This window comes from Strix aluco, chromosome 2 (genome assembly GCF_031877795.1).
Source record: "Strix aluco isolate bStrAlu1 chromosome 2, bStrAlu1.hap1, whole genome shotgun sequence".
Lineage (NCBI taxonomy): Eukaryota > Metazoa > Chordata > Aves > Strigiformes > Strigidae > Strix > Strix aluco.
In genome coordinates this window covers 5,982,782-6,211,973 of record NC_133932.1, presented here as the reverse complement: position 1 = coordinate 6,211,973, position 229,192 = coordinate 5,982,782, and the positions used below count along the sequence as shown (strand labels likewise).

At 38.1% G+C, this 229,192-nt stretch overlaps 1 protein-coding gene across 2 annotated transcripts; it reads right to left on the bottom strand.

Moving 5' to 3' along the window:
* Positions 1–2,028: 2,028 nt before the first annotated feature.
* On the bottom strand, positions 2,029–221,612 carry STXBP5L (syntaxin binding protein 5L). 2 transcript variants are annotated; one of them, XM_074809076.1, is made up of 27 exons: positions 220,322–221,612; positions 202,640–202,737; positions 143,664–143,745; positions 141,534–141,634; positions 110,129–110,263; positions 98,742–98,805; positions 91,507–91,590; positions 84,842–84,965; positions 83,190–83,268; positions 82,854–83,008; positions 81,192–81,264; positions 79,703–79,850; positions 78,010–78,077; positions 76,745–76,785; positions 73,686–73,903; positions 70,407–70,579; positions 62,831–62,956; positions 58,172–58,323; positions 56,349–56,420; positions 50,623–50,688; positions 30,175–30,345; positions 13,543–13,782; positions 12,247–12,607; positions 11,179–11,344; positions 8,617–8,728; positions 7,987–8,207; positions 2,029–6,947 (listed from the first exon to the last, which is right to left on the bottom strand). In XM_074809076.1, the coding sequence occupies exons 1-27, from the start codon at positions 220,517–220,519 to the stop codon at positions 6,906–6,908; spliced, it is 3,570 nt and encodes a 1,189-aa protein (XP_074665177.1). In that variant the 5' UTR covers positions 220,520–221,612; the 3' UTR covers positions 2,029–6,905. The 2 variants fall into 2 exon arrangements, with proteins under 2 accessions (XP_074665177.1, XP_074665185.1); XM_074809084.1 differs by lacking the exon at positions 56,349–56,420.
* Positions 221,613–229,192: the final 7,580 nt, after the last annotated feature.

Below are 229,192 nucleotides of genomic sequence, written 5' to 3'. Positions count from 1 at the left end.
CCTTAATTCTAATTAGACTTTAACTATTAGTGAGACTAAGCAGGGGAAGCAGAAGAGGGCTTGGGTCAGGTGAGCAGAGGGACTGATTAGCACTGTGCAGATGATGATAGCTGCTATTTTCTGAAGTTGGTTGGCTGCTCGCATTACTTATTTTTACCTGTGGGCCCCTCACCTCTGATGGGCTGAGGCCTGTGTTTAGTTGGAAACTGGGCTTTTTTCTAGGTTGGGACCTGCTAACCAGCGCACAGCTTACTCTCTGTCTTGTAGCCAGGATAAGCTGCATCTGATTGTGCTCGCTCACTGTTCCTCAGGTGGTTTGTGTGTGTCTCTCTTCGCAGTCCACCCCTGCCTCCTGTTAGCTGGTGTGCACAGCACGTGCAGCACCGTGCCTGGTCCGGCGGCCCGAGAAGACGACGGCTGAACGCTGCAGGAAGAGGTAGGAGTTCTGTTTGTCATGGCAGGCCGTCCCTCGGCATGCGGGGGATTGCTACTGCAGCCTCGTCCTGCCCTGTGCATGTGCTGCCCTTGCCTGGCTGCTGCAGCAGCAGGTGGGTGTCTGTCTGTCTGCCAAAGGGAACTGGGGGGGGATCCAGTCCTGACAAATAGCTGTGGTCACCAGGAAAGCCTTGTCTTCACCTCGTATGAACCTGTGTGACCCGGCTCCTCGCAGTGAGAGCCTGTCCCCTTGGGCTGCCGAGCAGCCTTGTTCCGTTCGGCTCACATTCCCTTGTCAAAACAACTCAAATTTCGATTCAGCCTACTCCTGGTGTTGGGCAGAACTTCCCCGGGCTTGGTAGCAGGAACTCCTGCCACTGATATTTGATACAGCTACTCAGGCTTTCTCCTCACACGCAGAGCACAGGCTTGTTTCGCCTTGGTCTCTCTGCTGCAGCTTTCCTTCTGTCCCTGCCTACCAAAAGTGCTTGGTGCTTTCTTGTAGCTGGGCAGTGGCGAGAGACGGGCAGGTGACAGAAGGCGACACACGATAATCTGATCTGGTTTGGTCCTTCAGCCCTTCTCCTGTGCTCCACAAAGCTGGTGCAGGGTCTGGAGCACAGGTCTGATGGGAAGCGGCTGAGGGAACTGGGGGGGTTTAGTCTGGAGAAGAGGAGGCTGAGGGGAGACCTCATGGCCCTCTACAACTCCCTGAAAGGAGGGTGCAGAGAGGGGGGATGAGTCTCTTGAACCAAGGAACAAGCGCCAGGACAAGAGGGAATGGCCTCAAGCTGCGCCAGGGCAGGGTCAGACTGGCTCTTAGGAAGTATTTCTTTGCAGAAGGGGTTGTTGGGCGTTGGAATGGGCTGCCCAGGGCAGGGGGGGAGTCCCGATCCCTGGAGGGGTTGAAGAGTTGGGTTGACCCAGCGCTGAGGGATCTGGTGGAGTTGAGAACAGTCAGTGTGAGGTTAATGGTTGGACTGGAGGATCTTCAAGGGCTTTTCCAACCTAGAGGATTCTGTGATTCTGTAATTGCATTTAATCAAGAGGAGAGTTGTAGAGTTTTCTTGCTCTCTTCTCCTATAAATCTGTAGCTGAAAAGATGGAGCTGGAAGCCCAGTAGCTTTGGCTGATGTTTTTGACCCTCTCCTGGCAGATCAACTCAATCATGTTGGTTCGTAATTGCCCTTTAATGAGCTTGCTTCTGCCCTCCTGAGGGTTCAGCTGGTAGGTAACTGCTTTTGACCCGAGGTGGAAGTGAGGGGAAGGGTGCTTTCAGCGGGCGAGGAGCCCAGGTACAAGGCTGGGGCCTGGTGTGGCGATCACAAGTGCCGTGTGAGCTCCCTGTGGTAAAGCATAGGAACGTCAGCTGGGATCCAGGTTTTTTAATCCCTGCGTGAGCTGTGGGAGGGAGGCAGGGAGGGAGGTGGGTGCCCGTCCCCACCCCATCAACATCTGTGGCTGCTCTTTCATATTCCTGAGTGAGCGAGTAGCGTAAACGTCACCCAAAGGCTTTACGTAAACCTTGCGCCTTTGAAATACTATAAAGAATCTAGGAGTAGAGGTTGGAAAAAAAGAGAGAACTACACCAACTAATATCAATTCTTTCCTTTATTTTCTTTCCCTTTTTTTTTTGGTTGTTACTGGGGACTCGAAACAGCCTCAGTTAAAGATGCCTTAGTTTTCCTTTTGTGACGCTGATTTAGGGTACCTGTGGAAACAGGACGTGGTTAGCGCAGGAGTGTGGTTCACCCCGGATTAGCCTTCCTTCTGTTAACGACTCGTTAACAAACGCCACACGTATTCTGTCCACATTTCCTTGACACTGAATCTGAATATTGGTTGCTATTTAAAAAAGTACAATGTTTGATTTGTTGATTTAATCACAAAACAAAACACATGAATGGAAACACTCATTTACATGACTATTGCTTATACATCTAAGATGAAGAGTTGACTACAAATGGCCACACGTAGTTCCTTAATGAGAGAGAGTGTGTTCTTACTGAGACCATACCAAGGCAAAAAACCATTCAAGACTGAAATATACTGTGCTTGAATTCACCTTTAGGTTATGGAAAAGGATGTATGGGGGGCAGGGTATTTAAGGGGTGTAATTAACAGAAATCTGGCTTTTTCCTTGTGTTACGATCCACAGAGTTTAAAATAAATGGAGGAGTCCTGAGGTTGAACACTGCTCTTATTCAAGCTGCAGTGTTTTCTTCACTTCCTAAATTGTATACTGAAAAAAATACTTTTATATGCATATCTTCATTACAATGCACATGTTGATGTGTGAAAGGGCTTCTGTGAAAGGAATATGTAAACTGGTTCAGAGGATTTCTCTATGTGATAATTTTATGCAATATATGTAGTAAATAGACTATTTCTGTTAAATATGTAACAAGCTATATTCTGGTAATATAGGGAATGTCTAATTGATGTACGTAGTTGAATTGTAGAACTGTAAAAAAAAAATTAGAAAACAGATCATTATACAAAACAAAAAACTGATTCTCAAATTTTCCTTTATCATGTCTTTTAATTTGGGATTTGAAGCTTAAGTTAAAAATCTAGGAATGGATTTTTTTTTAAAAAAATAAAATAGCTTGTACTTCACTGAAGACTTGCCAACTCTCAAAACATATAAATAATCTAATTTAATGTATTTTCTCTGCGTACTCTGTCTGTTTACATCTCTAGGTATAAGATTAAAAACATCTGGTCAAACCCAGAGCTGTGTGTGCGCTGCTGGAAGTTCTGTGCATCTGGGTTTGGATGTGGTTGTGATAGAGAGCTCCTGTAAAGAAGAACGTGAGGGAACAGGGTATCCAAATGAACAAAAAGTGTTTTAAATTGAACTAATACTTCCAGCCAATCTGCTCTACTGTAACTGAGGATTGTGATGTTGAAGATACGTCTAAGTTTAGGATTTTGCTTGAGGTGGTGCTGTCTTAGTGGGAAAGGTGAAAGCACATGATTTCAACATCCAGCGACAGCTCGTGTCCTCAATTTTCTTACAGCAAGTCAGGTCAGGTGCTGTGCTCGTGGCTTGGAATGCTGCATCTTTATGCCTTTCATTACCAGCCTTTAGTAGCGTTCAGGTCAGGCCTTTCAAAAATCCCACACTCCCCCTCATTTCACAGTAAATCAACCAGGCAAGAGTTTTTTCCTCCCTCATTGAAGTTTTTAAGTGAAGGTTTTTTTTCCACGTACATGGTAAATCTTGATAGAAAGCATTTAACAGTGTGCACTAACAAACTTATACAACATATACATTACATATATATATTTATATATATAGAATGTTCTATATACAAACATATACAACTTTTTAGATCTCTACAGACTACAAGAAAATTGATAATTATAGTCACAAGTGGTGAACTTAACAGAAATAGTAATTTGTAACTGTCTGGAAATATGTAAAATATGTAAGAGTGGAAAGCAAGATACAGCTGTGACCTGATGGGGAGTACTAGAGAAAAGTTGCTGAAAAGATTAGAATTAAAAATTGTAATTTTGAGGGATGCTAGATTCCTATTTCTCTGTTGCATAAAAATGCAAATGGAAATCTACTGGCAGATTTTTTTTTTTCCCCCTGATGTTAAACTAGAGACTGTTGGCAGCCAAAGTCAATCAGGCATTGTGTAAAAGACTTGTTGAAGACACTTTTCTCTCTGGGCTTGCTGTTGTGATTAGCAATTAAAGTTGGTCTTAAATTTTTACACGCAAGTCTCAAATGAGTGAGCAGGCTCTAGCTCTGGCCTGAAGACGTTTCCACTGAAATCAAGGTAACGGGGATCTCTGCAATATGAAGCCACCCACGTGAGGTACGGCTGAAACCTTACGCAGAACCGGTGGCTGCTTTGTCATCGAAGTGAAGCAACTGCTGCCTGGGCCCCCTGTGGTACTCCGCACCGGGCTGCCTTCCTAAAGGCTGCCTGTGTTACACCAGTTCATGGCAGAAACTGGCCCCATAGCCTGTGGGTGCACAAGTGCCACACTGGAACTGGTGATGGCTTTTCGTTGGCACAGGCCCTGTGCAGAAGCAAGTGTAGAGCTGGTACAGAACCAATGCTGGTGGGGCAGCCCTGGCTCGGTGTTAATGAACTCTGCTTGGCTTCTCTGTACGAGCAGAGAAGGCAGGAAGAAGAAGGGCTAGAAGGTTGGTTAGAGGGCGTGAATGATCTGCTGCCCCAGATGATTTTGTTGCCCAGAGACTAGTGGTTTTGGAGTATAGACCAGAGCACAGGCAGAGTGAATATACATTTAAACAGAAGGTAGAATCGCTATAATGTTGTTCTCACTTATTTCTCATTCTAGATGCCTCATTACAGTGGTGCTTCCTCACACACACAAGAAGGGGTTCCCCAACCCAGTTCCTATTGGCATCAGCGTGGTGACTTTGCTGTTTCCTCACACCCCTCCCCAGGACATCCTCTCGGCTCACGGACAACTCCAAGTCCTTAACTCTCAGCAGAAACCTGGGCTTTGACCTTTTTTCCCAACAAGTTTCTACATTTCTCGCCATTATAGAGCAGTTTTTCCTGTGACAGAGACAAACTTGTTGAGCTGAGCTAGACCTGTCAGGGCCATAATTTTGATTTTTCCTGCAGAGAAATGTAAAAATCCTGTAAAGCATGAAATCCCTCTTGTGCTACAATGTGAATTCAAAACTTAACACCTCAAATCTGTTCCAGCCCTTTGACTTGTGCAGCTGGGCTGATAGTGAAGTCAGACTTCTGGACTGTACAGATTCCTGGGCTCCATTTTGTTGTAAGAAAAGGAAGGATGTGGGAAAAGTATCTTTGAGAGAGATCATCTGAACACCAGGGTGATATAAACAGCAGTGAAGTTAAGGTCAAGTTAGGAGGGGGATGCTGCCTGTCTGCATCAGTGTCTGTCAGGACTCCTTGAAGGGACAGGATGTCAGTCTTCTCATAAAGAAAATTTTGAAATGCTGCTTTTCCACCTTTTCCTCACTTCCCTTTTCTAATTTGAAACTGCATCCAGGCACATGAAAACAAGCCTTCAATGCCTTGTTTCCAAGGCAGTCTTGGAAAAATTTCTAACTTAACAGTTGACCTGTGAGGCTCTTGTAGGCTACTGTGGCTGCAGCACACTCGGGGACTAGGAATCTATTCATGTAGACAGGTAACAGGTTCTGCTTACTGTTCTCTTCTCTAGCTGCAGGTTGGAGAGTTTTCTGCAGAGTTCACTGTAGAAGCCACTTTAAAGCAGAAGCAAATCACTTTTAGCAGTGTGAGTAGAAAATCAATTGTCACTCACCCATGGTGTCATTTTATATATATGCCAATTCAGCACTGTATGTTGACAATTGTTTGCTTTTCATGCTCCTCCCCTGACCCATCATTGAGTTTTGCTGCTCTGATCTCCCCCCCCCCCAGCTTTCGGGGGGGTTGCTGTGCAGTTTCCTTCGCATAATTTCAACTGACCACTTAAGAGCAATCGCTGCTCTGCAAGCTGCTAAGCAGCTTCTGTGAGCAGACCTGGACGGGACTGTGCTTTCCCATCTTGCCTTTCCTAACTTCAAGAAGCGATTTCCTAAGCTGGTTTTCTGTTCCTGCTGCTGAGAAATAAGGCAACCAAGTGATACAGACACCACGAGATGAAAAATGCCACAGCCCCCTTCAAGGACAACAGAGATGGATCTAGAGCACATTTTTAACAGTACAGGTAAGGATGACATGTTATGTGCTCTGAATTGCAAATAAACCCTTTATGCTCGTGTTTTAATGACATTTCAGATAGTGCCTGTCTAGCTACTTTAAAAATCTGTAGATTTTGGGCAGAAGAGTTTGGATTTATTTATTTTCTGGTAGGAGTTAAAGAGCACTGATTTCAAGGGAAATAAATAGATAAGAAAATGCAGCTCAACTCATTTTTATGTTGAGAACAGTAGGAAACATGCTTGAAATGTACTGGCTTTTTGTAATGTCACTTTTAAAAAATAAAGATTTTTGCCATTTGTGGTTTTTTTTTTTTTGCTCAGGATAGAAATAAATCCCATTTTTCTTCGGTCACAACATGCTTTCTTTTTCTTTTTTTTTTTTTTTGTTTTAAGATGTCAATTAGTCATGCAAAGTTTTATAAGTGCATTAACATTTGAGTTTGTACAGAATATTTTTAACCAGACGCACTCCCCACAGTTCATACCTACAGCTTCTGAAAAAACTACATGCCACAGTGATGGTTGAGTTCCTTTTGGAAACAAACTGGCTACCGCATGAGCCAGCTGTTGGACTAAGACCCACATGATTCTAGCTTCTGTGTCACGGTCTGTAAAATTTCTCCTTGACTCCCACTGTGATGAATCCAATAATAGTAACAGGAAAACATCTTCTAGGAGAAAAAAAACTGTCTCTGGCCAGTGACTGGTAGATTTGGGAAGGAATGTTGCTTCCCTGAACAGTGTTCTTAAAGCCCCAAGCAGCTTCTTTGAAAGTCTAAAACTGGTACCACTTTTTGTCCTTGTATTTCAGCATCACCTACAGAAATGGGAAACAAAACAAATGGATATAAAGCACTGTTCTGCATTAACTGTCACGTTAAGTGCCCATTAACTTCATAGGTAAAAAAGGAAGAGCAGTGTAGTACTTTAATAACCGTGTCATCAGGTCTTGAGTCCACTGAGACTTTGTATTTAATTTAATAATTGTTACATTTTAAAAAAATGATAAAAAAATAATTACCTGCTATTGCTGTTCATGAAAAGATTTTTCCTGAGGAGCTTTAACTACTTTTTCTAGAAGAAAAGTACAGATGTATGGGAATAACCAGGAACTTGCTTTTTACTGTAGAAAGAAGCTTATCCATGGAGCAGAGTAGATATGCCCTGAATATATAAACTTTTTGCATTTCAGGGCACATTCTTTCTGCATATTTTTGCCTCACACTTACAAAAGCCAGTAAAAATGTAAAGGTCTTGTCCAGAAACGTGAGGCATGTTAAATGAAAAAACATGCATTTTGGCAAGTATTCTTTAATGTTGTTTTATCTTCAAGGAAAATCACTTTAGTTGATTCCCAGCCTTAACAGCGTGGGATGGAGGAGCTTTCCATTTCCAGCTCGAAGCACAGAAGCTGTCTATTCCAGGCAAGCCCTATTCTCTATAACCATACCACAGTGTTGTGCTGGAAATGTTCTCTTCTCCCCAGTAAGATCTGTAAAGGTTCCTATATACACATCCACCTACCTGTTTTCTGCCCTACTGCATAGATGTGCTGCACTAAGTGGCTTAAAAAAAAAAATAATCATAATGAATTAGTGAGAAAGGCAAGAGACAGGAAGTGCCATGTTCTAAATTCAGAGGATAACAATGGATGCTCATTTATGAACACATGAAAGGAAGGAGGTGTGCAGTGGCGATTTATTTTCGGCATTTTCATTGGGAGCAAGAAAGATGGTGTGTCAGTTAACATGAGTACACCTAAACCAACGTGGCTGGGTGAACAGGGAGAACCCTACTTGACTTTCCCGAAGGGAAGCAAGGGCTCAGTTCTGGGGGTGTGGTGCCAGGGCCCCTACCTCGTGTGCGTGTTTGGAAAACGCCTCTGCGCTGGCCATCATGCTCGCAGTCCTTTCGTCCAGCTCTCCCAGCTTCTGTCCTCTCTCATCGAGGGCAATGCGGGCACGAGTCAAGTCCCCAATGACTCCTCCTGCAGCTCCTCGCACGCCTTCGATTCCACCCGATCCGGGGATGTGCTGGGCAAGACTGCGAGAGGCTTTTCCTGCCGTGGCCTCGCCAACTGCAAAGGAGACGCGGACAAACAGACAGGAATGAGCTCCTGGCTGGGGGCTCTGTTGGTGCTTCTTGCCCTCGAGCTGCAGCCTCGCAGCAGTGATGCTTGAGTGTTTGATGTGCAGGTGGCACGTGTGGAAGACTTTGCTCTGTGCACCAGCACATCTAGGATGGCGTTGTGCCCCTGCCCACCTGCCCCCAACTCCCAGCTGCTGAAAAGAAGCTGCCCAGGTAAAGGAATCATGGGAAGGCAACTGAGGACTCTCCCCTTTCTTCATGATGACATCCTTATCTTTTCATCAATGATCTAAATCTTGTGTACCACTCCATTCCTAGGTGACAAGGGCAGGGGATCCCATGAATTAATTTCTGACAAAAAAACCCCCACAAAACCCAAACCCTAATACATTACTTACAAAGCTCCTCTCTGTCAAAAGCTTGACCACTTCCTCCAAAAAGTCCTTTGAGAAAGCCTCTGTTTTGGGCTTCTGGTGTTTCCACAGGAGTAAACAAATCCCCAAGCATGTCCTAGCAGTGTCAGACAAAAGTCCATATGAAAAAAATTAGTGAGGCAAAAGCAATTCTAGGTGTTTTCTTTATTTGCATTAACGAGCTGCATGCATTAGATCTAATCAACTAGTTTTAAAAGAGTCTGTTGTGTGAACAGTATTGAGTACTTAACATTTGTGTTTCATGACAGGCAAATACTTGGGCTAACTCGATTCACTCATGCTTTCAAAGGGACTTGGTTTGTCACTGCCTAGTCTTATGTTCATTACCCCAGAGGAAAAAAAAATTATAAGCAATACAGAGTGAAAATACCGGTGCTAAGATCACATTTTGCTTAGAAACAGCAGAGGCAACACTATAATTGAATAAACAATTTGTTGTGAATTATGAGTTTTGCTTTAGCGATTATCCAGGCAAGCAGGACTTGCTGTTTTTATAGCATACCTGAGTTCAGTGCTTGGTAGCAGTTTAGAGAGTTTGGTGGTTTGTTTTTTGAGTTTTGTGCTTTGTTTTGTTTTGTTTTTTTTTTTAAAACAAAATGGCATCACCTTCCCTACAACCTCCCCCGTGTCCCCCCCCATTACTGCGCGTGTTGGCAGTAACGCTCAATACACAAGGTCATGGTGCCAGGTCTTGGAGCAGCCGACCCAAACACTCCGGCTCCGATTTATTTGCACTAGGAAAAGTGGGCTCTCCAGATTTAAACCGATAAAGAAAGTGTGCAGTCCCGTTAGCGTTCGAAAGCAGGAGGCTGTGTGCGCTGAGGACGGTTGCTGCCCTGTTGCTCAGCTCTGTGTTTGCTCAGCCGAGCCTCACCAGCGGCTGTGCTGCACAACGCGCCCGGAGGCCGAGTGCTGGGACAGCCCTGGGACTGCTACTGCTCCTCTGCACCGTCACCTGCTCTGGGGAGAAAAATTACTGCAGCCCTTCGAGCCTAAGTGGAGGCTCTCATGCAGCCTGGCTTTCTTTTCCTAGGTAGCAGGCGATACTGGGTCACCTGCTTTTTGTACACATAGAATGACGGTGGAAGTCTTTTACTGTCCTCTTGGCATAAAAGCCAAGATCTAAGCAGCCATACAAGCAGTCTGACAGTACAGAGAAGCAAGGGCTGTGTTTCCCTTTGGTTGGTTGCCATATGATGCTATTAAGGTTAATTAAAAAAAAAAATCTAGTTTGTCACAGCCTCTCACTGTAGGTCCATATTCTAAGATACATTGATCAAACCCTTTGATCATTTAAAAATTGGTTCCCTGCTAAATAATCTCTTCTCCAACGTGCAAAAGCTTGTGTGCAGAGCTCGATCCTTGCAGTGTTTTTACAGACTTGAGACAGACAGTGCTGTGATGCGAGTTGAGCAGCTCAGCACATGTTATTCCCTAGGGCATAATGAGTGCTGGCAGGACCATTTCTTTTATATTTCTAGTTCACTGCTAATTATATAACCTAGAACTTATTCCCCCTCTTTTTTTCCCTTTTATTACTCGTGTTTCTCCCTGTAACCTCTCACAATTCCTCCTCTTCAGTAAATGACTTTTTAATTTGCATTTTCATTGTAAAAAAAAAAAACAAACAACTTAAATCTAACATTGTAAAGACCTTTTCCTCAAAATAAATTATTTTAATTAGACCATTTCTATAGCTACTGTATTTTAATGTACAATAGGAGATGCTTTCCTCATGTGGAAGAAGGGGAGTACCCATTATTGGAGTAAAAACAATGGTAAATAATTAAAAAATATATTAAAACAGAGCATATTTTTTGATACTAACCACACTGGTTTGTCTCATGCTCCCACCTATCTACCGAAAGCTGCAGGTATTAAGATATTTTTAGAGTTAAAATTAAAAATGATAAAAATATGGGAAGGAATTCATATTTTCACTGAGGCAGTTGCTGTGTGATCGGACACATGCTGGTACCAACTGCCGTAGCTGCCATCCATTTGTAGCTTCCCCTTCTTTCCCTTCAGTCATTTTTAACAGTTGGTTTTTCGTATAGTAGGACTTTGAGAGAAGCAGGCTGTGAAGAGTCCCATTTGGGCACAAATCTGCCTCTGTACAGAGCCAGCAGAGATGGCAATTACGCGCGGGCAGGCTGCAGGCTCGGGCCAGCCAGGAGGGCACAGGAGCAAGGTGACAGATCACGGAAAAGTCCAAACGGCCACAGAGCTGCTGACCTCTCTCTGCTGCTTTGACATCATTCAGCCAGGGCAAGCGGAGAGGAACGCATCTGTCCTGCCCCAGCAGCACAGCCTTCACTTCAAATACTAATACTAGTGCTTAGGGATCTGGTGGAGTCGAGAACGGTCAGTGTGAGGTTAACGGTCGGACTGGATGATCTTCAAGGTCTTTTCCAACTGAGATCATTCTGTGATTCTGTAAAATCTAGCCGTAAACACGTGGCAGTTTACATCTCAAAGGCAATTTACAGAAGCACAAAGGCACCAAAGTAAGAGTGTGAGCCCTACCTGCAGATTGTCACACATCTCCTGGCTGTAGGTCAGGCGCTGGATCTCTGTGGGAGAGCTGAGATACAAAGCTTGCCCTTCGTTAGTGAAACAAAAGGTCCGTGCTATCCTCATGTCTGTTACAGGCAAATAGTTGATGTCCAGCAGTGGGCGAAGGCTGGGCAAGCTGAAGAGAAGCAGGCACTGAGGTTAGTCACCAGCTGCCACACATCATGCACCTGCTCTGTGGCTGCATTTTAAACCAACATTTAAGTTTATGCTTTTCATAACTGCAATAAAGTGCAGCTCTAAGCTGAAAAATTCTGCCATAAACACGCTGCCTTCCCATCATACTTTGTTTTCCCACATGGAGAAGTTTCAGCTGCCTTGCCTCGCTGACCCTTCGGCTTCTGCTACTGCCTGGATTTGGGACATGCACATGGCACAGTATGGCTTGTGCCACGTGGCTGGGCAGCTGCTTGCACCCCACGGACAAAGGCTCCAGCATTGCCTTTGCCGCCCTCCAGCTTCTCCTGGTTTGCCATTTTGGATGGCACTTTCCAAAATCTAAATGGCCTGGCTGGGCAAAGGGGGTATGGCGAGCTGAGAGCATGACTACAGGGCTACTGCACGGTCAGCTCGCTGCTGGAGATGACAAGGAAGGGAAACGAGGTGCTCCGAGCGGAAAATCTTCCGAAATGGCAAGAATGGGACGTGCTGCTTTGCACTGGATAAACAGTACCTTTCTATGCCTGAATTTCTCTATACTTGCCATAACTGAGCAAAATTACCAGGGCTTTCTTTTATGATAGTTAAAAATCATCAGCCATCAAATTGTCACAGGTGGGGGATTACTAGGATATAAAGGAGTTTGCTTTGCTGTGCAGCTGCCTTAACTCCCCGTGTGGAGACCGGCCAAGGTATGGCAGCGGGCAAGGCAGGGCATTAAATGCCCCCCCACCCCCCCACCCCCCATCCCCAGGGATCGAAGGCAGAGCATCAGGCACTCTGGAGCAAACACAAGTGGAACGTGATGGCACCGTGCCACCTCTTTGCTTAGTTTTGCCACGAGATTAGTTAGATAAGTACCTCAGTGTCATGATGTGCCCATTGGCACAAAAGCACGCCAGACAGACGCTGTTACAGAGGGTGACCACATCTGCTCGCAATAAAAAGGACGTTTCGGTGATGTTGTGGACATAAAGACATGTTTGGGAAGGCAATGAGAAGACTTTGGCTTGTTTTTCTGAACAAATGACTGCAAATTGATGATCACCCATATCCTGGGAGGAAGAAGGGGAATGCATGACAAGTTTCCTTTTTCTTGTTTTTTCACCATCATCAGCACTGTGTGGGTCCCTCCACACTTCATACGGTGGATGTGTCAACGTCCCCATGCAGTCCAAGCACGCGAAGGTCAGCACAGCTCCTTTCAGTGTCAGAACTGTGCCTGCAAAACATAATATCCTCTCACTGGCACCGCAATTAAACTTGTTGTCAGGACTGTGAAGGCGTGCAGCTTAGCTGCCATTCAGCTTTTGTAAATAGAGCACACGGGTTGATCTAGCTAAGGTGACAAGTCTTCCTCACTCCATTCTTTCTGACCACAAAAGAAAGTGAACAAACAGGCTGCCAGTACTGAAGAGGTCTCAGGCAGCCTATATGAAATAATCTATATAATACATGCTATTGAATACCATAAACACAGGCTGTTGTTTATCTCTACTTTATACTAGTAGGGTAGTTATTCCCCAGCAGTGAAATTGCTCTCCTTAGTCTGGTGACCTTCCAGACAAACTGGGGGTGGGAAACCTCTATTCCTGTGCATCCTCCAATTTTTGTCATTATTTTATTTTGAACATACTAAGCGCATACTGCCTCTCCTCAGACCTGACCTCTCTGAGCCCTCTGTTCTCTCTGCTACACCATCTGTCACTCACTCAGCCAAGGATCTCTCCTGGTACATCAACCTGCCAACATTTTTGTTTCCTTTCCTGAACTCCCTTCTGCTTTTTTTGCAGCATTCCAATAGTAAGACAGCCAAACGGTTCACAGCACCCTAGATAGGATTGCATCAGACCCGTACACAGGATTGTAACTTCACAATATGAAGGAACCCTGCTCATTTCCCTTTCCTCATGGGAAACGTGTAAATTTGCCCATGACACAAGATAATCTTGGAAAACAACACAACCAGAATGACTCAGTTCATCAAGCTGCGAGTCTCTCAAGAGGATCTTTACCCGTGTGCCCTCTATGCAGTGAGCGACCGTTGCTTGATACATGTATTGAGAAACTCCTGCCCAAAAGGCCATACAAAATCATGCAGTTATTCCCCTTGTTGTACCAAGACAGATAATAAACAGGAAAGAGCTGCAATCTTACCACTTGGCGACACCATGACAGGCTCTGACTGCCGTAAGTCGTCACTAGCAGGCAGATTAAGGGAGAGGATTAAGACCATACCAAGGCCTGTTCCAACCCAGAGACAGGGGGAGACAGCAGAGTCATTCTTTCGGGCAAAGGACTCCATGAAGTACAAAGCTGTAATTGCCTCCTTTGAGTCCCTGTCGATACTGGACACGCTGGAGCTTCGGGAACGGCTGAAGGAGTTTTCCCTATTTTCTGTGTAAATAAATACAAGCAAACAGGCATAAGTTGGCAATCCTAGAACAGGCACGAGCCTGCAGCAAATACAAACTCCCTGTAGAGTACAGAAAATACAGTTTTCCTAACCTGAGCAAACATTCTGATAGTAGCATGATACCAGCTTGCTGCCAGTGTATAAATAAGTGTGGAAAATGCTGTCAGACCTCATCAGTTAGATCTGCATTAGAAATGGCTGTTTATTATGGAGATTAGCATAGACTAATTAGAATTTACAACAGCCTTAGCTCAAAGGACTTCTTCTAAATAGCATGAAATAATTTTAGGCCCATATGTTACCAATGCATTTAAAATTAATCCATGTATCTCACTGCTGCAGGACATGAGGGGAGACGCCGTTACCAGCTTCAGAGCATGTGTCCTTTGCTCTGCGCGCGGTTCCATCGGTAGGATGTTCTAGCACTGCGTTCACAGACATCGTTTATTGTCAAGCTATCGATAACTGCTCTCTGGGGAAAAGACACTCATTGGTAAACTGATCCCATCATCCAAAACATCTCAGAATACAAATCAACTCTGTCTTCCCAGGGAGCAAAGTGAGAAACCTCCTCTGTGCCCTTGGCAACAGCTGCGTGGTGAGCCAGCACGGATTAGTTCATCGTGGGACAGAGAAGGGATCTTACCCCTGGACTCGGCACTGGTGAGGCCGCGCCTCGATTACTGTGTTCAGTTTTGGGCCCCTCACTCCAAAAAGGACATTGAGTGACTCGAGCGTGTCCAGAGAAGGGCAACGAAGCTGGTGCAGGGTCTGGAGCACAGGTCTGATGGGGAGCGGCTGAGGGAACTGGGGGGGTTCAGTCTGGAGAAGAGGAGGCTGAGGGGAGACCTCATGGCCCTCTACAACTCCCTGAAAGGAGGGTGCAGAGAGGGGAGATGAGTCTCTTGAACCAAGGAACAAGCGCCAGGACAAGAGGGAATGGCCTCAAGCTGCGCCAGGGCAGGGTTAGACTGGCTCTTAGGAAGTATTTCTTTCCAGGAGGCGTTGTTGGGCATTGGAATGGGCTGCCCAGGGCAGGGGGGGAGTCCCCATCCCTGGAGGGGTTGAAGAGTCGGGTTGACCCAGCGCTGAGGGATCTGGTGGAGTTGAGAACGGTCAGTGTGAGGGTAATGGTTGGACTGGAGGATCTTCAAGGTCTTTTTCCAACCTTGATGATTCTGTGATCTTTCTGCCCAAGCTTTAGCAGGCAACAGCAGCCAGCTGGAGACAGAGCCCTATTGTCCTTGCTGCAAATACATAGGTATGGAGACACTCTCTGAACTTTGCAGAGCGATATAACAACAAACAGGGTCTGACTGCTGTAGGGCAAAGGATCTCTGCTTTGCTTTGCCTAGTGCCAGGCAGGAAGCACAAAGCTGTGTGAGGGAGCTCCTGGCATTAGCAGAAACTGCTGGTGGCAACACATTGGAGGCTATAAAGTTCACTGAGGCTAAAAAGTTACTGAAGAGTAAAGGAGCCAGAGAGAAGAACAGAGTAGGGCTGTCTGCTGGCACACTCTTTGCAAAACAGGTTGTGCCAGTGCTGCTATCAACCTGTAGTCAAAAATAGGGCTAGATCATTGGAAACCTCACATGCTCTTCTCCAACAATAACAACTAGAGGACTGGGAGGTTCTGGAGGTGGAAGAATAGTTGAAGCTATTGGACCGGAGATAAAAGGCTTGCTTCTGAACCTATCACTATGAAGTGGATCCATGTCTGGTGTGAAATTATCCTTCTAACAGCTCAGAAGAGAGAACTGTCTCTTCAGAGCCAGTAGAAATGTCTAAAAAGAGGAATACTTTCTGCCATGGTTGAAGAATAAAATTAGAAAAGGACTTTGTCACGTACTCCAACTTAAAACTGGGCTAAACCTCATATCATATATATGGCTCCTGCTCTCCACCAGAAGCAGCAGTTTTGCTGGTGAATCTCTTCCTCACACAACGTATTGCAGCATTGTATTCCCCTACTCAGATGACTCAGTGTCAACTGCTGAAATTGTCATCTTCACAGCAACTACCTGAGAAAGACTGGAGAGAACCACAGTGAAGCACTACTGGAACCACACCAAGCGTTACTACATATGCTACCTTAAAAGTTGGCACACAGGGATGGGGGCAGATTCTCCTGCTGCTTTTTCACACTTGGGCCAGCTTCTGTTCTTTGGGGGCACCCGTAACTTGTCAAACAGAAGCTTCACAGGATAGCCATCCCTGGCACTTCAGTCCCACTCTCACAGAAGAGTAACTTACGCCTACTTGAACTTCCAAGCACTGCCCTCACCCCATTTCACCTTCACGTAGGCACTGTTGTAGCTTTCTAGTTCTGGCTCGGTACTGCTAAGTGTATCTGCATAAAACTAGGATTGTTTATTTGTGTGCAAACACAGCTTCTAATACCTTGAGAATTAGTGTCTCCCATAACCCCAAGCACTTTGTACTTCTCCTGCAGTGGACTGGTTGGCCCAGCTCCTTCCTAAGCACAGTGACAGCTGCCAGCTAAAGAAGGGGAAGACAGCAATTTCATCAGGGCTCCACATATATACATATCTATTATTTTTTTTTTCCCCAACGGGTACCTAATTTTTAAAAAAATGTTATTATGTAATTAATTTTCTCTTTAACAGGTGTATTAATATCACAGTCACATAAAATTCAAATATGGTGCTGCTCAAACTGAGAAAGATGTTGAAAGGACAAATGCAGTTAGTGTAGGCGACATACACAGAACTTAAAATATATGATGTGCCATTTGCATGTGTCATCAAGCTTTCTCCCTCCCTAAATTAACAAGAAATGTTCCTCACTCCTGTGCAGTACAGTTAACTAATACATCTTCACAGAACTGACACTAACAGATATAATCTTTGGGACACTTTTGGGAACATACTGTGCCATTTTCTATTAAATACACTGCTCAAACTGAAATTCTAAAGACCAGCACAACACATGTCAAAATTTGATGTCATTAAACATATCTGAACAGCAAACCAAAAACTGTGAAAGGCTGCAACCACTGTGTGACTTTATTGGCTAGCTCTAAAGCAAGGTAGAAATCTCTCCTCTTCCTAGATTCTGGGATCAAATTTAGTTTAGGCCTTTTCCCTGGGACTCCTTTCTCAAAGAGATTATACCCCAAATTCTCCGTTTGGAAACCACTCTGTCATATCCTAGAGAAACAGAAGAGCACTCTCTTTGGGAAATTTTAAAAACTTGCCATATCCTTTTGTAGCATGATTGCTATGTTGTAAAACGATCTCCCATCTAAAAGTTGACCTGTATAAACACTGCCAATCCGTAGTAATCCTTAACCCAACCGCCATATTGTGGGTTTTCTCTTATATTTTCCTCTTCTCGCCCTGCACGATGGGTATAGCAAGAATGTCAGCTACATCTTCCTCCATGAGTCTGAACCAGGACCACTTCCAGGTACTCCCTGTAATCCAGGTCCAACAAAGTTTATTTGGATTCCCTGCTTCAGTAAGGGGACAGGACATTCATATGTAAAAGCAGACACTTTTCTGGTCCTCAGCTCTCTTTCCCTCTTCTCCTCCTCCGCAGAACATCCTGCTACATGACACTTTCCCATAAATGTGCTCCTGCCTCTACATTGCCTCCCACTTTGAGGGAGTCCAGTATTCCCTTTTCTCCGAGAGGCACATATCCAACTCCCAGGATCCCTCTGCTCCCACCCAGCTGTCTGTCTCAGACAACCGTGTCCTTTTTCCTCTTCTTCCTCTTGCAGACCTGGATTTTTTTGGCTCTTCTTTCTTTCCAAATAGGTCTCCAGGCTGTTCCTGCAGCTAGCAGCAGAAGAGCTGAGAGCACCATCAGAGTGGTCCAGTGTCCCTGAAAGCTAACGAGCGACTGCTGTTTGGGAGATGCTGTTAGACTATGAGCAGCTCTGAGCAAAAAAAGCATTATTATCTGCAGTCAGTGCATTTCAAAAAGCTGCATTCCATGGGTTAAGACAACACAATATAAACACCACTACTCTTCTAACAGTAGTCCCGCTTTCTTCAAAATGTTTTCATTCAGCCCTGTCCTATGCATGGTTTGGGTTAGTGACATGCAGATGGAAACTCAGGAATCAACTTTCTTCATAACACTGTGTTGAATTCCAGCAATGAGCAGCAGCATACAAATAGAAGGCTTCTGTAAATCTGCAAAACCTCTAACTTGCTACCCACCTCACTGACAGAAACACACAGCACACTTCAACTCACATGCTAGGATAAAAACGAAGCCAGTGTTTTTTGAGTCTTACCTTTGTTCATCCATGTGTGAGCAGTATAGTGAAGCTCGTCGTGTGAGAATGTACTGATTCCGTGTAATTGCTGAAGCATTGCCCGTCTGGAAATGTAACCTACTGCCACAAAATCGCATGCATTGCAAAAGGACAAGAACAATTGAGCCAACTGTCATCATGACATTTATACGAAGCAGCCCTGAGCAGTTATTGTCCTAGCTCTTTCCTTGCATGACAGAGCTGTCCTGCTGCAGAGCACTGGTTTCTAGGAGAAGATTTAATTTTAGGGCTTGGGGTGTTTCTGAGAATTTAAAAGATAACTTGACTAAATGATTCCATGTGCTTCAACTGTCCCTTTTACAGAGCAGATACTGCAGAGAGTTTTTAACTTCCTTTTGTTTAGTGGAAGTAAAACTGGAATTTCCTTACTTTCCCATGGAATTAGAAAAAAAAAAAAAAAATAGATATATATACATGCCATCTTCAAGGGAATGTCCTGACTTGTCTATTCTCAGCTGCAGCAAGGGCTTTGTAAGAGTAACACATCCTCACCTATCATCTCTTCCAAGAAACTGTCATTGTGATTATTTTAGAATAGTGGAGTTAGCACTAACACAAAAGCATAATTTTCTTCCTGAGGTTAGAAATCATGAAAGTAAAAGTATGGGGAATGAAGAAAAACTACCAGTAACAAAGATCAACATTTTCACTGCAAATGTTTACATTCATTACCGAAGAGTTTTGCAACTGACTGTCAGTGTCTTGGATGCTATTTATAGGTCCTTTCCTGGTTTTGACATACTGAGTAATTAAAACATACACAAAAATTGTCCTTTTTTGATACGGAAACTGATATATTCTGGAATCAAAGATAAATGGTTTATATTCTCCTCGCTTGGAGATTTCTAAAAGCTTTAATCCCAAATATCAGACCTAACAGAAGCTAACGAAACTATTAAGACATTTGCCAGTTTAAGGATCATCATCTTAAAATTTTAAGAGAAATCTGTCACTTTCAAAATTATATAGTTAAGAAAGCATGCAAAGCGCTGAATGCCAGCGTAAACATACAGTAAAGGAATTATACTTCAAACATGAATTTGCACATGGTAACATCAGAGACACAGCGACCAAACCGTATTACTGACGGCAATGCTTCAGCAACACAGAGGAGAAAAGGGCAGGAAGAAACGCTGCAGGGTTTTCACATTTAAGAACACTGCACGTTTACTTGACTAAAAACATCTTCAAACGCATTTTAATAGCACCACTCTAAAGCTGCATTCCACATAAAGCAATTCACTAGAAAGCAGCAGAAGTTGTCTTAAGCACAAACAAAGCAATAATAATCTGGAATTTTACTGTGAATGGTTTCCTACCAGATCAACTCAAATAAGTTTCCCTAAAACTCTGTTGAAAAGCCTGTGACTATACTGCTTGCAAAGCATTCAAACGAGGGTGATGATGTCTGCGCTTACACAGAACTCACAGTTGTGGGATGCCTGACCCTCCCTGGAAAAAGTTCTGAAACATATTTTCCTAAAGTTGCTACAGTTATAGCAGTGTAACCTGAATGGCTTCATGGAATCGTACTGATACAAGACTGATGTAAACGATAGCAAAAAAAGGCCTGAAAGAGAAAATAGATTCAAGTCACCAGACTTGAATCTTTATTTTGATATTTCCAGAATATGGTAAAGTTCAGGCTTAGGTTTTAGTTCAGCATGTTTTAAAACCAGAAGGGAACTGTTAGGGCAGATCTTCATCTTGAAAATGTAGTAGAAATAAGCATTTTTATAGAAAGATAAAAATTTGAGACATCTTTACAGCTAATCTATGCTACTTCCATATTCATTTGTATGAATCACTTCCCTCGACTTACACAAATAAACTGTCTTCACATTCAGATCGCTAGGAGCTCAATTTGGATATAGGTCATCATTTTGGACATCAGTTTTTTTAATCAAAGGCATCACAATTCTCTAGAACTTAAATCCCAACCTAAAATATCCATTCTGCTGAAGTGTCTTTCATAACATTGATGGTTTGGGAAAGAATAGTATGTTGTATAACTTTCATATGTGAAAATACTGAAGAATAAAGTGGAGACAAAAGACATTATAGGCGAAAACACTTGGATTCATTCAATAACAAAGTCAAAATAGTTAATGTTATAACAAAGCAAGTGAAAGCATTTTAAAGGACTCTTTTTACCCTCTGATAGATCCTATGCTTGTGTAACTGAAGTGTAGTTAGAAAAGCTTTGCTTTAAAAAAAAAATGTGGAACAGCTATCATCACATAACTTGAACAATCTTAGAATATTCCTATACTCTTCCCTAGTTCTCTATACACAACAGCCCACCACCTATTCCATTCTGTCACAGAAGTACCAGGAACCACCCAATAGCGTGTTCCACTTCCAAAAATGTTTCAAAAATTATTTCAGACGTAGAAAAACAGTTTATGTTGATCTGAAGCGATTGCTAGCAAGCACAAAAATGCTAAAGTTGAGAATGCAGTGCAAAACACACCCTCCAGATTCAACATGCCTAGAATACAGTGTGAAATTAGCTTAACTTGGAATCAAATAATCATTTAAATTAAAACTGACTAGACATTCAGTGAATGTAAGAAGAACAAAATTTTCATTTACTTGATTGTTTTAAAAACAAGGAAAATTTGCAGATTCCTGAAAGAAAACTAGTGGATCCTAACGTCCTAGTAGAACCTGACAGAAAATGTACTCCAAGGAAAAAACCAAACATGAACTCTACCTAGCCCAACAGATTTGGAATTTAGGCACCAGCAGCTCACATTCACCCATGCAAGGCTCTTCTCCATTTGTTCCCAGGCCCTTCCTAGCCATTAGACATGCTCTTTCACAAGGCACCTCAGTCTTTGGATGACCTCCCCCCACTGCTTTTACCAGGGACAAAAGGCATTGCAAGCTCTGTAATGACCAGATTTAGGCAGACTTAAACATCACTGAAACCTCTGAGAGAAACCAGTGGTTAGATCTGATAAAGATTATGATTCAGTCTAAATGATGACAGCTCCACTGGCTTTTTGCAGTCTAGTGACTGTAGCACCCAGCAGAAAACTGGAGGCTGTAAGCTGTAGGCACAAATCAGTCTAAGAGGACCAACTCCATCCATCCACACCTTATGCATCTGTGACCACAAGGTCTAATGACGAACAGCATTCTTCATGTCTCCCCTGGAAGCTGAGCCCCCGATGGCTACAATGCTCAGCTGAGAGGCTAAGCCTAAGGTTTCTGGCCCTTCTGGTCCTATTTTTTATTTACCATGGACCTATTATAAAATATGAACATGTTCTGGGGAACTTGAACACCATTTCTAGGGTCTAGAAATCCCTCTTGCCATAACGATTTTTTATTATATATTACATTTTATATATATTATACAACATATTTTTTATGCATGTCCTCCAGCAGACTTCCCAGGCAAGTGGCATGCCCCATCGATTTGGTTAGGACATCCACTCGCCGAGGCACTCTCTCAGACTGCATCCTAAAGGGATGGATTGAAGTAGGTGGGCTGAATTGTCCCCTTACTCCCAGGACCAGTTGTCATTATTTTTGATGTGTCTGTATCACAGGCAGACCAGATTTTGCCCCTTGTTCACCTTTAAAATCTCTCTATGTCTCCTTTCTAGGAGAAAGCAGAAAAAGAAGGTTTTTATTTTACATATAGGAGAAAACAAGCACACACACTATCATCTCCGCCATGACTGAAAAGGAACTTAACACTATGGACAAGTAACTCTGGAAACAATTATATTCCCCCAAGAATAACCTATGGATTTTACAGTTCAGTGTTCAAACTGAATACTTTGAAACGGATATGAAAAGATTACAGAAGATACTGGAATATCCTTCCTTGGAACACTTGCTTTTTTGGTGCCAAATGTTTTTTTACAGCCATACAGAATTTGCTGTTCAGAAATCTTTGAGTGTGCAGTGCCCATTAGACCTGAAGTGCTGTGATTTTGCTAAATAGAGGAAAAAATGATTTCAACTTCCTAATAACTTATTTTTTATTTGAATAAAGCTTTCTGCAGTAAGGAACAGACTGTCTAGATATAGAAAAGGTCCTCTCTGCAACATTTTTATCTGTGTCTCTGCACAGACAAGAAATGTGGTGACAAACTGAGCAGTTAGTGGAGACTATGGTTTACCCTAGTGTCTCTAAGTTATTTCCTATTATACTATTCTTACTGTTATAGTTACAATGGTGTAAAGTAACTTCAGATGCTAACAAAATTGAGATTTAAAAGCAGGACCCATCACTGAGAAATAAATAAAAAAATTTCAAGCCAACAGCTTTCCATCTGCTGTGAAAGCCTAGCTGTGAAAAGCTGTGGCATATAGGGCCCTCATGAAGTGTGGTACCGTGACTGCTGTAACATGCCCAGAGGAGCAGGTAAATGTCAGTTTGGCTGGCTGCTTGGGCAAGAAAGTTTAGCAGAATCATCCACTCTGCAATATGGAGAGGCATGGCAAAGGGAATGCGGTGGAGAGTATGAGCTGTTCTGAAAACCTGCCAGAGATGCAATAATGTCCTCAGAGAATCCATTTCTGCAGTTAACTACCCTTGTGATCAAGATGAATCCACTACTGTCTCCCTGAAGTTATGCCTTTGCCTGAGTAATTTATGTCCATTACATCCTGTCTTTTTCTCAGCAGACATGGACAGCAGATTATTCCCTTCCTTTCTGCAGTGCCCTGATATATTTGAATCATTTTGTGCTTTTTCTTCAGTATTTTTCTAGATCAAGCAACTAGGTTGCTTTGCTTTCCTTGGAGGCCTAGGAACCACTACCTTTGAAAACTGCAGCGATCATCTCCTAGGCCACCATCACTTAGTTCACACCCACATGTGGGCTTCAGACTCTATAGACTCAAAAAAAAAAAAGAGCCAATGATAAAACCCAGAACTCTCCCTCTTCTCCCCGCACCTCACCACATGGGAAGGAAGCCTAACGTTCACATTCACTCACCCAGTGCAAAAAAATCCAGTGTGCTGTGTGTACAGCACAGCTGCAGACAGCATAACAGTGTGGCCATAACTGACAAGAGAAAAACTGATATAAATTGTATAGAAGTTACGTAGAAAATACTGCAACACACAGCATGACATCAGCTGGGCTTGGTTCCTTAGGATACGGACTTTTTATAAGATAACCACTCAGTATCGTATTTCCTGATTACAGCATACTGGACTTACGAGAGCAAAGGTCAGCCCTTCTCTATGGCTTCACACACATATTTACAGGCTAATACTGATTAAGGTACAGATCAATCCTAAAACTTTGGAAACCATGTTATAGAAATAATAGACCAAAGTAACAGGTTGACACACGTACACAGAAAAATGACTGTACAATTTGCTGAATCTAAAAACCAAACCAAAAACTTCAAAATATTCAGCACCAAAACCTAAACCAAAATCCATCAGGAAAAAAAATCTGTAAGCCTCTGCCAGGCTGTCTACCAGACTTCTTATGGTGATCCTCATAAATACATTTGAATAATAAAAGAAGTTTAAAGGATATAATGTATATCAAATACTACCCATCTCCAAAACAAGTTGGACAAAATCACACAAGAGACAAAACAATTTATCCCCCAAACAGTTTTAGTCATTCAATATGCAGATGCAAGAGAAAAACTTGAAGTCTAAGAGTATACTGGATCTATTAACATGGAAAATGTATTGTACTTGCCATAGAATTTTTGATAAGGTTATTAAAGATAATGACTAAATATTCTTGAGTGGTTCGTTTTGCCAGCTCACAGTGACATTTCAATTCAAGTGCTCTATTTCAAATTTTAACTACATACAATCAAAAGAGTTAATCCAAAAGCTGAGGTAAATGCTGAAACTGAATTATTTTAAAGCAAAGCTAAGGCAAATTCAAAAAATTCAAAAAGCTAAAGCAAATTCACTCTGCTCTTAGCATTCCTAGAAAATTACAATGCACAGCAAATGCTTGTTAGGACTCCTTGTTCAGAGGCAAGTTTGTAGCACTAAGACCTAAATGGCCTTTCTAGTCAAGGGTGATGAAGCTGGACGAGTTAAAAACTACATAATGGAAACTAAAAATAATTTTTAAAAAAGAAAGACAGTATTCTATCACTGCTGGTGGGACTAAATAAATTTCCAAACACAACATTTCAAAGGAAAACTCCACTCTGTCTTCACTTTCTTCCTAAGATGTATGCTATAACCACATATGGACATACATATACAGAATGCCCTGGTTTTGGTGTGAAGGCAGGCAAGGAGGGAAAAATGGCAGAGTCTGTCAGCACAAGCTCTTGATGGCAACTAGCAAGTCATGCACTAGAGAATGCAAACCGGCTTAAAAAAACAGAGTGTTTGAAAAAAAGAAATAACCAAGAAGTATCAAATCTGAAAGACTTCTCAGAGTTAGTTCTAATTTATTAAAGCAAAGAGGACTGCATGCCAGCATATGTATCTGTGCACACATCCATATACCCACCGGCTATACAAGTGTAACCACACTGAGTTCCCTCCCACAACAATTTTATTTTTATTCTTTAACGTCACTGTTTTCTTTAATTCAGTGTTTTCTTTAATCTAAAATTACAATTAAAAATTCAACTGAAATACAGATTTGTTTCCCTGTGCAGAAAGAGAGCAGATGTTTTGGGCCTGTTCATCTACGCTGAAATTCTTGATCAGGCTGGGGTCTCTGCTGTTCTAGATGGAAAGGGGGCTTTAACGGGTATTAGCTCTTAGACTGAGATCAACTGTTTTGGATCTTTGCAACAAGACAAAAGGGGAACCAGGTAGGGGAGCACATTTTCCCCAAAGAAGCTAAACAAAAGGTTAATATAATCCCTATTTCAACGTTTCTGTGAGGACATCTGCAGACAAAAAAGGGTGCTAGTTGGGGCCCAGAGCTGGAACAGACTGAGACATGATCAGTGCAAACGGCTACTGCCTGCAGAGAAATCCACTAAGCTTGGAGACAAAACACATTCCCTTTCTACAGAATGTTATCATGGGACAGAACCTCTGAATGGATTTTCTTGACTAAGAATAATTTGCATTCATGTACATTTTTTATTGTTGTTGATGTTTAAAAGCACAATGTTAACTTGATTTAAAAAACAGTTTATACCCTGTGCAAGAAAGCCTTCTCAAAGAGATATAATCACTAACTCCTAAAGTCTCAAAAACTTCTGGTTGAAAAGGACTAGAAGAAATTTAGATTTTAGAAGTTCAGCAATGGAATTTCCTATATTTGTGATCTTGTTTACAATGCCATTAAATTCTTATATTATTGCAAGGAAGAAACAGCTTAATCAAAAGTATGTGAAAACAAGATTGTTTAAAATCAATAATATGCTATTAAGAACTTGTAAAGTTCTAAAATTAGATATAGAATATTGAGCAACTACAGAATTTTTTAGTATAGCTGTGAGAATACTGCATTTATGAAACCAGAAGATACAACAGGACAACATGTAACATTTTAAATAGCGTAAAGGGTATTTGAGAATTGCTGTATTAAATGTCTGGCTACTTATTGACTAAAATATAGCCATAACAAGCTATTTGATCTACACACTAGTGTTCTGGGGAAAAAAACCAAACCAAACAAAGAGCATGACAGGCTTTGAAACTCAAATAGCAGTAATCTTTATCTTGGAATAAAATCTACTTGAATTTAAAAAGAGCTTTTCAAGTTTTTCCTTGTTAGATGAGGATACTAGGAAGGACATAGGTTTAAGCAGTAACAGTAACCGTGCACACATAGACACCATCCTCTGCTACTGTTACTTGTCTTTTGAATTAGTCTTCTGTAAGTGTGGAAGAAATACCAGCACTTTATGAAACTGAACACTATGCAATATTTTGACCAGCAGTAAACAAGACCCCCCCCCCCACCGCCTTCCATTTTCTTCCTCTGATGCATCATTGCAAAGAAGTTCTTAAAAAATGCTTTTCTATATCAGGAATCCTTCTACACATGTAAAGATGTAAGACTCAGCAAAATTTTGACAATCAGCTAACAGGAATGAAGTCAGAAGAATTTATTGTGTGAAAGTTGCTTGAAAATAGACTTGATGAAAATGCTGGAAATAGAGTTCCCATTGTACAAAAAGATGAGATTTAAATAAGTAGGTTTTGAAATCCAGTGCTAGAGGAGAAGACTGATTTATTATTCTAATAGATATCTTATGATTAGTCACCAAAATGTATTACCTTCTAAATCAAATCAATTAGAAGAGGTTGTAAAGAGCAGGAACTGGAAGCATTACTGAAAAAAAAAATCTCTCAGTGTTATCAGTGCCCCAGAGACAGGCTTAAGAAGAGGTAAGAACCACCTACCCCCACACAAAGACTTTTTTCTTTATGTATAAAAAGCACTTACACTACTGAGATAGCAATCTCTAATCAAAATTCTACTCAGGTAGAATAATAAAATCCTATCAAATACTAACCTGAAATACTACCTCTCTAGCGAGGACATAAAATATGTATCTTGATTCACCACATAAAAAAAAAAATATCGTGAATACATCTATTGTTTATTGCAGCATATACTCCTAAGCAGCCAATAAATTCTTAGCATGGAGAGGATTTTTTCGTTTTATTTTGGAACAGCCCAACAAGAAGGTTTTGATCAGACAGTTCCACATTTTGGAGAGAATGCTTCTTCTCTCAGTATATACTTTTGCAAACCTTTTAACTTCTTCCTTCTCCCTCACCCTCCTCCTTACTCCCAGCCTAAGAATCTTTCAAGGATCATACCACCTTCCACCATATTATTTAGTATAAAAACCTTCAGAAATAAATCAAACCACTTCCCAAAACAGTGTGTCTAGAAATTCAAGATGCATGAAGAGTGGTGGAATGTCAGCCATTCCAGACAGATCGGTTAGTAGAGCTACAAGTCAAAAGTCTAATACCACAGGCATCTAAAAAAAAGTTTAGATAAGTCAGACAGATGGCTTTGTTTTAATGAGAGAATATAAATAATCAGAAAATTATTTTAGTCTATAGACCTGCTGAAATGTGACTTGTACACAAACCCCCACACTCAAGGTCACACCGAAGCCACGCTCCATCCTATTACATGTTAATATAAATTACTCTAAAGACAGTCATTTCACTGACCTTACTGAGATCTGTAATACCATTTAAATGACACCACTGATACTTTTAAATAGGGACTTTCTTATGTCACTTACTTAAATTTACTCCATGTCCCTGAAAAGAAGTTAGATGATTATCTCTAGAAAGAGATATACTTTAATATTAAACTCGGTAGGTATTACAATTAGCGATGAACAACAGAATGTGAATCTTTCAGGATACAGATACGCAGAAAGCATCATCGTGCCATCAAAAGTTTCACTGTGTTACTAAATGTTCTGTACACAAGCGTCAGAGGGACCTTAGGGGGTTGTAGCTTCTGCCTGCCAGTGACCCTACTTACTCTGTGAGGATGGGAGGGAAAAAGCAAAGAAGCAGCATAAAAGAATTCGGTGGTACTGTGGCCTGGTTATGTACAAGTAGTGCTCATATTGCAGCAGTATCTCCATTTAAGAATTCCAGAAGAGTCTGGTACTACAGAGAATGAAGAAAACCACACAGCAATAGAAACTACGGTGGCAGTGATATATTTCCCACCACGAGCTATCATATGACAATGGTACTTACCATATTTGTGTGGCGCATAAAGAGAGGTCGATGAAAGGGTTATGTTATGGTCATCATCAATAACTAATGTGGAGGAAGAATTGGTGATTACACAGATGAAAACTGCCCTTACGCACAGGAATTTCTAAACACCTCAGAGCTCTGTAAATCTGCTTGAGTACAATGTTCACACAGGAGCCATTAATTAATCCCAGTTAAAACTGAAATTTATAGTAGGTTTAGTATTTAAACAGGATTACTTCTTATAAGTGATTGCTGAGGATTACACTTTGTCATATGTTATATGAAGCCTACAAGGAGATTTAACATTTTTGCTGTTCAGCCTATGACTTAATCTTTGAAGAGTACAATGATATTGTAACATTCTCCTAAAGGAGAGATGGTTGAACGGTCACTGAACAAACAGCAGTGTCAGTTGAAACGTCACTACTCCCCAATTTTTTGACCCTGTTCCTCTGCAGAAGGTTAATACTCGTCTAGTAAAGTCAGAAAAATAGATAACGTGGACATTTCTTATTTGCTTTAGTGCAAAGGGAGTTGGATAATGTAACCCAATATAGAAAGCTTTATAGAAAGCTAGTGTTTCTGTACTTAGGCAGAAATGAACAACTCAAAGGATCTCTCTGCCACCAGTATCTGTTCTGGTGTGATAGCCTCTGCTCGATGGGAGGTGACTTCTACCAGAGACCTAATGACATAAGCTGGAAGATGGTAACACCTTCAGTGAGTGCAGCTGTTTTGCAGAGAGCCTCTGGCCATGCTTTGCTCTGCGCCCCATGAATGAATGTAGGTAAATGTTGTTCTTAAGTGGAAGGAGCTGCTAGAGGACACTGCAACAGACTTCAGGATATCAGCTCCATTCCAGTCAAGAACATAATCTTGGAACTCTCTGTGCCAAATTAGGATATTTTCTTATAGGGTCTCACCCACATAGACACCAATTTTTTCTGTTGTGTGACCCCCACAGTAGGTAGAAGAACAGCTGAAAAAGAATTTGCTAGTTTATGTTATCATAAAGAAAAAAACGTGAATCAACGATTCTAGCCATTTGCCACTAGTAACAAAGGTATTTGTAATAATTTGCATTTAAAAATACAAAATTAGACACTCTGAGTGATATAATTCCCCTTGCTTTGTCTCCATCACCAGTCAGCAAAATTAGGGAGTACTGGTTCCAGCTGTAAAGAACCGTGGTGCAGACACCTTGGCAGGTGGGCAGGTTAGGATACAAATGTTCCTTCAAGACAGAGGGCTAAGGTTACGGTGTTGTCGATTACCTATCACTTACAGCACCTTGGGGGGTCAGGCCATGCTACAGCCCAGACAATAGCCACAGGGGATCATTCTCTCTTAGGCACTTAGGAAATTATTATGCAACTTGTTTAAAATTAAAACCTGGATTTTTAAAAGACTTAATTGTTAAAATTAATTATTTTATTATTAAAGTGTTAAACTCTAATTTCTGTTGTTTAAATCATATTACATTTTTACCTATTACTAAAATGGAATACAACCAACCCTACAGTCCTACCCATTTATTTTGATGCTATGCTTTTTCAGTTTTTGATAGACTAAATCATTTCTGCGCAGACAATACATTAATTCTATCGGAAGAATGTGGGGGAGCTGGGAGACAAGGGTCAAGGACACCACCAGCAGAGTGGGAACACTATAAAGACCGAAGAAAAAACATGTCAGCTGAATGCTTCTGCTTATACGATCTGCAGTGGAATAGTTGGCACTGCTGAGACTACAATGGGCTTCTTAAGTTTTAAGCACAACGCATTGCCATGAGTGGCCCACTGTGTATCTCTCAGTTTCATCGAGACTGCACTCAGATGGATCAAGATTTGAAGACTGTTTTTTCAAGCATTAAAGCAAGAAAATTATTATAAATATAAAAATTTAATTAGATTATGGATTATAATTTTACTGTAAAAGGTGGACAGCGATTGTGGAATTTTATAAGTCTTCAGTACCAATAAATATTATCTATTTTTTTAAGCCTGAACTCACATTCTAAAAATATCTTACTCATTTTCAGACTTGATAAGTAGAGACAATGAGCGTTTAAAACGTTAGTACTACTAGCTGTCACAATAAGTGTACATAAGCTGCTATGAACAATTGCTCTTCCAGACCAAAGCACCCGATCCGTACAGGCGAGGGGACGGCTGTAAGAGTTCGGCGAGGTTCAGCATACCACATCCCTAGGCAGCACAGGGCTCAGGAGCAGGCTTGTTAGTAACAACACTAACGCACATGGGTAGTTCTAATTCTAAACAGTCAGATGAAGACAGCAGTTCAGGGCGATGACTAGGACAAGGATCATGCTAAACTGATTTGCTTTCACACCCGGTGAGAATTTCACAAATACTTAACAAAATAGTCAATGCCACCCACCTTCTGTGGTGACTGGGAGAGAAATCTCCATGCAGGCTGCAGACTGCGCTTTTCTGAAGGGGGGCCTCCCAGGCCCTCGGCGGTTTGCTTTTGAGACATCTGCGCTGGAAAGTCGCTTTCCTGAACCGCAGCTCTGGGATGTTGGACTTGTACAGTGACCATTCACATGATCTGGAAAGCGAATCCAACAAGTGCGAGGTAAAGTGCCAGCTCCCAAAATTCAGAATGGAGGAGAGATGTATGTTCTGATATTTAAGAATGGGTTAAATCAAATCTTCTGAGAACAACTACTTATTTGTTTTACCAACCCAGCATGTATATGTAAGAATAACTCACCATATATTTAAGGTACACTTAGAAAAAAAATAAACAAACAAGGGACATAGAACTGGTACATGTTCTTACAGCTGCAGATCCCACAGCCTTTTGTTGACCTACGTGCCCAGGCAATTTGTCAAGATACTGCTGGTAACACTGTCACCCCTGATGTTGTGTCTCCTAACAGACAGCAAATAAATTTGAACACTATCTTCCCTTTTTGCTCTCAAAGAACTGCAAGTGTAATTTACTACAGGATAGAATTTAGAGCTAGACATCTTCCCTACCTGACTCAAAGCTTCATGGAACAGGCATATAACTGCTACCATTTGGAATAATTATAAAACTAGCCATAATATTACTAAGTATTTTGTTCTTTATATACCACATAGTTTTATTTTACTGCTAAGGAAACTGATTGCTGAACAATTAAAGGTATGAGGCTAAGTCCTTGGACCCCTGCTAGAGGCCATGGTCAGTCAGCACAGCACATGCTGCTGTCTGATGGAGTAAGAAACAAACCATGGCTGCTTTAAACTCTGCCTACATTCCTCTGTTCCTCATCACTGGCAACAGGTCTTTAAACCACAACAATCCACTGATCAAGGCTTAGATCAGAGTGGGTTGGACTGGACTATAAAACATTCATACAATATTTTTCTTCCTCTCCTGTTGGGTAAGGTAACATGAGAAGAATTACTGAACACAATTTTCCCCTCAACATATGAAAGGATACATGCCCAGGTATAATTGAATTATTTTTGGTCAGCAGGTAATTCATACTTACTAGTTTAAGTAAACAGCTAGCAACAAGCATAACAAAAATTTAGACTTATGCAAGCACACTGAATGTTTCTATTCAAAACTATGGAAACTCAATACTACAGATAATATAGGACAAGCTTGGAGTTTCTGCCTTCATTTTAAATGTCAAGTTATTTATATCTAAGAATTAGATTAGTCTTTAAAGTTCTGTTTGTATCACATTCAGTTATCTCTCTTTGATTTTTACTGTATCCAAGGAAAAGATGAGTGTTAATATACCAAGATACATTTATTTCTTGGTTACCATACCATAACAGCTCCACTGTACATGATGAAAAGCTATTTCTATATTCAAATGATTAAACAGATTCTATACAGAATACAGCATATAGTGTGCTATTATATGTAGTCTTCCAATGTGTAAGTCATGTCCTTTCCATGTGAAAGCAGTTCAGTCTTAATGAACAAAACTGGAAAGAGTTGTTCAGAATTCTAGTTTAGAAAGCAATTTAGTATCCGTGCTGCATAATGAGACAGCTCTGTAGGAGACACAACTTTCATGATTCTTATCATGTTTCTTAATACACGGCTATTAACTGAGCTAATAGCAGATATAAAAATGATGTGGATGGTTCATTTAGCTTATAGTTAGGGAATTTTCCAAAATATGCTGGAACTATTCATATATTTCAGTAGAAAGTCCTTTGAGATCAGGGGCTTTGTTCAAGGGCACAGGCTGACTGTTCAACCCCAGCAACAGACACATCCTCATCCAGCTGCTTCCTTTCTTCAAAAATCAGTTTGTGTGAAGGAGTTTCAGCATGATATCTAATTATCTCCAGGGGGATCCTAGGAAGTGGTGAGGAACATAATAGAGTAAAAAAAAAATCATATTCTATAGAAACATCAACAACATTGCGAGTCCCTTTCCCTGAACATTGTACAGAACGGGCACAATTCATCTAAACCCCTAGTCACTATGCCAGATTTTAAAAGAAATACTGCTGTGTTTCTGTCAGTATACTTGCTTGTCTCAGTTACCTTCAAAGGCCCAAATTAAACAAAAACAATCAGTAGGATCCGGGCACCTAAATCTCTTTAGTTGTTTTGACAATGCCTTTCTGAATAAGCAAAGCCAGTTCCTGTGTAGGAAAAAAAAAAAAAAAAAACCACCTCATCCTAGAAGCTGCAGGGATATCTCTTCAAGTACTGAAGTTGGTGAAATATTAGTGAGTGCTATAACAATGAGTGGAAGAAGGATTTTAGTGATCAGCCACACTTTTTTCTACATTTTAACACCGTTCTGTTCTTCTGATTAGATATGATTATTTTTTAAATGTATACAACAAGGAGCTATGCAGCTCTTCAAACCTTAGTAAAAACAAAAATACATTGTACAAAGACTAATATAATTATGGGAAGTATGACTGCAACTGTTTGCTGAGAAGCATCAAGCAGATAAAGACCACCCAAATCTATGAGAAAATCCCATTTAAAATTTGATTTCTCACTATTTATATAGCATGAGCTCAGTCATACAAAATGTTTCTGAAGGAAGTTTATGTACTATTTAAGAAAGGGTTCCTTACCGCATTGTCTAAAAAGAATGAGGTGTGCAAGAAAAGTGGTAAGAAAAAAGCAACATGAGTTTCCTATAATGTACTAAGGGAGACTGTGAGAATGCTCAAGTTACCACCCTTTGCCAAAATGACTGCAATGATTTAGTAGCCCTCTGAGCCCCGATCACCGAGCCTCGTTTGCCGTGAGAGATGTCTTTCAATCACCCCAAAGAACAGATAGAAGAGCCTTGTAAAAACTGGCTTTTTCCCAGCTTTATTCGATTTGTAAGGAAGAACAACATTTTAACTTTTTTTCTTGCTGGCTTACTGCTTTTGTCATGTGGTCACTGGGGTTTTTCTCAATCAGAAATACTGGTTGATACCGAGCACCAGTTGATACCAGAAACATTAACATTGGTACTTAAGAAGCGGTGCATGGATTGCTCTGTGCCGCTGATGCAATAGCGCAACAGCTCTTAACTCTCTCTTCTTCTGGAGAAGGCAGAGAATAGTTGCTTGGGGAGAAAGCACTGTACAAAAAGCCCCCTTCTCTTTTCCACCACTGCGTTTGCCATCGCCTGCTATCCCTTCCCATGAGGTCAAGGGAATTTGCATTATACTCTCTCGTGCTTCTAGACTCCAGCAGCAAGCACCAGAGTTACTAACACTCTCCATCTGCGCATTCTGGCTCAGCAGAGCTTATCCTTTAAGCCGTCTGCAGGCTGTGTAACAGTCATCCCACTGTGGCAGGGCAGCAGCCTTTTTTCCTGTTTGTGGACAGTGAACTAAATAGCTAGGGCTCAGTGTGTTCATTAATTTAAAAATGTAAGGCTTATGCAAGCCACTGGAAGTAATCATAGTAGATTACCCCATGCTACAATCATTAGTCCATTTTATACCGATTTAACTCCACTGATTTAATAAAGCAGCTCGTAACGCACTGTATCTAAGATTTATTAAAATATATAAAAGAGAAGTGCATGACAAAATTCTCTGACGTTCTCCATGTGCTGCTTCTACAGCACAGGTCCTGGTTGTTTGCTTTTATGTGGGCTCATGGCGTTACCCACACAAATTTAAAATGCTTTAGCTATCCCTGTTACCAAACGGTAGCAACATTCAGTGCAGTGTGCACCCCAAAAACTGCTTAAAAAATGAAATGAAACTGTTCTGGATGGAAGGCCAATGTGTCACACAAAATACCAGTGAGATGATGAGATTAAGAGGAACTGAAGAAGTAACATTAGCTACTGTGAACTTGAAACTACTGAGAGATACCTTCTGAGACTTGCAGTGTGCAACAGACACCAGCAAGCCTGCTGGAGAGCCTCATTCTAACTTTTTTGAGTATTATGACACAGACAGGGAGTGTATTATATATACACATACTGATTTTAGTTTACACACAGTAACATGCATATGTTACACAACCTGCCTTGTCATACAACTCTTTTAAACTACTTGGTGACCTCTGCAAAAAGCAAAAGGAACCAATGATTCACCAGTGCAAAGCTGGACCCTTGTTAAAACTAAATATATTAAAAATGTAAGAAAGAAAGGAGAAACATGCATTTGCAGTTGCTGCCTAGCAAGTTGTGTTACACTAGACATAAAAAAAAAAACCCAACATTTTTTTCAGTTCTAAAAAAGGGATAAATTCACACACAAAAACTAGCTAAAAAACAGTTCTTACTCATGATCTGAGAGAGACTGAGAACAAAGGAATTTAAATATGACTAATTAGAAGCATTATAATATCATCCTAAATTGTAAGGAAGTAATCAATAAAAGAGCAGGAGGACCAGAAAGAGATGCTTTTACATGGAGCAGAAAGAACCTGAAAAAAAGAGTCCCAGAGAATCTTCTCAACAAATGTTGAGGAATACAATCTCTGCTGTTAAAGGGAGGAAAAGTCCATCTGATTCCACTGAGGGATTCTTGTGTATTATCAATAAATTAGATTTTGGGTAATAATTATGGGTGTGCCTAAGCTTATTTCTTTACACAGCAAAGAGATACAGATTTAAAATCAAGGGAAAAAAAAGAGTTCTTATAACTTTACAAATGGTCCAAAGAACAGTCTCCGGTTTGCATGTAAAATAACCAAAATTTGTGTAAAAGTAGTGCGATCATTCGTTAGTGAGAATACAGACTGACACCGTAGACTTTTAACAAATTATTCTTAAAAGAAAATCCTTTACAAAGTCAGGATCGCAATTTTCTCTTGGTGCAGTTCTGCCCACCAGGCAGGAGAGGAGGTGTGAGCCCTAGCAGAAGAGGTTAGTAGAGATGTACTGCCAGTCAAAGTGTGTAATTACCGTCGTGTCTTCATCGGTTTGAAGAGGAAGGATGAATTGCCCTCTTGACCTGCTGCTAGTACATTTAGGTCCTACTAAGAGTATAACATGCTGTCATTGTAATATACTGCCTGTGTAATATAATGGCATTCTTATTATGGTAATGAGCTCCTATCTTGTGCTTGATCCTAGGTATAATAATTTTTTTGAAAGCAGGGTGAACAGATTTGTTTTTCAGATAAATAAAATACTGTGACGTGGTTGAAAATGTTAAGTGTGTTCTCACTGACAGAGCTTCTTTTAAAACTAGTACTTTTGTCTGCAATTATGAACAACGATACTAAAATACAAAATAAACACTATCCAAATGAAGAACACTACGAATATATTACCATATGTCATAACATCACCTCTACATTATATTTGAAACCCCAAACCTGGCAGTGCAAATCTAAAAGTAAGTCTCACTGTTCCCTGAGAACAGTGGGAAAATTTTGGACTACTTGGATCTAACTCTGCTCTTTGGATTCCTCTGCTGAATTTCCAGTGATCATGTAACACCACGCTACTGAATTGACTGTCTCAAAAAGTACACAGCACTCAGTGGGCCTCGACAGAATAACGTAACATAAATTGTTGCTATGTTTTGTGCAACAAACAGGAAAACACAGACAGAAAACTTGATTTAATGCTGAAACATATGCATGAGACATGATACCTCCTGAGCTGCACAGAGGACAACACTGAAACATGCAGATAGAGTGGATGAACCACAAGACCACCTGGGATGTCAACAACTAGTCCTCAGCACCCCTTATTAGTAGCATTGCAGCTGCATTTTCAAGATGGAAAAATCTGGGGTTAATCCTCTGATTTTTGAAAATGAAAAATTCTTCAAAGAGGTTGGACTGGAAACATCTTTTCAACCTGAACATGACAAAAATAAAGCATGACACATATGAGCCAGAGACTTTCTAAACAAAACTCCACCTTTCCCTCTGAAATGAATGAACAAAATGTAATATAATTACAACAAAAGTGTTTGTAATCTATTCTAACCAGATTCTTCCAGAGATTCTTCCCCTGATTTTTCCAAAAATTGTTGTTTTTACCTAGAGGTAAGAATGTCTGAAATAACTGAGTTAACACCACTCCATAGATGCTAACCTATAAATAATTTGCTTGCAAACACTCAACAGAAAAAAGTAGAGACATGGTCAAATAAGGCATTCCAAATATAATTAAGTTTACACATAATTTTTATGCAGCAATCAAACAATTCCAAAAAAATCTAAATTTTTCCCGACTTGTTAACATTTTGCATTGTAGATTTTCAACAGATTTCATACCAGGTTATTGCAATAAACAAACTAGTAACAATTGTTAATTCTTATTTTAATGTTGCAAAAACATATAGTTGATAACTTCTGATTTAAAGTTCTTATTTATCCTTCTTTTGTTATCACTTTGTTGTCAAAATAATGATACCTGGAAAATGATACTTTCTAAATATTCTTCTGCTCAGGCTGTCTCATGCTCGAGTCTCTGCCTACAGCTGACAGTCTGTGTGAGTGCTTAATCCCACTCCAAGTTATTTACTATAGAGGACCTCTGGGTACAGGCAGGTCTGGTAAATCTCTGCGTAGCCCCAGATTTTGACCGCTGGAGATTATTACAACCCGAGAAGCGTACAGAGCCCAGAGAATGGAAGAATACTACAGATGTGTTTGCATAGCTTGAAAGCAGTGGAAAATGACTTACCTTTGAGAGTCCTCAGTAAGGAACTCTTCTTTAAGTAACAATAGAGAACTTAGGAACAGTGAAAATCTATTACATTGTGAGCCTAACAGTCACCTATGATTTTGTTATTATCAACTCTTAAATGTTTGATGAACTTTACTGCTTGTTTTGTTCTTTCAGCTAACAAATTCTACTGCCTGTCCTTCAGGACTACATTTAACTGTATCAGTTATAAACATTTTAGGGTATCATTTGGACAGTTTTAAGAACTTACCTTTCCTTTAAACTCCTTGCTTATTAAATCTCCCATATAGATCAGTTTTGTTTTGTTTTGTTTTAAAAAAAAAACTGGAAGCATTAGAATTCAGAACACAGTCCCTTTCTGCATTCAAAATATAACCATGGCACATTGTTCTGCTGTAATAGATGACAGAGTTAACCTGCTGGTCAGCTCTTGTTGCCTTTTTTTGTTTTTACATTTTGGTTATTTGGACTGTCAGAGGGCTAATATATCTGTTAATATAGGTTCTCTTTTAAAAATGTTTGACCATAAACTTCTCTATTTAATTAAGGAAGAAACTGGTGCTGTCATGCACCTGACCTTCAACAGATGAGAAACTTTTTTCTAGTAGGTCCTAGCTACAGAATATAAGAATCAAAACCCGAAAAGGTGAAATTGCATAGAGGCCAAACGCTTAAAACCATTTATGTAAAAGTGAAAGCCTTTAGTCCAACCCACAATGTTTTCCATCTTAATAGTGATCAAACTTGCACCAAAAAGGGCAAACCACATTTTCCACCGAATCAGTGAGAGCCAAGCCAGCAGCTTGAAGGACGTAATCCTTCCCGTATTCAGCACTTGTCAGGCTGCATCTCAAGTCCTGTGCCCAGTTTTGGGCTTCCCATTACAAGGAAGATATTGACATACAGCCATGAGTTCAGCAGGGGTCCACCACGCTGGTAAGGGAGGTGGCACACATGATGTAAGAGAAAGTTGGAGAACTGGGGGTTTTTTCAGCCTTAAGAAGAAAAGACTGAGGAGAGACCTTATTGCTGTCTGTAACTACCTGATCCAAGTATATGGAGAAGACAGAGCCAGACACTTCTCAGAGTCGCACAGTGATCGGATGAGAGGAAAAGGACATGTCTCAGAACACGTGAAATTCTGGTTAAATATTAGGAAACACTTTTTTCCTATGTGAATGGTCAAATACTGGAGGAGGTCACTCAGAGATGTTGCAGACGCCCTGTCCTTAGAGGTATTTGAGACTCAACCGGACACTGCCCTGACTTACTCCGTCTAACTAGACCTGTTTTGAGCAGTTTTTGGGCCTCTGTATTCCTCAAATCCTTGAAAAAAACTGAGCTTATTTGGTACTTTATCTAGTTTTTCACTGCTGCGTAAAATGGGAGACATTAACTCTGACCTGGTAAAGATTTCATTCACTGCTTATAAATATCTGCAGAAAGCATAGGAAATTATAGGAATCTTTTGAAGTTTACAATTTACTGAGAAGAAACAAAAGATATGTCTCTATTTGCATTTTCTTTCCTTGCTTGACTAATATAGTCTAGGTGATAGCATAAATTCTTACAGTGAAATCGTCTGTTCATAGGAATGAAATAAAAATCAGCAGTCACTAAACATATCCGTCTTTAGTTAGGACTTCTGTCTAGCTCCCTGTGATCACCTGGAAACTTTGAAAGCTTTTAATGAAATGAGCAGAAATACTTCCTAAAAGAAAAATACAAGCTGATGCTTGAAGTGGCTGATGAAGCAAAGTTAGAAAACTCTCATATAAAAGCAGTTATGTATGTCTGGATATATGCCAGATTTTCCACTTGGTTAAAATAGATTAGGGTTGTCCCCATAATTCATTTGACTGCAGCAGTGCATGGAAATGTAGATGATCTTTTCAGAAAACTTTGGGGAACAGTATTAGGTTCAAAAATAAAGACACTATCATTCAGAGCTGTCTCTGAAGCGTAACAGGGAAACTGTACAGTATATATGCAACAGTAATGTCACATCTTCCTTCTGGCCAACTTAAATAAACATAGGGTTACTATGATCTGCTGTAGCTAAAACTACAAATTTCAATGTATCCCCACATGTGGCACATTCTCACATTTCTGTTTGGAGATTTAGCATCCACTGGTGACAAGTTCTTCAGCAAGGATAGATAAAAATCACTACATCAAAATAAAAAGATGCTGAGGTCAACTTTATCCGTCACAGAAGGGTCAAAATGGAGTCCCAAAGTACTTTTAAGTCATGAAAATCCTGCCAAGGTTTAACTAGAACACCCTGAGTCATCAGATCACACATTATTCCCTTAAATTCTAGCAAACTACTCCCCAAGCAATTCTCAGTACTGGCAGCACCTCCACCTGAAATAGATTTAACTTCTACTTAACCTCTACTATTACAGTTCAAAGCAAAGTGAAAGCAAGGACGTTACATGAGCCAGATCCTAAGAAGGGAGCAGAACTGTAAGTTGCCAAATGCTAACGTATTTCCCAATTAGCTGCAGTCAGTGCTGAGAGTAGGCGATGTATCAGCACTCTGTAAAAAGCTATGAGCCAGAGCCAATGGGATGGATGTACAATATCTTATCATTTGAAAGGGGTGACCTGAATATCTTTACAAGAAGTGTGGGCCAGAGAGTATTGTTAGACCCTGAATATTCAGACTATGGTTACAATCTCAGGCAACAGCCAAATAGTCTCTAAGAGCTCTGCCAGTCTAGCCAGGACATTTTGGAACAGAAGTAAATGAAATGCAGATGCTATTCATCACCTTTTCCAGGAACTCTCATTTAAATTTATCTCCTTACACTGAGAAAGAGAGGCTCTTTCTAGCCTGTTGTAAACTAAGCAATTTATAGTTCAGCATAGTTTTAATGGCTAGAATAATTAACAGGAATCTTCTGCCCTTCTAAGGCAGTCATGAAGGAGAACTGAAACAAAAGTGGTTTTGGTTGTTGTTTTTGTTTGTTTTTTTTTTTTTTTTTTTTTTTTTTGTTTTGGTTTTTTTTTTTAAACCTTCCTCTGCAGTTGATCAGACATGACTATCTGCCAGTTTATAGACTGAATGCAGCTTCCACATGCTTTATCCTTAGCAGTCCACCAGGCTCCTTGGTAATATGAGTACAGAGTACCCATAGCTGTGGCAGTAACAACAAACAGAATGCTTTAGTGACAATTTGATAATACCTTTTGGTGTGTATGAAGCTTTTGAAATTAACGGAGTTCCACTAGTTTCTGCAAGATGTTGAAATAGACCTTCTTAGACTTATTTAGTTTATACTTAACTTGTTCTACATTATTAAAAAATATTGAGTACAAGTAAATAGAGAAATTGTAGACACGAATGTTCTGAAATCAAAGTCACAGACAGGATTATGCATTTCATTAATCTTCAAACGTGTGTCATATTTAAGATGGATCATCGTGCCTCCTACACTTCTGAGTTAAATTTGTTAACTCTTACAGATTTCCTTTTGTACATAGTTTTCCTGCTCCCCAGTCCTTGGGTTTTTTTGTTGTTTTTTGGTTGTTGGGTCTTGGTTGTTTGTGGGTTTTTAAAAACATAAATCTGCCTTCAATTTGTCAATATTTTCTAGACAATGCTTACAATATTGTCCAGCTCCCAGCATGATTCCAGAAAAGCTGGCAGTAAGCAGTTTTTTCTCTGATATGCAACTTTTTTATATTACACAATAAAGCCCTCACCACTTCTGGTTACATTGATTTGTTTCTTGCTTTTCTAAAAACCTGTAAATCCAGTCTTTTACACGTCAAATTTATCTTTTTCTTGCGTTATGATTTAGGATCTAAATCTACTTCATTCTGTGTCCTTCAAGATTATATAGTTTTAATAATACTAACAAAAAGAAGTCTGACCTGTAGCATATGGTTTAGCCATAGGTCCTACCCTACAGCTATTTCAATACTCTAAGTATTCACCTTCCCTCTTTATAGCTGCCCATTTATTTAGTGATAAATATTAATTTTACAGGTGCCTACATCACTCCTTTTACCTTTCTGGAGTATTTGAGTATTATAATTTTCCACTCCAAATTTTTTTTGGTGTATTCCTACATTCCTAGTTTCTCAAACATCATTGTTAATGATGGGGTAAGTTATTTCAACCAAATAACCCTGTACACCGAAATCTCCACAATGTGGCTTAAATTTTTCAATGGTTTTTCAATGTTTATTTACTCAATCTTTATCAGGAGCTATTAGCACTTTTCCAAGTTCCTCACACATTTATAGTGTAGAAGACATATTTATTCCCCTGACTTGTGCCTTGGGGAACAGTGCTACAGTGGTTAATACATGCACATGATTCTTAGTGACAGAAATTAAGTTCGGCCACATTATGCAAGGATGTGATCCAACTTTAATTTCTATCTCTAAAAAGACACTCAAAGTAATGAGGCATGGCTACACGGCTTTTCCAGTCATCTTACACGAGAAACTTCCCATGAGAGCAAAACTAGAAAGGAGTCCTTGAGACTGAGAATACTTAAAGACAATTATAAAAGTCTTTGTGTGAACCACACATTCCAACCCAAATGCCAGGAGACATCCCCTTTAGGTGGATATTTAGGAGGGCATGATCTGCCCCAAATAGTTTTAGGTTATGCAGGATGTTGAATTTTCATTTAGGTGTTTTGAGGTGAAATTTCTGCTCTCACCATGCATTTCCACTGAAATATTAAAGAAGAATTGAGAAAAAGGATACAGCAAACTGTGCACTTAACAGTTGGCTGAGGTAAATCTCAAGGAGAGAACTGAGACATAAATGACTGATTTTTAATCTGACTTCTCAGAAGTTCAAAGACACTATAGAATATAGATGTTCAATTGTCTTATCACTGTTGTGGCACGGAATATGTACATCAAATAAAGAAAATAGACTAGCACATGCATTGGGTGTTATAGGCAGAGATAAACATCACTGACAACCAGTTATAATGGCTCAAGTGTGTAAAAAGTTCTGGATATAAAAATATTACACACACAGTGTGTAATGACTGGCAAAATATGTCTACATGGAATAAATGGATATTAAACAAGCAAAATGCTGAGAGCTGCCAACAGAACTGTATGGGTTAATAGGTGGTTTTTAGAAAGCCTTTTCAGACAAAGCCTCCAAGGTTATTGTGTTATCTCATGAATCAGTTGGTAAAATGTTTTGCCAGTGAATGTAAGGAAGTTTAAAGCTGTTGGCTTTTGCCTACCGTACCAAGATCAGTCTTAAGATCTGTTGGCAGACTTAACTTTCTTGATCCTTTAACTGAAACAACAGAAAAAGGAGAAAGGCAGTTGTTAATAAGTAAGAAAGAAAAAGGAGTGAGGGAAAACAACATGCCATCTTCTGGTTAATACCATGTTGCAATTTTGTAGCACATTTTTTTAATCAGCATACAAAGGCAGAATTACGGTTTAAATATTTTCATGTACACCATTCACCAAAATAAACATAACTGAACAAAGAAGCACTGGAAAAAGCATTACTCCAGCTCTTAGGAAGTGAATGGTGCTTTACACAGCTTTGGCTGTGTGCTGCAATATCTTACCTTGTGATGACAGGAATGATAACAAAAACAGATGAGATTAAGGCAAATATTGCAAATGCTGGTTATGCAGCATATCACAAATATTTAAACACCTGGAAACCAATTTAGTAAGAGGGTGCAATGAAATTATGAGTTCTGATGACATCATACCTCAAGATACCATTTGAAAAAGAGAGGGCATATTGTACAGGTAATGAAGACAGAACACACTGTTGTATTATTATGGAAAGGAAGACAGATTGCACAGAAACGAAATACAGCAGCTTCAGGATATAACATAGTGTTATCTAGACATGAAAATATTGCACTCAATTTACCGAAGATTTAATTATCTGTTGTGTTCCAATTATGCAAGAAAACTATGATTTTGCTTCTGTTCAAAAATGTTTTCATTTCCTTACACATGAGCACATTTTAAAACAATGAACAACACCAGAGAACTGAAATGAAGCATGTCTTGTAGCAGTCAAAACGGCATTAAATTTATTAAAAGAATGCCTTAGGAAATCTTTTATTAATTATTCAGAAGACTTAATTTCCAATATGGTTCTTCCATTTTGCATTCATTGAGTGTTTTTTCACATTGTTTTCTGGCTTTTACCCCTTACCCATACTGTCTGTTACTAGAAGTGAACAATGAAGTATTTGTCAGCTAACTATTATACTTCTAAAAAAAGTCTCACATGGTGAGTATCACAGTGACAGGAACACTGGGACATATGAATATAAGGAACAAGTCCTTTGTAATTTCTATTTAATAAGATTTTAGGTCAGAAGGATGCCCAGAACAGCCACTTACCATTTCAATTCACAAAGCTCCTAAAAAGATATTCTGTTGCGTTCTTTTGCAGTATCATAAACTACAAAGCCTACAATGTGGCATAAGAAAATATCAGCTGGCATCTAGGTTAGATTTTTTTTTTTTTTTTCTTTCTTCAGGGAAGGGTAGGGGAGCCCTTCAGGCTCTTGAGCAACATTTTGGTATCAGTAGAACCAGCATAGTACACCCGTTTCTAGCTGTCCTTTTAACTGGATGCTTTGGAATAGGTGAGGTCTCTTCAGATCAATCCAACATCAAAATATACATCACTGACACTACTACATGAAAATTCTCTAATTTGGATACCAAGTGTTAGGCTCCTGCATCCATTTTAGGCAGTCACACAAAGGGAAGCTTGATTTTCAATACAGCCTTTTAAAAATATTCCATTTATCTGGGCAGCTGTCATACACTCTTTCAGACTGTGAATGGAGGATACTGCTCCAGAAAATCAGTGCTTTGCTATAGAGAAAGAAGCATCACTCGTGGTATCATCTCCTTTAAAGGAAAGGGCAACATCTGGCCCAACCAGCCCTCTGAAAAAGGATTATCAATTCCTAAGGAAGACTGTAGGACACTTTACTAACAGACTAGGATCTAGATTACGATATTTCAGAACTATAAAACCTAGCTGCATTTAACACCAAGGAGCTTCATTAGTGCTTTCATCATGGAGGCTTTGAGCTTTGCAAATTGGTTGTTTAAACTCTTCTATTTCTAAGTTACATGTGTTTCTGTATAACAGGAATTACATGTCTTGTGTTATATGCCACAGCTGTTCCCAAATTGTGGTATATATGTATGAACTGCAAGACTACAGAAATAGCTCCCAACTATTTGCGTGCAGGCTCACACAGCATATGCAAAGTATGCACTTTCCGATTCCTCTGAAGGACTCTAAACAGGCTTGATTTGGGAGCTGCCACAGCTGCGCACAGACAAAACAGGCATGCCATACTGAGGGCTGCAATCCAAATCAGGATGCTGAAGGGACCGAGGATCAGAAAGAGAGGAGTATCCAGTTGGCTAGTTGGTTTCTGAGTAGAGGGATAGAGTAGAGGACATGGTGAGTAGGAGGCTGAAGGACAAAGTAAACACACAGCATGAGGAAATGAAGGAAGTGCAGTTGAGGAAGCCAGGAGTTACTCCTACTACCATCTCCACCACCAAATTTGGAAATTTGTGACGTGATTTTGGATGTGATTTGCTAGGATACAGCATGGACCACTGTCCATAGACCACATTTTTGAGGGTAAAAACAAAAGAAGGTTGCTTTCAAGCTTTACTGTGATTAAAGCTGTGCATATTACTTTTTTGGGGGTAAAACTAACTTTTTACTATTAAACTGTTCAGAATATAGATATTATTATGTAATTATTTTTACTATCTAAATCATGTATATTTTACTATCTCTACATTTACTGTAAAAAAGGATCATGCATGTAAACCTATCCTGCTGAGAAAGAGCTTTTGAAAACCAGTTCAATTTAAGAATGAAGTAGAATATAAAGGTTCAAGAGGCTAGCAGAGTTGTTACCACTATTTGTATTCAATGCTGGAGGCAGTCAGGAGAAATTGTGATGCCACAGTGTAAGGCAAGACAGCCCCTGCCCAAAAGAGCTTAATGTATAAACAGTCAAGTTATCCAACTGCGGGATGAGAAAGAGGCAGAGTTAAGAGGTAAGGTCTGGCAGCTGAGCTAAGCTGAGCACCCAGGTCTGCTGACCTGACAACATCCTGTCTCATAGCTATATGGTTCCTATCAGTCTTTCAATGAAAACACGAAGGCACAACCGACAAACAAACTTGCGCTCGCGGCTATGACGTTCGGTGGTGTGTTTCCCTCAGCTATTACAGCAGGACTGTAGTCAAAGAATTTAATATTATTCAGAATGAAGGTGACTTCATACAGCTTTTTTTCAATTAGGGAGCTTCTGCTTGCATAACTTTGGAATATCAGTCCCAGTTCCCCACTGCTAAAACCTGGATTTAAGAGCCTAATATTTAGCTCCCCAATTGGACGAGGTGCACAATAAGATCTCCAGGATCTCCTGGAGGTTTGGCTACTGGGGCTCAGAGCCAGTGTAGAGACAACCCTTTTCCTTTGGTGGCCTCAAGCAGAGCACCCCAGGCAGCACATTCCAGTGGGAGCTTCTTTCAAGCTGAACCTAACCCTCACTCTGCCCTGAGTTACAGCTCCTGCCACTCCTGTGCCTGGCCATGGCCCTGCTGATCTCGACCTGGGCTTACAGACCAACAGCCTCCCCTGTCCCTGCACCTGCCTGGCACTCACCAGGCTGTGCTTGGCCCTGGTCACCTTCCCCAGAGCTGCCCTGATCCCTTGCTTAGCTCCTGTCTCCCCGGTCCATAGGAGCTGCTCAGGCCCCCCAAACCCTGAGCCATGCACCATGGGCTGCATAGGGGCTACCCCTACTGCTCCTCCTGAGCCAAACACCATGGCCCAAACCCAGGTCCCCATTTCCTCCCCTCTGCCAGCTCATACTGCTCCCTGTTCCTTGCTAATCCCTACATACACATCCCTTCTCAAGCATGAATTCACCTGATCAGAAACCCCCTCATATATTGGAAAAGGTGATAAAATGCACAGTGCAGGAGCTAACCTCTCTTTAATGATTAGCCTTCTGACTAGTAAACATTCTTTTTAATTTAATATAAATAAGTAGAAATGGTTATGCTGGCAGTGTCATCGATAATCAAGTTTCAAAATAAATTACATTTTATGTTTTCCATGCACACAAGATGTTTTGAAACATTTACTTTCTTGCTTGTTTTCCATGAGAACATAATTTTCAAACCGAGTCAGATCTCCTCAGCTACTTTGCAGATACCCACGAATTAAAAAAGAGTAACCGTTAGAAACTTAATAATATTCTTCTTGAAACAAAGCTATTTAAAAACATTTCATGTAGGAAAGTGGGAGCTTGGCATGGCATAGGCCTAATCCCAGCAGATTTAACCAGCAGAATGAATCAGGATAGCAGCACTTGGAAAGCACAGTATGTATAAAAAACTCGTAATCTTGCCATTAGGGACTTGTTCCAAAGCTTACGGGATTCAACTATGGAAATTTTTACATAGCCTTCTCTAAGCTATATAGTCTTAAAAGCATTTTGGATGTGAGCCCCCAATACGAAGGTGACTTCTTAAGAAAAAACAAGAATGCACTTTCATTTTAGAACACACATTTGATAAGTCACTCTCTTATACACAAACAGATGAAATTCTTTCCTTCTGGTCTTTGAAAGAAGTCTTAACAGTTCATTGCATCTTGCACAATAAAGTGAAATGACCTCTCAAAGATGCATTTTCTTGTGCTCACAGTGTATTGTCAACTACCTGCTTCAATAAGAAGCTGCATATGAATGGCCAAAGCAGTAAGGGACATATATATTATGCAATTATGTATATGTATTGTATTCCTAAAAGCCCCTGAATAAATTTTCCTAATGAGATTATAAAAATAAAGGTAAACTTTACTGGAATGGGTACTGTTCTATAATGCTTTGATTAGTAATTAAGTCCAGCATTGGATGTAGCACCATTTACATTATGAGTGCTTACAAGGCCCCAGAGGTTTTTTTTTTTTTTTTTATTTTTGGAGCTACTGAGCTCTCACATGTCATTGTAGAGTGAATGTAGTACAAAGCCCTAACTTTTAACCTCTAAATCACAAGCAACAATCTAAATGCAGTTTTGCTTTCTCCCTTGAAAGAACATGGCATGTATGAGTAAGAAAAAGGTATTTTGATGGTATTGAAAAACCCTGATCTCCACTGTTCTTTATATGATCTGAGGGGTTTTTTTAAGCCAATCAAATACCATTACATGGCATGCCATGCTGCATCACTGTTCTCACAAAACATGCTTTATATAGATAAGTGGTTTGGGGTTTTATTTTTAAAATTTTTTGTTCCACAACTTTTACCAATGTTATTCCATGTATATTGCTACATATGGAATACATTTTATTTACAGGGGAAACTGCCACCACTCAGATATTCACAAATAAGCAGAATCTTTCAAATGGCTGCTTTAACATTTTACCTTCTTGTACAGTATTGGGAATGCATCACTATAGTATTTAAATACTGATTGAATTAAGATACCAGTGTTTAAGGAAGATTATTCCTCTCCTCTACCTACCATTCCTAAAATTCAAGGTTGGTATTTCTTCACTTGCTGCTATGCCCTGTGTGGCACTGTGAATTTCAGAAAAAAATTAATTGAATGGTTTAATTTCATGTTCTTGTCTGAAAGGCCTTCAGAATGGGAATCTGATTTTTCAGTTACATTGTTTGCAAAGCCATGCTTTGGTACATAGTAAAGGAGAAGCACCTGAAAAGACAGTCTTCTGAAACAAATTTAAAATATTGCTTAATATTCTAAAGAAGAAGTTGGATTTGTACTGAATTAGAAAACCAGCCGTGCATATAAAATAAGGAGTATTCACACTGAGTCTCTTGCTTAGTGCTCCAACACTCATATCAGTGATAGAACACAAATGCCTAATTCTGACTTGGGGTAGGGGAGAAGAGAAACAACAAAGCTGAATTACTGAGTTGACACAGGCTGACTCTGCAGAACCTTAATCAGAGGTTAAAGCATTGACAAGCAGTAGGATGTTACAGGCAAAATACATTTTTCAGGGAAACCGAGATGGTTCAGATAGGCTAAGCGATGTTGAGGATCAAACCAAGAGATGAGGAGGAGGCAGACCATTTTTCAAGTTCTCCAAGAAGCCTTTATCAACACTGTTCTTATGGGCCTGGCTGGAATGGAAATCTAAGTTACTAATGTCTCTCTTAGATGTAAAGCTGTTTGTACCTACACAGGCAGTTAGGGTGCTGGAGGGATTCTTCCTAGGCATTGCCTTGGACTCTCAAAGTATGAACTGGAGCACATCAATGTTGTTACTCAAATCATTCCCCTTCTGATGGAACTGAGGATGAAGCTGCTCACCAGCGTGCCATCGTGTGTGTAATATTTGTCATGTAGACTAATGTCCTCCAGCAGTTTGCACTTTGTGTATGCATTGTGCATACTCAGGGCCAGTAACTGGCATGAACTTCACTGCCAGGTGAAGAACTGATGTTGATGTGGTCTGGCAACCATAATGAATTGCAGCAAATCAAACTCCATTCCTTCTGTCTTTGCAACCTCATCAGTTGGTGATGTAATCATACCCAGTAGGACCTTTGTTGGGCACCAACTTGAATCACTCGACTCAGCGGCCAAGTGTTCTTTCTGCTTCTGCTAAATTTGTGAAGGATAAAGTCTTGGCCTATCTTCTGTGGAGGAATGTGGTCACTGGTTTTAAAACACAGATCTCACAGGACTCTGCAGAGTACAGCACACTTCCATTACAGGGCTTGTGTGCCATGAACTTTAAACAGATCAAAGGCAAGACTGGAAGCAGAAAGATCCTGCCTGACGAATCCATAATTATGCAGATCAATTAGTTGTGTTCTAAGAGAAAGAAACGTTAGCCAGTGCAAAGGCTGATGTAGCTGTGAGGCTGTGCTGATAAGCACAAGCTAGTTCTGCTCCCAAGTTCTTGGAGGTCGCAATTTTGAGGTCAGTTACTCTAGATGATTAGACTTGATTTTGCCCAGTTTCAGAGCAGGTATGCCAAAGCAAAATTATTTTAATTTTAAAATTAATTTAAAATGATTTTATTTTTATTAAAAAATTAGTTTCAGTCACAGTATAATTAACTTCTAGTTTAAAAAGCAGTTAATTCTAATAATAGTTACTGCCTACAAAACGGCACCCAATTTCACATTTTAAAGATTCAAATATAGCTTGAAAAACAACACAGAAGGGCTAAAATAGGAAACATTCATAGATGTGCCATGTTTTCCCTGATGAATTATCTCCAAAATATAAAAGGAGAATAAATTTTGGAGCAAACAATCTTAATAGATATAGATCTAGCAATCTAGCTAGATATAGATCTAGCAATAGATATAGATCTTACAATCTAGAATAGATATTTTTGATCAGTAGCAGAATGAAAAAATGAAGTTAACTGCAGAAAAAATAAGGTGCTATAGGAGTCACTCATCATAAAACTAAGCATATGCACAGCGGTCTCTTAGTTTTCAGAAAAAGAAAAAGAGAGTTTGTAGCTCATTTCTGGAGAAAAGATGAATCCCAGTGAGCCACAGAATAAATAGTCTAATTATACTGAGTTATCAAATGCTTGATTTTAAAGCCCATGTCATGTGTTTCTGAGACCCAGTTCAAGAGTTCCTTGTGTTATACCAATATTATTATAGCCTATTTCACTTTGATGTCTACAGAATTTGGGTTGCAAATAATACAAGGAAATACATATTTCAAACCAGATATTTTGTTTTAGTTCTTGATGTGTCAGGGAAACACTTTTATTAATTTCAGATTTTTGTAAACCACTAATTATTGGCCTCCATTCAAGATTAATGTGTTCTGTTATAATAAAGTAAAATACGTGAAATAATAACAGAAGATTTGAATAGCACATTTGTGGGAATTTGTTACCATAACTAAAGAAAATAAGAGTATTTATCGATACTTACCAAACCACAAGGAAAAGAAGTGTGATATGCATACCACAAGCAAAATGAATGTATCACAGCTACACCTCCTTATTTTCCATCACATTTAAAAGTCAGTTACTAGAAAAGAGCTCTAAGCAATGATCTTTAAGACAGTGAACTAACATTAAAGAGATCAATGCAGACTTGATACTTGCAGAAAAAGTCTAGGCATGAGATGAACCCCATCTTCTGAAGGACTATGGGTAAAATGGGAAACATTTACAAATTTTTAAATGGCCAAGATTTCACTGCTGGGTCAAAGTGGTTGATAAATGAAAATTTTTATTTGAGGTTATGCTTCCATTGTATATTATGTAACTTAGGCACCAGTGGGTTCTAATGGTTAAAATTTACCATCTCCATATTGCTGTTTTTCAAATAATTTCTCTACATGCACATATGCATAATATATATATATATAAAAATAAGGACTCTCTACTGAAAAAAAAGAGTCAGAAAGCCTTTTAAGAAAACAGAGAAACAAGCCTCTAATAAGAGGCTATAGGAATATACCTGCACAATGTTGTTAATTCAAATGCTTTTCTACTCTTCACCTCAAGATGCACCATGTACATTTAATTTTTCTTTAAGTAAACAGACTTAGGATTTTATTGTGCTATGTAATAAGCACTTCTCCAGTAATTTCTTCTCTTTGGAACTGTGACTATGCACTTCACTTCTTAGGGATTAATGAAACACAGTGATGCATGACATGAATGGCTTATACAGACTGCAGGAAGAGAAGCCAATCACCTTTACCTGAAGTGGGAGACTTGCAACGCTCTAGCTCCAGGGAAACTGGACTGTCACTGAGTTCAGTCAGGCCTGAAAAAATGGAGTTAAAAAGTTAAGTTACAATCCAACAGGGCATGCTTCAACTTTCTTGGTTGATGATATTCTGCACTTTAAAGTCAATTTGGAGAACGGAACGGTGTGAAATGCGAGGGAAATATCTATTTCAGATAACTGCAGTTATCAGGCTGTCACTACAGAAATTTAGGTCTGGTTTAAAAAAAAAAAAAAAAAAAAATCACACCTCTTGTTAACTCAGATTTGTTTTCTGAGTGCCTCAGGGTAGACAAAGAGTGACTGTACCTAACGAGAAAAAACAAGTAAATATACTTTAAAATTTATATGTCTGTGATATGAACAAAACTCATTCATTCCTGTCAAACTGATGTGGAAACAACTCTGTGCTTTCAACTGCTGCAAAATGCAGGGAGAAAGGGGGAGAAGATAAAAAAAAAAAAGACAGTACTGGTTAAATAAGAAAGTGAATACAAAACTATCACCACAACTATACAATATTAGGAACTTTTATATGACTTCACACAAGATAGCTCATTTTAAGTGACTCGGAGGCAATGATAATGCTGTCTGGATATAATGCAATTTTTGGACAAGATACTTTTATATATTGTTTATAAATTTGTCAGGAACTCATTTGTAGCAATCTACCATAGAAGACAGAAACAAGCAATCTTAGTTCATACTGCTTAAGCTTGTTTCTGCGATCAAACTAAGATCTATCTTTGGCACAGGTTGCATGTACAAGTTTAAACATGCCTTTTGGCATGCTGGGGAGAGAAAGTCTGAGCTCATGCCATCCTTTACTCAACAACACTTATTCAACTTCACTGTTGAGTGGGTGAACTGGGCATGGCCATACCTATTCAAATGAACCCTCTGTATGTATCCCATGGTGCCCTATGGCCTATATCAAGTGGTTCACACTTGTTTTATGGAGCTCTGACACTTCATGCCATAGGCTACCTGGGACTGGCAGACAGCCTAGCACCAGACATCCATCTGCTAGCAATGTGGACTCACAGCACGCGGGTCTTGGAGCCTAGTGAACATTAGCCCACATTCAGATGTGCGTTATTGTCATACGGATACTGTGTTTACACACACTCTGCATATGTTGTATTCAAACATCCTATCACAACCTTTCAATATGCTTTAATCTGACACCGTGCCTCCTGCAACATGATGTGTTTTAATTTTTATGGCTTCTGGACCCTCAGGCTCAGATATCCTCATGTCTAAAGTTCATATAGACTCTTGTTTTTAAAAAATTTTGCTACCATTTGGTCACCAGTGCTGTTCTCTTTGTATTAAAAACAGTGGGATCTTAATGTAGATTACAATTTTAATTCTATTACACTGTAATTTTGAACTGCTCTGAGAAATGGGGAGAATCCAGAGTCCCAACAAGCAGAATAAAAAGCTCCTACCACTAATGAAGTTGCATGAGTGCTAGAATAACTTTGAGACTGCTTTGGAAAAACATCAGTATTGATTTGACCTGGAATAATTTTTATGCGTTACGTTGAATCCATTAAACGTTGTCTTTTGTTTCCCTTTGAGATAAGAAAGGGAGCTCTCAAGCTTTTATTTGTACTACTGCTTATTTTCTACCGTCATTTCCTTTTTAAGTAACCCAAGTTAAATCTTTTCAATAATTTATCATGTATTTCCACGCAACTCAGCTTTCCTTGAATGTTTGAGAGACTACAACAGCTACTGAAGTTAAATTACAAAAATATTTCTCTTTTCATTTTGAAGTTCTGTAGGCCCAATCTGTGCCACAAGATATTTCAGCTATTTTTAGCCAAAAAGCCCCACGTAAGCAAATTTTGAGTCCAAGTAGAGCAAGAAGAACATAGCAGCAAAACAAAAGGCAAATAACTGAGAGTGGCAATGTAAACAACCACCTGTGAGAAGATGCACCCATTGACATTATAAAGAAATTGGCTTTGATTTGAACAAATTATAAATGTGAAAATAATGCAAGATGTAAATATATCACACAAGGCATTAAAGCACTTTTAAAGGCATGGATACCTTTCAAAGTTTACTTTGATTCCCATTTCCTCTTTATTAAAGAATCAAAAAATATACTGACTAGCATGGAGTAACAACTTTTATGAACTCATAATTGAAGCTAAAATTATTTTTGAAATTTAAAATTTCTATCTCTATGATTAAATGATTCAGACGGATCATTTACTTAAAAGCACCCAAAGCCATTGCATTTTTTGCATCAAATAAATGAATTATAAATAAATTATCATAAATATTCACAAGCCAATAAGTAAACCCAGTGTTATCTTATTCCATCATCTTCAGACTGAATTACCATACTATGTTTTCTTTATGCTTAAATATGATGCATTCTTTGGAAATGGCAGTTCAGAATATAGCTGTTGACTTAAAACTCAACCTATATTAGCTTCTGCTGTGTTGTCAGGTGTGATTTAAAGTGTCAATTACTGATATATAATGACTCATAACACAGAGTTTTCTGTGTCCTCCTGTCAGACCAAGGTTACTTTTGCTCATATCCTCTCAAGGGACTGACCCGAAGGAGGTACAAGGACTTCCCACTGAAAAGTCTTCATTCTGAAAATTATTTTCCAACGGATCAACATACTTTGAACTTGCTGACTTTTTGGATGCTTCATAAAGACTATTTATTTTCTTGTTTTACCAACAGATGGTATGAATTTCTAGTAGGAGATGCAAATTGTTTTTGAAAGTTAGTATTTTTATACTCTGCTGCAAACACTATCTCTCTAGATGCAGAAAATGTACTTGTTTTAATATTTGAATATATGTTAACAACACAGTTCTGCACTACTGCACAGAGAGTTTATTTTATTTGGCTTGGAGCATATTCTTGCTACAAAGGAAGGTGGCTGCCAACAGATGTTATAGCAAATGGAACAGGTCATCAACACCAGAAAGCTAGCTCCAGCTCTGCACTTACCCTCATCTTAGCCTTTTATTTTCCACAGATTACTTCCCCTGATAGGACAATTATTTCAGTCTCTCCCATTATGTATGCCTAGAACTGATCAAATTTCTCCTAATTTCTTCCCTTCTTGCTTCTCCCTTCCCACTTTCACCTCCCAAACCACAGAATGTGCTTTCTTAATGCTCTAAGTCCAGTCTAGACACTTTTGAGTCTAGCTTACACATGTATACGTTACTTTTATCAAGCTCTCTATAGATTTATTGGCTAAGATTCAAAACAATTATTCCACTGCTGTGCTATGTATATTGGATGTCCTTGACATTGCTCATTCTGTCTTTCCTTTGCAAAGCCTCTCTTCTCCAACACATTGCTTCTTTTCTCTGTTTTTTTTTTTTTTCCCCTCTCTTCAGTTTCAAGGACTGAAACATCAAGACTTCCTTTATCTCTCTGTCCCAGTATTTAAGGAGATTCTCTCCTATAAACAGGGCAATAAATATATTTTTTTACCCTAATAATTCATAAATACACACCTCTAACTTTGATTCCTTCCATCCAAGTTAGAGCAGCAATCCTATCTTTCTAAAATTTACTCGCAAGTGTCCAGACATGAACTTAACATGCCAAGATGAACTCTGTTTTTTTGTGCTGAAGTCTTCTCTTCACTCCTTCAACACAGCTATCAGCCCTGCTGCCTTCCCTGATACTCTAATCCATAATACTTGTTTCATCCTTGGAACATCACACTTTAACACTCATATTCAGGCTGGATACTAAACTAGACTGTTTCTTCCTGCAAATCACCTCCAAAATGACTGACAAAAGTCTTAAGTATCTTGCTCATTGATAATCTCTTCTTTGGCTTCAATGTCTGCAAGTCTTATTCTCTCAAACTGATCCTCATGAAATTATCTTCCTTTTTCATTTCTTAATTGAATCAACTCCTGATATGACTTCCCATTAACTTCCATTTTCATTTATATAACCCTCAAAACTTTAGATCCAATGCTTATCATGACTGGTCCTGCTTTGCCTTAATAATATCAGCTTCAACTGCATAATTTCGCAAAATAACTCATTTTTTTCCCCATCATCATCCCTTACGAGAAGAGATAAATTGTAAGCAAAATCCTAAATCCATTCTCAATACCACTCACTCATATCTCAAGTAAGACATATAACAAAGCATAACTTGAGAATGACTTAGCAAGATATTTTGAAGCCTATGACACATTCTTGCTCTGTTCTTTATCTTATTGCCTGGTACATCTTTCAGATAGATCACAGAGTACATACTCCTGTATAAGTATCGAATTGCAAAAGCAACAGCCAAATAATTTTTGAGGAAAGAAATGAAGCTGTTAATGATCTTGCCTAAGAGTCCAACTCATATTTTTCAGTTATGATGTATACAGAAAGATTTTGTGGACTTTCCAATTTCGGGGTTGAAGATGACAAGAAGATAATACATTTTCAGCCCATGAAAAACTTTGGTCTGTGTTTGTCATTTTGAAGGAAAATGTTGGTCATTTTTGGTCTTAGAACTTATTAATTTTTTACCAGGGGAAAACCCCCAAACCTTTGACTGCTGTCTGTCTGTCAGGTTCCCTGTTACAGACTTGAAATTAGCAAGACCAGACTAACAAACTTCAAGACATTATAAACCAAACTTTTACAGACTGCTGGACTTGTAACTGGATTAGTCTTTTAACTAAACAGGCCAACTTTTATGAAATATTATGAAATAAAAGCATAGAAATCAGTTGTTGAGTAATCACTTCAGAGACAGCATAGTTTCTTGTGTGAGTGTACAAATGTATTTTAATAGCTACATAACTCTGTATTTATGCAAGATGATAAAACTGCTACCCCTTTAGCTTGCCTATACTGAGTATTTAATGTAAAATTGCCTATCCAGTTGTTCAGTGAAAACTACTTTTAAAAGAGATGAATAAGAGGCATCCTGGAGACCTAATTACATATAAGCACTGCAGTTAATTAAGAAACTTACAGCTCATCTGTTGAACAGTCATTTTTGCAAAATTAATTATAGCTTTGTTAATCGCATTCTGCAGTGATGAATACTAATATTTAAATTACATATCACTATAATTCAAAATTTAAAGATATTAAAAACATTAATTTTCATAGCTCTCTTTGATGTATGTATTTTTATACCCACTTTACATTCCCCATTAAAGATCAGAGGCATGGGATGGTTCCCCAAAGCCAAATATTCAAGTATCAAACCAAGATTAAAATTTTAAATTTCACAGTACCCAATCCAATTGGTCCTCTTTTAAGCCACATTGCTCTTCTGAAAATATGAAAGAATTAATTAATAACTACAAGCAGGCAGTGCCATTGCAAAACAAGAAATGCTTCATGTAAGTAGATGTACACCAAAATGAATATAAAAACCAAAGAAAGATACTGTCATCAGGAACATAACGTTGTTAAAAAAAACATTTCTAAGGCCCAGTCCGCCCCATATAAGTCACTGATGTTTTCTCATTGACTCTTTTGGAAGAAGAAAACAGATTTGAAATATCTGCATAATAAAGATAATTGTCAAAATTAAGCATGGTTGACATCACAAAATATAATAAGTTTGCATGCATGCTGAATGTGTTTAAGAAAAACACATTACAAAGCACAAACACATGGGTTTATGTCAGGCATAGTCCATTCATGATAAAGCTATTTGCCTAACCTTTATAGAACTTACTCTGATAGGAAGTACGGATCCGTTTCGTTAAATCTGGATAAAAGTTAGACAGGCCACGCATGCAAAAGTTGTCTTTGGAACATGCCAGTACACCAGCATCAGCAGCAGGCAGAGGAAAGAGAGAAAAAACAGTCTAAAGTGAAAGGAAGTGATATCATAACCAGCATCTAGAACAGCCAAGGTGAAGAAATTTCAGCAGATGCTTACCTTCCAATCGGGAGATATAACAAGAAAAATAATCAGAGAAGTAAAGGATGTGGGATGGATGGTGAGAAAGCAGCTGAGGCTTTTTTTAGATACACAGTTTCTATGAGCAATTGTGTGTTTCTTCTTAGCGGTCACTTATCCCCGGTGGGCTCCATTCTAACAGCGCTGCATAACTGGAACGTTGCCTTAAAGGACTGGCCAAGACTGATACAGAGAAATCCTTTGTGTGGTACAGTGCTGATGAGAGCTATTTCTACGTCACCTACCCTCCACCTTTTGTACAGGACTCTACAGCATGTTGCTTAGGGCTAGCTGCTTAAATTACTTTGGGAGCTGCTGTGAGACTGGCTGAACCAGACAGAGAAGCTGAAGGTAGCTTAAAGCTGCTTGTCTCTTCTCTCCTCAGCTGTGACAAATTTACATCTTTAACACTTGGCACAGATGAGAACTAAGCTTGCCATGATTAAATGCCTAGAAAGTGAGATAAATGGTCTTTCAGGAATGGAAGTAGGCTTGAAGGCTTACATTTTATTCTCTAAATTTTACTTTCTGTTTGGAGTACAAACATATTCCCAGTTAAAAAATATTCCATTGACTCTATGGAAGTAGGCTTGAAGGCTTACATTTTATTCTCTAAATTTTACTTTCTGTTTGGAGTACAAACATATTCCCAGTTAAAAAAATTTTCCATTGACTGTATGGAGAAATAGGATTTGATGATTTAGTGCAGGGTCTGCTGATGAAAATGCTGATGTCATAAACCCATTATAATCTACTGCTTTTATAATTTTATGGTTAGATTTTAAATTCAACATTTTCAAACAGATTTTTAAATCTAATTCTAAAACTTCACAGCTATGTAAAACACATTTCATAATTGTGTCTGACTCTGGTATGTTACTATGGAATATGTAGAGTAAAAAGATTTGAAACATAGAAGATCTGACTTTTTTATCATACAAGTAAATTTTTTAGATAACCAAAAATGTATGGTAAAATTGCATTGATGGACTAATATTTCTAACACACAATGCATAATAATAGCTATGACTTTCAAATGTGATCCTCTTGGCATCAAATTTTAAAATGGGGTGCAGATAGATTTAGTAAATTAATATCAAGAGCTTCAATTCACTAACAAAGTGGCTAATTTGAGCTACTTGTGCTACCTACATAACGTCTCTGAGGTGTTACACTTCTCCGAACACAACTGCCTATTCAAATACCAATGAATAGCACTTGGCAGAAGATACACTTAAGTTTAAATTGAAGTCTTACCTATTAGTATGAACTTGTTGAAACCAGAAAGAAAATAGCATACAGACTACACTTCAAGTGACTGCCAGAGAAACAATTTACTGCTCTGCTCATTATGATTTTTTACAGACTCAGCTAAGGGAATTACTTGCTGACCTCCATCCCAAAAGAATAAACTTCATAAAACACTTTGTTTCTGAGAAAGTGTCGGTACCTAAAGCATAGCAGGTTTCTTCTGTCAAGTTATAGAAACTCCATTGGCCGGCAAATCATCATGCATCTCAAAAGCACTATAAAAAGCCACAGGCAAAAAAACAAAGAACATATCAGGCTCATAACCACAATAATTTATTTCCTACCTGCAGCAAACTGCTTGCTTTTGCGAGGTGAACGGGGCTGACGCTGGTATGGATCACTTGATCCATATAGGTCAAGAGTTCCCATGCTCAGCAGTACTGTCTTCTGCATAAAGTCCACAACGGCCAAACCATTGCAGTTTCCAAATGCCACTCTGAGAAAATAAACGTTCCTCAAAGGTATTAGTAATATGTAATTAAGTGGTGCAAGCAATAATAATTATTTATTATTACAAATTCTGCACATTTTCTTCAGAAACTACTCAAAGCTTACATTTTGTAATTCTTATAGATTTGTAATCCTGAATTTATAAAATTGTTCCCTGAAACACAGTAATTGACTAACCAGAAAGCAGACTTCCCACTTTAATTTAACTTTCTGTGTCAAATGCATTGCAATAATGTCTAAATGTTGCTTTACTGGACAATATAATTCTAGTAATAACGATGTAAATTAAGCCTGCAAATCTGGAGGTAGATCTTAAAAAATGGCTATACGTATATATAACATACCATTAAAATGTAAATACAAATACATGTATAGATAATTATTTTAATCTAAATGTAAATGATAAATGAAATATATTAAGCTGTATTGTGGAGATACCCAAATCTGAAAGGTATTTGTAAAATCTCCTTCCAATTCTGCTTGGCTACAGTATAGATTCCTGCTAAAACAGTCCCTACTGCTCTGAAATGCTTCTACAAATTGCATTTTGATGGTGGTTTAAAGGGAAAAGGAAGAAAAAAAGACACTAAACATGTCTATATGTAAGACCTGGGAGAAAGTCCGAAGCTAACCACAGCATATGGAAACCCCTATATCTCAGCAGCTAATATCTTTGCTTCATATTCTCACTAACGTATTAAACCTATTTGAGATTTAATATTAAAATAGACTAGCAAAATTGACTCATTTCTTTCTGATTTAAATAATGGCAAATAAATTCACAGGGCATATGACTAGTGAAAGGATTCATATGCCAAACTCTTGACACTGCATTGCTGGAGACTTGATTTAAGCAGAAATATTATATACTGACAATTATTCTACAGAAGCCTCTCATTTTCTATCAGATTGCAATTTTAACTCTCAGATAGAAAGGATTGCAGGTACAGCCACAAAGAAACTCAAAATTCCAAACCAGGCTCAATCAGATTAGGAATAATTTGTGATCAAGTTCTGTCATTTTATGTAAAAACTGATTAGGGTGGTCAGTTCAAAGCCCTGCAGAATATTTAACCACTGAGTTCACATTAAAAGTGAGCTGTGCACTCACCTCTACCTGACTGTTCTTAATATAGCTCCACAATATCTTAAAGGAGATATATGAATTTGGGTGTGGAAAACCAATAAGGAAAGAAAGAAGTAATGAGATGGAGGAAGGGGAAGCAGGGTAGATAAAACATTTTCCTCTGTTGTACCTTTTCTTCCTCTTCTTGCATTATAAAAAAGAGGTTTTGATATAGCAAATAGAAAAAGTAAAGGGTGAAAATGGGGTGAGTTTTTATTATTTGTCAAACTGGAAATTAAGGACCATCTACAGCACTAGCTCAGATTCTACTGGTTGTTACTACACCATGTTTTCTACCCTTGACTGAACACTGACTTTAGTACAGCATCTATGGAAATACTGTGAACATACTCTCTTTTTCCCTCACTGACTCTTCACTGATCTTTAGCTTAAGCAGCTACTAATATACACCAGGTTAAAGTGTGTACCAGGTTAAAGTGTGTACAAATACACTTTTATTTGGCAATATTTTGTGTTTATGTGGAAAGATCATAAGGTGCACTGAGGAATAAAATCCATGTTTTATGAACGTAGAGCAGTATCTGTTTCAGAAATTACCAAAGCCTTTTATGCTTAATAGAAGAACAAAATAATTTTTAGAGAGTTTTCCTGGGACAAAAAGGAACTCTATCTGTTGCATTTGCCAGAAAACCATTCTGGCAAAGATTTATATGTCTTCATGTTTCTTGACGCAAATTGACTGACAAAGAATAATAAAAAACTATTTTGCTATTTGTTTTCGGCATTTTTGTATTTTCTTTAAAGCATATGTTAATAGGCATTGTCAGAGAACGGACATTGAAGTAAAAAAGATTACTAGTGTAAAGTGTGACAGCAATTCCTGTGTTCCTAAGTTGCTATGTTCTAGGTGGAGAAGAAAAATAAAGGAATAAAACTGATGAGTGTCAATCTCATCTGTTATTACTTCAGGGAACAAAAATTAGAGCCATCTGCATTTTGAAAATTATTAACCTAAGATTTATTAATTTTGGAAAACATGAGTCACAAGAAGAGCTGGTGATCATTCACTCTGTGGTCAGCAAATTAACAAAACAGATCATTGCTTCCTGGTCTGCATTTTTCTAAACTTCTCTAAGTTCACACACAAGCATGGATATAATGTTTCTTCTAACTAAAAAGATTACCAAGAAAAATCAGAAACTGCTCATTAATATTATGACACTGTTGAGGAATGATAAGAAAATCTAGACAGATATTGCTACTAACAAGGCTTCAGATAAATTGCTAACATCCAAGACTTTGTGAAATCAAATACAAAATAAGCATAATGAATTTCTCAGTTTTGAGTGATGAATAGAATTAGTTGCTAGATGTTCTATTCTGTGGACACCTTTCACAGAAGTGTCATAAAATCCTCATAGGACTTTCTTGACAATTAATATGTAAATTGGCTAAAAATTTTTATCACATGAGCTGGTAATAAATTTTCAGAGACTGCTTTCAGTCCACAGAACATACTTTAAAACAAAGTTATTATTTGTATTTAAACTTGTTAACTGATCTTCAGTTGTAACTAAAGCATTTTGTAAATTTTTCTTTCCTACTTTCATACCATAAAGAAGGTTTTGATGATTCATTTCAGCAGAAATAAATAGGTGTTAATACTGCTAATTTGTAGCTTGGTACTGTTAAAAGTAAACAAAATACATTAAATAAAATTTCACAATGTCTGAAGTCTGTTATCTTTGCTGGGGATAAATTTGCTTTTATATCTTGCTTTAGTACTGTTCCATGGCTGCAGTAACATCAGGGACCCTAAGTTCCTATTATTTGTAATATACAGTTACAGAAATCAAAGTAATTAAAAGAATACTGGAAGTAGACACTCCAGAACACACCTTCCTATGCCTTCCTCCTAGCTAAACTGATATTATAGGAAAAAAAATTAGGCAAAAGATGACCCAAATAACCCTACAACTAACATGGCAAAAATGACATATCCTCAAGCTTCCTGCTGAAGTGGCACAGCTTTTCCACATTGTGAGGCTAGATAACAGGAAAAAAATAAAGTATTAAATGAAAATTCTGATGAAAGATAGGATTGTACCTTGTCATAGGCCCAAGGAAAAAGTTGAGAGAGACAAGAGAGAGGGAGAGAGAAGAGAGTCTACAGAAGAAATCTAAAGAAATAGGCCTTTCTTGGGTAGCTTTTGTAGGAAAGTTAAATTTAGGTTATTGGGCTATTTTATTGATACATGCACTTATTTCTGAAACACTCATCTGCTTAGTATATTGTGTTTTAAAGGAGACTGTCCTGTAAACTCTTACTGCTCCTAGCAAAGGAAACAATTTACAGCATCTGATTGAATCAGGTATGTTTAGGAAACCACTGTGAGTACTAGGAGAACTGCAACCCGTTAGAGTAGTTTGCAAGTGAGAGAATGGTGTGATTATTCCTGAAGTCAGATGCTGCCTTGAGGCCTGGGACCTGCAAGGGAGCAAATTAGGCAAAACCCAACAATCTGTACAAGTGACAAATGCATCTAGGTACGGTAAGACAAAAGAAACTTCTAGAGATGATGAATAGGAAACTGTCTGGAAATTCAGGCCAAAGACTTGACAAAACAGTCCCCAAATGACAACATTTTTGCACAAATGTGAAGGCTCTGTCTAAAATTTCCAAAGTCTCTGGAGAGAGTCAAGTGACTTACTGAAAATCAGTAGGAGTCAGGCACGTAACACCCATTGCAGCCTATAGTTTTTATTGGAGTAACACCTTCTAGAGGGAAAACCATTTTAATGTATCTGGGTGACTCTCAGTGAGAGAAAACATTAAAAATTGGCAAATAAATTTAACCTGAGGGAAAAAAACACACAGAGATACACTCACTTGCATTCCCAAACAGAAATTAGCATTTGAATGTTCCTTATTCAATTTTCAATTTCAGGTCACTGGTTCTCTTGCAAATGGAGATTAGCACAGACATAAAAATGCTGTTCTCAGAAGACAATTTCCAACTAAGATATGATGTCACGATAAATGACATTTAACACTTAATCACATCACCATTTTCTATGAAATGTATTTCACCTTGGTGATCCTTTCAAAATAACTTTAAAAAATTACAGATTTGAAGGGTAATTATATTTTATTTGAAAGGACGGAATAATGTGAAAAGATTCAGGAATAGTAAAAATACTGGCAAGAATGGCAGTTTAACATCTCATATTACAATCTTTATGTGCGTTCAAATAATTTTTCCCCAAGAATCTGGGTAATAGCACCTTTTGATTATTTTTACTCTGACTTTAATTGTCTGCAGGAAACTTCAAAGTATAATTAGAACATACATGATTTAGTGCAAGAAACAATAAATCAAAGCAACCTTAATTTTGAGTTACTTACAGTCCATAGGCAGAGTTTACAGCAAGACTGGTGATCTGTTGTGGAGGCTCACCATCCACCCACACCAACTGAATAACGAGATCTGCTTGGTATCCAGGAGGCATTCGCACAGGTCGAGTCTTAACACTAAGAAGGAGAGGTACAAAATAAGAACAAACAAACAAACAGACTGGGTCGTGAATAACAACTGCTTCTCTTGAGAAAATACTAGTGAAGCACAATGCCTTAGTAAGCCCAGAGTGGTACCAGCGTTAGCAGCATACTGTACATTGAGACTAGGCATTCCAATCAGAACAGGGATATTTGGGAGGAATTCCAGGTTTTGACTTTCATTTCTGTTGTAGAAACAAATCTGAAAACTTCAACACTCCCTACAAGAGAAACTCTGAAGAAGATGTAGGTGGGGGTCAATAAAAATAATTTTTGCTTATTCATTTTGCTTTGATTTTCCTTTTTCAGAATATTTTCTTATGCTATATAATGCACACTTAAAAAATCATCATGAATAATCAACTTGAAAGGAAAATCTAAAATACTTTCCTCTGATGCTTTGAAACAGGACATTTCTGTATTTTTGGAACTTTCTTGCTCTGAAGTAAAGCACAATAGAAAATGCGAAGAGCCATGACAAGATGAGAAGATGTCCCTTTCTGTAGTGGTCCTCTTGCATATTCAAAACTTATTGACAATGACTTGGCAGTTCTATTTCATAGAACCATAGAATGGTTTGGATTGGAAGGGACCTTAAAGATCACTTGGTTCTAACCCCCTGCAATGGGCAGGGACGCCTTCCACTAGCCCAGGTTGCTCAAAGCCCCATCCAACCTGGCCTTGAACCCTTCCAGGGAGGGGGCACCCACAGCTTCTCTGGGCAACCTGTGCCAGTGTACCACCACCTCCACAGTAAAGAATTGCTTTCTTATATCTAATCTAAATCTACCCTCTTTCAGTTTAAAACTGTTACCCCTCATCCTGTTCCTACACTCCCTGATAAACAGTCCTTCCCCAGCTTTCCTGTAGCCCCCTTTAAGTACTGGGAGACTGCTATAAAGTCTCCCCAGAGCTTTCTTTTCTCCAGGCTGAACATGCCCAACTCTCTCAGCCTGTCCTCATAAGGGAGGCTCTCCAGGCCCCTGATCATCTTCATGGCCTCCCCTGGACCTGCTCAAGCAGGTCCATGTCCTCGTTACACTGGGGGCCTCAGAGCTGGACACAGCACTGCAGGTGGGGTCTCACGAGAGCAGAGGTGGAGAATCCCCTCCCTCGACCTGCTGGCCACACCTCTCTGGATGCAGCCCAGGACACGGTTGGCTTTCTGGGCTGTGAGTGCACATTGCTGGCTCACAGTCCGTTTTCCATCCACTAATACCCCCAAGTCCTTCTCCACAGGGCTGCTCTCAGTCCACTCCTCACCCAGTGTCTGTGCTTGGGATTGCCCCGAGACATGTGCAGGACCTTGCCCTTGGCCTTATTGAACTCCATGAGGTTTGCGCGGTCCCACCTCTCCAGCCTGTCCAGGTCCCTCTGGATGGCACGTCCCTTCCCTCCAGCGTGTGACCGCACCACACAGCTTGGTGTCATCAGCAAACTGCTGAGGGTGCCTCGATCCCACTGTCCATATCTCCAGCAAAGATGTTAAACCGCACCGGTCCCAACACCCACCCCTGAGGAACGGCACTTGTCACTGCTCTCCACTTGGACATGGAGCCATTGACCACAACTCTTTGAGTGTGCCCATCCAGCCAATTCCTTATCCACTGAGTGGTCCATCCATCAAACCCCTTTCTCTCCAATTTAGAGAGCAGGATGTCATGCGTGACAGTATCAAAAACTTTGCACAAATCCAGGTAGATGACGTCAGTTGCTGTTCCCTTACCCACCAGCGCTGTAACCCCATCACAGAAGGCCACCAGATTTGTCAGGCACGATTTGCCCTTAGTGAAGCCATGTTGGCTGTCACCAATCACCTCCTATTTCTCATGTGCCCTAGCATAGTTTCCAGGAGCATTCATTCCATGATCTTGCTGGGCACAGAGGTGAGACTGACCAGCCTGTAGTTTCCTGGGTCTTCTTTTTTTCCCCTTTTTAAAAATGGGGTTATGTCACCCCTTTTCCATTCAGTGGGAACTTCATCAGACTGCCACAACTTCTCAAATATGATGGTTAGTGGCTCAGCCACTCCATCCACCAGTTCCCTCAGGACCTGTAGATGCATCTCATCAGGTCCCATGGACTTGTGCACCTTCAGGTTCCTTAGATGTTCTCAAACCTGATCTCCTGTAGTGGGCGGTTCTTCATTCTCCCAGTCCCCGCCTTCAACTTTACCTCTGTGTCTTGGGTGGTGTGGCTGGAGCACTTGCCAGTGAAGACCAAGACAAAAAAAGGCACTGACTACCTCAGCCTTCTCCATATCCGGGGTGACCAAGTATCCCTTTTCCTTCTCGAGAGGGCCCACATTTTCCTTAGTCTTCCTTTCATCACCGATGTACCTGTAAAATCCTTTTTTGTTGCCCTTGACGTCCCTGGCCAGATTTAATTCTATAACAGCTTTGGCCTTCCTAATCTGATCCCTGTCTGCACAGACAGTTTTTCTGCATCCCTCCCAGGCTACCTGTCCTTGTTTCCACCCTCTGTAGGCTTCCTTTTTATGTTTGAGATTGTCTGGGACTCCTTGTTCATCCACACAGGCCTCCTGGTGTTCTTACCTGACTTCCTCTTTGTTGGGATGCATCAATCCTGAGCTTGGAGGAGGTGAACCTTAAATATCAACCAGCATTCTTGGGCCCCCCTTCCCTCCAGGGCTTCATCCCATACTACTCTGCCAAGCAGATCCCTGAAGAGGCCAAAGTCTGCTCTCCTGAAGTCCAGGGTAGTGAACTTGTTGTGCTCCCTCCTCATTGCCCTAAGGATCTTGAACCCCACCATTTCATGGTCACTGCAGCCAAGGCTGCCTTTGAGCTTCACACTCTCCACCAGCCCCTCCTTGTTGGTGAGAACAAGGTCCAGCATAGCACTGCTCCTCCAATAGAGGAGAAGGAAGTTATCGTCATTTGTCCATTTAGTGCAAACAAGTCCTGTTTTCTTCTTAGGAGTATAATCACCTAATATCTGATCTGGTCTTAATGAATGAATGCTTCCTACATAAAATCTGATATAATTATTAACACCTCTTCATATTCTGTTATGGCAAGTTCAGTGACTTGCAAAGCAGGTAGTGAAGGTGTATATATTAAGGGGGAGTGTAAGAACCGAACACTTCGTATGACTGCTTTATGTGTGTTCTTGACTGGTAGAACTTAACATGATGATACACTGAAAGAAGATATTATGCAATAATAGCAATATTTTGAGGTATTCATGTTATTCATTAGTACATTCACACTGTAGGTAGTAATTTATATGTAAAGCCCACTAGCCAGTGCATTTTTACTGTAGCTGTAAATGGTGAGACTGCTTATATTGCACCCCTCTGCACACAGTCATAGTAGGGCAGTCTATCACATATAATCCTCTATCCCTGCAAAAAATAGTACTGAAAGAAAGGCTAAGAATCAGAAGAAGGAGATTAGCTGGTTTATACAGACATGGAGCACACATTCTGAAGAACTGGAGTCTGGGCACCTGCACCTGATATGACATCTTTGATAACTGCTTTTCAAAATACATTCACACCCTGCCTCAAATTATTTAACCATTTCTGCAATACAGTTTATGCTGTGCTGCTTATATTTTTAGTGTAGAGTGTTCACTACCCTTGCCAAATCTTTCCCTTATTTACTATTTAATGACAAAGGCATTCCTCATCTGTCTTTCTAAATGCATTTCCTTAACAGTGGCTTGGCACACTATTCTATTTCTTTTGCCTGTCATACTGTTCAGACCTTACATATCCGTTTATTCAGAACAGCAATCAGTCACTTGGCTTTGAGTTTGTCATAGGAAAGACATGGCAGCACAGTTCAGCACACGGGATGCTTTTCCCATCTTCCTCTTCCTCTCCCCAGGCCAGGCACCTGGGAGCCAGCCAAGGTCAGCCCATCACAGTTGGCAATAGCTTTGTATTGTTGCTTCCTATGAACAGCAAACCTCTGCTCAAAGTTTTGTGCTTTCTTACCTGTTCTGTTGGCACTAAAGCTTTGCCCTTTCCTTTCTTCATAAGATACATATCCATGAACATTTCTGAAATGACACTATCCATAAGCTTAATGAAGCCCTGAATTAGCCAGGAGTATTCGTGGTGAGAACAAAGGGATGAACATCTGTGAACTCAAGCTGCTAAGGGAGAGGGGCCTTTTGAGACCGGGGAAAACTGAAATTACAAATGACAGTTGTATACAGTGAAGGTGTATTCTTTTCAAACAAACTTCACAGCAAGCAGAAACCGAATATTTTATACAAATAGTCCTCCAAAGTATCTTTGTGACAGGGCCCTTCCACTTCTTATGCCTGTGGATAGGCCTTTAAGAGGCACACTAGTGGCAGTGTTTCCATCTTGGACCCCATTTTCTGTTTTCAACTCCTGCCCTTAAAAATGTTATAAAAAATATAAAACAGGTAAATGAGAACCAAGAAGCAAGACTTAAGTCTAACGCCCTTTTAGCTGAGCAGACATCCGTATTTTCTAATGGATAACTGATGATGTGGGGGAACACAAGAGTCATGCTGCTATGGTGAGTTCCAACAAATATCAGTTGAGGCAATGCGTTTATCCTTTTCTTCCTCTAAACAGACTACCATGAGAGGGACAATGGCTGCAGAATTAATCCTGATCTTCTAAACCAAGTTTTTATTATGATATTTATGATATATTATGATTATTTTTTCAATGTGTTTTTAACAACATGCTGAAAGAATTAGAGAACTTGAAGTGTCTTCTAAGTTTTCTTTCAGATTGTTGTGACCTGAACAAAAAAAGCAAACATCTTTCTCTCTCTATTTTTCACTGTGAATTTGAGGATCTTCTTTGGTAAGATAGATGTTATTTCACAGGGATTTTCTCTAAGCAGAGAGTAAGTTGTAGCTCGTGAAAGACCATAAGACCAGAGTAAAATAGTTTCAGATTTTGTGATTCAGTTTGTCATTCCCATGTTCCTGTGACACCTTCCTCTTTAAGGATGTTTGAGTTATTTCCCTGGCTTCACTAACCATCTTGCTTGAACAGTAATGTTGACATTTAGTTCTTCACCTTGTTTTGGATTGCTTTTTTTGAAGTGATTATACTATAAGTCTAAACAGACTGCAGGAGTATGCACAGAAGAAATATAGATATTTCAGTGATTTCCTTGACATGCTCTTGTTATTCTTCACTGAATTTAGTTGTTGCAAAGTTTTGGTTTCTAGTTTTCTTCATGAGATAATCACAGTTCTTTATCATTTTGGAGTTACTTGGAGCTACTCTGAAAACCCTTGATTGACTTAATTTTGGGATGATATTAAAAGTCTGGAAACAAAGACTTATATTCTGGGTACAGCTTTTTGATGACAGCATTTACATCAAAAATATTTATCTGCATAATCACAAATACATCAGTTTCTTATGTTATTACAGCTGCATATTTCATTATAAAATCTTCTGAAATAAGCAAGAACACTATTTATTCCACACTACTGCTTGCCTCTCTTGGTGACATTTACTTTCGATTTCAGAAAAATGCCAAGTTTTCATTACTTCAGCCCCTTCAATCACTTTCTTTCTAGTACCTATTCGCAGACACAAACACATTCAGTCATTCCGACTTCTGACTAGCAAAAATTGTGTAGTGTGGAGTGCCACCCATTTGCTGTAACAAGGTTGAGAAGCAGATACGAAAATAAACACAATGGAGCCAAGATTAAAAGCGAGCCTTTATATAAAATTTTATCTGGATTATCAATATAGTTCAAGTTGTGCACTCACCCTCCATGTGTAGGTGGCTGCAGCTTTATGTTACTATAACTGTATCTTAGATTCTGTGCTGCTGCCCACCTTAATGACTTGCAGATAAAGTCAACAGCATCATCCAAGTCTCTACTGGGTTTTCTGTGGTTCCAGCACTACTTTCACTTTATCATCATAATTCTGCTTAGAACAGAAGTTTTTTGACAGACAAGGAATGTGGACCTGGTTAGGGTTTGGGGGAAAAGCGTGAATATTTATATGTTTTTCCCTATTGAAAAGGATGAGAGTGTACACAGAATACTTCTATATAAATTTAAGAGAGAGTATGCCAGCAGTTTGAGTGGTATAATTACTTTGACTTTGAAAAACCACTTTTCTGTCAAAATAAGTTTACATTTACTTTGTGTAAAATGGGACAAAAATCAGTTGGCCATCTTAATGTGAGATTATATAGAGTTAAGGAAATTTCTAAAAACTAATCAGCAGAACCTCTACTGGTTCATTACAGCTTTTCTGCCTCCAAGATCAACAATTCCTCTCCTCCCCAGACCAAATCAAATAAGAATCCCTTAAGGGAAAATGTTAGCCACTGAAATAATTGATTGCATTCTTGCTGATTTCAGTGTCATAAATAGATTTCACATTGGGATTTTTTTAATAACTTCTCTGTGCGTCTTCTATTGATTTTCATGGTTTACATTAATGATTAAACTGGGGTCTGAGGTTCAACTGCCTGACTGAATGAGGTGGGCAAACAAACAGGATGCCAAAAAATACTGTTAATTTTACAATAACAATGTCATTATATATGCTTTTAAATGTCAATGCTATTTTCAGGAGCTCAACAGCCCAAAGTATCTGTAAAGTCAGGCAATGTTCATTTAAACTGCTTTTAAAATAACTGAGGCATTTAAAGTATTTAACAATAATTAGACTGAAATAATAATGAATTCATTAAAATAAGAGCAATTGTTATCAGCAGTGTACTATAATTGCTGGAAAATGACAGTTTATGGAGTTTTGTATGGGGTTCTGTTCTGAAACTATCCAAACCTATAATTTATCTGCCTTATTAGTAAGAACACATTAATTTACTCCAAACAGTAGCTATATGTACTCTAACAGACAACAATTTGTTTCCTTCTAAAAAATAAACGTATATACACTTCCACACAGTGAAACTCTTTCATAATTGTATATTTTAAAGATTGTTTCATGAGTATGAACACAGTTGCATTCCCTTACACACCATAAAATGCATATACGTCTTTCACAAAGAAAGATTTTAGTGCTGTACTAATTAATCAAGGAGGGAAAGCTTTGCACATCTGCTTTATGAAAATCTCTTTGTGAACTCAAAAAAAAGTTCCTCAGAAAATCCTTGATTTATTCTGTAGTGCTTGTATTCCATTCAAAATTGTGGGTATAGATGAAGAGCTACTCCTAGGTCATACTGGAAAATTAGTCAAACCTTTACTGTAACAGTTTCTCTTCTCCATAATTACTTCTAGCCTTTTAAAATCCCCTGTTAATTTATTTTACCTTAATTCTTTTGTTTGTTCCACATTCTGGTTTCCTCTCATTTTGTGTCACATACATATGACTAACCTCTTTTTCTTGATAGTTGATGGATTCTTAACATAACAGATAGGAGTGCTTTTTAGAAAGATAAAACATTGAACAATGGCATGGACTTACCTAAGACATGGGATACTATCCTTCATCGGTCCTTCACATGCTACAGTGTTGGTACTGCCTGAAAGGCTCTTTAAAGAAGGAAGCTGGGAGGAGGCATCTGGAAATGGGGGAATTATTTCTGGTTCAGGAGTAATGATATCTTCTACTTCATACTGAAGTCGTACCTCTAATGACTTAAATAAATAAAAAGCTAAGTTACTATTTCATAAAACAAGCTGCTGAAAGTTCTGTTACTTTCAAATAAATATCAGTAAGCCTTTTTTAAAAAAAATATACACACACCCCCCCATTTATCATTATCATTTGCAGGCAAAGAATACAGTAATTTGTTATTTATACAGCAATTTGTTATTTATACAGCCTAATAGTAACATCAAATAGGAACTAGTTATCTACCCTACATTGATGGAGAAATACATTCTTCCAGTGCTGAGTTTGATTCAAGCTTTTCATTGTAAGGAAAGGCAACAATGCAACTTTCCAGAGTTTATTACGAAAAGAGAAGTTAATCACTCACCCCCAAACAAATATATTTTGTCATGAGAATCATCATTCTGGATAAATGTAATGAAAAATTTCTGCCTATTGTCTGTTACCTTTCTCCTAAGCAAATTCATTAAAAGAATGATTACCAACTCTGCCTTCTTATTGCTAGTACAATAGAGACCAGAGACTCTACAAGACAGGTTTTAGCCAGTATGCAGAAGTCTGACAGTGGGGGTAGTACTGATGAATGAACAAACTTCATTTGTCCATAGGTGGGGGTCAGGAAATCAGAGATAACAGCACAGAGAGTTACATATTCCTTAGACTGAACATGAGTTTGGTGGATGCTAGAAAGAAAAGTTCAAACCAAATACCTTTTGCTTTCCTTCTGGGCTCTCTAGATAGGGAAAAGGAGACCAACTACCCTTCAATTCTTTCCACTAACTTAGGAAACCTTAACTGAAGGACTCCAAAACACAGGGGAAACTGGACAGGGAGCTCAAATTTATATAAGTAATCATCTCAAAGAATCACAGTAAATATTGGGCAATTACTTCTACCTCACAAATTGTCCAAAGAGATCCCCATTTTGAAAAGAATGAAAACCAAGGTACAGCCCTCAAAGAGATAAGGTCTTGGGATTACTAGCTGAATAGCAATTTTGGTGCTGGTACTTTGAAATTATCAGAAGCAACTGCAGATGTAGACACTGCAAACATCTTAGTGATCTCTCACTGAGACATCATCTGTACCAGAATGAAGATTAAGAAAATACCCAAGTTTCATGAGAATTGGGAGATAAACATCAGTACTGAAGGCTCTCCTGTTTCTCAACCATTGTGTTAAAACACGTAAGATTTCATAAAGAAGTGATTCTGCTCAACCAGGAGAGAAAGGGTCTTTTCTCAAACTTTCACTTTTGTTTTCTCCTTGCAAAATCCATGGGTATTTTTGCCTGAATCGGCTAAAGGAACTCATGGTCAACATCTGCCTTCAAAGACTAATGAATGAAATAACGAGTTCAGGAAATATAATCTCCTGGAAATAATTGCTGCTAACCGAAACAATTTATAATGCTGTTTAATCTTCATGCAGGACTTGAGTAATTGTTGAAGAGTATGTTCTGCTGCTTGCCGTGTTCAAAGTGCATCATTCTTCTCTGGATATTTTTCTTTGTGTCTTCCTTTTTCAACTAAAATTCATGTTGTTAAGTTCTAGCTATTGTTCATTTGCTGAGAGAAGGAAAAATTTAGGCTAATAACATGACTGTGAATTTTTTTTACATTTTGTTCCCTGGACCTTGGAATGGGTACAGACCTGTTGTACCAATCTATTTTGACACACAGTAAAGATCTTTGAGGATCCCATCACTAGGCTTATTGATTCTCCCTTCTACATTCGACTAGTGTAAACTACAAGACTGACGTAAACTTACAAGACCGATGTCAGGCAGTCAAACCCACATGGGGTGCTTAAAATGCTGAGATTTGTAGATTGAACTCAAGGTGAGTTCATACTGGCTGCTAGAAAAGTGAGGACACTTAAGTGCTAGAACTTGGGCTCACCTCAGGCAGCAAAGAAATCCTGAGACCGATCAGCTCAGTCTCAATATAGACAGACAGCCTAATGTCAGGTACACATTCCAACAAAGACTCACATGTTTTTTATTAAAAACCCCCCACCATTTAAGAGTGAAGACTTGAATGACTGCAGCAAAAACATGGAAACCAAGAGTTGAGGCCCATCTCAGGGCTGCACAAAACCCAGGGGAACTCAGTGACTATGCGGCCAAGATTAGATAATATTAAAGCAACTCTTCAGAGAACAATTCCTCATATAAATGCTTCTTAATTACAGATGAAATCTGAGAAACTGTAAAATTGCACATATTCTAACACTTTAGAAAATACCAGTTCTGATGCAATTCAGCCACAAAAGTAGAAGACAGGAAAATAAAGAAATTAAATGATAGGTAATAAAAGATAAGGTGCATTTGCTATGGAACAATATAAGAATACTGAAACACAGTAATTTTAGCAGCATTATACATGAGCTGGTCAGTAATGTGAAATGATTGTTCATTAGTTTTAAAACTTCCCTGAAAGGGTACATTCAGCTAGCTTGATAATTGCCTCTGGGGGGAAAAAAATGAGAGGGAAACAACAGAACAGCTATAGGTAATGAATTTCCTTACCAGATGGCACAAGACTACAGGCCAAAAATGACATATTTTTGCCAGGCTAGAACTATAGACTTTCTAAAGTACACTAAAATAGTGTGAAAAGGGAAAGAACTGTAATCGGGGAAGTTCAAAAATGAAAGGGAAATTTTGGGTCAGCCCCTGGGATTTGTTGAGAACTGGCAGATACAAAGAAATCCTTTCTGGCAAGAGAGTGTCTGGAGTTGCAAACTGTTCTCCAGCACCAGAGAATGGCAAGCCTGAAGGAGAGGCAGTCATGTTTAGTTTGGCTTTGCCTTAAAAGCAGTCTCCTGTTAAACTTCTTAGGCTTAAGGAAGAATGTTTTACATTATAAATGCAGCTCAGCCACACTGTTAGCAGTGGGTGTGGCTCCTGTGCAAAAATGCAAGGTTTAAACCAGACTTGCTGTACAACAATGATAAGTACAAGGTGACTGCAATGCAGTAAAAGAACATAACTGTACGATTCTACCTGAAATATACAGCTTGATATTAATTTTATTCAAGTAGATGAGCACATATATGAGCACAGCAAGGCAATTTGATTTAGAAATTATGTTCTTTTATAAGAGAGTAAAATTCTGAAGGACTTACTGCAATTTCAGTGTTTACTTCATGTTTGCTGAACCTGTAAACAACCACATATGCAGAAACTCCTGCCACACAGAAAATTCGGCTTTCAGGACACCAGTACATCATCTGAACAGCAAAAGGATCTTCTTCCACAATCTCAGCTGTTGCTTTTCCTTCTCCCAGTTTCTGTTTTTCAAAGACCTTTGATGTTTTTAATTTGTACAACATCTGTAGAGTAACTGGAATATATTAAAACATACAAAAAATGCTGACATGAAGCAATTTGGTTATAAAATTCCTTGCTTCCCATTTTCTTTTCAGTTGTGGCATACAAAGAATCTTATGAAGGCCTAAGAGGAGAAGAAGATACAATACAGATATTATTCTGGTACACAGTACTGGTAGGATATGTATTTAATACTTCCAAAATGGATATTTGTCTGTGAAATACTTCTTAGTACTTTCTGGGACAGGATGTCAAAGGTCTGTGTTAACCATTATGTCTGTAATTACGCTCAGTGTTATAGAGAGGCTCTGATAATGCTGCTATTTTCCTAATGAGATGTGAAACTAAGATTTCATTTGTCTGAGGTTAGCATCTTGCTAGGATGTAAAGACTGTGTGGCACTTCAGGAGAAAACATTAGGAAATTATTCTGGTGGCCTGGGCAACCCAAAGATTTTCTGAATGAACAGGAGTTCTAAAATATTTTGAGTTCTTGACTAATAAGTATATCTGTATTTATACCTGTATATAAAACCTTAATATCCAGAAGCCTGTGTCAAGATGACCTCCACTGCAGTGAATTCTGGAGGTAAAGAGTATTATAATTAACTCATTTTTGTTTTACTGACATTCCTCCCTGTTTTTACAGAATTTATCGGTGGCATTAATTAGTAACTGCATAAGGTCAGAAAAAGTCAGTCAGGCCCAGCACCTATAAAGGTGTGTATATACATAAAGGAAAGTTGTTACATATGTTAGCATAATTGTGGTAGATCAGTCTAGATAGCTTGAGTAACAGGAAAAACAAAAGATGAAAGAAATTTGTTTTGGTTATGTAACTGGATGACGACCACCGCAACATTACATTTTCATTTTGCATGTTCCAGGAGTTTTAGCGTATAAATTTTTTTATACTTTGAAAAGTTTTAGCATATAAAACGCTACCAAATTTTCACAAATTACAGCAAATGCTTCTGTAATGAATACATAATTCTTCCTGCTTCTGTGGTGGTGGAAGAGGCCTCAGAATGCCCTTAGTCCCAGCGGCAAATCTAGAGTGGGACTTCAAATCAGACATCATGGGTCCATGCATACTAGGACTGGAAGAATTACAGAATCATAGGGCACAAGTACAAGGCAAGGATCTCTATGCTTCTGAGAATTACTAGGCACCATCTGCACAAGGGCAAATAAGAAACAGCAATGGCTTTTGAGCAAAGATACATTTGGAAAATTGCTTCAGTAGCTTAGCAATTCCCTGTCTCCCACAAATCTGTGCTTTCAGATACAGATTTACACAATTAAAATGTCTAAAAGCAAAGTATTTTGTGCCTTCAAATACCACTAGGATATTATGTTTGCCAGGAAATGTCACATGAAATTTGAACTCTGTTAAAAGAGTTAAGACCTTATAAATAATAAAACTTCGTAATAATTAAAACCAAGTATGGTACCAGTAACACAGTACATGCCCTGAAAAGCAGGACTAAAATCTAATGCCTCACACTACTTCTCTAAATAAAAGTAATTATCCTGGGTTTGTTTATATTAAAGCTCTCTCAAACTTCTGTCATTGCAGATTGAGGTCCTGTTGATCATTTGATTTTTTTTCTTTTTGGTGTTCACCATAACTTGGATGATGCAAACTCTAAGCAGCATGTATCTGCTTTTCCTCCATTTTCAAACAGACAAATTATATGGTGAAAAAGCAACTCATAGTTATGTTCAGTTGACATGTCTATGTAAAATTCCTTTGTGAAATAAGGCTTTGGAAATCCTCATTTTCTTCTTGTCCATCCTGATGAGTGAAAATATTTGATATTAGGCAAAAGAGAACTACCTGACAAAGTCATCAGGTTTAGCTGACATTAAAATCTTGTAAACATTCCCCATATTTGGTCAGAAATGGTAGCAGTATTACTCATTACAATTCTGTGGTACAATGTGGAACAAGCAGGTAGTGTGTCACATACTCTGTGTTCTTGTCAACCATTACATACTGCTTATTAGGGTCAAATTAAATCTCTCTATGCCTAACATCTCAGACAGAAGTCTCTTCCACACTCTTTTCTTTAAGAGACTGATACCTCATAAAAGAGAGATTCTACCCAGACATCCCTGTACCACAGAAGAGACAGAATACAAGGCAGCTCTACTGCAACTTTTGCGAAGCACCGTCACGTTATTTGAACCAGAATATTTTAGTTTTCAACCAAAATGTATGTATATTTTTAATAAGTACCATATGTATTTTCTGTAGCAGAAAATGCTGGGTTTTGATATGTGTAGTTATAGCTAGAATATATGGAACAATTATTTTCTGAAGCATTTTTTTGCTAGGATGAATGGAAATGCTTCCCAATTATTTCCTTGAACTTGAGCCTAGACAAGAAAAGATTTAGGTCTTCTCCACCCTCACCAGATTAAACATGTATTGAGATATATTCTTGTATTTTAATATTTTATTTTTACTTAGCTGTAAAAAAGACTATATTGCACTCAGAATAGAAGAGACATGACAACTGGAACTGAATATTAGATCTGAGCCCACTCTTTTATACACACAAGAAGATTATGCCCTAGGAAATTTTTAGCAACACTTCATCCTTCATAGGTTTTGGTATGTTGTATCTGGAGTTTTTATTCCTCTTAAAGACTTTCACTCTTTTCTGGCTAGTATATGTCATTAGCAGTGATTTTTCCCCTAATTTAATAAAAATTTGCTTGATTTCACCTCATTATTCCTAATTATATCATCCCAGGTATTACTCCTCATACTGTTAAGTATCCTGTTATATATGTATGTGTGTGTGTGATTTGTCAGCATTATATAAAAGTGAACTTTAGAAACTTACTGGCAGAAGCATCCCAAAACTTTACTGATCCATCTGCATGGCTTAAAAAAAATATAAAAATTAAATGTGTTAAAACAAGATGCAATTCTAAAACATCTACTTTCAGTGAGTGATAAATATAAGCAGAAAAACTGTATTTTGCTCATGTGGTAACTCTCCATACCTTACTGACAATATATAATGATATATACTGACTATAAGAAAGTATTTTGTTATTAATTTGATTAGGTTAATAAAACACTTTTTCATGCATTTCCTACACAGAACTAAGCCCCAAATGAATTTTAAGATCGCTACAGCAGGAAATTAGCTCCCATACTAATGACAAGCTTAAGTTACAGCACTTCTGGCTTTGCAGTGAGCCAGCACAAAGCCTATGCACTCTAAAAATGCCATGTATGATGAACTTTGAAAGGACAGAGGGTAACTTAATTTTGCTTAATACCTTACAGCTGTGTTCTTTTTATTAATATAAAATCATCCCTGAAGTAAAGCTGGAGAAAAAAGACATTTCTGTTTAAAATACAAATAATCCCTTCATCACCTTTTTTATACTATTACACATATCATAATCTTATTTTTAAAAATAGGTGTTAAGTATAATCGATAATAACAATTTATCAAATATATTGCTATCATCAGCATGGCTGAGACCCAAGGGAAACACAGGGTGTACCACAGCTGAATAGCTTCTGGTTTATGGCATGGCCCCTTGAAAATCCAGCAGGCATTGCTCATGGGGCTTCTACTGCAATCTGAGCCTTTCTATGCCTTTTTGTTATGGGGCTGTCTCTCCACTCACAGGTGAAATTCATCCCAGTGCACCACACCCTCACTAATGCTGGGGTATTAAAATGAATTCCCAAACTGTTCCCAGACACAAAGTCCCCAGAGGCCAAAGGACAACAGCTAAAGAAGAACAGCTGCTCCCTGTTTTAAAGCTATTCTCTATGCCCTTCAAGGCCAAATGGATTCTTGTTTCCAAAGACCCTGCCTTTATAAGTATGTAGACCTGCTGTGTAACACTGGGGCCTCAAACGGTAATTCTTAAGGGTAGTTCATCCCCGAGTACTAAGTTCTATTTTCTACAGCAAGTGGGAATTTCTGTGGTGACTTTGCACAAGGGAAAAAACTACATACCTCATGTGAAGAGGCCAGGATATGCATACTCTATGAAGGGTCAACTCTTATCTATAGCTAACCCACAATGAAAAGCCGTAGACACTAACATTTTTTAAAGTACCAATCCTCAGTTTCATTCTCACCCTGTAATAATGATTTCGGGATATGTCTGAGCTCCAAGGTTCCATGCTCCACCACTGATAGGCCACTCCTAAACAAACAACAGGAGTACAGAGATCACAACTAATTCTCATAAATCTTGCTTGGTTAATTTTTAAACTCAGGAGTAGAAAACATCTTCCTCCAAAAAGCAAGGCAACTCATAAAAGGAATAAAAATGCATAGCATTCACGGCTTTTAAAGCTTATTAACATTTTTATATTATCAATGAAGGCTTTTGAAACTTAATGACATTTTTATGTTACCAATTAAAGTTCTATGCTTTTAAAATATTTCTGCACAGATAACACTCAACAGTCCAAAATAGGAACTAAAGGAAGGAGTAACAAACAGCATTGCTACTCTTTTCAGATTGCTTGACTCTTGGAGTTTCTATAGGACACCAAATACACTGAGAATCTGTTTGGAGGATGAAGATTACTGAAGAAGCTGGCCCAGAAACAAATCTCTGAGCATGATGCCACAAGATATGAGATAAGGGACTGCAACTTTTACAGAACATATGAAATTATTATCTCTTCTTCTGCCTTTTGTTTACTAGTGGCAAGACTCCCATTCTTTTCCTTGGTCTAGGCTGGTAGAGCAAAATGCTAGTCTGTGCCTAAAGTTTGACATGTATGGATACAGGATACAGGATGTGGAGGATGACATATGTGCAGAGTGGGTGAAAATGTGTGCAGAGTATGAGTGGGTGTAAAAAAGCTGGGAGCACAAACTGGTTATGTGAATACATGGAGTGGATGCTTGTGGGTACAGAAATGGGTGGGTGGCAAATGAGTGGCTACCTACATTCAGAGTGTATATTGAATGTGCACAAATACAGGAAGGGGACAAGAGAGTGTGCAATGAATACGGGTAGGTGGTGAAAAGTTTGGGAAACTATGTATATGAGCTAAGGATAGATAAGCAGACAAATTCAAATAAGAGAAAAAAAATATTTTCTGAAGTACTTTGTTGAATCAAAAGCCAAAAGTAGTAGATAGGGCCCAGTTTCTGAGTTCATGGAAAACAAGGCAGCTCCAAGGAGAATACTTCTCTTAATATGAATAGAAAATTGATGATGCCTGATTTGTTTACCCAATATGTTTTCTAATTAATTTATTATGATGGATTAGTTCTAGTCAAAACATAAAGCAGATTAATGCTTGAAATTTATAAAATAATTGTATTTCCTCTTTTTATTTCTGCAGCTTGTCCTATTTCTAAAAGCATTACGTTAAGACTTTGGTAACTCAGTACAAAAATTATTAATATCCCTGTTTAATAAAAATCTCACAGACATGCTGTCAACCGTCAACTTTCAGTGAAGCTCTTCTGCTAACTTCTTTCTGTTATGTTTTCCCTTTTTTCTTTGATAGAGATAACTTATCCATACAAAATTGAACTGTACGCCAATGGGTTTCCTTTAACTCAGATTGATTTGGCATAACTCCAGCAGTTTGATGATTAAGTCCTATATAATGGTCATTACTGGTTGCGCTTAAGTGATGATGTTTCTGTGGGACAAATACGAGGCTGTAAGCATGCTGCTAAGCTGCTAGTTAGACCAACTTGAAAGTGATTATTAAAGAAGTAAAATGAAAATAAGTTGGTAAGATGTTACAAAAACATAGGTTGTACATCTACTTTGTTTAAAAAAATACTGGTTTTGTTTACCTTATTGCTGTATCCTTGCTTTTTATGTTTTGCTCCTACAGAATAGAGTACAGGAATCAAATCTGGAGGACAGTCCGCAAAATATTCTGTGCAGGTAACAGGTGACTCATGAATGTCAATAGGATATGGATTTTCAAAGATTGGAAAACTAGTTAAGGAAGACAATTTATTAGAAGCACTGTGACACACTGAGCCATAGAAGAAAACATATTTTTATCTTAAAGTGTATAACAGAATCTAAGTAAAGTCATTACTAATAAAGTACATTTTCCCTTATTTATTCAAATATATGTATTATTTTTAATGTCAATAATAACGTGTAGTTACTCAAATAAAGACATCAAAATGCCACTGCTGTGACAAGAATCCTCTTGCAATTTAAGTACCCACTCACGTGAATAATTCCTAAGGCTAACAGGAATACTTGTCTGAATGAGGATTAGGAACTAATTTTTCCCAACATCTCATCTTGTTTATACAGGTGACACATTTTCTAGAAGCTTCACATTCACGGATATTATATACACTATGACCTAAGAACTACTTATACAACTGTGGATTTTATATCGAGCAGTTTAGCTTATTGGGTTGGTAGAGTACTGATTCTACAATGAACAATTGCAATAACAGATGAAGTAGATCTCAGTTTATTTCTCACTTCCATCAGTTTGGACAATCTGATAAGAAGGAAGGCCTCACTTCTGGCATATTACACAATGTTATTCACAATTCAAAAATGTAGGAAATTTGGTTCTGATTTCAGTTATATCCATTTTATATTGCTGAGATGATTTGAATTATTCTTGCAAGTAAGTGAGATCAGAATATGATCCATTTAAAGTGTTTCAAGACATTAAGGGCAAAAGCTGTTCCTAGTTATACCAGTGTGAATGTGGATGCACATTACTGGTAGTGTTGGAGGCATAACAAAATAAAAAAGAATTGTATTCTGCACTACATGATGTATACTTCCTCTTCGATGTGAACATTGATTCTGATGTGAAAGAACTATTTGTCATTTAAACCAGCAACTGGATCATGAAATAATCCCATAGATCCACTGTAAATCAATGCCATTATTTATCATGGTACTGAAGTAAATACTTAAGTGGTAGTCCCTGTGGAGTCTAGTGAAGTTTGGCATGCATATAAGTAGTAGCTCAATCTGGTTTCCAAAACACCCATTCAGGTTGTAATTCAGCATGTGACCAAGTGTTACTTAACTTTGATGTTGAGTAAATGTTGGAGGGCTATGCTGAAGGGACCGCAAATTTAGATTTATTCCCAAATTTAAGAACAAATATTATCATAAGTTTCTGTTGATTAGTTGATCTTAGCTCTTAAGGTGGAGGTAAACATATATAGAGTGAATTATTACCAAGAGTGAATTATTTTGGATAGTAAAATTACATGATAACATTTGGATTTTTATCATCATTTGCTGGGAGTTAAGATACACAAATAACTTCATATAAGACTTCATACTTACTTGCTTTGTGTCAGGTCAACAACAATGAGATCTTTTTCCAAAAGCACAACTACAGCATAGGGTTCTTGAAATTCTGTAAGTGAGGAATCGAATATAAAAGACATGGAGTTCTCCCATTCATTTTAAACAAGCAAGTCATATTTCTGTTCTCTAAACATTAACAGTATATTAAACAAAAGTTTTAAGGTACGAATCTGCAAAGTAGGGCCAGATTAGGATCAGAAAGGAACTGAGAAATTCCTTTTGGGCAGTACTGCTGATCAATATACATAGCAAAAATAGAATTAGCATATTATAGCACGCCAGCATGGTAGTAAATTGAAAGTAAAGAAATAGAATATGAATAAGTTGTGTGTATCACTGCATTGCTGAATCCAATTATTATACAGAAAATGTATTTTTGCTGCCCAGTAGCAACACTTCTACTGTGTACAACTGTTCTTCAAACCCAGACTGTGAACAGCTGGTCCAGTCCACTTGATGATACACTATGCCCTCATTTCCAAGGTGATTCCAAAGAAATATTCCAAAGGAATCCTGTAAATCTAATGTGTTCAATTCAGGTACTGACACACTCCTTCCTCCCATATGCTCTTTATGAGATTATATTATTTGGTTTTTTATTTAATGCTTTTTTCATTTATCAAAACCAAACAATTAAAATGACAAATAAACGCTTCCCTTAATGCATAGGGTGTATTAGTTTACATAGGAGAGAAGTTCTTTTAAAAAATATAAATGTGAAATTACAACTCTTTTCAGCAGCAGTAAACCATTCCAGCAATGTGCAAGCTCAGAGTACACTTTTCAGATGGCTGATGCCAAAAGCCTGAGTAAATCGAGAGCAAGTGATTTATCTTCCTTTCAGGCCAGCTACAAATGCACATTATTTGTGGTCTGTTTTTATACAAGGCTATGAATAACGTCGGTTAAACTAAAATTTTTAAATATTAGTGTCTGAGCAGGGGAAGGGGTTACAAAATCTTAGTACTCAGAAGTGTCACTGTATTTGACAGAGTTAAATGAAGGCCCAAATTAACTGAGAATTAAATTTTTGCATAACACTGAAACAAATACACAGTTTATCTTTACTAAATATTTTTAATGTGTATTTGATATAGCTATGTATATAAGATTTATTTTACTTTTCTGCTTGAGGGTTTAAAATACTAAACTTAGTTTCTTTTTGATTTACAGCTTTTCTTAATTTACTTTCTGGAGTCTTCTGTGAATGTACTTCAGAATTTGGCAGCCCCACAATATGCAGCAAAACATTTCTAACAGTTCAATTCAGGCTGAAGAGTAAGAACTTTTTTACAGAGAAGTGATAGTTTAATCTTCAATAATTTAGCAATCCGTAGATTTTCAGCCTCATGGAAAATGTCAGAAATATAAGCACATATGTTTGATTAATGGCAATATTTCCTCACACTAGCCCACATGTTTCAAGCTTATATCTGGAGATTTAGGCATGCTTCATTGTGCACTCATTACTTGCTTCCTATATTGAGAATGCAAACAAGTTCCAGTTACTTTCAGTGATGTGGTTTTCTTGAGATGGAGACAACTGTGAGAATGGAAGTCCTTGGAATGAAATTAAGGTATGAGAGAAGATAACTTCATTTATTTTTTCCATAACTGTGTTTTGCTTAATAAACTCACCATTTGGATATGGGGTTTCACAAAGAGTTAAAAAATCAACTATAGGGTGATCCATTTCAAGAACTGTAATTGCTTTCCCATGCATGATTGTTAAGCTTGGTCTTCGACAAGCCTTATCATACGACAATCCACCAGAAAATATCACAAATGGCTCACTGTATTAAAAAAAACAACATAGTAATAATAAGTTTACCTAGTACATACAAGTTTACATTATAGGTTTAGTACCTTTAAATAATAATAAATAGCTTTGCGAAAAAGAAAGCAGGGGAAGATTCTAAAAGGGCTTTAACTCAGGAATGTAACATTGAGTTAATTACAGAATTAAAAACATACCTGTTTTTACAGGTCTTGTACTCTACTTTAAGAATTGGTTTGCAAGATTCAGGCTTTTTTCCATCTCTCTGAATTTTTCCTAGGGAAAGAAAGATGAAAACTGTATTAAAACATGATAATAGAACTATCAAACTCAAAGACACGTATTGAAGCAACTGTATAAGCTGTAAGACAATGGAACTTTAAAGCTACAGAAGATACTAGCTCCTATTTCTGTAAAATAGTCATTTGTCTAAATTAATTACATTTATTATGGCTTTATGTTTTTACTGCCACATACATCTAAAGAACCACAGACCACACTTCAAAGACATCTAAAAACCATGCGGATTACTGAGAAGGATGATACTTACGTAATAATTAATGAATTTTACCAAATGTATACCATTTTTTCCAAACATATTATGATCATAAACAGCTTAATTTTTTCCTGAGTCATTCTTAGATTGACTCAATTCATTTGTTGACAAAATGTTGCATGCTCTGCAGTGTAACTATTTGAGTGATAAAATTAAACGAAGTGTACAATTGAACTTCATGAGTTCTTAGTTAATTATGGCTCAGTACTTACTTCCAGTTAGAGAAAAGTCACTTGTAAACCAAAAAAATGACAATTTTGGGTTTGTTACTTTGGAAAGTGTATGCTTGTTTTAAACCACAACCTAATTGGAGGATACAGTGTAGATGGAGCCAGCCTGTTCTCAGAGGTGCACAGTGACATGATGGGAGGCAAAGAACTCAAGTTGTGTCTTGGGAAATTCTGGTTAGATATTAGCAAAAAAATTTGTACCATGAGAGTCATTAAATACTGGTAGATGTTGCCCAGAGAGGTTGTGCAATTTGTTGCTGGAAGTGTTCAAGTGTCTAGTATCAACTGGACACTGCCCTGAGCTAACTGATCTAATCAGGCCTGTTTTGAGCTGGGGGATAGACTAGATGAACTCTGAGAGGTCTCTTCTGACATGAAGTACAATTCTATGACTAAAAATGATAAAACAAAAGAAATTAGGAAATTTAAGAAAATGCTTAAACTTTTCTGGGCTGCATGGATCTTGCCTTTCCCTTCTTCCTCCCTCTCCACCCAGTCAGGCCTCTTGGTAATGTATTGATTTGCAACAGAGTCAATACCATTTTACTTCATTTATAGAAAGAAATGGCATACAAAGTCCCAGCCATAAAAGACACAGTCATTTCTTAATATGGCTTCTTTAAATTCTTCATTGCAGTGACTTGGGAACTTGTACCATTTTATAACAAGCAACACAGTGTCTTGTACAAAATGTATAATTTCTTGTGAAAATTGCACATATGAGCACATAAGTACAAAATACAAAAGAAAGAAATGCAAAAAACCCAGAGCCTGAAGGTGTCAAAGATCAATAGTAGACTATTAAGATGAATTGGATAAAATATCAATATTAGAGCAATATTAACTAGTAAGAGGTATTTATAGAACCAATTGAAAAAAAAAAGTTTGTCAAAATTGCTCTCTGATTTTTATAATGTTTTGCAGCTACTTTGCAGGTTAAAATATTTATGCAAGAAGCAACTCTGGATCTGGGCTACAATAAAAAAAGACATAAAGATATTAGCAAACAGCATGGAGAATATTGTATTGCTTCTTAGTCATACATTTTAACTATCAAAGTTACCATGTGGAATTGTGGTCTGGAATGGTCTGTTAGGACTTTTCAGGTTCCATAGGGTCAAGCTGCCATCAGAGTGACTGCACATGAACTGTTTCCCTTCATGATGCCAAGCAACAGAATGAATAGCCTAAGAAATGAAAGAAGAACTTGAGACTGAGATGGAATACAATGTTTACACTAATTATATTTTAATGTCGGACTCTGGATTATATTAATGTAATGGTATATCAACAGTTGGATGGTTCTTGTTTTTCTAAAGTCCATTACCAGCACTTTTTAGTAACCAATGGATGTAATCTACTGCTAGTCAAGCAAAACAATTAATTATAAATGCTAACATTACATAAAACATTAGAAAGTCTGTACTGAATCAGACCATAATTGAAGGAACAGGGTATCAAGGTAAAAGTATAAGAATGAGGGACATACAATGCAACCGTAATATGTCTGATAGCTCTCCTTAGAAGTATTTCATCTGGCAAACGTACAGGGAATTCTGTGTAACAAGTTTTACAGGTAACATTCAATTCATGCAGTCTTCCACAGAGGACTATTTAGGAAAAGTAGAAACAGTACTCTGTTCTTGAATAATATCCCCCCCACATAATTAAGTTTCAGAGCAGGTACACAGAAATCTGGGATGTTTAATGTAAAACCAGAAGCACTGAAGAGACCAGGATTGTTTCACTGATATAGGCAATCACTAAAACAATGATATAAGATACTTTTGGAATAGATAGAGCTTCAGAGAAGAGGAATATCACACTCTTATGTACACAATGCAAGTACCACACAATGAATGTTATAAATGCAAAAAAGCAACACTTCAAAAGTTAATAGACCATTTTGTGCATAATTAGTGGAACTGACTGAAAATATCCATAATTACACCAAACTAGCTGAAAGGATAATGGTGTAAGTCCTTCGTTTTCACTGGTATGTGCTGGAAACTAACAAAAGCCATTTTCTGACAAAACAAAGTATCGATTCATTGTATACCACAGTTTCTCACACACTGCCCTCAGAAACACAAACTCACAGAATATTCCCTTGAATCCATTTCATTTCCAGAAATGTTAGCTGCCAAATAACAGAAATCACAGTGTTTTTATGTAAATGTAAATAAGAGAGACCTATTTTTGAATGCAGTTTAATACATTTCCATTTTTGCAACCCAGGAAATTCTAAGGCCTTGCATGCCCTTACAATTGCATATGGCCATTTACCTGATTTGTTCAAACTAGTTTAAAATCATGTCTGGGTATTCATAAGTCAGCACAGGAGTTGTTCATATCAATTTTGCTTAAGCTGAGAAGAAATAAATGTAAGTGCTACTGGTGGCTATTTAAAAATCCCTGTTGGTCGTCCTCTTTTAATGAGTATATTGATTGTTACAGTTGGTAATGGCTCATGGTCTGGAGGGAATATTAGTAGAAACCAGCGAAAAGACTATGACCCTTTACCAAAACTTTACTCAGGTCTTGAGACTGGACAGTACAACCACAAAGGAACCTTTGCATTAAGATGAGCCAGATGTTTTAATAGGAATCTGACATGTCGTGTATATGAATGCTTTGCTAACACACTAGTAAGCTAGTCATGCCCATAAAAACTCAACAAACAGATCTGAGCAAAGTGAACTCTAGATATTTATCTCCGAGTGACATAATGGGCGTCACTCAAACTTCTACCTACCAGAGGGGGGTTGGCACACAATTCCTCTTAAAGACCCAGAAAATACCAAACTATAACTGAGGCAACAAACGACAACACAGACAGATGGTTTGTACAGAGTCCAATGTCATTGCCCTCAGGTAGTAAGAACCTTAGATCTGTGGGGAGCGTTGCTTCACTTGTCCTGTGCAAATTAATTCTGACATGAGCTCGTTCATGCTTGCTATCATGCCAAATTTGAATCTGCTTTTGATGTGTTATCACACATAGAAACATTTCACACGGTTACAGTCGCTGACTGTGTCTGAGCAGGAGCTAGTAACTAGCAGCTGAAAATTGTACCAAGCTGCTTGTTAAACTGCCTCTCAGCTACCAGGTGCCACCTGCCAGCATAAACCTCCTGTTGAGTGGAGCTGAGGCAGAATGCTCCTGTCACAGACAGTTGGCATCGCAGCAACTCAAACTCACCTGTTAGACTTTGCCCCGAAATGGGCAAGAAATACTTAGAATCACTTTTGGAGGTCTCAGCTGGGAGTCATAACTAATACTGAAAGGTGGTACTGAACAAGACCCCAATTTTCTCTCTGCTAGAATATGTCTAGCATTCTCATCCACTTCTTTAACATCCACACAAAAAAGGAGCAGTTATTTGCTTAGAACAGGAGTTCATCATGGTGGGTGACTCATGTGAATGTTCACACAGTGTATGCACATAAAGCATATCACTCCAGATTGGATATGTTTCTCCTTCTGCAATACCCACAGTGGTCGCATACATATTCCATCTTCTCTCATACTCAGCATGTACTAAAATTATGCATGCCCAACACCATTTCAGTTCCTTCCCAGTCACAAACCTCCTCCACTGAGAAGAACTCATGGGGACTCTACGACTGCTTTTAACCATATTTTGAACAAGCACCATACTCATCTCATTCTATTGCTTGAATCTTAAGAATTATTTATGTTAGTAGTACTGCAGGACCATTACAGCAAGGGCCACATCCGTTTTGATACTTCCATAATGGCATAGTACTTGATAAAAGTAGGGAGATGTCATTTATATTTCTGTGAACTCTGCAGCTTCATTCTGGAGATGTGTTCTAATGAAAGATGATGACTGTGCTTCAGGAAGCTCTGAATGTGCGTTGACACAACATGTCAAACCTTTAAACGGTCTGTATCCGAAGACAGCAGGTTTTCCGGGTCTGCCAACTATCAATAATAACTTGAGAATCCTTTGAAGGATGTCTTGTTTATGTGCCCTTTTTATACCAATTGACGGAAATAAACTTGGAAGGAATTTATAAAAGGGAATGCAAGGAAAGCCTTTTATAAGAGGGCATCATGTAGGAGCATTGATTTAAAAGGGCCTCTGAATATCCTATACATATTGCCACTGAGAAGATGACAATCATCATCACACAAAGAAACAATTTTGCAGCTGACATCTTGAAGAGCAGACACAAGGTTCTTTAGCAGCAGGTTCAAGCTCCACTCTGGGACCAGGTGTTTCACAAGCAAGAACATTTTGGTCTCTTGAGAAGCTCTGACACAGCAGAGAAGAAAACATAGAAACTCCCTGTATCAGGAGCTAATGAGCTGAGGCAGCCTCTAACTTGTCATCAGTAGGGCTAAAAGACATCTAGGACTATTTTTAACTCCAGTGAGTAAACCATATATATCAGGGAGAAGCTTTAAAGGGAAGATACAGGCTTACAAGAACACCAAGCAGAGAAGTTCCAGATAATGCAACTCGTACAGCCTTGGTCTCCTTGCAACTTGTATCCTCAGTGAGCAGCCCTCTCATTTGAAATGAGCAGACCTATGTTATGAAAGGTTCCTAGCCTTTAAGACATGAAGATGGAGTAAGGAATGCAGCTGTAAATGCTGCAATTGCAGCTCTGTGAGCAGGGGAAAGAGTCTTCAGCTCCAACACTTACAAGCTATTGAGTTATCTGAGAGAGCTGTTTATTCCAGGAGCAATATGTCCATGACATTAATCTGGACAGCAAGGAAAATGAAAGGGCATACTTCTGCAAGTATTGGACATATCCTGCTTATATTGTAGCAAACAACTCACCTCCCTGTCATAACATTACCCATATCCTGAGGAGATGTCTGCAACATATGTCCCATATCCATGTCTACAAGTCTCATGTGATGTGAGGCATCACACTGGTATGACAATGTCATGCAGCCTAGAAATGATAGGCAAGATTTTACAGTGGTGATGTCCTAGGCAACAGAGAACTGTTATCTCTTGATGATCCTTTTGTTAGCCGACTGTTCAAGTGTGCAGATAAGGAGAACCTATTCCATCTGAGCTGAGTGTTCACGACTTCTAAGACTTCAATTAAAATACCAGCACTCAACATAGTGAAAAATTTGAAAGGACGAGACCTTTTAATAATGGTTCTCCCTGATAATGAAAGGAAAACATTTATTGTGGCTGTATGAAAAGAAATATCTTTAAAGTCATGAGATATGAAACTATTCCTCTCTATTACAATTGAATGTCAGCAGATATAGTCCCCATCTTGCATTTAAAAAGGAAGAATATTTAGATTTGTAGATAGACAATCAGTTATCAGCCTCGTTTCCTCTTCTGTATCAAAAAATATCTGCTGTTAACATCTCGCTCCTGTGCTGCACATTGACAGGTTCTACAAATCTGTATAACAACAGAGAGCCTCCTTTTCAACAGCTGGTCTGGGGAGACTGAAATCCATCGCTGTCAATGGTAACACAGGAGAAATGTAGTTGAGGCTTGATCCTGTGAAAGGATGAGTATTCGGATGGAGTCTTGAGGGTGCTAACATTTATTTTGAGTGACATTACCAAGCTGGACAGCTATCTGAAGAAGATTACAGAGAACAAAGAACTTGCCTCCATGATGAACACTCACAGTCCATCAAACACAAGAAAAGCTGTTTCTCACAGTACACATCAAGTGCTAATGAAGAAGCCTAGTGCCAGGGGAATTTCTGATACTAAACAGACTATCTGTTCCACTGATAAGCCAGAAATGATCATGACATCCGACAATTCTTAAAGATGCCAGAAGAAGAAGTGGTGAGTTAGATGAGATTTCCAGTTCTTTCACCATCAAATAAGGTGGCTACCTTAATTTCAAAACTGGTGCTACAGAAAGCATAATGATTGTAAGAAAAATGAGGCTGGATTAACTTCATTCAGACCCCATTCAAAGAAGCACTTCAGTATTCAATGAAGATACAGAACATTTACAGTAATTTATGTGAGACCTCAAAGATACCCTGCAATAGCAAATGGCTGGCTCTGTGCCAGACAACAATACTGAAGGATTGGTCAGATGTCATGGGGCACAGAGGCTTTACATCAGTCCAGCTAGAATGGTGAAGGGTAGGTAGCAGGAGCAATGTTTTCTGCAATGTGATCTTAGGTGACCAATCTGTAAAAAGAGGCTTAGGTTTGAAAACTTGGGTTGGTGCCAAATACCAAGTGGCACATGCTGAACTAATCATTAGTGACTCACAAAAGCTATATAACTCAGGATTTAAAAAGGAACCCTTTTTAGGGGCTCCCTAGGGGAAATCTAGCAGATCTGGAACATTATCAATGTGGAGCCTGAAAGTCTGGAATAAAGTACAATGGCTAGTCACACAACCCTTTTAAAGACAAAATAAGAATCTTGCAACTATTTCAGTAGACGATAGCAAGCCATCACAAGTTGCACAAAGTGGAGTAATGACACAGTAAGTAATCACTGAGGAGGAAAGCACATGACTAATAAAAAGGCCCAAAAAAAGTTCCTGAGGACAGTACTGACAAATGTGGAACAATTAAATTGTATGAGAAATTGTCAACACCCAACCACTCTGTCTCAACAAGCAAAAAAAAAAAAACAAACCAACCAAAAAAACCCAGTATTATGAAGATCCTGCTGGTTTATGTAGTCTCATTCTGAGCATAAGAGAGGACAGTAAATGAACAGACACCCCCCCAGGAGACCTGTAAAAGGAAAAAGTTGTCCAGCTTTAAATAATAGGACAGGTGCAATTTCAGAAGTGTATGCACAGGTGGACTGTCACTTAGAGACAATTTAGTAGGCATGTCTTGAGGCTTAAGTGTTGGCCTGTTTAAAGTCTGAATTACCCTGTCCTTTAGACCATTTGCTATGTGGATGCTCTGAATCTTAACCTTGAAGCTCAGTGTAGTGTCAATGTGTCTGTGAAAACAGGCCTGGAAGAGTACAGGATTCAGATATATTCAGATTACTCTTTAGAGTGAAAATAAATGTGTATACTCCTTACATGTAATAAGGTGGCAAGATGAAGAAGAGAACTACAGGAAACCAATTACTGCCTGGATCACTTTAAAGAAAATGTCCTTTTCTAGTTGCATTCACATTCATCCACTTTACAGAAGGGCTGGCAGAACAAAGGATGTTTTTTTCCTAGGGCTAATACTAAAATCATAATAACTAAGAATATATCCATTTTTTTAAACAGCCTGATGCAAGAACTGTGCCTGTGTGTGATACGATCTGCTTACAAAAGGCAAGAGACAATTGTCTGATAAAACTGAGAATACAATTTTGAAAAACTTTTAATGAGATCTTGAGTACAAGGTAGTATCAATAGCAGTACAAAATAATTTGTCTTTCATTCTAATTAATATTCTAGTAATACTCAGTAAAGATATACTTTCTAATGTAGCTATATCTCAGGTTAGCTCCTTGCTAGGCTCTGTTCAACTGAGGATCCCCACACAGAAGCTAATGAACTTGTCAGAATCAAGGGGAAGAGACTCCTTGTTGTAGTACACTCAAAAGAGCCTAATGCATTAGAACTACAGATTTCAGGTTCTGATTTCTAGACAATAACTTGTTCAAAAGCATAGCACAAACAGTATTTCCAGAACAATGCCTTAAGATAAATATCCATCTGTTTGATAAGATATACAACAAACTGCTGAATAACAGCTTTTCTGAATTAATGGAAACTGCTTACCTCATCATAATAAGCTCTCAGATCAGCTCTTTTAGATCGTAAGTCCCAGAGTACTACAGTCCCATTTTCATAGCCTATCAATAGCTGGAGGAGGGAAACAAACACAATTATACTTTCAGATTCATAAAGGTATTTACAAATATTAAAGATCTTCATGGTTTTAAGAGACTTTTAAAAAATAAATAAGCACTATAAAAAGAAATGTCAAACTGATGTGCAAGATTGTAGTTTGCACAACACATAATACCCAGCTTTCAAATCATCTTGCAGTATAAATTACTTCTCATTACTGACAATGTAAGTTTTAATATGGAAGAAAAAATGTCCTTTATTCTGTTTTTTTTCTTGGTTGCTTTTTTTGTTTGTTTGTTGGGTTTTTTTGTTGCTGTTTTGGTTTTTGTTTTTGTTTTTTTTTTTTTCTTCTTCCTGTAATATTATGTGCCTGGACAGTCTTCACAATTGTGTATCTGCTGAGAAAATAAGACCATAGTAAGTTCCTCTCACTTTTACCTTCCTTGCCCTTGGTTGGATGCAAAACTGTTGGACACCTAAGAGATCACTTAAATAACTTCAAACCGAAGAGTCACCAGATTAAACTCTCATTCAGCTACATATATTCCTTTAATTTCTGCTTTCTACTGCTTTAAAACATTTTGAAGAACTCTCCTTGCAGAGAATAAATTGCTTGCTTTCCTAGAAATTGAAAATAAGTTAGCTGGTAAGCCAATTTTTACTTCTTCTAGATCTAGCATGTCATATCATCATGCATACCTGAGAAATATTTCACAGAGGATTTGTCAAAAGATGAAAGAGAAGACAAATGATGCTCAGGAGAAAAATAAGAATGAACACAATCCTTTCTCCTCGTCTCTATTGAAAAGAACTGAATTATTGATCTGGCACTGTATTGAGTACTCTTCATTTGAACACAATTAATTTCAGATCTTACAGAAGTTGTGAAGTCTGGCCTACTTAGGTGTCCAGGAGATTGCTTTCCTAGACCCCATCTTCCTAAGGATCTGTCCTGGACACGAAGACTGGGAATGTCCAAACTGAGAGACTCACACATTCCTGCTATGGAATATTTTATACAGCTGGCAATGATAACTGCAGTTGTTCCTTGTCCATAAACACATGGATCACAAAATGCAGGCAAGGATTTACAGTTTCTCTATTAAGAATTTGAGCAAAGAATGACGAGACTATCTCTTAGTCTGTGAGACCTTACCAGCATCTTTGCCATCATTCACTTTAGCTTGCATAAGTCATAAAAATGAAACCTGCCTGGACTGCTAAACAAAACATCACTTTGTTTCCAATTTATATACAATTGCTACATCAATACTGCTATAAAAGAGTCTGGGAATACTCTCAGTCCTACTAGATATGATTCTTTATATTGCCAGGAGAATATTCATTATGTGAAGATATATTACCTAATCTAGGTATGATTTATAATTCGTATATTTAATACCTGAATATGAACAATACCTGATTACTTAAGAATTCTGCTCCTGAAAAAAATTCAAACCGTCCTGGAGAAATTCCAGAATATTTATCATTTTTGCTCTGGACGGGTCCATATGGGATTCTGTGGCAGAATAAACGTGAAGAGACATCCTGTTCAGAAAGCATGCAGCTAACTGGATAGCACTTGTGTCAGGATGCCATATGGTATTCTGGGATAAGACTGTCGTTGAGAGAGTGAACAAAGAAGTGTCTTACTGTGACTGCTTTTGCTGTTAGTACAGTGATCCTAAATGGAAGACAAATGTATATTCAGGAGTTAGTGATCCACCCAGCGGTTAACCTGAGCAGGTGGGGGCCTGTGCTGTGCTATATTGTGCTGCACATAGCACTTGGCTTTCAGTCCTGTGTTGTGCTGCACATAGTCCTTACTCACAAGATAAACTTGCTGTCTAATTGTAAAGAAGCAGCCTGTAGGCAGCTCCCACTTGGTAAGCGTAATTACAACACCTTTGTGACCTTGTCTTTATCTTAAGGTAGGGCAGTATGTTCTCACATGAATATCCCTTTGCTTGACAGTAGAAATGAATAGATTAAAAAAAAAAATCTTTTAAGATCTCTAAAGACAAAAATGCTGGCAAACCTCTTCGCAGAGGGGACCAGCACAGTGTGCTGTGCCCTTATTAGAGGTGTATCCAATGCTGCACAACTTGGGATTCCCACCATCTGAAGGAATGTAAGATTATCTTCTGTTTACTTTTCGTATTAACTTCATTATTATATTATATTATATTACTTCATTATTATATTATTTTCGTATTAACTCCAATAAATGGTATTTTAATCAATATGTTATGGAATCTGAGTGCCTTCTTTACTGTTACCATAACAAGCACTTGCATCAGTGCATTACAGCTGGGTACCAAACTAGTTGAGTTCAGTTCATATCTACCAGTAATCTTTCAACCTCAGCTTTTGTACAAATATATTCAGGAAACTGAAGGAATAGAAAAGCATTTAGTATGTGACCCTGTTTCATAAGCCTTTCTCCCTGGTGAAGCAGGGTTGTTTCTGATATTTATCACTCTCTTTTGCAAAGATACTGTGCTCCAGGTAATTACTAAAAGGTTAAATATTTCCTATCACAGACAGCGTTTCACCTGATTTGTTGCTGAAATGCTTAATGCACAACAGCGCTACAGAATTGCAAGATACAAAGTGCTGTGATTTCAGGGAAGAAGTTGAAAGAGAACAGATTTGCTGCATAGCCAGGAATCAGTCTCTCTCTCCGCTTAGATGGTAGACATGCTGCTAAACTACTGTACTGTGGTATGACACTAAAGTCAGAATTCCAGCTGGGTGAATGTGATTGCCTCATTGCCAGTGCGTTTATGATGCTCGGAACTCTGACTTGTCTGAACCATACGAAACTCAAACACTCTCACTCCTGTTGGCCATGGTAAACCAAGAGAGATCTGTAGGACAAGCTCTATGTCTGTAATATTCAATGAGGTAAAAAATAAAACATCCATAAATACAGTTGAAGGAGAAAACATAGTCAAAGAAGAAAAATACATGTAAAAAGTTGAGGAAGTAAAAAACCAGAGATTTCCTCTTCAACTTGTGTTTCCTGGAACCTTGTTTAATTACTCATGCTTAACAGTTGTGCAGGAGGCTGGACAGAATTTGAAGTGGGGAGGACTCCTGGCAAGATCTTCCTTGTCTAGTGGAGCTGCTCCCCATTTTGACTTAACAAAATGCTTGACTTCACGAAATGCTTTCGATGATGGTGTTACAGGGAGATTTCTCATTTACAATCAATTAATTGCATCCTGGTACATGTCAGCCAGCCCCTTGCTTGTCCTGGTAGCACAAAACAGCTGGGAGAAAAAAAACCCCAAGGATGCCAAATGCACACTGTATTTAGGTGTTATTAGATCTCAGAACACAGACTCAGAGACAGGAAGTTTAGTCCACCAGCTAATAGTTAATAACATTAAACCTTTTCCTATTAAGCTTTCTCCAGTTGCTGGGAAACTGCAGATCATTGCAGTTAATGTCTTCTCCCGTGTCAGCAAGAAAAATCATGTTTGCTACAAATCTTCCACTTAAAAATGTCTGTGCACTTCAGTCTGTTCCTAATGTACACTTATTCATTGATTTGGCAGACACAGTTCTATTTCACGGACTTAATCACTGGGTCCCCAAATTGTTCTTAAGTGACACATTAAATGCCCAAATTCTCTTTGTTGCCTGTCTTCCAGCCACAGCTTGCTAGATTCATAAAAGGGACTGTCTCCAAAGTCTGCCTTGATAGTTTGCCTGAAGAGCACACTTGAAAAAATTTGAATGGCAGAAGTCTTCTAGAATTACATTCACTCTTTTGGCACAGAAAAATTGGTCATCAGTCACTGATAAAAACTGGAACTTGTAGGAATTTAAAGAACTTTTAAAAGATGAATATACAGTGAGCACACAAATTTCCCTGGCTTTTGAAAAGAGATCTTATGATTGTCCTAGACTTGGAAATGTTTGTCTGTGTTTTAGGACTCTCAACCACTCAGTGCCCATAGAAGAATGCTACTTATTTACTTCACTGAAACATGCCCAGATCTGTAAACAACTTTGTGATAACCCAGAGAAGGATATACCACTGGACCCTTGCAGACTACGATACTTATTACTTGTAGAGTACAAGAATATCTGTATTTTAAGCAATGATTATGACTGATTTGTACCCACTATTTAATTCCTGAAGCATAGGTAAAGAACACTTTCACCTGCTGCCCCCCATGAAGTGATGTGAGGAGTCTGATTTCTCTCACCAACACCTCTTGGTGGTCTTTGGTTAACTTGAAGCTGAGGAGCTAAGCAGAATATGTAGAACTATCTTGAAACAGCTCTATTACCTAAGAACAACTCTGCTAAATTAAACAAAGAGTCTACCTGTCACAGTATCTCATACTTAAATGGCCAAGAGCAAATACCAGAGAACAATATGTGAGGAGGGCAAGTATTTATCATACGCTCACATATTCTCTCAGCCTATGTAATTTTTTCATTCAAAGATAGCCAATTCCTCAACTAGACATGACTCCATTTAACCTCATATTTAATAACCTTTTAGGAAAAGTCAGCAAACCTCTTCAGTAACCCTCAGTTTGATTTCTCTTGTGTTAACTTTTTTAGTCTCCCTTGTGACCAACACACATTTTCAGCACCCACAGCACCATTTGGAAAAATTTTTATAGCTTTTATCTGTTGCACATTTGAAGAAGAACTTAATTGGCTTGGTTGGAATCTGACTTTTGTCAGCTTCATTTGATATTCTTTTAGTTTTTGTATTGAAAAAGACTATGAACTGTTTCTACCCTCTTCATAACAACTGCGATTTTCAAACTTGGAATCACAATCAGCTCTCTTCCACAATGAAATGTCCTGTCTCACTTAGTTGTGTCTCATATAGAAAACCTTGCTCCTCTGAATTTCTTTTAGCACAATTATGTTCTTTTTAAGATAGAAGGTCAAATATTACACTCAGTATTCAGCAGGCAAGTCAACCATGCATTTATGCAATAGCCTTGCTTTGTTCTCTATTCTTCTTTAGATAATACCTAATTTTGATTTTCTTTATTGGTCACTAGGGAGCATTGAGCTGACATTTTCACTGAACAATCATCACTTGAAGCTCTTGATACCAAACAGTAATGATCAGCTCAGACCCATTGTTTTATAAGTAAAGTCAGAAATATTTTCCCACACACATATCACTTCCCATCATTTACACTGAATAATTACAAAAGACAGTATTTAACCTGCCATTTTACTACTGAGTTTCTCAGCCTCCTAAGGTCCAGCAAACCTGTTCACATCAGTGCTTACTCCCTTTTCTTCAGCAAAAGTCCCAGAAGTTGTTGTTTTTTTTTTTTTTTCATTTTTCCCCATTCTGAAGAAAGATTGTTTTATCCTTCATTCTTTCAACAAAAGTTTAATGAGACTTAGTTGAAAAATTTAGTTCAATTTTTTTCTCTACTGTTAGATTTTTTGATCTAAAGCTATATCTTTCGATTCAGTGCTTGGATCTTCTCTTACATCTATGTTCACCTTTCACTGATATCTTCCTGTAAACATCAAACACTATCAATGCCACATTCTGCAAATCTGCAATTATTTTGTTAGCACCAATTTGTTCTTTACACTATTCTCAGTCTATCAATGATATAAACAGCTGCATTGGGATGGTTTCAGTATGGCTTACATTTTCTACTCTTTCTCCCTATAAATTTCTAATTGTTTTTCATAGGGATCCATCTGATTTTGCTGTTGCTCTTGTTATTATGCTAGTACTTCATCAGTACACAGATGTCTCCAATGTGCCCTCTGAACAACAACCAATTGTATTTACAAACAAGTTCTCCTCTAACTCCCTTTCCTGGGATCTTTTCATCTTCTCTTTTTCTGCTGAAGTCAAAATATTTTAGGTTTCTGTTTGGACACGGTGCATCACATTCCTGTAAGAGATGTTCACTCAGAAGACCATTTTTTCTTTTAATATCCAATCCTTTTTCCCCTACACAGTGTGCTTTAGGTAGGTCATCAGCAGCTTCTGTTGTGGCCAGCCAACAATGCACCTTATCAAGAAACCTTTATTTTCATTAGGTATTTTGCCATAGATAGTTAAATAGCATTTCTTGATGGCTTCTGGTTTGAGGCTAAAATACTACACTTCATAGTGTTTAATTGCTTTATTTGCTGTATTCTAAACTGCTTGAGCTATTGTGATTCTTCCAAAAAGATTTAGAGATCCAGTCTAACTTGTTGGAGGGCTAGCTGGCAAGTGCATCATCACACAGTTCGCTTTGCAATATGGCTAAGTCCAAGGACACATAATGCAGATGAAATTCAGATGTAGTCATCAGTGTTTTTCTAGGTTGCCATATTAATTTCAGCATAATCTCCCCCATATCAGTATCAGAAATTCAAACTGCTGCTAGTTTCCAATAACCATCAGCTTTTATGTGAGGCACACTGTCAAATAGATGCAACATTTGTAAGATGCAGTCCTTTATAAGTACACACTAAAATGCAATTTGCAAAAGTGATCAGAAATGATGTGATAGTTGAATGCCCCTTCCACACAGGCAAAATGCTCAAAAATTCAGTATCAACACCTAAATAAAAAAGCTCTAATAAAACTGGTATTCCAGCAATCAAATTTCATTTTGGAAAAGCTATCATGCAAATAAAGTCAACTCTGATTTCCCCTCCTGATAGTATTAATCACAACCTGAATGCTCTAACTATATGTTTTGCTTCCGCTTGTTGACAGCTCTTTGCTATTCTCAACTCTGCTCACAAAAAGCAGCAAGTTCCAAACATGGGTTACCATCATTGTTATTCTTACATAAGAAAAGACTTATTGTCTCATGAAAACTTACCAGAATATCTCCATAATAGCATGTTTATCCAAGTACTGAAGTCATGATACAGCTTTTAGTCAATTCTTACTTAAGTAAAGTCAAGTTTATTTAATCAGGAACAATTTTGATTGACTATAGGTTTCAAAATACAGTATGCTGTCTGTATCACAGATTCTTACTCACTAAAAGAGAATTTTTTTCTTAAAAGCTGTAAAATATTAAAAGTGACCTTGCAAATATAGAAAGAAAGCAGAAGATAAAATTAGTGAGGAAGCAAAAAGAAAGAGCTATCCAGGCAAATAAAGGCTATGAAATGTTGCAGTGTTTTATACCATTAGATGTACTCACTTTTCCCTCATCTCTTGGGCTGTCACTTAAATGTACAACTGGCCCAGGGTGAGTCTTTGTGGATCTGCAAGACAAAAACCAATTCAAATCTGTGAATGTTTTTTGCATGAAGAGCTAGATGCTTACCTTAATTTCTAGATGTGTTAACATGTACCTTCAATAGTTTAAAAGTAATGCTTTTAAGAGTCTTTTAAGTCTTTTAAGACTTAAGTCTTTTAAGACAAAAAGTCCAACTGGGGAAGATAACTATCTGAAAGTTATCCATATCTTTTCACATTCTCCTCTATTTCCTTTTTGCCATTATAGGCAAAGATTCTCCTTTGTTGATGAATCCTTTCTTCTTTTTTTTTTTTTTTTTTTAAATCTCACTATTCTTTCCATTACAGTATTTTTTTCCCCCTCTCATTTCTAAGGTTTTTTTGCCTTTTCTATTCTCCACTCTCTCCCTTTCTACCCTCCCTCCTCACTTGCTCAATTTCAAGGCTAATCTGCCAAGGATTTGAAAAGTCTCCGCTGGATTCATTTCAAATACTGGTAACAGGACTCATCAAGTTCCAATCTCATTAATGACAGGGCTTCAGTAATCTCACCTACACTGCTCTACCAGGTAGCTTTTAGTGTTACTGCAGTGGGGTTTCAGAAATGAAGCATCTTGCCTTTGTCTACTCTGTAAAGCCTTATGACATCTTCAGACCAACTAATACAGTTACACCCACAATGCATGTTCAGTGAAGGTCCTCAGCCATAAGACCCATCTCACGAGTCTTCGCAAGCCTCTATAAAGATCACTTATTGTTCTTGCTGTTTCCTCTCTTTTTCTAACATTTACCAACAATATAGTATGCAACTTAATACATGGACTGCTGCTTAAGTCATTGATGTCCAGCACCTAACAGCAAATGTAAATCACAGGAAACTGAATGGACAGATGAAGATTTTCCAACTGTCATCTTTTCTGACCAGACCTTTAGGCCCTGACAGTCATATAGAGCAAGAAGACAAGTACCAGTCCACAAAGCTTCAGGCTATTTGAATGCCTGGACAGAACAGGACCTTCCTTCCATCCAGGTTCTGGGGTCAGAGCACATGTCCCTTGGGAGTGCAGGTTAGGATCCAGACTTGCATGGCTGGTCTTGGTTCACCAAAGGTCACCAAGAAAAAAAATATGGCAGGGCTCATAAAGTTAAGAATTCATCTGGAAGCCATACCTAAAACTACCTAGGCTCCAAGTTTTAAAATAATCTGCAAGAGAATTAAAGAAACAAACCAAAATAAGGTCCTCCAGCCAAACTGCTCAAAGGATTTTCCTAAATTAATGGTGTTCCTTTTCCTTTGGCTTAAATACTGCACTATAGCAAAAGTAGCCTCTGTTCTACCAGGTCAGACTCCAAAGCAAGATTGAGAGTGGTATGCAAAAATTCCCAGGCAACTCAAACATTAAAATACTGTGCAGTAATCCATATCATCATAGACTCCTCCTTTACAAAACAGTATGCTCCAACACTCTTGAAAGTATGCACACTTTGCTCTGCCCTCTAAATATTTCAGCTATTTGGTCATGCACCAAAGCTGGGCCAAAGAGGAGTGGCAAAGACCTTGTCTGATATTTACCTCTGAGCTAAACACAATGAAAAATTCCTGCAGACATCCTGAGATGTTTCAAACTAAGTTTATAGCAAGCCAAAGAGAAAGAAAACTTCAAGTCACCTAAAGGCCAGACAACCTTCCAAGACTATATACCCCACCCCTTCACATATATTTTAACATTACCGCTAGCCGCATACGCAAAGCTAGTGGCAATGGGGCAAGCCCTTTCCTTGGTGAACCTTCTCCATGAGATGATCCCATAGCACCATCTTCAGTTTTGGCAGATCGTGTTTCCGCAGATGCCTACAGCATGTTACTTTTCTACATGAGGTCTCGGTGAGCAAGGCTCCTGCAAGAGCATTTTGCAACATATCCCAGCACAGAATTGAGATCAGCAGGAAAGCAGTGGATAGCCAGTTTATACAGAATATTCTATGCAGACCATCTTCAATGGTGCCAGTAGCAAGTACCCATTTGGCTTGAGACATGGTATGCAACAATTTTTGCAGAGATGAAGTTATCAGGAGATCTGGTTGTCATTCCTGTCCAAGCACTCCCCAGAGGGGACCCCTCTGGCTGAACTTCTGTTTCTGAGTAACCTATACTGGAATAAAAAAATAATTTTCACAGCACCAGACCTTGGAGCAGTCAGAGTAGGCAGGCAGTGATGGAGAACTGAGGGTGAGGTGAGGATCTTTGCAAGCAGCGCTTAGACCCACACATGTCTTGTACATCTATCCCCAGGGAGTGAATATGACATCTTGGGACATTCTAGGCTGCTTTGAACTTTGTTTCTGACATAGGTTCACCTATATGAACAGGTCAGAGTATACTGATGGAAAGAACTAGGTCTGTTTGGGGTACATGCTGCCTATGCCATGACAGGCAAAGGAGAAAGGCTAAGAGGAAGAACTGTGAAGAGAAAAGGCAGAATAAGAAATTTTAGTTTTTAGCCAGATAAGAACCACTGACAGATGACAGAAGAGGGAGCAGAGCCAAGCAAACATCAGGCATGACTAAGCTGGCAGCAGACAAAATGGTGGAAGGAGCACACGCAGGCTGACAAGGCATATTGGTTTGGGCAGTTATCCCAGTCCATTGAACCAATCACTATGCAAGCTGGGTTTTTTGGCCATACCAGTATTAGTACTTGACCATGAATATTGGCAAAATTGGGGAAAATGGAGGGAGAAAGGGAAAGAGCATACTGTCTTTCTAAGCTAAAGTTTGATCCCATCTAGGCTACTCTTTGTACCTACCAATTTTAAAAGTCAAGAACAATTTAGATAAATTTGTGCAACCACCATTTTCTTTTTAAGATACATATGTCATTGTTTACCAAAGAATGTATCCTTTTGTCTTTGGGTAGAAGCAAACACTTACATGAGCTGTAGTCACTCTACATTACACCTAACTTTAGGCTAATTATACTTTCATTGTCACACAAATTAGTTGTAAATGATATAAAACTTTTACTACCAGTCTTATTTTTATCATATTCTCGCGGGGGCATAGCCTCAGATTTCCATGCTAAGATCTCAGCTAAAAGAGGTAACCTTTATTAATACAATACATTTTCTTACTTCCTTCATTCCTCTCTTGAATCTATTGTAAATTATAGTTGGAGGATCCTGGAATTTATTAAACTGTAATAAAATTTCTTTTTGCTTTTCAGAATATTAGGCATTGTTTCTTTCTTTTAGGAGCATTATCTTTTTATTATTAGATTCCTAGCTGTTTCTTTAGTTTTGTCGAGTAAGAGATTCATATACATTATCTATCAGTAAAGTTGATACCAAACACAGTGGTCTGTGCACTAAACGGATAAGATTTTATTTTTTCTCTTTCCTCTATATTTGATATAAGTATTCTCTTAATATTTATATTATCTTACTCCTCAGTATTTTAATAGTTTAGTTGCTTTGTATTATAACTGACTTGGTCTGACTTCTTCCATTTTCTTCCAATTTTATTATTTTAATCTGTCAAGTATGTCACCCTATCAAAAGATGCAATGAAGATGCTTTCACACGTACACCACCAGTCTTTGGTGCCATTCTTGTTAGCTCTTTTATGTCAGATATTGGGTGTAGGTGTCAAGGTGTTGGCAGTGGGGAGTTGCAGGAGGGGTCTCTGTGAGGAGAGGTCAGGGCTGCCCTGTCCTGGACACAGCCAGCTCCAATGGACTCACTGTGGGGCACAGCTGAGCCCTGCAGCCAAGATGCTGGTGGCTCAGGGAAAACAAATTTAAGAATGGGCAAAAAAAAGTGTGAGAAACAGCCCTGCAAGCAGCAAGGTCAACAAAGGAGAAGGGGAGGAGGTGCTCCAAGTGCTGGAACAGAGATGCTCCTGCTGCCTGTGGAGAGGTCCACACCAGAGCAGGTATTTCCCCTGCAGCCTTTGGAAGACCCCATGCTGGAACAGATGGGTATTTCCTGAAGGAACTGCAGCCTGTGGAGAGCCCATACCGGAGCAGGTTTATCCTGAAAGACTGCAGCCTGTGGAAGGACCTGTGCTGGAGCAGGAGGAAGGAGCAGCAGAGAAGAGTGGTAATGGGCCGATCACAACCCCCATTCCCCATCCCCCTGCACTGCTCAGGGAGGGAGGAGAGGGTGGGAGTAGAGGAGTTGGGAATGAAAGAGTGAAATTGAGCCTAGGAATTAGTTTTTGTCTTTGTTTCTCACCATTCTACTCTATTTTAACTGTCAATAGATTAAACTAATTTTCGTCAAGTCTGTTTTGCCCATTGACAGTAACTGGTAAGTGTCTTTATCTTGACTCATGAACTTTTCCATCTTGTTTTCTTTCCCTGTCCTCTTGAGGAGGGGGAGTGAAAGAGCAGGTGTGTGGGGGTCTCGCAACCAGCCAGGGCCCACCCACCACAAATACCTTGATCGCTTAACAGCTGCCAGCTTTGATTATATATAGGTTAGAGGAAATAGAGAGTCTATTAAGTTTGTCAGTCATAACACTAACTCTGTCAGGAAATAAGAAAGGATCTTTTTCAAATAGTTGTATATCCTAAAACTCATTTCAGATGTGCCATCACAGATAAGATCACACACAGAGTTTCTGGGGTGATGACAACAGATGTTCCTGAAGCTTTTTGGAATTGTAGAGCCTTCTCCCTGGCAGCCCTCCTGCACTGCCTTTCTGGAGCTCCAAGAAACATTGGGTTTTTATACATATAAGGTAAAGTATTTGCATCAAAACTGATTCCTCTTTGGACTAAACATGAAAGGAATATTCACAAGGTGCAGCACAAAGCTTTTGGTTTGGTTTGGGATGGGACACACAGAATGCCATCTTGGGGGAGGTGTTTGAGGGAAGATATACTGATACAAAAATAGCACCAGTTCAGATGGAGCAGGGAAGAAAACTGTGTGAAAGGGTTGTAACTTTCTCCATTCTATGTGGTCTTTCTCTTGTTGCCCTGAACCTGCCCTATAGGTGGATACAGAAGGAGAGACATGATAAATCTTCTCTGGCAATATGTCTTGCTTGCTTCTCCTTAAGTGATGTTATCTCTTTCCTAGAGCAGGACTGTGGCTAGGAACCCAAAGCTAGTCCTTTGTGCCACACTAAGATCAGAAATAGTCTGCCAAAGGCAGATCAGTGCCTTACTTCTTTCATCTTCTTGTCTCCTCAAGGAATGTATGTATAAATAGAAATAATAGCAATGTTTTTGGAGCCCTAGAGAAGTGTTACTTGTAAAAGGAGTGCCAGGAATTAGGCTTTACAGTCAATTTCTCCTAAGGGTAGACATCATGACTGCACTGCAAGTAGGATTAAATGAAGCAATTATTTAGTTAACTATATTATATCAATAATAGTTTACAGAACTCATGAAACAGTATCAGACCTACAGATACAGTAATTACTACTTTCATACAGTAAATTATGCCGAATGTGGAAACGTCTACACACAGAAACATTTTGCCTCATGTAGCTTTAGTATATACAAAATGTTTTGTTTCCTCTCATTGCTATTGCAGTAGAGTTGTCAAGGAGACTGAAAAGTTGTATGCTGTCATTGTGGAACAGCCTACAAAGAAAGAAAACCACTGTTGAATTACATTAAAAGCAAAAGCAGAGATCCAACAGCTCCTGGAAAGGACAAAGAGGTGCTGGGAAACCAACCACATTTGAAGCTATCATGAATAAAACACACTACTGTTGATGCCAGACACTTGTGTATAGGCATTCCTTCAAGCTGGCATTAGGAGACTGTAAAAACTAACTAGATCCTGTCCCTTGAGAAAGGGAAAAATAAAGAAGAAACAGTAGGTGAAAATAAGACATAAGTGAAATAGTTGAGCAGAGAATTCTTTAATCCCAGTACTAGCTGGGACACAGCTGAGAATGACTGAGGAAATAAAAGCTCTGGAAAGACATGAAAAGGATAAAACACAAAGCCAAGTCCATACACAGCCGAATGAAAAAAAATGAAGGTCAAGTCCAAAAAATATCAGCAATGATTTGCAGTAAAAAATGCTTGAAGCAAAATCTACCTTCAACTGAGCAAGAAAAAAGTCTGAGCTAATGATACAAAGGATTGCAACATTTCATAGCCTTTGTTGACCTTTAAGTCCACAAAAACAGACTGCAGAAGAATTGAAAAATGGAACAAAAGGTTCCCATGACAGCTGTACAGAACTAGAAGTTTGTTAAACTAATGATACTTTGAGCTGTTTTGCACTTCATTAGAAGTTATTCCTGACAGCAGCAGGTATTAATTTATTTGGTGCGTGTTCATTTTAGGAGATGAGAGACCTGATATGCTCTAAGACCTGACTCTTACTCAGAAGAACAGGACTGAAATGAGGAAAACATCCACTGTAAAACAGGAGTCTTCAAAAAACTTGTAAGGATGGAAGCTTTTCTTTAATTGTTTTATTCTAAATTTAGAAAGCCCAAAAAGAAGTCGTCAGCAATGTTATAATTTGGACAAAGGAAAATACATAGATGATGTATTTCTCCACCTTTCTGAGAAGTTTTATGCACTCTAAGAAACATCGTGACTAACATACTGCTGTAAGAGCTTCAAATACCAAACAATCTTTAAAGCAGGTAAAAGCAATGTATGACAAAATAGAATCAAACAAAGAGAAAACAACCTTTTGGAAAAAATAGCCTGCACAATTACAGAAGCACTGTAATGGTTTCTGAGAAGAATGAAAATCTGATGGTAGAAAGTGGTACAAGAAGTTAGGAGAGGGAAAAAAAAAAAAAAAGAAAAACATCTGTATTAGTCATTGTTACAGAGTTGGAGTTGACTGAATGTGACAATGCTGAAAAAAGCATGTGCATAGGCAGATACTTCTGTAGTGCCAGTAGTCAGACATCTTCTGCAGTTCTGCTCTCCACAAAGGTGCAGCGCACCAGAGATTTTAAGGTTTTCTTTGCACTGATAGAGTCACGGAGAACTTAAAAAGAATGAGTAAGTTAGATACATCAATCATTCACATACTGTGGGTCTAAGCTGGAAATTGGAGTAAGAATCAATTCAACCTCAAGATGCAACTCAGTCCTAGACATGATTTCTAAATGTCTAGAAGAAGGACGCCTTGCAACTTTCACTTTCTTTATACTAGGAACTATTTCCATTTAGGTCCATGCACAGAGAGGGTTGCGGTTGCTCCTTGACTGCTACTTCTCCTCCTGTATGATTTCCTCCACTGCTGTGGAACTGCTGGCTCTGAGACACATCTAGGAAATGGGGATGGGCAAGGAAAGCGATAAGAAAGGAAAGAACAAGTTATGGCTCTGTCATAACTGAGTTCCAATTTGCCCAACTCTTTGACACTCCAAATCCCATAAATTTTGAGAAGTTTTAGTTAGTGGGGTTTTCAAACACTGGAACCTGCATGCCTGGGAAGGGGGCTTACAATGCAGATTTCTCAGTTTTAGAGTTCAGTGGACTCATATTAAGATCTTCCTTTGCTTCCCAACACCAGATGACTTTCCCAAATGTATGATCCTCCAGGCTGAGAAAATCAATCTCACTGTAGTTGGTGTAAATGAAGACACGCTGGGCTCATTGACTATTTTCTCTTCCAGACCTGTTTCCAAACACTTTGAAGGAAAAAACAGAAACTGTTTGCTTATTAGAGAATAGAAACCCAAACAGTATCATGAGCCCCAAACATCTCTGGCAAGGGACTAGCTCTGCTACATGACAGAGAAATGCTAAGTGAAAATGTTTTGACTTATTCTTCATTCTTAGCTGAAAAGATGCTTCAGTGTGGTCTGAGGTAGTGACAATGCGTGAGATGACAGAAATGGCTGAGACAAGAATTGCTAGAGAAAATGTTTCTAAAACTCCCCATATTCTAATGTTATTTCTCAGCTCTGGACAAGGCCAGGTCCACCGCAATGTGGACAAAATTTAAAGAAATTTTTCCTGTAACTTCTGGAATCAGGTATGCCTCAGTACTGAAAATAAACTCAAACAAAAGTTTTCATGTTTCATTTGCACTATTAGTCTCTTCAGGCCTTAGTTTATCCCTAATATTACATACTGTTTAAGCAAGCTGGATGATCTCTCCTATATGAGAAGACAATAATCCTTATGATAAAATAAGTATTGCAACCATCTTTTTGACACAGATCATAATGACAAAACCACTATCACTCCAAAATACAGTGCTTTACAGATTTTTCAGTATATTTTGATGCAAAAGTAGGCAACAAAAATCACAACTGGTAACAAAACAACACCAAAAACCAAACCAAAAGCCAACTTTATAAGTCCAAGTAGCCATGCTGGACAAGGTGATAGGATTTATTGTATCATATGCAAAGTCCAAAAATGTTATATCCAAACCTGTTTCTCCTTCAATTCTTTAAACTACAAACCTCTTCACCTCAGTCTTTCATTGCAACAGAATCACTGTGAGAAAAATAATTCTTGCAGTTATTTGATGAGCCTCACTGACTGACAATGTTTTTTTCTGAGGATGAGAGTTATGCTCTCTGGAATGAATTAATCTCAAGAAGTGTGATGAAACTCCTTCTGGGGTTGAAACCTTGGTCAGTTCATGAATAGACTATAATGAATTGTTGGAATACGTTTTCTATTCTCCATATTTTTTTCACCAATGCAACACCATTTATTGTATTATTTACTGAGCAACTTTATCATGACCTTAGAGGGACAAACTCAGTCCATGATGAAAGTCTAGAATGCAACTTGTAGGTGTTTTCCAAAGGGGGAAATGACATGTATTCTGACCTCTTCAGGTTACCTTGGCCATAGCGTTAGCAATGTATATAGAGGCCCTCTTCAACCATGTTCTGAAAAACTAAGAGAACTGGAATTTCAGCGTTTTTTTTTTTTTTTCTTTTGTACTCTCACAAAATGAGCTGTAATCTGGCTTTACAGTGATTTAGGTATGGTAATATATGGTTTAACATTCTAAAGTCAAAGCATTTCAGGTTTTTAAAAAATTAACCAGTTAAAGCTCCTATCAGTTTTCACTGTAAAGCCTTGAAATCTTAATGACAACTGAGTTAAATCCACATTATGAAAATTCACAGCAATTTCATTAGAAGAAGTCAGTGAAAAAAATGAGGAGGGATTTTGAAAGAAAGTCAAGTTATGTTGGTAGACTTAGTCTGCAATTTTAGAAACTGGATGGAAATTGCACAAAGAGGGAGAAACTCTCCTTCAGGCTTGTTTGTGCAGATGACACACATCTGACACACTCAAAATTCTATTTATAAACCCTCCGTCTGAACTAAGGAATTGAATATAGCAGCACAGCAACCACTTTTACTGGTCTTTCCTTGCCAATAAGTTTGACACAAATATGCTTGCACAGAAGGTAAACCCCTCTCCTTTCAAGCTTTATAGAGAATAGTAACATCTTCAGACTAATCCCACACTCTGAAATGATATAATCTAAGAATGTTATGAGCACTGTTACCTCTTACATTGTTCATGGTAAGGCTGAAGCTGTACCTGAAGTTTCACTTACATATATTTTCCTATTTTGTTTCATATTTAAAAATACCTAACATCAACAGGCCCTATGAATTTACAAAGCCCTGAACAACCTGGGCTCATAGATGAGTTTACTGCAAGCCAGAAGTTGGTGTAGAAAATTCCAGGGAGGCCTTCCATCATGAATTATTGTATGATTCTATAATACTAAAGTGTGGAAATTATGTGAAGATTGTGTGAAAATATTGTGAAGATTAAAAAATATAATCAAATAAGAACATATCCATGGCCCCAAATAAAATTGTTCTCTCAAAAATACGTCTCAGTACAATTCTAAAGGAAAGTCTACTATCATAAACCCATCCTCATGAAGTACATTTAGAGTTAACAACATTCCCTTTAAAAGCTAATCTAAGTTAGATTTCTCCTGCAAGAAAGCAAGAGCACTGGAACAGACATCATAGTTTGTTACCAGAGAGAGTTCAAATTACTTTACTGAGAAAAGTCACCTAGTTTGAACCTCAGCAGTAAAGGCGGCTGCTGTGGCAAACGTCACCATTATCCCCACCAGCCTCTTACTCTAATACGGAGAAATTTATCTGGAGACACACAGAATTCCCTGTCTACCTGTGTAATACAGGCAAGGACAACTTCCCAATATCATATCAAGAAGTACATAACCAGACTGAACAGAGAAGATACAGCCTTCTTAGACTAGCACACCGCTTACAGGAATCAAGTTACACTTGTGAGACTGATAGAACGAAAAGCAGGAAGGAATGAATGAATACCTGTGCTCAACTGTCACCAAAAGAGTACATGGCAAACTAGCTTTTTAAAAGAAGAAACTATTATGGTAACCATGCAGCATCTCCAAGTACTTGAGGTGACAAAGCCTATCTGTATTATGTTGTCATAACTTTCACAATTTATGGAAGAAAAATTTCAGAAAATCTAGGTATAGTCCTGCATAGGCAATACAAAGAAGATCGTTAGGAGAGGCTGTTTGTTTACTAAACAGTTCTAGAGAGGTAGTTCCTTGCACAGCAAGCTTGATGAATTTCAGTTTACTACCAGAGGTTACGGGTTCCTCAATACATGAAGGAGATGTCTCAGAAACTGCATGAAATACTATGAGTTTGCCTGCACCAGTTCCTCTTGCTGGAACTTCACAGAGGAAACAGCAGAGAAAAAATTTTGCATTTCTGTTGAGGCTTTTACTTGCAGGAAGCATAGATTTATCCCAGTCAGATTTTTATATGTCTCCCTCCATTTCATACTCATGACACAGGCACCTGTGCTAGCCTGTCAGAAAACTGCCATTTAACAGACACTTATCACCTTTCCCATCACTTCATCAGGCGTTGATGAGCCTAATTTAACTTTGAAATCAGCCCTGTGTTGAGCAGCAGGCTTGGTCTAGAGACCTCCAGTCTCTTCTCATCTAAATGATTCTATAGTTTAATGAAGAAAAGTTCTCCATAGATTCTTAGGGCAAATACACTCTATTATTCTCTTCATAGAATGTTTGGAGGGGATGGTGATCAAGCTACCCTCATAAAAATAGCAAAATCTGAATTTGTGAGATTAATGATTATCTTTATTTCATGGAACTTCACAGTTAAACAGATTGCCAAACAACTTTTTCTTTTATATAAAATATAATTACACGGTCTCTATCATAAATCCAAATTCCTAATGTCCTGTAACAAAAGAGTTAATACTACAAATGCATTCATTAAAATAAAAGTTTTTCAAAATATTTGTTAATATTTGTAAAAACAAATGATTATTAAAAATTAAGACAAATATGAAAGTGACTACAAACACAAATGTAAAAAAAGTCTGCACTTACAGTTCTATTGCCTTGTTCCACATGATAACATATCCAGAAAGAATGAAGGACTCAATATTTACAATGTGTGTATTTCCCCTCTCTGTTCCAACGTAAAGCCATTTACTCTGGAAAGGTAGATGACAGTAAGTAATCCTGGAAAGAAAAAAAAAAAAAAAAAAGTGACTGAATATCATATCAATATTTTTTAACACTTTTGCAGATGAAATATTTTTTTTTTCCATTTTATAACTTGAGAAAAGGCTGACCATTCTGAAGAATGTGCATGTTTGGGGGATCATTTCCAGAAAAATCATAAAAGAGAACATGAAACAAAACAGGGCCATCTTGCCTGCTTATATTAAGGTCAGGAAAAAAGAGCTGTAGCACTTGAGCACTGAACTAAGTCATGTTATCTCCATGAGTATGGAAATTGCACTATGATAGTATCCAAGACTCTCAAGTTAGGTTTTCTTACTTCCTTTCTTAGAATAAGCAATTTTTCCAGTTCAACAAACAAAAGTTAATGGACATCAACAGGATTAATGTTTTGTACAACAGAAGTGTAACACAAGAAAACATTCACTTTATCGCTATCTGGGAGAGCAGGAGACCAGATAACTGCACTTGGTAATGCTCTTAAGTATTATATCATAGACACAGTGAATCCTACACTAATATTATTCTTACAGGGTGATGAACCAGTGCTGTATTAGCTTGGAAAGATGTCATGACAGTTTGTCATGATAATATCTAAAAGTTTTCACAGATGATGAATGAGTAGATTTAGGTATCTTTGATATTACAGTTATTATATAGATATTACATACATTAAAGCAAAACTAAACCTATATGAGATAAAAACCCATGTGTCACTAAAATCTACTCGAATGCATGCTACCTACAGAGACTGAAACTTAATCTGATTCTTATGGTATAGACTAAAGAATTTTGACAAAAAGCAGGTATTTTGCTTGGTATGCCATATGCTATTATATTTACCATTCAGTTCCACAAGCAGGCTATTTCTAGCTTTTATATGCAAACTTGATTTAACAGCTGTGTAATGATTTTTATCCTTAACATGTTCCTCCCCCACAAATGTATAAGAACATACTTATTTAATTTTTTATTGTTATGGTACAGCAATCTTTCTGAATTAACTATAAAGGAGTGAGAGGTGGCTGGCTATCTTCCAGTAATTTGGTCCTCTCAGTTATGTGAAGTCCTCTGAGTAGAACACTTGCCACCCTTTGAATTAAAGGAATTGTTCAATATTTGTACAAATTTCACATACTTTCTGTAATTGCTTCCTGTAAGGTAATCTCAACAAACAAAAAGATTCCAAACAGATTCTACACAGTATTTGGACAGTTCTGCGGTTTTCCAAGTATCTAATCATGTGTCAGAACATGTAACATTTAATTCATTCAAATGAGCAGAATTTTTTTTTTTGGCCTTACGTATCACACTGGATTGAACACAGGTGAAATATGCAGTCTTCACATCCTAATTTATGGGGGAAATTATTACTGAATCATGAATCCAGAATAAGTCTTACCCTTTGCAGAAATCTTGTTTTGTTGATTCAAGTAAGACTTAGTATGATATAGGCTTTGTTCTATCCATCTGTACAGGGATAAATTTTACCTTTGTCTAATTTGGCAATAATTCCAGTGCCTTTAGTGGAAAGAGAACCACGTTTTTCAAAAGAATTGCTTTGAGAATGGGAATTACAGTTAGTATGCATAAATGAAAATATCTTCAAGCAGCAACTTATCAACAAATATCTGACAGAAAAAATTACAGAAATTGTATGCCACCTACATATTCCGTGCTGGAGTTAAAGCTGTTAGCTTTATTGTTCTGTTCATAACTGATGCAAAGAACAATTTGCCCTTTTCACTTTGTAGTTTTACAAACGTGAAGCTGGTTTTCGCATCTTTCCTGATTCTTCTCCTTAAACCTAACAACTCCATTTCTTTTGCTTTCTCTTCAGATGCACCATTTGCTTAGATTCATATTTAGTCCAAATTTTTTTTTTATTTCTTGCATTTCTGCACTAGCTCTACTTTTCCTTCTTGCATTCCAAAGCATATTCATGCTCTGTTAGGTTCCAGCCCATGCAAAAACCTCCCTGGCCCCTAGTTGATAAATCTGCTTAACCACTTCACACTGATGTTCATTCAGCACTTGTTTTTAGTAAACTGTTAAATTACAGGAAAAGAAAATATTTGTGACTTTTAAAGTGTTGAAAATGTAGCTGTCTAGTGACTGACAACTCATGAGTTACAAAGTGAACACTAGTTGACTTGAATGCTGCTACTCCAAATTCTTGCTATTGTGTCATCAGACTAAGCAGGCTCAAGTCCACCTGGGACCATATTAATATTCAGTCCTCTGATAAATCCATTCACAGGCCAGAATGGTGTACTGCAGAAAACTTGGTCTCCAAAGTGGAAGGCTGAATCCAATACTCTGATTATGAATAAAGTCTCAGAATCACCTCAGACACCATACGAGACTGCTTTGGTCTACTTTTTTCCCTTTTTGAAATTTGCTTCTAGGTTATGATCTCTAGCGTGTGCTGCCACAACCATCATCACACTAAATAGGTGTGTAACTTCCCAGCTACTGCATGTTCTCCATTTGCCTGCCTTAGGTTTAAAACAAGGTTTAAAACAAGGTTTATTTCAAGAACATAATGTTTCAAGAGCAAAGCCCTACAGTAAGAGAAAAATCAGACTAAAGTACTAACTACTGGCCATCAGCCACTTTCCTGCTGGCCTATCTGAAATCCCAGGCACCAATAGCTAATAAGTCTGGATATATAGTATGAAGGACCAGAAGATAATTAGGTGTTGCTAAAGAATGAAGAAAATGACCATAAATTGTCCTGTTTTCTTAAGCTCAGCAATGTCCTCTTAAAGAATTTCATTTTGTTCTGATAGATTTATGGGACAGCCAGATAAGAAATTCTGCATGTTCTTTCTTCCACAATGAAAATTACCTGTGAGTCTTCATTGTTTACCCAAACTGTTATTACACATTATCAAATACTACCTTTTACAATATGTGAACTTGTAAGAAAATGTTATTGCCTTAAAGACAATCCAGATATGTAATGAACCTATTACAGAATAGGGATTACTAGACATTTTAATACATCGTTAGACTTCACCAAAAAAAGCCATATGATTTTCATATTCTTAGAAAACTATGCACTACTCTGAAGTAGGTTTTATTGTTACATTATGTAAATTAAATACAAACTGCTTTATGTATTATTGACTTTTCACTTTTACAGAAAATATTGACTTTGAGACTTGCAAGCTTTGAAGCAAGACTCAGAGTTTTAATGAACATCTTCCATTTCAGTAAGTACTGAAATTACATAACAATTTCTTCAAGAGAAAAAAATGACATCTCATACTGTAGTTTTCATTGTGGATGAAAGGTATCCCTCTATTAGTCACATATCCCACACGCAAATTAAGATGTCCTTTGATGCCTTTACAAAAAACAGTCAATTAGCAAGAAAGAAAGGCTATTTTTCTTCTTGAAAAGGTAGGGGTTGTAATGATTTATGCCAGGATGAAGTGCTTCTGCCAAAATCTAGTCAGATTGTCAATCTGATTGAGATAACATGGAACCCAGTTAAACAGAGATCTGAGAATTTGTTCAGCGTTGATCACTTAACAGCAAGTCAGCCAGAAATGTGGATATCATACATTCTTAGCAGCACACAATATGAATCTCATTGATCATTATAAGGAATAGTAAAAAACATGGACTGAGACCAAAAAGGTGTTCCTGTGCTGCCAAAATGGTCCAATGTATTCAAAGCACAAAACAGGATATAAAATGTAATTTTTAAAAAAAATCAACAGGTGCCAAATAAAAGACATAAATCAGAATTTATTAAGCAAAAACTCTTTAGCAAAAGTCCTGTAAGCATTTCTAAAATTATGTAAGCAATATAAGAGAGATAATGGAATAACTTAAAGAGGCATTGTCAAAAAAATTGAACCTCATTTTAGAAAGGAATTTATTCTGACTAACACATCTTGAAAAGGTATATTTTTTAGAAAATCACAGCACTCTACAGCCTAACAACTCTGACCAAAAAACCTCATTGAGTGTCAGTAGTATACCACAATCTTAAAATAATTTAGACTGCTACATTCTATGAAATACTAGTAAAAACTCTCAGATGGCTTAAGATCATCTTTATTACACTAATCATATTGCTCTAAGAAAAATAAAAGATAAGTTTGACAACGCGTCCTTCCGCCTCTGCTTTGGTATTTTTGTTTTTCTATTTTTAGTATGAAAAATTTTCTTGGAACACTATTCCTGGTGGAGAGAAGGGGGGAGAATAAATTGCATTTTTGTCAAAATGATGAACAGTTTTTCTAATTTATTTATTTAATTGCTCATTCCTTGACATCAAAACTGCAACTATATTTATACTATGCCTTTTTCTCTTATACAGATAATCTTAAATACGGACAAGCATAGAACAGCACTGTGCACAGCACTGACTGGCAGTAGGGTTCAGTTTCTGTAAGTTCCTACAAAAACCAGACATCAGCTTGAACTCCCTCTCATAATCTTACCAAACTAACCTACACTGTCCAGGCTCTCAGAAAAGATGGAAATCTCACAAATTCACAGAAGAAGAGGAAGATGAAACATGAAGGACCATTAACTTGAGAACATGAGTAGCCGACAGGAAGCAAGCCCAGTAGCTGCAAGGCAGGCCAGCTGTGGTCCTGGCCCAGCCTTCTGCTCTCAGCTCTCAGGAACTACTAAGTTACAGCTACTGTCTTACACCCAATTTACAGTGCGTTGTCCCAGCATGGATGAGCTCAGCTGCTGAAAAAGTTGACTACCTTCTTAAGGTTATGTATATCACAAGTCTACCTTTTCATTAGAGTGATTACAGCTCTCCTCCCGATGCAAAGAATCTCCTCCAGTATCCTCTGGTGCTTTCAGTACACCCCACTAATTTATGTTGCTTACCTCAGCTGGCCATCACAGCAAGCTGTCCTCTTGGCACTGCCACCTCCCTGATACTAGCCAATGACTGGCTGACGTTCTGTCGGGTCCTCTTTCAAAGCAGCTCTTTTTAGAGACGAATCTGTGCCCTGTGTAGCCCTCAATGAATATTCACAACCAAGCAAAACCACTGGATAAGTCCTTCCTTTCCTTCTCGACTTCTGCAGGATTTCTTCTCCCCAGCAACGAGAACCACAGCTGCCAAGGGTGCCTCATGACTTTGTATACAGTCCCCTTCTCCCTCCATCAGCAAGCACAAATTATTTCCATCCAACTCTTTTTTCCTCCCTCACTACTCCCTTAATCTTTTGGTATTTTTGAACAAAAATAATATGAAAAGTCCTCACTGACATACAAAGACCAGACTCATGTAGTGTCCCTCCTTCTCCAGTGATTGAAAGCAGACTGGCCTTTCTGAGGGAGCTTCTGGCTAGCCAGTATTCTCAGAAAGTGTAGGGTTGTTCTTCTGTCAGTTCACAAGGGAATGTTAGAGCTGAGATTATTGCTTTAAGTTATGAAATGCACAAAAGAAGATTTGGACAGATATTCAAGCAAAGTAATTTGTAGATGACCTGAAGTGCCTAAACAGAAGCACAGGCTAAAGCTACAGACAGTGAAGAAAAGGAGTTGTCTCCAGCAGATCAAGCAAAGGATGTAAACTATGAGCCAGTTGGCCTCTGGAGGTACTTACTCCTCTCCCTGGACTATATAAAAATGTGGAACTCATCAGCTCTGTAAGACATGTAAAAGACATGTACAATAGCAGCAATCCATGCAGTCTGCTACCTGTATCCTGTGATGTGTTTGCAGCAGACGGTTGTGCAGTTCCCCAGAGAGATATGAGCTGGGTCTGTGCATATTAATGTTAACTGTTTCCCCTGCAACATGAACTGTTTGAGTGATTGTATACCAGGAAGTTCTAGGAAGGCAGAAATCCAAGGTGAACTCCATTATGAGGATTTCCAACATTTAACTTAAACTCTCAGTTTATTTACTTGAGGTGTATGCACAGTCACTAGGGCTGACATAAGAGTACAGGAACTACTTTAAATTACTAATTGGCACGGCTAAGAGTCAAATGACATATATAGCAGTTCGATACATCTGGACGGTTTTTCATTTCAGGGTCTTGGTGATACTATACCACAACATTAAACTTCTCCCTATTCAAACTAGATCCTCCACATACCACACAAGATCATTTCAAAAATTTATAGTAGCCCCCCACATGCAGATCCTTAGCAGAGAGTGAAAGAACCATACACACCTTTGAGACAGATTCTTGTGGTCCACCTGTTTTTTAAAAGTGATTCAGTTAATTTAAATAAAGAAAAATCTTCTGTTTCACATATATTTTCTGCTGGCCTCATCAGTCAACATATTTTGAATTAAAATCAGTTGGTCCTTATTTTATGTTTTAATTACTAATATAGAAGAAAGTGAAGTAGGGCTGGAAACACGTTGTACATACAGTGCATTGGATCCTGGTGACAGTACAACAAAGACATTGGAATATTAAACGCCATCATTATTTAGGGATATCTGAACACAAGAGGAATATTAACGTAAATAATATTCTTGAAATACTGCATGAACATTTCCATCTCTGGATTTTTTTCCAGTTGAGTGTTATACACACTGTTGTTTTTAGACTACAGTGCATATGCTACAATCAAACTTTATGACAGGACTGAGCAGGTGAAGAATATCTAATGAAGAGTGTAATAATTAGAACTTAGTTCTACTTTTCTATCAAATTAGCCAGGAGCTGAATATAACTATTCTGTTGAAAGTCACAAACTATTTACAATTAAACACAGTGTAACAAGTTATCATTTAGCTCACGTGCCTATTTCCTGACTAAACTATCAATACCTGCAAGCATTAGAACCACATGAAGACATTACTTAAGTGTATTCCTCTTGAAGTAGTCTGTAAAGATTAATGTTTTAAAGAAAGAGACAGTAAAATTAGTTGCTTTACATGAGGCAATTCAATATGCGTTCCTTATGAAGGAACATGAACGAAATATGGAGTCAAACCAGTGCTAACAGTTACTTTCTAGTCCTATACATCTGTTTGCCAACATCCCTTTCAAGTTTGGCATCTCAGATTATTTAGCTTACCCAATCAGTTCACAGAACAGTTTTATTTGCCTTTATTTTATATTGCTTTAGCTGCAAGTATTCATCACAGTCATTATTTGTACAACAGCAATAATTTAGTGGATTGTAATATAAGAAATAAACATTTGGGGATCCTCTCTTCTGCTTAACACAGGTCATAGGATTTCTTCAAATTAATTAGCACTTGAACTAGAACAATTTACTAAAAGATACCTGTATTGATTTAAAGAATTTCAATGATGGAAGATACCCTACAAATGCTGAGGTACAAGAAATCAGGATTACATCCCTAAACTATAATTTAAATATATCCTAAGCAAAATATTCTTCTAGCTATTTGTGAACATGCTGCATGTAATTAACAGACAGACCCCCCTCCCCATTTCTATAAATTCTACTTGGAAAAACTGTTAAGAAAACATTTTGACTTTATAGTTTCATTTTAGGCAAATAGGCTTAAATAGTGCTGATAGATACCTTATACAGTTATTTATTTAGACAAAGAAAAAAACCTTATGCAGCTACTCTACTGCAAATTACTTAGGTGTGTCACCTGGCTGGAGGTCCACTGCTGCTTTGAAAGTGTTTAAGATACATGCATTTTTCACAGTGTCCCTTACCTGAAATATGATACATAAACAAGCTACAAGAATAACAGAGGAATATAAGAAGCAGAAAAAAATTAGTAAAATTTTAAGAAATGCAGGTGAAAATCTATTTCTTTCTCAAGATATTTGGGTTTTGTCCCTAGCTGGGTTCTCTTTAGCTTTGATCTATTGGCACATTCTGAAATATCCTGATTTTTAGGAACTGGGACTGATTATTAATACTTTAAAGTTTTAATAACTAAAATATAAAGTGCAAAGCACTATCAATAATATATTTGGTTCCTCATTTTCCTTCTTTCCTATTAAAACAATCGAGAGTAAAAGTAGGCTGTTCCTCTGTTGCTTCAAAAGCAAAACTTCTGGACAGATGAAATAACCCTATAAGCTTAAAGTTAGGCCCATTCTTGATTTGTGAGTTTACTATTTCAAATTAATTTGCAATCACATCTGTAATTAATAGTTTACAGAATTCCATAAATGTTTTAAGATACAAATGCTTATGTTAACTACACAAAATGTTAGTGCAGCAACTATATGAGCATTTATAATGGGTGTTAACATAAATTATTTACAAGCAGTTGACTCAAACATAAAAGAACCTAGAACAAATCAGAAAGAGCATGTTCAAAAACAGATGCATTATGTTTTATTAGGTTAGTAAACTGGAGATCTCCCTTGACTAAAGACTGAATTTATGTATTTACATAAAACCTTATGAGGTTATCATGAGTCCTTTACAAGGACAGTCAAAGTATACAGCATGCAACAAGTCCTTTGTTTTTTACCATTTTTCTTTCTTATAACTATCTTACAACTCCATAGAAGATCATCCTGGCTTGTTCAACATCCCATAACACATACGAAAAGACAACTGCACTACAACTTCCTATAATACAAGACACAGGCATTTAAATTCTCACCGTCAGGAACTCAATGGCTATCTGTCTAAGCAGTAGCACTGTGTCACGTTAACTGGTATTACTGGAGATCCAGAATAACTTAAAAGTCACTCATGAAATCCCGGTGTGAAAGGCAATGACAACTTTTGTAGTCTGCGCTACTAATAATTTCTTTAAATCTCAGGATGACAGAAAATTATTTTCTTTCTGTGGTGGTGTAATTCCTCCTCCTGCTCCTTGCTGGGCTTGGTGCACGCCCCCCCCATGCCCCGCCCCCCCCCCCCCCCCCCCCCCACTTGCCTTGGGCCACAAACCAATCGAAAGGACTACAAAGGCAGTGAACCAGAGCATTAAGGCGCCCCTTTGATGAGCCTGGCTCCTGCCCTCCCTCTCACTTGGGAACTGCTATAACAGTCCATCGCCTCCTGACAGCCTGGTACGCCTGTACCTGGGATGTGGTCGAGGGAGAACAGTAACAGAATTGCACATCCATCAAGTTCTTGGCCTGTGCAACTGGTGGAAGACACCAGAACATTTCAGCATTTGAGCTGGGCTGGAGTGAAAGAGTACCTGACAAAAGCCAATTATCTCAGGCCCTATAAACAGCGACCTCAAGTGAGACCCCCTGAGCTCTCCTGGACCGCAGCGGGCCTGTGACCAGCATCTCCCCTGACTTGGAACACCTCAACTCCTCAAGGTACCTACCACGTGCCGTCAGAGCCAATGGGAGGCCAGGGTGAAGTCGATCCCCTCGAGTCTCAGTTATTGCCCATTGAGGAATGCCCATGCATTGTGAGTATTTACTCTAAACTCCAGAAAAGGGAAATTTTAACTTTGGGCTAGCTTCTCTTTCACCCACCTCTCTACCTACTGATGTGTTCAGGTATACACAGTTATTTTCACAGGTGTGGGTACATACGTATTTCACTGGATGCAGGTACTTTTGTCAGTCTGTGTGTTTGTACATCTTGTGTTTATGAATATACATATATAGAGATAGATTTAGGATCCTTTATAGTAAGTTAGTGTGAACCTTGTCATTTTCAAACCTGTAGTTAAGTCATTATTTTAATCATGACGCATTTTACTGAATAATTTTGTAAATGCTTAAATTGGCTAATGATTAAGTTCTTCTAGTCATTAATAAATCTTGATTTGCTGCTAAATCATTACAGTGTTAATATTTTCATCTGTGACAAATTGGTGTAGTTGGCAGGATGACAAGCAAAATCACTGAATACTTATAAAAACACGGTATCCAACCAAACCCCACCTTCCCAGAGGACTGGGCTTGTAATAATTGGTATAACTGGGAAGAGGTAGAAAAACAGTTAACTGATATTAGAGGTACAACTAAAGTTGGAAAAGATAAAGGTAAAATTGGTAAAATGTTGGGAGTGTGCCTAGAAGCTGCCTGCCAGGAACAAGAAAAACTTAAGTGTAAAATACAAGATTTACAAGATGAGATTGCAGGTTTCAAATCTACTGAGTTGCTGTTATCAATTAAAATAGAACAGCTGCAAAAACAAGTTAAGGAATACCAATCAAAACAGGAAAAGCTGCAGGAATGCATTGAAATGATACTAATGCAGTCTCCAAAACCCCCTGATATAGTTCAAATCAGAAAATTAATTGTGACTCCTGCAGCCTGGGATGGCAATATTTGAAGTGATTCAAATAACAACAGCTCCAATGAAAAGAATTCTTTCCAACCGCCTGAGCCCCCCCCCCCCCCAATCAGACCAATTATTAAAACAGAATAATTGGGCTGGTGTGACAAATCACATTAGTATAACAACCCCATTTGATCCAATTCGGATAGCCAATTTACAAGACTGTTATGGCTGTAAGCCTGGAGAAACCAAAACTGAATACCTGTGGAGAGTGTCTCTAAATGGGGAACATAGAATTTTGCTAGATGGCGATGACGCCAATGGCTATTGGGGTCTTGGTGTCTTTTTGAATGCTGGCCCCAACCCCCTGAATGACCCCCACTCACTAACAAGCAGAATGGCATATTGGGCTGCTGGCATCGATGCTTTAGAGAGAGGAGAACCTCTGTTGATACCTATCAAATCTCTAAATGAGCTCTCCATGGATTTTACAAAGGCTGTCTGTATTCAAGCCATGCATCAACATGATCCTATTGATGTTCCTGTTTTGGCACCTGTAACTCCTGCTGTACTTAAACCACTGATGAAAGGAGCCCCTGCCACACTCAAACCTTTCCTTATTGAAAAATAAGATGAAATCCAGAGAGACTTAAACTGTAATGAACTGGTAAACATAACATGCACTGTTGGAAATGGTGAGGAAGGAGGATTAGAACAGAGGGAACTACCCACTTGGGCGACACTAATGCATGAAACTATAAATCATGCATGAGAAATGGGATAGAACAAAATTCCCAGTGAAACAAAAAATACAGGTCGCACTCTTATGCAAATCACATCAGAACATTTCCCAAGAACAAAAATCCTCTGACCAACAATGTAAGGGCCAGAAGTGGAGAAATAAACTATGGAAGCAAGCACTGGCACTAGGAATTCCTAGAGCCATGATTCAGAGACAGCGTTATTCTGAGTCTAATTCAGGCATTTCAAAAATATAACACTCCAAATACCCCAACTCCTCCATAGCCAGCTCCCAGAGAGAGAGATCTTCCTTCCTCCTTTCCTCCTTCACAGGGATCAGTTACAAAACACAAGATCAAAAAACTAATAATGCCTGGATGGCAATTGGGCCTGCCTCTCCGGCAAGTAGAAGCTCATCAATGGTTAAGAGAAAATGGCCCTTACATTTTAATTCCAGTTGGTCCTCAACAACAATTAACAAAATTTTTGATTGATATGGGGGCACAAATTTCAATAATTACACAACGGGATGCCAATAAACTAGGCATACGACCTAGACGATAAAAGGTTAAAACTACTGGAGTTACAGGAACTAGCACTGTGTGTCAAACAGCAAAGGTTAATTTATGGCTCCCTGATGAAAAGCGATCAAATAGCACCATGAAAATATCCTAGGTTTTGATGCGTTGAACAGCTGGATCTGGCATTTGCCGGATGGTAGTTTGTGGTCCTTTGGTTCAGACGCCAACCCTAACCCTAATAAAAATCGACAAACTACCAAAGTATGTGTACTCCACACAGCCCCAGTATTTCCTGAATCAAAAATCACTAATGCCCTGCAGTATCCAATTTCTGCTGCAGCACAAACTAGAATTTCTGAAGTAATTGCAGATTTAGAAAAATGACAAATTATTTCCAGAACTCAATTCCCCTACATTTCTCCAGTTTGGTCAGTCCGCAAACCGGATGGGACATGGCATTTAACAATTGATTATTGGCTCTTACATGCCAATACAGCCCCACTGACAGCTGCAGTCCCTAATATTGCAACTTTAAGTGCTGTGCTACACTACAAGCCGCTGCACATCCTTGGATGGCAGTGCTAGATGTAAAAGGTATGTTTTTCATGGTTCTCTTACAGGAGGAAGATAAAGAAAAATTTGCTTTTACATAGGAGGGTATCCAATATACCTTTAATAGATTCCCACAGGGATGTAAACACTCACCCACAATTGCTCATGCTGCGCTTGCTGAACTTTTACAGTTTCACTCCCTGAAGAGGTAAAACTATATCCATAGATAAATGATATTCTAATTGGAGGAACCCCTCCTAAAAAGGTGGGAGAAGTGGCAGCAACAGTTTGGCAGACACTGCATGAAGCAAAAATTGAAATTCCACCTGAAAAATGTCAGGGACCAAGCAAAGAAGTGAAATTTCTGGGCACTTGGTGGATTGCCAGAAGCACAGCAATTCCACCAGACACTCTAAATAAAATAGAGCAATTGCAAATGCCCCAATCTAGAAAAGAATTACAAGTAATGGGTACTTTAGGATACTGGAGAAAACACGTACCTGGATTCTCCATCATTGCCCGTCCACTATATTCACCTTTACAAAACTGTGGAAATGGGACTCAGAGTATGAAGAAGCAATAAAAACCCTAATACAGGAATTAAAAACATATCAATCTCTAGGACCTGTCCATCCTCATGACCCTATTATAGCAGAATGGGGTTTTGCAGAACATGGAACTTATTGCAACTTATTTCAAACAGGTCCTGATGGACTGAAAAGACCTTTACTGTTTAGCTCGACTGTATTTAAAGAGACAGAACAAAGATATTCTGAGTGGGAAAAAGGTCTTTTGTCTTTAGTCTGTACAATTAAACAAGTTGAGAAAATGCATCAAGAACAAGCTGTTCAGACTAGAGGTCCATTTAATTTATTAGACACAATCCTAAAAGGGACTGCTCCCCCAGAGGGAACTGCACAAAAATCTACAATCAGGAAGTGATATGCCTATCTAGTGGGTGTAGCAGATGAAATGGAATTGACTGAAGGACAGACAAAAGTTTCTAAATTACAAACGCCTATTAACACTGGCCCACTAGCATTACAACAGCCGTTTAAACCTTCACCAGTTCTAGATGCACCCCCCTTCACTGAAAATACACCAATTGAGGGCGCTTGGTTTTCTGATGCCTCAGCAAAGAGAGCAGACGGTTAAATGGCAATATAAAGCTGTTGCATTAGAAAACAAACCCCATAAACAAGTTATAGAATAGGGGGAGGGCAGTGCCCAAGTAGGATAATTACAAGCAGTTGTTTTGGCAGCACAAAAGGAAGCAAAAACCATATATGCAGACTCTTATGTTGTTTGGGCAGGTGCCACACAGTGGCTTTGTCAATGGGAAGCCCTAAATTGGGAGATAAATAAATCTCCAATCTGGAGAACTGAAGACTGGCAATTATTATTAGACACAGCCAGAAAGACATTCCAAATAAGATGGGTGAAAACTCATGCCAATGACAATAAACCAGCCACAAATTGGAACCAAAAGGTACATGAATTGACAAATATTAGGAAAATAGACATTGAAAATTCCTTAGACCCCACATGGTATCAACTGGGAGAATGGCTACATCAAAAATTAGGCCACATGGGTCAAGAAGCACATTATTTTTCATCTCAAAGCTGAGGTTGGCCCCTCAGCAGAAAAACATGTGAAACCATCCTTACCGCATGTCCTCAGTGTAAATTAAAACTGCAAACAGATCACCCTGCCAAAGCACCACCTTTACACATTAAAGAAGGAAAAACTTTATGGCCTACTTGGCAAATTGATTACATTGGTCCTTTAAAATCTTCTGCTGGGTACAAATATTTTTTAACAGGTAATATCAGGATAATATCTGGACTCCTTAAAGGTACCAAATGCTGAAAGGCTAATGGACAGAATATCATCCAAGGCCTCTCCTCATGGTTCTCAATTTTACCTGTCTCTGACTCCATCCAGAGAGGCAATGGCTTGCACTTTACTAGCAAAGAAGTACAAGAATGGGCAAAACAAGAAGAAATAAAATGGATATTTCATACACCTTATTATCTACAATCTAATGATATAGTCGAACAAGCCAATGGACTGCTGAAAAAATATCTTAGATCACATGAAGGACAATGGGACAACCATCTTTCTAAAACCTTACAGCAGTTAAATAATCGGTGTGGTCCCTGTGGAAGTCCAATTACTTGAGCCTTTTTAACACCTTCTCCAGAAAACCCCCTAAACAATAAGCATACCTGGTCTTCAATGAAACCAGAACAACCTGTGATGGTAAAAACACCATCTGTAGGAACAATACCAGTAACCCTGATCAAACCACAAGGATTTCTAGCATGGGATGCTATTGACAACAATGGAATAGAACACAAAATCAGTACCAGATGGATTTATCCTGCATCATAAGGGGTAACCCGTTCAGTCCTTCCCACCAAGACAGTTCTTTCTTCTGTTCTCTTTTCAGAAATGATGAACTCCACCAGTGACATCATGGGAACAAACAACACACCTAGCAATCCCACCAGTAGCACTGTGGGAACAATCCTCATCTTTGACATGGGCATCTTCACAACATTGTGCCTACTCCTTCTCTCGATTATACACCAATAGTCACAGCAATGATGGCTAGACACCACTTCCCCTCTCTCTCTTTTCCTGCTCGTGAGAGTAAGTATACTACTCACAATGGCCTTGGGACCTTGCACTACTAAGATACCCTGGAAGTATTGGAACACCACAAAACAAGGCAGGTCTAAATCTCTCTGTTTTAGTTTTACATGGAAATGAAATATATGAAAAAATTGAATGGGATTGGGACAACTCTCAGCTGATGGCTCAACTCCAAGCCATGACAAGAGAGAGGATACAAATTGGGTGCAAAGTGATCAATAGATCTACTTACCATAGGCCAATGGAAATTAAAATATTTTATGCCAATTTTACTAAACCAAAAAACAATGATTGTTATAAAATAACAGAATGAAATTTAAATTGTTGGTATAATTTTACCTTTACCAAACCTATAATTACATTTTGTATTTGGGGCTATAGAAACGCAGAACTACTGTTTGATTTTACAATTGGCACATGCCGTATGTGGAACTTGTGCACAACAGGATGGCCGTGATTCCACGCTCATGTAGGCTATATATATACCTATTTATCCTATTTTCTATATATATAAAATAGGATATATACCCAATACTCATCCTGCTGAACCTCTAAATTTGTCTCTAGTAGCATTATGCAATAATTTTGCCATCTGAAATGGATTATAAAAAATTAAGACAAAGATTGGCAAATTCCATCTCTAAAAGGGATGAGTGGAGACACAATTTCAATAGGACACCAAATTGAAAACCACACTCAGTGTACAACAGCTTTACATATCATTATAGACTATACTGGAGGAAAACATGGACATGACCCTGATAACACACATACCTGTCCTTTTGGACATGAATGTTGCTATAATTTTATTATGTCCCGTTCAGCATTCATAATACGTATTTGGGCAGACTCCAAATCTTATTCCAGCTTGGCTCTCCAGTTCAAAATCGAAATTCAACAGCTGTCTTTCCTGACTCAGCCTCCTATTAAACTGTCTCCTCACATTTATAACACAGGTCGTTACATAATTAAAAATACAGGACAACAGCAAGTCGTCTTTAACCCTAGTTGGTCTCTAAAAAGTGTGGAACTAGCGCTACACATTGATGTGTCAGCAATTAGATCAGACCGTTTGCCTTTTTGGGAGTTACTCACACTGGCTGGTTAGCACAGTTATATGGACGATCTTTAAGACATTCCCAGCATATGTGGTGGGACATAACCAGTTTATTGAGAACTGGATTAGGAATACTGAATAGCACAGATGCTGAAGTCCTAATGAACAAACTGCTACTACTGGTGACCTGATCAAATTTGAACACCCTCTAAAATCATCTTTATCAGCCTTAGGAGCAAGTCAATGGCTCCTATCAGACATTTTACCTCACTGGGAACGAATTGAAGAAAATTATTGACAATTAATTGTAAAAACTCTTGGAGCAACCCAGAGTAACACCTCTCTTGCCTTGAGTTGTATCCAAGCACAATTGTGGATACAGTCTATAGTAGCAGCCATTATTAGAGAAGGAGAAGGAGGAACTCTACCCACTGAGACCTGTAAATTGAGCTGGGACAAGGCCTCAGAATTTGAAAGGGAATTTCAATCGTGGTGGCAATTGGTCAACTTCACTCACCACACAGAAAATGATAAGATTATTGCTTTTGTCCTCACCATATGCAATGCTTCAGTGTACAATATATACCCAATCATTGCATTAGAACTAAATCACGATGGAACCATACCCTATCCCATAGAGCATGGAGTGTGGGCCCACCAAAAGGAGGAAAAGTGGCTAACAATTGATGTAAATGCATGCACTGTGTGAGAACAACAAGACTTCATTTGTAAAAGTAATACTCTTGAAGCTGAAGACACTTGTCTTGACACTGAACAAAACATTTGCCACTTTGAAATCCACCTAAACAGAACCCCCAAAACCATAGTCCTATGTGTTGGAAAAGGATGAGCTTGTATGCGAACATTATGTGATTCTTTATTGATAGAAAATTCTGTCTATAACATAACCAATCAGGTCAATCTATGTGTGTGTAACTTTTCTGTGATTATTGGTTGTGATTTTAATTTCTCTGTGCCAATAACTACCTATGATGACTTATCTTTTGATTACGTATTACATTGCGAGCTACAACCTACACTTACCAGGATGAACCTAACCGTAATCAAGCAACACCTCCAGCACTCTGATTTAATCAACCTTCTACAACAAGCACAAGAAACTGGACACAAAACTCTTATCACTATCCAGCATGATGTAAAGGAAATACATCAAGTGTTAAAGAGAGTCAAAAGGGATGGAGAACACCAGTGATGGAAAGTCCTATTTGGATGGTCACCAACAGCAACAGGACTGTTTAATTCCATGCTTCGCCCAGTTGCGATTTTTCTAACTCTAACTTTAATATGTTTACTGCTTATAATAATGTTTTATGATAAGGTTTAGAGGATGGTTAAACAGGTTATGCAGTTGCAAAAGCTTCCCCATGTGTATACTTCCCCAGAATAACGAAAATTTATTAACTAATAGAAGCTAATCCAACACAAAATTCCCTCAAATTATAATTGGATTACAGCATTCTCTGTTTATAGGCATAGAGGCAACCACACTGCCACTCTATGGAGAAGAAACATTGACTTTAGTCATGGGGTGGACTGTAGTGGTGCAATTCCTCCCCGCTCCTCCTGGGCCACTCGGTGATTAGTGCAATTCCTCCCCTATCCTGTCCTGGGCCACATACCAACCTGGGGAGGTAAGTACTGCTAATGGCAGTAAACAGAGCATTAAGGCGCCCCTTTGACGAGCCTGGCTTTGCCCTCCCTCTCACTTGGGAACTGCTATAACAGTCCATCACCTCCTGACAGCCTGGTACGCCTGTACCTGGGATGTGGTTGAGGGAGAACAGTAACAGAATTGCACATCCATCAAGTTCTTGGCCTGTGCAACTGGTGGAAGACACCAGAACATTTCAGCATTTGAGCTGGGCTGGAGTGAAAGAGTACCTGACAAAAGCCAATTATCTCAGGCCCTATAAACAGCGACCTCAAGTGAGACCCCCTGAGCTCTCCTGGACCGCAGCGGGCCTGTGACCAGCATCTCCCCTGACTTGGAACACCTCAACTCCTCGAGGTACCTACCACGTGCCGTCAGAGCCAATGGGAGGCCAGGGTGAAGTCGATCCCCTCGAGTCTCAGTTATTGCCCATTGAGGAATGCCCATGCATTGTGAGTATTTACTCTAAACTCCAGAAAAGGGAAATTTTAACTTTGGGCTAGCTTCTCTTTCACCCACCTCTCTACCTACTGATGTGTTCAGGTATACACAGTTATTTTCACAGGTGTGGGTACATACGTATTTCACTGGATGCAGGTACTTTTGTCAGTCTGTGTGTTTGTACATCTTGTGTTTATGAATATACATATATAGAGATAGATTTAGGATCCTTTATAGTAAGTTAGTGTGAACCTTGTCATTTTCAAACCTGTAGTTAAGTCATTATTTTAATCATGACGCATTTTACTGAATAATTTTGTAAATGCTTAAATTGGCTAATGATTAAGTTCTTCTAGTCATTCACAAATCTTGATTTGCTGCTAAATCATTACCATGTCATATTTTCATCCATGACACTTTTCTCTTGGACAAATGCAGAGCAAAGAGACACCCTCTTTTGTCAACTCCTTTTTATGCTTTTGACTGTAAATTCATTGGGGTGTCTTACATGTAGGACCAGAGTCACTGACAATGACAGTGGCATACTTTCCCTGGCTAGAACTTTAGTATTACACAACAGTAATGCAGTGGATTTAACAGGTGTAATGTGCAGACTGGGACCCAAGAAAAAAAGACATGGAAATTACATGGAAACCTGCTTTCTTAAATAGAAAAAGATGCTGGAAGAAGCCATCATACTTCCAATTTGTTTCTGATGCCAAGTCAAGCTCATTAGACAACAAAAATGAGAATAAAAGTTCCACAAAATCGGTGAAGTGAGCAAATTAATGAAACAGGATTGGCAAACAGACTCTTGCTTTCATCTTTAGCTGAAAGACAACGTACATGACTCTCCTGTCTACTGGCTTGTGAAATCATTATTTCTTATTTGTAGTACTTCACTTGTTCTCCATTAATTTCTTTGAAGGTTAAGTAAAAATAGAGTTGTAATACCAATCATAGTGATGGGCAATACAGATCACAATAAGAGCCACTGAGTTTCTTAGCAATAAAAGAAAGCCAAAAACCAAAGGATGGAAGAGGGAGATGGTGTTCTCAAAAGGGAAAGTTTTTGATTTATTTCTTTCATTGATTTTGTAGCAGCTACATTAAAAAAAAAAAAAAAAAAAACCAAAACCTAAACACCTAAGGGTAGAGTTTCTCTCATCCTTTCACCCAACACTGAAGCTATAAATTAAATTTGCAGTTTTTGCTTCCCAATCTCATAGTTTCAAAAAAGTAAATTGGGTCTTCGCTCAAAGATGAAAGGTTCAAACTTGGCTTTTGCTAACCAGCTTGACTTTACATAGCTCTTAGAAAAGTAAACTAAAGATATGCTAGTATTTCATTCCCTGCTTGCCACAACATACACAAATCTGTGTTTATCATACATTCTTACTATAATGAGTTTAAAACCTATTTTACAGCAATATCGATCAAGTTACTTTGAATGACTCTACAATCAGGATAAGATTGGAATACTGAAATTGACTTCAAAGTAAAAAAAATTGCATTTTTACATGTGTATACTTCTATGTATACACATGTTTTTTTCTTAACGGCTTCCATCAATTAAAATCATGTAGACTTATTGGAGACCAGCTGTTCTCATTTGTTATGCTTCAGTAGACAGGGACTCTGTGATTAACGGTCCTTGTTTTTCTGCAGTCTGTAGTCTCTCCTCTTCCTGCTCATGTACTGTTTAACGAGATAATCTCAACACTGACATTACTAGCTCTATTTCTGATTTACTGGAGAAACGCCCAGAGTTTATTGTGGCAGAAGGAAAAGTATCCTAAATCATTGCATTGGATTCTGCTTGAAGCTGACATATGCCCGGGCAGGGAAGGGGTGGTGTGGTTTCCAAGAACCAAATGACTTACTGCAACAGAATGGGTGCATATTCTTCACTGCTTTAAGATATAACTGGAAATCTAATGTAACAAAGGTCAAAGGATATATCTGAACTGGACTATGAAAGATATCTTAAAACTCAAATTTGAAAACGTCAAAAAATAAATCCAGAGTTCCTGTAAGTGTACTGTAAATGCAGCAAGCTGAAAATTCCAACTGATAACGCAGACTGTTTATGCTGTCTGACCTTGTTTAAACTGTAAAGGACATCTTTTTTTGCTCTGGTCTAATACAACTATTAGAAGCATTTTTGTATTACAGTATTGGACATCTCTCATTTGTTATGACTAAGGCCATGAAACACAGTTGTTCAATGTATGGATTTGTGTATTTATTTTAAATTTTGCTATCCAAACCTGGCCTTAGAGCAGTTTGGCAACACAGCTGCTATGTGAAAACAACATAACATGTTACCCTGTGTTTTCTCAAAAAAGCAGAAATCTACTGACAAACATGCTTTATTTTCTACAAAGCATTAGAAACAACAAACACACTGCTCAACGTATGATCTAAAGTTTTGCAGCATATAGCTACATTATGTCTACTGCTAAGAGCCAAAGGATTTTTTTCTGTGGAAAGAAACCAACACGTAAGTTGTTGTTGTTAGGCAGACAATCGGAGGTGTCCAGGTGACATAAAAATTAAATAATTCAGAACATGTTTTTCTTCCCTACTGAATTAAAACCAGAACTTCACAAAGATGTTTTGCAAAATGGAATTTTGAAGAGATACCTGTTTTCTCATGAAAATAATAGAAGGAACAACAGCCAGAGTGACACAGAGGAAGAGGTAAATTGGAATAGAGGATTTGTCAGGCCAGAGGGCCTTCTAGTCCCTCTACTGTTGTTAAGTCCTCAGGTAATTGTGTTAGGTGTGTATTTTTCTCTAGCAGTTCTATGGATCATGATGATTTCATACATGTGTGTGTATGCACATATACACACCACACACACATATGTGCATTCACACACATGCATACACATATAGCAAATTTATAAAGTTATTTCATTAACTGCTTTTTATTTCATTAACATTTTAACTATGCTGTATTTATAGCCACAACATTTGGCATACTACGAGCTAGAAACAGTGCTCCTGGTGTTTCAGAATTGAGAAAATTCACATTTAGAAATCTTCACTTGATATGCTCTCCACAGTCTCAAATCAAATCCCAAGACTCTTTTGTATTTGTCAAAATATTTAATGTAAAAAGCTTTAAATAAAGTAATAAGTCAAAAGAACAGCTCAGGGTTGGATTGGGGAAAGCGAGGCTGTCTGCTACAGTTTTAGCAATAGGGGAAAAGTAGAAGTGATCGGCTGTAAGACATCTTTCAGCTTTTTTGGTCCTTGTGCTATTAATACAGCTGTTATCTCTAAGAGTAATTCATATATAGTATATCAGTCATTTTCTGTTAACCTGCTTTTAATGCACCAATGTGAGGAAAAAGTGAATTGACTTGCAATTGATTGATAACCATGAAATAGAAAAACATTTGCTGAATTATTCATCATACTTTGACACATTTTCTTAAGTCCTGGATAGATGCTTTTAAAATGAAGATACGTATGTAACCAGTGTAACATGGTTACTGTATTTGCAGTTTTGAGACTTTTCTGAGTAGTTATCAACAATCAAATTACTATATACTGTGCTAATGTTATTATTGCATATTTTAAAGTCTCATTATGGAAATAGAACCTTGATGTACAGAGCTGTGTAAAAATAGATCTTAAATACCTTAAACGGCTCCATTTGACTTCAGAGAAGTTGTTTAGCAAACAGGTATAAAAACCACTGTGGCATAATGCACTTAAGGATATTTTTAATTTAAATGAAAGTGAAAATAATAATATTGGCAGAATACTGGTGCAGAAGCACTGGTGGACTATAAATTACTTTGGGGAAAGACTGTGAAAGTCACCATTAGAAAAAGAACAGAGAGATTCTTAAATTCAGTGTTGGATCTGGATATAAAGAGAGATCTTTTTAATGTTCTAGAATGAAAAATATGACCAGAATTTCTGTAATTAGTAAAGAGTTTACTGCATCGTGTACAGATTAGAAAAGAAGTATTGCTAATCACTGTAGGCCCTTGATATTCCTGGAAATGGCAACCAACAGATTTCTCTAGTAACCAGTCAATGAATCAATAAAAGGTGACATTATTTTAGAGTAACGTCTACTCTGGTGTTTAAGCATAGAGAAACCAAACTAGTTTTAAACCAGCCAGCTTAATTTCTTGCAGCCCTTTCTCTGCAGTGGCACTGAGTCAGATTGCATTAAAAATCCCAAGGTTACCCAAGAAGGTAAGCATAAAAAATTAAACCCGATAGAAATAAAGTTAAGCCATGTTGTCATCCATGACGTTGTGACCATAATGTTATTACTACTTGCTCAAATATACTTAAAAATATACACTAACCAAGGTTTTGAGTTTCAAAAGCACAAATTTTGAAAAGTTATAGTAAAACAGGGAAGGTAGGTTTACCAAAGGTAGACTATTACAGAATATTCCAATTGTAGGAAATCTAGCGTATGTCAAAATTAAACACCACATTTACAAAACCCATCACTATAAAATTCTATGTTAAATGTATATTTTCCAGTTGATTTTACTGAAAAAGGAAATATTTTACTCGATATTTGCGGGATTCTCAAGTATTAGTTTTACAGCTGATCTTATAATTTCATGAGTGATCTTGGTACTAATACTAATGAAATATCTTAGGGACCAGTATTACAGAGTGTGTTGGGTTTGTGTGTGTGGCAGGGTTTTTGGTAGTGGGGAGGGGGCTACAGCAGTGGCCCCTGTGAGAAGCTTCTCAAAATCTCCCCTGGCTCCAAGTCAGACCCGCCTTTGCACCAAGCCTGGGCCAATCAGCAATGGTGGCTGTGCCTCTGCGATAACATATTTAAGAAGGGGAATCTGGGAGGGGGAGTTGGAGTTGTGAGGAGGAGTTGTGAGCAGGACACCTCTGCAAACACTGAGGTCAGTGGAAGAAAGAAGGAGGAAGGTGGGAGGTGCACCAGTGCAGAGACTCCCCTGCAGCCCTTGGTGTGCCCCTGCCACCATGGAGGTCACCAGTGGAGCAGATGCCGACCTGCAGCTCGTGGAGAACCCCATGCTGGAGCAGGTGGCTGCACCTGAAGAAAGCCAGGATTCTGTGGGAAGCGCCCGCTGTTGTTGTTCAGCACTGGGAGAACCGCAACATGCGGGAGGGACCACACCAGCGCATCTTGGGAAGGGCTGTAGCCCGTGGGAGGGACTCATGTTGGAGAAAGTTCATGGAGGACTGTCTCCCATGAGAAGGACCCCATGCTGGAGCAGAGGAGAATGAGAGGAGTCCTCCCCCTGTGAAGGAAGGAGCAGTGGAACTGACTGCAACCCCCATCCCCTGCCTCACTGTGCTGCTGCTGGGGAGAAGGTTGGGAAATTGAGAGCAAAGCTGGGCCTGGGAGGAAGGGAGGGATGTAGGGAAGGTGTTTTTAAGAGGTGGTTATATTTCTCACTGTCCTACTCTGTTTGTTAAGTGGTGGTGGTGTTTGAATTAAATTAATGTTCTTTTTCTTCCCCTAATGAGTCTGTCTTTTGCCCATGACCATAATGCATGAATCATCCCTCCCTGTCCTTATCTCAATTCCCAACCCTTTTGTTGTATATTCTCCTTCCCATTCCTGAGGGGGAAGGGGTGAACGAGTGGCTGCGTGATGCTCAGTTGCCTTCTGGGCTCAAACCACGACACAGAGGTAGGACAATCTGCACAAGCAGAGTACAAGAAATTGAATGAAATTTAAAATGCAAAGGGCAAGGCCTCAAACTTTAAAGAATAACAACTTCCACTTTAGGGTTGAAGCTTATGAATCAGAAGTGATGGAAAAAGATAATTTCAATTTTGCTTGTCTTGCTTTGCTTCCACTCTTAAAGGCTTGCACTGAAAAGCAGCATATTCCCTGCTAGATATACAACAGTGAAGAAGTGTAATGGGTGTATTAGTCAATCACAGCAAGACCACAAGCACTGATAAGATGAAGCCATGTAAAAGGAAGATGTTATTACAGTATGCATCAGTGAACATATTCCTGCAGAGATTACAAAAGAAAATGGTAATGTCAGTGTCCACAGCACAGAATGGACCCTATCTAGAATGTTTCCTTGTCTAATCATCACATCAGAGAGAATTGATATGAGAAGAAAGGCCAAAGAAAAGGGAATGAAGACACAAATTTATAAAGGAAAAACACAGAATCTTGATTTTTGTAGCAAAAAAAAAAAAAAAAAGAAGAAAAAATCAGGTTGTGAATGGATATGAATGTTTAACTACAAAGAAGACACAAAATATTTAAAATTCATGACACAATAAATGGGAATAAAAGAGCCATAAAAATAAATTTATTCTGGAAGCTGGAAGGTTTCTTGCCATCAGAAGGTTGAAATTAGCATGGAGCGATTTTCCTTAATAGGAGGAGTAGTGAACTTTAGCTTGAATAGTTATATACCAGTGTCACGATCCTGACTGGCAGATGGTTGCATGTAGAGGAGTTAGTGATCCCCACAGCAGTTCACCTGAGTGGGCACCAGCCTGTGCTGCGCTGGGCTGCAAGACCAGCACGGCCTTCGGGCTGGGTTGTGCTGCTCGTACCCCTTGGCCGCAGGGTAAATGCAGCCAGCTCATCTTAACAGAGGAGCCTGCAGGCAGCTCCCACTTGGTGACTGCACCACCTGTGTGGCCCTGCCTTTACCTAACAGTGCAGCAGAAAGTTTTAGTGTGAACACCCTTTCTGTTTCATACTAGAAATAATGAATACAGTTGTTTTCTTCTAAGAAAATCCTGTAATAACTTGAATGACCAAAATGGCATCACCCTATCTATGGATGGGGTCTGCTTGATGATGCACAACTTGGGGTTCCCAGCATCTACAGGGATGTAATATTACCTATACCATTCTCTCATTCTTTATAGTGCTAACCCTAATAAATAGCATTTTGATTACCAAGCCCTTTGGAAATCAACTGAGATCATAAGGCATCAGCATCTTTTGATGCAAAACATAGCTTGTTCATTATAGAAAAGGAAGTATATGAGTTGTCTGGTCTGCAACTGCAGGGAACTAGGCTGAGGAGGTCCCTTCAGCTCCATGCCACTAGAAGGCCCACATATTTAAGATCTATAAAAAAGAAAATCTTAGGGATCACATGAATTTTCATTCTACTTTAGTGGAATTGCCTAATCTCATAAATCTATCAAATCAAACCTGCTGTTCCTTTGTATCAACAAGCTAATCTATGCTTCATATTTTTGCTTTGTTGATTGTTTAGCTAATGTGTGTTGAAGAAAAAAACCAAAATGTTTGTGCTAGACTTCTTTTTATGACCAAGACATTCATCATTTCAACTATGTTGTATACCACCTTTGCAGAACAAGCTTAGGGCTCTCATTGATCCTACACGTCAAGTGTACTATGAAATTTTCTGTTACATGATGTAAGATCTGAAAAGAGAATGTAATTTTTTTTTTTTTTTTTTAAACAGAGAAGGCAGATGTGTGTGGTAACTACATGAACATGATTTGGGTCAGTCTTACTGGAGAAACTTTGTATCCAGTCTTTTCTCTTTCTGAAGCAACATTTGACAAAGTTCACTTTCCTGCCCTGCAGTACTAAGGCACAGCCCTACAGACCAGAGGTGTTCTTTATGAGCTTCAGGAATCTTTCCAAGCTCAATAATTGCATGCAAACACCATTAATTGGTTATTGATATCCCTGAGCATCATTCTTTCAAAAGTGACAAACACTGATGCAAGACCATGCCACACATATTTGTCTTACATGTTTGAGGTCTGTGCTGTCTTCATACTTGGCAACACACACTTAATAAGACAAAAGACCCCAAACAACTGCACAAGGAAGTTTTGTAAAAACTTCTTAAAGATGTGGAAGTGAATGCCAATTAGCAGCATGGCTTCTTTTGCTTTCCTCAGTTTTTTCCATCATTAACCTGAGAAAGTTTAAATCCTTTCCATAAACTGTGGCAGGATTGTATAGTGAAATAATTGTTTTGTATTTGAATTTTGTGGTTCTTTGGAATAGCTAAATGCTGCACCACACCATGTAATCAGAATCTGTTTTGTGGTATAGCAGGGCTGTGCAACTGCACTGAACCTATTAACTACTTTCATGCTTGATGACAGACCTCTGACTAATTTGAAAGTACATAAACAACACATAGTTTGCAGTTATAAAATATTAACCAGGAGGCTCATTTATGAGCAGGCAAGCTATCACAGGAATTCAGTTCTTTGAACAGCCAATGAGACAGATAATCTAAGTCCCTAACACACAAGTAAACAGACAGAGGTACTGCTGAGACTGCACAGCCAGTCACCAGTATTCATTCAATAGCCTCTTGCTGTCATTTTGATGAGGTAAACACAACACAGGACACAAAATCTTGCAAAGAAACAGCAAGACAGACAAAGATACAGCTACTTTCAGGAAAGAACAGAGACCAACACACAAAAGAAAAGTCACCAGATCCAAAAATACCTGTTTTTCTCTTTGCTTCCAAGCACTGCAGTAATACTCTCAATCACCTGTTCAAACACTGCAAAATCTCAGATGTAGGAGTCAAGTTTCTAACTAACATTAAGTTATAGCTAACTGAGAATTGCTCTAAAAGTCACCCACATGAAAGTCTCCTCTTCTGTGCCAGCATACCCTTAACACTGAAGAAAGTGTTACAGATCAGAGCACCAAAGCCAGTCACACATATCTTGTCACCTGGCTATCCCCCTTCAAAAGGGCACTTATGGTACTGTCACGGCATCGGTGCACAGTGCATGCAGATGGATTTGAAGACCAAACAGAACTTGTACACTGTGTTCATGTATGCTGAGTGTAAGTCAGTGAAGAAACTGTCGTAGTGCCATCGGCTCACTTGTAACACGCCAGTCAGCACCAGCTGAAAGAAGAAAAAGAGGAGGGCTATCCCCCATGTCAGTCAACACAACTGAAGTAGCTCAGGTTCAGAATAATCAGAGATGAACTGTGTTCATAAGTGAAACTAGTGCACACAGGCCTAAAGGACCTGGATTTCACACTGTAATCCTTGCTGGTTTTTCCTATCCCAGTTGAACTAACCTTAAACGGGAAAACTATCTAAGCAGTTCTATATTTAAAGCTATACTAGCTGAAGTCTGCTCTGACTATATTAAAAATAATTAAGGCCTATAATAGTTTTTGGTGGTTTAGCTTAATCCAGATGTTCTTTGCAGCAGATAGAGACAGTGTCTAGTCCCAGTAGCTGCGTTATTTATTTTGCCTAAAATGTCTACTGAACATGAATCCGACATCTCCTATGACATTAAAGAAGGAAAAGCAGGGACTAACATAAGGAACACCACCATAATGTTATCCTTCAAAAGTACTGAAGACATTCTTATGGAGTGTTTCCAGAGGTTAAAAAGTTTTATCCGTCCATGCTATTTGTAAATGGAACAGCAAATCATATATTATCAACCATATGCTACTGTCAAGCATGTCTTTGAGTAACTGTCTTAGCATTACACCTGGGGCTGAGCACTGAAACACATTTCTTACATTTATATATTCTTGAAGGTTGTTAATTCGTTGTATTACATACCAATTACAGGAATAGAAATATAAGATGATAACCTTATATTTTGATACAAGGCAAAACCATATAATTTAGTAAAAAGTCCAGAGCGTTCCACTGTAGAACAAAATATCAGTTTATCATTACATTTCACTCTTCAGTGTTCCTTCTGCACTTGCTCCAAAGAGATAATTCACTGCTCCTTTACTAAGTATCAGAGACATGTTAATATTGTTAATGTAGCACCAGCATTAGTTTAACAATAGGTCAGAAGAAGAAAAAAATAAATCTGGAGAGGTTGCAAACTATGGCTTAATGGCCACAAAAGTGCATTTTGTAAGTGAATTATTATTCATAAACCATTCAGTGTCTTAATCCTGAATGCTACATGGTAAGTGAAAGATAACCAGTGTGCTGCATTGAGGAGTTCTTTGCTCTTTACATCTATGTTGTTACCAACATCTGAAGAAAAGAACAAATATGTTTTTACTTTTGTGGGAGAGAAAGGGGGGATATATGTATATAAATGCCTGTGGAAATTCGGTTCAAGCAGTTGCATAAACATATACAGAAACACTGCTAAGAGCAGATTTTAGTCTATTATCCTGCAATCTTAAATGTCAAGAAACAGAAGAAAATTGCAAATTAAACAGTTCAACAATATGGAGGCTGGTGCACTGAGTAATAGCCAAAGGCTCAAGTAGCATTCATCCATCTAACACAGTCTAACAGGTGCATGGTTCATGCATCAAATATTTTAAAAACTCAGAATAAACTTATATTCTACATGAAAGCTAATTTATTGAAGTAAAATTAATCAAGAATTTGAACTAATACAATTATCTTCATCACAAGCAGATAAAATATTAGAGTTTTAAGTAAAAGTGCTTTGTATTGCATCATTTCATGAAGTAAATTTGCCAATTCTTCAGACAGAAAAATCTAAAACAAACAGTGTATGAAGAAGACAAACATACTGTATGAATAAAATTACAATTTTTATAATTCCTCAAGAGAGACACGCAAATAGGAAAAATTGAAGCAGTCACATGCTCTGCTTTCATAGGTAAAATGCATCTGAATAATTATGTGTTTGGCTCTGTAAAAGCTGCCCAAATCTAAAATTAAATTAAATATAAATGGTGTTCTTGTAAGAACTAGCCTTTGATTGTCTAAACACTTCCCTGTATGGCCTTTTTCAATACCTTACTGTTCCCTGAAAACATGCATCAGTATTTTAAAACCTGTTCTCTCCCAACAAGCATTTCTCCCCATTTAAGAAACATCAAAACCAGCTCATTCATTGGGTCACAAACTTAAAACAAGACAAAAGAAAGAATCTTTCTCTCTTCAGTATGAATCTTGCTTCCCCTTAACCTCCCCCTGCAAGAGGAGAGGAGAGGATGAAAACAAAAAAATTTTTAACTGTTCCAACAGTGAAAAAGACATTAATTTTTGGAAGACAGCCGTTTGAATTTCTGGAAGAAAATCAATTTCGATCTCATTGCTTTATCAGCTTCCCAAATTCCCCTTACATCCATTTTGCCATAAATTTCTTACAGCCAAGGCAACCATTATTTGCTGTTTCTCTGAGCATCATGTAATTCATAACTTCTGTGCTCTAACACAAAAAATATGTTCAGAAAAAAATGGAAGCTCTCTTTTACACTTAAATCTGTTAGGTATATATACAGAGAAATGTTCCAAATTAATGAGGGGGTTAATTAGGGGTTTAGCCTTACTTTTTTGCTACTTGCCCAGAGGCTTACGTTGAATTTTAGATACTAAATGTGCAATCAAGCTTAGAAAATTGAAAGACAATTTGAAATTAATTTCTATGTATGTTAAAAGAAAATATAATAAAAATGAAGAAATTTCATTCTGGAGCCAAGTGCTTGAATAAGAAAAACCCGGAAAAGTCAGGGTAGTGCTAGAGAACCCTGAGAAGAAGAGAACTGCCTACAAAGTTATTTCTTCATACTTACTGAAAACTCTTTTTTAATTTAAAACTGGACTTAGTTCTTCGACAATATTATATAGAAGTGTATCAGGATATCTGCCTCATAGCTTCTGATGTGCTAATAAGAATTATTTAAATGGCAGTGATTGTACCAGTTACTTAAAATATGCATGAAAAAAACTAATAGTATTTTTTTTAACTCACAACTTACTAGACTTTGATAAAAGGAAAGTATAGCTAGCGATGCATTTGTTACAGACAACTACATCCTCAGATCCTATTTAAAACTCAGTTCAAAAATGTCATTACACAAAATTTGGTTTTATGCAATGGTTTCCAGTATTGCAAATAACTTCCTTCCAAATATTTTGCTCAACTTTTTAGGCTGTCAGAAGTAAAAGACAATTTAGGTAAATGAGATGATAAATGTTTTGCTCTTAGCAAAGCTCAAATGTGTGTGAGCTTATTTTATCAAGAAAATCTGATAAAATTCTGACCAAGATAACACACTAATGTCTCTGAAGATAAATGACAGGCAAACAGGTGAACAGACACTGCATTCTAATAAGTATTGATTCCTTAGGTTGTATGGAAGGTTGCTGGCTGGGAGAGCTAGACCAAGATGTACTGGAATAACTTCCACAATATCTAGATTTATCAATGACAAATTGTGGATAAGGTACCTACCTGGTAAGAATACCAAGATTCAAGTATTTCAACATGTGTAAAATGATGACTTACTGTCCAGAAGCAGCTATCACACGTACTTAAAATTTTTATTTTTCATCTTCCCTCATGCAGTCCCAAACCACTTGATACACCTGTGCTATAGGTTATAATCTCTTTGGAATCAGGATGTATATTTTCTAAATTATTATGCAGTACTTCCCATGACAAAACTTGCAACTTGGTGACATTTAAGTGCAAATGTGATATGTATCTGAATAACGAACAAAGAAAAAGTCTATTTCCATAATAATTTTCAGATTTGCTCCAGCTAGAGCTTTGATGAGCCTGTTTACTTCACAGCTCTGGTAAAGTACTGATACTTTTGGCCACTGCACAAGCGAATATATAAATATCTAAAAGAACTTGCTGCACCCTAAGAAACGCTGAATGTATATACTAAGAGAACTACAATATCACTTAAACTTCCAGTCAAAACCATCCTATGTATTATATCTATGTTTTCAAATTTTAAAAAATTCATCCCAAAGTTGAAGTACAGAGTAACTGTATTGCTCAAGGACTTAAAAAAACCAACTGCTGCATTTATGCACTGAATCTTGGTCTTCTGACCTAATTCCATAGTAGAAACATGGAACTTTTTCTTAATATAAATAAAAGTGTAGCATTCAAGCTCCATGATATCGTAGCAGATTTTACTTGGGTGGTTAAATACAGATTAAAGTACTCAGTTTCTCTTTAAGTCTGAAAATTGCAACCACTCATTTAATCTATTTTCAGCAGGGATTTCTACAATTAGGTACTGATAAAGCAAAATTTAGAAAAACAGTCTCTGATTCACTTGACATTTACCATAGTTTCCCAAATACACAATTTATGTCTGCTAAACTTCCAGTATTTTACAAAAGTAAAACCCTTTCATGGTAAACAAAGTCATTATTTCCCTGATATAGCCAGCTGAAGTACTCTGGCTAATACTTAACAACAGATTAGCCAAAAGGTCACAGTCTGGACTTAAGAAAAACAAACACACTACTGTTCACACTGGTTCATGCAAATAGAAGATAAAACAAAAAACATTTTGACAAAAAGCAGACAAAACTGTTCTAGTTCTGAGAAGGCTGCAGAAAGTGAAGTTTTTGTTCTATGGAAACAAGACTCAAACAATGGAAGAAAAAATTTCAAGACAAAACTATAGCCACCTTTAGAAGGGCAAATTAATAAGCATGTATTATTAGAAATCTGGAAAGTAAGTTTGTGTGTTTTTTAATGAGATATTTATTTTGTGTCATATAGTCTTACCTTTCTCTGTTAAATTTCAAAGAATGTAGGATAGCTGGTCGTTTCTGTCGAAGATTCCACAAATGAAGTGCATCATCTGCACTTGCACTGACCAAAGCACCCTAGAGTAGACACAAAATACAGCACAATATATTACTTTTCTGCAGATTCTGTCTTGTTCTTAAGTGATCCTCACTGTTGATGATCTACCCATAGAAAACATTACAGTTTATGAAAAATGGTTGCTTTCTTCTAGAAAAAAAAATATTCTATGATAGAATAGTCAATTTGAATTGATCCGGTAAATGTAAATTAGTACAAGATCAGCTAAAATTAGAACCCCATCAATTTAAAATGTAAATTAAAGCTTTGTACCAAGGTTATACATGTGAACTCTCACGTATTTCCACATAAGCATAGAGATTAACAAAACGGAAAACAGACAACACTTACTTAAAAAGGTGAGTGTGAAGGACATAACTAAAGGATAAAGGGATTAGTGCACACACATACACACAATTGACAGTACCAAGCATGGTTTAGTAGTCATATCAAGATAACATGAAATTCAAAACCAGAACTGTGAAAATAAGATGCAGATAAGAAAATAGGGACAGGGGGAGAGGACCTAGGAAGAACTAAGAGTTGTAGACAAAAGGACAGACTCTTTATCACAGATCAGAAGTACTCTGAATATTGTTTCTGCTTCTGGTACCCCTAAAATGGACATCTTCCAAAGTCCAGACCTCTACCTGCCTGGGCAGCTTGAAGTGAACTTATTCTACCTCCTTCCTACTGTCTTTCTCCTCACCATGGAACAGTGATGCCATGTGAAAATGGACTGCTGCTACAGTGGTTTACTACATTTACACCTCAGATCAGGTACAAAAGATACTGCCCTGCGTACTACTATGGCAGAGAGGAACTAGATATCGTTCAACCAGAAGGCAATGCTTTATTCCGAGCAAGGGCGAGGTTGTAACTGAAAGATCAGTTCGTAACAACTATGACTGACCAGTAAATTTCTCTTTTTGCTTCTTGGATTTCCTTCCTAATCCTAGCAACTGTTCTTTTCAACGTTGACACATGCAAATTCAATTTTTGAAGGTGAAACTTCTCTAATACAGTGTAATTTGTGCTTTAAATCTCATCTCCCAAAGAGTTTGGACCAATGTCAATCTCCACCAGAAATCTAATTAATTCTATGTATTAGGAGTTCTGCTGGTCACTAACGAAAAGAAACAACGCTGATTCAAACCTTGGCCTCCCTGTTTTCATTCCCACCTTCCTCTAAAGAATTCCACTGGACTGATTGTTTCTCAAGTTTCAGTCCTCCCTCCTCAGTTTTTGTGGTTCAGGTACTTTCTCCAAATAGGTGTAGGAAAAAAAAATTCTCAGGTTTAAAAACCCACAAAACTAAAACTCTTTCCTTGAGAAGCTCTAAGATCTCCATGCTTAGAAAGAGGACTCAAAACTGTCGAAAATGCTTCCTTATATCATGAGAGAAAATTAATTAAAACTGAACTATGACTAGCTTATAATTTGGACAAGTTATGAGGTTCTAGAAAAAAAAAAAACAGATTTATATGCTCCAGAAAGTCTCCTTTTCTATTACCATCTTCAGAGAATTTCTGCACAGAGCAAGCTATAATATGTCGCTTTTTCTTCATGTCATCTAAACTTGATTTTGACAAACCATTTACAAAGACTAAGCATACTGGCTTGATTGATGACCCCTGCAATTTCTTTTCCTTGCTTCATGTAGTAGCATATCCCCAACTATTGAGTTTTCAGCCAATAGCCATCAATATATTTCCACAGAAAGATTTAGCTCATTTATTAATTTCTATTTGAAACAGGACTGTGCAGCACATTTAGCAATTTAATGGATTTTACATCTACCTGCTCACATTCATATATTGACTGCCTTTTGTTCAGTACTTTATGCTGATGTATATGAAGGTAATACTTTTCCCTGCATGCAGTCCCATAGTCTTCTAAAAGGCTATATGGTGAACATCCTCTGGATGTACATCACTTACTTGTTGGCACCATTTGTCAACGTGAAAAGTTATATCACTCAATTACAATACACTAATTGACTTATTCAACTAAATTTATACAGAATAATCTGAGTAAATATGTCCTTACCTCATTGATTAAGAACTGGAGCTGCAGAACTGCAGCACCACTTTCATGCTGGCAGTAGCAATCAACACCCGGCCTGCCCAATCTGTTGCCATCAGAGTCAAGGCTTCTAACATTCTTGTTATCACCAGAAGAGGAAAAAGAAAAAGAACTACCAATTAGACTCTAATTAACCTTTAATTAACCTCAATTCTTCTTGCTTTCTGTAAAACAAAAGAATTCATGCTGACTTTCCACTGTTCTAATTAAAGTACCATCATCATCAGGCTGAAACATGTGCAATTGTGAGTGATCTGTTCTTGCTTGGTTTTTTTGCCTGTGAAATAAAGTACATGAATTAACACGAAAATTCTGCAGGATGAATCTTAAATTTCTTTTTACACATTGTTAGTTCATATAATGCAAGAATGCATCAGATTTTTGTACTTATCAAGACATTATAAAATTAATAATTTAGGTCTAAGGTCAGTAACACAGCTCTGTAGCAGGCTTTCTTTTTTAAACCTGAGAAAATGCTTTTTAGAGTAAGTCATTTCACACTTACATAAAAGCTCACATGTAACTATTGTTCTGTGTATCATCAACAGAAGTACAATGCAGTGTCATGCAGAGTTACCCAAGTCTAGCTCTGAACTACATCCCCCAGTCCAATCCCCAGTCTGAGTGAAACCACAGTTACACTGCTTCTGGCAACCCAGCTAGTTCAGTTGGAATCAACATCAACACCCTGCTTTGCAGCAGTATCTTGTTGTCCAGATACATCATGAATGCAGCTTTCTATCTGTTCTCTTTATGTCTTTTTCTCTCCATGCTGAATTGCCATCTCCCTAACTGAGATGATGGTCTTTCCCATCTGAGTCAGAGACTTCAACAAGAAACTGCTGTTCCCAAAAATTACCAAAGATAAAAAGTAAAACAAAAGAAGACAGGAAGATGAAATATATTATTAACAACCATGTTGTATGAAACAGGTGAAATACCTTCATATGTATTCAAAACATCAAGATTATGATCAGAAACAAGATTTTACAACATAGGGCCCTATCTACTTGTCATATATGATCGTATTAGCAAACTGTAAAACCCTGAACAAAAATGACAACTGTCCACCTATACTGCAGGCAAATGTCAGAATCGTTACTTCCCCTTTCACAGGTGAAGAGGCTTGCAGTGAACTATTCTAAAATTGGCCTCAGGGAAGTAAAGTCCATAGATCAGCAAATTTGAGGATTACAACTTTTCCAATCGTTAAACAAGCAGTTTAATGGAGACACTGACCTTGAGAGACCTGAACTCTACTCCTGATTTTTCCAACTGGTCTACTGGATAGCCTTAGGGAAAACAAAAGTATTTTTTCTTCCCTGTGCCTCCATTTCCCTATTTGTAAGCTGGAGATGGTGTACAAAAGAATACAATACCTCCTTTGACAGTGAGCTCAGTGTACTGGTATCTACAGATGAAAAGCTGTGTATAAAACATCATAACTACATTACAGGACAGCAAGGTAGAGAAAAAAACCTGCACTTGTTCCCAAACTGTAGTCCTGAGCACGATCATAACCAATAAAATACTAAAAAATTTTGCATCATTTAAACAACCTGTTTAAAATGGACAATAAAGATATATGGTAGTCCAGGATACTTTTTAAGGGTTGATGGTAATCCTCTGACCATTTTGAATAACTGCTCTGTGGCACTCTTTTTTTTATATTGTTTCCCACTACTTGTTGTAAGGTGAGAGGAAGCAAAACTAGTGCCCAAACCAACCAACCAACCAACCAACCCACCCACTGGGGATTTCAAATTGATAACAAACTTTAACGGATCAGTGCTTTACCTTTAACTTGAGCTTTATGTTCAGTATAAATACATGGCACTATCTAATGATTGTCCCTAATGAAAATTACACTAACATTGCCCTGAATTAAGCGTCTGTCACCCTTCAGCATCAATATCATGCTAAGTCAGTTTTCTAGGAAACACCCTAACAAAGTAGATGATTTCATTCAGCGTATCCCCAACAATCAAAGCACTCTCCAATAATTCACATTTATTTGCATAAGTGTTCACCCTGAAATACTTCACAAATTACTAAAATAAGAGAGAAATTGTGCCGTCTGCTTCAGTCTGGCCAGTTGCCCTGAAGTAAGGACTGGTGTTTAAATAGCTGCATTATCACTGACTGATGGTGGATTTCAAGCATTCTGGGAGCTGCGGTGAGGTCCTTCCAGCAGAAGGAGCTGAAGAGATATGATGACTTGGCACATGTTCTTGGCACCTTAGCCCATCTTCTGCAAATTCTGTGCTTTGCTGCCAAGCATGGAGGAGTACAATCTTTCCTCATCAAATCTTTTCATACCAGTGTACTCTACCAGGACATACAGGAGAAGCAGCTATAGTACAGGCTTTGGACTGAATTTATTCTTTTACTTTTGCCTTTTTATTATATAATGACTCTGCTGTTAGGGAGAGCAGAATATCTCTGAAGATATTAAAAGGGAGCACTAATACAGATACATCTGAATACCTCAAAGTAGACAACATGGGTTTCAAGGATAAAAGCCAGTCACTATCTTCTCTCTCTTACCAGTATGTTGGATCTCTCAGGGGCCTTCACAGACATGCCAGATGATCCTAATTTATACATAAAAGGGAAAAAGATGAAAACTAAGTCTGGATGTCTGTTGGGATCTAGAGTGAGACAAGTAGAATCAGAATTATGTGCATCAAGCAGTGAAAGTGTGACAGTAATAACATTCTAGCAGAAAAATGTTCTTTCTGAAAACATTTAATTCTGGTTTTAAGATCTGTATGTGTGAAATAGGATATTTTGCTCTGTATTCACTTGTATGTAACAATTTTTCATAGAGTATTTCAACATACTGTTATTCCAAAGCTTACCATTTGTTATGATGTCTAATTTTAAGTACCTGAACTCAGCTTCCAAGATGCGGACTTCCACAACAGCATAATACACTATTAATAAAGAATTTACACTCTCATGTCTTGGGCCATTCCATCACAAGTTGAAGAAAATTTCTATTTCCCAAGATTACAACCTGATTCAGATTGTTCCCCCAAATCCTTTTGCTCAGTTAGTATATATCTGATATTCTCATGTCATATCCATACTCACTGTATTTTGAAAGCCTGATGTCAGAGCACATGCATATGTGCATGCTTTACTGGAAACCAAAGCTGCCAGTGAATGATTACATACGTAGGAGAGGTACGGGCAAAGCTTCTCATAAGCCTGATCTATGACCAAACTTTCCACAGCATCCGCCACCTTTCTTATTTCATGACTCATTTTAACTATATGATACATATAGACCTGATGTCTCTCGTTCTTCTCAGAGGTTAGTACTAGTGGAATTCAAAGACTTGAAAGTATTGTGTGTTCACTGAGAAGTGCAGATACTTTAGAGCTGATTCCTGGACAGGTATTTAATTTCTTAGGACCAGAAGGTCCAGAGATAAGACATGTTTTTCTTCATTAAGATGGGTGATTCTTTAGTAGTGTCAGATTAAATCTTTTTGCAATAACAAGGACTGCAGTCTGATTTGTTCCTCCTTGCAAGGCAGAGTAACTGAAGACACGGTATCATAAAAGACCTCCTGCCAAGGCATGCCAAGCAGCTAACAAATATCCCCCGACAAGTAAAAACTGTTAAATTACATATGGCACCTTTTTCAAAACCAAAACTCTTACATGGAAGAAAATGACACCCAGCTATGTAAATCGGCAGCTCTAAATTTTTTTGACTACTTAAATAACTTCTTCCATGACTAAAAGAAATCCATGTTCAGAAATGAACACTCAAGTATGGGGTTATATATTAAGCAGGAATCATGGTCTCGCATCCACTGTTTTATTAAAAGACACACATAGAAATGGGCAATCCTCATTTATAGCCTCTCCTTTAAAATATTTGGGAATTGTGGGGTGCTGCAGGAGTAGCATTGCTGCTTGAAGGAGTCCTGTCATCTGATCTACACTGGCTGGTACATGTTTGAGTAGGAATATGCAGCACCCTAAGAGCAGATGCTTGTGGGCTGGTGTTACTCCATTATATAAACCAACTGTAAAACTGATTTAGTGTGTAACTTGAATATAGGACAGCTTTTTCTTGCAGAAGACCTATTCCACTGAGTCAAGTGATTTATCAGTTAAAAAAGCACCAGTGCATTTAACAAAATAATTAAGTAATAGAATGGTTGAAGAATTCAACCACACCACTAACCAGCTAAACCAACCAGAAGGTTAGTCAGTTGTATCTGTGTCACAGGATGGATTTTATCAAAAGATAACAATTATGAAAACATCATCTTTATCACCTAGATTTGCATATTCTGAACATAGCCACTTTCAGTTCCTGGAATACATAGTTTTACAGTTCCTTTGTGGAATTTCTGTAAGTCTCACACACACTAATTTTCTGTCTACTAAGGAGAATGCATATTCTGGTACAAATAAATGCCACAGTTTTCGGTTTTGTACATCAAATGGGCTTCAAACTGGTTTTTTCTCTCTTTCCATGGGATATTGTATCTTCATGATTTGTGAAGTATATTGCTCCAGTGTTTAGTTATCTTCACTATTAAGAATGTCATACTACATGTAGAATCAATACATTTAGCTTCAGTTTTAAGCCTTTGGATCTCATTGTGTCTTTCTGTGCTAAATTAAATATCATTCTATTAGCAGAAATTTCCTGTTTTGAAACTTATTGAGATGTATCTTATCCATCTTCTGCCTAAATAAAACCAAAATAACCTGAGGTCCTTTATTTTCATGTCACACAGCAATTTTGTTAGCTCTTGAATAGTTCTGGTTTTTTTATACATGTTCTAGAATGTGTGCTCAACTTCTTTCAATATCAAGAATGGAGCTACACATCATCTTGGTAATGGTTTCTTTAATACAATGTAAAAATGTATACAGCATTTCATTATTCCTTAAATTCAATATAGTTTTTTAATACATGTGTGTGTACACCTCATAATTACCTTAACAAATAGGGAAATCATATTGTTTTATGTTTTTTGAGACTTTTCCATTGCTTTGCAAAAAATAAACTCCCCCTACCAAGCCTCATTCTGTTAACTATATGTAGTTGAGCTCACCAAATTCCTTAAAAAGTACATGCAAATTAATCCTAGCTTTATGGCCTTCTGTTTGCTGTGGATTCACTGGACTCTGCTTCATTAAACATACCTTAGTGGGTTTTGTTTTAAACATAGAAGGATTCAGTTTTACAACGAGCTGATTATGTGTGGAGTTCATTCAGCTGTTTATATAAAGAGCTCTTCCTTTTTTCCCCTCCACTATGAGAAGGTGAAATACTGCTGTGCTTGGCTGCTCTCTTAGGATGATAAATGTGATGTGGTTTATAGATACAGATGAACTTTTTTGGCACTGATAAGCATGAGCTTTCAATCTACAATGACCTTTGCCTTGTTTCTTTTTCTTGACATAGATTTCTCTGTTCATGCATATAAATTATATAAGAGTTAATCTCAGGAACAACTAAATATCCATTATGATATATATAGGCTGAAAAATCTGCTTTTGGCAACTTTGATTTCTTCTAGGTTAAAGCACTTAGAGATAGCTTGTATTTAATGGCAAGTCTCTATATATATAGACTACATCTGGATAGCTGAATGAATGCTTGAAAAACATGACCATTTATTCAAGTAAAATGCAAATTCATATCAACACTATTCACATTTTTTTTTTATTCCTATGAATTTAGAAGCTATTTTATTTCCCAAAATATTTGTAGATACCACAAGCATTACCAGCGCTCACAGGGTTATATATTTTCATCTCTTTGTGAGCCTGCCTTCCAAGATCTTTGTCATTTTGGGAATCATCTGTTCCAGAAACAGAATGCAAATACAATCACCATGTGATTGAACTCAATCAACCCTAAACCTGAAATAACAAATTGTGAAAAGCAGATACTCAGAGGTAATGACTCTAGCAATGTTTCACAAATAACACGTAGGTGAATAATTTCATATTCTATTTGTGGAATATCAATTATTTTCAATTTCCATTTGCATATGCACACACACACACATATATAATAATTAACAGAAACCACCTAGCTCTAAATTCACCTCCAAAAAAGGAGACAGTTACTAGTCTGTAAAAGGTCCCTGAAAGACCTGTATTTTGAGGTTGTACTTCTTGTGGTAGTAACAAACAACATTAAGAGTTTGCATTTACAGTGGGCTTCCTCTTTTTTTTGGGGTAGTCCTAAACCTCAGCAAGCTCACTGACACATACAAATAAAACCAAGAAAGGCAACGAGTGAAAACTGAAACCTGTAGGAGTGAGTGAAGAGTGTATTGATTATATTCACAGGGGCTGTTTCAGAGAAATTTACAGCTGCAGACACAAGTTTAGTCAAAAGCATGATAAATATGGGAATAGAAGGAGAAGCATATCTGTAAAGCTTATTTAGAAACACATCTGGTAAAAAGCTGCAGAGAATAAGCTGGGACAGAATAATACTCTTGTCCTAATGTATACTGGAGGTTATGGAAAACTAATCTGAGCCACAAATGAGAGGGCTGTGTATTTTGGAACATCCGAAAGTCAGAAAGTCACTTTAACATAACCAAGAGCCGGCACAACAAAATATAGAGATTTAGATTAAAAAAAAACCAATAACACAACTGCATTTTATTAAATTTACTGCCTTTTCAAAGGACTATGCAAATTATACCATTTGCTGGCCATCTGTATGCACTGGGCACAGATGGTAGTCTAACATACTCTCTCGTACAAAAGCAACTAAGCAAGTAGCTTTAACTCAGCCATTTTTAATCTCTTTTTTTTCTCAGCCTTCAGATGTTATTATTTAACACAGTATTTGCTCCATGTATATCTGTACACCCAGAACACACATAACACATGCAGTCACAGTTACCGCATGTGCAGTCACTGATGACAAATGCAACCATCAACAATGATTTTATACTAAAACCCACTGCATTTAAAAGTTAAGTGCGAAAGTTATGTTAGTATTTGTGTTATCTCTGCTTGTACACTCTACCACTGGATTTGTTGATATCAGGTTTAGAGAAGGTTTTAGGGAGTTTTGTTTGTGCTCTTCAGGCAAAAAAAATGGAAGACTATCTATATAAACTCTACATAAGATCAAAACTTAAGATTCCTCATATTTTCCTGCAGCAGAGATTTTTAAGTGGCCGTTGAATTTTTAGCAATTTGTAACGGTAATCACAAGGTGCTGATTTTCTTCACAGCTGTCAGTGACAACAAAAGATGGAGTGAAAAGTGATCACATAATAAGTCTTTTTTAAAAAGGTCAAAAGACCTGTCAAACTAAATGTATCTAAAAATAAAAAGACATTTTCCAAAATATTAATTCCTCCTGTAGTTGTTATGGAAAAGTTATATAACAAAAAGAATACATTAAACCTTCATCCATGTCATGACAGAGCTTGAGAATACACATTGCACTTTCTCTTTTAAACAGAGATAGCAATTAGCTGTTACTGGAAATCTTTAAAACAAGGCTGCATGTTTTCCCAAATGCTACTCCCAGCCCCAACCACTGGACTTGGAATACAGTGATGAAGGTCCTATGGCAAATTCTGTAGTCTGTAGGAGATGAGAACAGATAACTAAATAAAAATTCTTATCTGAAAATGTTTCACTATCTATTTTGGCTAATACAGATAGGGGGAAGAAAAACTTCTTTGTTCAGTGGTGTTAGAATAATTACCAGTCACCCTGATTACTTCTGGCTAATTCTTCATGCCAGGTACTTCACAACAATGAGTCCCACACAACTGCAGTTCTGTGTCTCACGAGCAATTATGGAGCTTTAAGATGAGCTCTGCTGTGCACACTGTTGTCTTACTCCAAATTTGGTCAAAGCAGAAGCAATCAGGAGCACCTATATAACTACTTAACATGGGCCATTTTGTGCTCAGTCCTGCAATAAGAATGTTCTCTTATCAGGTGCTAAGATCCCCCCAAACCTACTTTGCTTAAGCTTATCAACAAATCAACATAGAATTGAAAAAAAGAATGAAAAATTTCTACTGAAACAGTGAGATAATTCCATACTTCTCAAAAAAAATTATGAGAAACTTAACAATGAGGCATTCAAAAGAAAGTCCTTTAAGCACAGAATAAAGACTTTCTATAATCAACTCGTTTTCTTTCAAAGTTAAATTCACAATTACATGCAGAGCCTAATAAATCAACCTGCTAAAACAAAAATAAAAAAGCCCAGATTTTAAGAAATTTAGTCCCTGAAAATCTCCAGACCACTACCTATGAAGACAGTTAATTGGTTATGAAAGTGAGGTGATTGTCCAATAACAAATCGTTAGTAGAGCTTGTATTATGATTCACATATTTACTGTAAGAACCCAACTTTATAAATCAAATTAAATCATCATCCTGTTAAGTTTTCTGATTGTACTGGAATAAGCAGCAAGGTATACTGTGCAAATGCAACCCTAAGGCACCAAAAGTGGACTGTTTGATGACGCCCAGGGATGATATATTTGCAGTCTTATTCACTAATATGTCAGAAATATTCCATGCATAACATCACAGAACACTTTTGTTTAAATGGCAGATCTATAATTATGTGTATTCTTTGAGAGATATATTGTGCAAGGGCACTATAGTCAGAAAAAATTGCACTAACACACAGGTACTAATGTATTGTGTAAGTACCTGATCTTGACTCAGGCTTTGTAAGTGGTTTAGAGGTTCATTTGCTTGATTGTTTGAACATTTCCATTGTTCCAAGGAACGTGCTCTATAACATCAATATGCCAGAAGAAATACTTTCATTCAGACATTTCAGTGTTTATCCAACTACAAGATAATACAGATGCTGAGGTCATACACCACATTCTCTTTAGGCAGAGCAATGCTGCCTAAAATATTAAATAATTTAATTACTTAACAGGAAACTGCTCACAGCTTGTTAGTCAGTTTATGAGCAATTCCTCAAATTCATCAACTGCATCAGCTCTATTATCATCCGTTTAGTATTGGATGATTCCAGGAGGTCTCTGGTACAACACAGAAAATACTTCACATTCAAAAACTTATTAAAAGGAGGTTCAATATGTTAAATTAGGCAGTAATTTCATTCCTGTGCCAGAAAAACAGACAAATGACATTTCTATAAATTTCAGTTAAGCTGTATTAATACTCAGCACTTTTGTGAATCAATGTACTTCTTTTTGACACTTAATAAAGAAACATGCTCATCTAGAATTTCATTTGTTAAGCAAGAACCACATGCTGTCAAGAGAAGTCAAAACTGGTAATGAAGCTATCCGAGTCTGAATAAACAAAATTTGAAAAATTTAAGAATTTAATTGAAAAAAATTTAATTTAGAGTTTGACAAAATTTCAATGAACTATCTGGTAGGGCTTTTTTCTTACGTTTAGTTCAAAATAAATTATACTATAAAAGTGCCTGTGTTAAAAGACATTCCAAATATCAGACAGTCAACCTTAAATAGTTTGGTCGTCTATTATTGTAAAACTCATGTTTTTTTAAGAAATGTTTTCAGCAACAAATTACATGGAAGAGTCATTACTTTTTTTCTAGTTCAAGACACAGGTTAAATGTTATCTACGTTTCATCACTCTTATAATCCTCCTGAGCCACATAATTATTCTATCAGATTTTGAAATAAAGTACACTACAGACCAGAGTTAATCATCCCTTCCATTTAATTTACATGAAATAAGTATCCAGCAGCTAGTTAAAATGTATTTCAGGAAGCCCTTTTGGTGTAAATGAGTATGAACTATGATTTTGCCACTTTAAACAGACACTTGTAGATTGCGTTATACAAACTACGTTCGTGTATTCATTATTTATTTGAATTAAAATTTATAATCACATTAGTTAACAGGGGTTAAAACATGAGTAAAGGTTTGAAAGCATACTTGGTGAATATTGAATAACTTCCAAAGAGCATTTACATTTTAAGAAAAGACTGACTACTTCTGGGAATCAAACAAGATGTAGCAGAAATCTCTCAGGACCCCAGTTTTTCCATGCCAATTACTGAAGTCTGGATGTTTCAGTGAAGCAGGACACTGTTTCAGAACTTACTATATTAATATGGTATTATTTCAGAATAACCCAATTCTAGATCTTGTTGGATAAGAATCGAAAGGGATCAAAACTACTTTTACACTTCCTCGGCAATGCAAATTGAAAAGACCGAGAGCCCTGCCTCCCTCCAAGGGATTATTCTTTGCAGAATTTGAGAGAACTGAAACACTGCCATAGCTGAAGCATAGCTCTCATGCTGAGGCTCTGCCAGGTAACTGACAGCAAGATGGTGCTAGTGGGGGTGGTGGCTTCCAATAATCCAAATCCCTCTCTACAGAATGAAGAGAGCCAGCAGAGCCTGTTGAGGCTGGATGACTATCAGTCCAGCCCTGTTTTATCGTTGCTATAATCTTTGGCAAGATCTACAGGTTTTCTTATCTCCTTCAGGAAGAAGATCTGCAGTAATAGCTGCAGATCCAGCATAGCACAATATGAAACACCACCAGGGCCCTGGTCTCTACTCAAGACAATGAGAAAAATGCCTTAAACCCACCTAACTTGTGTTTCTAGAGTGTGATGCGAGGAAGGAAGTCTGCAGGGCAACAAACTGGGCAGAGGAAGCAAGACATGGTGTAGGCTATCCATACCGGCTACTGGAGAAGTCCCCATATTAATTTTAATTATTAAGCTAGGTTTCATCTAGGGACAGCTTTTACAGTCTAAACAGAATCCTAAGAGCATTTTGTCATACATGTAGCATGAGCAAAAGAGAATAAAACCTGGAGCAAACCAGGGAGGAATTCAGTTTGACAGTGTACACTTGCATAGCCATATTGAACTTCTAGTATATAAACTGTAGGTAGGATGAGGAAGGGTGACTAAACATGGAGATGTCCTGTTAGCTTTCATTTTGTTAAACTGTAACAAACATTACTGAACATTCAGTAACAAAAAAGCTACATCTATTCTATTCCATCCCACAAACAAAATCACAAAAATTGCATTTCTTTAAGCCTGCAAGACTTGAAAAGCAGATTAAAATATAAAGAGCACCTCTGCACAGACACTGTTTCTGCACCTCTACGTTCCTGATTTGCTTTTTTACTAATGCAAATTTAATAACCTAACTGAGAAAAAGTTTGTTTTATTTTTCCTAGCACTGTTGTTTCAAATTCAGTATAAAAACTAGCACCTAGATTAATTTTAAGGTAGATAAAAGAATATAAATAAGAAAGGTTGATATGGAGTAAAGTCTAGGGGAAGAGAGATATTTATCTCCATTTCACTTCAATGTACGTAAGCACCACATTGCTTAGGATGTCTGTCTAGGAAAACATTGGGATGATTTTGAATTTGGAAATTGGACTGCCCACTTTCAATTGTCAACCCCTGCCCTGTGGCTTAACTTACCAAAACATGCAGGAGATTTCCAATACCTGAAGCTCGAGTCTATCAGCTTTCTAGAGGAATATATATTTGAGAAGTTTACTTTCTGACATCACCCAAAAAAGGGAAAAAAAAAGGAAAAACCCTAAACAAAAATAAAACCCCCAGTTCTCTTCAACACAGATTTCTCATGTTGATTTTTATACTTTTGAAGGACTTGGAATCTTCAAAGAGTAGGTAAACATATTCAGAGTTTAGGTTTGCACAAGGAAATGCCAGTATCTGTATAGATAAAGCAGGAGCTGTACAAGAAGGTCTTCTGAGAATACTGATGTATTAGAACAAGCATTGACAAGATGTACTCACAGCTACTGACAATGCTTGGAGGCTTTCTTGTCCAAATTTGCTGATGGATCACTCTTAAAGATGAGATATACTCACATCCTAATACATGATAAAAATGTAAGATCATCGCTTGGATAAAGTTACATAGTTACATTATAACACTAATGTGTAACATGAAAAGCTGAACTGATTAGTAAGCAAACGGAAAGAGAGGAAATGCCTCTGAAAGGGATGATGTCAAACTGACCATGTTTAAAGGCAAATCTTTATTCTTACTGTGTCTCTCTGCTCCTCTCCGCCAAAGATAGGCATCAGAACTTGAAACTGGTTGGTATCTAGAACAGCTACTTTCCTGCAAGTTAAGCTATGATTATGTAGAATATGTACATTCAATATCTATACTCATTTTTCCACAAGAACAATGAAACCTCACAAAAAGTTCTCTGCTGTTGTACCCCCCAGTGAAACATTCTTTCCCAGATTCAGATTTGCCAGTGAGTTCAGCTCTATACACATAAGAGAGGTTAATTCTTAAACCAGACCTTTGCTATCCAACTCGATGTCCCATTTTTCTTGTGGCTTGATTTCAATTTTGTTTGTTTTAAAACAATCAGCTGTTGAGAAAGAGCCCTAGCTCTAGCCTATAAAGAAACATTTCCCATGCCGATCCTGTCAGGAATAAGAGAACTGTAAATTTACCACACCAAAGCTTTCCCTGGGACTAATATCTGCATTTCCCTGACTAAAAAGAGTAAGATGGCACTGATTGCTCAACATGATTTCTATGATCCCACAACAAAATTGTGATTTTTTGTTTTTTTAAATTAAGGCATGCACCCCAAAGCAGATTTTAAATCCAATTCACAGACATTTATATGTCCCACAGACTGTTCTAATCTTCAGCATTCATATTCATTGCACACTAATCATCTGACAGAATTATTATTAATGGTACTGTAAAATGATAGTGATAATATCAAAATTAAGTGGTCCCTCTGACATCAAAAAAGAATACATTCAACAATACTTATCAAACAGCAGTTAAAGTCTCTGAATATTATCTACCTAATAACTCAAACATAGATTTATTTATTTATTTATTGCAAATCAGTAAAACATTAAAGTCTCAAAATTTAAAGTTGAGCTTGCTGTAGACAATAGAAAAGGTTGTCTACCAGCTTTAGGAGGATTAATTTTTGCACTGGCAATCCACAGCACGTTAGAAGAGTTACTAGTCAAGATATTCTTTTCCTTTACTACCTCATGACAGTAAATACTTGTAATTTTCTTTCATTTCTTCCAAATTACAACTCTGCAATGAAGGCACATACAATCTATCCACTGCCTCCAACTGCTACAGTGACTTTGTTTCATCTGGAAGGTACAAGCACTTCTTCTGGTCATTGAATATACATGTTGCACATTATTTCCCTGCTATATTTGTTTGTTAATGTATAGGATCCAGAAATAGAAATGTGGTAAGAAATTAATTTACAATGCTAAATTTCATATTCCCTCGATTCTGGCTATTCTGCCCCAGTACTACTATAGTCTATAGTGGCTGAAAGAGGAAAATAGCTCTTGGTACTTAGAGATTCATGGGGAAAGGTTTCTTTTGGTTGTTGTACCTTGTGGTTTGGAGAAGGGATTGTTTTTAAGTAATACAGGTAATACCCCAAATTTTCATGCTTGTGGATGACCAATGCATTATGCATCCTGTTTTACCTAACAGAGTCCAGGACAATGACACCAGCTTTAATGTATGCTACTGCAGCGTTTTTAAAATCCTGTTTCCTGTAACAGACATTATCTTTGGACACAAAATACTCAGATGCTGGCTATATTTGTCCCACAATGATATCCCCAGCAATACTGTTCCTCTAGCATAATGCAGGTGCCACAGTGGGACCCTGGTTTCACTGCTCTGCAGCCTGCTGAAGAGAATAAATTCTTCAAACGAAATGGTGAAGAGCAAAACTACTTCAATTGTTTACTAGCAAAGGCCTTGTAGGCATACAGGTGGCAAAGCATAAATCAGGACAACTCCTCCTTTGTTTTAAGCCTTGTTTGAGTTAAAATCCACAAATTCCAAGCTCTGCACCAAGGCGCTTTACATGTCAAAGTGTCCTGCATTAATTTAGGTATGTTTTGACATCTTTTTGCAAGACAGATTATGAAACCTAAACCAGATTTGTACTTAATTTGCCAAGATTCTCTCACTTTTTCTAGCGCTGAATTTATTTCAGATCACTGTGTAACATACGATGTTATTATAAAAGGTATGAGTAGTCAGTTGCTGATTGTCTAACCAAAGCTCTTACTATAATATCCTTTCATCATTAGCTCTCTTCTTTTTCCAGCTCCAATTTTACCAATCATACTAGAATCACTGGATTAGCATTAAAACAAACTATAAGGAGAAAAAAACCCACTAGACGAAGAAACCACTAGAAAGATTTCTTTGGCTGCTATTAAATTTTTAGAACTAAAATTCTCTAATAGTTAATGGAGAAAAAGTAAATTTTCTTGGTTGTTGGAGCATGAAAACATCTAGTCTGACCTCTTATATTACCTCAATGAACGCAAGACTGTTTGTTTAACAGAAGTCTGTCTTCCAGAAAGGCAATAAAGTTTAAGATTTCAAGAAATGAAAACCCTATGGCTTTCCTTGGTAATTCACCTCAAAGACTAACTGCAGATATTGCTAAAAATATTAAGGCAATTTGTCAGACTTTAATTTCAAGCCACTAACACATTTCTCTGTTAGCTTAGAAAAATTTTTGAGTAGCCATTTTATTCCTATGAAAGGACATGTACAAAGCAGTAAAACCATCACTTGGTCTTCTTTTTAATAAACTAAATCAGACTGAGATCCTCAAGTCTCTCATTATAACATACTTCCAGCCAAATCATTTTTGTATCTCTTCTGTAAATCTATCAAGATTTCTACAGTTGTCCTCCACATTCACAAAAACAAAAAGACAAGGCAAGCAAAAGAGAAAGAAAACAGTGAAAGCTTCCCTAATAAGCACTACCTTCAGGTTACATAGCCCTTATCTAGATTTCACAGACTGGTAATTTATATCTATCTCCACTACAAGGAGTGTAGAATTAAACTAGTAATGTAGCAGTCAACTGTTAAACTTCAGCACCACTAACACACACTCCTGTTGGTAAGCCAGTTAACCAATTCTCTAAATAATAAAACCCTTACAAAATAAAAAATAGAGAGGTATCTCATGTATTCAATTCTCAAGAAAATGAGGCATGTATTCTGCTTCTTCATGGGAAACAAATTTATTAATCTATTATCTTTATCTAAATTACCAACTGCTTCATGAGAAGACAGCCTTTTCTCTGAAGTAATCTCCTGGCCTTTTTTGCAGCTGCTGAAGAGAGATCTCCCAATATTGTCATCATTAAGTCCCGGGGCAGTGAGTATGCCCCAGATCAGAGAAATTAAATACAAACTCTTTCTCTTTCCACCTTCTTTTCAGGTAAAGATTAGACTGAGTTGTGACGTGGTATAGCAGGTGTGGAGTCTTCAGTACGTAGATCACAGCTGCTGCTATTCTCAAAAGTGCTGGAGCTTCTGGGATGGTTTGGGCTGCCACCTATAATCAGACTTGTGTACTTCCTAACCAGGAAGGCTGCCAGAAAAGTAATGGTCTGTAGCTAGTTGGTATAATCAAAGTCTCTGCTATTGTACAGCAGGGAGAGAGAGACTGCCAGATAAATTTTTAGGACACTTTGGGAACATTTCTGTCCAAGTAACAGATTTCTCAATGTTAATTATTTTGCTGTCTCTTCCTCCTCTCCCCTGTCCTGGCTTCTAAAAGCCTCTGATTTAAAAGACAGGTAGACTTTTCTAAATTATAGACTATTCTTGTGCACTCTGTGGCTCAAAATAGCAGTTATATCAGCTGTTGGGACTTCTATCATATTCAAAACTGGACTTCTAGTTAGAGAAGAATCCCAGTATCATCTCCAGACTGAAGGTAACAAAGAACATTTACCCAGTCCTAAAGCACGTTCTCAGAGTATGTTCATTAGCTATAGAATTACTCTATTAGCTACAGAGATCTACTAAATTGATGGCATCATTTAAGGTATTGTACTCAACCTATAAAACTTGGCTAATCCGAAAACTAATTAATGAAAATCCTTTAACCTTATAGTGTAGTCAAGCACCAAGAAGAAGTTGAGGAATATTTTCCTCAACTCCAATAGTACCTCTCATTTTGAGGGTTAATCTTTACCTAGTTCACAAACGTGATTGTGGTTTAGTAGTTCCCCTTTTTTTTCTTATTACTGAGAAAGAACAAAACCCACAATTATTATTGTGTCATTAGAAAACAATATAAAATTCCTTTTGCTTCAAAGAAAGCACCTAAACCTTTAAAAATAAACATTTTGCTACACACTAAAAAATTAATATCTCCGAAGCACACCTGTGTGACTTTTCAAGAAGTGAGACATTAGCAACCATTAACAACTGTGATTGATTTTTCATTAGATGCAGAGTTCTCACCTAGTGCTGCTAATTCCCTGGCTTTCACTAACAAATTAAGATAACATATAAAATAAGAGAGAAATAATTTCTTGGACTTCAGACAAAATGCTTTTGATTCTCTAACTATATAAACTGCATTATTAAAAAAAAAAAAAAACCTGAGGAAAATTTCAGGTGAACAAAAAATAACACAGATCATGTCAGGTAAACAACAGCATACAAGATCTGCCTGATATTTTGAAATTAGCGTATTTTCCGTATTCCTGCTAATTATCATCACCCCTCATATAGCATGAAAGCATGTATGCATTCTGAAAGTTAATGTCATTTGATTGTTGAGCAGCACTAACACAGCAGAGAAGACTAAAAAACATTTTTCATAGTATACATTGCCATTGGCTGCTTTTTTTTTTTAAAAAAAAAGCACATGGTGATCAAGCAAGATCACTTTTTCAGAGTAAAACACTCTTAACCCAATAACTAGTCCTTGTAATAACTTATGAAAAAGTACCTTTGAAACAACATGGGTAGGAAAGCTTGTTACTTCACACTTAAATTAGTTTTCTAAATGCTGATGTCTGATCCAGATCTGATCCAGAAGCTGTTCCAGGTGTGCATAATAAAAAGGTCACTGAAGCAGTAATTGGCACAATCTGCGAAGACTCTGCTTGTTGACAAATACTGCTAGACTAAGAGACTACTTTGTTTAAAAGTCTGGAACTGCAGGGAACTCAGGACGAGCCTGAAGACAATTTTCTAATCATGAAAGATAAGGAAGAGCAGGAGTTCTTCCGATCCTTCAGGCCACATTTGCCTTAAGCAAGAAGATAAGGAAACAGAAGGAGGTAGCCACTGAGTAGGATGAGGAAATTATTAAATAGTGCAAAGCTACCCTAAGACTGCAGAAGAAAAAGGCTTACATTTGTGGAAAGCACAAAACACTGCTTCAGACGTTTCCCCAGAGTGGAGGGAGAGAACACAACACAGTCTTGCCTCTGCTCTTCCTGCAAATATCCCATCCTGAACACAGGAGGAGCACTGCCCCTTGGCCCCGCCATGATCACACATTACAGCGGAATCGCCTACTCCTTTCCTTCCAAGTGGGCAACTGCCAGAGCTCCCTGGGGGCTCAGAATTTCTGACATTAGTTCTTCTCAAGGCACAAACCAAAACAAGGGAAAGGAAGAAAACTCAGAGCTGTTGGGAGTGAGGTAGCTCCAAATACAAGTTAATGGGAAGAAACCTCCACACTGTACACATGAAAAGTGGCACATTAACCCTATACAGTCCCTCTTTGGCACCTACAAAAGACCTCTTTTTTGTCTTCCACCACAGCCACCTGTGCACCAAGCTCCTGGCAGTGTTATCTCCCACTCCCTACTCTTCCACCCCTCGCAGCTGGAAACTTCCCCTAGCTGAGAGGACTCAGCAGCATAGCAGGGACACAACCTTTCCCCCAGGGATCCAGCCAGAAAGCAAGGAAGGTAGATGGAACCACCCCAAGGTAAATGGAAGACCTCTTTTTCAGCTGTCCAATACAACCATCTGCCAAAACACAACCAAGCAAGCAAAAGTGATGCCGTCTGTTACAATGACATTTGTTGGCTTAGGATGTCTCTTAGACATTGCTGGTGTAATATATACACACACATAAAAATACAACACATACAAATAAATAAAATACATACATACACTTATGGTATAATATGTATATACGTTAGAACCTCCAGTTTTCAGTGGCAGATGATTTGTGGCCAGATTCCTATGAAAGGCTAAACTCTCATTCCCTTTGAGGTACCCAAAATCAGTAGAACAAGGTCTGACACATGAAAACTATACATAGTATGTTACATAAACAAGGTAGTAAAAACAGTAATATTTTGAAAATGCAAGACTATTTTACTAAAAGATATGTAAATCTATAAAAGGAAAATACAGTGGTGGTTTACTGCTACGAATCAGTTGTGATCTTTTATAGTTTGGTCCACAGTAATAATCTATAAGTTATTTAGTTATAAATTTTACATGGTTGCTACTGTTCCTATTTGTACTTTAAAATGTGGGTTATCTTGTAATTTATATAATCACAGAAAATATTCATGCGGTTCTGTAACTGAATAAATACTACTTACTAAACTAGCAAAGGCTGTAATTTATCTTTCACTATTAACTTGTAATTCCTTTTTATTTCAGTTTCAGTAAAATAGTTCGCTATGCTCATTTCTTCATAATGAAAAAGTGATAATTAAACAGAAGTTACTCTTACACTGTGTGAAAACTCCCATGGATCCCTAAATGGGAAGTGGAAAGACTGCAGTAGAGGGAAGAGGAAAACAGAGTATTCAGACATTTGCAGCCCACAGAACAATGTAAGGTAACATAATGAGAGAAGCAACAGAAAATAGTCTAGTTTCACTTTAGGCTTAACCTCCCTAAAGACATTAGCCCTACTAACTACGAAAAAGTCAATTTGTAGTATCTTTCCACAGCTCTAGGCTAAAGGCTGAGAGAATTCTGCTGATCACGATCCTTTCTTAACCCAGCTCCAGAAATCATCTACTAACGTGTATGAGGGGGTTATCTTTTCAGAAGTGTTAAACAGTGTTACATATAAACATAAACTGATTTTTGAAAATATTTAAAATCCATGAACTACACAGATGTCTGAGTTGTTAATGAAAAATATCTTTCACTTCATCCTATTTAAGGACATTAGTGTCCAGTCTGAACATCAGTCTCCAATCTGAAGAATGCAGCATTGACAAAATAAATATACAATACTTCCTTTCTTTATAAGGCACATACAAAAATCTCCATTTAACTGTGAAAGCTACCACACCCAGCACCTGCAGGCTCCATTCTTCAGCCATAAGCCCATACACTGCTGCCAAAATGAGAGCCCTCACTGCACACTCCCCACTTTCTCATCCTGTTCTGTCTATGTAAGAGGATCATCCTGTTTTGTCAGACACACTGTCATGCACTGTGACTCCCTGAGTCACATGTAAACAGAGCTGACAAACTGAGACCTCATATGCTAACTTGTTCCCCCCAAACAGGTAGTGAACCCTACACCCTATACCTCTCCATTTCATTTTCTCATGGATTTGCTCTTCAGAGGGTGTTTCTTCTGCAGTTACAGAAAACAAAACTAAAAGCCATCCAGCCTGGAAAAAAATCTCCAGGTAAGCAAACCAAAGTCAACTTGTCCACTACTGCATTTGGCACACAGTCAACGACTGCTCAACGAGTGAAGACACTGCCTCAGCCACAGTGAAATTTGTTCTTTTGTAGAGGACAAATGAAGACCATGGAACATTTAAAGCTTTCAAAGAGCTTAAGTGAGGCTGCATGATGCATAATGCTTGTATAGGCAATCTCCAGAGACAAAAAATTTACTTTGAGAAATGTCAGTGTCACTCCCAATGACTGCAGAAACTATAGAAATCCCTAAAATGTTCTTTCATTGCTTTTCATCTGACTCACCCTGCAGTAAATTTTCAGTGCTGCTTCTCCACTCTTCAGATGCAGTAGTCCCTGGATTTTTCACAGGCCGCTGTGAAAGCTCTGGAGACTCAGTGTTTAACTAGCAGAATCCATATTATAAAACTACAGTGCTGACATGGTCACCTCCCCTTATGAACTATGAACTCAGTAATGGGTGGGGAAACCAATAATGTAAATTCTGGTAAAAGCTGGACTGCACAAAATACTGAGAAAATGCAAGAAACTTCCTTAAAAAAGCAAGCTAAAAATCAGAAAGATAGGGATAATATGAAAGTAGACTGCAGCCCTCTATGTAGTCAGTGTGTGTGCATTTGCCTGAACCACTTAAAAGCAGAGTGACCAGAATGCTGACCAACGAACCTAGAAAAGCAGAAAGAAAATACTTCAACCTGGAGAACGGCCAGGGACAAACAATACCCAGTTTATGAAACTGTATTTCTGAACTACAGAAACCATGTCAGACAGATACGTACATATATGTTCCTAGCATATAGAGGAATTTTACAGTGAAAATCCTTCCACTTATGTCCTTGAGACCTTGGAAACAAGATGGAAGTACAAACAGAAGACACCAGAAGATCCTAAAGGAGGACAAAGTAAGTCAAAAGACTTCTGAGGAATCCGTGGATGCACAACACTTCATTTATCAGAATCTAGCAAACATTGTCTATGCATCTTTTTTTTTTCCTCTTGCAACACGTGGAGATAGAAACTAACCTGGGGCAATAACCTTGAAAAACTAAGCTGTGTAGATAGCCTGAAGAAAACAGACAAAATAAATATTGCCCTGGTTCTAGTTTTCAGATCCCAGCCCATAAACTAAAACAAGCTTTGAAGGAAGTTGTTCTCACTTTATATCTCCTTAAACCCTTTTCAATTGCTGCCAAATTCTTGGAATAAAAAAAAACCCCTTGGGATTACCGATATATATAACTATGTCTATACATATACAAATATACATAGACACACTTATATATATATAAATATATATATATAAAATTCAACTGACAGAATATGACTGCTATACCGGAAATCTGTACTCTTCCTAAACCTTACGTTATTCGTATTATTTGGTTCAGCACACAGAATTGGCCTCTTGAACTCGGTGAAATAAAACAGAAGCAACAATTTCTGCAGAAATCCCAGCTCAGCTTGCAGCTGAAAGGACAATATTTACTGAGCCACCTCTAATAATAACCTCGCTCTAAGTCAGTGGCCTTTTGCTCAACCACTTTCTCTTTTTAGCAGTCAGTATGACCTTTGGTCACAAGAGGAACCAGATCAATAGTATCAACATGAACTAATCCTTGCTGAAGCATTTATTTCCTTTCTGTCCTTTGCTAAGCCAAGAAAGCAAGAATGGCCCCAACTCTCAAATTATGAGCCTAAGATAATACACCTCAAGTTATGTGCCTAGACAATTTAAAAAGTAATCTGATTTTTTAGAGCTAAGCAAGCTCAGTTTCCTTTGTCTACTGACCTAAGAATTTCTGTAGTCAGAAATTGTGTGTACTCAGTTATTGCAGCAATAATAATTTATAGACCAAATCATCTATCTCTAAATGACACACTGTTATAGCTTTCACAGTTTGTAAAATTAAAAACCTGAGTGTAAGTATGGTAACAGGAATCCAAGTTTAGTGAATTTCATCCTAATGCACATGTATTATTTGGTCATCCTATTGATGCACCCAGCAAAAATGTGTCAAATTCTTATTTAAGTAAAATGTCCAAAAGTTGGCAAAATAGAATGATTTTTTTAAATTATTTTTTAACTTGGAAAGCAAAGATACTACTAACAATGCTGACTATACTGATGCTAGATATAAGTTTCTAATGTCTAATTGCATACACCATGCATGTAGGAGAGAAAAATGCATTAAAGTATGTATCAATTAATGTATTAAAGTAGTAAAACCACACACAGATAAAGTAAGATTTTTGTTATAAATGGCTACACAGCATAGAAAAGTAGCACATATTTATAGGGAAGGTTGTAGGAGAATATATTTTACGAATTTTTTTCAAATTGTATGCAGCCAAGATATTCTTTGTAATTAAAAAAAAAAAGGGTAAAACTCTTTAAAGGAGAAAACAGGTCAAGAGACTTTAAAAAGTCATCTGGTCCATCCCCTTATCCTGCACTGGTCTAACTGATGTCAAAAAATCACTAATTAGAATTTTTTGATGTCCTTACAAAACCTTATTTTGCCATTTATTTTCTTTGGATATCTGCCTGTTTTCCATTTTTTCTCCATTTGAAGCAGTAAAGAAATAAACTATTTAAAAGCAGTAGCTTAATTTTCTAGACTTTCAAGGTTCTGGAAACTTACAATGGATCTTCCTTTTCCATGTTACCATGTCTTTTTACCTGTTTTGTCCCACTGCAGCATCCTGCTTGTGTGGTGTATAACGTTACCATTGGTGAAACTATCTCCTGTGTACTCATCATGGTCATGTGAATATCTGAATAGAAGTGGAAACATTGTCTATAGACCCATTTCTGTTGCTGGTGTGCTAAAGGGTTCAACATTACAACACTACTGTAGGCAGACATTTTAAGCCCCAACAATGTGACCTTTGAGACAGGGTAATTACATTTGATCAACAAAGATTAGGGCTGTGAAGCGTAAGGAAATGACAAGAACAAATCAAAGGAAGAAAGGAGATGAGAATCTGGGCCTTCTTGATTTCTGGTTTGTTAAGGAAAGCAGCAGAGGGCAGACCATTCTACAGATTCTGGGATTCCTGAAATGTTGTGGTTTGAGAGCTCATTCTAATAATATCAATGAGTTAACCTAAATAGATGAAACAAACTAATAAAATCTATGCATTTTTCCCCTAGAAAGAGCAGCAATTAAGGAAAAGGCAAACTCTGCATGAGATTTTTAAGAAGCCTGCCAAAATTCCGCTCATTTTCATTCCTCAGCTATTTAATAATTCAGGCAGTAGATTGCAGTCAAAATGCCCATTTGCCATTTCTGCATTTGTGTAAAGCATTAGTCAGTGTTTTTTAATCATGTTGCCTATCTTTGGAACTGTCACTGCCCTTTCTCATTTCACTGCTTTAAGGAGAAAGACCGGTGAGAACAATTTCATGCCTTGAAAAGAAATATGCAGTACTACCTTTACATTTTGTAAAACTGTGAGAATATCTATTTTAAATTTCATTCACATACCTTTCCAAAATGATGATTTATCCTCATACTTCAGAGAGGTGAAGTTACTTCTAAATAACTCTGCTAGTTCTATTCTGCTATTGTTTCCATTTGAATGGGGTTGTTTTTTCCCCTCTCATTCTTTTAGGATATCCCTTGCAATAAATGGGTATCTAAACGTTAAGGTTATCATTACAGAATATTATAACAGGGTGCCTTTTGCACGGGTAACTACATTTTGAAATGAAAAATGCAGAAGTTTGAATTTATGGTGGTTTTGCATGGAATAGATTGGAGGATACACAGGCACACGATACCATGTCATATCCCTGCAAACACTAATATTCAAGGATGCTTGAGTCAAGAATGTTCATTTGTATACAAGCCTTGATAGTGCCTTCCCCTATGGACAAGGTGGTCCATATGCAGGAGCTGTGCTACCAGAGCTTCTTAGAATATGCCTCAAAGCATACAAAAACTCAGTGGAGCAGCCATTTTTTCTTCTATTTTCTCTCAGGAGTTAAAAAAAGAAGAGATCCAGTGACTAGATTATACAGAGGCAGCATACTTACTTAACTGGCAATATTAAGAGTCTGAAGATCTCATAAGAGTTCTTACTAAAACCACTGAAATTACATTAGTTCAATGTCCTGCCCAGAAATTTCAGAAACTGTGAGGGGGAGCAATACTTGCCCCTCACTGGGGATGGTAGGGTGGGGAAGTGGGAATCAAAGAGATTTAAGCAGACAAATGCCTACTGAATTAAAAAGACAAATAGAATAGGACAAGAACTCAGGGATATCTGAGTAATTAAGATTACCACTCTCCCAAAATAATGCCATCAGAAGTCTGGGTCAGAGTTTCTTTCACAGCTGTGGGTGGCTACTGATTTAAGTTACTCCTGTTCTGCTTCTCTGCGTAAAGCCTCAACTCATTTCCTCTGCTGGCTTCCTAGAGCATAACTGCTGGGGATATCAAACTGGGTCATGACAGGTACACAAGTGAGACTTAGCAGCTTCCCTTGCTCCTGTCCAGATGCTGGTCTGAACGTGAGCAGATTGTTTCACTCTTTATTCTTTAACAGATGTCACCAATACCCTTCTTGTCTCCTCTTTTAAGATGTCCAAACATCAGTCAGAAGGTACTGCTAGTTAAGTCTACCTAGACAGAAAACTGCAGTAACATCCAAGTTTTCTTGGGCTGCTACTAGACCAAATACATGTCACATACACGCCTTGGAAGCCATGTAGTAGCATTACAATAGCAGCAAGCTTGTGCTAACAACAAGGAGTACTCTAAAAAGAAACACAAAAACCCCCCCACCAGTGCATTCTTTGCAACTTCTGAACACAGGAGAATAACTATGATAGAGGCAAGCAACCAAATAATGTTCATAAAACTACTGAACATATAGCTTTATCCCAGACATAATCCATCAGCTAATTCTAATGGTGTTAAGGATCCTGTGAAAAAAATACCATGTATTCAGGTAATTAAAGATCACCTCTAGAGTATTTCCAAGAGAAAGAATTAAAATTATAATGGCAGATATAAGCATGACAATCTTTTATTTTAAACACCTGGCTTCCTGAGTTATATTCTGTTCTTATTATCATAATAAAAATTCTTTTTCCAGTCTAACTTAAAATAAATACTTTACTGGATATAATATTGCCATTAGGTAACAGACACATGAACAATGGTCAATTCATTGTACATAAACTCCTTGAGAGAACCTTTAAATGTTCCCTTGAGTCAGTATAATTCTGAGTGATGCACTGATTTATTGCAGCTTGCCTACAAGTTTGCATTCAGCAATTGTGTGATAGATTTCACTCTTAAAATCTAGGAACCTCAAGGAATGATACTAGTTTTAAACTCTGAACTTTCTGGGCTACAGAAAAGGGAAAGGTCTAAACAATCTCAAAAAGCCATTTTGGAACTAGGAGTAAAAATAATCCAGCTTCATTTTGGACTGTGGCAATTTATAAATATCAAGTCATGGAGTATATTTTTGGTGCTATTAAATTTGATAATATCTTGCTCGGAAACAGCAAAGGAAATAGTTTCACCTAATTAAATTATTTGCTAGCAGAATCTTTGGAATATCTTCAAAAGGCATATGAACAAATTATTGGAAAGTGGAATAGCCTTCCTGATTTTGTGTGTGATGATTTGTTAATGTTTATATTAAAAAGAAAGTGATTCATAATGAGCTTTTAAGGCATAAGGTGATTATTACAATGAAATAATTTTATCTTTCACATAATACAGGACACAGGTTTTTGCTATGTGGTTCTTGCATTATTGTGATTTTGTTTCAACAGGTATATGTAAGTTAGAAAGAGACTGAATATTACTTTAAAGATGTCAACAGTAAGCGCTGTTCAACAGTGCAGATTGGACATTTTCCCTTCTTAGACTGAGCCACAGAACTGTCTTACAAAGCTGTATTCAGACAAGAGCCTTGCATGAAGATGGTATCATTCTCCTACTTGATACAGAGAAATACATGCTTCTACTGACTCTTTCCTCTTCCCAAACCACAGATCCTGCTGTCATACAAAACTTTAACATGGAAGGTGGATAGCTTTGTAAACCTGAAGTCACTTCCTCAAACACAAAACACCTACAGACAAATTATTTGTTTCCTTCTAGAGGTTTCTCTGCATTTTTGCTTATGGAAAACTAGCCAACAGTATTTAATCAGATAAATATTTGGGGGGGGGGGGGGAATAGATTACAGTTAAAAATGAATGAGATGACTACTGGATGAACCTTCCAAACCAAGAAGTGGAATATACTGGAAAATTTATACAGTCCTTTAGAGCGATGTATTGCATATCACCAGCATGTATTGAGAAATGTACCTAAACCATAATACAGATCACTAACACGGCAAATCTTTCTAACCAGTGAAGATGACCTTGCTAAACAGATGTGAGGCAAGGCTGCCAAAGCCCATTCCTCAGAGATCACTGGGTGGTCCCAAAATGCCTTTAATAATATGCATTGCTAACCTGTCAGAAACAAAGTTATCAGATAATTTCATGAGGTCCTTTCTGTTGTCATAGAGATAATGCTTCTAGTGAGGCTCCATGGAATTGCTGAGTAGATCAAGCTTAGTCATACATTTCACTACTGACTTGAAAGTTAAACCAGTGCTGGTAAAATCTGCAAGCAACACAAAGGGTATTCTTTGAGGAAAAATAAAAAGGAGGAAAGTTAGCCCTGCTGAATTCCAGAGCCTGTGGCCCAGGCGAACTAAATGCAGGACTGAATCCTGAAAAGTAGTGACTATGTAGGATTCGGGAATCATAACACAAAAGCAACTCATTATGAACTACTTCTAAAAACAAAGACTACCATAGCCTTTGGATATGTGACAATGAAATTAGACATAGTGTTAAAAGAGCTAATGGAATATCGTGATATTCACAGACAAAAAGGGAAGATCAATGGAAAAGAATCAAGGAAAAAGAGAGTATATAAGCTATCGGTACAGTTTATCAAAAATAAGGCTGAGATGATTTGTTTATTGTCTATAAATCTGCTTCAAGAAGAAAAAAATTACTACTAAAGAGCTCTTTAATCTAAGAAAGCCATAAGAAGAAGCAATTCCTGAAAGCCAAATTTGAAATTGGAAATACAGAATGAAGTTGTTGTTTGGTTTTTTTTTTTAATAATGAGGGTAATATAGGAAACCAGTGAAAAAGGGTGAATTGTGCACTTTATGCCTTTACATCAAATCTTATGTCTTCCTGATAAGGTAATAATAAATAAATAATAAAGTATCATATGTTCTTTTATTAATATGATACTTCATCAACAACATGGGAAGGTAGGAAGGGTACCAAGATTGTGAAATGTGTGTATAACAGATGTCTTGTGTAATATTTAAAATTAATGTATTGGTGGCTTTAGTAATTCAATGACTATAAAATAAAAAATTCATGCTGGACAACAGCAGCTGGCCGACAAACCAGAGGAACACAGTCTTTAACTAAGGTGCCTGGTCCCAGGAAAAGACCTCAGTGACTTTGCCATAGTTGATACAACTCCTGGTTAATTAGGTAGGTATCTTTAAGTAGTCAGACTGCCTGATTCTGACAACTGTCATCAAATGCATTTGCATCTACTGTTTAAATCCAAGGGAATATAAATGTAAGAGATGAATGTGGAAGTAGTCCACAATGTAAGAAGCACTTGGAAGGCAGATTACTGCATCTTCTCTGCTAAGTAAAATAATACCCAGGAGCAAAGCTAGGAGTAGATTCTCTGATTGTGACATAATTGTTACTTAGCTCCCAGGCTCCATTTTGAAGGGATGCATTTAGCTCACTCTGAGACCTAACCAGGGAGTGGTTCAGAGGGAGGAATATTCCAAGGAGCACTCTCCCTAGACAATGTGAAAAGGCTGTGCCTGGTTTGCCTTCTTCTGCCTTATACACTCTTTCAGCTCTATCCCCAAAGGTTTTTCATCCTCACATACCACTACATATGTTTGTACTGTATTCTGGAGCTTGTAAGACACATTCTTTGTCTGGTGTTATAAAAACACTGTGCTGTAGGGCTGAAACATAGCCCTCACATTTTTTCAGAGGCTTTGAAGTGAAAGGAGAAAACAAAAAAAAAAAATCTTAGGCCTACAATGGACCCCGGTCAAGCGTTATGCTGGGTGACATCTCAGGAAACAGAAAGACCTACGTAGTTTTGAGGCAAGACACTCCATTCCGTGGAGTTCAACAAGCATTCCCTCTGATGGACATTTTTGCATTGCCCGTACATCCTCTGAGTCACCAGTACTCACAACTAAAAGAAAAAAGTAAAAAAAATTTAGATGGGAAAAATTTGAAACAGGTGAAGAGATTCTGTCGTAAATAGTGATGGGGAAAAAAAGACAACAAATAATGAGGTGTAAAATGCAATCTTGTTCATACAATCCTGAACTTAAGTCCAGCTAACTAAAATCTCTTCTTTACTATTAAAGCCTGTAGAGTGATGAAAAGCAAGATGAACTATGGTAAAAAAATGGCAAGCTAAGAATGCTCTGCCTCTAAATTTTAAAATTAATTCTGAAGGATTTGTTTCTATGAATGTTAAAAAAATTGTTTAAGAATCTAAGGGTTGTGGAATCATTTTCCAAGACTGCAAAAAGTCAGTGGGGGAACTATGTAGCTTGCTCAAGTTTTTTGAAAATAAGCATAGATGGCAAAAACTTTCCCTGGCTCCAGGAAAATCCTGAAGCATGACAGATGTCTATCCTGAACATGTTCTGATTCACCCCCATATATCTCTTCTATCTTTACAGTCTAGAGGGCGACATCCAGCATAAAAATTGGCTAAAGTCTTTTCTGCTTGTGCAACAGGAAACTGCTGCCTTAGCTACACATGTACTCAGCAAGCTCCCTGGCACAGTCACTTGAAGCATCAAATATAAGCATAACAGAGGTAATTTAATACCTTTCAACTATTTGACTTCAGCAACTTTTTAATGCTTAAGAAACAAGACTTGAATATTGCTTCAACATACAGCATTTTTTAATTTAAGCCAATTTGAAAGTTAAGGTCTCATAGTATTTGTTCTGTTCCACGTGTATTTTTCCAGGTATATTGTTTTGTATAATGTACATGTATATTGTACAACTGTTATGCGCATATTGTTTAATTTCTAGTATTTGTTAAACTGTGAAATTATGCCTGACTGAAGAAACACGCCTACTTTTATATAAATTTAAAAAAATATTTTGATTGAGAACTCAAAAAAAATACCTACATATAAAAGATTTCCATCAGCAATAATAAAACTGTGACATAGAAATAAAAGGAACAGAAACCTGAAGAGTGATATCTGGATGTTATAAAACATTTTAAAACTCAGCCACTCAAGGAAGAACAGATTCGTATGCATAAAATTGTGCTAGCAAGAGGTAGGTGTTCACTTAGAGATAGAAAACAGTAAAAGAAAAGGAAAAGGGACAGAGCAAAGACAGAGTCATAACATTCTTCACTATTCCATGACAAGCTATCAGTTAGTAATACAATAAGATTTGACAAAATTAGCTAAATAGAATAAGATAAGGAATAGGCTGAGAAGTGAAAAAACATTTAGACTATTTGAATGCTGCATATCATTAAATTTCATTCTAAAGGGCATCCGTCTCAGCCACTGATGGTGATTTTTTAAAAAGAACTGCACTTTATATTTCTAGCCTTCATGAAGATCATGCAGCAGCCAATATACTGTCAAAATTAAAGAGTAAATCTCTGTATGGGTTACTTCCCAGGACCTTTTTTCTGCTTTTATTATCAACAGTGACCACACAGAAGCTGTAAACAATTTGTACACATGCAATATTTGCCCTGTGGGAATCTGCTTTTAACTGATTCAGGAATGATGTCAACAGTAGTTCACTTCTGGTAGTAGACTGCAAAATGCTGATGATTCACTGTCCATGACAATTCCTCAAAATACTAGGAAATAAAAGGGTAAAGGGAATGGAGGATGGAAATTAGAGACTCAGGCAAACGTTAAAATTATGGAGTAAGAGTTACATTAGAGTTTTCAGATCACCTGTATTATCTGATGGAGCTAAAACAATACAAAGCAAAAATGTGATTAAAAATATTTATATAAATAAAGTTAGAAAGGGGATAGTCACATTCTCCTATAAAATCTAAATGAGAAAGTTAAAGCTTACAACTATGGTATCATTTAAAGCTAATTAACTATGTAGCTCATGTAGATATCACTCTTTTGAAGATGATGGCAAAAAGCTATTTGGAATTTTGTACTACTTGTATAGGTATCCTTCTGAAATTTAAAAAAAAATTGATGAGGCAAGGCCTTATGTGTGGAAATTTTGATTAAAGAATAGCATTATATATACATAACATATATATATAATATGTTATATATTATATATCATATATTATATGTGATATTATATTATATGTAATTATATTATATATATAATTATATTATATTATATATATAGTTATATTATATATATAACATCCCAAGAGAAGCTACTATAAAAAGAGATGTTCCACATTGAATTGTGGAGTTTTCAGTGACCACAGACATGTTAATAAAATCTAGATTGCTAGTTATATAATTGCAGACAATCTTTTGAAACATATTATATTTGGAACTCTGTGACCTGACTCCCTCCTGCTTGTTTGTCTGATCTTTCTGTTTACCTTGTCTTTTTGATGGTAAACCATACTTGCAAGATGCCTGACAAACTGAAAATCTATCCAGCTTTATACCTTCAGTTCATCCATAACATCAAATGTTAATAAACAGAAAAGGGAAAAATCCTATTGTGTGGTTTCACAATTGGTCTAAACAAATTTAAGTCCACATTAGCAACAAAAGTGATGCTCCTAACTTTCTCACTGCTGCCCTTGGCTGAACAGTCCCATCTTCCTTGTGCTGACACTATGGCTCAGTCCACTGCTACACAAGCACAACAGGGGACTATTTGTGCTGGGACCTCATGAAATTCAACAAGGCCAAGTGCAAGGTCCTGAACATGGGTCGGGGCAATCCCACGCAGAAATACAGGCTGGGAGGTGAAGGGATCGAGAGCAGCCCTGCGGAAAAGCTGGCTTATGAGCCAGCAATGTGCACTCACAGCTCAGAAAGCCAACCGTGTCTTGGGCTGCATCCAGAGCAGTGTGGCCAGCAGGTCGAGGGGGGGGGATTCTCCCCCTCTACTCCACTCTCATGAGACCCACCCTGCAGTGCTGTGTCCAGCTCTGGGGCGTCCAGCATAAGAAGGACATGGACCTGCTCGAACAGGTCCAGAGGAGGCCACAAAGATGATCGGGGGGTTGGAGCACCTCCCCTGTGAGGACAGGCTGAGAGAGTTGGGGGTGTTCAGCTGGAGAAGAGAAGGCTCCGGGGAGACCTTAGACCGGCCTCACAGTACTTAAAGGGGCTACAGGAAAGCTGGGGAGGGACTCTTGATCGGGGAGCATAGCGATAGGACAAGGGGTAACAGTTTTAAACTGAAAGAGGGTAGATTCAAATTAGATATAAGGAAGATATTTTTAACTGTGAGAGTGGTGAGACACTGGAACAGGTTGCCCAGAGAAGCTGTGGCTGCCCCCTCCCTGGCAGTGTTCAAGGCCAGGTTGGATGGGGCTTTGAGCAACCTGGTCTAGTGGAAGGTGTCCCTGCCCATGGCAGGGGGGTTGGAACTAGATGACCTTTAAGGACCCTTCCAACCCAAACCATCCTGTGATTCTATGAAAGCAGCTCCACAACAAAAGACAAAACAACTCCTTCTCCCCAGATCTGGCTCACCAGGCAGCAAGAGGGAGGGGTGAGAATACTGGTTGGTGGTGAAGGGTATTGAATGGAATCAGTCCTCAGAGTAGGAACACACATGCAAATTACTTTAAATCAATTGTGCAACTGCACCCTTTGAGACAATGTTAAATATTATATTCCAACTTTTTTCATCTTTTAGTCCTGAACTCCTCAAATCCAAAAATAGATTTTTTTTTAAAAAAAAGGGAGAAAATTCTTGATTTTGCTGGGTGTTAATTATAAAAAAAAAATCTTATTAAATTACATTATATTGGATTTGTTGTTTTGTTACTTCCAAAAAAAACCCAACCCATTCTCACCTGCCTAAATAGACTAGAAACCTAAGACAAGTTATCCAGGTTTTAAAATATTGTTAGAGCTTACAATACTTTGGTGGGTTTTCCCACTAGTTTCTTTGGTATATTTAACTTCTCTTTCATATTTTTGCTTCTAATTCAAATTTATTTCTGTAGATTTTGGAACTACAGTATTATATTACTATGTGACAATCAAAAGTGAAACTGTCGTATCAGTGTATATTAAAAAGCAAAAAGTCAGCAAGTAAAAGCAACCATCAAGTGATTCTATATTAATCTTATTTCCTGTTTCTAACGGCATTTTACAAAGGAAAAGACTGTAAATTAATGACTTGTCTAAAGGGAGAGTATGCAAACAGAAAAACAACCTTTTATTTTTTCTTATTCCTCGCACTATTTGCATCAGTACAGAAAAATGGTTTTTTGGTGAACATTTTCAACAAAGAGGTTTCCAGTTATTCACCCTACCAACAGAATAAAACTAATGATGTGATTAGAACCTCAAGCAAAGCTTTCACCGAGCTTATGGATGATGGAGAGAGATCTGAAGCTTTAGGCAAATATATAACAAGTCACACAAAATTTAATGGCTGAAGAATCTTAGAAATGAAAAAAATATCTTGAAGTGTTTAAATCTAAAGTGACTTTATTTAATGTGTGAGTTGGCTCTGAACACATTAAAGCAGCAAAGACGAGAACATGGGTTTTACTGCAAGGTTTTATTTTCTTCCACAACTTTCAGTTTAAATTAATCCAAACAACTGGAATTCAAAAATTGTATCAGGTGTATCAAGTAGATATCTAAGAGAACATTTTAAAATTTGAATATTGATTGTGGCATAGTATGTTGTGGATTACCTTTCAAAATTGCTATTTTGATCCTGAATGCTGAAATAGGCATTGTAAGGGAAATCAAATTACAGGACAAAAGAACTAGATATGCATATTCTTAGCAACCTACTAAAGTGAAACAATTTCCTGATTTCAGGGCTTTTTTCCGACTTTCCCTGTGGATGTGTTAGAAGGAGATCCCTCTTAAGCTTCCACCCAGCACACCAGGATAAAAACAAAAGATAAAAGGAGGCAAATAGAGAAGATCTAATGAGAGAAAGTGGTGGTGGAAAGGACAGTTCCAGGAATTGCAGCACTGCTCTTCCTTAGTACTTCCTTATCCAGTTCATGTATGCAGCACAGCTCACCATTTCCAGTTACCCAGGTGGCTCCCAGCCTTGGCAGGTCAAATAACCAACCTCAGCTGCAACCCAAGCACTCACTAATGCATGAATGAATCCTCAAGATTTCCAGGAAGTAGATCAAGTACATATGACCACATTCTGAGATGAGAATGACTACAGATAAACAAGAAGATGTATTTTCCAACTTGTTATTAAAAAAATGTTTGCCCATGGTCACAAGTCAAGAAATCATTTTCTTAAATGGCTTTTTGATGTGGATTTTTAAAAATAAATCTGCATCAGAATTCTTCTAGTGCTGCTCCTAGTATTTTATCTTGGGACTGCTTTTCCTCTCCACAAGTCTGATATGTCATACACAAGGGATGAATAAGAAACACACGATGGTTATATCTTTGGAGGGAAAAAACCATACTTATAGAAAAAGAGATTTCTAGCCCAACAAATTTTTTCACGTTTTAATAGCTGTAAAGGGTTATTTGTCTTTAAGCATTACGGAACAAGTTGCATTTAAGTGTAAATTCACTTCATAAATAGGAAGCACAAGCATGGGGACCCAGTCAGCCGCTAACCAGGATAACTCACGTGTAAAGTACCTTTTATGATGCATTAGATGTGTCAGCATATTTCCAGGCTAAGAATAGAGTGGAATAAGCCATTTGTTATTTTTTTCATGAAAATAGATTGGAATTCATATTGCACATTATTCATGCAACTAGAAAACTGCAGTCTTACATGTTTTCAGTTTTACTGCTTTTCTTTGCCAAACTGACTGAAATCAATTAAGGTGACACATTATGAAAATCATTGCACATAACAAATTCATAACTTCCATAGCAGAAGTAGCTCTAATTGCTCAAAAGCTGTCTTAAACATTTATGAGTTACTGTAAAGTATGAAAAGGGTACAGCCTCTAGTTACAAAAAGACAATCATACAGCCAGCAAAGATGTGACTACAGGCTAGTAATTCACAATGAGCTCACAAAGCTCAGGTATTGTAATAATATTAGCTACAGCAGCACGACGATCAGTATGGGCTGACCTCCCAACACATTCACAGGTAGAATGTGAATTCATTCACTGAGTTCTTTCCTACTGCAACTGTACTCCAGGCACCCAGCTTAGGTATGCCCACAGCTGGTGGAGCCTGCAGTGGTGCCACACCCCAAGAAGTTTCAAAGTTTTAATAAAGACTAGAAAAAAGCATACTTGAAAATGCAAGAGTATTCAAACAATCTCTGGAGATTGGCTGATTAATTCAGAGAACTGTCCAAATCAGATGATATCTATTCTCCTCCTCCTTTCAACCGATCCAACTGAATTAAAAGAAGTTAAAACCAGTAGTTAGCAATTGCTATAGCTGTCACTGGAATACTCTTCAGTTGCAAGGAAGAAGAAATTTTCCCCTTCCTTTATGACCGCCAAATCTTCAAGTTCTATATTTAACACAAAGTTTTGAGTTATTTTGTATACTTGCAAATACTTTTTGTTCAGCTACAAATATCAATGTATACGGTCAATATATCCTGCTGTGAACAGTAGCAAAAGAAGGTCACACCTCTGCAAAACCTGGCAACTCTTGCAGACGAACAAAAAGGATAAGTCTCACTGGGTATACTGAGAAATTCTGAGACACTGTAAAATGAAAGGCAATTATCAGACCTGAGAAACTTGCAGAGGCATAGTGATATGCAGGGGAGTGCTAGGCAGGTAGTAGCAAAGGACTCCTGGGTTTGCTAAGACAGCTTTAATGTGGGTATTTGCTGATACTGAGAAGATGCAGGTAAGTGCCTGCAGATTTGTGAAATAGCAGAAATACCTCATTATATGGGGAATAAGTAGTCTGAAGATGCTGGAACTCAATATTAGATTTTCTTGCAATAGCAGGACAGTATTCTACAGTAGAAGACTTTGGGAAGACCACGTCCTCACCCTGAGATGATGTTGTTTCAGATTTCCTCTCTCCTAGTTATCTTCTTTTCTTAGATCTCAGCAGAATAGCCAGATGGAAAATGCCAGGCTTCCAGTTCAGGATGTATAACAAACATTACATTTGCAGAGCTCCAGAAAAACACCTACTGGTTTCCTAAAGTTTTACAGAACATGAGAGTGCAGCAGAACAGAAGTAGCATTTCAGGGTTGCAAGATGTAAAGTACCTGATACCTTTATGTGATTCAGCGGCAGGGGTGGTTGCCCAAGTGATTTAAATTAGTAGCAAAACACAGTTGGAGACAAGAAAGAGGAAGAGGACTTGCCTGTGAAAGTTTTTCCTTTAAGATATAATTCACACTGAGTAGCTTGAGGACTCTAGGCTGTCTATGGTAGTAGTAGCAATGTGCTACTGAAGGCTGAGGTCTTTGTATATGCATTCATAATTTCAGTGAATGTTCAATGGTTAACTCTGCCTCATCCTTCAGAGAAAAAAGACAGGGAAGAAGCGACAAACGAGAACCTGGAGGCTTCCCATTCCCTTTTTGAGAGAAAGGTGGTTAAAGAAACCAACAATGGGGTTCTACAGTATGGATGATAAGGTTGGTGATTGCTCGAACCCATAAGCAATAATGATTGAATCTGTCACTGTGACTGACTGAAATGAAAGGAGTGTTAGTGAGAAAAAAGAGAAATTTGAACAGAAGTTTTTAATATGTAGGCTCACAGAGCCCAAAAACTAACATACAGATAGATATCAAGATCCAGTTCTGTCTGCCTGAGACTTTGATATTCTGATACACGGTACAATTTATTCAGCCTTTTATTACCTGAGTAATAAATAGTTTGTAACTATCAAAAAGATCAACCCATCAACTGTTTTCACTTATAGGGATACCACTGTTTTTCTGTTCTGTTAATGTTCTGAACAACTAAGATCAAGACTGGAGACAGGTGGTAATTTTCCTGACAGGTGGCCACGTTACACAGCATTTTCCCAGATCCCCCCCTCCCAAATGCAAATGCAATCTGGAAGTATACAACTGCCAAGAATATCTCCTTTTCTTTTATCTTTGTGTACTGTTTCCTTTTCCCTCACTTCAGATAGGAACTAAAATAACACACAATGACGCACATTTGGGCAATGAAATTTTTACAGCCTCTTCTTACATTTGAAGAACGTGCACACTGAATCTATTTATCCCAGGATTTTATATAGCATTTCTGTGTGTAGCAGAACATTAAACAGATGCCTGTTTGAGCGTCAGAGCGCTCAAAACTTGACTCTGAGAACAATTTCCATGTATGTTACATACGCCATTCAATGACTGTAATATGTAATCTAAAACTTATGGATCAAGCCTCATCAACAATAAAGTATATGGGGAAAATAAGATATAGAATGTACTTGACTTGAGATATTACACTGTTACATTGCTATTACAGCAGCACAGTGCAAGAGACTAAGGGAATCAGTCCTGAATTGCTTATGATCTGGAAGACAACACGTAAGAGTATCTTCAGAAACATGCACACAAGCTTTCAGCCTAAATGCAACAGCTTGTGGCTGAAGTGCCAGCCTGGAAATCAAAGAATCTATGCTCTTTAACCATCTATCATTAAAGATTGGGTCAAATCACTTTACCATCCAGTGCCTTAGTTGAGAAGCTTTGTATGTAAAGGAAGACAGAATTCATTAGGTTTTAATGATTCTGTTTTGCATTTGCAGGTTTGCACTGACTTTCAAATCAAACAGTTCTAAATCACTATTTTATAATTATACCAATATGAATTAGAACTACAAAAAGCAGCTCTATAGAATGGGGAAAAAGCGGTATCTCTTAGGGAGACCTTTAATCACCAAGTGTCAAAATTATTAAAATGGATATCTCAACAGTGTTCATATTTCCCTTTTAAAAAAACTGACTGAGATCCAACCAAACTATATGACTCCCTTCACTTTGCTTGGTGTTACACCCATAAGCATTGGTTAATAAGAGATATTTCCTTAATTTTATAAGTCCCTGGAAGCCCAAATTCACTTCAAGTAAAGGCTATGTTACCTATTAAACATGATGGAACAAATATGGGTGCCATTTTTCCTGAAAAAGGTAGAAGAAAATGTTTACAGTGGAGATTTTATGATTCTAAGAACAGTAGTTGGGCTAACAGTGCAAATTTCTTTATGCAAAACCAATTTTTAATACAACCCTTGGCCCGTTATCATAAAAAGTAAATATATGTTCTTGTTCAAACATTTTATTTTATCTTAACGAGGAGAATAAAACCTGGGGGAAAATGCAGTCAAGCTATGTGGAGGTGGAATGCACAACATCCTTCTGGAATAACCACATCCAGCTCAGAAGAGTTGCTCTAGATTTACACTGATGTCCCGAGTATTAAAAGAGGTAAAGGAAAAAAACAAATGTGAAATGTTTCGATCACACTGGAAATGGCAAGCTTACAAAACAATAACAACTACAACAAAACCTGATGAATCTCCTGGTTACCCAGGGCTAAAGGAAGCAATCAAACAGGAATATTAAAAAACGTAATTATTTCTTTGATTCAGCTTTTAACAAAGTGTATTGGTAAAGGATCCTTTATGTACACTCTTCTTTGTGTGTGGGTGTGTTTGGTAATACTATTAAAGATGAGGATATCAGAAACACAGGTTCAGAAATCAGCAGTTGATGTCCTAAGTAGATTAGTAGTAAGTTTAGATGATATTTATGTCATGTTTTGGAAAGAGCATAGGAATGAAGTAGAATGGATGCTAGCAAACCCTTCCCCACCAAAAACTGTATGGACAATAATGGATACTTTTAAAAGCTACTTGAGAAAATCTGGGAATTACAAACCAGTAAATCTTACACTGGCACCTTACAAACTTCTTTAAATTGAAATAAGAATTACAACAATAAAGAATTTAGTGTAATCATTATTCCTAAAAAATAACAACAATTCCTCCCAAAAAGTTCATGTGATATTGATCTTTTGGTATGGTACTGCTTGGCCTTCTAAAAGCTGGACAACAATTTCCACAGTTGTCAAAAGGCTGCACATAGTGTCCTTAACCAGAATAAAATGCAGAAACTGAAAAGACACAGAATAAGAGAAAATACCTCCACTGATTAAAAATTATGGTAGGGAAAAAAAGGGTATGATCAACTGTCAACAAACTGAAAAACTGAATTCTAACAGACTTCAAAAATTCCCAGTAGGATCTTCAAGCAATTGAAAAGCATTTAAAAAAAGGATGTGAGATAGGGGAGCAGAGTCAACTTTTGATAGTGATTTTGACATTCTGAAGACAGTGTCACCAAAAGCGATGGCACTTAGGCTAAAGTCATAATATTTCAGTGTACATCTGATAGAGTTTACTATATTTCTTAATCTGTTAAAGACCTAAAGATTTAAACATGTGACAAAGTCATTTGGTTTAACAAGTTTAGCAAGGATCTTCAGACCAGACCTAAACAAACTTGGTGAAAGAGCAAGATGGTTGCCAAATTCAATGTAATTTTCAATAGAGGAAAAAATAAGTGCAGTTGACGAATTCAATGTAATTTCCACTAGAAGAAAAAATATGTATAGCTGCTTATGCACATTAGGAGAATCTAAACTTACAGCAGGAATTCTAAGAAGAGATCTGTGAATCTCTACAACTAACTGTATACAGATTGTTGATGAATACAATTGTTGCAATAAAAAGCCCCATGAGAGATCTTATATTCTTATGAGCATGAATCTGACATGAAGATTCACAGCTCAATTTCTCTTTGAAAGATAACCTTACAAGATTCTGTTGAAAAAAAACCCTGCTTAACTTTCCCAAATCATGTCTGGATAATAACTGCAATGAGCAGTGACAACAAGGCTCCAGGGTATATGTACTATGATTATATAACCATAGATTGACTAGAACTAAAAAAAAAGCATCGTTTCCATGGACAGTATAAAAATACTCACTTAAATAACACTTGATAGTGTTGTAGTTGGTCTTGTAGTTTGTTGATGAATAAGAAATTCTCTAAATATGCATTTAAGAATGTTTGTAAGTGAGAACCGAAAGGTTTTCCTATTTTTTAAAAAATGAAAGATGCTTGCATGAGTCTACTCCTCCCAAAAGGCTCTGCTGATTCTTCAAGCAGCTTGAAAATACTTAGTATTAAATTCTCAAACTATCTAGTTTAGGTAAGCTTTTTTTGGTATCATCTAAGATACTTAATTATTTTACAAGCAGCAACATGGGCAGATTAAACTTGATCTTCTATGACTTTGATACCAAGCTTAACTTCATTCATAATTGCCATTCACAGCTTCACGACATACTGACAGACTTTCCCTTATAATCATTGCTGGAACTATAGACAATATCAGTTCTTTCTACTCCCTACGAAGGAAGAAGAGAAAGTAAAAATGAGAAATACTGAATTGAAACTTGGACTCTAAAAGTATCTCTAGCAAGCAGGTTGATAACCAATTATAGTTTTAATTAGGAACATAAAGCTGCTAATTAAAAGGCAAATAAACTGATGGTTTTAATAGGTTTGGCTATTTCTAATTCAGATTTTATTTCAGAGAGACTTTATATAATCTATTTTTTTCTGAAATTCAGCTAATTTTACATAACGATTATTCAATATTTGCACTCATGTTTTAAAATACATTTAAATACATGTAAATCAAGAAAATAAGTTATGGTTTCTACACTAGTGCAAAACTAACTCTAGTTCTTAGAGAATTATTTACTATATGATCACACTGAAGTGTTAAAGGAATGTTGAAGACTGCATATTAAAGCTGAGGATTCAAAAATATTATCAACTGCAAGAGTTAAAATTGCATGTACAACCTTGATTTGTTATTACATTGTGTATTAATTATGATTATGATGCCAACATCATATCAGAGAGTCCAGAAGTGCAATATATTCACCGAGCTCTAAAACACAAGGTAATTGTCTTTTACTGCCTGTCCTCTGTCAAAGCACAGACTTTGTAAAACTAAGAGCTGATGATCACACAGGTGAAGTTTTAAATATGGAAAATACCAGAAGCAAAGGCAGATAACGTACCCTTACTTAACTACTGATTTCTTATCTTTTCAAACTCAGAGATCTGTTTATACAGGTCTATAGCATGAACCTCATCTAGTTGTGCTTAAAGACAAATCAGTAACCAGACAACCGTTAGGCACCAGTGGAAGTCTTGTTTCTGGATAGCAAAGATGACACCAAGCACACAGACTGTGAACATTCTCTCTGACAATCTCCATCATTCACAAGTTTCACCTGTCCTGTTAGAAACTGCACCACATTATCAGAACTGCTGGAAGAGGGCTTTTATGGTTTCTCGGTTGCCAACTTTCAGGATCCTATTCTAAACTAGGGAAGTAGAAGAGATCTTCCAACTAGTCAGTATCAATGGACTCAGTGGCAGCAGTTTTGGTAGCTTTTCCCCTCACAAATAAATTTAGCTGCACCACATACCCCTCTAGGGACAACAGAAGAATTTTCAGTCCCTCTCAGAAGTTTCAAACATGCTAGGGGAACCAGACCAGACACTTTGATTCTTCTACTTTGGGAGCAGGCAACCAACTAGACTGTTTCAGGAAACCACCAAAATTTTCTTTTTCTCCTCATGATACAACATCAATCTCACAGGTTAGAAGACAGAAAAACAAATACAAAGAATGCAGTAGTTCAAAGAGGCTGCACTTCATTCTTTCATCCTCATTTCCTCTAAGTGGAATGTCTGTGCCTCTTCCTTTCTCTATAGCACACAGCATGGCAAAGGAGACAAGGACCCTGGTACAGCTCTTCCCCATCAGGCCCAGAAGTGTAAGGTTGGTAAAGAATCCTGACAGTAGTAGAAGCAAAGTTGGAGAGATGTGAGGACAGAACTGATGCAGGACTACTGGGAAATGAATGAATTGAATGTGCAGACCTAGTTGTACCGTATTTCTATTAACTCTATTTTTCAGAGTTTCATTGGTTAGGGTAGGAACTTAAGAAGGAAAATATTCACTCTTAATATAATGTCTCTTAGTATTTTTCTGTGAAGCCCTAGAAATGGCATTGGCTAACTAAAATAGTGAAGTAAGGTACAACATTCTACCTGCCTGTTCAGAATTAAATTAACTAACAGATTTGAAGTCAGGAGAGAATTATATAAGCAAAATTAGTAAGGACTTTTAGTGGTTTTTCTGTCCTCTCTTGTAGCACATGTTGTAGCCTAATTCTAGGAACATGCAGCATATCACATTATTTATATACCTTTAAAAATAATTCAAACATTTTCTTTAAACAACTGGAAAATGTCTCAAGTCCTTAAGTTGTTCAGCAGCCCTGAAAATCACACTGTTTTCTTATTACAGATATTAATTTCCCTGTGATTTAATTTACTCTTAAAATAAATTGAGAAAGCTTCCTTGCTGTAGTAAAAACTGTCAGCCTGATGAAGTGATTCTTTTACTTTCAAGTACAAAAGAATGATCTCTCAATTAAAACCGAAGGAACCTATAAAATGAAACAGTTTTTCATTGGTATTTCCTTTCATTTGAGAGTTGCAATGCTAGCAACCCTAAGCTACAAACTTTCGGTGCATAGGAGAAGACATTTTTAGGGATGATTCTCACAGGAGAACTTGCTTCTGCTGTTGTTTCCAAAAAGACTGGAGTTTCTATTCTTGTTTTCTTTTTAGCTGGGGATACCCTACTTGAGGAAGTTGACAGCTTGAAAAGTTTATGGCCCAGATGGTGACTTAATTTAGGTTAGTTATCTTTAAATGAATTTTATGTCCATTTTTATATGAAATTTTATTTTAATTGATAAATATGTGTTCAAGAACGGCTACCCCTTCACTTTATACAAACCTCACACTGATCAAAATGCACAGGATAGTTCACAGATGTTTGTAAGAGTGCTCATCACTACTGTGAATGGATTTAAGGACCTCCTTTTTCTATAGCTCTGGAAAATATAATACTGGTATTCTTAAGCTTAAAAGAAATTACAGCCATGCATTACATTTTATAAGGCTTCTTGACACTGGTAGATGCTTTTCCATTTTACAGACATGAACAGCAGTCACAAAGTTAAAGGCTCTGTTTATTAAAGGCTAAAGGATTTGAAAAGGCAAGTCTCAGGCCTTGCTAAAGATGAAAACTTTTATCTCCAAAGATTCTGTTTAGCCAGTTCTAAGTCTGCAGGTGCCTCTATCAGACGCTTTCTTGTACAAATGCAAAGGTGTAGGTGTACTTACAGAGCACGCAAAAACTGCCCCATTAACAGTTCAGCATTTCTTGCATCTAAAAATAATGAGGAAACAAAACAGAACAGTTACTCTGCTTAAAATAAAAGTGCTATGAGCACAATATCCTGACCAGACCCTTCTTGGAACTACAGTAACTCTTGATTCTTTCAGTTCAGAGGGGCAGGATGTGGAGGTCTGGGGGAGAAGGCAAGACTTATTAATAAAGAGAGATGGAACAAGAAATCACGGCTAGCAGGTTTTCACCTGGGATGGAGAGGTCTTAGGTTCCAGCCCCTACTATAATCTGTGTATGTTATCCAATGATCTGTTAATATAAAATAAATACATGCACTAAAGACAAGAACTATGGGCCCAGACAGGCAGCTTGGAATTTAAGAGCTACTTTGAAATTACCAAATCTATCAGGTACCATTTGATCTTCCAATATAAACTATTTCATGAAAAACTTGTGTGAAACAAACACTTGAAGCCATTATGAATTAGATATTCAATCTTCCTTGCTAAGATAACATGATCTACAAAAATGAAAATAACTTTACATGTTATCATTATTGCATCTAAGCACTGTTCGAAATCAAATTTATAAATAGACTTTATCCACAGACTGGAGTGTAAGATACCTGCTTTAAAATATGTGACTAAATCATTAATCTATAAAGATACAGTTGTACTTGTTTTTCCTGCAAAGTGGAACACTTTAAGGTGAAAAATACCTCACAGGTATATATGGTCTAGTAGTAAAGATATTGTCTGTAATGGGATGGTTTAAATTTTTTGCAAAGAAAATTTAACTGACAGTCCCATATCTCAAGTCAGTACATCCACAGTACAAGTCAGTGGATACAGGATGAGCACCAACTCTTAGAAGCAGCATCCACCACTGCATTTTATGTTCAGTCTGATCTTGTACACTTGCTCTGAGAAAGCCTGCCAGATCTTAATCCTTTAACAGAGGTTGCTGGAGAAGTGTCTAGTTGATTAATCATATTAGTGTTCTATCATGAGACAAATGCTGAGCTACTTGACCCTCTTAAAACAAAGGCACTTGTGGTTGTCTACACAAACAACACCTAAAGCATGTGAAGAGGCTTGGTATTTCCCAGGTTAGGAAACTAAGCAGAGACGTTCAGAAGTTCAGCTTCAGTTTCAGATGCCTGACTTCCACTTAAATCTTGCTTAGGTACGTCAGTGCTGGTTTTGATATACAGATTTCAATGGGGCTGTTCTTGTGAGTAAAGCAATATACTGGCTTCATGTGCTGTTATCTCCATATAGTGGTTTTATAGGAGTCCCTCCCTTAACTTTTTAAGTTCTCCATGTAAGCAGATGTATTGCTAAGAGTGTATACTTGTATATCTCAAATGCTCACATGATTTAACAAAACTATCTCACACATAAATTGGATGACTTGTTCCTTCAGGAAGTAAATAAACAAAATCTCCCACACCTTGAATGAGAAGATAAACAACCCTCACTAAACTGAAATCAGAGAACAAACAAGTGGTCTATAACACTAGCATAATGCAAAGAAAATATTCTGCAGTCTTAATGAATAAGTAACATGAGAAATTGCTCAAATATTGCAGAGGACAAGGAATAAAAGGACAAAATGAAAATGTGAAAGAATCGTAAATTTGTCAAATCATTTTGGCTTGAAAATATTGGGGAAAAAATGTTGACATGTACAACCTATAATTTATTAGAAGTTTAGTGGTTCAATTCATACCAGTTGGATAACTCTCAAAAACTAGGAAAGAAAGACAGTGCTACTTATGCCCTATTTATCATAGAACCATAGGATGGTTTGGGTTGGAAGGGACCTTAAAGGTCATCCTGTTCCAACCCCCCTGCCACGGGCAAGGACACCTTCCACTAGACCAGGTTGCTCAAAGCCCTGTCCAACCTGGCCCTGAACACTGCCAGGGAGGAGGCAGCCACAGCTTCTCTGGGCAACCTGTGCCAGTGTCTCACCACTCTCACAGTAAAGAATTTCTTCCTTATATCTAATCTAAATTTGTCCTCTTCCAGTTTAAAGCTGTTACCTGTCACCCTATCACTGTACTCCCTGATGACGAGTCCCTCCCCAGCTTTTCTGTAGCCCCCTTTAAGTACTGGGAGGCCGCTCTAAGGTCTCCCCGGAGCCTTCTCTTCTCCAGGCTGAACACCCCCAACTCTCTCAGCCTGTCCTCACAGGGGAGATGCTCCAGCCCCTGATCATCTTTGTGGCCTCCTCTGGACCTGCTTGAGCAGGTCCGTGTCCTTCTTGTGTTGGGGGCCTCAGAGCTGGACACAGCACTGGGGTGGGGTCTCACGAGAGTGGAGTAGAGAGGGAGAATCCCCTTCCTCGACCTGCTGGCCACACTTCTCTTGATGCAGCCCAGGACACGGTTGGCTTTCTGGGCTGTGAGCGAACATTGCTGTTTCACACTCTGTTTTCCATCCACTAATACCTCTAAGTCCTTCTCCACAGGGCTACTCTCAGTCCACTCATTGCCCAATCTGTGTTTATGTTTGGGATTGCTCTGACACATGTTCAGGACCTTGCACTCGGCCTTGTCGTAATTCACAAGGTTTGCATGGGCCCACCGCTCCAGCCTGTCCAGGTCCCTCTGATTGGCCCATCCCTTCCCTCCAGCGTGTGACCGCACCACACATCTTGGTGTCATTGGCAAACTGCTGAGGGTGCCTCGATCCCACTGTCCATGTCTCCAACAAAGATGTTAAACAGCACCAGTCCCAACACCAACCCCTGAGGAACGGCACTTGTCACTGCTCTCCACTTGGACATTGAGCCGTTGACCACAACTCTTTGAGTGTGACCATCCAGACAATTCCTTATCCACCGAATGGACCATCCATCAAATCCATGTCTCTCCAATTTAGAGAGCAGGATGTCATGTGGGACAGTGCCAAATGTTTTGCACAAGTCCAGGTAGGTCATATAAATTGCTGTTCTCTTATCCACCAGTGCTGTAACCCCATCACAGAAGGCCATCAAATCTGTCAGGCACGATTTGCTCTTAGTGAAGCCATGTTGGTTGTCACCAATCACTTCTTTATTTTCCATGTGCCCTAGCATAGTTTCCAGGAGGATCTGCTCCATGATCTTGCTGGGCACAGAGGTGAGACTGACTGGGTCTTTCATTTTTCCCTTTTTAAAAATGGGGTTATGTCACCCCTTTTCCAGTCCGTGGGAACTTCACCGGACTGCCATGACTTCTCAAATATGATGGATAGTGGCTCAGCCACTCCATCCACCAGTTCCCTCAGGACCCGCAGATGCATCTCATCAGGTCCCATGGACTTGTGCACCTTCAGGTTCCTTAGATGGTGTACTAGTGGCTAGGTTACTCTCCACAGTGGAATGAAACATAGGTAAAGAATTTCTTCTCTGCATTACCCTGAAGTCACTCTTATCTTCCAGGTGCCTCTTATCAATATACTACAGGGAAATAAACATTGCTTTGCTTGTTTGGTTTCATGAATGGCACCTAAACACTTCTCATTCTAGCACTTACTCCATTTTCTGTTTTTAAAAATGGCCAAGTTAAAAGTTAAGTTTTAATTTAGTTTTTATCTAAAAGACTGTATTCTTATGTTTCAAAATTATGTCCCTCTCATGAATTTGAGTAGTAAGATAAAATGAATAGGCATTAAAACTATGCAAATAATCTACTGATTAGAGTGTATGACATCTGTGGAAGGAATATAGGACACTTCCCCTAACCAAATCACATATTTTAAATCAAGTTCCTCAACAGATAAAGTATTGGTGCATTGTGTCAGCCACTCCTTAGCTCTAAGCATTTAACTTAAAGTGAAATCTCTCAAACTCTACAAATTAATATTAATAAAACTGTTGTGAAAAACAAAGCACTACTGTTATAACAGGAGCTGGGGCAAACATCTATCCACATCTGAATCAAGAAATTATTTCAACCTGTGAATTGGAAAAAAACCCAACAAATTAAGGATAATTACCTTAAAAGACTAGGTTGTTCAGTTCTAATCATAGGCTTCTGGGAGACTATATAGTTGAGTAAAGTTATACATGGGCATGCCTACTTCATGAATTTCCTCAAATGTTAGTAAACTTCTACCACACATCACATTGATTCATCTCATAATAAAAGCACAGAGCATTTGAAATTGGTGTGTCGCAGATCAAACTTCATAATTCAGCCAATCCTTATTTATTTACTGAAGCAATTGAAATATGTAAATATATTGTCACAGAGCTATCAATTTTGCATTGTAGAAAATAAAGCTAAACAACAAAACAGAAACTCAAACTCCTCTAAAAGTCTTAGCATTTAAAATGCACCTGCTGTAGCTGCTTAAAATCTAGCAGTGTAATGGGTGATTAGGGCTTTAGCTTTCTTGGAGCAATCACAAAAAAAACCCAGAAATCAACCACAGTCCACTAAAATCAAATTCCAATATTTCCTTCTGTCTGTGAGCATTTTTAGAGCTAATGTATAATAGCAACACCTGAATATTCCCGGAGACTTGCTAATATTTATTTAGTATAATGAAAAAAATCCCATATACTGTTTACTGGAAAGCACAGTTATTATCAATAATTAGAAAGAAGATTGTGAAATCCTGTTTCTGCTCAAGTCAGCAGTTTTGCAATGAAAGCATCTTAAGATTGCTAGATTTCCAGTCATCGTTGTTTGAAAGCCACAACTGTTCAAACAAACATTACTGGAGAATTTTTGAGAAGTGTACTGAGTCTGGCTGGGATGGAACTGATTTTCTTCACGGCAGCCTGTATGATGTTGTGTTTTGGATACATGACTAAAACAGAATTGATAGCGCACCAGAGTTTTTACTATTGTGGAGCAGTGTTTGCACAGCATCGAGTTTTTCTATTTTGCCCACTCTGCCACTGCAGTGAGTAGGCCGGGGTACACAAGAGTCTGGGAGGGGACACAGACAGGAGAGCTGACCCTAAGTGACCAAAAGGATATTCCATACCATTGTGGTCAGTACAATGCTCAGGGAAAGCAGGAGGAAGTGGGGATGTTTGTGGATATGGCATTTGTCTTCCCAAGTGGCTAACTGTTCCACGTGCTGAGGCCCTGCTTCCCAGGAAGTGGCTGGACATCTGCATGCCGATGGGAAGTAGTGAGTGAATTCCTTATTTTGCTTTGCTTGTGGACACAGTTTTGCTTCCCATATTAAACTGTCTCTATTTGAACTCATGAGTTTTCTCACTTTTGCTTTTCCAATTCTCTCCCCTGTCCTGCTGGGGGGAGTGAGTGAATGGCTGTGTGCTGCTTAGCTGCTGGCTAGGCCAACCCACCAGAAGAAACAGTCAAGGAAAGACACTGTAACTGCAAAATCTGCAATGTAATGTCTAATCCAGCATGCCTGTAAAGGAAACATTCACAGAGTAAGAAAGACAGAATATAAAGGAAGGGACTCCTATCAAAACCTAGCGTCACTGAGAGCTCGTTTGTTAAGTCTGCCTTGTCTTACGAGTATATTAGTACAATGTTAGCACAATGGCTGACAGACCATTCTTTAAATAATGTGTACTTTATTATAGTTAGTCTCTCTCGACTCCTCTAAGGCCTTTGACACCGTCTCCCCAACATCCTCCTCTCTAAATTGGAGAGATATGCATTTGATAGGTGGACTCTTTGGTGGATTAGAAATTGGTTGGATGGTCACATCCAGAGGGTAGTGGTCAACGGCTCAACGTCCAGATGGAGACTGGTGACAAGTGGCCCCTGACCCCTCGGGGGTCTGTACTGGGACCAGTGCTGTTTGATATCTTCATCAGTGACACAGACAGTGGGATTGAGCGCACCCTCAGCAAGTTTGCCAATGACACCAAGCTGAGTGGTGTGGTTGACACGCCTGAGGGATGGGATGTGCCATCCAGAGGGACCTGGACAAGCTCAAGAAGTGGGCCCATGTGAACCTCGTGAGGTTCAAGAAGGCCAAGTGCAAGGTCCTGCACGTGGGTCAGGGCAACTTCCAGTATCAATACAGGCTGGGGGATGAAGGGATTGAGAGCAGCCCTGGGGAGAAGGACTTGGGGGTACTGGTGGATGAAAAGCTGGACATGAGCCAACAACATGCCCTTGCAACCCAGAAAGCCAACTGTATCCTGGGCTGCATCAAGAGAAGTGTGGCCAGCAGGTCGAGGGAGGGGATTCTGCCCCTCTACTCCACTCTGGTGAGACTCAACCTGGAGTACTGCATCCAGCTCTGGGATCCTCAGCACAGGAAAGACATGGACCTGTTGGAGTGGGTCCAGAGGAGGCCACAAAAATGATCAGAGGGATGGAACACCTCTCCTGTGGAGAAAGGGAGTTGGGGCTGTTCAGCCTGGAGAAGGCTCCAGGGAGACCTTATTGCAGTCTTTCAATACTTAAAGGGGGCATATAAAAAAGATGGGGACAAACTTTTTAGCAGGATCTGTTGCAATAGGACAAGGGCCAATAGTTTTAAACTAAAAGAGGATAGATTTAGACTAGCTATATGGAAGAAATTGTTTACAAAAATATTTTTTTTCTCTTTTGCCAAGTGAAAACTAGTAACTTTCTGCACATCGCTGTTGGTTTTCTTCTTATTTTTAGTTATTTCTCCCCTGTCATAGTATCACCTCTGATGCACCTAACCCATTAAAAAGACACACTGAAGTTCCCAAAAACATTAGATGAAAAGATACAACTACCCATGTGCTTCACAAATAAAGTCGCTTTCCCAAACTACTGAAGCTGACTTCCTGGTAATTTCACACTGAAGGCGTGCTTCCTGTCTGATTTTGTTTCAGAGTTTCTTCCATTACTTTAAGAGGTGACTGATAAATCTGGCACCTGTATATGAAATCATGAAATGTGATACCAATATTGGTTGTTTACTATCTGGCCATAGGATCATTCGAGCTGATACAGTGGATCTTAAATCAAAACAGGTATGTAAGACTCACCATCTTGCATCACTCATGGCTTGTTCCTCAAGAAATCCCCATAAACATTGGTTCTATCTACATTATAACAGGAGAAGAAGTTTGTGCTGACACTTGTGACATTTTCAGTTTACTTGTTTCAGGCATTTTCATTCAAATTTGACATCTCATTTGAACATCAGCTCAAGAGAGACTTATCCCACTAACCTTTGCTTACTTAGTTACAGGCTATCTAGGGAGCATTACGCTGGCCTTCAGTGTCTCTCTCACAGATGACATTAGCACTTCATTGCCCCTGTGACTGCACGTGTCACCACTGTCCAGGTAACGTCTTTCTTATTTCTAATTTTCTTGTTCCTGCTTGTACCATTTCTGAGCAGCACAATGGTACCTGCTTCCTGGCCTACCTCCCCAGTACAGGTTTGGACAATACACTCTGTGAGGTGCTTCAGAAGAGGAATGCAATTTTATCTTGCATCTGCAGAAGCTATGTTGGAAGTATATTTTAGTGAGACCATCCTCCTGGACCTCCTTTTCTGTGGAAGAAGATAGGCAGAATGATTTTTTTGGGAGTCTTTTCCACCATGATTGCTTCATGTATGATTGACTTGAGATTCTGATCCCAGAAAAAAAGCTTAGATTTGTGGGACAGCATTATCCTCTGGATGTGAAATGATCAGCAGTTGATGCAAAACTTTCAGATGTGGAGCCAAGTTGCAGAGACCCTCTCCTGTAGGCTAGTACCATGAGGTCATCAACCTTTCATATGGTTTCAGAAGTCCATGCCTCTTTTCAAGTGTGTCAAACACCTTGTGAAGCCTTGAAACTCCAACTCTTACTTTTTAGTTAGCAACTAGTTTGCAACATGTAAGCCCACCAGTGGTGATTGATTGCCTCAAATACCATCCTTCAATCTATCTTCCTTCAAATACTAATAGCAGGAGACACCAACAAAATCTTCCAAGTCTATGATCTCTGTGGGTACTTGAACTATGAAGGGGAGAGCCAGTTCATGGAATCCACATTTCCATCTAATGTACAACTAAGGGTTGCTGTAACTACCTATACCTTGTGAACTACCACCCCATGCTATGCGAGCCCTGGAAGCCCACCAGTGTAGACTTATAAGCATCTTAACAGGCTTCACCAGAAGGCATAGTGTCTGTGCCTTACTTAACTCTGGCCTAAGAGCTGATGAAGACTAATACCTTATTTACCATCAGGTACAGGATCTTCAGCACTGTTTTGGTGCTTGTCTACACCAGAATAGATGTTGCATGCTGCTGAGTCATGAGAATATGCCCTGACAATGATGGAGCCCATTTCTGGTTTGACTGGCCCTTAGGACATGTAGGCATGAAGTCAAAAGAGCTTTTCTGAGTGCAAGGGGTTATGAAAGAGACTGGGGGCTATTGTTTCTAGTTCTCTCTAAATCATAGGTCCCTGCTGTCCCTTGTAAAATCTCTGCAATGACGCAGGGCAGTCTTTCCATTCGGAAAGGAATAGTAAGGACCAGTTCTTTTTGAAGCACTACCTCCCACATTCTCCAAATGATCCAGGCACTGAGGATATTACTCATGTACATGATTGAGGAGGGTTATGAACTTACTGTGTGTCCATAAGGGGATTGAGTAGGTTAGTAGAAATGTGCTTAGCTTCTGTTAAATGTGGTCACTTCTACATATAAATTTCTAAACTACCTTTGATCTCTTTCACAACAACACTAACAAGGAAGAGGCTCCCAACATTTCTGTGTAATTTCCCCTTCCTGTGCTCCCTCTGGATGAGGAGATTGATGCTATGCTTACATTCTTAGATGCCCCCTAAGACTTGGCTGCTTCAGCTATTCACTTTCTGATAGCTCTTGATCCACAATCTCTTTTGGACAAGCTTGGTTTCTGCTGTGATGCTCTTTTTTGATTCCTCTTTTTGTACTCATGTGTGGCTTTGAATGCTGTATCTGAAGCACTCAGGAAACATCTTGGTTCTTGACTTTCTACAGTTTCCTTTAAAAAAATATGTCATTCAGAGGCTGCTTTGTATAGGTCAGGAGAAAGGTGGAGTTTGAAAGAATGTTGCTTGTTTGTTGCCACTTAGAAAAGACAGGTCAGGGCTGAGGAATAGAAATGTAAGTACTATTGAGAACTGGAGTGAAACTAAGTCACAGTTAGGGAAAGAGGGACTGAGCTGGCCACAGATGAGGGCAAAGAACCTCTTCAAGGAAACCTTTCCCTCCTGCTCTTCTGAATGAGATCATATTTTCTGTTTTGTCAATCTCCCCATTTTCAGACCTCAGGAATAATTATGCATTTGTCCAACACCCATACCTAAGCTTTTGGTCGAAATAGTGTGTGACTACATCTGTCCCATCTCATAATGAATCACCAACATGCGGTTGATGTTCCTTGCTGCAGAAGATCCTCACAGATGGATCTCTTTGGTTCCAGAAACTTCCAAAGATCTTCTACACTGGTATTCCCAATGCAGAGACAATTATTCAGAGTCATTGTCACCTTTCTACGTCATGACGGGCATTCAAGTCCCCACAGCTCCCTTTTGTCCATAGCCTCCCTCCATAAACAACATATGCGCAACTTTAAGAAGTCGTCAAGAATTTAAATGGAATGAGTGCCTGTAGCTAGACAGAAATATGTCTCTCTTCTCAACACTATAAGACTCCCAGCGTATGCATGTACTTATGTAATTTGGGTTTGCCTTTTTGCTAGATATTAGATTTCCTAAGTTATTTGGAGAAATATCAATTCTTGCTCCCACCAAGAGTATTTGCCAGATAAAAGCAATTAAAAAAAAAAAGCAAAGTTTTGAAGAAAAAAGGTAAGGAAAGCACTAAAGCTCACACAAAGTCTAATTAAGACACATCACTTCTTTGAAATGGTTGACTATTACCACTAGTCATCGTTTCAATATCACAGTAAGTTGGGTTTTTTATTAAACTCAATAAAATTCTTGCAACAAACATCCAGAAAGCATTTTTTTCAGACAGTGATCATAAATGCAGTCATCAGCTCCAGTTAAAATGCTGCCAGATTCATCCACCTGTATGCTATTTTTATGTGCCTCTCCAAATATATGAAAATCTATCTTTTCTTAGTAGATTTGTTTAAAGATGTCCAATTCTGTTTTTACTTCCTGGATAAACACCAATTGAAAGTGAAGGAAGCCCAGTACATTTAAATGTGACATATTTAACCTGCTTACTTAAAAAGCATGAAAGAGGCTTCAGAGACCAATGGACCCAAATTTATGCATATAAGCAGAGACCTAATATGTATATATATATATGAGAGGACACGTAACCAGATGCATAGTAATCTCAGTATAGATTTAAAATTCCACAAACTCTGATTCTGTCAGATTTAATCATACAGGAAAATTTGTTTATTTTTATATCCTTTATAATAATTTTTTATGCTTGTAGATTGACAATAAATTCATTTCTGTAATAATCTATTTAGGTATCTATGCATATAAAAATACATATATGTATGTGTTGATTCCCAGGGAGATTGTTAAAAGAACTTCTTAGGAGTACTGACTCTCTGTGAGGTTTGTGTTCCTGAATCACTCAAGTGCTCTGGAAAAATCCCAAATATATTCCACAATGAGAGAAAGATGAAATGCATCAATGATTCTTCCAAGTCAAACAACAGAACTTTGGTTTTATGATCTTGTCTGTGCTTCCCCCATTCCATCTGCCCAATAAATCACATAGAGTAAACAGCACGGAACACAGTTGGCTTATTTTAAGGATAAAGATCTACTGAAACCTTGTTTAGATTAAGAGACAGCAGTTCCAGGGAGAGTAAATCTGTCACACTTTATATTTAGATGTTATGCTATCCTTCTAACAGACCAAAACCTCAAGTTATATTCTCTTCTTTTCTTTTAAAGTACATCCGACCTGATGTCAAACATTCTTTACCACACTTCCTTTAACTACTGTAAAATTCCATGCCTTCTCAGAACTCTGCAGGGGATGATTTAATTAGTGCTATTTGTTTTCTTTGCCTGATTTTTTTCTAGAGTGCACAAACAGCCTCAGTTTTACCTCCTGGTAATACAATCTCTCTGTGTACATCAGCTGCTGAGAATCCATGCTGTTCAATAGAGCTATCTTAGGTTTAGATTTCACCTCCCCCTTTACTTGGGATAGTAACTCTGGAAAAAAAAAAAACTCAGAACTGAAAGGCTATTTCTACATTTTGTAGCAAATTTCAGAGACAACTGCATTCTGCCATAGCTGGATTTCTGGGATGCAATTTCACATAGTAAGACAAGTCAATCTAATAACCTGCTTCTTACTGCCAAAATTTCTATTTATCCTCTATCTCCCACTCTGTCCAGTCCCAACTATGCACTCCTTCCAGTTTCCTTATGCATCATTCTGACTAGCTCCAGAGTTCACTAATCTGGCAAAAAAGTAACACAGAAAAAAAGAGCTAGTATTTTACCAGGTTAGCGAAAGGGATTGCTTATGGAAATACCTGATGAGCACCAGAGTCAAAGCAAGGAAAGTGTCAGGACCATGTAGCTAAGCTAAAGGTGGAGGCAGAGCAACACTTGCACTTTCATATACTAGTGAGTCAGAATATTGTTTGCTTAGGTATAAAATGGCTACTATATTGTCTGATAACATTGGACTACATCAAGCTGTTGTGTCTATTAAAAAGGCCTTGCATGTGTTGTGGATGGCTTACTTTTTTGCTCAAGCAACAAACAGTGAAAATGAAGATTTACATGTCCCATAACCTGCATCCATGACAACATGAAGCCCATAAGTCTAAAGAATATGTATTAATGACAGTACACAAGACTAAAACATTTCCAAAGACATATCACTAATTTAAGCCTATCTGATGATGGATAAGCTTTCAGTGGTGTGGAGGCCATTCTGGACCCAGTAAGTTGTTTTCTTTCCATTTAATACAAAATTTCTCTCATTTCTTAATAAGTAAAGACGATAATAGCTATAGAAGAGTCTCTTTCAGAATTTCTTACTGCAGCTGACCACCAAATAATCAGCAACTCAATGCAAAAATATATATATATGCTCTATTCTTTATGTTTGAAGTAGGTGTCTGTACTGGCTAAGCACATCTTTGATGTGATGGAAGAAGTCCAAAGGAAAGGACTCAGTGACTCCAGAAAGTGCCTATAATGAATTTTAAGAAGTATTTGTGAGGTGAATAAATGACAATATAAAAATAAGCATCCTGAAGTCTGAGAGCAACACGCCACTTCTTCAGATCTGATACTGGAATAATCATTGCAAACAACACTGATTTTAATCTATGTATTCAGATCAAGAATGTGACAACCCCCTAGACTCCTCTTTTTCCTCTTGAAGAAGAGACTTAAGTTTGACCAAGTCTCTTAATTTCTTGCCCCCTTGTATGGTGATACAGAACCTTCTCTGATAGTAACCCAAGACTCCACACTTTGTTTTATTGTGTATAATGTCAGAAGGTTCTCCAGAAGGAGGATGTGGAGATGATAAGAAAAGGAATTCAATTTCATAGCCCCTCTTCATCTGATTGTGCTTGTCTGAAGCAAGGATAGTCCAGGTAGAGTGGTATCAAGCAATGATCTGAGCAATAATCAAAAGTATGGGAGCTGAGAACACGTTTCAAATAGGAAAAAAAATTCCTCAGAGGGGAGATAAAATTTGCTGTGTATAGGCCAAAGGAAAAGAATGACCAGATGGCATAGCAATTGTTTCAAGAGTGGGTTTTTTTCCCTTTATTTGCATATTTTGTTATCTTGTGTTGGTAATAGGAAGATACTTTCATCGATGATTTGCAGGACACTCTCATTCTGTGGGCTGGAACATAGCTGTCCCTATGAGGATCCAGTACCCAGCAGTCATCAGTGTAGGTAAAACCTACATTGTTGTTTGAAGTTCCTTGAGAATCCCACAGAGACTGCTGGGATCAGCAGAGCATAGCAACAGCAATTCCCATTGCTATAGAAGCTACAGCAGTTGCATCTAAAGCAGTCTGAAAAGAAATCTAGGAGAAGACAAATTGACTGTCATAACAAAATGAACTTTCATTTATCTCTGCACTCTAATGGCAACTTATGAATAATACACTCTATTTCAGGCCAATTTAGCATAGCCAATTCCAGTACTGCTGCTGGATCATTTGAAATGATCACCTGAAGGCATACTGTTAAACATTAATTCACAACACAGAGATACACATTTCATTTTCTTTGGAAACAGCTTGTCTTTTGAGACCTGTTAACTTGTGACCAATAGAAATACAAAGACTTTGTGAATCTTTCAGAAAGACAGGGAAGCAACAATATCATTAGGTGACTTACACTGGTCACAGGAAAACTTGTTCTACATCATTATATGAATACTAAACACAAATTTGGTCTTGCTATGCCTCTGTGTTGCCCAGCACAACAGAGTCTGACCCAAACTAGGCCCTTTGGTGCCACCAATAAATAAACAAATAAATAATTGGGTGCATTTCTCTGGTGGTAGCCAAATAGTCTGTCCTTTCCCACTACGCACAGTACTGTTTAGAAGCACCAGCCAAACACAGCATGTGTGGAATGAATTCTCTCTTTCTGTTACCTAACACATTCCTGGCAGAATGGAATTGTGCAGCTCTGTTAAAAAGTATTTTTACAGGATACTGTGGAAGACTCGGAGACAGAATCATAGAATCACAGAATCACAGAACTGTCTAGGTTCGAAAAGACCTTGAAGATCATCTAGACCAACCATTAACCTCACACTGATCGTTCTCAACTCCACCAGATCCCTCAGCGCTGGGTCAACCCGACTCTTCAACCCCTCCAGGGATGGGGACTCCACCACCTCCCTGGGCAGCCCATTCCAACGCCCAACAACCCCTTCTGGAAAGAAATGCTTCCCATTATCTAGTCTAAACCTTCCCTGGTGCAACTTGAGGCCATTACCTTTTGTTCTATCGCTTATTACTTGGTTCAAGAGACTCATCCCCAGCTCTCTGCACCCTCCTTTCAGGGAGTTGTAGAGGACGATGAGGTCTCCCCTCAGCCTCCTCTTCTCCAGACTAAACCCCCCCAGTTCCCTCAGCCGCTCCCCATCAGACCTGTGCTCCAGACCCTGCACCAGCTTCGTTGCCCTTCTCTGGACACACTCGAGTCATTCAATGCCCTTTTTGGAGTGAGGGGCCCAAAACTGAACCTAGTAATCGAGGTGCGGCCTCACCAGTGCCGAGTCCAGGGGTAAGATCCCTTCCCTGTCCCTGCTGGCCACGCTATTGCTGATACAAGCCAGGATGCCATTGGCCTTCTTGGCCACCTGGGCACACTGCTGGCTCCTGTTCAGCTGGCTGTCAATCAACACCCCCAGGTCCCTCTCTGACTGGCAGCTCTCCAGCCACTCCTCCCCAAGCCTGTAGCGCTGCTGGGGGTTGTTGTGGCCCAAGTGCAGCACCCGGCATTTGGCCTTATTGAAACTCCTCCAGTTGGCCTCAGCCCATCGCTCCAGCCTGTCCAGATCTCTCTGCAGAGCCTCCCTACCCTCGAGCAGATTAACACTCCCACCCAACTTGGTGTCATCTGCAAATTTACTGAGGGTGCACTCGATCCCCTCGTCTAGATCATCAATAAAGATGTTAAACAGGAGTGGCCCCAAAACCGAGCCCTGGGGGACATCACTCGTGACCGGCCACCAACTGCATTTAACAATCTATACTTTTTTATAGTAGACATTACAATCTATACTTTTTTCCAGTTTGCTTAAAAAAATTCCATTATGAATTGTATTTTCAGATGTAATACTAAATCTATTACATCTTGACTTGAATTTTGCCTAATTTCAACAATTATAAATGGATGCAGCAAGACTGGCTTAAATGAGTGGTGTTCTGTGTGTGGTCCCAGGCCCTGTTTCACTGATTACTGTTCAGCCCTGTGTACAAATGCAAAGTTACTAGTCCAGAACTAGGCTTTTTTATGTAATATGTTCTGTGAACCTTTGAGAGCCAAGTGGAGAAGCCTCAGTTAAAATGAATAAATAATTCTTTTTATGGCACCCCCTGTCTTCAGAGCACAGTTTCCATTCAGTGCCCAATTAAGCAAACCAGGCTCTGTGTGCCTAGCTGAGAAGCATTTATGTTATGAGATGACATCTTTAAAAAATAAATAAAAATCAAATTCCCCGGCAATCTTGATGCTCTTGTTTGATTCAGATACTAGAACTGGTAGAAGATTTTATGTGGAAGAGGTAGGAGTTTGGTAGCAAAACTGCAGAACAGATATTAAAGGGAAGGGTGTTTTGAAAAATGTTCTTCTCCCTTCTTCCTCTCACCCTTTATAATCCATTTCCATAGAATATATAGAGAGAATTTTATATAAGGTTAGGGATATTTTCCTAGTCAGCTAATTTTCCACTTCATGTTCCATTCCTGTGGCAGGGGACATGCAGGTCTAAATTAATTCTACAGGAACCTGTACCTGCATTTTGCTCAAAGGAGGAATTTATGAAGGTATAGGATGCCTAGCCAGTAACAGCACTTCTTCCACAAAAGCCAGGTTGCTGAGATCAAAAGAAGAGGTGGGCTCGAGAATCAATCTTCTGCAAGGTCTTCTTCCTACATCTACACTACCCATGAAATTCCCAATACCCCCTCATAGAATATATCAGTGAAGTTTCCAGAGACAAAGCTCCAGCTTTTTAACCTTGCATACCTCCCAAAAGAAGAAAGCATGACTACTAGACTTGCACTTTCCCAGAAGTGCACAAATTCAAGGGGATTTTCTTCTTTATAATTGAACAGAATATATTCAATCTACTTCATATAGGTAAATATTAAGAACTATCAAACCAAAGCTTATTGCCATAACTTGAGGTTTAGTTAAGTGTTGTGAGAAGTTCTGGATCAGATAGAAAATAAGGCTTATGAAAATGCAACTGTTCATAACAAGAGCACTCAAAAAAGGAGGAAACAAAGCTCTATTCATGTTACATGAAGCACAGACTGGTTCTCCAGGAGGAGATTTTTCTTTACTTTGTCACCTGCCTTTGGGTTCATTAGCTTTATAGTTACCTTGGGAATATGGTAACAAAAGAACCAGAAAATACTAGATTGGTATTTCATACAGCATTGATCCCTACTTTAAACCCAGAATTTTTTTAGCTACAAAAATGTTGTAAAAAATGTTGGTTTATTACTTCTATATCTTGTAATTTTTAAACCTTCCTGTCATACTTTCTTTTTTCCCATACTTTATATGTCTTTTTCAACAAATTAGAATACATTTGAACCATGACAAACTAACAAAATTATGCAGGGAAACAATTTGAAATACATCACATTTAAATATTATCTTCACATTTAAATATTATCCTTTTTTTGTCAAAGTTTTCAAGTTTTCCTTACATTTATATTCAATTTATTCTGTGTAGACTTCTAACTTAAAATTCCTACTGTATAAAAAAATACATAAAGTGCTGGCACTGATGTACTTTTATAATTAATTAAGAGAAAGAGTCACTTTTGGAGGGTTTCACCTTCTCCTCCAGGAAGAGATGAATTTTGACCTGAAATCCCTTATTTCCCCCCATTGGAAGAGTCTAAACAATATCTCATATCTAGATATCTACAGTGAAGATGTCTACAGATGGCTAGCTGCATTGCAGCAATGAATTTATTTATTGCTAGCACAACATTCACAACTTGTTCATTACCACTTTGTAGTCTATCTTTATATACTAGAAGTATATTTCATGCTGAAAACCAAACATTAATTCTGCTTTATATTAACCAATGTATGCCAAAACCTTATGTCAAAAAGACAACCAAAAATTTTTCTTTGGACACTATAAGGACCTAATGGTAATTCCTCAACAGCACATCCTTTTCCAGTCCATTTAGTAAAGCAAGATGAAGTAGAACATAACAACATAAACTGTAACCTTACCTGAGTGCTTGTAGATGATGATTCACATCAATGTATTACAAATACATAGAAATGGTGTAAATTCTGAATGAGAAAGGATACATTCGTATGGCTCCTGTTCTTGTTCCAATTGCCAGAATTTTCTGAACTGGGTCAAAAGCTAAGGCAGTGGGTAGATAAGGAAAACCATGGCGAACCGTCTGAAACAGAACAAATGAGCAAAGTGATTGAACTGTAACCACAGATAACAGCCATGTATGTTTTATGTTATGTGTATAGGAAGAGAATCTATATTTTGCTAATGCTGTAGTATTTGCAATACATTTCAAGAAAAGTATTTTAAAAGATATAGTATTTTGAATACAGAGGTGAATTTCACTTACGTCAATTTCTAGATTTGCTCTTTACTCAGTAATATTTTAAATTATTTTGTTGTAACAAAGTAGATTGCAAAGTATATGCCAATATACAACTGGTATATATTGCTTATATGGTATACCAGGAGATAACATCAACATGCAAAGCAGCTGAACTGCAAATTGAAAAAATAAAATGCTCTTAAAACACTGTCACAAATAACCTCAGCCTCAACAGAACAGCTTCAGCAGAAAGAAATGGAACGTATCCAGGGAAAGAGGTCCAATAAACCAATAAACTGAATTGAGTCTATGAGGCAAAAATCCTTAATATCAATTTAAAAAACAAAGATGCCAGAGTAGAGGTTCTCAAAATGAGCAACTGAACCACTCACCCTTTCTTAATCTTTATTTAGAATTCTATGCTTTTAATTCTAATTTTTGCAGAGATACCTTGGGGAATAAATGAACAGAGCATGATGCAATGCATCCTTGAGTTTGAAGACTGCCTCAAATAATATTTTAAGTTATCTTAACCTGGAGGTTATGGCCAATATGACCTGCCTGATTCTTAAGAAGAAGAATCTGATGAGGGAGAATGCTAACATAAGAAAAAAATTGAAAATAACTAGACTAGACTATACAAACACACATAAAAATGAACTGTAATTAATTTTGTGTGTGTGACTGCTTACCTAAGATTGGGTAACAAATAATATATTGTTTTAGTAGTATAATAATAATGTTTCATAATATTTAATATAATATTGAACTCTAGGATTGACTCTTTTTTTCGTATATGATTGGGATTGGAGAGGAAGTACTTTGAAGTGAATGAAATTTAAATTTTTAAGATTTTTTTTCTACCTTTGAAATTATCTTGTTCATGAACTGTGTCTGCTGAAGTATTCAGCAGTCTCTGTGGAACAACTTCAACAAAAGGAATTCCTTAATGGCAGACCTGTTGAGTAAAAGCAGCTGATGATTTCTACAGCTGTACCACTCCAACTCTTCCATTACAGCTGGAAACACTTGAAGTGATATTCACAAGTAGTTTGGGAACAACCAAATGTATGTTTTTCAGCAAATAACCACTTCCTTAACAGAAATCTTACTCATCTCATATCTTAATTATTGCTGATAAGGGATATCTTTTAAAAGAATGTCTAATTATTAGTTTCTAGACTGCAAAGATCCAGAAACATGCTACTTCAGTAAGCTGTAGAAAAGTAACTCACTTTTTCTGTCAGTGTAGACATTTATCAAAGATCTCCACAACGTTGCTTCTGGTTTGGTGTGTGGTTTTTTTTAACCTCAACTTCTCAAGTAGTAGGATTACTCAAATATAATTTTTTTTTAATTCTGACATCAAAGCTGGAACTAGACTTACATATTATAAAAAAGGTTTTACCTCTCAAGTCACAAAAACATCAGGAATTATGAAGTGTAGTATTTTCTAGTGTGTTGAATGTTTGGCCTAACTGGATTACTAATTTTCTATTATATTTGAGATATCTGTATTCTTGTGAATAAATGTTCTTCCTTATCTGAAAAAACACATTTCACAAATGATCTTTTTTTATTCATTTTTAGAAACCCTTCTGTAATAAAGTTTGAATTTTTAGCAATTCCAGTCACGGTAAGTTTTTCTGATGTTTAGCTATGACTGGAGATTTCAACACTATTTTTTAGATCTAACAATGCAAAGATCAATATTTTTAAAGAGGTATTTGCATTCCTGCCTATGTATTTAGCATCTGCTTTGTATTTTCAGTATTTTTTGCTGTCTACAGTCAGACTTTTCATTTGGAAATTTTAACTGGGTCCTGTTATTGAGACAGAACTATGTTTTGGAAGCACAGTGATGTACAACTTTCCAGGATCATAATTCGGTAAAAATTCTTGAACTCTATGATTGACTTAAAAATGTTATTTCTATTTTGCAGCCATTTTCCAAATTTGAGTGTTTACACTAATTCCAATTGGGAAGTTCTTGTGAATGCAATTCTGCTATTTGTAGAATAAAAAAAAAATATTATTGAAGTCTATTGAACATCCAAGTAAATGACAATTTTCAAGTAAAATATTTATATTTACTAGGACTCTAAATAAAGGATGAAACCAGCTTGGAAGGAGAGCCAAGCTATACTGCACTCAGTTAAGGCAGAAGATGTCTTTATGATTGAGATTTTGGCACAAATTAAAGCAGCCTCAGAAGTGATTCTGAAGATCAAGTCTATTCAACAGAACAGGGACACGCTGCAACACTTCAGACCTCCAGCCTTGGCCCAACAACCCTTCTATTTCCAAGGACCGTGAGAAAAATTGGCATGAAAAGCTAGCACTTGAAGTAGATTTTTCAATTACGCATTGATAAAGCTAGTGTGAGCATACATGTAAGAATGAGTAATGATTCCAGAACTGTGCCTGGGCTTCTTTACAGCATTTACTAATACAGATGAAGAAGAGGGGAAGGTCACAAAATTGACTTGATCCTAGGGTGACAAAAAAAAGTGTGTTCCTACTTAACTGAGCTCTGTCTAATATGAACAATATAGATCAGAACTATCAGTGGTGAGCAGAATATGCAAAACAAAGTAGATCTTTTTTCCAAAATTAAACTATCTCATTAACAGGCAAAAGTAGAAAAAAGTATCCTGAAACGTCAGTCTGTGTTCAAGGAAGTACAGGACCTACCTACCATGAATGCCCTAATAAAAAAGGTGAAAAAAAACCCAACAACCAAATAAGGGAGAGAGAAAGCAGACAGCAGATGGAGCCAGGACTGCTTCTCTCCACATTATCCAGCTTTCTTTTATGTCTCCTTTTTTGGCATACTGTCTCTAGAGGCAGTCTGTGCTCCCTAGGACATACAGTTTATGTGCAATATGTGAAATAATTTATTTGAAACAGAACAATTACAAATGCAGTTACAATTTCAGCATACATCTTTGTTTAGGTTTGTTATTCTCTTTTAAATAATTTTAAGCAACTATTCTTATGGTGAATTGCATATATATATCATTAAAATAATCTTTACACAACAAATTTACCTAAATGAATATAGGAAAGTGATTATTTGGGCTTTCTAGTGTTCTACCAATGAACTTTTCAATATGCTGTATGGAACGTAACAACAATCTCTTTCTGTCTAAGCTACCATGATATATTTCATTAGCTGAAAAAAAGAAAATTTCACTAGTAATAATATGCAATATCCGGTATAATTGTTCACATGCGTATAATGCAGTTTTTTAGTATAACAGGTTTTCTTAACTTTTGTTTTATGGTAGTTTGTATTAGACTGCAAAGGCACCATTTTTTTCAAAGTGATTTTTATACTCTCTAGAGAGCTCCATAAAATACAGGACTAAACTCAATTTTAAACTGTATCAATTAAGTAATAGGGTTTATAGTCAAAACAGTTCCTGCTAATTTGCACAAACTTAAAATTTGTAACTTTTCTACTAATATTTTACAGATACCCTGTTTTGTGTAACACCTGACAGCAAAACCGATTTACTTAGGTAAATAATTTTTGAGAAGATGTCTATTTGTTACAACTGAACTATGTAGTCTAAGCCTGTGACTCAGGATGTAGAATCTACTTCCAAATTGCAACCAACATGCCACATGCAAAAATCTCATTGAAGCAAGTAATTGATTGGTTTACGGAATAGAGGATGAAGTGTTGACTGAAACCTTTATAGCCTCTTACTCAGCTATGTAGGAAATTAAAAAATGTCAACGATTACAGCTTTCACCAAGGTTGTAGTGGTGAAAATGGGTGCTTATAAAGATGAGCTGCCATGTATTATATTGCTTTAAGACTATGATATCCCTCATTTATAGGCTTCTGTGCCTGCAATCTGATTGGTAAGAGTGCTCCCTGCTCATGAAAGATGGAGAGAGGACAAGATATCAGTAGATTTCCAACCTAAGAAAACAATACAGGAGGGGTATATTTTTTATTAGTTAAATTTTAAATTTTCAAAGGAATATTTTTTGTAAAAGTCCCAGTGCAGTTAAAACTTTCCAAACTTTCAAACCCAAGCCATGGATTCCATTTAGCTCTTAACCTACATTAAGAACCAGGACTTCTGAGCATGTTCACAGGATATATTCTAAAAACTACCTTTTTTTTTCTTAGATAAAGATACCCATAGATAGTTCTACAAAAGGGTCTCGGGAGCTATAGACTGGAAAGGCTGATTGCTGTCTCCGGCAAGATGGCAAAATGAAGACTAACTGAGCACACAGATAAAGATCATTGCAGAAGCCAGCAGAGTTCCTACAATGGGAAATCCTGTCTGATTAATTTTCTCTAATCCATTAAGCTGTCAGCATGCATGTAAATAAAGAGAATATGAATATATGTAAGTTCTCCAAAAGCCTTCTAATAACGTTCCATAGCAATGTTACTAAACAAAGTTGTCATGGGACTGAAGAAAAGGTTTTTTTGTGGACTGAAAGGTGGTTAGATTACAAAAAACTAAGGATAGCGTTTAATGTATTTTTACCATGAGAACGCTCAAAAGTTGGGTGCTCTATGGATGAGTGCTTGGACCAATTTTATTCATCATCTTTAATGATCTATAAAAGGTAGTGAACACTGAACTGTCCAAGTTCATAGCTGATAGTAAGGTCATTTGGATAGTGAAATTCAGTACCAATGGTGACCAATTCCTGAAAGACCTCATTAGCCTGAATAAGTGGGCAAGAAGGTGATAAATTAGCTTCAGTGTGGATAAATGTAAGATGAGGCACCTGGAGGGAAAAAAAAAAGAATCTTAACTAGACTTACACAATGTTGAATTTGGAAGTAGCATTTACAACTCAGGAAAGTGATTTTGTGGGCACGGTTGGCATTCCTCTGAAGTCTTTGGTTTAATGTACAGCAGCAACCCAAAAAGTCAAGTAATGCTGGACATCATCAGAAAGTGTATAAAGAATAACACAGAGGGCATCATTTTACTGCTATATAAAACCTCTGTGAACCCATTCAATTTTGGGCCCCTCACTACAAAAAGGCCATTGAATGACTCGAGCGTGTCCAGAGAAGGGCAACGAAGCTGGTGCAGGGTCTGGAGCACAGGTCTGATGGGGAGCGGCTGAGGGAACTGGGGGGGTTTAGTCTGGAGAAGAGGAGGCTGAGGGGAGACCTCATCGCCCTCTACAACTCCCTGAAAGGAGGGTGCAGAGAGGGGGGATGAGTCTCTTGAACCAAGGAACAAGCGACAGGACAAGAGGGAATGGCCTCAAGCTGTGCCAGGGCAGGGTCAGACTGGCTCTTAGGAAGTATTTCTTTGCAGAAGGGGTTGTTGGGCGTTGGAATGGGCTGCCCAGGGCAGTGGTGGAGTCCCCATCCCTGAAGGGGTTGAAGAGTCGGGTTGACCCAGCGCTGAGGGATCTGGTGGAGTTGAGAACGGTCAGTGTGAGGTTCATGGTTGGACTAGATGATCTTCAAGGTATTTTCCAACCTAGATGATTCTGCGATTCTGTGATTACTTGAGTACTGTATGCAGCTCTCATCTCCACATCTGAAGAAATAGTCAAGCCAGAGCTGATACAGGGAAGGCAACTAATGCTCGAGGTGACGGACACATGCTCTATCAGGAAAAACTAAAAGTGCTGCAACTTCAGTTTGGAGATGAGAAAGCTGTGGAGGGATATGACTGAGATCTACATAATCAAGAGAACGGGAAAGTTAAATGTGGAACTGCTATTCAGCAAAACCACAGAGCCATTCAAAACAAATGAAAGATTAGTTTAAAAGAGAAAAAAAGAAAATACTTCTTTACGCAACAGGTAATGAACTTCTGAAACTTGCCACCATAGGAGGTTGTGAAGGCTGAGTATTAGCAGGTTCAAAAGGCATTAGACAAATTCACGGACGTTATTGATAAATGGATTCCAAAAGGACTGGCTAAGGACACACTCTCTGACATCTCCAATCCAGTGATTGTGGATGATGAGAGATTAGAAAGGGAATGGACTGCAGAAAGTGATCTAACTTATTACTCTCCCTAAATGACATATTCTATTGCCCCTGTCAGAGACTGACTGCTGGGTGATATGGACCATTGGTTTGTCTCAGCAGGGTAATTCTTATGAGCTTCTTATCTTCACCAGCAGCAGTGCATCTGAGAGATGGAGAAAAAGGAGGTCGGTATTGGTGGAGAAAAACACAGTAGAGAAAAAGCGTGGAAAATGCAGGTACACAAGGGAAAAAGAGAATTGTTACTGAAATAGGGAATACAGGGGCAGGAAGAAAGGATATCCACAGAAAACAACCAGATTAGTAAAAAAGTCTCATAGTATTTACATACACAACTTCTAGCATAGAAGAGTAATAGTTTCAACTACAATATTTTTCTTTCACAAAAGATCATTCTAAAAAAAGATGGCTGTACATCAGGAACCCTCAGCCAAAATAAACACCTGAATTTTAACAGTTAACACAAATATTGTACACTGATAATTATATGAAAAAAACAGATATACATATTGGACTATTTGAAATGAACTGACTTGTATATTATACATTTTTGTACTATGAACATGAAACTTTTTTTCCTTTGGAAGGAGCTTAATGTACTTAAAAAAACCCTAAAACATAAGGTTGCAAAAATTAGTATCAAGTCTACATTTTTAATATGTATTGTTTTTACTCTACTAGTTTTTAAAAAGTCTGTATGCAGACCATATGACTTTTTTATGGCATGTTAGTTCTACCATACATTACATAATTTTTCAATTTCCTCATATTGTTTGGCCCTGAAAAAGGTATCTTTAAGACAATGAGTTTAAAAAAATAATTAAAATGAGTTTAAAAAATAATTAAAATGAAGAAGAAATTTTGCAGTCCCCACTGAAGTTCTTTTCATGGCAAAAATCTCTGCAGAAACTTCAGGCATGTGTTTTTCCACTGTCACTTTCAGATCTGCAAACTGGATGTTAAAGACTATCAAATACGGATGATCCTATTTGCATATGATTCATATTGATACAAATAGCCAAGTTAAGTGAACCACAGGAGAAAAATAAGGCCTTCTGAATTTCAAAAAGCATTCTTCTCATGCTTGTTCTTTGAAATATACTGTAGTGTATCAAAAATACAAAAATTAATATAATTCAGACAGAAAATTCCACACAAATAAAATTACATTGATCCTTGAACTGCATTATTCCCAGTTCACAGCACAGGTGAGGTTGGAAGGGAATTCTGCAGACTGCCTATCCAACCTCCCCTGCTCAAAGCAGAGCGATTGGATTTTAATCTTACTTGTTTGGTCTATTTAAGTCAGTGTTGCTGTGGCCAAGCAACTGCTCGACAACTACACCATGTTGCCACATCTACCACAGCACTGAGTTACAGTGTAATAAGTTAATAAAATAAGTTACAGGGTAATACATGAATATAATCATCCCAAGGTATGTATTATCCCGTTTGGAGAAATCCTAAATTCAAGAAAAGACATTGTATGCAAAATGATTTCCCCTCTTTCCTTCCCATTCTTTCTGAAAGAACTCTACCAAGTTAAAACAAGACAAATATTTTAAAAGGGAGGAAAATGGAGAACACAATGAAGGAATTGCATCCATTGTTAAGTAAATATGCTATAATGAACTTCCCACTCTTACCAGTTAAACTAGCAAGAAGAAACAGGGCATCAATCTATAGAAAAATGACACAGACTTTAATAAAACTTTGGCCTTGGCTTTAATGTAAAATAACAAAAATACCCAACCTTAAACCACTGATTTAAAAACTCAATTTGGCCTACCTACTTAAGCAAGACTTCTGTCCAAATGGGGAATCATTATAGTCAGTGTAATTCAAATAGTAGTTCATACTGATTTTGTTGTTGTTGCTGCATCATTTAACCATATTACTCTAGAATTTGAAATAGTTTTGTTCAGAATAAAAACTGTCTGATGGAGATCTGTTTTATGGGTATTTACAAGAACTGTAATATCATTCCACATATCTGACAGCCCTGAAAGGAAAATATTTTTGTCTTCACTATGACTGGACATGCAGTCCAGTCCAAACATAATTTCAAAACTTTAATGAGAAATAAAAAAACCTTCTGTTTTTATTAAAGTGACACCAGACCAACATAGCATTAATTAATTTTGCATGTCTTCCCATCTTTGGATTTTCTAGAACTTTGCTACTTTAGGCTGATTATATCCTGTTCTGTTTTGGCTGGCTGTGGTTACTATTCTGAAGCAGATGTTTTGTTTGCTCCTTTCAGAATATTTTAATTTTAAAAAAAAAATAATAATCAAAAAAAATCAGCCATATTGGGTAATTAAAAAAATCTTGCAAAAAAAATATCCATGCTACTATGATATAAGAAAATTTTGCCACTATGATAAAAGTTACTGAAGATTTTTTTTTTTTAAAAAAAAGCTATAGAAACAGAGTTAAAACCCTACTTAGAGATAATCGGTATTGGTGTATTCCTGTGGAAATCTTTTATTTTGTAACATAATTTGGCATTCCTGAATACAAATGCTATTACCAGATTTCATTACTAGCATTTACAACATTGTTTACTATTTATTACTAATTAATAATTAGTCTTCTCCTACCTTCTTTCTGTATGCATATTGCATGCAATTTAAGGCCTTTTTTTTCTGATGTTGAATTGAGAATTTAATCGGGAGATATTGGCCAGCATCTCATCTCACATATGGTGAAGATATATTCCAAATGAAATTGAGATGCTTTATGGCAGCTTTTTGCCCTCTAACAGCAGTGAAATCCAGCAGATCTTGCACATTACTATCCCCCGCTGCATTGTCTGTAACACTACCAAAGGCATAGCTCACGGGCACAAATGAAGACACTATATCCAAAGATCATAAGAATCAGATCTCTGTTTACATAACCACATGCCAGTTTTCCTGCCTTTGCCTCATTCAGTAAGCATTTAAAAATACATGTAGGGATAAACAATGAACAAACTAGGGTTCTTTGGACCCACTACACTTAGCTTTCATCCACAGCTACAACAGAATGTATCTGTAATACAACTGATGCCAGACAGGTGTAACTGAAAGCACACATCCAGCCTTAAGGGATACAATAGATGAAATGGGATGAACGATGCTGAGATGAGCATTTGTAATTTATTTAGTACGACTTTTTGTGACGTCCACTGGATAATGCAGAGATTTTCTCACAGGAACCGTTGCAAAGAACACACACAGAATAGCATCCGTCCTTCCCATATGTTGTGTACTGTTCAAACCAAATGTGATGGAGGACTGGAACAAAATATAAGCAGACACTTCAAGAAAATAAAAAGATGCAATAAAGACCAGATTGCCACACATATAGACGTAACTGAACACTAGCTGAATAAGGGACCTGACTTCTGAGTGTTTGACCTCACAGCATTCTTATATAACAGATTTTTATATTAAATATAAGCAATTATTTTTGATTGATTGGATTCAAATTCTGCAGAAAGACACGCTACCTGTATCTGCACATATACCACTGAATTCGGTAAGGCTACTTTTGAATATATGCATTCATCAACTCAAAGCCTTAAATAGTAAGGGTCTTTTTTTTTTTCAGTACTGTATACAACTTAACTTCAAAGGAACCATAAAAAGTGTACCTCATCAGACTTTGACCCTAGCTACAGGCAACAGATTGTCTCTAGTATTTTTTACTATTCATAGCCTTTGCTGGTGATCTGTTAGGAATGGACACAGCACAAAGATAACATCTTATTGCATTTGAGTGTATTTACCAGCCATCTGTACCTAACAATATTGCTTTCTCTTCTCTCCACAGATGCACATTACTTATACTTCTAATCATACAGTCCTCTAACTTTCCCCTATAATGACTCTAACATACATTGTGACAAATTAATATATCCCTATAAGCAGCTTTTATAAACCCTTTTTCTTAGAATAGCCAATAGACCAATACATTCATACAGCTTGGGGTATATTAGTTCACTTCTCTAATGCTTCCTTTTCTCTGTTTATAAAGTGAATGTACTAATACTAACTTTTCACAGTATTTTCACACAGACCTCAAAAAGGGATTTGGGCATATACCATACACCAGGGAGTATCAGATGTCTCAGAATAAGAATCAGCTATGAATGGAGATTCATCTAAACTAACCAAGTGAGAATGGGGTCTGTCTTAGATTTAGTCCACCTCCACTGAAGACAGTTGCATATTTTATGTAGTATATGTACTTCTACTTGGAAGAAAAAAAATCTTCCACTACTTCATATTTTCATCATGAACCTAAGTAAGTTCTCATCGAAGGTTATTCTTAGTTCTTATTGAAATTGAAAGTAATTTCTCAGTGATTTCTTTAAAAAATGAAGTCTTTTTCTTTCAGAAATACGTTGGAGAAAATAGTTGCTTATACAACCGATGTTTTACATGACAGCTCTATGATCAGAACACTCCCTGAGATATGGGCCAACCAGGCTGAATTTCCTCCATCCTCCCAGAAAAGATTCAAAATCGCTTTTCCCACTGCAATGGGAATTTAATTTCTCATTAACTCACTGGTAGCCCACAGGTAAGATACAGTATATCCAGTGTGTCCAGTTCCCACTAGCAGGGAGTAACAGTTAAGAGGATAAAAATGATGGAACACAAAATAAAGGAGAGACAACACGAGAAAACTTGGGAATGGGAATTAACTTTGTGAGAAAAGCCCTGTGTCCCAGGTATAAACTCAGTGGAGTTCTCACAGGAATGAGAAACACCAGGTTGAGGTTGAATGAGGCCTGTGCTATATAAATGTGAAGATACTGCATTCCTCACTATGTTCCATGGTTTCTTCACCATTTCCAGGATATCCAGGGATTTCCCAGTCCCATCATCAGCTCAAAGAAGGAAGACTGGAGTTCTGTTATGATGGCCTGTGAAAAAGTGACCCCTGAACAGAGAGGAATATTAAGCTATCCTTAATATATATTTTCAGTGAGGAGGAACATTCTCTCTTTCTCGTGAGGAAAAAGTATATCCTGAATTTCCATTCTTTATTCAAAGACTCCACATGATTGAAATTAATGAACCCTTGGGTTAAAAAAACCCACCCCCCCCCCCAATATACTTGAAATAGCACACAAAATTACAGTAAATAGTTTAACTTTCCAGTTGCCCTGTGTGCAGTCAGGAGTTGAACTCAGTGATTCTCATGGGTCCCTTCCAACTCAGGATATTCTATCACTCTTCTATTGCTAAAAATACAAGGTCAACCATAAAAAGCAGAAAAATTAGAATATACACAAACTAAGAGAATCTATGCAACATGAATTTGTTCCCCTCTTGTAGGGATTAATTAAATTATCTTTTTCTGCCATAGAACTTTTGCCTCAGTCCATGCATAGTACAGTCTGGTCAGTCCTGTGGACAAATCAGAAGTAAACAATTAAAGAGCTGATGTCTGCCAAACTTGTCTATTTGGTTCAAAATAGGAAGGTGCAAGGTACAATTCAGATAGAAAATTGCAGAAATTAAATTCTATCGGTGCTCTTATCACTTAGTTTTATAAATCATCAAGCCAATGGCCATGAATTAAGCTTTTCACATGTGGCTGCTAATCATGTTTCCATTTTGTGATTGACCAATTTGAGATAATGGAGATTGATGATATTCATACATCTTAGGTACAATTCACAGGTCCAATGCAGAGCCAGCATTCCACCTGTAGTCATTTGAGACAGGAAAGAAATTCAGAGCTGTTCTAAGGTGGACATATACATTAACAGTATGAATAACTAGCCTAAAGACTACTCTGTAATTGTGCACAATACTTGCAACAGAATGTGAAAACAATGGGAGGCATAAAGGGAAGACGTAAGTCATATAAAAACATTAAATATGCTAAAAAAAAAAAATCAGATTCATAGCAGGCCAGGCTGGAAGCTCAGAACAGTGGACACTAAACAATCTGGCATTTGGGATTTTCTGTGCCTTGGTTCCTCATCTATACAGCAGGAATAATAATATCTCCATCTCACAGAAATATTATGAAGGTCAATTCATTAATGTTTATAAAGCTTTCAAAACTACAGTGGTGAGCACTTCTGTCCATGGGGAACTTAATATTCAGGTATGCTCCGAGTTCTAAGTATGCAAAGAAATATTGAAGTGCTTTCTGTTGAGCAAACATTATTTGTTTTACTAAATTAGACCTATAGAAGAAATATGGGATCATGTAATTAAAGAAATTTGGAACTTTCAAGTGTTTTGTTTTGCAACCTTAAAAGTCTGTAAATGGTTTTGAAGCTGTAATTGCAAGTGTTGGCCATGAAGGGTCCGCATTAATGCATTTAGGATTAATATTTGATTAAGAATCAAATATAGTGAGGTGAAAAGACAGGTGTTTGAAAAACAAAACAAAACAAAACAAGAGAGTCCAGTTATACTACTATAGGTAGTTTTAAATCTTCGGAGTTCTTAAAAAAAGAAGCTTTTAATGTGCCATGCTCTTTATCACTGATGAATCCTATTTTTAATTAATACAAACATTTAAAAAAGAAAACCACGCTATGCTTATCACACGTTATGCTCATCATTTCATAAAGTTTCCATCATCTAATTACAGAAGTGTCATTTATGACTCTGTAGTTTTAAACAGAATAAGGGTTTGCATCTAACATTAGATCCAAACTGGAAAAATTCTTCCCAACATTCTTATTTACCATTTAAGTATCAAATGAGCTCTGAGTACTTACAAGTAAGGGTTAATACTTACTTCAAAATGGGTTTTCTCTGAAATGTAGCACTTCACACTTTTTTTTTTTTTCCTACCCTGAATAACCTTACTAAGGAAACAACACAGATTAACCCAACAGCTCAAACTAACTAAAACACTATGGATAGCTTATAGCAAAGATTTTTATTTTTTTTATTTTTCATAATCAAAGATAGAACTATGTGCTACTGTAGAATTGTTCTTAAACTGCCATTCCAAAAATTCATCTCTATTATCACTGAACTGTAGCGTCATGTTGCATTTGCAGTTTAAGTGCCTACTTGACTGCTGTCAGAGGGACTAAATGCTCATCTTCATAGGTTGACAAAATAAAGTACTACTCTCTATAAACTCTGGGAATTAAAGTATAAGACCACCTTATAGGAAATCCAGATAATTAAGGTATTTAAATTGGCTACTGATTGAATGCATCTTGAAGGCCTGATTTTGTCATAAGAAAAGTAGGGTTAGAAAGGCACAACTGTAATTGGCCATGGGCTTCCATACCATTTTCAACAAAAGCCTGACACTATTCTGGCCTCCATGGGTTTTGTATAAAGACTGGGTAATGCGCATACTGGAACTATGACTATACTATCAATATGAATAATACAGCAAGATGAAGAGGGATGTTTATTAGATAGCAAGACTACCCAGTAATAACACTGAATAACACTTTTGGAAAGAACAGAAATCTCGTGCTTGGAGGTTTAAAGGCAGTTCATAACCATCAGCATTTGGGGAATAATTCTGTGAGATGACTAATTTTGTTGGTTCTTGAACATTTTCTAGGGTATCTAATTGCTGCCTGTAGCTAAAGAAAACATACTGGACTAGATTAATTCTATGTCTAGTAAAGGGCAACTGTTACTATGCTCTTAACTGAGGTGTTGATTTCAAACATTTTCTGCATAAAGTTATTAACATCATGCTCTACAAATTCAACCCTATGATTGTTCTTCAAGAAAAGCTCAAGTAGTTCTCTGTGGGAGACTTATTTTCATGAAGAATATGTACTCTGTGTTCCAAAAATGTACATCTTCATTCTTATTCAGTTTTTCCCAGCTGCGTCATCCCCTAACAATCAACCTTCTGCAAAAGTAATAAAATCACTGTTTTGTCCTTTTATGTTCTATCTGCTCAAAGTTCTACTCAAACGATTTACAACATCCTAACAGATTTTCTCGCTTCCTGTATCAATAGCAGATCTCTCCCCAGTGCTGTATTTTTAGTTTCTATATGTTATGGACAAACATAGGCAAGCCTAAAAAATCCTTGCCAGAAAAAACCCATATATACAGAGGGAAAATATAAAGAAGCAAAAATGAGGAAACTGGGTCTATCCCCATTAAAATTAATATAGACTTTACTAACATATTCTACGGGATCATGCCTAGCTTTTGGCATGATGGTGCTATCTCACACACTCAATTCAATGAATGTGAACTATAATCGGTATTTTCATGATTTCCATTTGGATACCCAAATCCCAAGAGCAGCCCTAGATATACTATAAACTATACCTCAGCTTCCTGTTGTCACAAAATACAGTTCTGACAAAATTTCACATTACATGAGTACTTTGAAAAGGGTGCCACTGATACATCAGTACAGCTACCAACATATAAATTTATCATGTTTAAAAAAGGCTGTAGCTATTTCATATGTAATAGTTTCAAGACTATTTCATTTTTAGTCTTTCAATACAGAAGATTACATTAATGATTTAAATATAAATGCCAAAAGTAACTCATTGTGAATGTGTCAGTATAAAGTGAAATATTCAATTTACTTCTATGAAGTTCTAGTCTATGTCTCAAAAAGACACTGTGGAAATAAGCATCCTAAAAATGTCACAAAATGGAGAGAGAGCTTTCAGGTGTGTTACTAATGAAATCAGGTGCATTACCAATAAAAAGAGTGTTTCTGGTAGAGGATTGGATCTGTGGTTTTAGTCAAGCAGACCTCCCACAAACTTCAGAAAGACAATTTATTTAAATAAAAACTGCAGGGTAAGGCCCTTTAATTCTTAAGTATGAGTCAGCTTTTATGTTTCATATCTAAATGCAGATTTTATAATCAGCAAAGAAAGGAAAACCAGTTTGAGGTGCTACTTAGACTCTAAGCCCATCTGCCTCGATCCTGCAGATCATAACAAACCAAAACTGCCATTAGCTTTACTCAGTTCTGCGTGCAGCAGGATCACAGATCATGGATCCTTAAATATGCAGCCTATATAACTTATGTAACTTAACAAGAAAATACACAATTGAAATACCACAAGTTCTACACAACAAAAGCTCGGGGAAGAGAAAGGTTGCATTATATGTGTCTTACTGTATTTTTAATATAATTCAAACTGATTGAGGTAACAAATTATGGCTTGGATCCTGCACCCTGATGCATGCAGGATGAAAGCTGTGCCTGCATCAAGTCCCCCTGCCTTCGGTACACTTGCATGGTACAGAATGCAGGACTGGGGCCTGTGGGGTTTTGTTGGTTCCCTCAAACATGCTTGTAATGTTCCCAAACTGTAATCCAGCTGATTAAGTGGAGCCTGTTGAATAAACATTGCAGTATCTTGTGCGCACATAGAAATCGAGCATTTTGGAAGCTTGCTTTTAGCATACTCTTTTATCTTGAAAAAAAGGAAGCTGGTATTTTGTATACTAGAAAGTAGACTTCTGCAGTACCATGCATTCATAAGCAAGTGCTGCTGCAAGCAGCCAAAAGCCTTCCTATACAAATATTTACTTTGTTGAGAACATTTTAACCTGAGAGCTGAGACAGGCAAATACTGCCTAACGAATTCTTCTCAAAATGACATATCCCTATACACCAAGGAGATCTGTTTCCAAGTAGATCTATCAGATCTATTTCCAAGTAGATCTATCAGAACATATCACCAACTGTCTTCAAGTAATATGAAGCCAAAGAAGGGAAATAATGACGATTAGGCAGAAAAATAATTTCTTGCATCTTATGTTGCCTATTTTTGCAAATATACCATACAAAATAAAAACCTATCATGCTAAATACAGATCTCTGTCCCAATCGAATGACTTAAACATGAAGAACCATGTTCACTTTCAGCCTTACTTAGAAGTCTCACAATGTCAGACCTTCTAATGATATTTTAATGTATCTTGATTATTTGCATTATCTTTTTACTGAAGTGACAAAAATGGGAAATTGCTGTTCTGAATACCTGGAGTTTCACAAAATGCTAAATTACTGTGTACATAAGCAAAAGGAGTCAAATTCAACCCTGGAAAACAGGTATGCTTCTACTGCACTGATCACTGACAGTCTATTAAACTACAGAATAATTTGACGCAAAAGGCCTGAACCTGTTTTGGTTCCGGATGGCAAAGAACTATAAAACCTCCAGAAATTAGAATTACGTAGAACCCATTCCCAAAGGTCTTTGACTCTTAAAGTCATGGGGGCTCATCTTTCTTCCCCTTAACTCTGTAAGAGTTTTGACACCAGCTGTAGCTGAAAACCAGTTGAAATTAGAATCATGATATCTGAGATCAGGAAAGCTGTGTGTTTCACAAGGACCACATCTGTGCACAAACTGTCTTACAGGCTTGTCTTGTTTGTTTGTATTACTTCCTTCTTCCCAAAACACAGAAAGAAATGAGAATGTGCTGAAGTTGGTCATAACCTAAATTTCAAATCAACTGGTATCTGGTTAATAAAAGTATACTTAATAGGTAAAGTTCATCTTAATAATGTAAATTGCACCAATTAAAAATTCTGGTTTTGAAGCTTCTCAGCAAAACAAATAAGCAAACAAAACTTCTAGTAAAGCCAACAGAATTAATGTCAAAGTTAAAGATAACAACAGAGGATCATAATATAATCTCTCCTTTTGGTTTTGGTCCTCATTACAAAAGTATGATTTTCATATTCCAGGGCTGGTCAGAAGTACCAAATAGTTTATACTGATTTTACTTGTGCATTTAAGAACACCACTGAAAGCTTAGTTGCAGAAAACAGATACAAAACACAAAACACACTGGGATATTTTATGCTTTCTACTCAAAGAAAATTCCCACTTAAGGATCTAACCAACACATAAAAACCAATGCCAAACAAATTTGGCAACTTTTGGTATTTATGCTGTCCTACTAAGTTTATTGTCATACAATCACATTCTTCAGTACTAATGCTAAAAAAACACCCTGAATTTACATCCAAACCCTCACAAACAACTGAAGTGCTAGGTTCAGTAATCACTGCACTGTCTTTCTTTTCTAGCTTGTGCCTTTTTCTTAAAAAAGGGAAGGAAGAGAGGCTGAGAAGAGTGAGGAGGGGAAGTAGATGTATACAATTTTGAATTTCTAATGACTTGTAAATGTTGTCTGTACTAGCACCAATTGATTTGCTTTCCTGCCTGCAATCTTGTTACTAGTTTGAGATCCAAGTGTGAACTTAGGATTTGGCCCTGAAGGCTGAAATCAAGATTTTTATGAATTTACTGACCACCCCAACTCTGCAGCAGGAAGAAAAAAAGCACCAACGAGATCTCTGTCTTTTCATTCCAAAGTCCTTATACAACCACTGCAGTTCTCAAGTAAAAGGCTGACTGGAATCAATTTACTGCCTCCACACACACATCGTAGCTTTTATTATTGCCATAGTAAAAAAAAATACAGCCCTTACCTTACAAATTTGAAAATAATCTGAAGTGAGCGTCTCCTGGATCTCATCTCTGGGTGTCCCTGCAGCTCCTGCAGTCCCTCCTGGGTGCATGGAGCCACCACCAGCCCCACTTCCACCACCACTGCCACCACCACTGCTTCCACCAGGGGATGAGGCAGTTAAACCATCCAAAACTTTGCGAAAATTAAATTTCTTCATTTTGGAAAAATCTTTCGGAAGATTTGGGGGGGGAGAAAGGATGTGCAGTAACACATTCAGCTACATGTAGCGAAAGAGAAAGTCTTTAATGGTCCTCTGAGTGAGGCAGCACTTTAAGTCTCTTGTACCAAACAGAATGTCAATATTAGGTATAATTGATTGAAAAATACAAAGGCTTCATTTTGTCAGGCGTAAAAGCTACCTGGAAAGGTCCTTTTAAAAAATAAAAAAATTTCCACAAGCAGCAGAACTAAGATTTACGTTCAAACAAGGAACAATGGAACAACCGCCATCGGGTTCTCTCACAAAATCCACATTTAGCAGTGGTTAAAACCGAGAAGTAAACAAAAAATTCAAGCCGGCATCCAAAACAGTAGGCTCCATCTCTCTCTATCTTTTCTGCCTAAGATTTGCCGTCAGCACTTACTATTTTAACAGAACTACAAAAATTCGGCTACGTTCGCTTTCCTCTCCCCTCCAAACCCTTCCAGTCAGGGGTACCTTTGCCTCCAGGGTTTCGGAGGAGCGGATTCCCTCTCCCCCCCACAGCCGCGGCTCCCGCTATCTACTTCTCTGTCCTCCCCAGCAAGTGCCGGCAGCCGCTGCTGCCCGGGACCCTCCTGTCCCCCTCGGCTCCGGGCCGGGAGGGTGCGCGGCCGCCCCACGCCGGGGTGCGGTGGGGTAGGGTGGGGTGGGAGCCCCTCACTCTCCTCGCCAGCCACCCGCCGCTCCGTCAGGACCAAGCGACAGTAACAAGCGACCCCCTCAGGCAGCCCGGCCGTCCCGGGCTGACCGCCTGCCCCGTCCCTGAGGTGACGGACTCCCCTCAGCCCTCCCGCCCGTCCCGGTCACCGAGTCCGTGCCGTCGCCGTTCCCCCGGGGACGCTTCCACGGGGGAACGGACTCCCTCGGCGCCGGGGAGGGGGGGGGGGGGAAGGTGTAAGCGGGGCGACTCGCCTGGCGCGGCCGCTCGCCCTGAGGCGACGCTTCCTAACGCTCCCCGGGGGCGCGGGGCGGGAGAGGAGCGGGGCAGGGGAGCTGGCGGCGGCAGCAGAGGCGGCGGCGGCGGCAGCTCCCGCCCGCCCAGCGCGCTCGCAGCCGTTCTCCGAGGTACTGAAACCTCCTCTGGCGGCGGCGGCGGCAGCTCCTCCTCCTTCTCCTCCTCCACCTCCCTCCCTTCCCCAGGCCCCGCCCGCCGCACCGGCGCGCAACCGGGCGCCTGCACCCCACCTCTCCCCTCCCCTCCCCTCATCCTCCCGCGGCGCCCAGCCCCGCTGAGGGGAGAGCGGGAGGGCGGGGCAAAGGTTGGTGAATGACAGCAGCGGCAGCCTCCGATTGGCTGCTGCAGGCAAGTCGGGTGAATGTGAGTGGCGGAGAGGAGAGGAGGGCGGGGACTGCTCGCCGCTGCTCGGCGGTCAGGTCGGCTCCAGGCCGACAACGGTGGGGACGGCATGGCTGGCCGCCGCTGCGATCCGCGGCATCTGATTGGGGCTCTGCAAAGATGGGCACTGGCTCCCGCCAATGGGAAAGGCTGCACCGCAAGTTTCCCTCCCCCCTCCCGAAGGCGCCTTTCCCTCCGCGACGCTCCGCCCCCGGGCCCAGCCGGGGGGGCGGGTTCTGGGGCGGGGCCGTCCCCCCTCCGGCCACGCCCCACTGCGGCGAGAGCGTCTGCGGCCGCCCTGAGGTCAACGAGCTGCCCGCGGCGGAGGCCCGAGGGCCGGGCTGGCGGGGGAGCGGGGCTGGCGGTGGGGACAGAGCTTCGGCTCGTGTCAGCGGAGAGAGCGGCAGTCGGTTTCTCAGCCCTCAGCGGCGCGCGGAAGGCCAAAGCAGCCCAAAATGCCGCGGGCGGTGACTGACGGTCCCGGCGGTGACGGAGCGAGGCCCTGAGCGCGCGGGAGCCTCCCGTTCCCTGCCGTGGCGCTGTGCCGCTCGGTGTCCAGCCCATCTGCTGATACCCCCGGCACCTCCGGTACAAATCCTCTCGTTTTTCTTTCCGAGAGGAACAACATAACCCCCGGTTGCCCTTGCAGGCGCGTGAAGGGTCGGTGGTTCTCCGAGGCTTGGCCCAAAGTCGTGGAAGTGTCGTGGGACGGCGCTCCGGCCTCTGAAGCGCGATGCAGGCCAAGGAGCACTATACTGTGCGCCAGACGCTGTCAAAAGGTTATTCAGGTCAGAAATAAATGAGGTAGCAATTGAAAGTGACTCACGGCACAGCGCGGTCAACATGGTTGGAAGCTGGGAACTGACTGAAATGGTGTAAGGACCAAACTTGTTCTGTACAGCACTAAATATATAGCACCTCTTGTATAATAAAACCATACAAGTGATGCACATTGGTCACCTCATTTTGCAGATTCTCCAGCAGCACTTAGTATAGTTCTGATACCCACTCTTACTACCTAATCTCTTTTTTGTAAATCTTAGAGCTCTCTGAAGCAAGGTAATAGTGTTTATTTCAGCTTCTTACACTGAACTCCATACATTATTTTTTTTCCGCTCCGGCTCCTCTCTGTGTTCACAGGTACTCCCCAACTGAATGACAAAATTATTCCAGTGAAGTTCAAAGAGTAACGGTAGCTTCACTTATGTGCTCATGAAAAATAAAGGATATATTGCTGATGAAACTGGAAAGGTTGGTAGTTTTCTGCAGCCAGAAAAAAAGGAACAGAACTTTGGGAAACAAAATATATGAGGACTATGGCTATGAGACAGAAATGGAAAAGAGGATGGAACTGAGTAAGCAAATCTAAAGATTTGCAGGAGTTTGGAGAATAAGGAAAAGTCAAACCTCGATTGAAGCTATTTGACGAATGTCATGTCCTACTGATATTATGTTCACCACAGGCAGTGCAAGTGAAAAAAAAAGAGCTAACAAAACCCAAAAGAAAGATAACAACATGCATTGTAAGTAGGAAAGGGAAAGATAAGGTTAAAAATGAAATAATTAGGATGAAGAAAATGTCATAGACTTGCAAAAAACAGAGAATAGACTGGGAGTCAGGGGGTGCTAGAGGAAGAAAATCTGACAATGTAATGCTCTCACAGTTTTAGGGAAGACAGCGATAAGATGGTTAGTTTTAAGTGAAGAAAAGGAAGGACCAAAATTAAAGAATGTTAAAAAGCCTTTGCAAGTGGAATAAGATGCATACAGTTTTGGAATACCAACAACATTTGTCTTTCAGAGAATTGGCATGAAGAGCTGGATATTGATGAGTAGATATTACCTCAGGGTATCCAAAAGGGCAAGGATCTTCATACTGGCAGTGTGCTGTTAGGAAAACAGACTTGTAGAAAAAAAACCCAAAACCAGATACTGCCCAACAAAATATTGAGCAGTCCTGTTTAAAAACACCAACTGAGAAAAATACTTTGGTTGACTACTTGTGTATGTAAGGCATGTAGGTCCCTTTTGAAAATTTTGCTCTAAGGCGGACACAAATCCAGAAGTTGAGGCAGAACAATGGAAGTGATAGTTGGAGGGAGGTGCAAAGGGAGACAGGACAGTGCAGGACATACATAGGAACTACATCAGTAGTAGCGATGACATGAATGGTGAGGAGTTTTGTTGTAATGATAATTAAAAAAAAGGACCAATTTGGTTTTGACACAGAAAAATACATTTGCTTTTTGTTTAGTGGAGAAAAAATCAGTAGACAGGTCAGGCATTCAGTTGCTGTTTTGCACTGTGTTTAGATGGTATTGATGTTTAGTAGGACACTTCTGAGGTTGCATAGTTTTGACACCAAGAGTTTTATAATAGGTTCGTAAAATTATGAAAATGTGGAAAGATTTTTGATGTTCAATTGATATATAACAAATGAAATAAGACATCCCAATGCACTGTGGGATATATGTATCTGAATCTGTATTTTAGATAGTAAGGGGAGAGAGTATATTCTTCAGTGTTTTCTTCTGGATAGTACCTTTTACATTTATCAGTCATCTTGTTCTGCAAGGTCAAACAGAAACCAAATGTTAAAAGGGCAACAGTTTGCTAGCAAGATTTTGCTGAGAAAGAGAACATTTTTAACAGTCTACATCATCAAAATTAGTATGAACACTCCTTTTGACTTTTGCTTAGGTAATCTTGTGACTACATGAAGTAATATAAAAGGATTGGTCAGAATCAAACCTAACAAAGGAGCCTAATATTAATTCAGCATTATCTAACCTCGGTCTGATTCAAGAGCTGACCAAGAAAATGGAGAATCAGGAAAGATGTGCTTAGATCAGCTGACCAGAAAGTGATAGTAATAGAGCCTGTGCATGATTTGTATATGACTAATTATTAATGTTCTGGTCAGATCTCTTCTGGATATTTTTGCTTACCTCATCTGGCTTTCTTGTTTTATTTTTTGATAGCAAACTCTGCTTCAGCCAGTGGGCTAGAATTCCCTGACTTTGTAAAGCTGCAAACATTTTAATCTCTGGTTTATATTAGTGATAGATTAAATAAAGACAAGTGGAAGTGTGTAGTAAGTGGTGGTTTCACAGTTCACACTTTTTAAATGATTCATCTACTACTCCTTTTGATAATACATGAATTAGTAGTTAAAATCAATGACCCTTGAGAGAAATCACTGTGTGTCCATCAGCAGCTGACTAGACCACAGCCTTGCAACTCTACCCTGTAAGCAGACCTCTGTGTTTCTGCAGAACTGAAGAGGAAGGATGTAATCAAATACCAGGAACACATCTATGCCAGTGCAGGCAAAACTGTGACTTTCCATAGCTGCCCATTCCTCATTAGACTTCAGGACATTTGCCAATATTATCCACATTTCTGTGTAATTCCAGAACATCAAATGGCAGCAAGCGTAGTGTTCCTGCCTGCAGAGCCCCACTAAAAATATCCCCAGTCAGTGCTGAGTATCTGGTTAGAACAGCTTGCTGAACTCTATCAATTAGCCAGATCTTAATCTATTTAATGTGTTTTATTAAGGCTATATAATGCTAATGTTTTAATCAAAATGTCAAGCAGTACTAAATCAAATTCATTAGGAAGGTCCAAGTCTATCACATCCGTGTGGTTACCTTGATCAAACAAACCTGTAATCTCATCAAAAAGTGAAGTCAGGCCTGCTTGTCAAGACTTGTTTCCATAAAGCCATGAGGACTTGCTTTCATTATATTCCTACCCTTTAACTCTTTATTGATTGCATCACACATAGCATGACTGCTTTAACTCACATAACATCACTCTTTTGTCTAGGATTACTTAGGATGCCAGGTCTATTCTTACCTTGGTCATTCTGCTTGATTCTTGGAATACCATGAGATTTCCTTTGGCCCTTTGAATTTGTAGCTGTACAGAGAGCTGTTAAAATTAACATTAGAAGGCTGGAAGTCTCCTACTATTTTAGGATCTTTGGGTACTCAGGTGCCACAGAGACTGCTGATTGAAAAACAGCAGTGCCATTTTCATCCTCCATAGGTGTCAATGGATAGAAAAATAATTCATCATCCTCATGTAATATTAATACATTATCCTTTTTTTTTTCCTTCACAAGGATAGAAGTATTTACCATAAAAATTAGATCTTTTATGCATGCTCAGAGACCAGATTTCTTAATGAAGAAGCTGTGACAAGGTGGGATGTGTCTGTACAAAACTGAGAATGTAATTTTGTAATAAGAACTCCATTTTGCACATTGGGCCAAGTAGAGGTGTAAATTAGCCCATGCGTAGAGTTAACTGTTACAGCTTGAGGTGATCCTTTCTCGTTGCTGTTGAAAGGGAAGTCCTGCATCCAACTTGAGCCCTTGGCTTTTTGCCCCTTCAGCAATAAATTAATTTGCTAGGAAAGTCAATCGTTTTCTTTTGGGGTTAATGAGCTGGATTAGCTCTGTGCAGAGTCAGACAAGCACCAGAGCCAGCTCAAAGAAAGGCAGAGGTATAGGCCTGCACAGAAAGATGAGGGTAGTCTCCCTTTTGTTAAACTTAGTTCGGCTCAGGCATACAGTATAAATTCATCGCGGCGGTGACCTGTTGAGTTCTATTCTAAATATATGCCCTACCCAGGAAGGGCTGCATATCTCAGTGAAGAACTATCACAGGCCACCTAAACTGCAGTCAGGGGCATAAAATTTTGACTAGTTTTTACAGACCATCCTGTTGCAGTAGAGCCACGTATTTCTTGCAGTGGAAGGTGGGACTCAGCCTACATTTGGTTGCTCTGGAAGCAGGGGTCTTCTTCTAACAGATTGTGGAGTTCAGGCTGTAACAGAAGCCATGGAGGAGTTAAAGCCTCAGCAATTATTATCTGCACAGCAGTTACTTGCTGTATCTTTACCATAGCAAATATGGAAGACTCTGGGATGTCTAATCAAGATAACTTGGGTTCTAGTCATGACAATGTGGGGCCTTGCCTGGGACATAAAACTGGTCTGAGAGGCTGGATCAATACTAGGGTAGTTAATATATGCCATATACCATGTTGCCACAGATTTCTTATCAGCCTTTATGGTAGTTCTCAGGCTGATGTTTTGGTCTTCCCTCTGCAGCCAGCTTCCATTGTACTCCATGCACAGTTTTCTAGTTCTTCCTCTTAAGCCCTTTCCTTAACACTTCATTTTATAGATCACTGGCTGTCACATAGCTTAGCTACCTCTTTCCCCTCTTACCCCTTCCATAAGGATTAGACAAAACTGTCTGGCTTTCGCAGGTCCTGCTGTGAGCCAGGCTGTTTGAACTTCTAATGACCCAGGTTTGCCATCCAGCCTGTGCACATCTGATGTATCTAAAGGTGTAATGGTTCATTAAAATATTTTTAGTAACTGGCACAGATTGTCAGAAAGCAGAGTTGTTATTTTCTTACCCTGAAGTTTTAATTTCCACCAAGCATATGTCTGACTTTTGATCAATATATACCTTTTCTGATTTTTTTTCAAAATATTTTCATTGATGCTTTTTCCATTCTGAACATTTTCATCTTCTCTAGTAGCTGCAAACCAGCAGGAGCTGATGCCTTTTCAAAGTCAGCTGTTATTAGTTCTCAGAACAGCTTTCCAAAAAAAGATGACTATGAAAATGGGATAACCACTAGTCTTTCAATAGAAGGAAAGGCTAGTGGTCCTTGACCAAGTGTGTACCTATCCAGGTCATATATAGCCAGATGACCAAACTGACCAGTCATACTCCCAAACACATTTGCAAGAGATCACAGATTTCCAAGTCATCAAGGATAAGCTTTCAGATAAGGAACTTAAAGCATTTGCTAAGCATGTTAGATAATCTACTGTATTTAAATCCCTTGAGAGAAAAAGATCCTTTATTAAAGCAAAATCAGTAAGAGCTTTAGCAAATCAGGAAGACTGTAATTCAGAGTGAATATTCTTTTTGTTGTCAGCGTTGCTACAAATTTGACTTTTTATGCCTTTTCCCGTTATTGCTCTGAGTGTTTTGCAAATTATCACTGGCATTTGAAGTGACAGCTAATGTATTCCAAATTGTTGGTTCATTTTACTAGATTCTGCACTAACAAAGCTCTCAATTAGGACTGGGCTACTTGTCTTGGTTGCTTTCAAACCCACACAGTCTTGCAAGTTTGAAACATAATCTTTGAATTCATATTCCATTTACAGGAGACTATAAAATAAGAGCATAAGGAGTTAGAAAGAAAAAAAAGCCCCAACATTTAATGAGTCTACACTTGCTCTATCGAAAAGCCATCAGCACAGTTTGCATTTTTGGGGGATTTCTTCCAATACTCACAGAAAAGAGACTTTAGTTGGGGAAAATTTCAGCTGCCCTTCAATATCCTTCAGTTTAAATTGTAGGGTAAAAAGGTCCATTCACTCAAACTAGTTTGATGAATCATAGGAACCAAAAATATAATGTGTCAGTTCACAAAACAGATATCACATCCTTGGTCTCTGTGCAAAAAAAATCTTCATAGAAAAGTCTAGACCTGCTATAACCTTGGTCCAAAAACAGGTGACTGGCATTTCATATAGATAGCCTTAAATTTTAGCGTAGATATTTGCATTAAAAGAAGAGTTGGAAAGATGAAGGCAGAGAGAGAAAAGGAGAAGAGCAAAGGGAAAACGGAGCCCACATTCCAGTATTTCAATCCTTCTGTCATTAAGAGCATTCACTTTTATGTCTACATCTTTCATTTTTAACAATTGAGATGTTCTGTAAATACATTACTATTGACCTGCAAGACCAATATGCTTGTCTCTTCTAGACTAAGCAATACTTAATAATAAACAGCCTCATCAAAAGACTCCAGGGAAGAAATGCTACCTGCAGTCTGACTTTCAACCCTTTATGAAGTCTCTGAAGAAAAGATGGCTAATACTCTATAGCATCACCCCCCAAACCAGGGCCACATCCTGACCACAGCCATGCCTTGGTCCTTCATCGCAGAAGGACTGCAAACCACCTGATCAGCTGTCTAAGGATTACATCAGGCTGAGCTAGTCCATGGGTGAATTTGATCACTGCAATGGCTCTCATGCCTCCCTTTCCCCCTCCCTCCATCATGCCTTTTTTTCCCTTTTAATCTTAATTTAAGAACAAATTGAAGGCAGATTGGACCATTCTGTCTCCTCTGCAAGTATCCTCTGAAATATTCCATCCTAGTCTCAACGCTTTATTGGAAGGAAGTCTGGCAGAAATGTTAGCAGTGAAAATCCAATCAGTCCTAGAAGTTAAAAAAAATGTTTCTTC

Bases quoted from the DNA above. Each gene is read 5' to 3' on its own strand.
- STXBP5L (XM_074809076.1), bottom strand. From the start codon at position 220,519: ATGAAGAAATTTAATTTTCGCAAAGTTTTGGATGGTTTAACTGCCTCA. The intron at 79,851-81,191 runs GTAAGTATGAAG...TTCCTTAACTAG, and splicing joins GTTGACCTGACACAAAGCAA to TTTTCCAATCTTTGAAAATC. The intron at 8,729-11,178 runs GTAGGGCTCACA...TGACACTGCTAG, and splicing joins AGATGTGTGACAATCTGCAG to GACATGCTTGGGGATTTGTT.